General features: G+C 41.7%; 2 protein-coding genes across 3 annotated transcripts; one reads left to right on the top strand and one right to left on the bottom strand.

Annotated features, from left to right (window-relative positions):
- Positions 1–81,256: 81,256 nt before the first annotated feature.
- On the top strand, positions 81,257–132,823 carry ST6GAL2 (ST6 beta-galactoside alpha-2,6-sialyltransferase 2). Of its 2 annotated transcripts, none has more exons than XM_086740960.1 (6): positions 81,257–81,324; positions 108,675–109,677; positions 113,935–114,032; positions 117,196–117,297; positions 118,528–118,702; positions 132,555–132,823. In XM_086740960.1, exons 2-6 carry the CDS (start codon positions 108,732–108,734, stop codon positions 132,821–132,823), a joined length of 1,590 nt encoding a protein of 529 aa, XP_086597086.1. In that variant the 5' UTR covers positions 81,257–81,324; positions 108,675–108,731. The 2 variants fall into 2 exon arrangements, with proteins under 2 accessions (XP_086597086.1, XP_086597079.1); XM_086740953.1 differs by lacking the exon at positions 81,257–81,324 and adding an exon at positions 107,456–107,509.
- LOC104483759 (pinopsin) lies at positions 129,956–221,968 on the bottom strand. Its single transcript, XM_086740973.1, has 4 exons — positions 221,617–221,968; positions 193,954–194,279; positions 157,299–157,532; positions 129,956–130,183 (listed from the first exon to the last, which is right to left on the bottom strand). The coding sequence occupies exons 1-4, from the start codon at positions 221,966–221,968 to the stop codon at positions 129,956–129,958; spliced, it is 1,140 nt and encodes a 379-aa protein (XP_086597099.1).
- Between the last annotated feature and the right edge of the window lie 66,390 nt (positions 221,969–288,358).

Genomic DNA, 288,358 nt, shown 5'->3' with positions numbered 1-288,358 from the left:
ACCTCGAGTATTGTGTTCAGTTTTGGGCCCCTCACTACAAGAAAGACATTGAAGCCCTGGAACGTGTCCAGAGAAGGGCAACAAAGCTGGTGAGGGGTCTGGAGCACAAGTCTTATGAGGAGCGGCTGAGAGAGTTGGGATTGTTTAGTCTGGAGAAGAGGAGGCTCAGGGGAGATCTCATTGCACTCTATAGCTTCCTGAAGGCAGGTTGTGATGAGCAGGGGTTTGGCCTCTTCTCCCAGGCAACAAGCAGGACCCAAGGAAATGGCCACAAGTTGTACCAGAGGAGGTTTAGATTGGACATGAGGAAAACCTTTTCCTCCCAAAGAGTGGTCAGGCACTGGAATGGCCTGCCCAGGGAGGTGGTGGAGTCGCCGTCCCTGGCAGTGTTCAAGAGGCGGCTTGATGAGAAGCTACAGGATATGGTTTAGTAGCTGTGGCAGCAATGGTAGTGGGAAGACGGTTGGACTACATGATCTTATAGGTCCCATCCAACCATGTGATTCTATGATTCTATGATTCTATGATCAAAATTCAAAATGGACAACCTGCTTGAGTTCTGAGTTTGTTGAACTTCAGCTTCGAGTCATTGGCTCCCATTACTCCACCTTCTGCTAGATTGTAATCAAGCCTCCTTTAAACTTCTTTTTGAAAAATGAAATAGATTTTGCTCCTCTTGTCCTTCAACCTACAGGACAGTTTCCTATAATTTAATCGCACTACCTCTCTTCTCAAAGTGCTACTGGTTTTGCCTTTGAACTGCAAGCGTCACAACCACCCACAATAAACTACAGCCATTTCCTCCCTAGAGTCTAAAACAGTAGTAATAAAACCTCTCTACTTCCACTTCTTATTCCCCAGTTTACACAGTCTTCAGCTTAAATTACCTGCATTATTCTGAGATCTTACATTCACTTGATTGCCCATCAAATCTTTTCTAGAGCCCCTGTGCCCAGAAGAGAAACTTGTATCCACTCTTTAAAAGATATTTCATTTATTGTTCTGTCTTAAATGTACCAGATACGCTTTTACTGTGATTGAAAAACATTAGAGATATTGCTGCATTTTCCCATCATACTCGGAGACATCTGTTTTGTTTCAGTAAGAAGTTGTTCTTATGAGCCATGACAAATTTGTTTTCTGGGTTCTCTAGGTTCTTTGGGGGAAAAAGGTGGCCATGAAGCAGCATTCCTTAAAACAGAAGTCAAGCCTCCCATGACAGTCAAGGGTGGAGTGCCTTATTCACACAAGGATTTCAACTTTTGAAGAATATATGCTAAGGTGTAGCATGCTTCAGAAAAGTTTTGGGAAAGTGACTGCAAATTTCTCATCTCTCTTCATTTCACTCCTCCTCCACACCCCCTGATTCTCTTCAAAGTCACCAGGCTAAGAGTTCTGATCTGTTCCAGTAACACCGAGACTAGTTAAGGTGTGTTCCTGAGTCTATCATTAGCAAAGGACTATCCAACTTCCTCAAAAAAAAATTCCAAAGATTAACTAATGTTTTGGAAAAAACTCTATGGACCATCTTGTGAGGTGTGGCCACAATTGTTTGTATGAACAAACAGAAAGCAGGTTACACTCTGAATATTACTCACTTTCTCCCCTATTCTGTACATTTCCTTCTTTGAAAGCAAAGAAATGTGCGTGTATCATATCATGATTTGTTATTATATACTATTATCTGGCAGATCAAGTTCAGTTCTTATACAGCTAACTGGTGCGTTATCAGCTGCTGGTTGAGCAACATGGTCATAGACCACAATCACTGCTTTAACTGCTCAGGGGCTTTGTAAATCCTCTCTCTCTGGAAGCAGTTTTTGTATCTGCTGTATTCATTTTCAGAGTAAGTAAGACAGAAAAAAAAATTGAGGGAGTATATTTAAGTCACTGCTGAAAAACACTGACCAGAACATTTACAATGTGCTGTTTTCACGTTTTCCTAAGTTCTTTTTTTCTCCTACCCGAGGGAGGCATGTGTTCCTTACTGAAGTAAACACAGGGCCAGGTCTCAGGAAGAGAGCACCAAAATAGCTTCATTAACAGTATTTAACTGCCATGATTTAGCCCATCTGGAGATTTCATCCCTAATGGCATGTTTGAGTGTTTAACTGCAAGAGAGTAGGTGTCTATTTGTATCTGGACACGTGTGCATCCATTAGAGCGTATAGATGTGTACAGGTGCACGTGTGTGTGTGTGTATGTGCACTAGCATCTGAAAAACAAGTAGAATAAAATATGTCACAATCATATGTGGATAACCAAACTGGCTAAGTAGAGTTCCTTCATACTTATGTCCCAAAATTGCCTATAAGCAAAAAATCCAAGTATTAAAACTGTCAGCACAAAGGTAATTTAGACGAGAGAAAGTTATAAGCTACTGAAAATTAGAGCGTGGAATGAGAGCACCTCTTCTAAAGGGAAGTTCAATTTCGCCTGGCTTTGGTATTTTCAGGGAGAAATTACCTTCAGAACTGACTTCAAATATCAAAAAAAAAAAAAAGAAGAAGGAAGTGTAAAGAACTGTAAAGAATAAATACAAATTTTGATAACTAAATTCAGAAAACTTCGATAATTTGGATTTTAATCATTTTAACAGTGGAATCTGTCAAGGAAACAGCTAGGGAAGAACATTAACTAGAAACCACATTTACAAGGTTGGCATTTAATCATGGATCAAATTCAATCAATTAGTGTTATAGTTAACTAGATATTTATAAATCCAGAGGCAATTTTGTTTCATGGGTGAATGGAGTGCACTCCCTGAATAAGTTGCCTTCATTTTTCTTTTATATATTTGAAATACAGCAGAACCATGACATGTATCATGAGATTTGACTTTTTTCTTAATGTACCAGCTTCTGAATGCATTCCTTTTTTCAAACTGTGCTGAATATTAATGCTATGTTTAATTATAATCCATGAATCCTAAGCAGTACTGATGTTTCTTCATACAAAATTGCTATGAAGAAATATTCATTGGTTTGATTATTTTCCGCTTCTCTTATTTATGTTTTGTCACTCTTCCTGTTGCCAAAACACAGTTTTGTTATTTTTCTTTTGACAATAAATGTGCCTTATTAACCCATGATAAGAACGCAGTAGACAAGGAGGGAAACCTGTCATTGTTTTAGCAGTACTTTCAAATAGTGAAATAGCCTAGCGGGCTAAGCCGCCCAGGGCTGAGGCATTTGTAAAATTGTGAGTAGAACCCACTACATGTGTATACTTCTGTTCTTAAATTTTTATGGTGGTTGATCCAAAGTTTGTTGAAATCAGTGCAAACTTTTCCACTGACTTTCACTGAATTTTGGTTCATGATCACATTGCTAGTAAAGGTCTAACCCCAGATCTTCTAGCACTCATGGAGAATGTGATTTATAACTGAAGATCAGCCACAATTTAGGACTTCTTGCCCTTCCATCTGACCTTTTGCAGCTAACGATGGAAAAAGACATGGCAAAACAGAGCACCAAATGGTGAATACTGGACATGCAGTTCTTCTCTATGGTCTCTGTTTCCACATTTTATTCTCCATGTATGAGTCTTATTTACTCTCTGGCAGTTAACACAGCTTTCATGTAACATGTCCCCTTGGAATATCAAACAAAAGACTTTTTGTCAGGCTCCAAGAGGAGGCTACAGACCTTCTCTCTACCTAATGATCTACACAATCTATCCATACATCCAAGACGAGCTGTCAGTTACAGTTAATAGTGTTCAGCTGCACATCACTGATCTTCACCAGCAGAGTGTATTATCCACAGCCAAATGTTTTTTCGTGCTTACTGGGAATACACACACCATCACTCAGTCCTGGAGCTTCTTCGTTTTCCCTTGTCTTTTCACGTTTCTTTTACCTTTTCCTTTTAAACTTCTAGTAAATGGTTGAGTTTATGACCTTGAAACAGAACTATCCAGGCATAGTTGCAATTAGGATTAAATCTGGGGATACTAAGGGAGAAAGAGTGGGTAACAACAGTTACACACCACCCTCAGAGTCTGCCTATAATCAGTGGTGTATCAGTGAGATTTTATGAAAAAGCAGTTTGAAAAAGGCATCAAGAAATACCATACACTGAGACTTGTTAAGATTATTGAGATTTGTTAAGGTTCTGTACACATTTGAGCTAAGCAGAAACAAAAGGTCTTAGCCCATGAGGGCACTTATGATTAGAAGGGCTAGGACGATATAATAAAAAATACAAATGCCAAGCACCTATATACAGTAATAAATAAATATTGTGATTTCCCACTGGTTTGGGAAACTAATTTTGCAGGTCATTTACCATTGTCTTAACATGCTTCAGGTTTGCTGTAATCATTTTTTGCTTTGAGATTTCCCTGAAAGGAAATCATGATGCTAGGCATGTTGATATCTCAGTTTAAAGCATTAGTCAGTATCTAATGCTAACCAGCATATAGCATTTACTACATAAAGCTCTTGGTTACCTCATTTGAAAGGAGTTTTTATAAGGTATTGGAATGAATAGATTCCTCTGATTATTCTTAAATTTGTGAAATAGATGAATAATTAATAAGTGTTTATCTATAAACCAAGACCATGAGATGCCAAATTCACAGCATCTGTCTGAGGCTCCCTCACACTATACTGGCTTTTCAACCTTCTGTGCCTGTTCTGTTCCCAGTACCACAATGGACTCCTTAGCATGTACCTCTTCTTGAACCCCTCTTGAGAGTGGTCCCACAAAAAAAAAAAAAGTGGAAGAATCATAAGAAGGAGCCCTGTTTTCTGGGGAAAAATATTTGATATCTTAGCTTTCTCCTTTCCTGCTGCATCCTGCTGAGGACTCCTAACAAGATTGGGAGGAGGATGTAGTGAGCATTGCTGCAGCATCCACAAGTTCCCTCTTGTGTGATTAGTTTCCATCTTGTACTCAGGCAACTGAGAGAACAGACACCTTCTCATTGCCTCTGTTTTTTTCATGCCTGTCTGATCACACCTCTGTGTGCTCTCTGGTCTTCCAAAATCAAGGCAAGAGCAGGTCCCACGAAGCAGCTGCCTGATAAGGCCTAGAGATAATTTCTTGTTATAGGGCTGGAGAAAAAAGACATTGTTTCAGGGGTAATAGCAGAAATACCTGTCTTTTTATTATTTCTTCAGTTGAGAGTGGCAAGGTAAACGTCAAGGTGAAAGAAAAATGGAACTAGCATGACCCAGTTGAAATGTATTCATTTATGCCATTTGCTTTCTGTCTCATCTGTTCAACCAATAAATTATATGGGGGAGAATAGCCTTCCCAAAGGTTGACAAGGGATATAAGGTTCTCTTTTGTCTGCACATTGCATTGCTTTCAGGCCCATGGTGCCTACCTGCAACTCCTCTTTGCAGTTAGCCTGGTGCATGGGGGAAACGCAGAAAGATGGACTTCAGTAGCTGGCTACACCATCTCAAATCTGGAATAGATCCTCTGACATCAGTGGAAGATGTTGTTTTTAAAGCAGTGAAGAGCAGAATACAACTTGATGCCTCACTGCCTGTCCCTACCACTGCATAAACCCAGTAGAGATGCTTCTCTGTGGCTCAGGTATGTCTGTAAGGAAGGAAGATCAAGGAGAAGGATGAATGAGACTGTATTTGCAAACAGCTGAGAAAAACAAAAACAAAAAAAAAAGCTTTATTTATAGTCTTGATTTTACTTTCTATGAGGCAGTGCTCAGTGCTTGCAGTAGAAAAGATCTCATGCTCTGGAAGGCTATTAGTGCTATTTAGGCTTATTTGTTAAAATGAGTGTTGTGGTTTTGTTCAGTGAGGGGGGCCCTAAGGTGCCTAAGGGCTTCTGTAGGAAACTGCTAGAAGTTGCTCCCCTTTGTTCAGTGGACTCGGCCGGGCCTAAGGCAGACCCGCTGCTGGCCAAGGCCGAGCCAATTGGTAGCAGAATGATAACACCTCTGCGATAACGTATTTAAGAAGGGGAAAACAGAAAAAAAAAAAAGAAAGAAGAGAAGATGTGAAGAAGCTGAGCAGGGGCAGAGGCGCAGAGGGGGAGGTGCAGGCCTCGTGGGCCTTGCAGGCCTCACCCTCTGGCCTCTCACCAGGCGGCCGACTGGGCCCGACTCGGTCCAGCCCGGCTGCAAGAAGTGGAGCAGAGATGAGCTGGATGATGTGAAGAGATTCTGAGAGGCATCTGCCAGCCTGTTGTGAAGAACTTTTTCTTGTGAGAGAAACAGCTGCAGATGTCAAGGTCAGTTCAGGAGGGGGAGGAGTAATGCGGCTCCTGGCCAAGATTCCCCTGCAGCCTGTGGTGACAAGCATGGTGGAGCAGGTTGTCCCCCTGCAGCCCATGGAGGTCCACGGAGGAGCAGAGATCCACTTGGAGCCCATGAAGGACCCCGTACCGGGGGAGGTGGATGCCTGAAGGCGGCTGTGGTCCGTGGAGGGCCCGCTGGGACAGCCGTTCTGGAGAGACTGCACCCCGTGGAAGAGATGACCCATGCCAGGGCAGTTTGACGAAGGACTGTGGCGTATGGGTGGGACCCCACAACAGAGCAGGGGAGGAATGTGAGGAGTTCTTCCCCTGACCATGAAGCAGCGGCGTAAAACAATGTGTGATGAACTTACTGCAACCCCCATTCCCTCTTCCCCCCTGTGCCGCTTGAGGGGGAAGATAGTAGAGATAATGTGAAGCTTGGGAAGAGGGTGGGGGGAGGTTATCTTGTTCTCTGTCTCATTATCCTGCTGTTTGTAGTAATAAATGAATAGTTTTCCCCAAGTCAAGTCTGTTTTGCCCATAATGATAACTTTAAGGATTTTCTCCCTGCCCTTATCTCAAACCTCGAGCCGTTTTTTCTTATATTATCTCCCTCTATTCTCTCGGAGAGTGGGGGGAGTAAGAGAGAGACTGCATAGTCGGGTCCCAGTCAGGGCTGAACTACGACCATGAGTCAATTCCTGTCTAAGACAAGTACCTTTTCCTGTGCTAGAACTTGTTAGCATTTAGCAGAGAAGGGAGAAGTGCCAACTAGGCACTGATAGACTTCATTAGCAATTAATTATAAGTAACAGTTATGAATCTAAATCAGCATCAGAAACTAATGAAATTCATCCTTGTCATGAATGAAAATGACTAATGAATATCATCCATACATATCTAAACAATGCAAGATAACTATAACTTAGCAAGCAAAAGAATGGACACTCTGAGATCCTGCATCTGACTCCACTCCCACTGACGTTAATAAAAGGCTCCTGATGCCCTTCAGTAAGAGAACGTTTGGCAGTGTCTTCTGTCATGGAAGAAAGAAATAATTTTTTTATATATCTTTGACTCAGTCTTTTATGACAAAAAAAACCCACAAAGAAAGCGTTATTTATTCAGGGAATGCTGACAAAGAGTTGAGTCTGTCAAAAATGTCTAAGAGGTTTAGACGTTAGACTCTAGACACAAGGCTTTAGACATTATTAAAGCAGCGTTACAGAGACTGAGATCAAAACATCCACATAATCAATAAGCTGTCAATGCATAGGGTAATAATTAAGGGATACTTGTAAAAGAAAAATGCCCATTTGTTGGGAAAGCAAGTACTGGGCATGTACATGGATCTTTCTATAGCTGTATTCATTTTAGTTATTGACTTCTAACCAACTATTTTAAAAGAGATGGTATAATAATATCATGATCAGCTATTACTGTAGGAGACAGAATCATGAAGAACATATTTTCTCCTTCCTAACATTTTAGCAATTAGCAAAATAGGTATCACCCTATTCCTGTTTTGCTATTGATCTGAAGGGATTGTGTGGGAAGGGCCCTGGCCTAGGGAATTAAGATTCTCTCTCTGCTTGTGAGGGGGTGAAACTGTCTTTCCTTTCATGTTTCTTCCATTCATCATTTTATGATGTGCATCTGCAGTTTGTAGGGAAGTAAGACCAGTGACAAATCCCAGTCATAAGTTAGCATCGTATGCCTGGTCTGTTGTCAAGATACCATATGAAAGATCACAGTATTGTAGTGGGTAAATGTATAGCTGTCCTCTAACTGCTGTTTCCACTGGATCAATCTTACAGTCCGTCTTAAAGTTTTATCATGGAGCTGACAGATAAGGCAACGGGAGAAGTAGCAGTAACAGCATTCTTAAGTAGGACTCTGCCTTGCAACTGATCTCAGATAGTTGCAAACCTGCTGCCAGAAGTCTGCTGCACCTTGTCCTCAGGGCCAGCAGGTGATATTAAGCCTAACTCAAATTTAAATCCATTGAACCATAGTGATTTGCACTGGCCCCAGAGGAAAGCCTTAAACTCCCCATGTTGTTAATTCAAAACACACAAGGAGCACAGCATATGGTGAAACAGAGGTTGGAATGGGCTGGTGCTGATGTAGTTGCTCTGAAACAATCAGCATTTACTCAGACTTAATTACATTTGATTGACACATAAATTTTCAACTCCATTTGAACTTGAGGAGCAGACCCACTCTAGGTTGATGGAACCCTGATCAATCATGGTTCCCACTTGTCCTTGTCCATGGCAGGATCAAGCTTAGAAACTCCTAGAACACCAACCTTGGAAGATTTATCTTCTGTGGAGACAAAGAGAGTCTTCTAGGGATATAGGCTTTGGGCTAACTAGCCTTCCTTTCTCAGTTCTCTCCCTGCTCCTCCTATTCTTGACTTTCACAGAAAATGCTCTCTGCCATTGTTACTACTTCTATAGCGAAGTCCATGTGGCGTGCCATTTCAATGCAGGGTCTTGGCCCCAAGATGTCCCTCCACTGTGGTTAGTCAAAGATTAAAGGAAGACAAAAGAAAAGAATGAGGATTTAGGTTTAAGTAAAAGCCAACTTCATTTCGGGAAGTGAGCAGAATTAGGACTGCAAGGAGGATATAAATGTGAATTGGGTGGAAGCTTTGCAGACAAGCTCAGAAAGTTTGTACTATATGTAAGAATGACATGAAAGCAAGCAGAGGGAATAATATGCCTTCTGCTTAATTATACAAATACTATGTACTGGGACTGCAAATCATGTGAAACTCTTCTGTCTCTTGTAGAACAGAAACTCATGAGCTTTCAATATTTCACTTTGTCCCATCTTTTGCTGGCAAACTCTCCACCACTTTCACTTAATTTCTGGCATCCTGGTGCCTGTATGAAGGGAAAAGTTGCTCATTGATATTGTTTCAGGGTTATCACAGGATTCTGGACTTCCACAGAGCAGGTCTCTTTGCCTCTTTATCCTATCCTCCACAAACCTGACAGTTAATGTTTCCTGGATTCTTTTCTTCTCTGTTATTCTCATGCCTTCTAGTTTTTAGAAGACCTGACCCATGTTAGTCTATAAAAAAAAAAACCTCCCAAATTTCTTCTGAAGTAGTGGTACTCTTTTCTTTTGTTTTCCTATGCTCCAAACATTGAGTTTTTCCTCTATTCCTTGAAGTGGAATCTATCAACCATAGCTTTTTTTTTCCCCCCAAATTACTGCATTTTATTCCAATGATTTGTTTAGTTGACATATTAACAGTCACCAATTTGTTCTCACTGAGTTCTAATGCTAGATTTATTGTAAAATGTGTGGTGGGAACAATTAAACATTTTAAAATTGCAAACATACATCATTTTCTGCATATTTTACATCAGGTAATGATTGCAAATTTCCTTAGGAAAAAAAAAAAAAGAAAAGTATTTTCTACATCAAGGACACTAATCCAGAACTTTGAAGGAGCAGGAAATTAATCAAGGATGCAAGACTCTGAAAGAGTCAACCCCTTTTGAAGGCAAATCAACCTAGTGAAAGCCAAATGCTTACTTTATATCTCAAGTTAAGCCATCGATCACTGTGGACTTTCAATCCGCAATCTCACTCTACATTAGAGATTGCATATGAAATTCCTTCAAAATATGGATAAAAAAGCCCTGACATCAAACTGAGTCTCTGTTCTTAAATCCATATGGGTAGCACAGAGGAATTAGGGTCCTTTACAGGTACTGTAACTGGTGTTCTTGAAAGACTGTTACCTTCTGCTGGGCATTCCAGGCACAGGGGTTGTGTTGCATTTTTCTGGCATCATCAACATTTTAAAACCTTTGCTGTGGCTTTTAGCATGCTGGAGGCATATTAATAATCCATATTATTATCCTACTTATCTGTCAGTTTTGAATTGAAGAGACAGACTTAATTTCCTATATGTACCAAGAATAGAAAGTTTGGATGGTTTCTTTTTTGTCTTCAGAAGCTCAATACCTTTTTTGTTTCATACAAAATACAAAAAAACCTAATTTCACAGAATTAACTTGGAAATCTTTTTCTGAATAATTCATTCTGGAGCATCTGGCTGACTCATAGAGGCTTTGCTGCTGCAAGAAACTTTCAAGTCTAAATTGCACTGAACATATCTGCATTTCCTTTGATTATTAATACGATGGACAGGTTTCACACTGGTTTGTGCCAACATAAAGTAGCTGTGCAAATGAAATTTACTCTGAATGTGCCTAATGTTGTGTGAACTACAAGTTTTCTTCTACTGAAAGCTTTATTTTCACTGTCATTGAACTCAGGGAGGGGGGAACAATTTGGTTCTTATGACTAAAGCAGCTGGCTTGACTTACCATCATCTGCATCGGGTTATTTGCAAACCTCTTTTTAACATTTATTGGATTTAAAATGTTCATTTCTAGTCTGATAGAGTATAGGTATTTTGTACTTCTTGCTCAGAAGCAAAATAAATTTATGGTTCAAGTCAATTAAGTAGAGAAAAGTAACAGGTGATAAAGGTACAGTTTGATACAATTTGATAAGCAAATCAATTTACCGTGTGAAGAGGTTTCTCCCCAGATCAGTGCCCTGAAATTGTGTTAAGCAGTCTTTAAAAATACCTGCTGAGAAGCACCCAAACCATCTTACCATCTTTTTTTAAAAAGGGGAATAAGGAAGACCCGGGTAACTACAGGCTGGTCAGCCTCACCTCTGTGCCTGGCAAGGTCATGGAGCAGATTCTCCTGGAAACCATGCTAAGGCACATGGAGAGCAAGGAGGTGGTTGGTGACAGCCAACATGGCTTCACCAAGGGCAGATCGTGCCTGATCAATTTGGTGGCCTTCTATGACGGGGTGACGGCATCGGTGGACAAGGGACAAGCAACTGACATCATCTACCTGGACTTGCGCAAAGCTTTTGACACTGTCCCGCACGACATCCTTCTCTCTAAACTAGAGAGACATGGGTTTGATGGACGGACCACTCGGTGGATAAGGAATTGGCTGGATGGCCGCACTCAGAGAGTGGTGGTCAACGGCTCGATGTCCAGGTGGAGACCGGTCACGAGTGGCGTCCCTCAGGGGTCCGTGTTGGGCCCGGCCCTGTTCAACATCTTTGTCGGGGACATGGATAGTGGAATAGAGTGCACCCTCAGCAAGTTCGCCGACGACACCAAGTTGTGTGGTGCCGTCGACACGCTGGAAGGGAGGGATGCCATCCAGAGGGACCTTGACAAGCTGGAGAGGTGGGCCCGTGCCAACCTCATGAAGTTCAACCAGGCCAAGTGCAAGGTCCTGCACCTGGGTCACGGCAATCCCAGGCACAAATACAGGCTGGGCCAAGAATGGATTGAGACCAGCCCTGAGGAGAAGGACTTGGGAGTGCTGGTGGATGAGAAGCTTAACATGAGCAGGCAATGCGCCCTTGCAGCCCAGAAGGCCAACCGCATCCCAGGCTGCATCAAGAGAAGCGTGGCCAGCAGGTCGAGGGAGGTGATTCTCCCCCTCTACTCTGCCCTGGTGAGACCCCATCTGGAGTACTGTGTCCAATTCTGGAGCCCCCAGCACAAGAAGGACATGGACCAGTTGGAGAAGGTCCAGAGGAGGGCCACGAAGATGATAAAAGGGCTGGAGCACCTCTCTTATGAGGACAGGCTGAGAGAGTTGGGGCTGTTCAGCCTGCAGAAGAGGAGGCTCCGGGGAGACCTGATAGCGGTCTTCCAGTACCTCAAGGGGGCCTACAAGAAAGATGGGGATAGGCTGTTTAGTAGGGCCTGTTGTGATAGGACAAGAGGTAATGGTTTTAAAATAGAGGGGGGTAGATTTAGATTAGACATTAGGAAAAAATTTTTTACGATGCGAGTTGTAGAACACTGGAACAGGTTGCCCAGAAAGGTGGTGGAGGCCCCATCCCTGGAAGCGTTCAAGGCCAGGCTGGATGAGGCTCTGAGCAACCTAACCTAGTCAGGGATGTCCCTGCTCCTTGCAGGGGGATTCGACTAGATGACCTTTGAAGGTCCCTTCCAACCCTAACCATTCTATGATTCTATGATTCTATGATTCTATGATCTTACCACCTGACATTTGATATCTCACTCATCTCTCAGAGTCTGTTGTATTTCAGTGCATTCCTCAAACAAACCATGTTTGCTGCTCTTCGTATAGACCACACTTCTCCAAACCATACAGGACATCCAAGTTGAACCTGGCACCGCAGGAGTTACAGGCGCAGCCAATTAAAACCCTGTCAGGGGAATGTGAGGTATGAAGGTGACAGTTAATATATATTAACACTAGCTTTTTTAGTTCCCTCCAGAATTAATGGGTATTAGCTGCAGTATCAGCTTCTAATTACCTCATATTTATTACAGGCACTGTGGGCTGGAATTGGTGCACACAGAAGCCAGACCTATGAACTGGTTATAGGCTACGCTAGCAAAGCGGCTGGACAGGAGCGGGATCAGGGAGCTGCGGAGTTCTCAGGGGGACTTGAGTGCCCTTTTCAACATGGGCTGGGCTGCACAAGAGCTGTTGGGAATACTGGGGAGTCCCAGGGGGATATTCTGAGCTTTTCCCACCTTGAGCAATCCGCAGGCCAGGCAGCATGTGGGATGTCACCCCAAACCTGGCCGTTCCCCACGCACTCCTCTCTGCCCTCCAAGTGCCCTCCTAAGCAGAGTGCCCCCTCAGGATGCTCTGCCTGCCCACTGTCCCACACGAGGGCAGGGACTGAGCCTGGATATCTCTACTTTTCACAGCAATTCCCGTTACCAGGTTTATATAACTAGCAGCTAAGTTAGCCCTGGACTACTCATAGAACTTCAGGTCCAACTTCTGCAGAAGCCCTTCCAGGAGCAAGCTGTGCCTATCACCCTGAGGGAAAAAAAGGGAACCTCATGAACTGACCAGATGACAGAACTAAACTGAGTCTCAGTGACTGAGGGGGAGCAAATAAAATAGACTAACAGAATTATTACAGAGGCTTGAGTATAAAGACTTTCATTAAAGCTATGCCAATTTCCTTTTTTTGTAATTACAAAATGCAGCAGCTCGACACAGAGTCAAACTGAGCAAGACATTCCCACCTTGAAAATCTAAAACCCGGAAAAGGCTAGGCCTTGCCAAACATCATCCAGAAATCATAGGGATGCTGGGTAAGGCAGAAAGTGGGAGAAGTCTCCTAACATCTAGCCAGGAGGTGAAACAGCCCACTGGAGGCAGTGGCAGCTGCCCCTTCCCACTTGTACGGAGGGAAAAAAAATGCAAATCCAGTCTGTAACCAACATATCCTGCCCTTCTGTATGGATATGTGTTCTTCTGAAACACTAGCTGAAACACAAAAGTGCCATTCTCGGCCTGGAAAATAGACATCAGCAACTGTTCTTGTTTGTGAGCAGTTGCATAAATATGTTTATAGAGAGAAATAGGTCAGAGAAGATGCAGGCTGTGAAACTTCAGAAGCCATATTACAGAAACCATTGTGCAAAGCACTACCTAGGCTTCAGAAAATGATCACAAAATTGCAAAAATCCTCATTAAACTGAAAGACTGTCCCAGTAAAGAGCTGCTTCTATCAGACATGCTTTCAAGAGTACTGACAAACACTGAAAGCAAGAAGCTGCAGGAAGAAGAGTTTGAAGTAAATGTGATTTAAGTGGTACCTATTACTGATACAAAATTTGACATATTTGAGCAAGAAATGTAAAATGACCCAACTTAATAGCAGCTTGAGAGAGTTATCTTAGATTGAGGCTAACAAGAAATAGCCTGAGCACCACCAACTATACACAAAGCATTGGGATTATGGAGCTGAAATAGCTCTGTGTGATGGGATTTTTTTATTAGAAACAAGATTGTCACAATAAGATATCAGAAAAAGTCAGTAATGTGTCACAAAATCCACATGGGATGTTGAATAGAGCAGAGCTCACTGTGTCTGGTACTGGTCACAGAATGGAGTCTGAAAAGAAGTCCATCCAGGCACAAACAGCACTGCTGGAGCTAAGGTACCCAAGTGTGAAATCTATAGCACATTCAAGGAAAATATGTCAGACAGCCAGTGACACCATGCTTAATTCCTGATTACCCCGAGGCCATGGATGGCACAGTCTCAATGAAAAACTTCATGTCTTGAAATACTTGAATCCATAGTAAGGGAGTCTAACAATGCACTTTACATCATTTTTTCTGAGGTAATCAGTTTCAGAAGTCAGAGGGAAAACAACAAAAAAAAATCTTTACCTTCACCAGCTGAGATAAATAAACCAAAGGCAAGCAGCCCTGAAATCATGGCAGAAGGGCCCTGTGCCAGACAGTGGGAATAAAGGACGTGAACAACAAGCACTCACCCACTGGAAATGGGAGAGTGTTGAATTTCAGCCAGCAGGCATCAGCACCACGCATGGAGGATGAAGCTTGCCATGTCCACTTCAAGGCTAACGGAAGGACACTGAAGCAAAACTGAGAGGAGGTTGCAACCCCTTTCCTGTAAGCAAAGAGAGAGTTTAGCAGCAGTCCCGGTGTCACACATTTACGAGCTGGACAGGAGTCAGGTGTGCTGAAGTGATGATGCGCTCGCTTCTGGAAAGGAGAGTTGACTGCAAGTTAGTGCAAGTTCACAAGTGGGTGGTTGGAGACATAGCGCATTTCAGGCCTCTTACACTGAGACCATCTCGACGTCTGTCGAGAGCACGGGCTTAGCAAGGGTTTTGCCCTTCATGTGGCCCTTTGTGGCTTCATGTGACGCAGTTCTGGTGCTCAGCCTGTCCCCTCTGGCACTCCATATACATAGCGGCATGGAAAATGAAGGATAACTAGATAATCCCAGAGTTATGCAATTTTTAGTTTAGCTCAGGAAGAGCCCCTGAGCAACTGCAAGTAAGGCTACACAGACACTTGATTCTGTGGTAGCGCAGGTTTTGGTAATGCTCCCTGGTTCCACCGTGCACACCAGGTTGCACCAGTTGCAAGTGTAGCTCTGGGGAGTGCTGGTGTGAACCACGTTGGGAACTGTTCTGGCTTTTCTTCTTGTGATATCTGTTGCTCCCTTCATTGGCAGTGGAAACACTGGAACCATGAAAAACAGCAGTATCCGAAAACATCTTCTAGCTGGTCAGAGGACTAAAGACAAAATCACTATGCTTATACTGTATCAAAAGTATCTGTGAGTTTCAAGAAATTAAAATATGACCTAACTTTGTTATACCTTTCAACTTTATAGATATAACTCTGACAAAAAAAAATATTATTTTTCTTTTGTATTATTCTTTTATGAACTGATAAACCTCCTGGTACAGACATTGTTGTACTGGTATTAAAGTTATTGCTTACTCGTTTCTTTTTCTACTTTTTCCACATGGAAATACTCACTCTGATGCCAGGCAAATTTGTATCATTGTACCTATGCCCATCCTAGAGAAACTGAACCGTTTCTATTATGCTGGAAAACACACATTGCCTAGAACTAAGGCCCTGATCACCACTGCAGAAATTAATATTCTTCTTAATTCATTTTTGAGGACTTGAAATCCTATTTTTAGCCCTCTTTTTAGTTATATTAGGCAGTTTAGGGTGGGCAAACTCAAAGAGAATCCCTAATCATCTCCTGTGTGAGGCACCGCAGCATTTGTGAATTTAGTTTCGCAGCAAGAGTAGAGGTATGAGAATCCCTAACCAGGTTAACGAGGTGCTAGAGAAAGAAAAAAAAAAAAACTTCTGAAAACAATAACAAAAAGTCCCCCCTCAAGGATAATGATGTAAATGTCAGAAGTTTCAAGCAAGTAGTCACGATGATGAACGGCACACTTCTCAAGTAACTGGAAGTGCTCGCAGTGCTATCTAAATAATCATTTTCCAGCACTGATATGTAGTGCATCAGTAAAACTTAACAGGAGATGTAGACAGATCTGACAAGGATCTGGAGTTCAGAGCAGCCTGACTATGCAGTCCTTATTATGTTGTTTCATTCTAATCTTTTGGTACGTGATGTATTTTGCCTCCTGTTTTGATACTGTAGTCTAAAATGCCTCCTCTGCCTCCCCCCTGTACCTAGAAAGGAGGAAGATATAAACAACAAAGTTTCATATAAGTAATGCTACTGTCATTCCCACAGATATGAGTGGCTATTTAGGAAACTACTGAGTTTTGTTGAAAATAACTTCTTTAATATCATTGCAAGTGCTCCTATGTTGCAACGTACTATCCACAGGACAAATTATATTTGGAGAAACATGGCATGGAGTAGAGGGCAACAAGATAGGTCATTCAGTGTCACTGTATGTATTTATCTTAAAGTAATATTTGGCAGTACTCAGTCAGTTGTGTTATTTTCGCAGGTGTATCAGAAAAAATTCCTCCTTCATTTCAGATTAACTTCATCAGTTGTCTTTTCTCTTTCACTCACCTCTTGAAAAGATATGGTATCTGAGCAATTTTCAAGTGCTATAAAACTTCATTAGGGTTTTTCTGACTTCTTTTCCTAAATATTCAAAAGTGACTCCTTGACTACAGGGCTGCCAGGACTCCCTTGAGAGTCAGTGTCATAGCAACTTTGGTGAATTTCATTACAGGATAAATTTAAAGTTTGTGCAACTGCTGTGAAAAGCATTTGAAATAAGCATAGAAATATGAGGAATGGATAGATTTCAGAAATCCCAACAAACTCAAAAGTCAGATGACTTTACCAATTCATATTCACTAGATCTGATTTATATTATTCTGTTAAATTAAATAAATTTCCCTATGCCCTTAGTTTCCACAAGTCTGCCTGCATATCAGTGGGCAATAGCAGAAATTTCAGAAAAGGGTGGAAGAAAGACTGGAAAGGATCTTTATGAAAAAGGGCACCTTCATAATACCCGCCTCTGTCACTCCATAGCCAGTATGTGCCTGAAGGCGGAAAGGATTATACTGGTTACTATCTAAATTAAAGATGTGTCTAAAGACAGCTCAATAGGGTCGAGTCTATTTTCCCATTTATTCACACCTTGCCACTTGGCTTTCCTTTTTCATAGGGTAAACCTTTTGAGTTTTTACTAGATTTTCCATTATGATCTTCATGTCCGTTACTTGTGCAGTTATATCTAGTGCATATCTCAGAAGCCTTCCTAGGTGGTTCAAGTGTCAAGTGATCCCCTTCAGTGCTCATTACCTGGCATTTGAGAACAGCAGAATTTCGTTTGTCATCACGCTCTCTCCTCGCTGCCAAGGTCCTTCTAAAATTATTCAAACTTGTCTCCAGTCTTGACAAATTCAAATTACTCTGTGTCCTCTTGCAAATATCATCGCCTCAGGGTCCTGATGGTTGGAAAAAGATCAGCCTATACTTACTTTTATGTTCTCTCTAAGCATCCATTCCTGGTCACTGTTGAAATATCAGGCCAAAGAGACCTTTTGTCTAACAAGTGCAGCTATTCTTACAGCCACCCATTGTCACCATTGTCCTCAATTGTTAACTGTTTCACCACATAAAGTAGGTGAGACCCTGAGACCATAAGCACACAAAAGGTTGCTTGGTAAACTAAATGGTGAAGCTGTGATTCAGGAGCAACTGCTTGTGTGCACAGAGGCATAGAAAACACCAGGCCGTCTCACCAAAACTAGATATGAGCTCAGGCCTTACTCAGGAAAGTCCAATTTGCTGAATTTGAACGGCAAAGCAAAACTGAGACGATGCAAACCAGTGTTTGCAGAAATTTTAAAACAGGCAGAATATGCCCACTGTGAAAAATGTGGGCAGAACAACAGTTCCAGTTTAGGCAATATTCTGGTTACAATATCATCCAGCAGACTGACTGATGGAGAAAGATAATCTTTGCAGAGTTGTTCAGGTTGTGTTTGTAAACAAAGTCATAGGCAAGAAATATTTTGATAATTTGATTTTGAGTAGAAGGACTACACTTGAACGACGTATCACCATTCTATGATTCTATGATGTGCCATATGTACCACCTTTTCTCTGCTTTTCTGCCTATGCTATCTGCAGACCATCCTCAGAAATGCCAGGTGATTGCTATATTCTTCTATTTAAGAAAAACATTGTCATCTTTATTCTGAGCTGTTTAAACTAAACTGTTCCTCAGTCATAAGTAACTAATATTAGTTACTTCTGAAACCTTTACCACTTATTTGTCCATTGCATTAGTGACTATGAAAATGATTAACATTCCACAAAGAGCTCTCATCTAGTCACTATTTGATTTATCTGCTAAACCTTGAGCAATTCTTTACTTACAAATGAAACTGTTCTGTTGAGGTTCCCGATCTGAATTATCCATGGGTTTTACCGTAAGGTGATGTGAATAAAATAGTCTTGCCTTCCAGGAAAGGCTGAAAATACTTCACGATAACCATAATCTTGGCTTACATTAATCGGGACAGAAATCAGAAAGAGCACTGTGGTAAAAAAAGGTAAAGAAAGACCCTGGGTACTTCTATGCTTGGGGGGTTATTTTTCTAAACTAAGAATGTGATTTTTGATGATTCATAAAAAACATGCCTTTGAGTCTTGAAAACAGATAACTAAATTGTTCTGATGTTAGGCACAAAATAGTAATAAACACTTTTACTAAAGCTAATATATTTATTTTTTAATGTTATTTGTGTGATACATCGTTTCAATGCAGCTGTGATAAATTAAAAAAGGTTATATGACTGGCAGCCTCATCTTGCAAGCCAAATCTATTATCTGCAACTGTCACATTTTAATAAATCTTACACTTTATTTTTTTAAAACTGCACTACATATTTATAACAGTAATTATTCACCTAAATTAACAACTCCTCTGACCTCCTGTGAAATATATGTTTGTGTTCTTCTAGACTTTTCTGTCAGCTAGATGCTCACTTCCCATACGTGCAATATTGTACTTGTGTAGATGCTCTCCATAGCAACTAATGAGCTCCTGAGGGTAAGAAACGCAATGAAGCTCAACTTTGATTTACAAAAACGAATCAGTCATTTCCCCTTTTTTGATAGTGGCTTTGAAAAGATTTATAATTCAGCTGAATTGTCATTTTCTTCTAGCACAATTGCTGTAGAAAGTTTAACCCTATCCTCCACAGCCCGGGAGAAGTCCTGCTTTCTGGAGCTCCCACGTGTACCTCAGCTACATCAGCCTCCATGCTGGATGTCTTCTTTTCCCTATGTGGCTGGGACAAATTTTGCAAGTTCAATATCCTGCTATTGAGGAGTGGTACACATCAACTGAGCTGTGGTAGGAAGGTCTTTTTATGGCAATACTAGAGCTATTTCTCCTCTGCTAATGGGCACTGTTTCATTTTGCTTTCACACTGCTCCATTGAGATTGCCACTGTCATCTGGTCAGGTACTGCTCAACTTGTTCCTCCAAATTCTGAACCCATCAAAACACAATTCCCATCAGTGTGGAGTAGGAAAGACACGGGAAGTTTGCCAAGGGAGGTCTCTTTCTGACAGCTACTAGCAAAACCCCAAGCGATGGTTCTTTCTTTTCTTTTGAAACTTGTTATTTTAAAAAAAAATGTTCGTGACTGAGTCTCAGGATCAATGTTACTACTTTCTCTCTTCATACGGAAATAAAGAGTAGGCATAAGAGTATTTTAAAGTATTGTAGCAAAATAATTGAAGTTCCTAAATTTCACCACTGACCTTTTCATTCTGCTGACTGGTACCCCACTAAGTGTGATTGGCTTTGTTGTAAACCCTTCAGGTGCGTCTCTGTGAAACAGGAATATTGTTTCAATACCACTTTCATGCTATATCCACTATTTCCATGATCCTGGTTTTTATCTTCCTCTTTTCAGACAGAATATAGAACTATCCGCTTTCTCTATTTCTCCATCATCAGTTTATCCCCAGCATTTCTTGGAGAAGCAAAACTGAGCATCCTAAAAGATCAGCTCAGATACTGTAAACAGAAAGTATTGATCTCCAACCATCTTCTCTGTGGTTTTCTTGCTAACGTATCCATCTTGGATTCCATTTTGAGGTAGAGCCATATTTTTGCTTCAAGTTCAGAAAAGAACTGTCTGAATTTCCAGAGGCACTGTGAGAAAAGAACTTTCACGGGGTGGTTACCTCTGCCTTCCATCCATACTCTTCCGGTTGTGTGCATTCTTGGTATCTAGTAATAAGAGTTAGGCTTGGTGGGAGTTCAAATATTCTACCTGTGGTACTAGTTGGAACACAGTATCTTTGATAATTCTACCTTTCTGCCCATTAAGTTGAAATTAGTCAACACGTTCTAAAATTATGAGTCAGGCTGACAGACACAAAAGAACACAGGCAGCACAGTCAGATAAGTCTAGTTTCCTTAGAAAAACAGGATAAAAATCCTTTTAGATACTCAATCCTCTTTCTATTGTACAGATTCAATTTCTTTCTCTTATTCCCTCTTGCAGTATAATAGAACAGATAACTTCTTGCTGCAGATATTTGTACATTCCATTGTGCACCAGAAAACCACAGTGAAATCTTCACTACTTTTAATGACAGACTTACTCGGATGTTATAGAAAAAAAAGCTAGACTAAGCTAGACAGGCAGTTGTTTTGTTTCTCAAGGTTGTTATTATAAGGTAAAGAGTGTTTTCAAATTATTATCCATCCCCTTTCTCTCTAAATCCTAAATAATCTTCTCTCTAAATTGTACATAACTATTCAACTCATGACCCTTCATGCAGCTTCTCCGAGTTTAAAATGTATTCTGTTATTTATGCAATTTATTATCCTAGCAGATTATTGTTTACCAACATTATCCATTATGCCTCTGTTTTCCAGTCTATCACTCAATCAAAATCCCCTAGGAATTTTTTTTCTTTCACAATTCAAGACTACCTGTATTTTTCCCTTGTGCAACACCAACACTTGAAAACAATAAAAATCATTTTACAGTTACATGAAAACAGCTGCACAAAAAAACCCCATTTTGTGTTTCATTGAAATTATAGCCAGACGAGTAGTATTCTTTCTATATTTGCATGAATTTGCATATTGGTCCAACTGCATTTTTTATCATTTTCCCTCAATTCAGATTCCAGTTACCTTTAAAATGTTACGGGCATCTTGGCTTCCCAGGACCCAGAAGAAAAGGGTGAGTGGGTGGCTGTGTAAACATGCTGTTTGGCTACTAATATTAAACTAAGCCCACAGTGTAGTGAATAAGAAACACGATGGGATGTTTCAAGGTGCAAAACCAGCTGGTGAAAGTGTTCTGCCAGTCTAGAGCAGCAGCACACGCAGGGCTGAGTCTGGTGTGCTGGAAGGGTGAAGTTGGCCTTGTTGCCTCCTCCAAACTGAAAAAATATCACTGGAACCAATAGGCTGTTCCAGGATTCTGGCAACAAACCCAAGGAGCGGGTGCTGGGCTTTGAGACAGTTTTATCAGGACCTTCAAACCTTCCTGTATTTTCCACAAAGCCTCCTAAATATGGGCATTGACCTTGCCAGTCTTGTTGGCATTGGCAATATTTCGGTGTTATGCCTATTGAAGCATTCCAGAGGGCAACACTAAACCAAGTAAAATGTATGTAATTTCCTGCTATTAAAAGCAGAACTTTTTTATCTCTTTAGTTTTAGCACTGTGACAACCTTTGACCAATTCTCTTTTTTTTTTTTTTTTGCCTTTTGCAAAAAGCAACATTCAGCTATTTCCTGGTCAGAAAGCTTATGATCATATGAGAAAAAGCAGTGCTAATGAATTGCACACTTTAAATCTAGTAGTACTGAAACCAGTAGCACCAGCTCATCTGCAAAATTACTATTAGCTTCTCTCTACTGCAGGCCGCGTTAGAAAATGTCAGATTTTTAATTTCAAACATCTGATGAAGTTATGCACATTTTCTTCCTTTTGAATATTTGTACTTTCTGTCCCTGAGAACTAGACTTTCTAGTTTTGCAGCTTTACTTTAAAGTAGAGTTAAGAATTAAGACATGCCATATTTGCCAAAACCCAATAGGGCTCTTCCATCAATATATTAAATCAATCATTTCCTGAGCCAGATCTGTGGTGTGTGTGACATCATGCTATTTATAATACCGTCCTCCTGATAAGCAATCCACAAGCCTATGGTTTGCTTCAGATAATAATCAAGATGATAAATATTTATCTGACTTTCCTTCATGCTTAAACTGCAAATCACTCCAGCAAAGACAAGTTAAGTATTGTGTATATGGTGCCACTCTTCATCTGTTCAGCCCCTACACTCCTCAGGGCAAGGACTGGAGACGAAGATGCAGCAACACATTGGAGCTCTGTTCTCTGACTGATATTATTGTAGCAAAAATAGACACATATATATCAATTCTGCCAAATATAGACATTCAGCTAGTGACCTCTGCTATTGGTCGCAGACAGCAGCAACGTCTGGCCATAGAGTACAAAGATGGTAAGAATAAAATGAAGAAAGAACATGAGAAGTCAAGTGGAAAATCACAAAGATCATAGGGAGCGGGGGATGGTGGAAGAACCAACAAATGTTTCAAGCACACCAGGAGCAAGAGTTCAGTAAGGGATATAGAAACATTCTTTGAGACGGAAAGAGTAATTTATTGACAAAAAAAAATATTTTCTAGACAATGCACTACCTCCAGAAATTAGTCCTTTGTCTCCACGTCTATGGAGAAGGATGGGGAGAAGCCAGAAACAGACAGCTATATTCTTGCAAGGAAGAAGAGGGAAAATAAAAACTCAAGCTCTGCAAAAGCAGGGGATTAAATATACATCTATTCCAGGGAGATCTAGTGTGTAATACTAGATATTAATAGTATTAAGTATGATGAGAAATTAGCCAACATGAGTTGGATGTGAAGGCATTTTTCTTTAGTATGGAAAACCATGCATTTGGAGTCTGAAGATCAAGTGCATGAAAAGAAAAAGTAGCACCTTTCAGTTAGTGCATTCGGTAGCCTAGGATGTGAGAAAGCCCTTCCTTGCTAGCATGCTGATGAGTTAGGCCAAGGGAGGTCCAGCAGCCTCCGTCCTACATACTCAACATCTTGCTTTTGACTAAATCTGATATTACTGTTCAGTAATCCTTCAGTAGTGACGGATGCTGACTGGCTGGCAGATGCTGAATGCTTTTCTTCCACACTTTATGCCTTCTTTAATGCCAAAAGCTCTTTGTGTGTGTGTGTGTATTTTGTTCTTATGTGGGTGGGAGCATCTTGGCATTACCATGAAGAACTGGAAAAGTTCCTGTTTTGGAACAAGGAAGATGCTCAATGGTAACATGGTAGTCTAACCATCAGCAAGTGCATGGGATCCCTTCTCTGCCTGATTTAGACTACAGATGTGGACATGAGCTTCCTATCTCTCACATGACCATCCTGACCACAGGACTATTAGCTATGCCGTTGTAGACTTTCTTCGTTCCTCACTGATCTAGCTATTTTCAATATTTATTATCACTGAGGAAAAGGGAGAAACCGTCTCTTAGCTTCACACTTACAGCACTCACCAAGTATGTGTTCAGTGTTCCAGGTTCCTTCCTGCATGTTTTAGCGCGTGCGGACAGTGGCTTGTCTTCAACATACTCAGAGCCATAAAAAAGCATACAATGGCCCACTGTTTCCAGCAGGGATGTGCAAGACTGGCGCATCCCAGGGAAGCCATTCATACCTGCATCTCACAGATCCCACAGGCGTGCTGCCACACAAGATCAGTCCGAAATATCTCTTGCTTTGCATGGAACCTCTACTCAAGACCTGAAAAACCTTTCATAGAAGCAGTTGTGCAAGGAAGTGGCACTTTCCAACCTCTGAACTCAACAGGAACCTGCAGTCCCTAAGTTTGCTGTTCATAGTCTGATGTAACCAGGGATTTCTCTGCAAGATGTGTCTTCACCCTACAGCTTTTGGCATTTCTGGGACATTTTAGCAGAAAGGAGGGCTCTGATATTACATCTGCTTCCTCTGCACCTGCCTGTGTGTCCTTTGAGATCTGTAACTGTCTGAAAATGCAGGATCTCTCTCCTTTCCTGACAATGCAGCAAATCCTGGGGCAGCAAATACTCCTCTGAGTTGCATGAAAAGGTGCCCCCGCTTAGTGAAAAGTTGCCCTTGGTACTCAGTGTAAGGAATTCAGCACATAAAGAAGAAAAGAGGGTAATGAAAGCACTCTTGGGGAAAGGCAGCCTTGTCAGATCAAAGCAAGGGGTACGGTCTTTAAGTGTGCAGAGCACACACCTCAGAGAGGGCATATACAGTCAGATAGCTATAGACTATGAGAAGGTCCATGTTATGTAAAGGTGACACATCAAATGCTCATCTAGTATAGTGTGTATTGATAAAGAAAAGGAAATATACTGTTAATTGTGAATCACGTCAGTTAGATCCCACTTTTGCTTTGACTATTAAAAAGGGATGAGCTCATTACAACCTTGTTATCCGGCAGAAAGATTCAAAATATGTTACCTTTGTGAAGAAGAAAGTCAGCATTGTTTCTCCTGCCTTGCTTCATGAAAGAGAATCAGAGAACAGTAAGCTATACCATGTGATCGATAATTGCCCAAGTGGAATTAAAAAAAAAAGGCAGAAAAAAATGACTATCTGCTTCAAAAGTTTCTGTGAAAACATCTTACACAAAACTGAAAAAAAAAATAATTCAGTTTTTTGAGTGGGAGACAATTTTCCAAAAATACTGCAATTTTACAGTAATTTTGCTCATGCAAAAAAAAACCAGAAGTTCAGGAAAAAAATTGTTTTTCACAATTTTCCCTCATTATCTCATCTCCATTAACTGCATAAATACAGTCTTTCAGGTTTTAAATGGACAAGTGTATAATATAGCCCCATTACCTGATTGCCAAATGCTCTCACGGAACCCATCACAAACCTGGGGTCACTGAGCAAAGGCTGGCACGGACTCACCAAAATGTATAATTTTGGACAGGAGTGTAATGACAGGAGTGTAACCCTGGCAACACAGCACCCAGGAAGGGACAACACATCAGCTTTGCAGCTGGTGCTGATGCCCATGTTACACTGCCACCATCGCTGGTCCTGATGCCTTGGATGCTACGTACCAAATGGCTGGGTAAAATGTTAAAAGTTTCACCTCTAAAATTTCAGTGATGAAGGAGCTTAAGGTCTGTTCAGAATTTGCTGAACTAGCCACCCTACACCCTCTTTGAGGAGGATTGACTGTGTGAGCTGAAATCCTTTGCTGGGCTAAATGGCTGAACCTCCACTGATGTCAGGGAGACGAAGCCATTCACACCAGCTAAACAGTCGGCCTGCCGAGAGCAAAGCAGTGTGCTCCCAGCCACTGCTTGAACGAGCAGCTTTGTATGCAGCAGCTGCACAGAGATTCAGAAAAAAAGCCTTTCCCTGTCCTGACTGAGCCCATCGCAGCAGGAAGTTTTCCTTTGCATTTCTTCGGGTCCACATGAAAGAGCATTGTTACCTGTTGCTTTTGTAGACTGATCATGAAGAGAGCTTTATATTGCAAATAAAAGGTGTGAGCATCATTCCCTTTGAAGTTGAAGCCAGAACTCCAGACTCTGATGGTAGAAATATCGGGAGTACCATTAGTAACTTCCCTGTTTCTTCAGCACACAGTTGAAAGGCTGCTGCCATGGCAATTTTAAAACATCTGCTTTGAAACTATTTTAGATACTTTTTTTTTTTGCACATAACCTTGCAGTTTTTCATCTGCTTTATTTGCAGCTCAAACTGTGTATCTTTCCCTATATTTAAGTTCCTTGTATTTATTTCCTTATGTTTAATTTTTTGATCTGGGTTTGGTTTAGCAAGGTAAAATCAGAGTGCCTCAAAACACTGGGAGAATGAGACAAATGGATAGACAGACAAACAGTTAGTTTTTCTCTCCTTACAGCTTAGTAAACCAAACCCTGATTAACCTGTCTTCTTCACTTTACATTGCTTGTACCTCCTGCTCAAGGGAGCGACCTTTTTTCCTATTTGCTTTGAAGGTGATCTCACAGAGCAGTCTGAGTATCATAAACAGAACTGCACTCCTTAGCAGGTGGCAGTAAGTAAAATCTTCGGCTGTTTTGCTCAAAACAAAGTTAAAATGTTGACAATTTTAAAATACGGTGGGACTGTTTAAAATGTAGGATTCTTGTGAGTGCAGATCTACTTTCTGGACTCCAGCCTATCTAAGTGTTAACAGTGAATGTGGGGAGCCACGAAGCAATCTGACTGTGTCTGTTCATGAAAAGGAAAAACTTCTGTGTTCAGTTTTTCCCACAATAGGACAAGATAGAGACGTGCTTTTGAAGTCGTCACGATGTCATCGCAGGTACGGGGGACGGAGTAGGGTGAATGAGAGATATTCCTCATAACCAGTGGTGCTTTTACTTAAAATGTGGTATACATTTCAGATGGCTTCACTTATCTGGGCGTCAGCCATAATAAAGTATTTCTCTAGCACTTAATAAAAGTAGTTCTTTGTATTTTTTAATCAGAACTGGATTTCTGGAGAATGCTTCACGGGTAGGCAAATGTATGAAATCAGATGGGTCCTTGTGAATTATTTCAGTCTGTCTGGAGGGAGGGAGGGAGGGATGGAGGGAGGGGAATCTGCAGGAGAGCCCTGCTTTCCACCCCTGCCTCCCTGCATGGCTCAGGTTCCTTTCCCAGCTTCTCTGCAGCCTGAGAGTAGCCCTCAGTTCAGTGATGCTTAAGAAGACGGAAGAGAGGTCAAACCCAGCTCCACCTTGCCTAATGCTGTGGCAGAGCCTCTTTCAGCAAAGGCAAAAACTAGGCTGACCTCCTGCTGCTCTCAGTCGCACGAGCATGGAGAAGGAGGCTGGCTTCAGCCTGCCTCTCTCATACGCATGCAGAAATCTGGATGAAAAGGAGATTGGGAATATGTTGCTCTCATTGCAAATCCCTCTTCCAGCATACCCTTTGATGACTGGCAATACTTTCCTTTTCTTCTTAGAAAGTGGCTCGTCTTCCTGCAGGAACAGCTTCCGTCATTAGAGAAGGTTTGATTATTTTTACACATCTCCATCCTGTGGCTAAAAAAAAAAAAGTAAATAAATAAGCACTGGCAGAAAGAATAGCAATAGCTAGGTCATGCAGTAAGGGTTTCTGCTGATCACAGAAATCAGGGCTGAACGGCAGGCCTCCGCCGCCCCAGCAGAGCTCTGACAGGAAAAAAAATAAACTAAATAACCAGTGTTTCATAACAATAATAGTAATAAAAGTCACGGTAGGAAATTCTGCCTCCACCTGCTCAGAGCCAGACCTAAGCTCCCCGAAGTCATGGAAATGCCACCACCAATCCAGCAGCCTTTGAGTCTGCAGTAGAAGAAGCAGGAGAAAAGAGCAAAGGCTGCCTCCGATGAGAGGCAATGGGCATGCGGGGCAAAGGCAGGACTGTGGCACTTCTCTCCTGGGGACCCTCTCCCCCATGTATCTGGACAGTAAAATATCATTATGGGAAAACTAGATGCAGTCACACTAAGGGTAGGTCACAAATTGACTCCCATATCCCAGCCTCAGCCCAGCCAGCTGCTTCCCCATGGCTCTGTGGCCCCACACAGGACTCCTTTTTGGAAGGGACTGTGAACCCAGGTGCCCAATGTGTTTTTAAGGAGAAGAACAGTAGACCATTTTAAAATTACTGCAGCATTTTTTTTTTCTAATGTCAGAGTCCTGTGTATGTTTCATGTTAGAAGAGATGGGGAAAAAAGCCCAAAGAAGTAACGCAGCTTTTAATACAAGCACCTGATCCTGCAGCCATACTGAGTGGGAGGCGGAGATTTTTTCCTTTTTAAATAAAGCAATGATTATAAAAACATGACAGGAGTGTGTCTTCATGTGGGAAATCCTGTCATCTTTATTATTTCTGCTGGCAACAGGCACTACATGTCCTTTCTGAAACATAAGTCTTTCACTGGCAGACACAGCATTGAAGCATTTCTTTTATGAAATATGAGCAGAGAGCCAGAGGTGGATGCAGATAATTGTACTGGGAGAGGCTGTTAAAATAATAACTCGTTTCCATCTTTATTGCTTATGCCACAGCAACACACCTTGGGCCAGGCCCTTCCTTTACAGTGCCATCAGAGGGAGGCTGTGATCTTTCAGAGCCGAGAAGACGACTTCTCTTTCCTGATAAGTACTTAACCAAAGCCTTGAAAAGGCTGTGTTTTGTCCCTTTGAAAGTGATCCTTTTATTTAATGTTTTCTGCACCCAGAGTCCTTCAGTGTTATTTCATTATTTAGAGAGTATGAGAAAATCTCTTCACTTTTTAACTCAATTTCCCTTTAAACAAGAATGACTGAAAGTTCTTACCCTGGGCTACTGGAAACAATGAGGATTTTGAAGTGAGGATCAACAACAACAGCAAAAAAACCTTAGGAAGAAACCCAGAGAGTGGCGTCAGAAATGACTGCTGAGAAATTGCAGGGATGTTGAAGGGGGCAGAGAAATTATAATATTCACAGAAGGACAACAGCTGGGGAAGGAGGAGAAGCAGGATTTCCGTCATATCATAGTCCCACAAGATACTCAGTGTGCAAGGAACATAGGCAGTGCCAGCATTTGTCAGCATTACTGTTAAATCTTGAACTTAGTGGGCTAAATTTGACCTAGTCACTCTTTATTAACTTCACCCGGCAGCAGTTAGCTTCTGGTGATTCAGCTTATCGGGCATCAGCCTGAAAGGGGGCCAGATAGCTGGTCCTCTGCAAGTCCCTTCTTTTTGCTTATAAAAGGTTTGGTCATCTTAAAACAGGCATTGCCATGTCCAGGCCTGGAACAGTCCACCCTGCAAACCACAGTTGAGCGCCTGGACAGTCTGTGCCATCTCAGGGAGCATGAGGCTGCTAAGCTGGGCAGGGACGTACGCCGGGCACCCACCGACATAGCACCCAACACACAGAGCTACTCGGATAGGAAAGCCACTGCCTCTGATCCTGCCTCGGCTCCTGCCTCCGTGCAGCATAAAACACAGAAGAGGGCTTCAGAGCAGACCCTGGGAAACAGTGTGCCCTCCTCCCTGCTGGCAGACCTCAACAACAGGAATAGAATCATAGAATCACAGAATCTTTAAGGTTAGAAAAGATGTCCAAGATCATCAAGTCCAGCCATCAACCTAACACCATCATGCCTACTATACCACATCCTGAAGTGCCACATCTACACATGGCTCAAAGTTTGGATGATCTTGAGTAGAGGAGATAACTGCCCTGATTTTGCTATTTCTGAGTGAGCACTCTGACCCTGTGGGATAAAAGATGGAAGAGGTGGAGGCTTCTAATTTTCCTACTACCTTTGGAGGGAAAGTGGCAGCCACAACCACATTTTGTACAGAGCCTGGTTGAGTGGCAGACGTAAAAAAGAAAGGAAGCTCATGTGTTTGATACTCACTAGGAGGTATATGCCTGAGGAGTGAAGATGAAGGTGAGCAGAGCTTCTGAGTCAATGTTTTGAGCCGGATGCTTTAATTCCACCTACACTTGTTGAGTAGCCACCCCCTTTATCACGTTTGGCCCGTCTGCCTCTGCTTGCAGAGCAGAGAGGAAATGGAACGCCAGGGGCCAAAGGATGATGGTTGATGTTAACAGGGAGTGAGGATAGCACCTACTGTGCCAAAGGAAAAAAAAAAAAAAGTAAGCATTATAACAAATCAGTGAAGAGTAATTAACTCTCAGGACAACCAACTCTGCAGACAAACACCAATTCACAAGCTTGGAAATGGACAGCAAGGCAGAGCCTGTGCACTTCCAGTGCACTAAACCAACCCCCAACCTTCATGGAAGGGTCTGGCAGCCAGTTATGACAGTGACTGAGTTTTGCAGTGTTTTGACTCCCACTCAGGAATGAGGGCTGGTTTGTGCCGTGTCTCAGAAATGTGAGGGTGCGCGCAATCGGTGAACAGGAAAAGTCCTGTTGAGCTAGTAGCAGGAAAGATTGAAGAGAAAGTTAAAAAGCAAAATTTAAAGCAAAACAGGTGCCAGAGGTCCTGAAGGGTAATTCTTAGGTTTTCCCTGGGAAAATGGGTTTTGAGGAGGAGTTTAAAAGTAATTCTTGTTGATCTTGCATGCATCTTGGTGGAAGAAATCATTAGGCAAAACCACTTGGGCGCAGACCAAGTGTTCATTTAGACCCATGTTTTTGGAAACAAGAGGGAATTTTGGGTGCCATCCTTTGTCCTCTTCTGTTTCTGCTGTTATCAGGCAGGCATTTAGCATTCACTCTCCAAAAGCAAAAACACCCAACTGCCTCTTGGTGGGTACTTAAAATCACTGATCACTTACAAAGACACAGGTGTAAATGTGGTTAGAAGGGATCCCAGTGAGAAAAGAACTCATTTATTACTGCTTTTAGGTTTATTTCAGCATCCATTAGAAATTATTCGGAATTATCAAAACTCCTCACTCTGACCACAGAGCAGTTCAGAAAATCCCATTTTCTCTGTGTCATCGTACTTTACTTTCAAGTCGGCTTGGTTTTGGTCACATTATAAATGGATAAAGTCTAGCTATTTTACTGATAACAGTTAATATGCCTAACTCTCTAACACAATTTTCCCATGCAGGGTTTTCGTTTATCTTTGCATTTTCTTCTGTCTGTGTCACTTCCATTACTCTTACTGAGAATTGCATGCTTTTTTAAGAACTTGAATAACAACAAGAAGGCATAGGATATTATGGTGAGACAGACAGACAAAAGTGAATACAGAAAGGTACTATAATGACACAATATGACAAAATCTCCCCATAATTCCACACTCTTGCAACTCTCTGGAACTTGTGGCAATCTAAATGGATACTAGATGCACTGTTTCCAGAAGTATATATCCCAACACGCATTTGACAGAAAAAAACAAACAAACAAAAAAACAAACGAGTACTATGTTTCTGAAGATCTTAATTTGATTGATAAGTAAAAGGTTTATTTTTATTTTAAAAAACCCCCAACCATTTGTACTAATATGCCGGAGTAAACAAACTCTATACAAAGTACCCTAAATGTCTTCCTTTGAACAGTGGTAGCACTCAGAAGGTCTTATCACAAATCTGTGTTGTACAGGCATGCAATCGTGATCCTCCTGAAGTTAATAAGAAAGTAGTGACAGGCTCCATTGGAGTATGGATTTTGACTGTATTCTGTTTCCTGGGGGTTCCTGCACTTTATCGACTAAAGACAGCATTACTTTTTCAGACTGTTGTGTGACCTCCAACCTTCTGCTAACGGTTTTCAAATATAACTGTTCACACAATTTTTCAGCTGCAGAAATAGGTATTACTGCATGCTGAACTGCTGAGGAATAAAATTAAAGTCCACATAAAATGTAGTGATGACTTGGAAATCTTCCCTCCCAAAACAATATCTCCTTGTTAAAACAAAAATAAATAGGATTGTTAATGCACAGAAACTGCACGGCATTGTTTCCCAGAGTAAGTGAACATTTTATTCCAGAATAAATCATTATATTCTGAAAAAATCTCTCTACCCTAGAATTTTTTGTGAATAAAAAATAAAAATCTCATGCAATAAACCCACCACATTCTGGGACACAAAGAAAGGTAACTTGGAATTACTCCTGACAGTGTTAATGTGGCTACATCAGAAGCATCATTTTGGAAAAGCAAAACAGTCTTCTCCTCTAAATCAGATCTATCAGTTGATACTCTCTATATATCAGGTAGTTTTGAGCTGGGCCATCCTCTGATGAGCTAAGAAGCTGTTTAAATATTCTTTTGAACTCATTAGACCAGTTCTACTTCTTTCGATCTCCCACATCACAATCATCAATAAGGCAACAAGGTCACCATACTCGGAGTTGCTTTAGGAGAAGAACCTGCTTTAGGAGGTTGAATTTTAATGGACTAGAGATGAGGACGTTAAAGGATTACAAGAGCTTAGTAACTAGAAACAAAAAAAAAACAATGTGGTCTGAAGGTTTGTTTAAATTGACTTTAACAGCTCTTCATTTCAAGCCAATAAGCCTGAAGTAGCATTTGCTAATTAGCAAGCTAGTGTCTTAGCTGATTTTCTTTCCTTGGGTCCGGAGTGTAACCATTACAAATGACCCTGTAACTTTCTTGTGCCACAAGAATGGGGGCACTGAACAACTGATTGTGATGAATAGTCCAACATAGCCCACTCATTTTATAAATATTGCAAGTGGGATCTTAAAACCCTCCCCATTATTGCTTATCTTTTGAGAGGCAGTTTCACCAAAAGGAGACAAACACAAAGAAGAGTTTCCAAAAAGGGGCCGCTATCGATATCTGAGCAGTAGGTGGTCTGGGAACAGGCCTCTTTTCTGTGTGTTATCTAATGAAAGAACCAATTCACTTTCTCCTTCAGAGGAAAAATTAGAAGAGGATTTCATCCCACTTAATCAATATTAGTCAATACTAGTCTGCTTTGGTGAAGCTAGAAGGCAATTAAAGCGCACACACCTCCCACTCTAATTCTATACTCATAAAGATCAAACCAAATTACCATTAATGATCAGCTTTCTCTCATTTGTACACCATGATCTACCTTGGGCAGAAATGAGCTACTTCAGGCAACTAAATAGCTATCACAGAAATAAAATCAACCACTGCATTGTCTCAATGGCTGCTGATAGGGTCTAGTTGCTCGCAGGATGACGTGTTAGCGTCAGGTACATGCCCTCTGAGATAAGGAGTGCTACACATTATTTGGGAAATTGGATTCCAACAAATACCTTTGTTTCTGCAGTTTCAGCAGAGGTTTTCACAAGTGTGAACTCTGATCCACCTATTTTGTGCAAAGCGCCAAAAAGAGCATGACAGAAAAGACTGGAAGACAGTATAATTCAGATTCTTTGGTTGTCACACCAGTACTGTAAACCTGAAAGAAATGTTTTGATATTTCACCGATGTGGATAAAGGCTGCCTAATCTCCTTGCACAGTGTGCAACTGTTCATACACTTTCTGCTGGCATTTCAGTGATAGTTTTTTTCCTCTACAATCTCAAATGGCCAAGCCTGTGAAAAACACATTAACCCATTTTTAAGTGAAGTTTTTCTTTGAGAAAATTGGCACTTCAGAATATAAACCTATATATATATATACAGAAGAAACACAGGAAAACCCATCTATTAAAATTTATTTTTGTATCACATTAATGCATTTTGCTCTGGTAAGAGTATATTCTGCTACTCGTTCTACCAGTTTCTCTGCTCTGCTTTCAGGTAGCTATGAAAAATTATTACTTTTCTCTTTTTTTTTCCCCCCAGACTATTATATTGAACTGGTCTTGAACAGAACGTAACTCATCTTTAATCAGAGCTTAAGTTTATTCAAGTCCTTGCCAATTACTATAGCACACACTCCTCACTGTCCCACATTCCTCTCCCCTCCCTCTCCCACCACAGACAGCTAATTAAAAGCTAGGAATTGATGTCACCCCCTGTTGCCCTTTACAGAGTATGGTACTTAGGAGCATCTGATGTTTTTTACAGGGCCTTTGTATCATCCTTATGGGTCCAAGCTGTGTGGTTTGCCATAACGTAGCTAAATTTTTGTGTTAATCCCACTTACAAGTATTAGCAACCTCCAATATAATGAGATCATTTCACTCAGTGAGGCTTGGGGTCTTCATAGAAAAAACAGTGATGAAGCACATAGGGGATCTTTGTACAGACGAGGTCTTTCTTTGATGAGCGCTGCCTCTGATCTCGAGGAAATGCTGTGGGCCTCCTGATCATTCTTCTTACCAATCATATCAATGTCCAACAGGGCGAGCAGAACTCTTACCATTGCATTGTAAGTGCTCTGCTATAATGAATCTTTTTGTTGCACTCCTTCCTGAGTGATTTTCTTTCTAACTAGGTATTTCAAAGAGAGGAAGAAAAATGAGCCTTGAGTTGCAGCTATCTGGCTGGCTTTATGAAGATACATAGTACAGCTGGGCAAAAAAAAAATCTCCAATCTTGAACAGTCTTCATTGAAACTGCAGATATCATTGTTCAAAACAAAATGATAAATTTTAAGCAAAGAAAAAAACCCACCTCTTTTAAGTCATATAAACTAATTATTTCATGTTCAATCACATGCATTCATTCTATTCTCATTTGCTATTAAGAAAAGAGGGAAACAATTTAGAAAAAGGCTACTTATTTTGATGTCAAGGGTAAAATACCCTTCCTGCATCAGTTCTCTCCTGGTCACCTCCTAAGTGCTGTTCATGATGATATTGCACACTGCAAGTCTGGCAGTGACACCTTAAAAATTGAGGTTCAGTAGGGTTAGGCATTGTCTGAACACTCTGGAAAGTGCTCCGCACTGGCTGTAATCTCAGGACTGCCCAACCTGCTGAATGCCTTTGGAAGAGCTCCACATAATACATAATTTTAAATTAATTAAAGGGCGTGGGAGAAGAGATTCCAGTGAAATCAAACAGAAATCCACATTTGGTTGAGCTATAGACCCAGCACTAGACTAGCCTTGGCTAATTTTGCTTACAAGGTTTCCCAGCGGCAGACAAAATAGATCTCACTCTAGGATGAGATCCACTATATAGGTCCTTATCCAGCAGATCCACAAATTTAAATCTTTTGTCTCTTCTTTAACCGTCTCCCCTTCCAAGGGATCTGTATTTAGGGTTGCATTCTGTGGTTCTTGCCTTGTTCTTCACCTTTTTTCTGTTTTCCTCTTACCTTTTGCTCAGGAAAGGATATTAGGAGTAACAACAACTCAAGCCTAGATCGTTCACAGATGTTGCGCATCTTTATCTCATGGACAGAAATACATGCAGATCTAGCTGGATCTAGTTACAGCCTTTATCCTTTGTCTCTTTTTTTCTGAGTACATCTGCACCATTTGTCAGCATCAGGACCGTAAGACAGTGGGATGGATCTGCCATTTGTGTTTCAGCTGCATGTGGTAGCATATCTAACCTTCTACAAGGATAGCTCCTGACTCGTTCACGAGAAGTGATGCTGTCTACTGTCCTGCTTTTGTGCCAAAAGCAATAGTTGAGAAAAGTGTTATGTTAAATTTCTGTCAAACCAGGATAGCACAGAGGAAAACTGCCAGCTTGCTTGGGCTTTTTATTCTCTGAAATGACATTAGGATGGTAACCTTTCAATTCCAAGCAGCTACGGTTAATATACTGTGCTGGGTCAGACAGATAAATCTACTGTTCCCAGATGTTGTTGGCTATTATTTTTTCTCTTTCACATAAAAAATAAGTTTTGTTTATTCTTGCCCTCCAGGGAAATTTTTTTTCCTGTACTTTTCACAGTGTTAAAGTCAATTTTCTTATATTTTCTCCCCTTATGTAAATTACAAAAGTTTGGCTGTACAGTCAGGAAAATGTGGTACTTCGGTATTCTGTTGTCCGGTTCCTTGTCTTCTAGGGGAAAGGGACAAAATTTATGTTTGGACTAACCAGAGTGTCAGCGTTTTGCTCATTTTCATCTCTCAAAACAACGGGGTTTGTTTCTTATTTATTCCTTCTTTTTCCTATCTTACATAAAAATTGGGAAGGAGAAGGAATGAAATTTAATGTGCCCAGCTTGTCAGTTGAAGTCATTCATCGCAACTCTAGAAAGCCCAAAGGACTACTCCAGTTTGCACCAATAGTGTAGCAAGTTTGCTGGACAAGTTTTCTCATTGTTATTCTGTTTTTCCAGCACTACTGTTAAATCCTTGGTTTATAATAGTTTGCTGTTTCCTTCTGGCAACACCCACTGTTCATTAGACATTTTTGAATACAAGAGGAGGAAAGTTTTTTTTGTCAAAAAGCCCTGCTAAACAGGTGTCAGTACATATAATTCAGAAATTCTGTAATTATTTTTTAAATAAGACGTTATCACTAACTAGTATGTCCAAAACTGTAATTTCCAAATAACTGCAATTGTGTGTTATGAAAAAGATGAGTAATTAACATTTTAAGACTATTGAGACTTCATTCTAGCCAGTGCTCAGAGGCTTTGCAAACAAATGGTTTAAGTTGTATAAAGTAAGACTATTATAATCCATACAACAGCTGTCAGATGTCTGATAGAAAATCTTTTGTGGGTTTGTTATTGATTGGTGCTTGTAGTGTTGTTTGTTTTAATTATTCATTGTGACCCCCCAAAACTTCACACCTGTGCAGGAAAAATAATTGATATGCAAAGGATTTTATGTCAGGAGGTAGGCATGATATCCAAACATGGAATAACTGTTCCTCACTTGTAGCCTTCGGACAAGTTCTACCCTAAAACTCATATATGCTGACACCACTGACAGAGGCCTAATCCCATATTGACCTCAGCAGAGGCATTTGTCTCTGTCAGGGCAGAACTTGTCTTAAACTGGAGATGTAAAATGGTCTTGGGTATTGTAAGGCAGAGAAAAGAATGCTCAGTTAACTTCATCCTCTTTGACTGTTATTTTACATATAACAGAGAGCAACTAGACTTTCAAATGCATCCACTCAGAGGACATGAAACACTCGCTTATTTTGATTTTGTTTTAATTTTCATTTTCATTTTTAGTTTTTGTTTTTGTTTCAGTGTTTAGTATTATCTTCTCCCTGGAGCCCATAAAAAATATTTCAATTAATATTGTCACATTCCCGCACTTCATGCTTTGCATGACACGATGTGCTCTGATTGACCTGACCCAAGAAGATACTATTCAAAGCAAGGAGACAAATACTGTCACAAATAGTCCTAAGACAAGAGAAAAAACCTGCCCGTTCCACAGCAGCAGCTCGGTGCTGCCCAGGCTGGTAGGATGCAGCATGCAAGGCTCTGTGCACAGCAGCTCCTCCAGGGCTCTGACTGAGAATTGGCCAGTGTGGACATCACCGTTCTCTGTGCTGGCTCTGGCGATGCATGCCCTCCCCTCCACCTGCATAGCTTCAGCTCCTCGAGGAGGGGGAAAGGGATGGGTCCATGTGCAGGCTGCTCAGTCCCGTTCAATGGATCCAGCTGGTGAAGTCAACCTCTCAGCAAACTCCAAGAAGTGGAAAAGAACTCAGTCTGCAAAAGGAAGTAATGTTTCAACGAGTTGTTGGAGGTGAAGGAACCAGGAGAGGAGCCTGCAGCTGGTCACAGATGGATCCTGCGACAAGGGAGGAGCGCAAACACATTTTGCACTGAGGGGAAGGAAACAGAGGAAAGTGACAGGTGAATATGAAAAACAAGAGAGGGAGACAGAATGAACAAAGGGCAGGCCAAGAAATTATGTGGGTTGTGGCAAACTGAGGATGAATTAGAAAATTAGGGAGATCCATGACAAAGAAGGAAGAAAATGGTTGTCAGCGATGAATATATTCTAACTTTTCATTGGAAAAAAACAGTTGAAAAAATTCCATCTGAGGCTGGTGTCTTTCCATGTCTCAGGAGTGGGAATTGGACAGGCAGAATCAGTTCCACCTAAATGAAGGTGATGTTGGAGTAGGATCTTTCTCTGGAAGCCCTCAAAGACTCTTACATCTCTCCATTGGCAATACAGCTAACTGAAGCACTTACATCAGAGGACTTCTCCACCAGGTGCTTGTAGATAAATAAGATACCTAAATTAAGTGGATGAATCTCACACAGTGGCACTAAGGGAAGTGAACTCCATCATTCTGATACTGTCACAAAAAGTAGGCTATTCTTACGGCAATGTAGCTAAAATTGTGAAATACTAAGGGCTTGACTTCCTTTTGATCTTCTCAGACTTCCTCAGAAAAGGCCCCGCTGGAGCAGCAAAGCAGAACAAGGACAGGCAGAGCTCTGCCTTGCCCTTCCGTCCCCCATGTCTTTCCTCCCTGCAGTTTTGGTGACTGCGATGGGAAAGTGAATCAGAGAAAATAGTCTAACATCCCTTTTCTATTCCTTTCTCACAAGGGCCAGGGACAGAAACGTTACACTGTCTGCACAGGGTTGCCTAATCCTTGCAAAATTTCAGCACCAAATAGTAATGGAGTTAATTTTATTCTGCTTGTAAGCATTGAAGGAGGTGCATCTATTTTCACATTAGAGTAACAGAGAATTGGGAAATGAGATTTTAAATTTGCAAAAATATTAGATTGCTTTGGAAAGGAAAAGCAGGTCAAGTCAGGTTGCTCCAAATAAGTGCTTGAGAGACTGTGTCAATCAAGAAAATTGATGTCGATACTATAAAATATGATAACATCAGAACAACTTGGGCCTGAAAGCACTAAGCTTTGTACTGCTAAGTGTCAGGAGAGAAACATTTCGCTAATTTTCATGGCCCAGAATGAATTTAAGTGCTATTTTACTGAATTGATGTGCTAATGAATATCATCTACCTCTTTTGAACGCTATCACAAGCTTCTCCAGTAGCTTTGCAAAACTTCTACACAACCTCAAGACCTTGCCACTGAATGCAGATCAGTGCTATAACACAGTATGAGGAGGGATGTTGGCTACAAAATTGCAATGGAAGTGTGTGAAGACTTTCACAATAAATGTGCTCTCCAGGACTGTAACACTTGCTGAAGAAGCCACCTCTAATGCTGAGCCTGGACCACAGCAATGTGTGTCTTTCCTTTCAACAGCAATAAATTCAACTCCAGCCTGAGCCTGAAGGGAAGGACGGAGCTGCCTTGTGACCCCATGGCCGCATTACCTGCCTTGAAACAAACGATGTTAATGGAGGAGCAACAACCCCCTTAGCCTTTCATAGAATGAATCATAGAATCATAGAATGGTTTGGGTTGGAAGAGATCTTTAAAGGTCATCTAGTCCAACCTCCCTGCAAGGAGCAGGGACAACTTTCACCTCCCTTTGTCCCATCTCACCCCCTGCCACTGGTAAATCCGCGTCAGTAAATTCACACCTGCTTGAAGATTCCTAGGCAAATAATACACATGCCCCTCCATATTGAAAAGATCCTATAAAAATGGAAACACATGTTCATTAACAAAACTCTGAACAGTAGGTAATTAAAGTCTGGTTAAGCCCACTACTTCTGAAATCCACCCCAGGAACTGCTATTTCTTACACAGCTCCCAACCCTGCACAGAAGGTCCCGCTAAGAAAGTTGTTCCTACCTGCAGGAGATGGTCTCGTTGTTTAGGCAACAGGATCCTTAGGGACATACTCCTACAGGAGCAACCTGTGTAGTAAATTTGAGTGAAACTCAAATGACGGTTGGGATTAATGTTGTTTACATTGCAGCAGCGTTAGCCTCCATGGTATTGTTCATGCAGAGGGATGTCTCTTTGCCATTCTCCCAGTACAAGGGTGTGTTCTTCTAGGTGTTGTTCGAGCACTTCTCAGATAGATGGTCCTGGACTGAGCAGCTTTTTGTTTTATGATAAGCTCAGAAACACAACGTGAATGCAACAAAGCAGTGGAGGACAGCAGTGATATACTTATTAAGAACATGAAAATTGGTGGTTTTCACAGGCCAGGTATTGCCAGGCAGTGAAGGGTTTTGAGAGTAAAGACAGGTCACCAGTGATTGATAGATATGGAGGGAAAGGGAGGATTACTGCTGAGGAAAATGTGGTTATAATAAGAATGTGGCTGTCATAGCAGTATTTACATGCATACAGGTTAAGCAAAAGGTCCCTGAAAGAAGGAGCACTCTATCACATCGTTCATTTGATTTTTTTTTTTTTAGTTCCAAGTTACTTTTTCATCTGAAAGAGGAAAACTTCACCCTCAAGAGAGCTGGAAAAACCTATTTCTTTGTTTAAGGAAAGCAATTTGGAAGATTCAGGAACTGGTTCCAAACACAGTTGATGCAATTTCTTTTTCTGTTTTACTTAACATAGTTTTATTGATTTGAATATATCATTAACAGAAGTAATTGAGGGGGCAAGGAGATAGAACCATCTACTATAATTTAATTTTCCGTCAAAATCTTTATACCTGCTGCACTCTCTGTTTCAGTATTTCAGTATATTGCTACTGGCAGACTACTCACTGAGAAGATTCTGTTTTATCGACAGCAAAATGCTTGTGGCTTGTCCTATCACAGCTGTGGAGACAAAAATACTAAACCTTAGCTTAACACAATGCCTACCTGCAGTTTCAGTAAGGCTACCAGGCCAGACTAAAGGCAATTTAAGAGCAAGTTAAACCAAGAAGTGTTTTCTATGGGCCTGATCCTACAACTATTCATCTATGAGCAACCTTCAAAGGGATTTTGCCTGCATGAATGAGGATATGGCATGTTAGTCAGCAAAAGCTGTGAGGTCTAATCTTCTGTTCCCTGTGCTGAAAAATGCAACAAAACGGTCCCTTTTTTTTAACAGCTGGGATGGCTCTGTTTCCTACTATATAAAATGACTGAGGCACTCAGCAACTGCAAATTTAATATCACAAAAATTAGGAATCACATAACTTAGGACTAATGCAAGCATCAGTGCAGCTCTGATTTTTGTGTTGTGCATATTAAAGCATCCAATCCAGCTTTCCAAAACACTCCAGAGTGCTTCAGAGCCTCACCCTGTACTCTGGGTCTTGCTAGTACTTGCTATCGTGCGAGTACGATAGCCCAGATCTCAAGTCCCACTGCAGGCTCTCTGTGCTTACAGCAACGCAAAGCAGGACAATCCAGTAGAAATGAGGGAAGGAGAGGAACAGAGCTAGCATCTGCATTTTCAGCTTCAGAGTAGACGACGTCCTGGCACAGCCTGTCCCTGGGTGGAAACAGAGCTGAGAGTCAGCTCTGCTTTGGTGAGGAGCCATTGGCAGTGAGAGTCAGAGAGCAAATCTGACAGCCAAACCGCCACCAACAGAGACGAGACCTCTCTGCCCGGGCACGGGCTAGTTTGAAATGGCTGATGCACTGTGGTCTTGGAAGCTCTTGCTAGAGGAAATTGTCCATTTTTTATCTCTGAGAGGCTCTTGTCCACTATGGAGATCTAGGTATTATTTCTTCCTACTTGCCTGTTGTCATTAAAACCAAAATCCCAAAATCTTGTGCTTGTTTTCTTTAAACCAGAGGGAACGTGCCTCATTTAGCCCAAGGCCTTCTGAAGGGTGGGACGGGAGGCAGCTATGCTCTGAGACTCTGCCACAGTTTACAAAACAGCATGTCTGCAACAATTAGCTTTCCCATTTTCAGAACTTGACAGTCTCTGCTGGTTCACAGCAGCTACTTCATACTTACCTGTCTTTTTCCTTGAAAAAGTGTAGGGAGACCTCTCTTAAGCTTGCCAATTAATCAGAAGGCCTGCTGACCACAGAGGGGCCTCTCCTGGCTACATGATTTGGTTTGCACTGATCTTTTCCTCCAGATGAAAGGCCAGATTTTTTTGTTTGTTTGTTCTCCAAGACAGAAAGCTTTCCTGGGCTCTAGAAGTATGAGAGGTCCTGGGTGCTCTCGTCTGCCATGGCAGCTCCTCAGTGCATAAATAGCATTTCAAAAAAGCAAGAAAAGGGTTAAAAACTCTGTAGCAATTTACAAATGGGATATATGCTTTAGTGGCTAAGTTATTGCTTGCTTCTCTTGTTTTCCTGCTGCCTTGTAAGATCTTTACTGGCCGACTCTAAGTAGTGTAGAAAGAGTAGCATACCTACAATGGCAATAAAACATAAAATGCCCTCATGTCTGTGTACTGTGATAGAAAGGAGACATGCTGAAGGGCCTGACTCTGCTCTCGGTGGCACTGGCCCCTAGGCCACTGCCACTTCAGCAGAATTACTTACAGCCCACGCCAGGGCACACAAAATCAGGCTCACCCCCCACTGGCACAACTTTACTTTTCTTAAGGCTCAGAGGCAGCTTCTGGCTTTTACAATTTATTCCTTGCTGAAAGGCAAATAAGTGCACAGATTCTCTCTTCAGCTTTTTAATATCACTTGAATCTCTATGGGTGGACGACAGATTTTCCCCTCCAAAAAGGGAAGGGATTAAGAAACTCAGATTTGGCAGCGTAATGGAAAGAGATTAGAGAATTCAAATAATTGGTAGAAGGGTTACAGCTCAGTTCTTGTAGCACATGAATGTGCTTTAGAAAGAATCTGAGAGGTCAAAACATAAAATTACTTTCCACCATGTTGCTAGTTTTCCCCAGCTGCTGTAGAAAAGCACACCAGAGGACCATTTTCCCCTTCTACTTCAAGCAATATTGTTTCTCCCATTATAAAACCACCACATAAAATGTTGTAGTATGTCGTGTCTGATTCTGCTCTCTCCCGCATTTCTGAAAAGAAATCACTAACTACAAGTGCAATAACTCTTAGAAGTTGCACTGTCATGGGATACAAGGAGCGGGCAAAAAGGCAGAGTCTATATGTTGAAACCTACTTTGGGATAGAAAATGTTCAACTTTATTCAGTCAGGCACCCAGAAACAAGTCTCCTTCCTTTTTAACACAATACCACTGCAAAGAATGATTTTACATTCATTTGACATTATTATACTGCAGTAATCATGCTAAATCAAATGCTTCCGGTGTCCAACCTCTCATAGTCTCTTGTAGCTTTGTTTTCTGTGGTTCTCCAACTGCAGTAACTTCCCCATCCTTCTCTAGAGAGATTTCCTTCTACCTTTCCATACCATTGTTTACAATTACTTCAAAGTGCAGTAAAATAAAATAAGCATGGAGTTTTGTGCAAAGATCAAAGACGACCTTCTTAACAGTTGTTTTGTATGCAGTTAAATCTTACAAAAATGCAATTCCAGAAAGTCAGAAAAATACATCTCCAGTGCAAGGCAGTACTCACAAAGCCTGGTGCCTGGTCTCTGTGAAGGTTCAGAGAACAGCGTTGAAGCCCAGAGGCAGAAACATGCTGAGGGCAGACATGCGGTACTCAGCGTGACTCTTCTTTCACATTACCACCGCTTCACCAGGTAAGGTGGAGATACACGGACATGCACCAGCATCACAGAGCACAGGAACAGACTCCCACCCTTGTTACAAGCTGATAGGAAGAGCTGCATAGAGGCAACCATCTGCAGTGCACAGTGACACATTTTTATTGGTCCAATAAAGCACAGGAAGCACAGTAAATATTTTCAAGTGCCACCTACTGGCACTTTATCTACTATTTACATAAATACAGCTATTTTTCATTTCATGGAGCAGATGAAGAGCTCTAGAAATTGGATAAGTCTCATAAGCTGCCCGGCCAACAGTTGAGCAGACTTCAAAGCTAGACGTTCACAGTCTTTTCTGCACAGCACAGATATCACACCTTTCTCCTGAGCAGCTCAGAGACCTGCAAACTTGGACTAAATCTTCGAAGCAGATGTAATCATGGAAGAGCATTCCCATTGCAAGCAGGACCCACCAAGGACAGTAGTTACCAAATCTTGATTCCACTACAGATCTCATGATACATTTCTTATGAAGGTTCCATCTCCTGGAGCCAAGAGATTGCATGAGAACATAAATTCTATTCAGGAATAAAAATACTGTATGTGTGTAGTTCTGGAAGGTGGTGGTGGTAACCTGAAAAAGATTCCCATCAGCCTAGAAAGCAAAGAAACAAGAGGTATCTACCATCATTTTTTGAATCTGAAAGATAGGTGAAGGGAAGAGCTGGTTAATTAATTTGTGTAGCGGGGTTTAGCAGCACTGCAAGAGTTGAATGATGAGGCCAGCATCTCACAGCCACTCTGTGATGCAGATGGCAGGAAATCCCGGTCTTTCTCACTCCTAAAGTCCTGCCTGCAAATTGCTTCACTAATCAGTACATCTGATTTTTACTAATGATACATACTGAATATGGGACTGGAGCCTCGGGTTTGGTTTGGTTTGTTTTTCTTGTTTTGGTATTAATGCTACTGTCACTTTATGTAAAATCCCTCTAAATTGCTATTTTCCTTGCAGGGTTGAAATGCCTAGAGTGATGTAAGAAAGGATTTTCTAGGCTTTGAGAGAAAACAAAATTCATTTAATGACGTCAGAAAGTGATTCAATATAGCCATGAGTTTTTAGGACAAATTATTAGCCTTCTGAAAAAAACTCCAACCAAGATTTACATTGCCTGCAAAACTCACTAATGATATTGAAGCTAGGGTCTTATGAAGCAGTTTAAAATAAATTATAAATCTAAATGAGCACATCTGAGCATGAACCATTTTCTCCACACCAAACCAAGATTTATTATGAGAGTTATGAAACTTTGGACCCTATTATATATTACAGAATCCTATTTATGACCACATAGCTAGGTCTGAATTATTGTGCTTATTCTAAATGCTGCTTTTGCAAGATTTATGTCTCCGTCATTTTACAACTTTCAGGGATGAAACCCGCCATTCATAAAAACAGCACAGGAAAAAATTTTCTTCTAAATTTTTTTTGAAATGCAATCAATCACACTTCAGAACTAGAGAGGTGAAAAAAATTTTATTTTTTTAGGAAACCCTCACACCTACTGAAAGAGGTTGTGACCATGCTTGACTTTAAAAATTACTTAATTTTGAAAGCTATGATTTTACATCTTCACTCCCTGAGGAATTCAAGTTCATTATTTACAGGACTGTTCCTCAAATGTAAATGTTTAAGAACTATTTCCTGTGAAAGGCTGTTGTTGCATGCTTATAACAAAATGAGTAACATTCATAACATTATTTTATTGCCAGCTGAAAAAGTATCTCACTTGAATAAAAGTTATTTCAAATTTTGCCATTGAAATTTGGAACACAGTGCTGCTTAAGATCAAGGAAAAAAAAAGAGAGTGATTCCCATGCCCTAATGTCCAGGGATACCGACACCAAATCTTTAATGAATTAACTAGGAAAAGTGTTCTTGGTATCTGAGTCACATACCCCCTAGACAAACCATAATTACTTATCCCTATAGATTTAACAGATAGCTGGGATGTGGAAACCCTGGATTATAGCTGATTTGAGTCATTCACTGCTGTCTTGAATTTAATTGCAAATGTGGATTTCACACATATCCATGGAACACTATGGTAGTTGCTTTTTAACCAGCCTATGACTTCAGATTAGAGATTTCTGAGAAGGGTAGCCCACAGGTTTTATTTAGTGTTTACTGCAGGTAAACATTTGGCTGAAAGAACCATCTCAGTCTTGTGGATTTGAGTCCTCCCTGTTTCACACTTCAGCTCTGCTGAAGTCTCACATTTTGGAACTACATGATTCTCTCATGGTTTTCTTTAAAGAAAGAAAATCCTCTTGCAATCAGGGCAGATGGACTTTGTAGAGTGGAAATCTGGAGTTTATCAGTGCCTCAGCAGATTCACAGACCAACACCATGAGGGCAACTAGCAACCACTGAACATGCTTGGGCTAGATTGATTTCCATCATGTGAAGATCTCACCTCAGGTACTTTTATGACATATCTGTTCCCTTACTGTGAGATCTTGGCCACACTAGTACCTGATGTGGCTCTAAGATGGTTCTACCAGACCTGAGAGGTTCACCTGCGATGTAAAATTAATGGGCATGTCCTCAGAATGTCTAGTTGAAAATAGTTATTGGGGGTCCAAGAAAAATCTGAAATTGTGGTAGTGACTTTTAAACATCCTTTCCAACCCAAGTTGTTCTATGATTCTATGATTATGGCTGTTAAATGTGTTGTCAGAATCCCACGGCACTATGAACCAGATCCTATCATTCACTTATGCTGAAGGCAGCATAATTGGCATGGTAAAGGTTTCCACTAACTGTGAATATAGTTTTGTGTGTCTTCTGTTTGCTTTTGTTTTCTTTTGTTTATATGTTTTATTATGCAATGAGCAGGTGATAATAATAATATTATTGTTAATGAGGCAACTTCATCAAAGTGTGAGGTAAGTGTAACAGCATGTCAGTGATGACAATGTCCTGATCCAAAGCTGTCCAGTGCATACCTGAGTGAGTTTCAGAGACTGCACAATAGAGATTGTCTCTAGTTTCCTTCTCTCCAGACAAGTACCAAGAGTCTTCACCGATTCTTCCTAGCTGCTAATTGATATCATTGACCATGAAGTATTGCGGGCATGTCTGGAAGCCTCAGCAAGGATGGACAAAACAGTTCCTAAGGCTCCACTCTATCTTGGAGAAGACCCCAAAGATATTACTGGGTAACTGCTTGTCTGCCTTCAAGGCTTAAGCATCAGAAAGCTCTCTAGCTTCTTGCACATCCCTGATCAGTGTGTGCATCAGGACACTGGTTGCACCCACATACATAGTCTTGTCATAGGCTTGTCTACATAGTAGACAAGCCTTGTAAAGTGTTGCTACCAGTAACTTTTGCCCATTCTCCTACATTCCATGTTTTCATATGGCCACATTCCTGCAAGGAACAAAACTGTTAGATGGGAAAATGAAAAGCAATATAGCAAGCACTTATAGCCTCAAAAATAAAACAACAAATGATGGGACCACTTTCCCTGACAGTGTAAAATGGTGTCTCTCTGCAGACTTCATCTAGCTTATGGTTTTTATTTGGACCTGGCATACTGCCTCTCATTGTACGACTGACTTTTGAAAGGACTAATTTATTTACACGGTAACTATGTCCTGAGCTCACTGCAACAGAACCAGCAGGGAAGCTGCCCTGGTTCTCAGGGCAGAGGAGGGCTGAGAATGGCAGGAAGACAGGCAGGAGGAGACTTCTCTGAGGTCAACTCCCTGGTGATTAAAGGCAAGCTAGAAACAAGAACAAAACTACCAGCCCCTGTTTAAACAACAGCAAGGTCCCATAGCAGAATTCCAGGTGGGATAGTACAGACAAACAACCCTTGCACTGTCTTTGCAGAAGGGTCCAGTGGCAGCTATGGGGTGTTGAGAACATTTCTCTATACTGGCAGGACAATGAATGAAACCCAACAGCAGAATGTCCCCTACATGCCATCTGCATATGGCCCAGTGTGCAGAGTCACCAATGCCTCCCCTGTCAGATGTGCAAGAGGAACCTCAGTACTCCAGTGGGGAGAAAGTTAGACTGAACTTCATTTCTGAAGTAGACTTAAGTAGGTCAAAGATTTACTTTTTTTTATATATATACAGTAATGCCACCATAATTCTTAACGAAGGCATAATTGTGTTTGGATACAAATGCTTTAATAATTATGTACGATGTGACTGCCGGCAATAACAGGGAGCTGGAGACAGTGTTTTGGAAGTGTGCTTCCCACCCCTCATCAGATATTTAATGTGCCTATATGTCTGCACCAGTAATTAAAAACAGTCAAGCCTAAAAGTCTGCACAGTTCCCTATTTACTCTTGCCAAACCATAACCAGATTTCCCTTGGAAAGAAACTACAGCCAAATGAAAGTGATATTGGTTTCAAATCATATTAACTTGTAGAGCCTTGTGCACAAAAGGACCACTCACACAGTTGTTCATATGAGGCATAACACAGAGTTTTAGGAAAGTCATTACTTAACAATACATTATTGTGTTTGATTGAATTGGCACTGATATGCTTGGCAAGGCTGCAAGAAGAATCTGTGTTGTCATGCCAAATGTTTTTCAACCTGTGTGTGCCTGTGTTCAGGTCTGATAAGGTTATCTGTGGTGCATATGCCTCCTCATCAAAAGGTTACACTCTTGTACTGTCCATAAAGGCTTCAGGGAGGTTGCATTTGATGCCAAAAAAAATCTATCTGGAAAGGTGAGTCTGCCCTACCCCAAGGCTAGATCAGGCACCCCTTGCCCTATTCTGCTTGTGTACCTGTGACCTGCACTTCCCTGACTGCACTGTCCCTCCAGTTCAGCAGGAGAGCCCCCTTCATCCTCACCTGCAGTCGATTTTGTGTGGCACTTACAGAGGCAGACATGTGGGTTTGCATATTTTTGGGCTTGATGAGGTGACTGAAGCAACTCCCTCATACCTCACATACAGCCTTTAACCACTGTTCCAGAAAAAGAGGGCTTTGCCTTCTTCAAAGGTGTTGTGAAATGAGCGTGGACCCCATTCCGTCCATGTGCACTAAGCACATGCTGAGCACGTGCCTACCGACCACGTCTGACCGGAGGTCTTAAAGAGAAGGCTCTGCCTTTGGGTAGAGACAAGCTACTCAGCTCACTCGTCTCTTTTGTCCATATATATTGACGTTTGTATTTAGGCATCTAGTAATTTTGCAGGATTTTTGCAAGCACTAAGTTGGGGACTGCTGGGCTGTGGATGGATTTCAGTGCTGCAATTTGCAGTCTCATTTTAGGGGCCATTGCAGGTACTCAGGATCTCTTCCCAAAGCATGGATACACTGGAAAATTAGGGCTGCCTGAGTTGTCTGTGTAAGTCCTGACCTAACCTGATGTAAACATAGGTTTTAGATTAGGTTAACTTAATTAAATGACTTTTTAAATTAGATAGTAATACTGCTATAATTCTTACAATATGCACAATTATGTTAGGCTAAAGATTTCTTAATAATTGTATATCTTCCATGTACAAAATAAATGGCATTGGGAATTTTGTCCATGAAACTGTACCTCCTTGACTACATCAGACTTATAAAACCAATGCATTTCTGACATCTTTTATAGACTTCAGAGTTGCAACAGCCTGTTTTTGTGTCTGGCACTCTGATGTACAGTGTGTGGCACTTTTGAAGGACAAATGCACACTTCTATCACTAGAATAGAACTCTTTAAAGTCACACAAGGTTGCAAAATGTCAAGTTTGTTAACTTGACATTAGTTGGCATTAGTTGGCACTTGGTTTCTTCCTTCAGTCCAAAAATGTTCCAGTTTTCAGCCAGCTTCATTTAACCTCATGAACCTTCTTTCCACCATTTTGTCTTCACTGTATAGGGATATGGAAGTGCAGGGAGTGTCCCGTGTCTTCCTGACTCCTCTTCTTCCCATTCTCTATTTTGTTCTTCCTGTTCTCATTCCATAGATAGTGTTTCCTTTGCCACCTGGCAGATTCCCAAGTCTCTAATCAGAATTTACTTCTACCATTCTGCAATGTCTTCCCCAACCACTTTCTTACCACCCTACTTCCAATTGTCTCTTTCTTGGCAAAATGCCTCTCTGAAGTCAAGAAAAAAAATAAAATCTTTGAATCTATAGTATCAGCTCTTACCTAGAAGGTTTTGTTTGCCAGCCTGAGGACTAGAAAATATATATTTTTTTTCAGTTTTAAATACTATATCCCTCAGAAAAGGGCTGTTAAGAAACAGCTGGCTGTTTAGGAACAGATGTAGTAATAAGAGCTTTCCTTCCTTGGTTGAGCAAGATTTTCCTCTGAAGGACTAAAACAGTAAGAAGCCCACTTCTGTAAAAGCTTCCTAACTTTGTGAGTTACTAGCTTCAAAAACAGGTGACAAAGAGGAAGCAATGTCTGAGTCATACACTGACTGGATGCGTGGTTCATGATGCCACCTCTGATCAATCTGCATAAACAGCCATGGATGGAAAATACCTTTCTCGATCCTAGCTTTTCTTGGCCTCCCTTCGGTTATTTCGCTGAGCACAAATATCTGTTTGCCCTTCTTATTTAAACAGCTGCAATCTGTTTGCCCAGGACAACAATTGCTTTGGTTGCCTTATCAATGTCTGTGGCAAAAAGCTGTGGAGGAAGATGATAGTGTCTGCTCTGCTGCAACCTCCTGTAACAACCCTGTATTTCCTTCTGCGGAAGGAAATCCTACACAGCTGAAAAACAGTCGAGGCAAGGACCCTTCTCCTCTCTGCATTGTTGCTGGCATTCAGACATAAAGGGAAGCTCCATGCCTCCCTCCTAAGTGAGAGTTGGGCCACCAGTACATGTCACTCATGTTCCACATGTTTATACATGAGAGTAGCAGCAGTTGTTGCTCTTTGAGCTCCCACAGCCTTGGTAAAAATGTCTTCAGGAGCAGCTCCCTCTGCACCTTCCCCCCGCTGCCGGATGTGGCTTAAAGCCACAATCCAGCCCTTAGACTGCAAATGGCTTGGAGCAGGGATTATGCTTTTCTTTTATGTTAAACAAGAGCAACCCACACTGAGTGTGCTCATTAAAAAATCATGTTGTTCAACACTGATCCCTTGGGCTATAGTTAGAGTTTTGCAATATAACGTGCAAGAGACAGGTTGGATTTTTAGGCCAGCCAGGCTCAGAAAGGGATGAGTGGATGGGAAAACAGTATATCAGAAGAATAAACCCCATACCCATGGTGGAACAACAACACAGTCTTCAGTCGGGGATGTTCTTAAAAATGTGGCTGCTTAAATAAATTTAGAAAGGATCCTAAGAGGTGTGAAAGAGTTGCTGTTCCTGTCAACCAGAAAGAGAAGTTCTTGGCCATGCTGTATCACAAATCACATTAAAAAGTGAATTAATTAGTACCTTGTGCCATTACTAGAAGGTGTATTTCCTGGCCTTCCCTGCCCAGGAAGCCTACCCATCTCTAAAGACCACACACACAGGTGGATAAATGACACAAGAAAGAGAAAAATTACTAAGTAGCTAAGCCTATTGTGCATCATATTAACTTCATAAATGTCCCTAATGATTTTGCTATGGGTGAAGTGCCTGAGGGAACTAGCGGAGATAAAAGATGTTAGAGTGCATAACAATTTAGGGATCCCAAGCGTAAAATAGATGCACCGCCTGAGCTGAAAGCAGAATGATGTCCTGAGAAAAGCATTGAGACTTCATGTTTTTTCCATCCAAAATATTAGAAACCTCAAGTGAAAAGGACAGGATCCCTTGTACAGTTACTGCTCCAGATGTTTTTATCAATTTCAGCCTCTCCGGGCAAACTCTTCCATGCAAGATCTTCCCATTGTAGTCTGTTGATTTAGTTGCCCTCACATGCCATTCCCCCATCCAGTTGCACAGGGCGCTTGCAGGAGAGCGAGCTCAGAAATCAACAATGCACAAAGGAAGGAAGAGTGAAACCTGCTCAATTCTAATGGGGGCTGAAAACCCAATTGCATTAACACTCCCTGTATTCCTTGGTGCATCATTTGGGGATGAGATTTGTTAAGCAAATACTTCTGCATCATGATCATGATGAGGTGGTTGAATAGTTTGAGCCTCAACACTCTACCAGCCTGAGCTGAAGGAGAAACTAAAATTGCTAAAATTGCAATTGTGTTATTCGCTGTTGGGATAAAAAAGGCTGAAACTTTAAAGAAGCTGGCAGAGACACAGACATCACAGAAAAACTGTCTCTGCTGAGTTCAGGGTGCAAGTTGAAAAGGATATATGTGACAGAAGGAGAGTCGAGGTTGTTTAGAGCAGCATTTCTCCGCCTTGGTCTGCAGAATACCAATAATCTATTAGATATTCAGAGATGATCCTCAAAAGAATCTAACTACTTAAATTTAAAAAATAAAATAATTTCCCTGAAATTCTTCCCACTCATGCTGGGGAATTGGGGGAAGGAAGCCAGAGGTAATGAAAGAACACTCAAAGTCAATCCTATTGAAATTGGCCTGTAAATAAGCACAGTCGTGACAGCATTGCATGGGCTGGTCTATGACCATCCTTTGAGGAATTCAGATCAGAGAAGGCTGAGAAACACCAAGTCCTGCAAACAGTTCTGCATCTGACTTGATCTACTCATGAGAGGTTCTTTTTTCCTCCAGGAGTCTTTTTGCATGGAAATAGTTGTATATTAAAGCTGGGATCACACACTAACGGCCTGATCATCTGTGTTTGCAGCAAACCATTGCCTCTACAGCACCTACTCTTTTTCCTTCTCCTCAGCAAGACAGACACAAACCCTGCTGCTTTCTGCAGGCTCAGTCTGCAAGAAAGGAATGAGCAACTGTTTTATCAGAAGGTGGGGAAAGGAAAAGGTGACCAAAGTCTTAGTATTATCCTTTTGCACCTTTTGAACAACTGGATTTAGGACACAGGGGGCTGCCCTGGGGCCCAAAGTGGCAGAGCCTACAAGCAGTGGGGGTGCACGTGAGGACATCACTCACCCTGCAGAAATTTTGCCACTGGAAAAAAAATGATGGACTAGCTAAATCACTCTTTCACTTTGCAGTGGAAAGCTGGCACATTATCAGCACACTGCCCTCATGCCTGGGCAGTTCTGACCATGTAAACCATGGGGCATGTAAACCATATTGTCCTAAAGAAACAACTCATGCTGTCAAAGCACTCATCCTTTGTGACACCAATGCCAGCACTGACCTGACTTGGGGAGCAGTGCAGGAGGTCCTGAGTCCAGATGGGACACAAGGGACATCCCTCGTTCCCTCCTGGGAAACCTCAGGCACATTTTGAAAGACATCCTCGCTTGTGACTGGGAAGATGAGCATTTGGACCTAAATATACCATCAGTTTGGCCTGCCATGGTACCATCTGGAGATCATTTGTAATCACTATGGTTCGTGGGTTAGCGCACACCCCTTCTAATAGCTGGAGGAGAACTGATGATAACTACCATGAAAACTGTGTCTTTATTTATAGCAATACTAAGAAAGTGCTTAATTGGTTAAAAAGCTGCAGAATTGCTTTTCTTAATATAGACTTGAGTTCCGTAACAAAACTGGAAATAATTATCAGGAATCTGTTTTAGAAATACAATATTTTATGCATCTGGAAGTAAATAAGTTGCTTACTAGTGCATGCCAGGAGGGCAGGGCGGTGTCCTTTCCACGGAGTTCCCTTTCCCAGGTGCTATTTTATGCCTCAAACGCTAAAAGACATTTTGCTGCTGCTCAATGGGAGAAAGCAAGCTCGTAGTGCAGAGTACGCAGCAGAAGTGAACCAGTTTTTTCCAGCTGGAACTAGGTTGTTGCTACAGCAACACCGAAATGATAGACAGATTTTCTGAATGTGCAGTGGTCTACTATGATAAAAGAGCTTCCAGGATTCCTACCAAATAGCTCCAAACTTGCTGGAGTGCAATAACACCAAATGCCACATCTTCTTTGAAATAACACAAGCAAACAAAAACTAGTGCAATACAAAATAATTTTTTTTCACCTAGCTTTCAAACAAAAACCCCACCTAACACATGGCATTTATATTTCTAGACAACATCTCCCTGCCAATCTCTTTTTAGTGCACTGGCATTCCGAATGACAGACCAGACTCCAAGTTTAACACCACCTACGGACAGACTCGAAATGGTGGCATGCAAAGTGTTGTGTGCACAAGACGCTAGCTCCTTCGGGCTTTTTTTTTATAGGCTGCATGTAGCCTGCACACCAGTGAGAATCCCATCGAGTAAGTGAAGTTTTGCAAGAGCACACCACTCTGTTCATAGCTATATTTTGCAGCGTAGAGAGCTTAGAGACTAAATGGATGAGCACATAGCAGAACAAATATTATATTCCTAAACCATCCAAAGAGAAGTTTTCCAGGGGCCATTTCCATAAAGCATAAAACCTACCTGTGTTGGCCATGCCTCCCACCCCCCGTCCACGTGGTATTCATTCAAAGCGGTTTCCTCCTCTGCTCTTTCTTCTCGCTCTGCTCCAGGGGAGGAGGGTCCAAGATTTTGGATTTCCAGGAAGAAATCTCTTCCTGAACACAGCTGGGGCTCATGAGCACTGCAGACATTTTGGCTGCGTCTCTTCATCATCCATTACCTCTCAGTGGGAGTGCTACTGCACCGTCTACAGTCTGCAGCTGATAAAATGTGTTTAATGTCCCTTTGCCCCCAGTACCCGGTTCCTCCAGCAGTTCCTCTCCTTAGGAAGCTGCTACCAATTATACTGGTGAAATCTTCCAGTGAGCTAAGCCTGATTTCCGTAAAGGCAATTTCATCCCCATTGAAATGTATCTGTAAACCCAAGACAGAGGTTTTGACCTGTTTGTGTGTATGAAATGTAGTCTGTACTTGGATTACCCTCACCACGCTCAGATCTGTAACCTGGTTATTACCAGTGACTTTATCCTCACAGGAGATGTGGGATGTAGGAAGGTTTTAATGGCAGCTTTGATGTAAAGGCAGCTGGTAACTTGGAGATCTTTACACAAATGTTAAAGAGAAGTCTTGGCTAGAGCTGAAAATACAATTCACTTCATTTCAGGGCTTAGATCTTATGCACACAACCCTTCTGCTACCAAATATTTCCAGATAATAGAGAAAAGCTTTCCTACACCTGCATATTAAAATCTCACTGATTGCAAGAGCAATTATGTGTACAGAAGAGTGTCAGAAGTAGAAAACCACATGTAGGTCTAGGTATAGGTATATAGGTATACATGTCACATAATTTAGGAATGAATTAATAAATTGAAGAATAATTTACAGTTTGTTTAAATAGATTTATATGCATTTGCTATGAGGTTTGGTTTTTTCCCTTATCTTACTACTTAAGATTGCATTGGAACATATTTCCTTCTTGCTTACGTGGCTTATACAGCTTTGATAATGTCCTGTAATAGGGCTCAGCTAAATGAAAAGAAGAATTGCCTTTATGATTCACAAGGCACTCTGGATAATTAATTACTCAGAATTTATGGTTGGCATGTGGTCATCAATCGTTTAAAAAATTCACATTTGTAAACATATCCTTTGCAGCTGGTCTGCTTATGTCAGACTTCAGAATGACTGGTGGAGATATGAGAGAGCTATAAATGCTTTTCTTTGAAATTTACTGGATGTGCTCCGGTTTATTTCTTGTGGGAAAAATTAAGCAACAGATGTGGGAGGACAGGAGCTCTAAGGAAGAATGGTAAAGCATCTTGAATGGTTCTCAAATTTACTTTCTTTTCCCCTTTTTCTAATATATTTTGGAATCCTTAAATGCTCCTTATTGTGGCTTGAGACTGTGAACATTTGTTCTGTTGTAGGGTGGCTGTGTGAAAACTTTTGGAAAGTCTGAGATGAGACCTGTTGCAGAACAGGAAGAAAAGCTAAACAGCAAAGTTTGCCTCTATTCAGCTCTGCTCAATAGGAGAAAGAAATGTAAGAACCACAAATCCTGAAAGAATAGTCTTTATTTTTTATAAGAAAGACCAGCAACTTCATGGCTTACAAAAAGAATTCTTAATGCTCTCCATTGTAAGACCTAGGATCATCTGGTCATTAGATACCAAAAATTGTAACCATCTGAGCTAAATTTTTTCATGCTGGAGGTGAATTTTGATACATAAGACAGATGTCCTACAGCTAGCTGAATCTCCCACTGCACAGTCCTTATTCATCACCACCCAGGGCTGCTCAGTGCCCTGAAAGAGGCAGATATTCTGTGAGAAAAAAAATAAATGCCACATGATCATTCAGAGAGACCCATCTCCGGGTTGTTTGAGTGACCTTATTTCTAGCATTTCCTAAGTTGCAAACACTCGCCATTTCAACCTGTACACTTCATACAAAGTGACTGGCAGCCACTATATGTATGGATATATGTATTTAAACACGGAGAGTCTACATAGCATCTATTTTTACAAGTGATACAGGAAGACGGGATTAAACACCATTCCTATTTAAATTACAGAGTCTGTTAGTTTTACTTGGTTGCTTTTTTTAAAGAGTATACTTGTGCTTGTAACTTTGATCTTCCTTAAATGCAGGCTTCAACTATAGAGCTGTTGAAGGATGTATATTTAGAATTAGAAGGACCTCCCTGGCTGACATTGAAATATCTCCATAGGATGTGCTGAAAGAGTAACTGCTGTAAGGAAGAACAACTCCTGGGAGGCCATGACCCAGGTTTTTGGTCAAGAGTAGATACAACTTCTGTGACTGCACAGGCTCCACGTGCAGATCAATGCTTGTTCACTTTGACCTACTGTGGCAAAGAGATTTTTGTACGGCAATTGTCATACTCCCAGGCAGCCCTGCCCCTGGTCCCTCCTAATACTCTACCCTGTCACTAGGGTGGAAAGACCCCACCCCACCCAGTACGTATTTTCCAATTTTGTTTTGAGTAGTGGAGGAAAGGAGTCTTCAATACAGGTAGTTTTGTGGCTCAATAATATATTAAAAGGTGAGCAAACTTGCTTGTCTGCTGGATATAAGACCTGGGCCAACTCAGAGGTGCCAGTGTTGTCAGCACCTTGTCTTGCATCGTCTAAACCCTCAGTTTGTCAATGTTGTGTGCATGCTTGATTCCCACCACTTTGGGGGCAGAAAGCAGCCAAGAGTGGTATAAGAATGAGACTGAGACAAATTCTAGGTACTGCAGAGTCACAGGCGCACGCAGACATGGCAGGCCATGCTCCCTGGTGCTGGGACCACAGAGGGATATGTTAAGACGGTGTAGATGTAGCCTACAGTGCCCATAGCAGAAGCAAGGGCATTCACTTTATCTACACGTATCTTTGCTTGCCTCAGACACTGGGGTGGCACATTATTACAGGCTCATTTTTGCTGCAGCTTAGGGAAGAGGAAGACACCTGGAAGACCGTCCTGCGCAGGGACAGCTCAGCCAGCTCTGAAGCCTGGGTCACAGTGTCAGTTCTTCCCTGGTGAATAGGATGAGCGAGCATCATGGACTGAAGAGTCTGGGGAAGGCCCATGCAAGGGAACACTTGGACCCATAAGAAAAACTAAAACTCCTTGAGTACCACTGTAGGGCATTTTTTGCTTATGTGGGATGGAGGTCAGAAGTGCGTAGCTTGTGCTGCACAGGACTCACAGGGCTTGGATGCTCAGAAGCATCTTCTGCCTACTGAGGTAGGCAGAAAGAAGAATCTAGGGAGAATAAATCAATAGCACTTCATTATGTGTTATGAAAAACCTTCGGAAAGGTTTAACATAACTATCTCAATGCAGAGAATGAGTTTCAGCATAAATTACGCAGTCGTTGCCTTCTCCTACTGACGCGTGATAAGGAAAGAGATTGTGCGGTGCTAAATACAAAAGGAATGTGAGGCAGAGATACTTTTCTACACCTTGGCCAGAGTCTGCATTTTACAGAGTCTCTCTACTGTGTCACTTCCACTAAGAATACCACATGCTTGCCTGCCTTTTAGGCCCAGCCTGTGTTAGAGAGGCTTCATCCTGCTATACCTATTTTCACTAGCACAATGACATATGCTTTTTGTGTGTGTGTGTGTGTATGTTTGTTTTACATCTATTTCTGGAAGCTGCAGTTTAGGTGTAGTTATACCAGTATGAAAGTCTCATTTGGACTAGTGGAACTCATTTTGCAGCCTGAAGCAGAATAAGCTCCACCACTAGAAGAACATTTAACTGGTGTAATTGCACTGGGACCCAGGGAAGTAAGAATGGCTTCTTTACTGGTGCAGCTGAAGCTGCAAGACTTACTGCAAGTGTAAACAAGTCTTTAGATGCATTTTTTGCACTCTAGCTGTTTCTATCCAAAAAAAATCCCAGCTTTCCCAGGTCCTTCACTGCAACCTGGAGTGCAGTGAGAGAGATGGAAGTGAAAATCAAGGAGTTATAAAGTGTGTATGTCCACATGCAAGGACTTCCTTGGATCCAAAACTTCAGAAATACACCTGCATCAATTTAACAGAGTGGCTGGGCTATACACAATGGTTTATTTTTAACCAGCTTGATTACAGTGATGAACACTGCTGAAATTGCATTTGTGAATAAAGCCAGTGGGTTCTGCCTGGAAATAAGCTTGTTCTGCAAGCATGGACTGAACTTGCCAGCCATCCCCCAGCACACCAGCTCCTACCACGCTCCCCAAGGCCACTGTACACACTCTCCTGCTGTCTTATTACCACTAGAAAATTGTCTGCCCATGTTCTGAAGGACACTGTTTCAGCTAGAGCTTTGCCAAGTTCACAGAGCCTCAGCATAAAGAGAACAGACAGGAGAGGATTTACTTTAAATTGAGCAAACTTAATTACACAAGGAGGAGAGTTTTTCTCAGGGAAAATGATGCCTTTCTTGTAGCTTTTTCTGCTTTTGGGATTGGTTTTGCTCCATTTATTTCTACATTCCTTTTAAATGCATGTGTGGTGCCTGAGGGGTTGGCTCAGGACAGATCAGTGCTACCTGTACTTGGCCAGTCTAAGCCATGCTCTGACATCTCCTTCACTTGCTCAGAGCTTGAGTTCGAGAGTTTGGGTTCTGGGCCCTCACTCCTGGCTTCTTTGGACATGGGTGAAGAGGAGCATCTCTGAGACATCCTGTGGTCATGTTGAGGTTGATCCTAGAGGCCAAATGTGTATGAACGAACAACTGCAACACCTCCCTTCCTTTCACTGTTACTTTTCATTCTCATTTTCATCAGCCTATCCACTGTTAAATCTGTGAAAAACTATTTTTTTCTTGGTCCACCTCTTCAAAGCAGCATTTAAAAATTATCTTTTTTCCAAAACTTTCTGCCCATGGAGATAAGCTTAAGGGCAGCTCCAGCTTCAGATTACGGACACTCAAAATTTGATTTCTACACATAGGTGTTTACATGTACGTTAGATCCATAAACTCCCTCCCTACTCAGTGCAGAGCTAGTCAATGCAGTGACGGAGCATGGGGAGATATTTATCTCATCCTGAAATAAAGGCCTATTAGCTGGTCAGCTGAATCACTTTCCAGGCTCCATTTAGTGCACAGAGTTAAAGAAGGGGAAAAGAACACAGTCAAATCAAACTGAATATAATAGCTATAGAGACATTTCTCTTTACTCTCATCAGAGACAGCATTAACTCTCTAGGCTTACCATAGTCTTATGGCTACTAGAGAGGTGCAAAATATCTGGAAGAACTAAGAAACCAACATTTCTGTGGGCCAATGCAAACTGTTTGGTGTAGGCACAGACTCAAGACATCTGAGAAGAGAAAGCAAGCTCCATGACCAAGAAGCTTTGTTATGTAGACATGAACATTGGGTTTTTTTCTCAACTTTTTCAAGCATACTCTCATAGATTTTTCCCAAAAGTGTCAGAGACCTGTTTCTAGCAATAATCAACTGTTCTGCAAACTCTGCAGTGTTTAAATTAATAGTAAAGTTTTCAGAATTTGAGGGAGGGGCAAGAAGGGGCTGTGTCTGGAGTACTTGGAAATCAAGTCCAAATCCATAGTAGTCTGCATGACGTCCTGGAAATCTAAGGATAGATTCCCCAGAGTGAAAGGAGATGATCTGTCTTGCTTTGCTTAATGTAATTCATGAGTACAAGTTTTGTTTCATTAATATGGATACTCAACTCCTGTATGAAAATATATTTGTAAATACATATTCATTTCCCAGTCCAGCTCTTTTGAATGCATTAAGAATTGTTCCTAGAGACATTATTATATGAAAGAATATTTGAGGACCCTAAAAAAAATCAGAAACAATAGGTTGAATAGAGACAACCCACTCCCAACAGACTGCACTCCACACTCCCTGAAATCCTATTCCCTATGGAACAAGTACATATTCCCTGTGAAACGTACATGGTGCCACTGAATTTGCTGCAAGAACAGACTAGGTCCATAGAAATGCTTACTACCTGATATTGAATCTTGCACATTCAGTAGTTTGTGCTCTGAGAGCAGGGAAAAAAATTGATTCCCTTCTTCGCTCTGACTCCTAACCACTGGAAGCTCTACATAGCCCACATCCAGGCTTAACCGCTTCAGAAATTTCACTGTTTGAAAAGCAAGGCTAGCTCTTATTGTGAAAAATAAAACATTGACACAAACTGCTTCTTTTTCGTTCTTTTGGGCAGAGAAAGAACAAAAACCCCACCAACTGTTCTAAGGGGTAGGGTAAGGTGTTTGCAGAGGGTTGAATTCTCTTGTGCTGATCTTTTGGCTAGATGTTACTCCTCTCACAGTGGCTACTGTGTGCTGCTTGTCTATTACAAAGCAATTGTAATGCTTGGATGCCCTAAAGTATGTCAGAAATGAATGTAATGGAACAGCTACAGGTAATTGTTATTCTTTGATCCAGCTTTAAATAAAGGGCCACTGAGAGGACTGATGCATAGTGGCTGCTTCCTTTCCCCACCAACAGGGATGGAAAAAACATGAGTTTTTCAGAGATGTCAGAATGGGCTCCTATTTCTTCAGATTAAAACATTCATCCTCTTGTTTTGGGGACAAATGCAAATAAAGCATCTGAAATGATGATGGTGGAATAAAAAGCAAGAACGCAAGTGTAATTCATAGCTCTGCCTCTGAAATCATGTGACCATGCATGAAACAGGCTGTCTCTGACTTAAAAACATACTTTCCATTCTGAAGATCAAAATCTTCTATTTTGATTTAGTGTACATAGTACCATAGTTACCATAGATCAGTAACTATGTTTTAGAGCCTGAAAAAAACAATTCTGATCTTCTTTTAACTCTGTTGGAGAGAGTAACATGGTGAGGTCTTGAATGTCTTCTGTCACCAGAGCTGCTCTGTTTCAATACAACCCAAGTAGAAAATGCCTCACAAAAGTACCTGTGTCAGCTCCATCTCTTACAGCTCTGTGGTACTGCCAGGGATGTGGCGAGACACAGCTGTTGCCACAGACTTGCCAATTCCTTATGTGATACCCAACAGCTGTTGGAAGCTGTATGTTAAAATTCATGCAGGGATTTGAATTTCTATATAATCTTCCTAAGGAAGTGAAAGCTCCAAAGCAATCTTTATGTCCTCCAACTCCCAGTTTGTACTCCTATATTAAGCATAATTCCACTTCGGCTGAGAACGTGCACTATGCTATACCATTTTCTTTAATTCTTCTTCTGCACAAAACTACATTTTGGCATGCAATCACTCCCTCCATCAGCCTGCTCCACATGCATGTGTTTTCAGTTACAAAGCACCCTGATTTACATCTTATGTAAAGATGCAAAGCTTCGGGAACACATCTCAGTGATGTGCGCAGATTCAGGAGGGCGGCAGCTTTCTCAGGACTGGCAACATCTGTATCTCCCTAGCCTGAGCCAAACAACATACAGAGGGCTCAGCTTCAACACTATCATTAGAGCTGATTTCAGGCTACTGCTCCATTTTTCAAATGCTGCTGAAGGCCTCACCACTGATTCCGCAGCTGGAAAGGTGAGAACTCAGAGAAAAGGTGCAGAGAGGATCAAATATGGAAGCTGTCGGTAGGCTACTGCTCCCCAGTCTAAGCACATCTCTGCCAGAAAGGCTCCAAGAAACTGCAGGAAATTCTGAAAAGGGCAACAAAAATGATTAAAGGAGTTGAGGGATTCATTTCTAGAGAAGATTAAAAGAAATAAATATGCTTAGCTCAGTATTCCTAAGTGACTAAGAGGGAATTGGATAACCCCATACAAGCATCTGCAGGTACAAAGAAATGGAGAAACATTGTTAAAAATTATTTAAGGAATAGCTAGTAACAAAAGAATGGAATTGATCAAAGGAAATGTAGATTACACTCTTGGAAGTTTTATACTGAGGGTTGTAGAACACTGGAACAGGTTACCCAGAGAGGTGGTGGATGCCCCATCCCTGGAAACATTCAAGGCCAGGTTGGATGAGGCTCTGAGCAACCTGATCTAGTGGAAGATGTCCCTGCAGGGGGAGGTTGGACTAGATGACCTTTAAAGGTCCCTTCCAACCTAAACCATTCTATGATTCTATTATAAGTTTTTTTTATAACATTGATTGTAACCATGCAATGGATCACTTAGTTCTAGGAACTGATGGAAGGCCTCTTGCTTTGACCATTTAAAAAAAGACTGGACAAAGTCTCCAGTACTAACTGGGAATGGACAAGATGAATAAAGTCATAGGGAAAAACATGTACCTTTTTTAAGAGGCAGGAACATGCTACTAGGAAGAGGATGCTCATGCGTAACAGAGGTGTAATGAAGGCCGCAAGCGTGATCTCAGGCTCTCTCAGTGTACTGCAGCAGGAACTGAGCAGTTTGACTCAGACATGTGCTTCCTTCCTCACCCTTCTCTCCCTGAGGCTTCAGCATCTGCTCTGATGTGTCATATTTCCTCCCTTTGCTACCTCAGAGAAGTCCCTTTGGCATGTCTTCAGAGTAGCAGTGGCCCACTACCCTCTGGCTGATCAAGTATGGGTGCCCACACAAAACCTTTCAGACTTGTTGGTCATATATCAGCAAGCTCCTTTATCCAAGCAGATTTCTGCTGCTGGGATTAACACCAGTTCTAGCAGTTCATATTTCAGACAGGAACTATGTAGGAGGATGAATCTCATCCTGTCCAGCAGCCACTTGGACCCTTTCTTTTTTTACCTCATGTGGCAGTAAAGTAAACCTGATCAGCGGAAGGACTATACTGGAAAGACAGCATGTGCAGAAAGATGCAAAAATGGAAAGTGCCGTTTGTTGTGGTGAAGGAGTCCAAACTGCAATAAAAATAACTTGTGTTATCATTTCAGGGTATGTTATGAAACTGCTAACTACAACTTCCTTCCTCAATATCAACAATTGTTGTTCAAGTTTAAGGATACAGACTGGGGACGTTCAGCTCTGTTGAAAAGGAGCTGGAGGTCCTAATGTGGAGCAAACCAAACATGAGCCAGGAGTCTGGTAAAGCTGATGCTTTCCTGTGAACTTTTAAAGCATCAGACAATACCATTTTTCCAACACTGGAACAAGATACTTTTCTGGAATATTTCCAAGACACAGAGTAACCAGCAGAAGTTCAGTATACGTTAGAAAGATACAACACTTGTTTCTTTAAATGCTCCTATGGAGCCCTTGCTGGTCAGGAGCACTGCATCCCACATTTGAGCCTTTGCTTATAAAGGAAGACTTGTGTCCTTTCAAAGAATAAAAGTGTGAGTGGTAAAAGAGGCAATGTACACACTCTAAGTTGAACACTAATTAAGTTACCTAGCTTGAGAGGAAGAGAGTGGATGCTCCATCTTCCTCTGTCAAGCCAACATTTCTATGGGCTTTTAAATTCCGTACTTAATGCTGATATGTATCATTGTAAAAGTGATATTTTGCCTCCTGAGCCAAGCATATTAATCAATCCCATGACTTGCATTTTAAGCAGTTAGAGATTTGAATGCTTTAAAACAAACCAGTGTGTTTTAAGGAATTATTGGATAAACAGGATCCAGACTGTGACCTTACTTATAAAGAAGTAGCTATATTAACTATGCAACTTATTAATTTGAGTGGACTTGCTTATTTATAAATAAGGTGGAACTTAGTCCATGTACTATAATAACTTGTCATTCAGTTGTAATATTCATAAAGTTCCATCCAGATGCTGAAAGCAAATCCTGGTACAAAAGATTTACAGTCCTGAATTCTGCATGCCCAGACATTTTCAGAGTCCTAAGCATAGCTGCTGTTCACCTTGTAGAAAAACTGAATTCAAACATAGTAGTTTAACTGTGAAAAGAGAAGAAGAGAAGAGAAGAGAAGAGAAGAGAAGAAAAGAAAAGAAAAGAAAAGAAAAGAAAAGAAAAGAAAAGAAAAGAAAAGAAAAGAAAAGAAAAGAAAAGAAAAGAAAAGAAAAGAAAAGAAAAGAAAGGAAAAGAAAAGAAAAGAAAGGAAAAGAAAAGAAAAGTCTAATGAAAATCTGGAGAAATAGACTCCTTATTTAGAAAAAAAAAATCAAATACAATTTCCATAGGCTTATAAGCACACATGCATTGTGGGGATCAGTGAGAAACTTAATTGTCAGTGTACTGCCTTTGAGAGCTTTGCCAGACTCCATATCTTTGACTGTTCTGATTTTCTTCTAGCTGGTGTCCCTGCCTGAGTTTCTCATGCAGCTAATTCCTTTCTTCAAAAGAAGAAAGCTTAATTTTAATGCCCTAGATTCTTTGCAAGTGACTTTCACACTGGAACAATCTTGGAACTGTTTTAATCTGGAAGAAAAGCAATTAAATTTGTCAGTAATTTTTTCACTTGCATGTTTGGAATTATTTAAGCTGCGATTTTAAATGTGTTCTCTGCACCTCACTTTGTTTTCTACTTGATTTGCCAATGAAATCTGATCTCAGTGTTAGTCACATCACAAAGTCTTGTGGAGGAACTAACCCGAAGACAGATTTTACTCCTAGCTGAACCTACATAAGTCTGATGGAATGTGATACGCGGCCACTTTGCTACTTACTTGGTCAATAAACTGTAATCTCCTCTGAGGCTGCAGACAAGTTGAATGATTTTGAGAAAAACTAGTTGGTTTCAACATAGTACCTGTGCATTACAGCACATCGGTGTGCTTTTGGGCTCAGCAGTTTGTCACGCTTTAATCAGGTAGGCTTCATCCAGCCATAAACAGTGATGCCACTTTACTGTTTGTGTAGCGTGTCCCTCTGTATTCCCAAGCAGGGCTATGGGCTTCTGCAGGACTAGTAAGCCTCTGCGGTGCGCACCTGGGAGGCACGGTGAGGCCCACTAAGTGCTAATGAGGAGGAAATACAATTCCTCGCACATCCCAGACTTCAAAGTGTGTCTTCATCTCTGCTGCTGGCTGCCGGTGAGGAGCACGGCTCTGCATCATGCCTCAGATAAGTAGGGTGTCAGGACACAGCTAGGAGACTCAAATCATTATAGTCAAAGATAATGAGACGTTTCTAGCTCGGACCTCTGGCACAGCCTGGTAGAAGGGTACCTGTGGTAATGTCAACTTTAGACACGAAAAAATGTCATGCCCAGAGAAAATCACAATTGTGTTAAAAGTACATTTTTTTCCCAAGTTTTGTGTTTTCCATTTGCCTTCTGTTTTCAGAATCTTGAAGGCATAGCAGCCTCCCTCCTTTCAAGAGGTTCTTTCTAGCCACAGAGGCTAAGACTGTCTTCTTTTTGTGAAGTTGGAAGTGAGGGGTGCTTGGAGAAAACTGGAATTCCTCTGACGCAGCCACACATCATGACTCCTAGGGGCAGCCTATGCCTCATGCTTACATTGCCCCAGCAGTCTGATGACAGCAGCTATTTCCTGGCTGGCACATCTCTCCTGCCAAAGCTCAACACTGGAAGTCAGTGGCTGAGCCATGGGGCTCTTCATTATTCCTGTGTCCCTCTACCTGCAACAATCCACTCTCCTCTCCGATTTGCAAAGTCCTATTGTCCACCTCCACACCCCAGCTCTCCAGGTGCTGCGTCTCCTCCACTGCTTATCCCCACTTGGCTGGCAGGCTCAGAGCCTGATCCTGAACCTTCATGCCTCCTCGGTTTGGGGTCTCCTTCCCTTTGCTGAAATATCTGGGTTGTCTCTCATGTAAGTGCTGAATTGAATCGGTGCCTTTCCCAACAAGATCTTGGCCACATGTGCTTTCCTAGATCTTTTAGGCTGGTTGAGAGGGAGCTGATGAACTGCCTGCCACAGATTCTGTTTCTTCATACCCTGACAGCCCAGAGCAGGAGGCACACAACTGAACCCTTTACCATTCAGCTGCCCTTTGGCTGCATCCATACCAAGTCTCGGTCTCAAGTTAGTAATGGTCCATGTGCATTATTTCTCTTGGTTAAATTTCTGTGAAGTGAATTTGTCATAGTTCAGCCCTGCTTGGGACCAAGCAATGCGGTCTCTCACTCACTCCCCCCACCCTCCGAGGGAATGGGGAAGAGATAATACAACAAAAAGCTCGGGGTTTGAGATAAGGATGGGAAGAGATCATTCAAGTTACTGTTACAGGCAAAACAGCCACCTCGTGGGAGGCCAGAGGGTGAGGGCCACAAGGCCCAAAAAGTCTTGCATCTCCCTGTCTCTGCCCATGCTTCTGCTTTTTCTTCTTTTTTTTTTTTTTAATTTTCCCCTTCTTAAATATGTTATCACAGAGCAGTTATCACTGTCACCAACTAGCTTGGCTCTGGCCAGTGGTGAGTCTGCCCTAGACCTAGCAGGGCCCACCAGACAAAGGGGAAACTTCGAGCAGCTTCTCGCAGAAGCTGCCACTGTAGCCCTCCCCATCCCCGTTACATAAAATCAGCACACAATTACGTACCTGCAAAGACATTCACCTCTTCAACTAAAAAAAGAGCTTGTGCATTGAAGTCTGTACTCCATCCTACTTCTGTAGGAAGAATTTCCCTCATAATGGATGAACAGTTCATTTATAATTAAACTGAGCACAGGGACAGCCCTTAGTTTAGTTTATTGTCTGCCATCTTCCTATTCAAGAAGCATCAAGGTGAGGGCAAACAATGTCTCTATGGAAAAGATGTTAAAGCCTATCTTTATCGAGTTCAAGCATTGCAATCGTGCCCTGGGGGAGGAAGGGGATATTTGAACTGAACAGGCCCCCTGGGGTCAGAGGCACACAAGGAGAGACATGCCCCTAGGCAGAGATCCTTTTGATGGGGGACATGCACTGGACCATGGCCCTGTTTAAGCATTTCATCTCTAAAGAGCTCTAAAAGAGCTTTCAAAGGACCTTGGCAGCTGCAGGGGTCAGAAGGTGTCCTGGAGTTGGGCTAGCCTGTAGAGTTTCTCTTTATTTTTGTGCATCTGTCTGGAAACACAGCAACTCCACCGTTGGTCTCTGGACTGCAACAGTCAAGTCTGTCTTTCCTTTTACCTCCATTTTTCTTGAGTGATCAGAGTGATTTTAGGACAACCGACAAACTACAGATGCTTCATTTCCCACTGAAACAATAAGCCATAAAACAAGCTTGCTGGAACGTTCTTGCAACTCCCAGCAGGTCCCTCAAGATTCAGAGAGTAACTGAGTGCTTCCACCCTAAACAGCAGGTACCACTTTGAATGCTGGTCATGAAGGGCATCAGCCGAGAGGGTTGTCCCCTAGGGACCAGCGTTAGCTAGTGTTTCTTGAGTGTGCTGTGCGGCAATGGAGGGAGGTTCAGCCCTCCCACAAGTTTGTAACAAGAGCCAAGAGGGAATATGATTTTCCAAGGCTGGAAGAACACCACTTCAAAGCAAAGGCTAAATAACCGATGCTCCCATCTAGTGGTGAAACTGTACCCAATGGCTTAGACATGTCAGACATCAACCTGAGCTTCCCAGGGGATATGGAGCTGGATGGACCATGCAACAGGACAGTGCCATCCCTGGGAACTTCCATAGGACATTCCAGTCTGTGACAGACACCCATACACATTCAAAAGCTCAGGAGAAACCAACTAATAACCTCAAGTTAAAACTACAGCATTGGTAATAATAAATAAAAAGAAAACATCGGGATAACGGTTCTTTTAAGGCAAGGGAAGTGTGAAATAGCATTCTCAAAATTTCTTAACCAGCTTTCAGTAAGATGTAGGTCCCCACATTATCTTGGCTTTGGTTCCTAAAACATGAAGGCCCCTTTCAAAATGTTATCCAAGGTTAGTAATTAGCAATGTATTATGATTTCTGTTGTTGTTATGTTGATTACCATATAATTAATATGCTAATGTTCTAATATGCTCCCAAACTTTTAATTATTGGCCAGAAAAAAACACACTTTTTTTGTTGTTTCTTTTTTAGTTTACATCTGAAAGCTTACAGTAAGAGGTGAACAATTACCATATGCTCGATTTGTGACATTATTGGAAGTCACCCCATGACACTATTGTAAATCACTTCACGGGGTCTGCTCAGTTCTTCCTAATATGCTTATTTCCAATTGTTATGCTTGGAAGCTGAGCAGATCAGCAGGAAAATGGTGCTGTTCTTCTCACTGGATCTTTTTTTTTAAAGGCACAGCTGCTGCCTACAGGACATACCCAGAAGCAAAATTCATTAATGATGCTGAGACAGTATTTTGTCACAAGAATGAGTTGTACAACTGGGAAAGAACTTTAAAATATCATTTCTTGTTAGGCTATAATTGTCACCGTTCTGTTTTGACTTCACTGCCCTTTTTTACTATAACTACATATAATAATGCAAATAGCAAAACAGTTCTAACACCAGTCTCATATATGCACTTTCCAACAACACATTTCAGAGTACTTCACACTGCCATAATCCTCATTTTGCAGAGTCATAATTCCTAAGTCTCAATCCAATGCCACTTGCAGTAGGGCTTAACATGAACCAAAGGACAGGACACTCCTTGAGAGGACAGAGTATTCTGGAATCCATGCCTACTGTAGGTGAAGGACAGAAAGGTAGCACTTCCGGCAAGCAGTGGGACTTCAAGAAGCAAAGCTTGGCTTGCCTTTCACTGGAGGTCACAATTGAGAAGGAACTACAAATTTATTTGTTAACCTGAGTAGGAAGGAGAGGGAGCAACATGGATAATGCTTGGCTAGATGTTAGCTGAATATCTAAAATGTTCTCTCCAAAAAGCTAATCCAGTATTGGCAAGCTGCAAATTTAATGACTCGGTACGAGATCCAAAGTGAACCCACAGAATGGCTTATGACAGGTTTGTTAATGAAGGATTCTGTGTTTATTGATAGGGATTAAATTAATCCAATACTAGGCAATCTTTGAGACAAATTCATCAGGAATTAATTCAAGTTGACTGAAGTTAAGCAAAAACCACTGCCAAAACTATTGGGATGATGCAAGTGCTGCTAAAATCCATTTCCAATCAAAACATAGCTGGCAGTGTAGGCATCTTATGTGGAGGTTACACGCCTGTAAATGAAGGGAAAGTCTGTGGCAAATGAATGAGAACCCACAAAGCCAGCGGGTGGCTGTCACAAGAGGTTATGCTGCCAGGGTAAAAGAAAAGTCACTCTGCAAAATGAGAGCAAGGGAAAGAATGCATAGGTAGCAAAGAAACCAGATATGCTGCCTTAGTGAAGAAGGAGGTTAAGGAAAGAAAAGACCACACCAGAACTAATGTCACCTTGCTAGTAAGGCATCAGGTGTTACTGGTAGAGATTATTCCTAGGATGAAGTGTCACTACAAAGGCCAAGCAAAATTCCAGTGCAACACTCAAAATAATGCTTGCAAAAGTGCACGAGCAGTCATAGGTTTCAAACTTTGCACAGATGTCAACCAGAAATTTTTTAATAAAGGACAGAACTGCTAATCATCATGTCAAGTGTGTCCATAAGCGCACTGCATGCACAAACACATATGGACCCAATAATCAGGTTGCATAAAACTGCCATTTCTGTACTAAAAACCTGAGCACTTCAGACTGCCAGGATACAACAAATCTCCATCATGCTCCAGATAGCTAAGAAAGGACCAAGTGCATCATCAGAGGAAAATATTCTCATCCTGTTCCCTTAGTTTAGGATAACCCTAGCAAGATGTGCTACTTCTGCTGCATGTTCAACTTAAAAAGATATTAGGGATGGCAATTTATCTTGCCAAGTTTTTACCTTACCTTTCAGAAGTCTTGGTAACACTAAGATCTGTTGAAGATTGGGTTTCAATGGGATGCTGGCAGGAATCTACCTTCATCGAAATGAAGTAACTAATGAAAATTCAGATGGAAGCATCCAAGCAATGACTTGTGGCTCTGTTACTGCAGGTAGGACAGTGAGTGGTTTATGTATGCAGCTTTTCCACCTCTACAGTAATAACCTACGCACAGATTGAAAAAGAGATGTATGCAATTGTGTTTGGGTGTGAGGGCTTCCATCAATATCTGTGTGGGAGAAAAGTGATTGTGGAATCTCATCATAGGTTACCCATGCTGGCTTTATTGCAAAACCATCTGAAAAACCCAATCTATAAATATTTTTATTCCCATTTGAATAACGTGGCTTGTCATTAAACACCAGGGCTCTAAAATACGTACTCTAAGCAAATTTAAATTTTATATTAATTTAATATATCTTATTATTTTACCACTGTTAGGAAAGGGAAGGATGTAAGGGATCCAGACGGGGTGCTACAATAAACATATTTTTATTCATTTCAGCGCAAAATTGGTATTGCTGGTGACAGAGAATCATCAGTAAATAAAGTGACCTTGAAACCACCAGTTCTGTGGGGCATTAAAAAGAAGGAAGACATGACAAAAGTGACAGAGCATTTCACTGTTTTTTTTCACCTCCCCTGCATTGTGCTGTCAAAGGATGAAGAACAGAAAAGCATAGCACCTGTGCTAAGCAAACGTCTATGAGCATTAATTAATTATAATGCTAGTCCTCTGTGTGCTGGATGTGGTGTCACTCTCTCACAAACACTTTACTCGTTCCACTATCATCAACTCAATTATTTGAGATGCTTCTCGGCAGGTGGATATGACGTGTTCTTTCAAAAGTTTCTTTGTGATGAAATATTCTCAACGGCTTAATGCATATTCCCTTATGCCACAGACTGTTAGAAGCCCAGTCACATCCCCAGTTCAAAAACCCTTCGGTAACATTCAAGCTGACAATATAGCATAAGCCAGCCACAATGACAAGAAAATTTGTGACGTATCTCTTGAGGCCATAGAAACCACTCAAAAGCTTACCGCAGCCCAAGTGGGTTGAAGTCTCTCCTTGCCTCATCCTCCGGCTTTAGGGTGGGGAGTGAGAGGTCAGGATGGGGGCACTTGGAAAAGAGCAGCACAGTGTGACTTGGAGCCTCCTTTCTAGCCAGTGTGGCTGTGGGAGGGAGCACACCCTTGGCACAGGTTGGCAGGCTCTGAGACAGCATCACTGGTTTGTAGCAGCCTGCTGAATAACAGTAACCACTAAGATCAATACAAGGACACTGCACCGTGCTCGGGGTCCTATTTTACTCTGTGTGCCAGAAAAAATGTCTCTATGCCTTAAGGCTCTCCCATGGTTCCGGTGAGATCTTTAGCTCTTGAAGAGATTTCCCTGGGCCTTTGTCTTCCTGCAACCAAACATAAGTCTTAAAGCAAAGGCTCAGCAGGCACCAAAACCAAATAACAAATGACCATACATAAGTCAATCCACAACTGCTGGTATGGTAGCCTCATCCTTGGTACCTGGATGCATGTGTTTTATTTGCAAAAATAAAAATACTTCCCATAGCTACAGTCAAAAGAAAAAAAAAAAAAAGAAAAAAGATGCCTCCAACGTTGGCACGTTGGGAGTATGTTATGTGTTCAGATACCAGTTTTTACAGCTGACTTCCACAAAGGCAGGTGACAGTGCACAGTACTGGGAGATGGAGCTCCCTTCATTTGTTTCACAGTCATACCTCATTAAATTACTAGCTTTCCCTATCCACTGCTAGAAACCAATCTGCTTCTATTGTACAAAACAATGAGAAAAACTGTAAATGAGAAACTTGGCTACAGATTTCAGGAAGCCCCTTGCCTAAGGTTGTGCTGTTTATCCATAGATACAGATGTGGAATATAATTAATGGGGAATATTACCTGCCTCCATTTTTAAAGCTGTTGTTTCAAGATGATGTCACATACAGACAATACTCCCTGGCTAAATTATAATCCCATGGCAGCAGGGAGGGAATAAATTTAGGGCTATCTGCTACACAAAGCCCAGGTCCCATTGCTTTGTTTTGCAATAGAAATGACGTACAAGTAGGCTAGCATGTGCTCAGATCCTTGTCTTATTTGTAGATTTTTTTGTACTCTTATTTTCATATATTATGGGGCAGTCAGACCAAAAACATGTTGTTGTTATAGCCATGTACAATCTGTTCTTCCTGCTTTGTGAATGTTTACTTTATAAGGCTGTTTGTCAGAGAGACAGAGGAAGAATAGGAGAAGCCTGTTTCATATTGCTAAAACTAAATTCAGACCTGATAGAGACACATAAAAGTGGTGCTGCAGTTCTTCCAGTTAGGTGTTTCATCCTGCCTCTGAGTTTGATCCTGCCTCTGTAGAAAATAATAGCAAATTCCCATTGATCCCAGGGTTAGAGAGCAGGGCTTGACTTCAAAACATCAGTTGAACAGCCCTCTAGTCAGTGGTGACATTTCTGACTCTCCAACCCTTCATTAGGACAGTATGCTGTAAGAGACGTTTTTTCAAAGAGTTTGCTGGCTTGTTTCATACTTAATAAACTTGCTGTGCAATCATGATGCTCCTGCTGCTACGGGAGGTAGCCCATGGATGATATACATCCCCATGAATTCCCATCAGGAAATGTAGATATTCCATCATAATGCAGGTATATTTACAACTACTCCCATCCTGTTTGACACATACTAGGCTTCTCTGTTTGTATTCCAACAGGATTTACATGCTTCTACATTATTTACATCTCAGTGTACTCCTGCATCATCTCTGTTGCCAGGTACTTGGTCTTACAAATGCACCTTGGTCTTACACAGCTGCATGACTGAAGTCCCCCCAGAATCTCCCGTAGTCCAGAACTCAGAGTCACTCTTTTCCCAAACCCTATCTGCTGTAGTTTTACTTTGGGTTTATGACTTTCTTTTTCTGGGACCAGGTTATAGTTGGAGCAAGAGGGCATCACAGGATGTGAGGAAAACAATCACTCTTTGCTTTAGTAAATACAAGAAATATATAAATCTAAATGGAATAGGACTATAAACTCAGACTCACATTTACCATACTTTTTCTTTGCCACTTTGAAGCTTTAGATCAAAGCTTTGCCTTGCCTTCCCTTTTCTTCCCTTCTAGCCAGACTTTCAGCTCTCACTTCCAGGGTTTTTTTCTCTTTCTCCAAATGGCTGATGAACAATCCCATCCTCAGCAACACCTTCCACTGACTGGACCTGTTCAGACTTCGGTAACAGGCTCAAGTAATTGTCTACTTATTTAAAGTACAGCAGCCAGTTATTAGCCCAATAGGATTTCCATGTAATGGAGACACACAGATGTTCAACAGTTCCCCCTTATTAGGTGTGTGTCATTGCTCCTTCAGTCTTCCTCCAGCAGGCAGATGGGCCAAATGTTCCAAGGGCTGCAATCTGATACAGATATGTATTCATGGTCCCTGATGAGAAACAGAATAAATTTTATACGGAGGCCCCAGATTGATACCATTGTTTGTTGCAAATTTCCCAGATGTTATGATTCAAATGTTTTCATGATGCAGGGAAAACCAGCACTTTCCCTGCAGCCAGAGGAACTCAAGGCTTCCCAGTTATGGTTACACTCTCAGTCTTATTAGCACAAAATTTAATTTGCGTTAATCAGACTGAGGTGGGTAGAGCGCGAAATTAACTTGACTTTCATTTTGCATCGTACAGTAAACTGACTTGGTGAAATCACTGTAGAAATCTGATCTGTGAATGATGGATGAGATTAAAAAAAAAAATGGAGAATAAACAACGTTGTGTAATTGTCACTGTGCTAAAAGGGACACAATATTCAATTCAGTCGTTTGGAGAACTGCTTTACTTTCCTGGCAAATCCAAGGGCACATTGCCCTCAGCTGCACCCATATTTTGCCACTGAAGCTGAGAACAGAGTTTGGACCCAAATATTTGTCTTTAGCATCCCCGCTATTCTGAGAGCTATATACGCTCGGTCGATCTTGCCAGCAATTTTTCAAACTGTTATTTTTGCCAGAAAACTACAATTTAATGAAAATAGAAACACATTAGTTTCAACGAAATTTTCATTTGTAGTTCAAGGCTCTTATTCAAAACCCAGAGGGAAACAGAAGCAATTCCTAGAGGCAACTCAGAAGCCACAGGGTGTCCAACTGGGATGTGGGTTTTAAGTGTCTTCTCCTAGTGAGGAAGAGTAAGAACAGACACCTGAAATCCTTCACATCCCAGAGAAGTAAGCTGATAATTGGCTTTTCTGGAGGTGTGTTTTCCCTTGAACTTATTCAAAAGGCTTCTCTTTCACCTCAATGAAGAACAAAGTCTTGACATTTTCTTTTTCTTTTCTTCTCTTTTTTTCAAACCAGAACTCTATTTTCCAGCCAAGGCCAACATTCATTCCCCTTTACCAACGCTCCGTCACCTTTCCTGTGTGGCTAAAATAAATGTTTGGGAGATGGAACCTGCCCTATACACTGGAGCCACGACTGCCTCCACCTGTGCCATTTCCTTATAAACAACAGGAAAAATAAAACAATGCTTCTCAAACATTGGCCTCCAACTTTTTTCCAATAAGATTTTAACACTTTTTCTCACTCCTTACCATAAACAGAGAGATTTCTGTCTGGGAGCAAACTGCAAATTTGAGAAGGGTACTGGCACAACACAAAAGCTGTAGAAAAGTTTGGAAGATAAAAGGGCAAGTGAGGTTGGGAGGGGGGAAAGAGAGAAAGACATCCACGTCCTTCAACAAGAGCACAGAAAAATTAGAAACAGTAAAGTTCACTTCTGCGAAGGAAGAGATGAGGACTGGGGCCAATTCAGCTGTGGGAAGAGAATCAGGAAAAGGGGTATGTGCTTATAGCCATGGTGACAGGTCCCCAAATGCCACCTACCTCCTGACAGCAGGACAAATCCTGCTCCTGCTTACACCCAGTGCTACGTACAGGGGCAGAATGTTCCCTGCACAATATGGTCTTAATTATTTTTTTCAGGGAAAGAGTAAATTTTATCACCGAGTGGGAAACACTGCTTACTGTTTACTATCTTTAAACTGTGAAATGTGCTGGAAAATAAAGACTTTAATTAAAGTTGTCTTTTCAATGCCTATTCCTTGCAGAAAAGTGACACCATTTCAAAACACAGCTTTTCTTGTATGCCTGTATTTACTTTCCCATTTTTCATATAATAGCTTCTATTTAACCAATTTCAGCAATGTATTTAACGCCTTTGCAGATTCAACAGCAACACATACAAGTACCTGGCAAAGTAGAATAAAGTTGTATGGCATCTTCTGTGTCTCCAGAAAGGTGGAGAACACAAAGTAAACCAGCCCAAAAGCTGTTTTCCCAGACTAACGTCAGAACTCCTGCCTTTATTATTTAAACAAACCAGGTAATGTTTGCACTGTAAAGTTCTGATCTGAAAATACCAAAGCAAGGTAGGAACAGGTTTTGCCAACTCTTCCTATTAATGGTGGAGGGTAAAAACTACTGACTCGCTTTGTGACAGTAATTGGCTAAAACCCATGTACAGTGCTCTCTTTAGAAATGTATTTGTATATTCAAAGTGTGATACATAGCTTGTATGCATGCAAATAGCCATTAAACCACAGCACTCTTCATACTTCTTTATTTGTCTTAGAGCATTTATAAAATATGCATGATGAGAACGGCTTTACTGTGCTGATCTGTCTGCGCTCCCCTGCAGTGGAGAAGGAGACGTGGTCTTTTTAGGCTATATGTGTACAGCAGAAAGCAAGGCAGCATTTCCCAGTCCAGCTACAAAGTTACAGGAAACAGCGTACTAGCAATAACCAGCTCTGGAGCAATGAATAACCAGCCACCGAGCTACTCCCGGGAAAGCTCCCTTGCATTTTAAATCAACAAGAAAACAATGACCCATTTTCGAAGTATAAAGTAATTCCTGTCAGAAAACTAACTTTCTTGTGTGGTTTCTAACCAGATGAAACAAGTGTACACAACTTCTGCAAAGCCGCAATCCCACTTCAGGCTATGAACCCTGCCCTGGATTGCACCCGATTCGAGGGACACTTCTCTGCCTGCGGGGACATTGCACGTTGTCCTTGAACAGCAACTGTCTGTGTTTAGTGGTCAGATGACACGAGGAGGGACACTTGGATTGGAGGCAGGCACTGAACGGATTTTTGAGAGCTTTTCAATCAAATGGTATAAGGGCTCAATTATTGAACCTTTCAGTTACGTCCGATAAACCCTTGATCTATGAAGGTTGAGGACAGCCCGAAGGATCTTCTAGATCCCTCCAGCTACAGGGAGCTACCCTCCTCCCCAGGTAGGAGGTTCGCCAGGAGGTCAGAGAAGGGGAAATGAACAGCAAAGCAGGAGAGACTGCTCCACATCCATGCAGGTGCACAATTTGCTGTGGGGCCGTGTGCTACCTGGCCTGCGGTGATTAATTCTGGCCTCACACGCTGCCCTGGCTCCTCTCAGTACAGGTCGGGCAGCCTCTGCGCGGGCATGTGCTGCAGCGGGCAGGCTGGGCGGAAAGGGCTATCATCTGCCTGCAAGGGTTTCATGGAGCAAATCTGTATTTGCCTCCTTGCTGATAACACCATCCCAGCAAATTCTATTTCTTCTTTGGAAGGAAGTACCATACTGTACATTGAGAAAGCTGTCATTCCAAACCCATTTTTTTCCTCCATTCTCCTGTCTTGATGATTCAGCATATGCGTCACATTTTTTTTTCTTTCTTCGAAAACCTGCTACATAAAAACATGCTTATTTCAGTTAACCTTTGCAACCAAAGAGCTAGTCCACTGCAGCTCATCAATGCCTCCATAAATCACAACTGCACAGAGTGCAGGCAGAGATTAATTCTAAGTAATTTTGTGTATAAAATTTGCTCCAAAACTCATCTATCTCTAGACATTTATTTACATACACAGAATATCCAGGTTTTGAATTCTAGCGAAGTTTAGCACTGACTGATTTTTAATAAAGATTGCCTAAAGCCTGCAAATTACTTTAGCATCCTCAACTTCCACTGAAAAGAAGCTAACAAGGAGTCAAGGCACATTGCACCCAGTGAGTGCTGCTAATAGTAATAAATAATAAGTAATAAAATGGAGAGAAGCTTCCAGAACTTCCACAGAAAAGTGTACAAGATCACTGTTCGAGTTCATCAAAGCAGCCAGCCTTTAGGAACATTTTATTGCCCGTGTCCTTAGGATGCTAGTATTTTGCTTGTGAAGGCTTTGCGATCTTGTTTTTGTGAAGGATGAATATCTACAACATTTCTGACTTTTAACAGCGTGACTCTGCTAATACCGTTTGTGCAGTGCCACAGAAACACCAGCTGGAGGACAGTGAATAAGGTCAGTGAGACAAAGCAACAGAGGGGACAGAAGGGAGCTCTCTGCCCTGCTCACACTGAAGTCCCCACTCTCTTACCCACTTGTTTTACAAATACAGCTGAATTTCACCTTTTTCAAAGCTTGGGGATGATTTCTGTCAGATCTGACAACTGGCAGAAAAATCCAAGCTGAAGATAACGCAGGTGCCTTCGTCTTTTCATTTCAGCTTTTTACCCTTACTTATGAATCTGGCTCCTTGACAAGAAGTCACAGAGGTGGGACGTGACTCGGCCTGAGTGGCTTTGTATGTGTAAGGGAGTAAATGGACAGGTGACCCTCGTCTGGTTGAAAGTCCATATGGTGGACATGGAAGTCCCTGCTTCCTTCCTAAGGCAAATATGATGGACAGGAAAGCAAAGAATAGGCTGTGGCTGCTTACCAGCTTCCATATTTGAGCCAGCACTGAAGGATAAGAATTATTTATTAATACAGGTCAAGTCAGCAGTTAACACTTTTCCTCAAGAGAAGAGAAAACTAGAAGGAAATTGTGTCCCTCGTATCTTTGAATTCCAGGGCTGCTGCAGAGACCGTGCAGCTTACACTTGGTGGCAGGCTCCAAATTCACCTCCATTGCATCTCTATTGCACCTTGCCAAGACACAACGAACACTAGCGTGCAACTGAGCTGGTTCTTCAGACGCACGTGCAACAGGATGCACATTTCTTTCTGAGATGATCTATGCCATGCTGGCAAACATCCTCCCCGACTTTTTTTCCCCATCTGTTCTGTGCAAACGAAAGGAGTTCTTAGAAACACCTTGTACCCACACCAGTCCCCATCAGCCAGGATGTGACAAGCCCTGTGAGCCCAGCCAAAAGTACGTGCGCATCTGAAACTAAACCACCGCGCCACTGAGTCAGGGAGGATTTCATCAGGATGTTTCTGAAGGGCAAAGGAACAGCTTGCTTTGGAGAGGAGGCGATTCTACCAACCACCTGCCACGAGACAACATGAGAAAAAGAAACCAGGCCACACTCTCCTAAGGGAGAGTCATTAATTGAGCTTTGTAGGCTTCGATCCTAAATCTATGTCCGCATCTGAACAGCTACAACACTGAAATGCATCAGAGGTGCACAGAAGCCAACAGCTTATAAAAAACCTGCTTGATGATTAGAAACAAAAGGCAGGTCAGCACTAGCGAGAAGCACGGCATATGATGATGGCAGGTCCCTCTGGGTGTAGCAGGACAGGAATGCCTGGCCAGAGGAGCCTGGGAGATTTGCCGCCACGAGACTGCTACAGGGAACAGGCTGCAGCGTGCTCCTTCCTTCCCTGCCCCAAACAGGGATGGCATGCACCCCCAAGCTGTCTGAGGGTTTGCAGAAAGAGAGAGGTAACCCACCTAAAGCATCCCCTCCAGGACTGATGGCAGAAAACTATCTTGGGGAATTGTGAGAAGCATGAGATGCGCGATCTGCGGGTACCCAGGGCTTACTCATTAATGTAACCTTAAGAGCACCTCTTTTGTTCAAAACCGGAATAGTTCTGCAATAAAATTGCGGTTACTTAGGTGAAACTCAGCTCTGGTAAAGTCAATGGAAAAATTCTCTTTTACATCAGTGGAGCCGTATCAGCCAAGGATGTATTTTGAAAAGGGTGAATGAGTTTGTGCCCGGGCTTTAAGGATCTTTGTGTACTGTACCCTGCCAGTTTAAATGATGACTACAAAGATCTGTTATAAAACTTTTTCCAGTAGAGGCAAAAGCTTTCTCTCTGTCACAGTTTTTAATATACTGTGACTCTTGCTCATAGTAAATTAGGTTATTTATCCCCTTTATTTATATGCAGTCTTCCAACACTGTAACAAAACAAAGTGATGGATGCACCTATACCAGTTGTCAAACTCAATAACAAAGCAACAGCAACTGTGTGTAACTTTACCCTATTGTTATCAATTTATATAAAAGACAAATACTTCAAGCTCTGAATCTGTGAAAGTAAATTCTTTACCATTCTGGACTTGCCAACAATTACTTTGTCCTCTCATCTGAAACCCTTCCCCAGGCTGCTCTGGCATCGCAGGGGCCTGATGCTGATCTCACAGACCTTATCCCAATTCCCTTTCCTGGTTTCCAGAGAAGCTGTTCTTTATTACACCACTGAAACTGAAAACAGAATGAGGCCAATGGTCAGAAATATAGGATGCAGAGCTCTCCCATTTCAGAGCTCAGAGTCTAAGCCAAAAGCAGAAGCAAACCTTATTGGATTGCAGGTTAACTCCACCTGCCTTCTGCAGATAAATTTTACATTTAGATATGTAGGGATGACTCCCGCTGCAGTCAATAAAAACTGTGCTCAACCAGCACTTTTTGTCACCAATCCAGCCATCCATTCTGTAAGTCTTTTGCAGAAAGAGAGGGGAGAGCCATAAGGTCTCCTGTTCAAACTATTTCAGATTCCCATGTAGAATATCTTAGTGCTACCAGCTTCCCCGTGATACTCAATTTATGCTATTCATTTACACTCCATTCCAAACGGAAATTCTATTTCATTGGTATATTAAAAATGAGGCTACCAAAGAACAGTACATTTTAAAATAGTAACAGATGGAGACGTCTGTAGAGTTCTACAAATTTAGATTCCTACTTCAAAATTAATTAAATAAATTAAAAAATGGAGTAAGCAGTATCTACCTTTCACTTTGTTTGTTAAAACACGTGCCTTTGGCTTATTGTATGAGCCAGCGTACATCATTTCATAGACAGATGCAGCAAGCCTGGGCAAAAAAAAATCACTGGGAAAATATCCATCCCTTAACTGCTAATTATGTTTATAAATTTAGATTTTTGAATGGATGTTATATGGGACTACCCCACAAGCAGCTGTGTGTCCATAAAACTGATCTGTGGATATGTCGTCCCTTTCCATAGCATTTTTGTTGCCTTTATCACAAGTATGTAAGAAAACCCATTTGCATCACATAATCTCACATTGATAAATGAGGATTTTAGTATTTTTTTTTAAGAAATGAGCTCTAGGTTTGAAAGTTGTTTACACAATGTCCTAGGCTGAAGGGAAAAAAAATGTTATTTTTATTGATTAATTTCTTTGCAATTCATGAAACTTCTCAGTTAAGTGGAAGAAGTAAGTGGGTGAACTTCTCTGGGATTTACAATCATTACTTGCTTTTGGCATGGAGTGCTATTTCAACAATCATATCTTTTAAACTGTTAACCCATTCTGGATTGCGTTCTGTCTTTCACATCCCTGTGATTTTTCCTTCTGTTTCCAACATCTTCCCTCTTAATTAGCAAACTGCATTTTTTTTTTTTTTTTTTTTTTTTTACTTTAGTACTAGTCGTTCCCATTTCCACACTTGTTTCACAGCTTTGCAGGCACGCCTTTTGCAGGCATGTTGTTCCGATCACCTCACACCATACAAATACGGGCACAAAGAAGTCACAGGCTCAACCCCGTTTACGCAGATGCTTAACTTCGAGCATCGACTGAGCACAATAAAGGTCACCTATCACCGCGCCGGTTATTTGCAAGCGAAGGCTTACTTGGACCAGTTGCAAAGTAAACTACTAGTCAATGTGAACAAAGACAGTAAAACACGCTGTAAAGTATTTTTAGCCCTTCAGCAAGCTGAGAAGGGATAGCAACGATGGCACTGGAAGCATTTCTGTTCTCCGAACCGTTGGAAAGACGCTGGAAGCGGGGCCGGGGTGGTGGGCGTCCCTGGGGTCGGTGCGGGGCCCCGCGGGAGCGTTTACCGACGTTCCTGCAGCATGGCTTTCATCTCGCCTTCCCTTTGTGCTCGCTGATCCACCAGACCCCGTATCGCCTTGGTTTTTTTTTTCCTACCCCGCTTGATGAGGGAGTTAATGTTTCTTCTCAAGAGACCTTTAAGCTTAAAATATTCCCTTAATTAACGGAGCTTAATCTTAAAAGAGCTGGCTGCGAGGTTTTCACGCAGCCCGGCTCCGAGAGTCCCACCACCTCCGAGTCAACGACCATGCCCCTCAACTTTCCGGAGCGGCCACGGGCGGGCAGACCAACAGACCCACCCACCTCCCTCTCCCGCCCGGAGTCCCACGGCCAGACCTCGGCCGCCGCTGCCGCGGTGCCGAAGCCCCACGCCGCTCTCCCTGCCCCGCAGGCCAGGGGAGGCCAAGCCAGTCCGGGCCGGCCCCCACCCTCCCCTCCCGCCTGGAACTTCTTCGGCACAGACCCCCGCAGGCGCAGCGCAGCTTCCTCCCCCCCCGTTCCGTAGCCCCCACCCTGGGGAGGTGAAGGCGCCCCGCTGCCGCCAGCCCCACGCCGGGAAGATGCGGCATTACCCCTCTGCCCACGCCGCGGAAGGTGCGGCTCTACCCCCTCCCGCCGCAGCGCCCGCCCCTCCTGCCGGGGCCGCCCCTCCCGCCGCTGCCCTTCCCGAACAATGAAGCGGGGGCAGCGCGGCACGGCCCCGGGGCAGACCCGGCATGTCCACCCCGGCTTCAGCCCCAGGCAGGCAGCCCCCTCCGCTGAACAGCCAGCGCAGACCCCCGCCCCGCCGCCGTAGCGCCCGGCTCCGCCCGTGAGGTAACGGGGGCGGAGGAGGGGGTAGGGAACCGGCGCCCATCCCGGGCGGCGGCGCGGACGCCTTTAGACTTTGTGCGGGCGGTGGTAGGGGGCGGCTCCTGGGGCGGGGGGTGGAGTGGGTAGCCCCCGAGGTGGGGGGCGGTGCCGCGCCGCTGCCGGTGCCAGCGGCAGCTCCCGGCGCTGGTAGGGCTGGGATCCGGCGGGAAGCGGGGGTGCCGGCCGGCCCCGGTGGCTGCTGCCCCCCTGCGCTTTGTGCATGCGGCGGGCACCGGCAGCAGCGTGAGGAGGAGGAGGAGGATGCGTGGGGAGAGGCATCGCGTGGGGAGCGGCGAGGCGGAGCGCCCGCGTTGCTGCATCTCGGGGGGCAGGCGCCCCGCAGAGCCCTGAGCGGTACGTACGGGCACCCCCCGGCGGAAAGCACTTTATTTTTTTTAATTTTTTTTTTTTTTTTTTTTTTTTTTGGGGGTGGGAAGGGGTATGTGAGGGGGAGGGTTTGTACTCTGCAGCGTTTGCTGGCAGGAAAATCCTCCACGTGAAGCCATATGGGTTCCCCCTGGCACAGCTTGGTGGCTTCTTGGCTTCACAGTTTTCAGGCGGGGAGTGTTTTTAGGAGGGTTCGCCTGCTCGAGAGAGCTCCCGTAGATATGTTTAGAGAAGCTGTGCTTTCCAGGAATTTAAATGAGACCTTCTTCTTTTTTTTTTTTTTCTTTTTTTTTTTTTTTTTTTTTTTCCAAGGCTGTTCTATTAGTTCTGCCTTTGCTTTTGCAGATTGTGCTTATAAATAGTTAGGGAGTCATATCAGCATATAAAAATCGATATTCTCGAAGGGGGAAAAACAAAGATCTCTGCGAATTTACCTCTAATAAGCGGTGTAGATCACTTTTGTGGACTGCTTTTATGTTTTATCAGGAGTATTATCGTCTCAAATATTCATCTGCCATTTGTAGTTGATTCTGTCATGGTAATATGTCTCAGTTGCTACTAGAAAAAAAAATCTTGAGGTTACTTGTTCCAGTAATGTAGTTGATAACAGTTGGAGTAAGATTTAGTCGTCTCGTTTCTTCATGTGGAGAGAAATGTTAAGTGATAGGCAGGAGGCAGCAGCAAACCTCAAGGTTAAGGTTTTTGCTCGTTTTTCAATCTGATTTTCCTTTCTCAGTCTTGCAAACTTTCTGAACTTTAACCCTTTGCCAATGAAACTTTCCAGGCGTGGTGTCTGCATCCAGGTAATTTTAATACATATATATGTATATGCCTTTTTTTTTTTTTTTTTTTTTTTTTTTTTTGGAAAACTCATGTAAAAGTAATTCGGCTGGTTTTGATAGCATGGGGCTTTTGGATATGGGGAAAGAATTACTACATTTTTCCATTTAAAGATGAAGCCCTTGCAGATTTTTTTTTTTATCAGGGCTTTTAATTGTTATTTTAGATTTGAAGTACAGTTTAGAGGCATTTTTCCTTCAGATATGCTTTCCGATTAAAATTCTGCCTGGAAATCCCATGGTGGTTACCTACTGGTTTTGTGTGTCTGGCTAAGACCAAAATCTGCACTGTTGGGAAGAGATGTGCTGTTTGCTGCTGAGTGAGAAGCTGTGATACGGGGTCTGGAGGTGAGGTCCTGCCTGTGCGTTCAAACCCAAGGGTATTCGGCACCGATTCTGCAGCTGATGACAAAGGGGCGCCCTGGCAGGCACCTCTGCTGAAGCAGGCAGGGCTCCACTTGCCATTTGCTGTGAAGGTGCTGGATTTGGGATCTTGTGAGTGAAGACACTGAACTGTTTGTAGGCAGAAGTCTTCTGTGATGGAGTTTAGGACCTCCACAACTCCTGATGTGGTAGCCAGAGAACTTTTTTTTTTTTTTTTTCTTCTACAGTTCATCTGGGCAGAGGACAGGATTTCCCAGCATTGTCCACGCTGCACATTCAGAGGTGGAGGATGTATACAAAATGTTAGACGTTTGTGGCGAAGTTGCAGACCTCTACATCTATCTTTTGTGATGTGTTTTCTACTGAGGAAAGGAAAATAAAGGCCAAACAATAGGGAAAGTGTTATAAAAACTTTATAAAAGAAGCTGAAAGGGATGTTAGGATTGCATATGTGAACCTCCCAGTGGAAAGACATTATGGATCAAGTTATATGTTCACCGTATCTCCGTCCTTCTTTGAAATCTGCAAAATGATTGTCTGTATATGCCCTCTTAGATTAAACATAGAGTTGTGCATCAGTAAAATCTGGAGATACCATTTCCTAATTTAAAATTAAGAAAGCAAAATAGAAAATAATTGTAATCTTACAGAATTTGAATTTTTTGTCTATTTCAGATTAGTGAAACGAGATAAACCAGCGTCCTGTTGGTAGCATCCTAACGATTGCTTTGTGAATTGATGATGCTGTGTATGTTAGTTACTGCATATACTAGTGGAGCATGCTGGATTTTACATAAGTTGTTGGAATGCTACTGGCTCGTCAAAAATTATACGCAAATCTCTCTGCAGTAATTTTCAGACTGTGTTTTGGGAACTCCTCTGTATTTGCTAAGCAATTGGCTGACGGTCTACGGAGAAGTACTTCGGCATCTGGTGTTGGCTTATTTTACATGTATTTAGCTACTAATGGCATTAAAAGAAGCCAAAATATTAAATACCTCTCTAATGTTATCAAGATAAGGAGTTGCTGTAAATACTATGAAAACTGCAGATCTGTACAAATGCTGCATGATCAGTGTGAAGGCAAATCTGGGGAATAGGGTCAGTGGGAAATCCGTTGCTCTGCAGGGATCTGTTGAGATACTGTTGCTGCTACAAAAAAATTGGGTGCCCCTGTGACACCCTAACTTTGGAACAAAGGCATAGGGACCTGGTTCAAGGAACGGAAAAATCTGGCTTTGCTGCTGCTTTCGTAGTGCAGAAATAATTTTTGTTGAGTAAGGCTGTTGGCTTCCTCAGAGTAAAGGTTTACAACCCTTAAATAGCTCTTCCTGACACTAAGCAGTGTCCTTTTCATGCATTTGAAGTGTCTTAGAAAGGCTGGCTGGTAGCATTGGTATTGATGAATGAAAAAGAAAGAAATTTACGGCATCGGATACTTTTCTTTAAATTATTTCCCTTGTTGTTAGTTATTACCGAGCATTAGACTGCCACACTTGAATATAATTAATGTAGTAAATGGTTTATTAGGCACCATCTGAACTTTTGTCTTGTTCAATTATAGAAGCTTAGTGCAGTGGTCTGTGTACAATATCAGGTCCAAATAATTGCTTTCAGACTTTTATCCGACCGTGGTTATTTTTGGAGCAGCTGCATGCCTGGCTTTTTCCTGAACTTTGCACTTTTTAGGCGCTTCCATTTGTAGTCCTGCGACTACATTTCCAATCTGCGTAACTAAAAGCAGTTGCGTTGTGATTTTGCTGGTACTAATTCAGAGCAGTCATTCTGCATGCCACCATGTACCATATTTTTTTGATCTTCCTTAAAACTCTGTCATTCATAGTTCAGTATTCACCAAACCATGACACAAATGGGAAAGTTGCAATTTATTTTTTTAAACGGTTACTGAAGTTAAGTCCAGTGATACTGTTTCTCTCAGAAATTCCTTCAAGAACATAAAAGTAGTGACATGGGATGAAATCTGGGCCACAAAGAATTTACAGTAAAGGGTTCAGATACAGCAACCCGTTTCATGTGCTTAATATGTATTAATTCCATAATAAATGGAATTTATTGAAACCCATGGTGTTATACTTAGGGTATGAGACTGTATGAAAAGCTGACTACAACTACTGTATTATACCTGAGAATAACGAAAAAAACCCTGATATTTGTTATGGGTCTTCTGAGCATTTTGTATTTTAGATGCAGTCTTTGCTATGGTGCAACCATAGAAAACTGATTTTTTTCACCAGTAACACTCTGAGGAAAGCAATTTTGAAAAGGAGTTCAGATTTATTTTTATTTGGTCTGAAAATTTTACATAGATTAGAAGTGGTGCTTCGATAGTTGGCCTTGAGGGCAAAGCATGCCAAAATTGTTATGTTTGTTGTATGCATTTTTCAAAGACTGGGTACTTCCAGGAGGACAAACGCTTGAAGAGTTCAATGTCAGGAAGCTGTGGCCAGTGCTCTTGATGCTTCCTTGACCTTGGGAACTTTGCTCCTGACAGATGCTCTGACAGAGCCTGTTTGTCTACAGGCCTCCAAAGCCCTCTTTGATGCCAACCACTTTGGAGAAGCCAAATCTTCCATGCTACTGAAGATGGCCAGAGGTTCAGTGGGAGCTGGGGGAGCGGACCAGAGCTGGGCTCTGGGATGTAACGGCCTGGATTGCTGTTGTCTTTCGTTGGAGATGCAACCATATGGCTGGTTGTCTGTGTTATGGCATTGTGCTTTCTGGAAGGTTGCTCTTTAGAAATCTAAATGTAAAGGGAAATCCAATGTTATTCTCATTGCATAGCTCTGCGATTGTCATCGGAGTAGGATTCGCTGCAGGTTTTGTACAATCCTCTGTTTATTGTATTAAATTGTATAAATAGAATCCGAGATTAGGGCATTTTATAGCTAGGGCTGTGAGGTGACGGCAAGTGCTCTCTTGGGACTGAACGCAAAATCGTGTGAACCAAATGGCTGTTTACTGTGGAAAGGAAAGTTTATTCTTCCTTTGTGATACTGTATCTGCTTGGGTGGAAGATACGTGGCCCACCAGATGTAGAGGACCTCGTGAGATTTATTCTGCAGCTTTGTGAATTCATTATGTCATTGATGGAGCCAAAGGTCAGGAGGGTGTAAAATATGATATGGGATCTGTATGGGATCCTTAGTTTAAAGCAGCTCTGCTATGCTAAGTTCTGTGTTTAATTTTGGTAGTGGAGTTGCCTTTTTCCAGTCTGTCACTGGAAGGACTACTTTTGGTCCAGTCACTGACCTGTCTGTAATTCAGTGAAGGCTCTGCTCCTCTCTCTATGAAATACCAAGTCACTCTTGCCCATGTTTGAGGGACAGGGACCAAAGTAAACACCTTTTGTGTACAAAAATGTAATTATATGCTCTACGATCATGGTCCACAATGCTGTCGTAGTTCAGCCCCGATCGGGACCAGACTACGCAGTCTCTCTCTCGCTCCCCCCACCCTCCGAGAGAATAGGAGGAGATGATATAAGAAAAACGGCTCAAGGTTTGAGATAAGGACGGAGAGAAATCCTTAAAGTTACAAAACAGACTCGACTTGGGGAAAACTATTCATTTATTTCTAAAATTAGCAGGAGAATGAGACAGGGAACAAGATAACCTCCCCCCATCCCTCCCTCTTCCCAGACTTAACATTATCTATACTACCTCCCCTCCCGAGTGGCACGGGGCGGGGAAAAAGGAATGGGGGTCGCGGTCAGTTCATCACGCGTTATTTTATGCCGCTGTATCATCGTCGGGGGAAGAACTCCTCTCATTCCTCCTCTGCTCCAGCGTGGGGTCCCTCCCACGGGCCACAGTCCTTCGTGAAACTGCTCCGGCGTGGGTCATCTCTTCCACGGGGTGCAGTCCCTCCAGAACAGCTGTCCCAGCGGGCCCTCCACAGGTCACAGCCTCCTTCAGGCCTCCACCTGCTCCGGCGTGGCGTCCTCCACGGGCTGCAGGTGGATCTCTGCTCCTCCGTGGACCTCCATGGGCTGCAGGGGGACAACCCACTCCACCATGGTCTTCACCACGAGTTGCAGAGGAATCTTGGCCAGGAGCCGCGTTACTCCTCCCCCTCCTTCTTCACTGACCTTGGCGTCTGCAGCCGTTCCTCACAACAGGCTGGCAGATGCCTCTCAGGATCCTTTTTACATCTTATTCACTTCTCATCTCCTCTTCACTTCTTGCAGCCAGGCCGGGCCGAGTTGGGCCCAGTCGGCTGCCCGGCGGGAGGCCAGAGGGTGAGGCCTGCAAAGGCCCATGAGGCTCGCGCCTCCCCCTCTCTGCCCCCCCCCCGCTCAGCTGCTTCACATCTCTCCTCCTCTTTTTCTGTTTTCCCCTTCTTAAATACGTTATCGCAGAGGCATTATCACGGGACAAATGCCCTCAGTCTTCAGGTATTTGCATAACCAAATAGTGCAGAATTTAACCTTGTTTTATGAGGCTGGTTCCTAGATAAGAAGGTGCTAGTTCAGAGTGCTGTTTCAACACAATGCATTGCCAATCTGAAAAACATTGCAGGTATTTTGTAATTCAGTGCACAGAGCAGGCGGCATTTGGCTCTGGACTGGCGATGGGATATTGGGCCTTTCCCCCTTACGCTGGGCTGTGGGCGTGAATGGAGGTCAGTAACAAAGGAAAGCTGTTTAGTCACCTGCAAAATGTGTCTTCTGATAGACAGGTTTCCACAATGTTGGAGCAGCCGCCACAATTAGATGAGTGGAGGAGCCCCCACATCATGCCTCAGCTTAACCTCAAACCCATGCCGCCAGTTGTTTCCAAACACAACCCATGGTTGCTGATCGTGCTGTGTCTGCTGGTGGAGAAAGAGTGCGTTTTATTGCCAGAGCTGTTGGCCCGTCTCTCCTAGGAAGGCTTTATCTGTGAAAGCAGAAAAAAGTGGAGCGCACAGCAGCATCCGTGAGGTCCTGGCTCCATCTGAAGAAGTTGCTTGCAGAATGTTCAAAGGCTTCACAGGGTTTAGGATTTCGTCCTGTGGAAACATTATAGAGTGCACCCTGATCTCCCGGTGAAGCTAATCATGTCTAGGCTTGATGATAGTTACTGACAAGCTGGCTGAGAAGTCAGTGATTAATTTTAACAAATGAGTTTTCTTTGAATGCAAGCTCATGCATGCCAACTATAACAGTATGCTTATGATAAATTTAGGGATTTTTTTTTTCTTTAAGCTTCAAATTTGCTGGTGATTGATTATTTTTTCCAATGTCTTAAAACATCTATGTTTTGTGGGGAGTGTATTTATGGTATTCAGGGGTATTTTATGGGCTCTTTCTCCCCGAAAATACCCTAAGTAGTAAATAAGTGTTCAAAGTGGTTGCGATTTTTTTTCCAAGTGCTTTAGGAGTGTTTATTGTATTGGATAATACAGTTTGAAAGGCCTCTAGTGCCTTCACTGAAGTGCAGCCCTGATACTGCGTCCTGTAAAAGGAGGGAAAGGTCTTGCGCTGCCATTGAGTGGGCTTTGAAGTCCTAGTTTGTATTCCAGCTGCAGGCTTCTTTCAAGAGCAGACAATAAACTTGGGTGGTAGGAAACAAAACTCTAAGCAAGCATACATGAGTTAGGTTGTATTTGGATGTATTGAAGAAGCTGGTTTTAAAACAAGGCCTGCTTGGGCTAAATATATCATGAGGCATTATAGAGGAAGTATTAAGAATAAGAGGAACGCAGGAATTTTTTGAAGAAAGCAGTGTACGCCATGTGATTTTGTTCTGAAGGTTGTGGTGCTAGCGTAGAAATTGCATTATAGCTGCATAAACAAGAAGCATTGTTTCTTAAGAACACCAGTGTGGTTTATTGGACAATCAAGCAGTGACATGTTTAGACATTTAACTTGGATATAGCCTTGCAGATGGATGCAAGGCTGCAATCTAACTACCTGGACTCCACACACAGACCTTTCATTAGCACAGCTGAAGGGCACAGAATAGCAAGGGTGGTTTGACACTGATGAGTTTGCATGGCTGTAGCTGTGTGGCGTTGACATTTTCTTTATAATATGCCGCCTTTTTTTTTCCAGAAGCATATCGTTCACCCATAAAACACGTGTTCTGATTTAAGGCATAGTTAAAAGGTCTGCTTAGCAGAAGGAGAAGTTTTACTAAGTATAAAAATGATTGCTTTGACAAAATGGAGAGTAATGTGGCATTAACAAAGAGAACTCGCTTTCCTTTTTCTTACTTCTTGGTTTTGTTTAACATGCATAACTCTCAGTGCTCTTGCATTTAAAAGACATTTAGAAAAAGACATTTAGAAAACTGGAAGTCCCTTAAAAGATTGTTTCTTTCATTATCTTGACAAACCTTGAAAAGTGGTTTCTGTGCCTGCGTAGTGATTATGTTTCAGAAACAGTTCTTAGGGATTTTATTATGTGCTGAAACATATGTTTATAAAAAAGACTATAACCTGGTGGAAAAAGTGTCTTATAATAATAAACCTGTCGATGGGCCATATGCTGCCATCAGTATGGCTGAAAAAATAAATTCTTCTACAAGTGTTAAGTAAGTTTACAGCCCAAGTGTTAAGTTAGGGTCAGACTGTGACTGGCCCACTGTGGATTGAGAGGGGGAGGAAAGTGCATGCAGATCCTCCCCAATGCTCTTTTCATTAGCTGACACAGCAGCCAGCAAGGTGGAGCGGGGTTGCACCCCTTCCCACAGGGCAGCGGAGGCTGTTCGAACTCTGTGGGAGACCGCCAGAAGTCCTCCTCCTGCAGCTTTCCTTGGCGCTCCGCGGGTTTGTGCCAGCCCGGCACAAGGCTGTGTGTTTTGTAAAACTTAGCTGAGCTTTGCGTGGTCTCCCCTGAGGAGAGCAAACCTCTGAGGTAGATTATCTGCATTTAAAAGGTGACACAAAGGATATATGAAGCCAGTAAAAATAAAAGAGCTCTGATGACTATGCAATTGGATGAGGAATGTGGAAAAAAACTTCAGTTCTTACTATCTATTAGGTAGATCACTTATATTTTATGATTTTTTTTTTTTTTGTGCTCATATCACCATTTGTGTTTTTCAAATGGAGGTGACGTGGGTCTGGCAAAATCTTTTGTTTCTGAAGAGCCAAAGTAAGATGCAGTAGGTCAAAGAATGTGTCATTCTCAAACAGCACTTCTGTGTGGGATCAATGTTTGGTAAATGTAGACACTTTCAAGCCTATTCTGCTTTGAATGCACTCGCATAGCTGCTGTGAATGGGAGTCATGCATGTGTGCACCTCAAAAAGAATAGGTCTCTTTCTAACTGAGGCATTTTTCTGTGTAGAAACATACTTCACCAAGAAGTATTTTTAATGCCCTGATGTTTTCCACCACTGATCAGCTGTACCCTGCTTGTTTTCCTAGCAGCTCGGCAGTGATAGTCGTTGTCAAAGGAAATATCAAGGATTAAGGAGAATTGGTTAAAGTAGTTGACCATGCTGAAGGCTGTGTCAAGAGATGCATGAGGTTGTCGTTGTATCCATTATCAAAATAAAGATTGTGAACAGAGCAGTTCTCACCAGGAGTGAATTCGTTACTCGCAGTCTTTCTAAACTTCATCAAAGCTTTTAGTTTGCTCAGGGGAAATCTGCTTCTTGAGGGCTGAGATCTTCTCCTTGGGTTTTCCTGCCCAGAAGTCTAATGAGGCATGTTGTGGCTGTGTGTACGAGGCTCCCAGTCTAGGAGAGGGCTTTGGAGACCAAGGGAGTAGAGCAGAGAGAGGGAATAAGCTGCAGTAGAAGCACCCAGAGTTTGCAAACACCGTGGGAAAATAGATTGGATCAGTAATCCATGGAGGACGGGGAACTTGGGAGTTTTGTGGCTTTTCCCTGGGAAAATTTTTGGGCACATCAGAGAGTAAGGCTAAGTATGGATTGAAGGAGTAGTGGGAGGACGACAGTAAGTCTAGGGAGGAAACCATCCGTGGCTGGTGGGTGCTTACCTTTCCAAGAAAGGCACTTTGGTGTTGCCAAGGCTTGGAAGCACTCTGGGACCATTTATCTTCAGCTTGGTGAAATGTTGCTCCCCCACGGAGACTGTAAAGTCCAGCCAAGTCCTTACACCCTGTTGGACCTGAGGGAAGGAACCTGGGCTTCAGTGCTGCCTCCTGAGCACAGCTGATGAGGTGATGGAGGAGCCCGCCGTGGGCCAGGCTGGCTTGCCTGCAGTACGTCCAAGCCAACATGTGGTGTTAACAACTGCAGCGCTCAGAATTTGCACAAACCCACATTCAGTAATAAAATAGCCTGCAACTAGTCAAAGGCACTGGTAGTAGCCAAGCAAATTTGGAATGTCTAAGCCAACCATTTTTAAGTTATGATGAGCCAACAAAAATTAGGACGCGGTCCAAGAAATTGAAAACACCTCACTTTTCTGGAACTCTCATATCTCCAAGATGCCTTGGCCGATCTACCTCAGACTTTCCAGAGAAGCTTTCCTTGGCACAAGACCATGACTGTGAAATTTCATGTGACTGGGTTGTACTTTGTTGAAGTTATGAAGGTTAAAACCAGAGTTTGTTATAGAAAGCTAATCTCTCCGTTAGAAATATTTCTGCATAGTTGATATTCATTCCATTGTAATTGTTCACTGCTATTTCTTGTTCAGGCTGATTGTATTTTTGCTATTTACTTTAGATATTTTTGGTTTTAAAGGATAAATTCAGAGCAGTATAGCTTGGAGCCAAGTTGTGCATGGCTGTGTATAGGCAGAAAATTAGCCCTGTATCCACTGGAGGAGTCACAGTGGGAGTCCTACTCCCACCTCAGTGTCACGGGAGAGCTTTTTGGAGTGTCTGATTTGAGAACTCACTGTTTAATACAGCTTTTCCCTCTCTGCTAGGTAGAATAGAGTGTCTCTCTTGGCCTAGTTAGGCTCTGACCTTCAGGCAAAAAAAACATGTCTGGGTGATGGCCATCTTGTCATTCAGGGTTTCCTTTGGGGCAGCTCCTGCTGTGGAAAGCCATGAAGGCGGCAACAGCCTGAGGTTGGGATCAGTGTTCTCCATGCATGCTCTTGAGCTGCTTCATTGTGACTAAACATCTGCAGCCTGAAACATCTAGCTGCCAAAATTGCAAAATTTCAGATAGGCATTAGAAAATGTTAGGGAGCCTGGAGTGCTTTTTATTTGTCAAGTTAGGGGCATTTTGGCTGTGACGTGATTCCGTATAGGAGTGAGACCTGGTTACACACCAGCCCTTTCCTCTGCTTTTGGTGCTGGTTCCTGAATGATGTGAAGATTGAGGCATGCCCTTGCAGATACTTGCTGTTGTTAGATGGAGCCGGATGAGGAAAGGTCTCTAAATATGCTGTATTTAAAGATGCTGAGTTAATTTGACTGAGTCACATTATAAGGCAGAGCAAGCAGGGCTGGAACAGATGTCAAGCTGGAATGAGCCCTCACCCGGAGGCAGGGGCTGAGAGTGTTTGAAGTCGATGCTCAACTGTATTTTCCTTTCCGGAGCTCGAGTTCAAAAGCGCCAGGAGAGGCTCAGCAGAAGTCAGGAGGTGCTGCTCCTGGAAGAGGCGAGGTGCTGGTGATTCCTGTTTGGTAGGACTCTCTTTTTCTTTTTTTTTTTTTTTTTTCCCAGGCAGGGGATCACCCAGCGCCTGCTGAGCTCTGCAGCTCATGAGGCCAGGAGGTGCTCACAGTCTTTGTCCTGTTTGCCATCTGTACTGGTGCTAGCATCTGTAGCAGAGGGACGTTGTTGCTCCTTGCCCTAATGCAACCCACGCCAAACATGCAATCGTCTGTCAAAATCCAGCAGATTATCATGGGTTAATTCCTGAAAAAGAGTGTCTGCATAAAATACCTCTCAGAAGATTTTCTATTTATTAGAAATTTACTTATTTCTATTTATTTTTTCAGGGAAAAACTCTTCGGTAGGGCCTGTTGTAATAGGACAAGGGGTAATGGTTTTAAAATAGAGGGAGGTAGATTTAGATTAGATATTAGGAAAATTTTTTTTACAATGAGGGTGGTGGAACACTGGAACAGGTTGCCCAGAGGTAGTGGATGCCCCATCCTTGGAACCATTCAAGGGCAGGTTGGACGGGGCTCTGAGCAACCTGATCTGGTTGGAGATGTCCCTGCTTCTTGCAGGGGGATTGGACTAGAAGGCCTTTAAAGGTCCCTTCCAACCCAAACCATTCTATGATTCTCTTTGCACAGGCGTTTTATTATTAGGAGCACTACGAAGACCAACGGAGCCAGCTAAAAATCAATCTGCCACCATGTAGGCAGCCAATGGGAAGAGTGCGGGGTGGGAGTAATGTGATCACAGCCACTTAAACCAGTGATCAGATAGACTGCTACCCTCTGCAAAAGCTGCAAGCAGTAGAGAAACCCCACTGAAAACTCCTGGACCACGGAATTAAAATAATTAAGCCTTGCAGTCACTGGAATACACGTCGCTCTTGCAAGGTCATCGTCAGATAAATAAGGGCACAGCTAGAGCGTGCTGTATGCGTGGAGCTTTGCTTGTGTCATATGTAACGCAGAGGCTCTTTATTTTTTTTTAAAAAACAATAACTAGTTGCAGTTGGAAGTGCCCTGAGGATTCTTCAGGTGGTGATAGCACCAAAACCACAGCTATCAAAGAGGAAATGCAAAGCCAAATACATACATAGGTCTGCGGATGCACCTTTTGATTGCTGAGCTAGCTCAGCATCACTGCACGGCTCTGTGGTGCTCTGAATAGAGACTCCTTGAATTATTTCTTCAGTAAGCAGGGCTCTGCTGGAGGAGATCACCTCAATGAATTTTTATCTGCTTGGCATTTCTAGAAATAGCGTGCATGCGCTCTTCAGACTGCAGAGCTGCAAAGCTGTGAGTTACTACTGGTGCTGCTCCATCCAGTGCTTGCAGATGAAAGTTTCCAAGGAGTCTCATAAACCCCTTGCGCGAGCCGAGAGGAGGGATAGAAAACTGCGTAGCCCATCATACCGCCGTGTTACAGTATTGTCTGCTGCTGCAGTAACCCCTGCTGTGTTTTGGAAGGTCTCGGACATACCAGCACCATGTCTAATCAGTCAAGCGGCCAATAGTCATTCGTAGCCTTGACTGCCGAGAAATTCGTCGGGGCTGAGAGAGATATCTGATCCAGCTCAAGAAGGAAGCTTGAGAAAGTAAAGTCCTCTTTCTGCAGTAGTTTGATAGTGCCACTTTAACTCTGAATTTGCTCGCTTGTTTTCTAAGGAAGAGTTAAAAGGTATGACACTTAAAAGAATTAAAATACTCTTCATTAAGTCCTTGATATTATTTCCTTATTTGCTGACTTCTAACATTTTAAGTAAATGAGGCAGGAACATTAATAGCCAGACAACGATACAGCTTGCAGAGACAATAAAGCTGTTAGATGGACGCTACTGGAGTTTCATGACTCAAAACTGTATTGTAAGTGCAGAATGAATCCAGTAAGTCTATGTGATAGAGTACGAAGTCTTCCTTACCGTACCACAGGATTAAAGTCAGCCTCTTTATATGTGATTTCCTCCCCCTCCTTGATTGTTTGGAAGCAGCTATAAAGCAGAAGTGCGGTCAGCAACTGCAGAGCAACAAGAGAGTTGCTCATTTCCCCACTGCCCCAGTTTCTCAGAAAGTAATACGTGATACCACATTGGTTCCAGTGTGGTTTTGGGATATAAAAATTGAAATTTTCATTTGGATCCGCTGAACAAAACAGTTATATTTTTGCTCTTTGAAATGCAATACCTTTAGAAGCAAAAGATTCCCTTCGTTTTCCAGCCAGCTGAAGTGAGGTTACAAAAGAAGAAAATTGCAAGTCCCGTGTATGAGAAGTACTCGGGAAAATGTCAAGTGACTTGGAAACAGAGATCCTGAATAAAAGTGTCATCAAGATGAATATAGATTGGGTCAAGACTTGCGGCAGTGGTGACAGGTTCTTAGATCTTGGAGGTGCTTTAGAACAGAGATGCTGCTTCTCCTGAGGTTTTGGAAATCGGGAAGTGGTTGTAGCGACATGGTGATGCTGGAGGAAACACGACTGTAATCCAGAATCACCAGTCACTGACTGAAATGCTGGAGGAATAGTAGCTGTAGAGAGAGTACACAGAGTACATAAAGTGCGTATTATATTAACGATGTTATATTTTCCAAGAGAGACAGTGCTTTCAGAAAGCAAATGTCATGTACTAAAAGTCTTACTTTTTTCCCTGATTCTCTGATGCCTAGGCTGAGTGAAATTGATTTTAAACTAAAGACACCAATGTGCCTGTTTCTTACAACAGCGTGCTTGGCAGAAAAGTGATATATTAGAATTCACATAGACTTGGATTCTCCGGCTCCTGGAAAGGAAACTGTGTACGTTACCCACTGACGGAAATGCGGGCTCCTCTACAGGCTGCCCTTAGGCATATTCTATTTAAGTGGCTCAAAAATATGTGATTGTTCTTCATGTGCTTGTCCATACTCTGTTTCTTTATGGAGATAGTGACATTTACAGTATCTGCAGTCTGGAGTATTGCTTTTGCCATAGGTTTTAATGATTATCTCCATTTACTAAAAAAAAACTAAGCAGAGATCTTTACATGATGATGGTATGGAAAGTTTAACAGACAAAATTGTTACCTGCATGTGGTGATAAAGTTAGAAAACATTTTAAAGAAATGAAGCTTTCCATTTGCTTGATCTGAGCCATACAAATTCTTTTCCTTTAGTTTCTCTTCCCTCATAGTATAAAACTATGTACATCTGCTCATTCTTTCATCAAAAATGATTCAGACCTGAGGGACACTTGTAATTTGGAAGTAATTAGTAAATAAGTCAGATAAATACTATCCATTGAGAATTATGAAAGCACATTGGATAGGATTCTTAAAGAGCTATATCAAATTCAAACAATTAAAGCTTAAAAATATTATCAGTAGTTAGTATGATAAGTCCATTTCATCATAAATTAGTTCACTGTTAATAATTTCTGCTGCTTTCGGAACAATCTGAAGAGATTTAGCGGTCTCAAAAAGCGGTTAAAATAGAAGAAAGAGAAAAATCTGTAGAAGTACAGCATCTTTAGACTAAAATGTGGCTGTATGCAGCTACCTCATTTGCCATACGAGCTTGGGGTGTGCGCTGGCAATCAGTGCTTGTGTGCAAACGCTGTCAGTGGGGTTCTGCGCCCAGAGCTGGACCTCAGGTCTGTGGGTGCTCCCTCCTTCCCAAATAACTTCACACAGTATTTCTTCTGATTCTTCTGGGCAAAGAAGCAAAGCTCAATGGTAATTATTTTCTTCTGCTGAAGTCGAAAGACCCCAGCTTGTGTGACTGCTGCTGTTTGCAGAATTTGGCTCTTTTAAGTGGAAGAGCAGAATGTGAGGTACAAGATATGTTTGAATAAATGTGGTTTGTGAGTAGACCGGTCTACTACTGCTCATAAATTCATCTTAAAATCTTTGTATTCCTCTACTTAAATGGCACTTAAGGATTGCAGGATGCTACAGGATCCTGCTGCAGCTTTGTAGCAGTGCTGGGGTGGGGTGATGGGAACACACAGAGCTGTGCCATTCCTCCCTGGGAATAACCTGGTGTCTCTCATGACCCTCCAGCATCTGTTAGAGGTAATACCAGTTTTCATATTTGGAGTTGTTATATCATACAATTCACTATAGTTACTAGACGTACTATGAAATTGTACAATGCATGAAAATAAAGTACAAGTTACAATAAATTAAGGAAATCCACTATTCCTGTATGGAGTTCCTTCTGCTTTGTTGAATTGGTAAATTTTGTTTAATCAATTCACCGGACTGGGTTTGGTGAGTGGTAGGTTTACTACTAGTGGCAGGTTTCCTACCAGTGGGTGTGGATTACCAGCACTTTGCTATACTACCTCATGTCGACATACAGATTCACAGTAATTTTACTTTTTTTCCAACAGCAGAGCAGGCACAACAGAATGTTTTGCACAGATACTAAAAAATCTGAGAAGTTTGAAGTAGATTGAGCATAGCTGAAGACCAGAACAAGAGTCTCATCACTGCTTGGCATTATTTATGCTTGCTGCTAGTATATTTTTTTGCGTTTTTATACCCATATTTAGCATGAACTTCAATGCGTTTTTCTCAGTTTAAAAAAACAGTTAAAAAACCCCAACCTGATGAAGTGGGAAAATTTTGCTTTGCTTGCAGTCATTGTGTGTAGTATACTGCATACCTACTATAGCAGTTTTAACTGTAAACCATCTCTACTGACATGCTGACTGGAGATATAGATGCAAATCAGGAAATAAAGCAAGAATCATGGAAATGTTAGAAACATTAAAGATTAGCTTTTAGATCAGACTAAATGGGGTTTTTCTCATTTATTTAGTGTCTGAACAGTATTGAAGCAGGACCAAACCCCATCAACGGAATAGGTTTGACAGGATTGGGTGTTGCTAAGGCGTCAATCTATGTTAGAACAAAGATTTCTTTTTCAGAACAGTCCCTTTTTATGTTGGCAGAGAAAACCTTCTTCTGATTGATTTAGGGCAGTGAATTGGCTTCACTTTATTACTTGCTGTGTGCCTTTAGCACTTAAAAGCTGCAGACGTGGTTTGGGGCTGTGTTATGCTGGGCAAGGGGCAAAACCACAGACAAGTTTGTCTCCATCCTTGCAAAGTTTTTTTCCTGATTCTCCATATGGTTGGCTTGAGTGTTGTCAATAGCCTTCCTAAGTGGCAGACGGTGCCATGATGAGGGAAAGCTCATGTTTTCTGGGAAGGCGACGAACCTGAAGAGAAGCAAGCAGCAGCTCAAAAGAAGCTCCCCAGGAAAGCAAGCAGGTGGGTACGCTGAGAGAGCATGGGCAGACCCCAGCTGTTCCTTACCGCAGCCGGGAGGGAGTCTGTTCCCATGGGTGCTGATCTGCCAGCGTGCAGTAAGGAAGGAGAGGGAGAAAGAGGATTTCAGATGTGTCTGACATCTTGCTGAGAGGATGACTACGCTCTGTGCCGGGCAAGAGGATGCGCTGCATCTGCATCTTCTAAGCAGATGCGTCTGCATTTTCTAAGCAGAGCATGCAAAAGATAGGCAGGGGGGTTGCGCGTGTCTTGGCTACTTTAGGGCAGTCTTAAAAGGAGGGTTTTTTAATGAAATCAGTGATATTTCAAAGGCCTGCCTGTTGGCTGAAAACCAAAAATAAAAAAAAGATGTAGCCTGCATTTGAAATACTAACAAATATTTTAATGAAAATTTTGAGAATCCCATGTGCTGAAGAATTGAAGGAAGGGAATATATTACATGTATACTGATTAGCTTCAGACTTCAAAGTCAGTATTTAAATCGAGACTTTTCTCTAGAGGTAAAGGCATGTCAACAACCTCTGCCAAGTATCTTAGTAAGAAAAGCGTTTACTCTTTCACAGATTCATCTGTAGTAGCCTGTAGATCTCAAAATACAAGGTTTTAGATTCCGTTGTCTCTTATAATGGTGAAAATTAGCATCAAATAGTAATTCCACAGTTATATCCAGTGAGGATGGGCTCAGAATCTTATCCCGTCATTATAACTTCTATGACAAAAGCAAACTCATGCAAATAATCTTGCGAGCTAGCCAACTCTGTCTTGCCTCTAACTTACCTCAGTTTCTCATTGTTTTAATGGTGTCAGAGCTTTCAGAGACCTTATTTATTTTTTTCTGCTACGTTCCACCTTGTAGAGAGTGAATGGCGAGTGCTGGGAGAGAGGACTTGTGCATTGCACATGGGCACTCAGGACTGCACAAAAGAGAAAGCTATGAAGAATCCAATGAACAACCTTGATTTAATTGTCACTGTTCCTCATACTGGTTTCATGATGGTAGTTCTTAGAGATCCTGTTTCTCTGCAAAATTTCCAGACAGGTAGGATTCAGATTCTAGCGGTTTGTGTCAGGTTACAAACAGCTGTATCCCCCACAGAAGAGATTTCTGTTGATCTAGTCATAGTTTAAACTAATATTGCCCTGAGCCATGCATAAAACAGTGCCAGAATGAAGAAGAAAAAGGAAAAAAAGAAAGGAACTTAAATACTAGTACTTTATTTTGCTTTATGAAGCCAAAGAAAACATCCCAGCTAGTGTAGGTTGGCTTATCATCAGCATAGTCATGTTAAGTATTAAAATATACAGAAAAAGGGGAAAAAATGTTCCAGTCCAGGAAACTTCAATTTTGGATTATATTTGTAATGTAGCAAGGGCTAAACTGACTTCATCTTTCAGTTTGGCAAGCCTTCTTCCAGGGTGAAACTTTTCATTCAAGCTTTTAGCCTAGAGCAAATAAGCTTAGAGAAGGCATGTCGGTTGTATGTATGTGTATGTGTGTATAGAAATGAGACATTAACTATGATAATTTTCTAAATGCTCTCTTGCAGTTATGTTGCTAACATAAACGCATAGGAATTGGCACTGAGATAGAGCTGAGAAATCGGGAACAATTTATTTACCATTGTTCTTTTTTAGAGTTTTAAAACAAAGGCTTGCTTGCTTTCTGGAAGCAATGTAAAAAGGCGAACTACAGTCTAATAAAAAAGTTAGTAATAAAAACCAAAGCAAAACACAGTGCCTATAGGACTTGCTTTATTGGAACACACAGTAGAAACATACTCTGCGGATGTAAAATTTCCTGCTATATTGAGAGATGGATAATCAGTATATCTCAGAAATATTGTCGCTTTAGAGTGGAAAATCAAAATTCTCCAAGCATTTCTGCCTGGAATAGTTTGTGAGTTTCATCAAGTTTTTTTTTTTTTTCTTTTTTTTTTTCTTTTTTTTTTTTTTGTGATAGGATTGAAACAGACCTTTTGTAACTGCACTCTCTGTTCCTGCGCGTGTTCATATAAACGTTTCCTTCTTTCAGGAAGCAATTCAGATTGCCCTTTTTCAGTGCAATTACTGCTGTGTTAAGTTCAAGTAATATAGCATCTAAAAACATTTATGGAGCAAAGAAAAGAAGCCTTTTATTCTAACCTTGCCAAGAGCAGAAATAAAATGAGCTGTTGTGCTGGAAGTGTAGAACTGCATGAGGATTTGTAATGTCCTATTTCTCGCGGTTTAGTCTTGTGTGCAGCCTGAGATTTGTGTGATTTAATGAGACTGTGATTCGTTTATCCTGTCAAGCTTTAAATAAAAAACCCTCAAAGCACTTCCTTCCTTTTTTTGAATTACGTGTTTTTGCAAGTACGGTATCAAAAGCTGTCCCTTAAAAAGAGGGAGGGGAACCAAATACAGTTATGTATGTTGGCTGGATTTTTTTTTTTTTTTTTAATGCTTTATTAGACACTGAGTAGACTATCCATTTCTCTGCATCTCTCTTTCTTGTTTCAGTGCATTAAGCGATTCCTGCCATCATGTTCAGTTACACATGACATCAGAACATAGGCATGGGCTGCGCTTTTGCAAGGGGAGAGGGATTAAAACCTTCTTCTGTGATCAGGGAAAGATCAGTCCCACGGAAAGCCAGGCTGTGCCGAGGATGGGCAGTAACTCCTGCTTGTGCTCTGGGTCTTCAGATACCAACTGTGCCTGTAGGTTGGAGCATCTCTGCATGGAGGGTGAAGCAACGTTCACAGGGTAGAAGAGGGGGAAAATAGGTGCAGCTATTTTGGATGCCAGTCTATTGCAATACTCAGTCCAAGGGTGTTCTGGTGCATAGGGTGGGAGGGGAGCAGGAGCCATGCTCTGCCTGCGAGGAGCGCAGTTGGTGCCCCAGGGTCCCCTTTCCCATGCACAGGGGTGGTGGGAAGCTGCACACTGACTTGGGAAGGGCTGCCCAGAATAAGGGGATAAGATGTAGCAGGGGTCCTGCTGCTCACCCAGACCTAGAATCACACAGTGGTTTGGGTTGGAAGGAGCCTTTAAAGGTCATCTAGTCCAACCCCCCATGCAAAGAGCAGGAGCATCTCCAACCAGATCAAGTTGCTCAGAGCCTTGTCAAATCTGGCCTTGAATGTTTTCAGGGATGGGGCATCCACCACCTCTCTGGGCAACCTGTTCCAGTGTTCCACCACCCTCAGTGTAAAAAATTTCTTCCTTATGTCCAGTCTGAATCTACCTCCCTCTTTTTTAAAACCATTACCCCTTGTCCTGTCACAACAGGCCCTGCTGAACAGTCTCTCCCTGTCTTTCCTGTAGGCCCCCTTGAGGTACTGGAAGACTGCTATAAGGTCTCCGTGGAGTGTCCTCTTCTCCAGGATGAACAGCCCCAACTCTCTCAGCCTGTCCTTATAGGAAAGGTGCTCCAGCCCTCTGATCATTTTCGTGGCCCTCCTCTGGACCTTCTCCAACTGGTCCATGTCCTTCTTATGTTGGGGGCTCCAGAACTGGACACAGTACTCCAGGTGGGGTCTCACCAGGGCAGAGTAGAGGGGCAGAATCACCTCCCTCGACCTGCTGGCCACGCTCCTCTTGATGCAGCCCAGGATGCGGTTGGCCTTCTGGGCCACAAGGGCACATTGCCTGCTCATGTTGAGCTTCTCATCCACGAGTACTGTGGACTGATGCAAGAGCATGGTGGCCTCTTTCCCATCAGTTGCTTGGGAGAAACAGGGGAGAATGCTCTGGGCCAGAGCCTGTCCTCAGCAGGAGCAAGGGTCACCCAGTGCTTTCCCAGAGGGAAGGATGTGTTCATTCTGGTGGGAGGAAGTTTTTCCTTCCAGTTCTCACCCCCTCAGTTCTGAGGTGTCCCAGCCTCTGACAGATGTTGTTTTGCTCTTTCGTGAGCGCTGTGGGCATGGTTTCTTGTTGGTCTCTGCCGCTCACCCCTGCCCTCCGTGCCGCTCTGCAGCCGGGCTTCCTTCCCGCCCAGCCCAGCATCCCAGCCTCCCCCAGCCCTTGCTTCTTCCTCCCTGTGTTGGCGTACTCGCTTCCTCCTCATTGACCTCACCTCAGTGATGAAAGTAAATACGTTAATAGTGGTTACGTATTGACGGAGGATGCACAAGAAAGACTGATGGCCATCAGTCTGAGTGCCAAGTTTACACACCTGGCTCGTATCTCCAGCCAGCTCGCCATGTCAGCCTGGCCTTCCCAGGACCCTAATGCTGATCAGGTCCCCTGGGAACAACTGCAGTTTCTCTGCAACATGCAGTTTGTGAGGGGGAGCAAAGATGCACAAATGTAGCGGAAAAAAACCCATGTGCAGCTCCATGGCCTGATCTGTGAGGCTTTGCCCGTGTAGAGGAACTACTGAGGTGTAAGAGTGCGGCCAGCTGGGATGGTGTTTGTACAAAGCTGGGCCCCTGCGTGGTTATCCAGTGGCATGCTGAATTTCACTTTGAAAAAGTGCCTTGCGCTGTCTATGGATATTTGCAGGGGTTTTATACTGACGTAGATAAGAATTTATTATATTTTCCTGGTGCTTGGATCAAGAAGCGGTACTGTGGCAGCTGAAATATGACTGAAAATTGTCCAAACCCGCCAGCTGATAGTTTTACAAGGGCACAAAAGATACATTAACTGCTTTTCTACTGTTTGTGTGTGAGGACGTGCTAAGGACTATGGCCAAAGTAGTGTTTTCTGCACCTGTGTCCCGTGGTGGAACCAAGGACCGCTGACATTTGCTGCAACTCGAAGCAACCTTGAACCTTTGCATCTTACTGTGAACAGTGCCAGGGCACAGCAAAGATGTGGCAAGAGCAAATGGCAAAAAAAAAGAAAAAAAAAAAAAACAAGCAAAAAACAACAAAAAAAAAGACGTCAGAAGTAGGTAAGGCCGAGTGCAGGTAGTACATGGCTGTGTGAGGGACTCCTTGAGAGGCTGTGGGGTCTGATTTATGTTGTGAAAATCGCTTATTTTCAGCACAACTGTTTGACACTTCTGCCCCTTTGTAGTTTGAGGAACCTAGAAGTGATTTACCCTGAATTTGTTCTGAATTTCACATGCAGTGAAATGTAGTCCTTTTTTGTTCAAAACCCTCAGTTATGTTAAAAAGACTGTGGTCGGCCTGAAATTTGGGAGGAAGTTCTATCTGGAGTGTTGAATCCCGGTGTGTATCAGAGCGAGAGCCACTGACGTGGCTCGTGAGAAAAGATGCTGCAAGGTGGGAGTTGACCTGAGAGGTGCTGTCAGTCCCTTGGGAAGCCGGCTTTTCCCTGGCCCTTGATGCTGTGAGGAACATTTCCATCAGCAGTGGGAAAGCCTGCATGTAAAGGCTAAGAGCTGGTACGGTTATTTTTACTTCCCTCCTATCAGCCCGCACTCGCATAACCTGTATGTGGTCTGCAGGCTGTGTAGGCGGCACCGTGGGCTGGAGGAAAGTGATAGCTGGCTTCAGTGCCAGGCAGCTTGAATTTGGTGATGGAGCGTGGAGAACGGGTATCAGATGCCTAGAAGATAGCTTTGACCTCCCACTGAAGCCTGGAGATTTATGCAGCTAAGCCCCCGTGCTCCTACAGAATAATCTAGGACACGCTCCTTGGCAGTAGCCCCACTGAGCATTTCTCCAGCTGCTGGGTTGCCAGCTCGAGTGAGTTTTACTGCAGGTCTCTCTATATTTGGTACTTTTCTTCCAGGCTGAGCTCCTGGAAATGGGTCATTAGTGAAAATAAATAAATAAAGATCTCCCACTCCACCTCCACCCCCTTTAACTTGAAATCCTGGGTTTTTATCAGAGAACCTGAGAAACAGGCGTGCTGCCTGCCAGCATCTGCAGAAGGAACAAGAACCCGAGGACAAATGCCCTGGCATGAGAGGCTTGGCTCACATTTGACAGGTGATTTGGGTTAACAATACCATTGTTTGCACATCTCCCAAGGCATCTTCCCTAAGAAGATAACTAAATAAAGGTTAAAAAGGCACTGAGCAATATTGGAAAAAAAAAAAAAGAAAAATTGAAAAATCCTACTTCTGAGTTGTTTGGATATTTCTTCTTTGTTTCGGAAGACATTCTCTTATGTTGTCACAAATAATACTGAATGCGGCTTGACTCCTGAAAATAACGTGGAAGGAAGGAGCCAGATTTATTAGGACTAACAAGGAAGTTGTCCAAAAGAGATTCATTAATTAGGAGGCCTAATCACAGCCAATAAGACAAGTGCCTAGGCCATCAGCAGACGAATACACATCTTTTGGCAGTCACTGCTCCCCACAGGCTTGCCTGTCTGTTGCTGCCTACTGTATGGCTTTGCACCGCAGAAATGATGTGATAATGCTCAAACCAATTTGGCACTTCCCACATGAGAGGATGACTCTCTTTTCCCACCCTGGAAATGCAGCCTCCAGCTGTTTTGCCCTCTGCCAGAGGTTTCTTAATACCCTGGAATTAGCTGACTAAGAGATGAAGCAAACTAAAGGAGCGTTTGCTATCTGTTCGGGCCGCCTGAGTTTTCCATCCAATAAACCCTGGTCTGCTTCTCAGCCCTTTGGGAACGGTTGCCCACAGCTAACATTTGCTACCCCGCGTCACCCCGAGGTGACCTTCTCACTGCAAAGCTGCAGCCAAGAAAAAACCCTGTTTAACATAACAGTCCACAGCGTAGAACATCAACTTGAACCGTCCTGACCTCCGAGCTGCTGGGGTCTGTACAAATTAATTTAACAATAGGCAGTGGTGAAAGGGAGGAATGCGTCAAAGGAAAAAAAAAAAATCTCCCTCATCCATCTCTTCTCATTTAAGAAATAGTCAGGAGGCCTACTTTAGAAAAACTAAAAGTGCTCCTTGTTGCAAAAGAACGGGCTGTATAAGGGGAGGGGGAGCACATTGGTTTCTTGCATCTCAGCGCAGTGAAATGAAATTTCCCATAAATGGGTGCCGCTTTTGGAAAATCAGCCTTTAATTTCCACTGGGGAATTGACTTTATTTCCTGGGATGCTTCAAAGATGCCCTTGGGGTTTGCCTTTCTTTTTCATAGCTGCTGCTAGTACTTCTGTTAAGCAAATAAATAAGTCTCTTCTTTCTGCCCACTTCACTGATTTTTACCTTTCCTCATGCTTTTCGTGGCTTTCATGCAAATTACCAGACTGGGTAAGAAGAAAGCCCCTCTCCTTATGATACTGGGAGCTTAAATCAGTTAATGATTGAAAAAGCCCATCAGATAGGAGATACGTAGCAAAATGAGATCATCAGCTCCTGGGGCAAACAGCTCTATTACTTCTGCTGACCAGGAGCTTGGGTTGAGGTAGGTCTGGGGGGCTTTCTCCGGGTGCAGACTTACTCCTCTGGTTCTCCTTAGCTGGAGCTTTGGCTCCAGCAGTCTCATGGTTTATCCGTAGGGAGGATTATTGCGGCGGGGGAGGGTGAAGTTGGACACAATAAGCAACGTTAATGATAATTTTAAAAATAATTGCTTTGACAGCTTGAAAGCTGTATGATGAGCGTGGATGAAAGGAATGGACCGCTCTTCCTGAAACATCCAGCAGACTTCCATAATTACATCTCTGAAACCACCTGTTTTTCTTTATTTAGCCAGTGTAATTCATTACGATCCTCATTTCTGGTTTCCCACACAAACGTTTTTCTCTCCTCTTCGCAACTGAGTTGGGCTTCCTTCAGGAACACCGGGCACGAGCCCAAGCGCATCCCCAGGTGGTACGGAGGAGGATTCCCCAGGGAACAGCGGGGGGGGGGCTGCGCTCTCCTCCCAGACATTCCCAAAGCCAGGGACTGTGAGGTGTGAGAAGCCACAGGGGCTGAGGGGGAGGTCTGGATGTTTAGTGCAGAGGGAGATAAGATAAACTGCTATTTCTCTGAACTTAACTGCAGCTTTCCACGCACAGCCTTCAAGATCCTGTGAGGTTGTAGGGGTCCTCTTGCAACTAATACAGTAATGACCTTGAATTTGCTTCCAGCTCAGCTGTACAGCTGGAGGACAAGGCTTTTCTTGTGAGCAAAAAAAACCATTAAAGCAGCACAGAGATTTGCCTGCGTAGCTCCGGTCTTCAAGAGATTTGAGTATCCTTTTTGAGGCCCCACTTGCAACAAGGGATTGTAGATAAGCTTCTGTGGTAGTTAATGTGTAAAGTTTTTGGTTTATTCTCACTGGTGCCTCTCCTTTAGCTTGCAGTGTTGACAAATATACTGCTGTATGCTGATTTTTCTTTTACACAGATAATTTTTTGCTACATGAAAAAGGTAATCATGTGCATGCTCATATGTGCATGCTGAGCAAGACGAGTGTGCTTTTATGACCTTGTAAGTGTTAGGGGGAAAAAAAATTCATTTTCTTTGATTTAAAAATAATTAATAATTTAGCTCATTCCTTCTTCAGATCGCCTGAATATCAAATTTAGGAATCCAGACTAATTCTTCATCCTGAGGCAGTCTGCTGCACTGAGCACATGCGATCACAGACAATTAGAAAATTTCAGTCTCACACCTGAATTAAGACAAAATCCTTTCTATTTCTTATCAACTTCTGGTTATAAGATGCCACAAAACTTTTTAAAAATTGAGAAAAACATAAGATTTTGTTAGGGATTATGTTTAAATTGTGTTTGGACTTGTGACTCAGTGGAAAATATTGGTGACCTCTTTCTGTATAGCTTTGACTTCCTGCAAGCTTGTCTGTTAAAAAGATTCTGCAAGATGCTTCCTTTGCGGATCCTGTAAGAACTGTATATTCAGCAGGAGAAACATCTGACGGAGCAAAGGCTGACTTACACAGTGGTTTGGAAGCCATGTGTTGAAAAGTGCTGGGGAAACACAGCAGGGAAAATGATAAAAAGGGATAAAAGCGGTTCAGATGGGCGAAGAATGCTGATTTAAAAATGCAAACCATCTGAACACTGATGAGTGGGCAGGTTGCAATAACTCCAGGGCAGATCTGAGTTGCACAACAGTCATGTACTGTAAGTTGACTCCCACAGGACATTGCCTGTAGCGATCTAAAATTGGAAGGGGTGGGGGGAGAGCATCACGATGCTGCAGAGAAGAGTCTTGCAGCAGCAGGGTGCAAGTAGGAAATGGGTCAGTTGGAGTAATAGCTTTTTTTTTTTTCCATGTGGTTTGTGTGAGCCAAGCCAAATGTGTGTGGAGCAAAGGGTTACTGCACTCTATGAATTTTTTTTCAGTGTATTAGAAATGAACATGTTTGCCATGAGGTGTGGCATCCGAGTGTGACATGGATCCTCTCTCTGTTCGGACACTGCCTTGAGTCCCAAAGTCAGCTTGTTTTTTTTTTCTTGTTCTAGGCTTTGTCTAGATCGTTCAAATAGGCTATGTTTGGAAATGTAATGCTGTGGCCTCGCATTCCCAGGAGGTCAGCAGAAATGCTAGCCTGTATCGCTGTTAATACCACCTGCGGTTTGTTCTCGCCTCTGCAATGTGGCAGGCAGTCTCCTCCTTCGTGCTGAAACAACTGGACGTGCAACCACACTGAAGTGGAGAAAAGGGCTGACCCAGTTTAAAAAAAAAACAACAAAAAACCAACAACAACAACAAAAAAACCCCACAAAAACAAAAAAAAACCCCTCGTAACATATATTTCCCCACCTCCGCTGTATCAGTTTATTGGTCCAGTTTGTAATACACCAGCTCTGTACGCAGGGGTGTTGGCGGCGGCGGCGGCACGGTGCAGGAATGAAGGACAGAGTGGAGAATGCCTTACACCAGTGCTATTGCCGGTTCCTTTTCGATGTGAAAACACAGCCTTGGTCACAGCTTCAGTCTAAAGTTTGCAGTCAGCTCTGATGTACTTTAGTAGCTTGCAGAAAGGTGGTAGCCTGTGGTGGCTGTGATTTGGGTCCCTCCGGATGGTCAGGTATGAGCAGGCAGCGTGCGATCAGAGGTGTGTAGAGCCATGTGTGCTGTTGGGATGCGGTGTGAGGAGATGGTGGCTCCTGAGGCGCAGGCTGTTAATGAAATCCAAGCCTGTCCCCATTCCCATCCCTCTTATCTGATCACAGCTGGCTGGTAGAAGTGACTTGTAAGTCCCGCCGTTAAGCGGTCATTGAAACAAATGGGGCTAGAAACAAAACTCCAGAAGAAGGGGCTTATTCTTAATCCAGATCAGGTCGGTGATCTGTCACTAAACACTGCAGTGTAGCAACTGAGGCTGAGGATGGCTGTGATGGCGGGAGATGAATGATAAGGTTTGTGATAAGGGAGGGCTGGACTTTCTTCAGCGAGCTTTGCCACCCATGCCCACACTACTTGATTGCAGAAGAGAGTTCGGGTAAGGGCGTAGTGTGCATGATGGTCCAGCAATGTGTTAGCGTATTTTCCTTGGAATGCAGCCCCCCTAGTCAGACTTTATTTCATTTTCGACCATGCATCTCTCCAATAATGCACAAGCTCTCCAAAATGCCCAGGTGTTAGCAGAGCACAGATTTCCAAATCTAGGTCTGACATCTCCCCACACCTCCCCTTTGTTTAAATCTCCATCCCTATCCTAAAGGCATGTGTTTAGTAAGTTGTGCTAGCAGCCCCCCTTTTCGGAAAATGCAAACCCCTCGCGTCTTGACATGCAGAACTCCTTCAAGCCACCTCAGTGTGCATGCAGCATCCGTAGCAGAGGTACAACAGTCGCTTTCTTATTCGGGTCTGATTGTGGGCTGAACTCCCCAGGAAATGATGTGGCCCACTGATGCTGCGCCACTTCATACCAGCTGAGGAGAAGAAAAGTCTCCCCTCCCACCTGCCAGTGTGGTGCTCTCCCCTGCTCCCCTTGGTGATACCCACAGAGCACCATCCTTTCAGGGCCCTGTGCAGAGGAGGGCTGTCCAGCTGAGAGTTCGTGCTCGCTGCCTGGTCCCTTTGGGGACAGGCTTGCTCGCAGTCCCGCTGTGTGAGGACTTTTCAGTGGGAAGAGAGAAGACAGCCGATATTGTCCCCACTGTGCATGCAGCCGGGCATGGGTTTTGCTTTTGCTCTCTTAATGCTACACTCAGTATAGCAGAAGCAGGCAGGCACATGATCTCCCCGAAGGCAGGATCCAGTATTACTGTAGAAACTGGCCACCAGCTTCTTTTGTAGCGAGCAGCTGTCACTGTGTGGTTACAGCCAAAGCATGTCACTCCTACAGTGTCTGCGGGCTCTGGAGTTTGTTTCAGCTTCTGAGTCCTCCGTGCTACAGCTTGGAGATTAATTCTGCGCCTTCTGTCAAAGTGTGTTAAGATATTTCTGAGTTGTACCTATTTTTAGAACTATTCTTGATTAATATTTGATATTCTTTCCAGGTTTCATTTTCCTTCACCAATACTTCAAGGCACAGAGGAGCTGGTAAAGGCATTGCCATGAAACCTAACTTGAAGCAATGGAAACAACTCATGCTGTTTGGGATCTTTGCATGGGGTCTGCTTTTTCTGGTGATATTCATCTATTTTACAGATAGCAACACTGCTGAACCAGTTCCCAGTTCCTTTTCTTACATCGAAACGAAGAGGCTTCTGCCCCTTCAGGGCAAGCAGAGAGTCATCATGGGAGCCATACATGATCCATCCTTCTCTGAAACCATCGATGGGAATGAGGTACTTCTTAATGAAGATCTCTTAGGTACATTTAAATCGGAGACTGGAAGTATTAAGAGATGGACTGATTTGGAAGATGCCTTTAGAAATGAAGATGAGTTTTTTCCATCCCAGATAGGAAGAAAATCAAAAAGTGCTTTCTACCAAGTGAATGATGATTATTTATTTGCTGCTGGTCAGCCTCAGCCACACAACCACCTTCAAGAGATAGCAAAATTCATCTCAGCCGATGAAGATAATCCAAAAATAAATATTTTACAGAACAACTGGAGCCATCGGAGAAGAATGAGGAGAAGGAGCACAAAGCACAGGAGAAGCCAACTGCTTGATGAATCTGATGACTGGGATGGGTTATATTCCACAATGTCGAAATCCTTTCTTTACAAGCTTTGGAAAGGGGATGTCTCTTCCAAGATGCTAAACCCTCGACTGCAGAAGGCGATGAAAGATTATTTGAGCACCAATAAGCATGGGGTGCGGTTCAAGGGGAAACGAAACTCCAAGTTGACAGGAGACCAGCTATTCTGCGAGCTAAAAGAAAGAGTGAATGTGAAAACAATAGATGGCAAGGAAGCTCCCTTCTCTACTCTTGGATGGGAAAAGCACGTTCCCCAAATTCCACTGGGCAAATTGTATACACATGGCTTTGGGAGCTGTGCCGTCGTTATGTCTGCTGGTGCAATACTGAACTCCTCTTTGGGGGATGAAATAGGTGGGTGAAATGCATCTGTTCATGTGCATATACATGTACGTGTGTGTATTCATGTTTGTCTTTCAAAAGGTTCATTCTTCTCAAGCACAGGTCTGTAAAGCCTGGTTGTTCTCTCTTACCAGTGTTACATGAGTGTGGGCTTATGACTTGAGTCGAGCTGTTCCCTTTCAGGACAGTGTAACTGAAAAGAAAATCAGGCCTGAAGTAATAATTTGATATAAAGAAAACAATGGTGCCTTCTTATCATGTTACAGCTTGTAGTAAAAAGGAGGCACTGGTTTCATCAGACCTGCCGTATTTGACATTTTGCTGCAACGTGTATTTATTTCTTTAGCAGATTAGAGCCATGTTCAGCTTTTATTCTGCAAAGCTATGTTGTGCCTGTCTATATTTTTCAGGGGCTCATAAGAGAAACTGCTTGTGGTGTTGCTATCCCAGACTGAACTTTGTCTCCATGCCAAGAAGCAGTAGAGCATCCTCTTTATCTCTTGCATGTTTGGAGTTCACAGACATATAGAATTCAGACCCTTGAGCAGCCTCAGGTGCTGAGGTCAAGTCTCCTGACTTCTTTTCCAAGAGTGAATTTAAATGAGTTGAAGTATCTCCTCCCATTGATTTTTCCATTGCTCCACTGAGTCAGTGAGGTTACAGATGTGCTAAGATGTCAACATTGCACAGAATTCCCCACTTGAAGGTGGGAGTTGTGTGGTAGCTATTCAGAAAAGGATTGTCCAGGTCAGTTTTATTTTTTTCTTTGCAAAAATGAGTGTTACTACTCCTGTTAACGTCTCAGTAGTTCTCCATTTTAGTAGTACACATGCAGTATGCTAAGACCTTTGAGAAGGATTAAATGTGTGTCCTCAAACTTGCTTCTGGAGCAAAAAGAGCTACCTTCTTCAGCTCTCTATAAAAACCTTTTGATATGCACTCATTAGTTCTCCTCTTTTCCAGAACTTCACATCCCAATACCTGCTTCATTGCACTGTGCTGTTTCTTTGACACAGATGGGTTTCCTTTAAAGTGCTGGGATGTATTAGAGTTGCTATCATTATCAGATTACTTGAATAGACTTCCAGCATAGCATGGGGGCCCAGACAGTCTGCAGCTCAAATCACACCAGAATAACCCCTAATGTCACAGAAAGCTCCACTGATTTAGAAATCTTTGGGGTGAAAAAGTTTAACAGTTCCTCCTTTCTCCATTGTGTTATCCTTGACTGAAATGAAATCTTCTGTCAGTGTGCCCCAGTACACCCAGTTTACACTAGTATGTGTTAGTGCTGTACTGGAGAATCCATAGCACATCGTGACATGCTTATATATTACAGCATGAATCGTGGTGTAATTGCACACTCAGGTGCAGCCCAGATGTGGATTTGGGTGCTTGACATGGTTCCTGGGGCCTGCATGCTCCTGTGTGTACTCGGTTTCTCGGGAACTCTCTGGGCACAGAAATCTTATGTCATTCTGTGAGGAAGAGCTTTTGATTTAATTGGGAAATTGTCATCTGATGCCACTTAAAGGGAGGAGCTGCTGTCTGGTAAGGCCCTACACTGAAGTTTCAGATCTTCTGCTACCTGTTGTACAGGAAAATGTGTGGGGCAGCAGGAGTCACAGAAGGTTTTTTTCTAAGTGTCCTCCAGGCCATGGGCAGGTACTTGTGACTGAGCAGAGAATTTGGCCCAGAACCTCAGGGCCAACTGACTGCTTACACCTATCCCAGACAGGCCTGGTGCAGATGTATGGGTTTTTGTGGTCAGTGCGGCTCCTGGGAAGTGCTGGTATGCTGAAGACATGGTGCTAGTCTTTCCCACTTAAAATGGAAAGTGGAAGCTCCAGCTTCTGTTTGTATTATTGTTCCTATGGGGAAGTAGTTATGCTTCCCCTGCAGAGTCCAGATTGTGTTACCACTGAGCTCTTGGCCGTGCCTTTCCAGCTCCCCTTTACCCCTTGGAAAAGTGAGAAGAGCCTGACCGGGAAGAGAAAGATCAGACTGTTCAAGATGCTCTTTTTCCCTGTGCACGCACAGCTGTAGGAGAAGACTGTCCTCTCCCAGAGCTGGCACCAGGGCAACCAGCTCTTGGTGGAAGATGCAAGCAAACCTGCTGGTTTGGAGGCAGCTTGGGCGGCCGGTGGTGCTTCTTGGTGGAGCCTGGCACCTCCGTGCCCACAGAGGCATGGCAAAGTCAGCATTACTAAGGAGTGAGGAAAAACACCCCATGCATGAAGTCTGGTTTTTGGGCCGTGGGCTATACAGCCTTGGTTGATGAAGTTGCTGCAGGCAAAAGGCTTTTACTATTTATCCTCCCGAAAGAAAAAAAAGGCCTGAGAGAGCAGCAGCAGAGGACCTTTCCCTTCGTAGGCCTTTAGCTCCCTCTTCTGTGCTCCTATTAGAAATGCAGACAGAAATGTTAATTTGTGTTCTGCCTTTTGCCCTCCTCCCTCCCCCGCCTCCGATTGTTTTTGAATGAAGCTAGGTATGGAAATACTGTGGAAGGACAGCAAACACTCCCATTGTGATCATACTGTTTAGTGGTAGACCAAGTTATTTTGGCATCATCAAGGAAGGGATCCATGATCAAAACCCAAACTTTTTATATCTTTAAAATGGTTATTTCCAAATACTTGATAAGATTAAAATCAGTTGACTTAAAAACAGCTGCTATCAGTGTTAGGCTGTGACCTAATCATATATTTTATTTTGAAGGAAAGTTGTTTACCCTTGATATGAAGAACCAGGATGAATGATGTTGGAAATGCATCACACTGTTTCTCAAGTTATGAACCATACAATTCCCATTTCCCGTCCCAATTCCCAATTCTCAGTCAACAGATTGTCAAAAAGTTGTCAAATGCAAGTCCAAGTCCAACTTTATGTTCTTATATTCATAAGGAAGTTTCAAGTGTAATAGACCTTTGTTTTTCTTTTCCTTCTCCAAAAATGTGGAGTACCTGCAGCTTCTACTGACTTCATGTCCTCTAGCTCCTATGCAGTCAAGCTGCTTATGTTCAGGCAAATGAAGGCTAGGTGTGGAGGCTACAGTTGTCCTGGCATAGGTGCATAGAAAAAGCCTCCACTCCTTCTTAGCTTCTGAGGAGTAGGGCTCGGTGGACATTTGGCAAAAATCTCTTTTCAGACACAACATGTTAAAGCAAGCAAGGATGCCTGAGATTGGACTGCCAGCTTCATATCACGTGACATTTTCTTGTCTGGAGTACAAGAAGTGTAGAGTAAAGGTGTGAAAGGACAGAAGATCCCAGTTTGATAGGATCAGGTCTGAGCTCCATTGGAGCATGCTGGTTATCTTTGGAAACTTCTGCCTCCTCCAGTTTTGAGCTACAGACAACCACATTTTAAGCGACTAGAGAGAAACAGCTGTATAAACTACCTGTGGGCTCTGTTTCCATCGATAGAATGGACAAAAGTAGACCAGCGAGGGGGCTACTGACAGGGACAGAGTGTTTCTGGACAATGGATATAATGTCTTACTCTTCCTCACACCTTTTGGGCTTTGAGATCCCCTTAAAAGAAGCACTAGGAGAGTGATTATCTTTTATCCAGCTGAGGCTTGCACATAGGGTCTGCCCTCGAACAATACTTGACCTGTATCTGCTTTCTATTCTGCATGACTCTGAGGTCAACAGCTCATGGGGAAATTTTGAGAGTCCAGCTCTCTTAGGTCTTTGCTACCAAGGGATCCTCAGGTTTCTGTGTGTGAGCGGGTTTGTGGGCTGACTTCCCTACAGAGACTCTTTAAGACTTGTACTAGCCTTGAGAATTAAGCACACGGTATGATTAATAGGTTTGGGGTAGTCTGAGTTTTTCAGGTATTATAAAATACCATGAAGCACAAGCTTATAGTTAAGCATTGTTATTCATTCAGATGTGCAATTAGATATCCTTGCAATTAACATGCTTGAGCATGGAGTAATTCTTTGTGAATTTTGCGATAAAAATAGTTTGTACTGGGTATACTAATAACCTTCCCACATTAAATTTATCCAATTGAGAGAATTATTTAAGTAGAGTATTGCAAGGTAATTTAATAGATGATTCTGAACTTTTTTTTTTCTGGTGGATTTTAATTATGTTAATAATGTATTGCAGATGCGAGAGTATTTTTGTTTGCGCATAGTAGAGTGTTTATCATCCGTAGAATATCGAGGTTAGGAGAAATGTGTTAGTTTAGATCATTTGTTTCATTTTACTGTTCTATATTACTAAGAAAACAAATTATCCCCTCATTTATGCTCTTAGATTCTCATGATGCCGTTCTAAGATTTAATTCTGCTCCAACACGTGGCTATGAAAAAGATGTTGGAAATAAAACAACCATGCGGATCATTAACTCTCAGGTAAGATCTTCCTTTTGTGAATTCAGGTCAATGTCACTTCTGTACGATATGACATTAAATTCATAACTTCGGAGAAAGTGTTGGATAATCTGCAAAAGAAGTAGTGATTTAACAGTCACGATGTGTAGAGCAGGTAAAAGTTCTCCCTTACAGGGATGTTCACACAGCTGTCAGTGTAGAGTGATTGCAGTAGTTACTTGATACCCTTGTTTCAAAGAATTGGGTTTTTGAAGTTTCTCATGTGTCCTTCATCTGTAAAGGCTCTGCAGGATGCCAGAGCTGTCAGTACAGAAGACCTTCAGCACACTGCCTCTGGGATCTTCACAAAGCCTAGGCTGTGGGGATCCCAAAATTCTTTTCTCATATTCTCCGGTTCCCCAATTATTTCCTCACTGGAAGGCGAAAGAAATGGGAACTGAGTTGTCTTAGTACATAACTTTAGGCAAGTCAATGTTCTTGAAAAATTTGGAATGAACTAGTAAAAAACCTTAATGCACACTGTATATTACATGTAAGATGAGTTTGTTCATCTGAATGGAAACAGAAAATGGGCTTTTCTGCATATGGATGTCAACAAATAATTGTGCGTTGAGCTATAGTGACACCTTATGGTTAAGAGTAGTTTTTCAATTTTGAAAAAAAACTGAACTCTGATCATGGGCAAACAAAGCCTCCTTCCTCTTTATTAAATGCAGCCAAAAAGAAGCAACAAAATTACTGTGAAATTTAGTGACATATTGAAATGGTGAGTTTAATTAGTCAACACCAGTAGTATGGTTGGCCATGTAGCACACTCTGCACATACTGATTCTTGCTGAATGAGAGCAAAATTCTTATTAATTCATTTTTTTCTTCCTCTTCTTTGAGTGACTGCCCATGCAAAGTCCATCCTTGGTGGATGTGTTCTCTGTGTGTGTAAGTTCATGTTCATTGCCACCACAGAGAAGACTGTTCACTGTCATACCCTTCACACCGTTCTGTAGCTCTCTGTGAGACTGTACAACAGACAGGATCTTTGAAGTGATCTGGGTCAAATATACCCCCTTTCTTTTGCTCAGGGGAAGAAAGCAGAAATATCTCACTCTGGATTTAGTGCTGAAGTCAAGTTATCAGAGAATGTTGATGTTAATGTCATTTATTTTACTTCTGTTTTTGGTTTTGTTTTTTTTTGTTTGTTTGTTTGTTTTTTTTCCCCCCCAACTGTTCTTTGTTTTACTGTTAGCCCAAATATCCTAGTTGCTGACCATACCTGAACTCCTGTGCCGGGCAAGGAGGAAGGTTTCAAAAATTCTTTTGGTTGACTAATCTCACTAGGCTCCCTGTAGGAGAAGAGAAAAACGCCTCCAGGGAGTGATCTGAGCTTTGTTAGCTCCCCAGCGAATTCAGAGAGATTAAATGGGTAAATTAGCTGCTCTCTGCTGCTCACAGCAGGCTGGGTTCCTCCCGGCTCCCAGAGCTGCTGCGGTTCACTCACACCACGGTGGTTATGAAGGGTCTCATGGTCTTCTCTGCTGCGCTGTACATTGCTTGCTCTCCATGACGCCTCTCAAGAAAACATGGCTAAAATTCAGGCCAGGTCAGCTCGCACAGCTTCCTCACAAATGTTGGTGTTCTCACTCCCTGTCTGCTCCTTCAGAGAGGTCAGAAGCCACCCGTGATGCTCTGGCCACCTGCTGAGAAACTGGCCTTCCCCTCCCTGGGAGAGAAATCTGCGCAGCCCGCTTGATTAAAGTTGCTTTCCCTACCAGTACTAAAGATGAGTTACCTGTACAAGTTTACTGACCCTCCTTCCCTCCTCGCTGTTGGAAATGCCTGCATTCAGTCCATTAAAAGGCTGCTGTGGCCCTCTTCCCTCATGTTGTCTTCGGTGAAAGCCCAAAGGATGTGAAGGAAGCCGGTGCAGCCACAACAGATATTGTTATTTGAGAAGAAACTCATCTCATACATATGAATGCAGGCTCACTAAGAGCGAAGTTTGTGTGGGCAACACCTCCAAAGGACTCTTGCTTACTGAAAGGCAAGTAAGAGCTCCTTTTTGTGATAACTGTGGAACCAAGCTCTTAAAAGCTTGACCTTTTGGTCTGTTTACTCTGTATTCTCAAGGAAGGAGTTTGCATTCTCAGGCGAAAACTGCTCTGAGAAATGGAGTTGGGGATGCTGATGGCAGCACAAATAATTCTGTTCTTGTTGTAGAAGGCTGATGGAAAGTCATTAAGCTCAAAGTTTATGGTAGGAAGAATATTACTATGGCAACAATATTTTTCTGAAGAAAAATATGCATAATCAAATATGGCTCATTGGATCCTAAAGGGAAATGAAAATTAGTATGAATTTATTTGTCTGGAATGTTGATTAGTTTAACAGCTGGAGCCAAATTCACGCTGTTTCAACCAATGCTGAAATAATTCAGCTCAGTCCTGCCTGAGATTGGGTGCAGCAGGGATCAGAGAGATCTGGTTAGGCAGGGAGGATCCAGAAAGGGATAAGCCAGCAGGTGTGAAAAGGAGACTTCCAGTGGGGCGGGAGGATCAGGCAGACTACCAGGAGATGGGGGAGGGAGTTACATGGGAGTAGTAGATCAGAGCAATACGACAGTTACTTCAAAATTAGCTCTATCATGTGCCTTTTCCTGGAATAATTTTTCTAAGCTTTTACAGTCATAGTCTAATTTGCCCTTTTGGAGTTACTTGAAATAAGACTGCCTTGCAGTTGAAATGAGAAAGCAAGAAAATGGGGGGGAGAAAAAAAAAAACCCAAACCACATTATCCTTGGGGACTGTAGCCTTTCAAAGAAGGCTGCTCTGTGTCCAAGAACAGGATCCTGTGGGCAGTCTGAAATACCATAGCTTTCGCTTTCAAGTTCCAGATTACCTAGCAGTGTTGATACGCAATTATGCAGCATCTCAAGTGGTCCCATCACATCCCTCACAGATGGAGAGTAATTCAGCATACTGTTATTTGAAGCTGTCATGAGTGCTGTTTACGGCTAAGCTCCTTTTTATACATTTTCTTAACAAAACAAGATGCTTAAAATCGACCAGAATTAAAGCAGAACAAACAGCAGTGTAGGGGGAGGACTGTTCATTTTAGAGAAGGAATTTGCCATTTTTCTGGATCCCACTTGCTTTTAACGCTGTGCAATTCTTTGCATCTGTGTTTGCAGATTCTCACCAACCCAAACCATCACTTTGTCGACAGCTCCTTGTACAAAGATGTTATCTTAGTAGCTTGGGATCCTGCCCCTTACTCTGCAAATCTCAACGTGGTAAGAAAGATTTCTGCTTGGACCTTCCTTCCCAATCAATCTGAAAGCACTGGAAAAAATGAATGTGTTTAGTATTGCAGCCTCCTGGTTCTCACTTGTCACAATGAACTCCAAAGTCTCATGCTGTTTCTGCATGAATTGGTCAAATTGATTTATTGGTCAAAAGCTTTTTCGTAGCCAGTGCTTGTACTGGAATGGACTGGTCTGAGATGCTAGGATAGATGGTTGCTGAGGTTTTTTTTGATAAAATATTGCTATTTTCACATAACTGAGTTTTCTGTGTATTTGGCACAGAGGGAGCGTTGCTGGATTTCAGAAGGAGGTTTTATCAGGAAAGGTGAAGAATTGCATCTGATTTTTTCCCACCTTCCCCTCTACCTTCCCAGACAAAATGCAACACCCTAATGAAAACCTCTCTTGGCGCCTTCCCCATTTCTCGGGCCTCCTCCACACCAGTCTGTATCCGCTCCCCCACAGCCACCTGTGCCCCGCCACCCACCCCCTCGCTGCGAGCAGCAGGCGTCCATCTGGTTCTCACTGGGGTGTTCTCTGCCTTGGCTGGTGCTGCAGCTCCAGTGAACCAGTTGATCTGATGGCTTTTGGCAAGGGGAGCTCGGAGCCGAGCAGGCTGCAAAGTAGAAAGTGAACCTTCATCTGCTGAACTCCCTTAGCAACAGATGCCAGAGGCTGCCTATCTCCTACGCAGGCTGCCATCAGCCTGCTTCATGTGCTGCCGCCGCTGACAGTGGCAACGGGGACGCTTTCAGAGGAAGGTTCACCCCCTTGCCCGGATCTTGTATCAAGGCTCTTTGGACCCCTTGTTTAACATGGGCCTGTGAGTGGGAGATGAGGTCGGCTTGTCCCGCTGCAGTGAACTGCGTATTGGGGGTCTCTGTATGAAGAAAGGAAACAGAATAGCCCATAGTGAGGACTGGCTTTCTAGAAGCGTCCACCAATGCAGGCTGCTTTGCTACCTTAGCTTTTGTTTTGAGGAACCCAAATGAAACTAGTTTGATGAACATTCAAGGCCAAGTTGGACGGGGCTCTGAGCACCCTGATCCAGTTGGAGATGTCCCTTCTTCTTGCAGGGGGGTTGGACTGGGGTTGACCTTTAAAGGTTCCTTCCAACCCAAACCATTCTGTGATTCTAGTTTACGTTATTTTGCATGTAGTGTTCAAAACACATTGGATATCATAAGATTACAAAAATTCTTACTTTTTTCCTCCCAGTGGTATAAGAAGCCAGACTACAATCTGTTCACTCCCTACGTACAGCATCGCAGGAAGAATCCAAACCAGCCGTTTTACATTCTCCATCCAAAGTTTATATGGCAGCTCTGGGACATCATTCAGGAGAACACTAAAGAGAAGATACAGCCCAACCCTCCTTCTTCAGGTTTTATCGGTAGGTGTATCAAAGAGGGGCCTGGTAGACATGTTGGATTTAAAAAAAAAATTAAATATTGTAAATGTGTACATTGCACAAGGATCAAGTCCATATACATGTACTGTTTGTTCTTGGTGCTCTATACAGGAACCATGACTAGCTAAAACACACAGTATGAGAACTATGAAATAGTTGGGTGAATTTAATGTTCTGCTTTCGTGCCCTTCGTTTACATATAATGCATACCAGATTTATAAAACATACATACATCTGTGAGGAATTTGTATTATTCCATATTTCTCTATTGAGAACCTACTCAATTCTGAAGTTCTTTGTTGGGACCATAGAGCAGAGATGCTCTATGACAAGTGAAAGCATGTGGTGGATCATACAGAGAGGATGCAGTCTGACAGGCCAAGCTATATTCCCTACACAGGTCAAGGAATGGGATTTTCCATGCCCTGTCGTGGCTTCCAGTGCTCAATCTGAAAGTGCCCAAGGCATCCCCCTTCTTCTTACACTTGAAGGAATAGAGTTGCACTGTATTTTTTGGTCCTTCCTTCATATTTCTTGTGAGATAATTTGGCACTGTGCCCACAGTTTATACAACATAACAACTTACCTGTAGTGCAGATCCTGATTGGGAATGTCTAAAGTATGCAAGTAGTCACAGTAGCAAGGCTGAGTCAGCGTCTTCCTTGCTCATGCTTCTAGAATCACAGAGGGCAACAGAGCTCCAAATACCATCTTCTGCTTTGGAAACTCCATCTTTTCTTCCTTGATGTTGTGATATTGGTCTGTGTATTTGCTGCAGGCAGAATATGCTTTTGCCATTCTTTCTCTATGAATCTGAAAGGGAAGGTACCTGAGATTGAATCCGACATGGGAAAGGTGCTTCTGAGCACTTATCTTGGGTTCTGTATACAGTAGTGGCATCTCATGACACTGTGGAGCCCACAAAGGCCTTAGGGCTGGTGCTGAGGCTCTCAGAAGGGTGACATAAAGGTGTCTGGGAGATGCCCATCTATGACCTGAGTGGGTTGTGCTTACCTGGAGCGTAAGTGGAAAGAGGAGGAGGCCTTGCATGTTGGAGGAGGATGGCTTGGCAGTTGGTTACTTCTTGAAGTGAGATTTTTGGAATCTGCTGTAAAAATTCATAAGAAGTCTGCTTGTGTAGAATGATCTCACCAGCAGCATTCCCTTTTTGCAAAAGCATTTCTTAGAGTAATGAAGTTGTTGATAAAAATAGGTTAACAGCTGCTGATCATAAGAATAGTGAAGAGGATCATTGTGCTGTCAATCTGTACTTCCACTATATATAAGAAACACTTCAAAAGCTTTCTTTGAAGAAGTGGAGTTAATTTCACTATAAGAATAGAACAGTAATCTTCAACCTCACATCTAAATGTTCCTGACAAAAAATATCCTTCAAGCAGAGAATGCTTTGAAAATATAAATCATTAAACAAGCAAAAACATTAACAACAAAAGCTGTACAGATAAATATATTCTGCGTGTACAGATGCAAGTTTGGCTCCTTCACCTCTAGTGGGAATTTTATTTATATTGTTCTTTTCCAAAGGAGGTGCTCAGACATTTTGGTAATGCTATTATTAGCTTAAGAAAACAAGGCAGCAAGACGAGCTTATTGGGAGTCATATCCACCTCATTTGATAACTAGGTACTGTTCTTATAGATTCATTTTGAATATTTTAATGGGGAGGGGCTTTCTGTTTTAGTAATCTTATTGCATGGATGTCTGTGCATTGCATGTGTAATGTAATATAAACTGGGACACAGTACAGAAACAGCAGCTGTGTATTGCCAAAGGTGGGTATAAAGAGCAAGATAAAGCATAAAAAATATTTTACAGTTTGGCAGAAATCTGGAAAGTCATGTTGGTCTTCAGATCAGGTATCTCTTAACAACTGATGCAGCAAATATCCACTTGGAACTGAAGCTGGCAGATACAACTGAGTGCACCTGTATGAAAGGCATAGCCTGAATGTTGAGCTGATTGTTACGAAATTTATGAAATTACTTCCTATAAAATTTATAGAAAGAATGGATAAATGATGAGTGTCTTAATTTCAAGAAGATATGGGAAAACGGTTTATTAAATGGCCACAGTGCTGATACCATTGTGCATAAAACAGCAATATGTAGGAATATAGGCTATTGTTAAATAGAGGGTATGACTTTTCACAGGCAGAGGGACCTGTACCCCTGAATCGAAGCTCTTTATAGCATGGACCATAGTGATTCTAATCACTTTATTAGAATAACTCATTGTAAATCTATGTGCAGTGCTCTGCAATTAGAACAAATACAGACCCTGCACAAGGATCTGGTTTGTCCATATTTACCCCGGCAGAAAGTCAGGCAGCCCTCTGTGAACTGCAGTTACTTGGGGAGGAAGAGCAGCAGTTCCTCACATCGCTGTTGCTGCCAGTAACATAGAAAAGGTAAAAAAAAAATTGTTCTGGATTAAATGAAGCACTTTTGTTTCCAGTTTTTTAACCCACTTTATTCCCAGTTTACAAAACTGGACAAACGTATAAATTAAAACATGGAAACATCAGACTATTTCCTTTCAGGAATGTCAGGAATGTTTTCGGGTGATCTTAGACTGTTTCTTCAGTAATTACATTTTTCACCTGGCCATCGTGTCTACTTCTGCCGCTTATGCTATTTGTAAGAAACTGACTCTTCCCAAAGGGAGGATGCTTAGTGCAATGTGTTCACATGGTGGTGTTCTGCGGCAGTGAGTCACCATCCTTCAACAGTGATTGATGTCACGGAAATCTTTTAACATTCTTAATAGCTGTATTAAAGTACTTAAGTCACAATATTATTAAGTCTCTTGGAAAAGGGGCCACTGGGTCATTTGTGGGGAAGAAGTTGTCTCTTGCATGCTGTGTCTTTAGGGGAGTGAGAGAGTGAGAAGAGGTAGGATCTTTTTTCCCTGGTTTCTCCAATGTGTGGGAGCTAGGGAGAATTTTTTTTTTGTGCTTCCTTTGGGGTACAGGACGCTGTATCTCAGCATAACTCCCTTCTACAGCCACTGGTTCCCCAAAACCCTACATACGTTAGCTCTGCACCGGCACATTGTTGAGGAGAGCAGTTGCAACCACTGCAATAGCTGGTGGTTGAGGTGAGGGAAGCACAGAGCACGTCCCAGCTGTAGAGGAGGGAGAGAGGAGGGGATGAGGAGAGAAGTGTGGCACAGAACAGGATTGGTTGTGCTCTACAGGTTATGTAAAAATAAGGCACAAGTCTAGAATGCTTTAGTAACACCGCATTTTGTGTACGTTCACTTACTGTTTTAAGCCTTTAAAATATGTCACTGCTTCCAGCCACTTCTGAAATGTTAACATAAAACACACACACACTGTGGAGGTCTAAAACCAGATGAGGGTGAATATCACCCAACACAGATCAGCTTCCTCCAAGAACAGAGTTTCTCGGCTCCTCTCCATCAGGTTCTAACCTGTAGATGTTCCTGTCTTCGGTTTTCTTTTAAACAGGGTGTCAGCTCACGGCAGCCCATCCATCACCAGTGTCAGGCTGCACCGTAACAATGCTACATGCAGACCCACATCTGATCGCAGTTTTTTCCTCTAAATTTGTTATTACTTGAACATTTTTTTCTACCCAACCTAGTGATAGGTGTACGTTTAGGGCATCACTGAAAGTAGGCTGAACTCACTGCCTGTCAAATTGCGTCCCATTTGTTAGGTGTAACTTCTGGGGATATACCGTATGCAGGAAGGACTGGCACAAGCAGGTCATCCTTTAGCGTGGTATTTTCTAGTGGATCCATCTCAAAGGCTATGAATAGTGACCAAGAAAACATAAGAGATTTTTTTTTTTTTTTTGTGGGGAAAAGTTCACCAGGGTAAACCCAACCTTTTATTTTAATCTACAAGTCTTTTTTTGGCTTGTATTCTGAGACACTGATGTGGATTTTCCCTGGCTTGTAACTTTGCCTTATGTGGCATGTCCTATCTTAGCTAATGTCACTCCTCATTATAAATTATTTACTCTTTGTGTCCCCAATCTAATCCTTAGATGAGCTTTGAGAACCCATTCTTGCATATTTTTGCATCTTTTTTGCAGCTGCCACCTTCATGCTTTTAAACCAAACTGCACAATATTCTCATCATCTTGCATTAGCGTTAAGCGATTGGCATGGTGGCTTTCTGCAGTTAAATTTGTTGGTTCACGTTTGGCTGAAAATTAAGTTTGTTAAATGAGTCTTGATATGTTTGCTTCTCATCTTGAACTTTGATCTATTCAGTTTTTCTCAGAAGAAATGTAAGCATCTAACCACCAAGTCTCGGATTTGGATTCCATTGGCAAATCCTACATTGACAGTTGAGAAAGCATCACTGTTATTAGGGAAGGATTTGCCCTATCTTTCAGCAGCAGGAGTAAGTGTCACCTGTTCACTTCATAGTAATACATTTTTCACTGTGAAGTACAAACTTAGTCTTCCTCCCCTCTTTCTGAACATATCAAAACTCAGTTTTTAATTGAGGCTGAGGGTGTATAAATTGGATAAATTGCCAGTCTCTGTTTTTACCATTCTGCTGTTACAAAACTGTTCCTATACTGCTGCTAGTTTTTGTAAACCTAATTCTAACCTTACATTTTTGTCATCTGAAGACTAAGACTAAAACTGCTTCCTTTAGTATAGAGAAGAGCAGGCTGAGAGGAGACCTCATTGCAGGGAGGTGAGTGTTGGTCTGTTCTCCCAAATAACTTGTGATAGACAAGAGGAAATGGCCTCAAGTTGCGGGGGGGGGTTAGGTTGGATATTAGGAAAAATTTCTTCACTGAAAGGGTGGTCAGGCACAGAAGCAGGCTGACCAAGGAAGTGGTGGAGTCGCCATCCCTGGAGGTGTTCAAAGAGCCTGTAGACATGGCACTTCAGGACATGGTTTAGTAGGCATGGTGGTGTTAGGTTGACAGCTGAACTTGATGATCTTGGAGGTCTCTTCCAACCTTAAGATTCTATGATTCTATGATTGCTTGAGTTTCTCAAGAGCAGCATTCTGTGTGCATTGGATGGGATGGTACATTAGCATTCAGAAAGTTTAGGGGCTTTATAATAACATCTAGATTATATACAGACTTTTCTATGAAAATTTTGCTCCTGTCTCATTTACTAACTGGATTTGCCATGAATTTCTACTTACCAGAGTCCATCAGTACATTTTGCTAGCTTACCTCTTTTCAGGTGGTTTTACTTGGAAATACCCAGCAGCTTTTGTCTTTTTAACCAGCTAGTTGAGAGCTCTGACTGTGGTATTCTAGATTTTTACATTTTAGGTTGTCTATGTGGGCGGTAGTCTTTGAGATGTGTTGTAGTTTTTAGGGTAACACATGAACCACTGAACACAAAATTATAACTAAGCCCAGATTACTTTATTGTTGGGAGAAAGAAAGGCTTGTTTGAGGCTTTACAATTGACATTGTAGATTAAACAGTTATGTGTCATTAATAGTTGATAACATTGTTTTAATCTTCATTTGCATGCATCGAGACAATAGTACAGGCAAGACTATCATTACACTGCAACATTAGCAGATCATTGTATGACTAAGAACTTAAATTTAAAATGTCTGCAGAGAGCATGCTGAATAGGGGAATGCAGCTGATCTCCAGCTCTGCTTAGAAAAAAAAAGACACTTGCTTGAACTGAGAGAAACAATTTGACGCATTAAGAGTTGCCTTTATTTCTGTTACTTACTCAGCTTGTTTGCCAGCAATTGGTAAAGGAAGAGAATAGTGCTTATTCCTTCCAGCTCAGTTTTCTTCAAGTATTATCATGCAAACAAACAATACCTCCAAATACATAAGCTTTAAATTCTTCTTATTCTAATGAAAAGCACTGTGAAATCTGAGCATCTCCTGCTTCCTGAAATACAGAGATAAAAGAGCAAACTCTCCTCTTAAAGCACCTAAAATCACATTAAAAAATGGGTATTACCCAAATTTGAATAATACATTTAAAATTATATGATATTACTGGTCAGCATTTTCCAGTCTCTGCTCGTATTATAGAATATATTATTGTGATTAATGTATGGCTTTTTGCATTCAACATTAAGTGATAAATATGTCATTTTCTAAGTCTACTATATAATGCGAGTACCTATACATCAAAGATGACAAGTATTGCACAATTTGTGAAGCTTAGGCACAGGGCCATTTGGTGACAATTAAATTCCTTAATAAATATTTGGTTTTCTTGTGGTTAGTACTTACTAAGTTCATGAAGACAGACATAGAATAACTCTTTTTTTTAGAAATACAGTATTTTAAAAAGCCAGAACTACTTTTACTTTATGTTCCAAAGAATAACGGAGGCACATTTGGCCCAGTTTCATGGAGTGACAGATTTTCCTGTGGTACCTGAAATTCAATCAAGAGAGAGACTATGGAAGCAGATTAACGTATAGAAAACTATACGCTCTAAATGCTTTATGTTTATTTGTAATGTTTTCAAGTGCACAGATTATCAAATACAAACGTACTAGTGTGTCTAGTGTGTTCTGTAACTGAATTTGTGATGTGTGTGAAATGAGGCACATTATGAGTATAATAATCAGATTATGTGTATTTAAATGTTTTCAGCATCTCTTACATTTTGTTAAAATGATGCTGAGTTCTTGCTGAATGTTTGAATTACACTTATTATTCTGTATGAAAGCAAACAGCAGCTGTTGTATTCAGGTATATTAAATTATATTTTATTTACTTGTAAACTAGAGAACAATCTTTTTAAATTAGTGTCCTAACCACAATACCTAATTGTACCGTACAAAAGATGCATGTTGGAAATTCAGAACCTCTTGAGTCATTAAAATTGCCAAGAACAAATTGAAAAACCTTTTCTCCTTTTGATTAGAATCCACAGTATATGTTCATTTGTTCATTCCTTCCATGCAAGGAATTTAATCTTAATTTAATTCTAGTTTAAATGTTTTCAGCATAGATTGTAAAAGCTCAGGAGTTTATTTGTGCCAACGGGACTGAGTTTAAACCATACCCAACAGTTTCTGACACCACAGATAATCTGCCAAATAGGAAAAAAAAGTAACAAATCTGTCAAATAGGAAAAAAAGTAAGACATTTTTCTAAGGATTTTGAAATGCTAATATATATTATTTTGAAATACTTAATACTTTATTAGCATCTAATATTGTACTGTGTTATAACAAACTTGCAGGTTGACTGTTCTCTGACAGCCACATCATTTCTTTGGAATAATATATTTTAAAATATTTTTAAAAGAATCTTCTCTGCTCACAATAATTTTTTTATTTGCCCAATGCTGTATTCCGGAACATTGCCATTCAACTATAAAACATTCATAAAGCACACCTTTGAATGATCTACTGTAAACCAACTTTTCTCCATACAGGCAGAATTATTTTTCATTTTTCCATTTTCACAGTTGTAATCCAAATGGGACTTCTGAAAATCCAGCAATGGTATTAGAATTGGATTAGAGTGGCCTATATAGAAATATCTTCAGTTGTGATTTTGAATGTATAGTTGCACCAGTCCTGTTTGCCAAAGCTAGTATCATGCCAGATACCCTGACTTTTTCCTTACTATGAAATTTAAATTGGCTATTTAAGGTCTAGAAGTTTGAAAGCTTAAGTATCAGATCTGGAAGAGACCAGGTCCGATGGTCATTTTCGCACCTGCTTGCTGGTTTCAGAGTCATGCCTACAGTATTATTTTTCCATGCTTCAGTAAACTTCTGAAAAGATTCCACAGCTCCATTTCCACCCTTGGAGATACTCAGTACTGGGCTGGACAGGACCCCAAGCAACCAAATCTAACTTCAAGTTGTCCCTGCTCTGAGGGAACTCTGAACTGCCCACACAGTTCCCTCCAGACCCCTCCACAGATCTCATAGCAACTTCATCACTCAAGACTGGCAATATTTCTGCTGATTTGTACTGGAGCTTAACAGATTCTTGGCCAATCACCCCCCAAGGCACGATACTGATACTGCTACTACTTGATTAATCCAATTAATCTAGTTAATCTAGGTTTTACTGAGCTTTTTTAGGGCCCACTGATGAAAAGCAGACTTTGCATTGTGCCCCGTGGACTTCTCTCAGCATTCATTCTAAGGAGTGTTTCATCCTTTTTTGATATTTGCAAGCTACAGATGGCCTAGGGCTTTCCCTTTCAGCTTTTACCTTTTCTTAAGTTGTGCAGGTCTTCTGGCCTTCCCTAAATACTTTGTAATTCTCTGCTTTCACTCCTGTTCCGGTACCATAATCCTTATGAGTGTAAAAAATCCATCTACTCTCAAGCTTAATCCTTGCACATAAAAGTGACTTCTCTTTATGGTCCATGGCTAGGTCAGTCAAAGGGCAGGACTCATGCCACCTAGCTTTAGATGTCTTTCTGCAGGCTCATATTTGTTAGTCAGCTTCAGACTTACTAGAGAAAAAAATAGGCATTTCTTAAATATGACTGTGAGACCTGTGTTCCCCTCTACATGTGAAATTTTCATTCTGTACTGGGAGTGCAGGTAGAACTCGCGCAGTAGAGGTATCCATGACGCCACTCAGCCTTCCCCTACAGTCAACAGATAGAAATGGGGACTTCTAGGGCATGACTTGTGTGATCCATTTTTAACTGTCTGCTCTGGGTTAAGTGGACATGCTCTCCTTCCTAAAAGCGCCCACTTTCTTCTACTGACAGCAAAGGAGCCTGTGATACCTATCTGTTGTGTGGGTATCTGCACCAGTGGGCACATTTGGTCAGATGAATCACACCTTGTTTTCATGTCTTCTCACAGTGCTCCTGGAAAAGCTAATTACATTATTTTTTCACAAAGCTCAAAATGCTTCTGACGTAGGAGAGTGGAGGAGAAGGTACTTGATAGCAAGAGCCAGACTCTTCTTTTCAGGAGTCACTGGAAAGGAACAACACTTAAACAATTCATCTCATCCTAAAGCAGACACCTAAAATAAGTCAGGTGAATTGTGCCCTAGAAATGCCTGTGTCCTGCATTGTCTATAAAGAGTGCTTTAGACCAGATAGGTCAGAGATGAGCATTAACATCTCAGTGAGATTAATTCTGTCCAGACTATAAGGTGCTGGGACAATAACTGTCTCGTCATGCTCATTAGTATCTCCTTAGGTCATATGGTAGCCAGTCTGTGCTGTTTTATATGTAGTAATTGAATATTGAAGTGCAGCATATGGCAATTCTTCACCCTGCAGGCTATCAAACAATTTGGTTTTCATTCATACCGATGCTGATGATCATAGAGGAGTCCTGAGATATGAAACAAACTTGCAGATGATACTGAATCCGGCAGTGATGTGAAAAGTACACAGATGAAATAAATAAGTAGATAGGCATGTACTTTGTGGGCAATACCGAGGAAGGAAGTAAACTTGGAAACTGCAGGTTTCCCACTACATGTGGGAGGAAATGCAAAAAGAGATTCAGCCACAGAAGAGAAACCTAGGAAACAATAATACAAAGAGAGATGTGTAAAGGTAACAAATGGGATAACAAACGGGAAGTGAGGTAGGATTTCGCAGAGCAGACTGGCAAGCAACGCAGGTTAACAGAAGGAAGGTCAAGTCAGCAAGCAGTCAGGTGCAGACCTCTTTGTCTTTGTGACTGTACCCAAAATGTAAAAATTCAAACATAATGTAGAAAATATTTGGGGGATCATGTAAGTGCCATGTAGTAGTGTCAAAAAAAAATTAAAAGATCACTGAAGGTAACTGGAGGAGAGAGGGAATATGGGGGAACTGAGTTCTTGAGGTCGATGAAAATGTAGGCAGCTTGGCACACTTACACCTGCTGGATACAGTTGTCGGTAACTCACTGTAATGTCGTTAACACCAAATGAAGAGAGAAACTGAGTTAGAGTGGTACCAAAAAACATGGACTGGAATGTGAGACCCGTAGCCCTGAGAGCTCTGTTGGCAGCTCTGTTTTAGGGACTTAAGGAAAGCAAGCCAGACATGGCATTAGAAAGCAAAGAGGATAAAAACTGAGTATATCCTAGTACATGGACTGGTGTAAATGTCCTCATGGTTTAAACTGCTGCTGTTCTTTTAAACACTTGTGGATTTTGTGAACTTAAGATTTCAGGAATGGCTGTACAACACTAGGGTTGTCCCCTGTGGAAGGGGGTTCACAGGGGCACAGGACAGAACTGAAGCCATTTATTTCCTATTTTTAGTGAGGACTCTATTCATACAAAGGAAACAGCTTATTTTCAGAAAATATCTTTTTTTTTTTTTTTATGGCCTTCTCTCCCTTCCGTCTTTAATATAGTGCTATCCCACCTTATATTTTTGAATGAAAAAGCAGGAGCAGATCATTCCAGGGGAGAATTTGAGGGCTGTGACAGCTAAGTGGAGGGACCTACCTCCTTGGGCTCACGTAGATTGAATGTGTACTACTGCATGCCCTGAGAACTTGCCCATAGATGCTTGAGACGGGAGTGCTGGCTGTACCACACTGTTGGTCTCTTTGGTTGGGGGTGCTAAAGGAGAAAAAGTCTGGCAGCGACCACTGTTTTTCCCCAGGGTAGGTTTTGGGCATTTGAAAAGTGCACCAGGTCTGGAAGTCTCAGGAGTGCTCCCATTTCCAGCAGGACAGATAAGCCTCTGTAGCCCAGGAATACCTCTGTATGTGGTAATCTCTGCTCATTGTCTTTGCTCATCTTTCAGTTTGTTGACCCTAGACTTCAAAACAAAGAAGTGCTGTAAATTAGCTGTTACCACTCAGAAACTAGCCTGTCGCTGTCTTTCCTTCCTTAAAACGTCATTGTCCAGCCTGAGCAAAAACTTCAGTGGACTGGTCAGAAATTACGGTTATTTATGAGCAACCTAATCTGAAATCTCAAGACATGGACTGGAAGGCAGGAAAGGCAAGGAGCTAAACCAGATAGCCCAGCGTGCCTTTTAGATTGATTCTGCAGGACATTGATCCACACATCGCTAAGAACTAAAACTCTACCACTTCTAAGTGCTCCATTAATTTACAGGAAAGTCAATGGTACTGCTTAAAATTTCATCATTATTGAACCATACTTGCAGTGACGTGGCCATCTTCACTGTTATTAAGGAAATTATAAGAGTTCTTGACAGTTTTCCTGTCCCATAAATTGCAACGTCCTTTATTAATTTTAAGGTTAGCTGGGTAATGTGGCAGTGAAATGAGACACACTCCGGTTAAGGCTTGTACTTTCCGTCAGAGCCAGTTTTCCTAAGACATTGGTGGTAGAGCTTTTGAAACCGGCTCCAGGTTTGGCTTTGGGTGCAGGAGAGAAGTCATTTTACTGTCTGCTTCTGGACGTGGTTCGTTATTGCACACTTTTCCAGCATTCGTCCTCTGATTCAGCTGGATAACGGTTACCTTGGAGTGGCAGGTGGGCTCTCCATCAGCGGAGGAAGGAGGCTGGCAGTGGAAAAGCTGACGAAAGCATTTGTAAAACTGAAACAACAAACAAACAATTCTAGACATAGTTGCTGGGCAGCTACAATTGAGAGCATCTCTATAACAGCTTGGAGGCAAAAACATGGTTTATTAAACTCATACTTTTTGCTCAAATAGGGATTAAATATTTTTTTTTGCCACGAATCCGTGTTTTTTGCTGCTTAGACTAAAGTTCACTTAAATTTCTGGACTTTTCCTTTGAAATTTATATGCTTTGACTCTGTAGAGTGTAAAGCTGTAGAACAATCTAAAACATTTTCAGAACCTTTCATTTATGATGAAAGAAGATTTAATCACAGAAGTAATTGGTTTTCGGTTACTTCACACATCAGGCAGGGAAAAAATCATTTTGATAATCTAATGATAGACAGCAGGGAGAACATAAGGTTCTTTTCATTAGCAAGCCATTGAAATCTCCGTGTTCCCAAACTGCAAACTAAACTTCAGAAAATGGCTTTGCTTAATTAATGAACCAAAATAATTTTTTAATGTTAATTCATTTCGCTTGTGAGATCTACCCAAAACACCTTTGATGCTTTATGATGCCAAAGCTGTTGTACAGAACAAAAACAACAATTAGATCAGTTCTCATTTGTAAGTGCAAAGTGAGCAGAATTCTACAGCTGTCTCCTCTGAGAGTTGACAGTCATATTCAACGGATAGGGATACCAATAGTGCAACAAGTGCTTCAATACATTTTCTATATATTTTTTTATTTTATAAGTGAAATCTTTTTTCAAAAAATGGTGGCCAAGGCTTACTTTGTCATTTTCTTTTTGGCTATGTGAAACAGGAAAGGCTCCCAAAAGCTGTGACTGATGTGAAAATACTGTAGTTTTGGCAGTGCTGTTGATTAATACCTGGTATTACTCCCTTTGAAAATGTGCAGCCACAACAGTAAGATTTCTCTTGTTTCAAAGCTATAAAGACCTTCTGTTAGTACAGATTTACAGTTGTGCTGTATGAGAACAAAGTTTGCCTACACTCACCAGTCTTTCTCCTGAATCTGTCCTGGTCTAGTTTTGACCTTCAGCATGGGATAAGGGGAGTAGCAGCATCTTAGGAGTGTACCTAAGGTCAAAGTGAGCCTTTGCCTGGCTTTAAACAGGCAATAATTTCTGTGTGGCCTTTCTTAGCCGCTATTGACAGTGCTGATGATGGTCTGCCATTGAGATGTGGCAGGAAAAAATGGATTGGCATTTTGTGGATTCCTCCTTGCTGAGCAGGAGATGGTCAGGGGCTTTTCCTCGTGACAGCACTGCTCCAAGAAGGAATTCACCCTCCTCAGCCTCTCTCCATGAGACTCTTCACAACATTGTCAGAAGCTGTGAACTTTTGTGCCATCACTACATGGGTGATGTTTCTTTATATGCCCTTCTGCGTGTATTTAGGCTGCCTTCTTGGTCACGTCTTCCTGCCTAGAGAGAGGCAGGTGAATGGAACAAGTGGAATTGGTTCAATTCCAGATTAAGAAAGACCAACATTGTAATAAGGTGGAGATGTTTCAAAGTACATTTAGGAGTACATTCATACCCTAATATTGCCAACAATCTGAATCAAAAAAGTTGTGAAGGGAAGAAACAGAGGTGATACTGGCCCATCTTCCTGTTCTTGTTTCCTCTCGCCATGGTGTACAAAAACGAAAAGGCAATCAGTCAGATTCTTCATAGCCTTGAAGATTAGTATGTATGTAAATATTTGCAAGATACAGATATCCAAAAGTGCAGAGGAGCACAGAATGGGCATACCTGGAATTTTTTTATATCTCCTGTACATGGCAGGTAGGAGTTTAGCTGTGGAAGTGGTAGGAGTACCAAGCAGAGCTCCTTAAAAACACCAGACAACTGCTCTGTGTGTATGTGTGTGTTCTGTATTCTGCAAGTGAATGTAAAGACCTGGTCTGTCTTGCTAAATAGCTTCAAGAATTTATAATATACAAGAAAACCAAGGAAAGTGATCAGTTGTCTCAAAAAAAATGAGCATGCAGCTGCATTAGGTCCTTGATTCTTGCATGGGATGTTTTGTGGACAGGACAGGGTAAATGGGGGGAGGTGGGAGAGAGCAGTCTTCTCACTCAAGGAGGCTGATGGTGGTATCCGAGCCCTTTATAAGCTTTTTATTCTTTTCTTATGATTGTTGTCCTATCCCATCAACTCTAGAGGGATCACAGTCATTATGTATCAGGGGTAAGTAAAAACCACTCTAATAAAAGAACTATTACATCACTTAATGATTTTACAGAAGTAATACTTACGGCGTGCAACAGCAAAGCAAAGCAGGAAAGAAAAACAGATTGGATGACTGCAGGAAAATTTCTGTGAGAAAGGTGAAATCTGGGGTTCACTTGTGTTTTCACTTTATGCTTCAGGTATCCTCATCATGATGTCCATGTGTAACGAAGTGCACGTGTACGAATACATCCCTTCAGTCCGACAGACCGACCTATGTCACTACCACGAACTCTACTACGATGCAGCTTGTACCTTAGGGGCCTACCACCCACTGCTCTACGAGAAGTTGCTGGTGCAGAGGATGAACAAAGGTTTGCAGGATGATCTGTATCGAAAGGGGAAAGTCATTTTGCCAGGGTTCAAAGCTGTCAAGTGCCCTGAACGAAATAATTTCTCACACTTGTAGAAGAGAGTCCTTCAGAAACAATGTGCAATAAGGTACTACTGTCGTACTATAAACAAGAAGAGAATACTTGAAAATTTTATCTTAGACCAATCTAGTCTTGAGTCTATAAATTGTAATTAAGTAGCAGGCATGAGAACTTCTTTTCTGAGCCTGAGTATTTATTACTGCTTTGCAAATAGTTAAAGAAAAAAAAAGGCTTAGCTTATGAAAGGTGCAAAGGACATACTTAGGCAGAAATATAATGTATTGTTGTGGGTGTGACTGTCAGAATTTGTTGGTGGTCTCTTATGCCACATAGGCTAGACTGTAATTTTTTTTTAAAAAGAACTTATTTAACTGTTAAACCTGGCATTGTGAAACAGCCTCTGTTGTTCACGTACAGAGTGGCCAGTTGAACAATGCAGCATTTCTCATGGCTCCATGCGATTTTCACACTCTCCAAGAATGAAGTAATTGCTACTCTGAGCTGTGCACTCATCGACCAGAGCAGACTTCAATTCCCGTTCGTATGCAGGCTCAGTTACAGGCCTCCAGTTGTACAGGGGGCGTTAACGGTGGCGAGGAAGTCAGTGCACATGGAAACAGCTGCACAGACAGCTAAACCAGTTAAACCACTGGATGTACTTTGGATGCCAGACCCCCATGCTCACACTGGCTGCATAGGGCAGAGAGAAAAGAGAAGTGTCTCATTTCTTTAGAGAGCAACAAATATATCGTAACCCATTCAGGAAAAAATCTCTCCCCGGGAGACCTATCAAGAGGGTGCAAGTGAGATGGAAATGATGCCTTCCCCTGGTCTGCTCAGATTAAGGATATCCAGAGAAAGCCAAGGGAGGCTGTGCAGCACTCACACGTCACACTGAAAGCAAGCGTACAGGGAGCTCACCTTTCTGCAGCAAATTCAGGATTACAGACATCATTTGTTAGGTATTTCACTGGGACCCAAATCAAACTCACTTGTTCACAAGTTACTGCTGTTAAGAAAGTACAGGGAGTTTTCTGGCAAAAGGCTATCAGCATTTTTTACTTAACATTTGGAAGACTATACCCCAGAGAAGCTGTAATGCCTGCAAAATACCTGACTACGGATTGCATGTGGAGATAATTTGGTATTTTCCTTCATGATACATGATGAGGATATTCTCTAAAGCACTCTGAAAATCTACCTGGTTGCTAATATATTTAACGCATTATTTTTCATGAGTTTCAGATTTTCCGAGTGGCAGTAGGTTAATATTTTGGGGGTATTTTGGGGTTTTTTTTTTTCACACAACTGTACCCTTTCTCTTAGGGTAAGTTCAGCAGAAAAGTATGTGCACAAAAACACAGCTATATCCTACTTATGTCCATTCAGTAAAAAGACAGACAGCTCAAAGAGGCACTGAAAAGAATAGCTGAGTGGTTGTCGTGGAAAGTACTTTTTGTGTTTTATCTTAAGCAACAGAAAGGCAGTTGAAGAGTGCATACAATATTAATGACTTTCCTCTTCAACAGTAATGTGAGTATAATCACAGAGTCCTTTTTCTCTCGCTCTGCTCTTTGAGTCTGATGATATTCCTCAAAAGTGAAGAACATGAGTTTTACATAGGACTTAGGCTTATTTCCCATGCAGTCTCTTAATTTGGGCTTTATGATCCTCTTGAGATTCCTTTTGTTGAAACAAAGTATGCCTAGATGCTCTAAAAACTGCACTTCTATATTGTGTGGACAGTTATGTCCATAAATCATTTTGGTTCATGTCAAAATGAACAGGTTTTACTCATATTAGCCTTCGACTCTGGATATATTACAGACTGATTGCTTTTTAATGTTATGTATGGTGGCAACTTTTATTTTTGAAGTTAATAACACTGTTACTTAATCTTGTGGAGAATAGATAACCTACATAGAACTAATTTATTTTTTCATATGTTTCGTACCCTGTTTGCAAAACATATGAAGTTTGAACAGTGCAATCAAACATATCTCTTTCCTGCACGCTGATTTACCTACCACATGTTTGTAAAGGAAAGGAGTTGATTAGCTTTCTAGGACTAGTGAGTATGTTACTTTTCCATAAGCTGGAAATTCTCAAGTTCTGAAAAGAAAAAAAAAAAAGCATATCACTTTGACTGATCTACATCCACTAACCTTTAACTTTGATTTTAATGAAGATGAAAAACACTAACTGCATTACTCAACTACCCACAGCAGGATTACGTTGTACTATTCCTTCAGTAATTTGTCAGAATAATCACCATAGCTGTTGTACAGAACAAGGCAAATGATAACGTTTCATGTAATAAGTGCTAAGCATACCTACTTAATACATCATTTAAATTACAATGCAGAACCAGGTATGCGATGTTATAAAATGAACTCTGAATTTTAATTTACTGGACTGTGAGCATTCAAGCCCTCCCAGAAGAAATTTTCCCTTTGCTGTATCCTGATTTATACGGCAGTCAGTGCTCCTTCCACATTTCAGAAGATGCCGCAGAGCTGTGCTGCAAACACTTGCTCTCTCACAGAGGAAGACCGACTTGCGATGCCCATCTTCTTGAAAAAATAAGAATCCCTGGTGTGGCTTCCCAACACTGGTTTCCACTGTGATGTTTCACTAATCTGCCTGCTCAAACACCTTGTGTCTGCTTAACGAGATTTTACTCCCCTGCCTTGTCTTGCCCTCCTTTGGTTTTTGGCACAAGTGGAAGCGTGCCTGATCTGAGGCAGTTGCAACCCCCAGTTGCTGCAAGAGGGGAAGGGGCAGAAATAACAGGGGAACATAAAGGACCAGCAGAGGTGCGCCCCTGTCCACTGCTTACACTCCATGACATTGGCGTTGGTGGCTTTTATAAGAGCCCACCAAGTATTTTTGCATTTATGGGCATTTCCCCATCCCCTGCAAAGGCAGAGAGATCTTTAGAAAGAACCACATTCAGTAAATTTAAAACAATGAGTGAACGTAGTAACACTGAACCATGTATCTTTTAATTATAATAACTATGTGCGAGAGCGCTGCTTTTGGATACATATATTAAATGCAGGCAATGTGAAAGGAAACGCATTTTCCCGCCCAGATTGGGGGGTTTTTTGAGAAAAAGATACAGGTATGGCTTTGTAGCTCTCCTACGTGGCTGTCGCACCCTAACAAACTGGAACAGCACCGTAGATGAGATGTTTGCCCAAACGCGGCTCCTGAGGTGCATCATCAGCCAAGCAAATGCCTCTGCTGGTGGATTTCCCTTCCCACTTGTTGCAATGATACAGGTTTTAAATTGATGGAGTTTTACCGACAAGCAGGAGTAAGTTGCCTTCAAAAGCTATCGAGCCTCATTCCTGTGCCCTGGTGCTGTGGACAACATTTGCACTCAGCTGAAACAAAGCAGAAACGCAGCAGCTGCTTAAGGAAACGTGCTGAGTGTGTTCTGAATTTCATGATGCTCTTTTTTCCACTGTGAATTCTGTAGCTTTTCTGACTTGCGGTGCTCTGTCATTTTATGCATTCAGCCTTTGGATGGTTAAATCAAGGTATTCTACTGTTTATTCAAGAAAAAAATAGAAGATTTTGCCTCATTTTGAGCCAAAATATATATATTTTTTTTCCCTAGGAAAAAATATTAATTGTTCCATTCCTTTATAGTTCTAAAGCTTTCCTGAGCATAAACTCACAGCTTAGTCAGTCATTCCTTGGATTAAATTACGACATTTTCTTTTTTTTACCTTGCTGTGCAGTTTTATGGCGTTGAAACTCTAGTAAAGTCACTGAAATTACAATGATCTAAGAAGTAAGTATCTTTGGAGAGAGAGTGGGATGATTTATGCACTCTAATCCACACTCTCTGTATACAAATTTAGCTAAACCATTGCATGTCTTTGGTCAGGACACTTTCTTTGGTGAAAACATCCAAATTCTGAACTTGTTGCTGTAGATCTCTTGCCAAAGTCAACAAAACCAATATTTTTTTTTTTTTTCTTAAATGAAGACAAGTGTCTACACTGAATGGTTGCACAGACTGAACACAGCCATTTTAGAGGCGGATGGAATGAAACAGGAGTTCAAAACACATGTAGACCAATCCAATCCATAGTGGAGTTTTTCATTTCCTTTTTCTCCAGCAGTTTTTAAGGATGGAAAATGCCATTTGAACAGTGACACAGATGTACCATGAGAGGAATATTAAATGCATTGACTGCAAAAATAAATGGCTACTATTTTTCCCTTCGTGCTCGCTAAAGTTGATGTGTATTGAATAAAGGAAATTGGTTTTTGAAGTAGGTAATTCAGAAAACGGTCATTAGAAAGCATCTGAGTCTTTCCCAGGAGCTATCCTCTCACACACAAGGAGGATGCCTGATTTAACTGTTTGAAATTTAAAGTAGCCCATGTGTGGGCATACCTGCATCATTGAATGAATTTTGACACTACAAATGTCTTCTCTCTGGCTTAGTGATCAGATTCTGAGTTTTATTCTTGAAATAAGAGTTGTGTGTAAAAGCCTTACATTTATCCATACCATCTCATCACTCTTATAATAGGTAGTCATTGGAACTATTCAAATATAGACTGTGTACTTTTTTAATAGCTTTGAGAATTATTTTGTATGATGATTTTTTTAAATGAATGTGTACTCTAATAGCAAAGCTTAAAATTTTACAGGAGTCACATTTTTAAGCAGTGTTTGTATACATTTTAACACTTTTTATATTTTCTATTATGATTTTGTATATTTTTATGTATGCACAGTGTACAGATTTTTCCTGTAAATAAAACATTTGTTTTCATTTGTTTAGGAGTACTGGTCTTTTCATATTGCCTTGAGTAAATAACACTGAACTGCAGATGGCATGAAACAGGGAAGGTGCCTGTCGGTTCTGCCCACAATTGCAATGAAATCTCAAATGGAAACGGACAGATGGGCTGACAAGTAGCTTTCACAGTAAATTATGGAAAAGAGGCGAATACTGTAAAGCCAGTTTTATGCTAAAATGAACATGTCTACCCAAGTGGGTGCTCTGGGATTCCCTTGCATGAATATACCATACTGCTCTAGCTTCAGCAGTAAATTTCTTCGGATAGTGAAGCCCTCTGAGGAGGTCACGTTCTGGTGACTTGACCTTGTACTCGAAATGCTGGTAAAATTCAGCTGTGCCACTCATTCAAGGAATCCAGTGTGATGTCTTAAAGAACAAGAACACACTTTTTTTATAAATTATTAATTAAAGTTTCAAAAGTGGGTATTAGTGGATGAGAACCTCAACATGAGCCAGCAATGAGCGCTTGCAGACCAGAAAGTCAACAGCATCCTGGGCTACATCAAAAGAAGCCTGGCCAGCAGGTTAAGGGAGGTGATTCTGCCCCTCTGCTCCACTCTTGTGAGACTCCACCTGGAGTACTGCGTCCAGCTCTGGAGCTCCCAACATAAGAAGGGCATGGACGTGTTGGAGAGAGTCCAGAGGAGGGCCATGAAGATGATCAGAGGGCTGGAGCACCTCTCCTACGAGGAGAGAGTTGGAGCTGTTCAGTCTGGAGAAGAGAAAGCTCCAGAGAGCCTTCCAGTACCTAAAGGGGACTTATAGGAAAGATAAATACAGGCACAAATACAGGCTGGGCGGAGAATGGATTGAGAGCAGCCCTGAGGAGAAGGACTTGGGAGTGCTGGTGGACGAGAAGCTCAACATGAGCCGGCAATGTGCCCTTGCGGCCCAGAAGGCCAACCGCATCCTGGGCTGCATCAAGAGAAGCGTGGCCAGCAGGTCGAGGGAGGTGATTCTCCTCCTCTACTCTGCCCTGGTGGACCCCACCTGGAGTACTGTGTCCAGTTCTGGAGCCCCCAACACAAGAAGGACATGGACCAGTTGGAGAAGGTCCAGAGGAGGGCCACGAAAACTATGGGCTGGAGGGCTGGCGGGCTGGAGCACCTCTCTTATGAGGACAGGCTGAGAGAGTTGGGGCTGTTCAGCCTGGAGAAGAGAAGGCTCCAGGGAGACCTGATAGCAGTCTTCCAGTACCTCAAGGGGGCCTACAAGAAAGATGGGGAGAGGCTGTTTAGTAGGGCCTGTTGCAATAGGACAAGGAGTAATGGTTTTAAAACAGAGGGTGGTAGATTTAGATTGGAAATTAGGAAAAAATTTTTTACAATGCGAGTTATAGAACACTGGAACAGGTTGCCCAGACAGGTGGTGGAAGCCCCATCCCTGGAGACGTTCAAGGCCATGTTGGATGAGGCTCTGAGCAACCTGATCTGGTTGGGGATGTCCCTGCTCCTTGCAGGGGGGTTGGACTAGATGACCTTTGAAGGTCCCTTCCAACTCTAACCATTCTATGATTCTATGATAGGGTGATAGGGTGGCCTGTTTTTAGCAGGGCCTGTTGTGACAGGGCAAGGAGTAATGGTTTTTAAAAAGAGGGAGGTAGATTTAGATTATTCATAAGGAAAAATTTTTTTATGATGAGGGTGATGGAACAGTGGCATAGGTTTCCCAGAGGGGTGGTGGATGCCCCATTCCTGGAAACATTCAAGGTCAAGTTGGATGGGGCTGTGAGCGACCAGATCTAGTCGAAGATGTCCCTGTTCCTTGCAGGCGGGAAGGGCCTTTAAAGGGCCCTTCTAATCCCCAATTCTATGATTCTATGAAAAACAACTTACCAAAGGGAAAACATAACTTGCCATTCAGTCTGTGATGAAATACCATATAATTTAACCACTGCAAGTCTGCTTACATCCATTAAATGTGAGGCATTCAGCTGCTTTTGGTAGTCTTTGGACTACGCAGTGGCTGGAGTTGGGCCAATGGAGGTGACAATCACTGTTTTCATCCTAGGGAGTCACCATGAGCCCCTCCTGACAATAAAGCTTGTTACACATTAGTGGAATGATAAAAGTTGGATTGTTATTGGGTAAACTCCTGGTAGCCAGTAATCGTGCAGCTCGTCGTCCTGGCAAGCAGTGTTAAGGGGATAATTACTACATGTCACAATATGCAAGTGACATCTCTCAGAAAACTCAGAACAATGAGCTACACTAGGGGGTAAAATTAATGCTGGGATGCATGAAGGAAGCAACTAATTGGTGCTTTTCAAATCCATCAACTTTGCTTTTACTTTGCTTTTTTTTTTTCATGTAAAAAGCCAACAACAACAAAACATGATCACTGTATTTCATATGATAAAATGCCTGGTAAACTTAATTGTCTGTGACATGGGAGAGGATATTCTTGTCTCACTACATACAAACCAGTACCTCAGTAGGAGGTTGAAACACATAAACTATATTGCGTTGGGTACAGAGAACATCTTGCTGTACCCCCTACTCTTCAGCAGTGACAGCTATAGGAGGTGTGACATTTTCATTCCCAAAATCAGACTGCCCCTTTTTGAACCCTATGCCTTTGAAGGAAGCACCTTTTATCTTTTTACTCACAGAAGTCAGCTGTTTCACTTGAGTAGCTCTGAGAGGTATAGTTTTCTGACAGGTCAAACTTAATACAGGCATTTTGGTCTGTTTATCTGCATTATCAGCTCGCCAGTTGTGATCTGGCTGAAAGACACGTCTCGGGACGATTGCTCCAACTTGCTGTCTTGACTGCAACAGAAACCCGCTGAAGAACAGCTCGACAAGCAAGGTAAGAGACAGTCTTTTGCTATAATTACACCCGCCACCTCCTTCTGCAGGAAACTGCACCTGCAGCAATGAGTCAGTCATGGGTTACTGTGGGACTGCTTCATCAATCCATATGAACAGTCCACTAACACTTGTGCTTCAGCTGGACTTCTATTCTTGCTCTCCTAGCATCTTGATCTTTTCAGAGTGACATGTGGATAATTTGATTGTTTCATCAGAATAGCATGGATTTATCTGCTGCCTCCTAAAACCTACCAATGTCCACTCCATACATGTACCTTTCCTTATTTTAATATTTAGATTCTACTTTCTTACAGTGGTAAGTTACTCCAGATAGAGTACTTCAAAGAAATTGCTGCACTTCTGTGCAAGTTAAGTACAGCCTGACCCGAGCTTCATGCTTTGATACTCAGGGCAAGTTAGAAGTGCATGCCCTGTTATTTCTTTTTCCCAAAAATATCCTAATGTTCAAGTTAATGCTTATTAAGTGTGATGGAAATGCTTAATGAATATATTAAAATGACAGGGAACTAACTGTACTGCAGTAATACAGTGGAATTTTTTTCCCTGGAGGCAGAGTAGCCACCAGAGAACTGGCAGCACAAGAAGATTGTGACAAATCACAGGGGGAGCCATTGCTCCTGGGATTGCTGGATTCTTAAAAATTATTAAAGAAAGGGGTCCAGGAGAAGGAAGGACGAGAGACAAGGAATGATGAAGCACAGCAAGGAAGGAGAAAGAAGCAGCTAGAAAGATGTACCATACAAGATGCAAAGGCAGAATTGCTGCTTTTTCCTAATAGTCACTTAATTGTTTTTGGCTTTTTTTTTTTTTTTCCCTGTTGTTTTTTTCCCTGGAGAGGAACCCACTCATCTGTTGGTGCTCATCTTCCTGCTGTCAGGTTTGGTGTGGTGGGATGTCATCTTAAACTAAAGAACTAAGGTAGACTTACAAAGAGTGACTTCTGCTGAGGCTCAGCTTCTTTGTAAACACATGAATCCCAAAATTAAACTGAGAAAATATCAGCAGAGTTGTAGGGCTATATTGCTGCACTCTGAACAACCTCTTCTATGTGCTTATAGTCATCTGTATAATAACTGAAATAAGAAAACCCAATTCCTCTGGTGACTTCTTTCTGCACACAAACAGGAATCGAATACCCTCTTGGTTACAGGATGCTGACAGATAATTACTGTAGCAACAACTCCTTATATGCTTGTGAGAGGACTCCAGAAACCCCGAGGGGTTCAGGAGGGCAGACAACAGACACCACAGCTGCCATGATTTTATGGGAGCAGCCAGAGGGGAAAATTGCTACCAGTGCTGACTCCAGGCTATGTCAGCTGCTGTTAATCGCCTCGCTCCCAGATAGTCTGACCGCAACTCAGCTTCCTGATTAAAATATGTTGCTGACCCACCTTCTAAACTGTGGGTTTTTTCCTCCCTCAGTCCTGGAGTGCTGATGGATGTGGTGTAGGGGCTGCATCCCGCACTGTTGCTGCCGTGTGCAGCAGGTATGTCTCCTGTGCAGGTGAGGTCCTCACATGGCAGGGGGAAACGGGAGAGGTTTGGGGGTTTATGGACGGTTTTCTTTAAAACTAGAAGACTTTTTTTTTGTCTTTTAAGCATAGTTTTGTCGTTCTTATAGCAGTTCAAGGAAGCATAACACGAACATGCCTCAAGAAGCTAGAGCTCATGACTTGTGACTTGTCTGATGTTTTGTAAACTAGGTGGGATTCCTGATCCAAAGTACCTACACTTTGAATTGGGACAGGGATAGTAGCAAGAATTTTTGGCAAGTTAAGGCAAGAAACATGAGATGTGCCTTTTGTGCAAGCTAAGAGTGCCTGAGGTCTACCCCTAGGCCCAGCCTTGCTGTCCATGAGGCCTGTGAGCCAGGAGGGGCATCTAAGGCGCTATACCCTGAGCACAAGAAGGACAGATGTATGGGCAGATGACCAGGAGGAAAAGGTGAGGGAAGTCTGGCCCTGGGCCTGTTTCTGGGCCTGCTTTTTCAGAAAAGAGGACAGGAGTATTTGCTGAAGCTTCCTACTGGATCAAGCAACATTATTTTTCTTCCCTAGCAATATTCCTGTCTAGAGGTGTTGGGTTGTTTTTCAGTTACTTTCAGTGCCTATTTTCTTCTATACAAATGAAATGATAAGCTATCTGATGGACCTAATTTAGACTTTACAAATGCATGGGGCTGAATGTAGCTATCAGGCCATTAGGCATTTTAATGAGCAGCTGGAGCATCCCAAGAGCAGTAGAGATGAGGAGAAAAGAAATCAATAAGCTGTTACGAAAATAATACTAACAAAGTTGTTCCATGGTAGGAGAGCAGGGAAGGCAGAAACAAAAGAGCATATACCAGTGTCCAAGAAATACTACCTTATTTTCATGAACACAGCATACTATTCAGATAATCCTCGATCATTTAAAAGTACCCTTTTTACGTAATGAAAATGAAATATGCTCTCTGATATGAAGTGAACAAAGTGAGAGATCAAAGCTGCAGGGATCACAAACAAGGGATAGTTATTTTGCTAGAGGAAACAGAGAGAAACTTTTCTTTACCGTACTTCAATGTAACCAGCATGGCTCCTGAATTTCAAAGGGACCGCTTGAGCACACAAAAGCACAGTATTAACAACGCTACTATGCCTTCAATGCACATTGGTTTAAGTCAGCGCTGTTGGTTTCAATGGGGTTTATCACTGCAAGAAAAAAAGACCAATTGTCATATTTGTCTCGCACATGCTCTTCCCAGGCCCTAAACAGAGCTACTAAAACCCATACAGTATAAAAAAGGAGTAGTATATGTGAAGTTAATTCCTCCTACCTAAAACAAAATTAAGAAGAGTTTCCTAAAGCAATCTGAGGAACAAGAACAGGCAAAGAACTTCAGCAACAAAAATGGATCCTGCCTCTATTTCCTATTCCCATTTCACTAAGTCAGAATTGTTTAGGGCTTTACAGCGTGATTGATGGATCCTGACTGACAGAGGCAGCAAGAATTTAACAGTCCCTACAGTAACATTTTACTTCATGAGGAGAAATGAAGGGTCTATTACCACCATAATATGGGATGAGTGATTCCAGATTATTTTTAAATAACTCCCATTTTGCTGAAAGTTCAAAGCATAACAATGAGAACTATTTTGACACTTGAAAAATGTGTATGTTTATTTAGTCATAGTCAATATGCTGTTCTGCCTACCTCATTTTTTCTTCTATTTTCAGTTCTTCACCCATGGACTTCGGATCAGCCCACGAGGATGAAAAGACTCCAGCTGACTGTGATGGGTTTATGCTCCTATATTCCTGCCTCAATTCTGCTATGGCTGAAGTACATTAATAAATACTTGTAGAAATGTGATCTTATAACCCAAAGCAAAAAAGAAGACAATGAGCTCCCTGTGTGTGTGTAGTATGTATGTTTAGGGAAAACAGTTCTTCCAGATGTTCCTTACACAGTTTCACTTAGGCTAAGACAAGAACACTGCACAAGGAAATCCAAAGCCTTATGTTCATGAGGTTATTTTTGTAGTATGATACCATTGACTATCTTTCCTCGTGAATTACTCAGGGTCTTTTTGCTTGAGGGTGGGTCACTGTCTTGCATTCTGCCAACACTCATACATTTTCTCTCACACACACACACTCCCCACCACAAGCACCCCCCCACCCACCCACATCCATCCACCCACTCACCCACCTGCACCCAAAAAACCAAAAAAAACTCCAAACTTCAGCTGCTCTTGGGCATTTTATCCACTGAGTCTTCTTCAGCACTATTTTTCATTCTGCCTCTGGCTAAAACACAGGTTTTTAAGAGCCCTCCTATCCCTCAGATTCCCGTACTACCTGCCCTGTTGCTACAGCTTCTGTTGTCCAAAATGATCTTTCCATCAGTTGCAATGAACAACATACTGGAGGTGCTCTGATATGGGAATGCTGGAAGAACCTATAATTACCAGATAAACATCCTGCTGCTGGATGAGGGCTCTTGTTACAGAGCTCACGCTGTTTTTCAGGCAATGAGAGCTGCAGTGTCATATGTGGTGGCTTTGAGGGATGGGAACCAAGTCTTTATACTTTTTTATCTTTGTCTTGGTTTGCAGCCAATTAGGTATTTATTTTACCCAAGACAGAATTAGAAATTACTGAGAACGGTTTGATTTGTGACTGTTTTGGTAGCCATTGTTTGGTTTTATGTGTAAGTAATGCAACAATAGAACTGATTGGGTTGAATTTCTGTTGTGACAGAATTTTTAATCCTTCTACAATTTCTTTCTTATCATCTTCGACAAAACCAAAACAAATTATCAAAAATTTCCAGACAAGACTTTGGACTGTAAAAATACCCGATTACAGGTAGATGCCTTCAGAGAGTTATAGTTCAGCTTCATTCTGCCTATTTCTCTATAAACTAGATGTCTGGGCTGGGCTACGTTTCACTGCATGTCCTCCCCTAGCAGAGCCACCACTGTTCCAGCACTGGAGCATGAGGGATGCAGTCTCCAGTAAGGGAGCTTGATCTGCCTGAGTGAAGCACAGTGTTTTTCCCTGAAGATATGTTTTACAGGAATCAAGATGTAGAGGCTTAGGCATGGAGATCTGGCCTGAAATTGGATGTTTTGTCCTTATTTTTTTCCCTGCTGAAAATAAAATTGGCAAAATTAACAGCTTCTAATTTTGCTGAAACCACATTCTGCACTGAGAAAATGCTTTAATAGGAAATTGCCCAACAAGTTACAAAATTGCCTGCTTTTTGTTTTATAACTCACATAAAAATCCCTTGATTTTGGTCATTGCTTAGAGAGAGAAGGCCGCGAACGTGAAAAGGAAGACAAGTTATATATGTTTTTGTTTAACCTTTGAATCCTACTTGTAGTGTATTTCTATTGGCCTAAAGCCAGCATAAACAGAAGTCTTACAAAGCCCTGGGTCAGTTGTAAGGTCTTGAGTAAGTATTTCCCCTAAAGGAATAAAATATTACATCTGAAGCAGGGTCATCCATGAAGTCTTCAGTATACAATAGTTGTATTTTATACAATAGACTCTTGCACATTTCTATACACCCATTTCCAAAAATCTGGTCCTAATTTAGATAAAGAGATTTAAGATGTCATCCTAGAGCTGATGTTCTTGTTTTCAGTTCAGATTCTGAAGAGAACAATAATCAAGAGAGTTAAGCACTGCAAACAAGACAGAAACAAGAAAAAACTCTTAATGCATTGAAGCGTTGGTCCTCTACTAACATCCAGTGAACTTGTAAGAAATTAGCAACCTGATCTAGTTGGGGGTGTCCCTGCTTCTTGCAGGGGGGTTGGACTGGATGACCTTTGAAGGTCCCTTCCAGCTCTAACCATTCTATGATTCTATGATTCTACGATTATTTCCCAGATGGAATACATGATTACCAAAAGGGTAATAATTTGAATAACTGTTTTTTATTTGAATTTTTCATAATTTCAGAAAGCTAAAAGAGTTACTACAGGGGAGAAACAGAAGAGGAAAGTACTGTGAAGTGTCATTCACCAGTGTTGCTTTTGCCACCACATGCCCATGCCACCAGAGTGGCCCATTGCCTACGAAGCAAGGAAATGCAACTAATGAAAGATAGCACCTTTGCAGGGCTGCTTTTGCTATGACTACACATTACTGATGGCAACTGGGCATATTCTTGGTCACAGGCATTTGCACAGTATCAAGAGCACTGATTACTTTTGAGCATGAGATTATGTATAGCAAAAAGATGTTTGTAATTGTGTTTAGATTTTTACATCAGTAAGACAGGATAGAATTGAATAGTTCCAGTTGGAAGGGACCTGCAACACTAATCTAATCCAACTACCTGACTACTTCAGGGCTGACCAAAAGTTAAAGGGTATTAGTAAGGGCACTGTCCAAATGCCTTCAACACTGACAGGCATGGGGCATCAACCACCTCTCCAGGAAGCCTGTTCCAGTGTTTTACCACCCTAATATCTAGTTTGATCCTCCCCTCACGCAGCTTTGAACCTCTCCCACACATCCTGTCACTGAATACCAGGGAGAAGAGATCAGCAAACATGAAGAGCCTAGGTCACTGGAAGAAGTGAAAAGAACTAAATGAGTTCAGCCTAGGAATATGGGGACAGAAGGTGATCTGTTTGCGGTGTCCCAGTATGAAGAGAAGACAACTATCAAAGAAGAATGAGTCTTTGAGTAAATCAGGAATGAAAGATTATAAACTGGCTACAAATAAATTTAGTTTGAAAGCAGTTGCTATACTAAACATCAGAGGAACAAAGCGCTGCAACATCTTCTACTTCAAAAGACAAGGAACCTCAAATTTGTTTTCATTTGGACAGCATCAAATTTCTGAATTGAATCAAATGATGCAGTTTATAATTAAAAGGGATTTATTCTAATGAATTACAGGTCCATTATAGTTTATGTTGTATTTTCCATACTGTGGCAACCATTATTTCCTTGAGTACAGCAGCTTTTTTGTCCTGAAGGAACATATAAATATAAATCATATAATAAAGTTCTACAGATTTGAATTAAACTTGCCATACAAATTCATGAAATTTTGAGCAGTAATCTAACCTTTGATGCTCACATTTCTCCTGTTGTAAATGATGTAGGATGATGATAGTTATTTGCATTACAAGGATATTAAGAATTAAGTCAATTAACAGTATTTGTTTAGAGGAGGCTACATAAAAGCTGAAAAATATTATCTGATTAGGAAATCTTATTTTGTTTTTCTCTTCATCCACCTAATCTGAAACAGTTGTTGCTTGAATTGTTAGCTGGATACCTGACTGCAAAGATATACCTGGTAGACACAGAAAAACTCTGAGAAATAATGTCAACTGACACAAAATGTACAAAAATGTCCTGTTCTGGATAAAATTTTAGTATTGTGCCACTGCCACATCACTAGAGATTATTCAGTGATTGAACGGGAGAGGAAAATGAGAGATTCTGTTACCTCCAGGGTTACACTTACTTTTTCAAATCTTTTTCATCTGTTGAATCTGATTGTCCTCATAAGGCAAATAAATTCTTTGTTAGTATAATCTGTTGCACTGCATTAGAGATTGTGTTTTCTCCAGGTGACCTATGCCTGCATTCAGCTTTGAAATTTTAAGTTTCAGAAAATATACAGATGGAGACCTACCTGTAAAATGGGAACATATTATAGAAAAACAGAAGCACTAGAATTAAAATGGGAAATTCTGAGGCCAGATTAGTGCTTGAACTTAGCCAGACCAAGGTGTGGGCTAAAATTCAGTCTGATCCCTGACCTGGTATTGCAGCTGAGATCACTGCCACAAAAAGCCTGTAACATCCACACAGTGTTGTTTGGTAATGAATATTTTGAAGAGCAGCACAAGTTCTGTCTACCTGTAGATCCTTTATGCCTGTGTAGGACCTTAACTGTCCACACCAAACTTGGAAATCAGTTCAGAAAAAGATATCAAAATGCCAAGTGCTTACATCCAACTTCTAGATCACACTGAGGTAATGGCAAATGAGAAACAGCACAGTAATTTATACTTTATCCCTTTTTTTCCTGCATTCCTCTTAGCACTGACCGAGGTCTTGACCATCCAGACTCTCCCTTGAGGACAGATGTGAAGACAGCAAAGAAATACTGATTTGGTTGAGTTTCTGTTGGTGTATGCTTGCAAGAGCAAGCAGGATACCAAGGGGCCTTGCTTACAAGAATCCTAACACCTTTTTTTTTAGCTGTGAACATAGCACATTCCTTGCTTCTGTAGTAATCTCTGGATACTGGAAGCTTCCATTTATCTCCCAATCTGCCCTGCAGGCTTAATGTTACAGGTGGAAGTATACGAAAAATAGCTGATAGTAAATGGTGTCCTGAAGCTCCCAGCACAACTATAGGCTGATCATGCCAGGCAAGTGCAAACAATTTGACTGAAGTTGTTTTCCCCATACTGGAGAAAAGCTAAGATGAATCTGAATTCTTAGAATTTGTTGTTTTATTGCTTTTTGAACTGTGACAATAATTTTAGAGGTTAAATCTTTTTGTACAGATATTTCCCTGCTAGCTCTCAAGCAGGTAGCAACGTTAGTCTCCTGTCATTCAATCACTGCAGTTAACTCTGACTTCCCTGTCTCTGCTAGGGCAAGTGTGATTATGACCCTTTCTATTGACCAGCATCACCTGCAAGGTTCTCAGGAAACAGCTGAGGCAACAGCCCCTCTTTTCTAAGCTAATCTCAATGCAAATACAGTACAGTGGATGTGACCTCTTAAGATGAGATTCAACAATATTTTTCTTTTGAAAGCTGTACATCAAAATGTTTACCGGCATCATGCCAGGGGCTTAATTCTAAATGACAGTGATCAGTTAAACCTCTGAAGAAATATGTTAGTCATCTAGGTTTACAAAATATGTGGAAGAGACAAGAAAAGACCTAACAAGTGTCTTATTTGACAAAATTACTTTCTATATCACAGAGTGATAGAATGGTGTGAGTTCGAAGGGACCTTTAAAGATCAACTAGTTTGATCCCCCTGCCATGGGCAGGGACATCTTTCACTAGATCATGTTGCTCAAAACCCCATCCAACCTGGCATTAAACAATTCCAGTGACAGGGCATCCATAACATCTCTGGGCAACCTGTTCAAGGTCTCACCAAACCTTCATGGTAAAAAATTTCTTCCTTATATCCAATAAAAATCTACCTTCTTTCAATTTAAAACCGTTGCCTCTTGTCCTGTCACTACAGGCCCTCATAAAAAGTCTCTATCGATCTTTCTTATAAGCCCCCTTTATATATTGAAAGGCTGCACTAAAGTCTTCCCAGAGTCCCCTTTTCTCCAGGCTGGACACCAGCTATCTCAGCCTTTCTTCAGCAGAGAAGTCTTCCAGTCCTTTGACCATTTTTGTGGTCCTCTTCTGGACCTGCTCTAGCAGGTCCATGTCTTTCTTGCACTAGGGGCTCTAGAGCTGAACGCAGTACTCCAGATGGGGTCTCATGAGAGCGGAATAGAGGGGGAGAATCACCTCACTCTTCCTGCTGGCCATGCTTCTTTTGACACAGCCCGGGATGCAATTGGCTTCTGGGCTGCAAGCACACATTGCCAGCTTGTGTCCAGCTTTTCATCCACTAGTACCACCAAGTCCTTTTCCACAGGACTGCTCTCAATTCGTTTATTCCTCATTCTATATTGATACTGGTGATTTCCCCAACCAGATGCAGGACCTTGCATTTGGCCTTTTTGAACTTCATATTTGCACAGGCCCACTCCTCAAGCACATCAAGGTCCTTCTGGATGGCATCTCTTCCCTCAAGTATATAAATGGCTTCATTCAGTTTTATGTTATCTGAGGGTGCATTCAATCCCCCTACATCTTTGATTAAGATATTAAATAGTATTGATCCCAGTACAGACCCTTGAGGGATTGTCTCTCTCTCTTTTTGCACTACTTGTCACTTCAAATTTGACCTCAGCTTCACTCTCTTTGGAGTCTCCTCCATTCTCCTTATTTCAGAAATGCCTGTTTTCTTTTGCAAGGTGAATACGGACTACAAAAGGATCCCATTGTCTTTGCCACAAATCCCACTCACTGCATTTTCCCTTAGGTGTTCCGACCCATTCATTTCCTTGTCTACAGTGGAGATCTCTTCCCACTTCTGTGAAGCCCTATGTTTCTCCCGTGCTATGAAAAGAGCAATATAGGAAGATATATCAACATATTAGACACTGTTTAAAATCATATATAAAGTAAAGAGATATTGCTGCTCTTCATTTCTGTGTCTTCCTGAAAGGAAGATCTTTTAAATAGATGTCATTTAAATGACTGCATTCCCTAGACATAAGTTACAAGTCATTATATGGTCCAGAACACATGAGCTTATCTTGTTTTCATTCATTCATGTGTATTAGTTTCCAATTTTAATTAATATTTTGCTTGCATGAGAGGTGGCCTGGCTGCCTGCTTCCTACTTTTGCCCTGGGTCTAAAGAAACAAGTCCTAAAGCCTTCTGTGATGTTGAAGCCAGTCCAACCCCTAGAGAGCATCCATACGGCTGAGCTCATCCACAAGGCTGATCTCATGTCAACATGCTCAGCCAGGTTGTACCAAGGATGCAGCCTGGGGCAGCATGAAGGTTGCCTGGGGCTGCTTGAGACCCTAGTTAAATGCCCAGATTATTTGCCTGAACTGATCTTTTTTTTTTTGCCATGAGCTGCAAGAGAAATTCCTAAAGTAATTCTGAACTCTCTGTGTGAAATACAGTTAAACCTTATGACAGCAGCAAAGGTGCCCCAGAGACCTTTCTTCTCTTTGCCCCTCAACTTTAAAGTCATAACACTACATGTTGGGAGAGAAATAAAGTCAAAACACTTCTGAATTGTACTGTGGTATTGTACTTAGTGTAGAGTATTCTGCACTAAGAGATCATTTTGACTTGGGCCATTGTCAACTTAAGAGCTCGGGTGTGCAATTCTATTTGGACAAAAATTCTTGCTGTTTCCAGATGACTGAGAAGGTAACACAGCATCACTTCCTTATGCTGACGATGAAGTTGACTATCATGTTGCCAAAGTCAGCCCAGCTACCAGTGAAGATGACAGATGAAAAAAATAGATCATGAGTATTAACATGAAATACATGAAATATTAATGAAAATATAAAAAAACTTATGATAAAAAATCTTACGGTAAGCCCACGAACCTCTAGGAGGGCACAAACGAAACAAACAGGGTCTCTTTTCAGGACTTAATAGGTGTGTTCCAACTGGTGCATAAAATGAGGCTCAGCACAATTGTCCCTGCATGGTACACTACCTTTCCAGATCTACAGTTTTGTGTCCTCATGCAGCTAAAATATTTCAGTTTTCCAAGTGTGAAAATGAGCAACTAAAAAAAAAAAAACCTAACGTTACCTTATCCACATATTCCTGCAGCTTTAAAAATGAAACATTACCCTTCTGCTGAAAATACTGAAAACTGCACAATACCACATGAAAATTGGCTGTTAAGATACAGCTGTTAATCGGTCGGTTGGTAAATGTTAAGGTGATTATTATTTTTTTAAATGAATATCATACGTAGCTCTGTCTCCCAAAGTGCGTATGCATTTCTCCCTGTTCAGTGCATAAGGTTAAGATCAAGAAGGACTGAAAAGGGTTGCCGGAAAAGTGCGTATACAAGGCACAGACAAACTATCATTAAAGAAAGAAGGATGCCTTGTTCCTCGTCTGGCAGCAGGGAAGTTCCATGAAGGCCCTGGAAGAGGAGGCTGGCGTGGGCAGTGACCCACTAGGTGAGCAGCAGGTGGTGGTGGTACAGCTCCCCAGGGACCCTTGGCACCACAGCATGCCTGGGAGGTGTCTGACTTGTGATCTGAGTCAGTACTAGTTCTCTGGATGGTGTGCCATCATGCATCCTAATGTAGCAAAACAATATGAAAATGCCTTTCCTTTTGCTCACAGTTCTAACCAGCTGGGGAAACTCGACGTTTCCGCTGGGTTAACTCCTGCTTATTGCACATCTGACTCCAAAAATGTTCCCCTGCTTCTTCACAGCCTTCCTGTAGAGGGTCTCAGCTTGGCCCAGGTGGCTGTTTTACCTTGCATGTATGAACAATGAAAATAAACCTGAAGACAATTCAATGTGTGAGCAGCCCCATTGCAGAAACAGAGCTATGTGCCTGAGGAAGTGCTCACTCCTGAGAGACACAGCTGCACACGCTGAGTCCAGGGCTCATTAAGGAACACTCTTAAGTACATTATTATTATTATTATTATTTGAATCTCATTGTCTAACAGAAAAAAAAAAAAGGTCTTTGTAGTTGGCTTAGTTTGTTCATTCGTTCAAATTAATTTTTCCTTCACTCAACCCCCCCAGTACATGATAAACTTGGAAAGGTCACAGTATTCATTATTTTCAAGTAAGTGTGTGTATTCTTTTCTACATTACTACTCCAAATCCTTGGGGAAAATGACAGGGTCAGCTTCTATTTTTAAAAGCGCAATGATTTTAATACAAGAAGACACAGAGTAGAAATCAAACTGCTAATCAGGGACTTTTACATCCCTTCCCTCACACTCTCCCTCCTTACTTTTTGCTCAGAGGTACTTTCTGACACCAGAAGTAGCACGTGGCTGATCACAGGGTTTGGGTGGGCTTTTTCCCCGATTGTAATATACAAAACAGTATTAGATGTGCAAGCCCGAGTTTCAGTAGTCCAGGGAGCCTTAGTTGCACTACTGGAGCGACTGAATGTGTGGAAGTAATTAGCTGAAAGCCCGTAAGCTGCAGTGGAGCAAGGCTATTTTACACCAACACAGGTTGTGATTTATAATCTGGTCAGTGGCTTCCAAGTGATTGGTTCCGTAGATCTTTGAGTGATACAGGTTTAATTTGACTTAAATTTGGCTGTCAGTGGCAATGCAGCAAATTCCTGTTTTCTCTAAGGGTTAACCTGAAATTATGGGAAATAGCGAGTGCAGATTCACTCAGTCTCACTGTGTCTCATTCATAACTGCAACTTCTCAAGCACTCATTATTCATATCTTGACTGCTGTTATCAATAAAAAATGAACCTCTGATACATAAGATAAGGTTAACCTCAAAAGCTGCCACACCATTACGTTATCCAGCTAATGATCCCTGGTTCTCGGTGCAGTATGTCCTGAAGTACTTTTACGCCAGACGGAAAGCTCTTCTGTGTCAGGGTTCCTGCGCCATTCTACAGAATACATGAAAGCAAGATGCCCCAAGCAATCATCTCCTCAGCAGCAAGCCCATGGCTACAGGGAAGCTCCACATCTCTCAGGTGAATACTTAATACCTGCTTGCATATAACCCATGAAAGAGAAGGCTGTGTCAGCACCATCACAGTGAAAGGAAGGTAGTTGAAGCTTCATTAAAAATCTATTTGGGGTGGCTGCACGGGTGGAAGTTTGAAGAGAGGCAATGCAAACTTGACAGGGAGCTGTGATGGGAAGAAAAGACACTGAGAGAGGTAAGAGAAGACGAAACAGAAAATCTGCATAACTGCATTAACTGCAGAACTATAACAGATTGATGCACTGAAAGCGTAGCCACGCTGACTCTGCCCTGGCAACTGGGGGCAGTGGCAGCCCAGCTGGCATGGTACATGGCTGTGGGCTGCATTTTCAGGGGCCTGCCATTCAGGAGCTAAAGAGCCATCCATATGGAGAGAACAGCAAAATGGATTCTCCTTCTCTAGTCTACTCCAGCTTCCCAACGAACATCATTCAGTCTCAGGCAATTTAGTGTTTTACAGCTTTGTGAACTAAGCTTAATCTGCCTGGCATGATGCTATCAGCCCAGCAACAGTCCAGTTTAAATGGTGCAACTCTCTCCTCCTGGAGGAGAGCAGGAGAAGGAGGAGGGTGGTGTGCCCCATGCGCTCCTGCCTGAGAGAGTCTCTGCAACTAGAAAGAAATTCACCATCTTCCCCAGCATTTTATCACCTCAGGTCAGCGCAGAAGGCAATGGCTAACACAAAACTTTTTCTCTGGGGTTCCTGGGTCAAGAAAGTTACTCACAGCCTGCTTGAGAGTTAATTTAAAGGTGTGCTCTGCAGGATGAGTTTTAAGGCTGACTCAGAGGCTGACGATTCCATGATATTTCACATTGATTTACGACAGCTGGAAGCTAAGACCACAGCTGCAGTCAACCAATGCTGTTTTGCAGTCCTCAGGGCAAGTCCCAAAGCAAAAAGGTTAGCTTATGCACAAACAACTAAAAATTAAGCCGTATGTTCCCAGTGTATAAGATGCAGGAGTAAATAGCCTACTGTGGCATCTTGCATCCAAAAAGAGAGGCAAGATAATTTCTGTGTTGGGAAGCACCATCCTCCTGTGACAATTCTCAGCTAAGCACAGAGACCAGAAAAGCTGAGTGCTGGGAATAAGACAGCTTTTCCTGAGGTGTTACATTTACAAAAAAGAATGAGAACCACTAAGAAGTAGCTGAGGTGCTGTGAATGTTGGTGACACATCAGATGAGAGTGTTACTATTGTTTGTTCCTGTTCTTAAAGGAAAGTGAATGGACAGAGGGATGTTTTTCGCCTTTTTTGAGTGAAGTTCATTCCTCAGTTTCAGATAAAAATACTTGTTTTACTGCTAATACACAGTGGCAAAGCAGAAGAGAGCTGTAGATTAATGCTATGCAGTAGCTGTTATTTCGGTTTTATTACAATGAAAAGTATTTACCCTGAATCTGACCGAGCTCCTTTTCAGGAATGATTTTTGTCCTGATTCCAGAGGGACCTGGACAAGCTTGAGAAGTGGGCCCATGTGAACCCCATGAGGTTCAACAAGACCAAGGGCAAGGTCTTGCATCTGGGTCTGGGTAACCCCCAATATTGATACAGGTTGGGGGATGAAGGGATTGAGTGCAGCCCTGCCAAGAAAGACGTGGCGGGTACTGATGGATGAAAAGTTGGACATGAGTCGGCAATGTGTGCTTGCAGCCCAGAAAGCAAACCGCATCCTGGGCGGCATCAAAAGAGGCATGGCCAGCAGGTTGAGGGAGGGCGATTCTCTGCCTCTACTCTGCTCTTTTGAGACCCCACCTGAAACAATAAGGAAGCCAAGTATGAAAAAAACTCCAACCCATACAGCGACTACCAGCTGGCAGCTAATGCTCCACCCTCCAAGACCGATTTGACTTTGCCCCCTTGTACTTTTTTGTTAAATGGTGGCAGCTGTGGAGCAGTAGGCAGTGGGAGAAAAATGAAAGACTCACAGTGTTCAAAGAGAGAAATGTAATACATTGGTCTTGCATGTGACTGGAGACCAGAGAAGGACATCTAAGAAACTGTTTCCAGTTCCCTGTCACAGTGCTCCTGAATTGTGGAACAGCCTTTTCAGTGTCTGCTGCTAAGAAGCTGCCTGCCTTGCCTCAAAACTGTCCTAACAGATCTTCCCGTTGTAGACAGATTATCCCATGCTGATCTTTCCTTATATCTGATGATAAACTGGATCAAAAGAAAACCCCGTATTGAGAAACAAGTTACACATTCAGAAGTATTTCCTTTGTAGCTGAAAGAGGCAGCTACTGCAAGGAAAGAGTGATTTTAGACAGTTTGCTATATGCCTGTGGTTTTATTCTTACTAATCAACTTTTTCTGAACAGTCAGCCTTTGCTTTTTTCCTCAGCAACCCACAGTAGTGTGACTGTCTCATAAGCCTTTGATGCTGCAGAATACACAGTTCTTGGTAACTGCTTGCAGCACCTTGAGAATATAAAAGCAGCCTTAATTGTGTCTGTATCTGTTGATGCCAGGTTGTCACCACAGGTAATTGTGCATGTGATCCTGTTCTTGAGACACACAGGCACCCCAAGGCTCTGTACTGAGTTGATGTGTTTTAGGACCCACCTCTTTCCCCTGGCTTCCATACTCTTGCTATTTGGGATGTGCCCCATGCGTAAAGACAATGCCAAAATGCATTTGTGTTGTCCGTTACAACCTGTTCCAGTGATCACAGCACGGTCAGATGATCTCATGACAGTCAAGGACCTCCGTTAAGGTGCTCAGAGAATACAGAAGCAAGACAGATGCTGCTATTGAGAAGTTTCCATAAGAATTGTAACAGGTAAGGGGAAGGAGAAAAAGTTATTATTTTGCTTCAGCATTAGCACTTTTCAAATGGTGGTCTCTATCTTTTTCAACATCAGCTCGAACTAGACTTTGGAAATTAAGTCCCGGTCTTGGTGAAGGCAGTAGTATTTTTTTCCTTCATATTTCAGCAAGGTTTCACAGCTTGCCTGAGAGCTTTCCCTCAAATTCAAGGAGTAGATTCATTCCTTGTTTAAGAACTTCAGGTTAGATGAACTAGACCATTGATGATCTCAGGCAGAGGCAAAATTGGAATATATTTTGTAGGTACATTAAACACTTACCTTGTTTAGGCTCCATAGAAATAGAATGCCGCTGTCGATAAATACTAAGGGTAGACCCCAGTATACAGCAAGAAAGGATAAAGGAGGTTTATTTGCTTTATAATAATGTAATGGACATAATGAAGACAGGAAATTGAGGATAACCTCTAACATGTAACACGTAATGTAATAAAAAAGATAAGATGATTTCATAAACTATGCATATTTTCCAATTTCTTACCGCAAGACACTTTTAAGACTTCCAAGATACTTTTAAAACTTCCAGATCTGCCATTATCAAACTTTAAAGTCAGAGTTGTCAACACAGAAACATTAGGAAGTTCACTTTTGTGTACTGAAAACACCATTTACAGAAACAAGGGACCTGAACTGGATCTAGGTATTTTGGAAGTGTTAGAATTGGCCTTGGTCCTCATGAGAAAAAATTCATTATCTATTTTGGCACGTAACTGAACAGGGAATTTAACAGGAAAGATGTAGAAGTCCACAAAAACTGTAATTGCAATGACCATTTGTTTTCAAGGGGTTCTGTCATTAAAATCGTATTTGCAAATGGTCTCCTCCTTTATATTGTTCTCAAGGTCATGAAATCCTTTCCTCTTCTTGTCCCTCTTTTAGCTGCACCTCCCCCAACCCCCCTGCAATGTTTGTGTATTCTTCTTGTAAATAGATGCCAATACCTTTGGCAACTCTGCAGAATAATACAAATTAACACCCACTGTGTCCTCAGAAGAACACAAGCAATTTCGGTAAGCAAACGTTTATCTGTTTTTCCTATCTAGCAATATGTTCACTGCAAACACTTCTACCTCAAGACTCCAATGATATAGTTTGGACAAGCCTTGAATGCCCTTCTCCCAAAGACACATCTAGTGGATTGATAGTCACAGTGGTCAAGAACACCTGACAGACTCTGAAGAAAATGCAATTTAAAAATAATACATGTCTTACCTGCTTATTCATAAGTATGTAGATAATGGGATTGCAAACAGTGCTGCTTTTTGCTAGGATGGAAGGTACGACACTTGCAACTGGAGTCACCACACCTGGCTTACCAAATGTTGCAAGTAATGCTATAACTCCGTAGGGAATCCAACACACGAGATAACAGATAACTGTAGTGATCACCATGAAGAGTACATGGTATTCTCTTTTGCGGGCAGCATTCCTGTGGATTTTTCCAACCTAGGTGAAAAAAAGACAGGATTTAAGAAGCTGAACTGTTGGGTTGACTGTTTTAACAACCTGGGACTCTTGGTCTTGGATCAGCAATGATAATCAACACTGTAGTTCCAGAAGCAAAACAAACCCAAACCCAGAAGTGAGTGCACACAATGGTAAGACTTTCATCGTCTCTGCCAAGGACGAGGGGAAACACTGCAGACATCATGCTTCAAGCCAGCATAAATCAGAGTCCCAGTGGAGGCTGGAGCAAAAGCAGAAAGGTGATGAAGTTAGTCCTTAAGAGCTGGTAGGCCATCTCTAGTTGCTTTTCAGGTATGGTATTTTGTATAATTGTGCAATGTTTTCACTGAAGTTATTATAGGCCTTGCTTGAGATGGAGAAGCATTACAAAGCACAAGTGAACTAAGAGAAGCATTTACTGTCAGGAGTATAGAAACAGCAGAGCAACACTAGGACTGTGCTTAGTACCTCTGCCCTTGGATGTTTTCAAGGCTTGGCTAGACAAAGCCTCAGCTGGTCTGGTGTAGTGTTGGCAATTGCCACACTCAGAGTGGGACACTAGAGAAGCTTTGCAAACAACACCTTTATGAAGATTTAAGAGGTAGGATTCATCCTTTCTAGACCATTTCTTCCAGGTAGTTTACAATTTTGATAAAAGAGACTTGACCCCTGATCATCATCAAAACCTTTATCTTGTGCTCTTAAAAAAGCATGCCAAATACTGCCACAGTTCAGCTATCGTATTGTTTTTTGGGGGACATAGATGGGAACTGGGTAAACAAGAAGCACAGATTTAAATGACCAGTTTCAATGTGATGGTACAACAGCCCACCTTGCTATGATGAATTTACCAGTAGTTACAGTCTGTGGGCAAAACCAGTGCTGCTGTGGAAGTATTTAAAGCATTGTCTGACCTGCAAAATGTACTCTCCTTTGATCGTTCTGGACTAACACACCATGCTCTTTTGGAGTCTAGAGCTCAAAGATGGAGGTAAAACATTAAATTAACAGCAAATTTTTCTTTTTAAGCTTTGATGCAAACACATTTCTCCGCAGACAACTACAGAACACTTTTCCAGTGTGTCTGTACTGCTGAACACGTTAGCGATAGCTGTGAGGAAAAGCTTCATTCTCCACACAGAATGCCCATTCGGTGCCACACACAAGCGTTATCTAAAAGCAAGTTTTCGAGGCAGTAGCTCTGTGAGACGGCCATTAAGTTTAATCCAAAGGCCATGGAAGTCAGCACAAGATTGGGTGGGGTACAGATCAGGTTTGGGCGTTTAGCTTCATTTTACAGGGATTATGAAAAAGTTCTTAGGAAACATTCAGAAAGATTAACTCCAGAAGAGCAAGGCTTGTCTCCCTAAGTATTTTGCAGCAAACAACGAAAATCAAACTCTGCAAGGCAGCTGATTTTGGGGCCAGTCTCTCTCCACTGACTCTAGATGGAGGCTCAGCTCACTGGTCTCTCGAGGTTATGGTTAATTCCTCAACTTCTCCCCAGAGTGTGTTTAGCAAACCCAGATGTGCCAGCAGAATTTCAGGAAGTATTCAAATGTTTAAAGTGTATTGATTGAGTTTTGTACCCAGCCAAATGTAATTTATGTCTACTTTAAGATCTTTCTGCCTCCTGAACGCAGTACTTGAGAGTAAACTGCACCCAAGGGAACTAAGCCCCTGCAAAGCTACAAGCACAAATAAACAAAGAGGCAGCTCCCTGGAATGCAGTGCGCCCAAACTTCACCTAACAACAACAACAAAAAAATTGAAAAAAAAGGGTTTCAGCTGATGCAGGAGAACACCGATGTGCACAACTCTGTAAATGAACAGAACACAGTAAGAGGTGGAAGCCACTCATCACCCAAATCAGATGTCATCTCCTGTTGCCTGGTGTACAACTTGCACATGCTAATGAAGCGGAAACAGTCAGAGCTCTACTTTCCTCTTTGTAGTGTGTGCGCTATTTGCATAACATATGTGTTTATGTATCAGACTGCGAGTTAAAAACATATATAGTAACAGGATAAGTACATATGGAAAACAAAACAATACGGTGACTGTTTGTTTTCAGTTAATTATGATTCTAGCTTTCTAGAGTGGTTGGTTCTATCTGGAATTCCAGCAGAAATGTTCCTGTTGAAAGTAAACAAAACACACATCAACTTAGTCTGCTAAAAAACAAAAAATATTTTTCCTGTGTAGTTTTCCAATGATTTTCTGCAAAATGGCAATTACAAAATAAAATCCATCCTTTCTGAAAACATTGGAGACTATTCTTTTTTTTTTTTTTTGGCAAGAATAGAACTGGTTTATCTCATAATTACTTTAGCTTGAAAAAAGGATTAATAATAGATAATGGTCCAATCCTGTATTGCTTATTTGAACTCAATTTTTCACGACTAATGGGAATTTTCTCTGGCTGAAGAATCTAGGATCCCATGCTAGCTGTAGCTATGTTACGAGTTCAATATTAACTGGGAATGCAAAGCCCCAGCTAGCCACAGCGTCCACAGCTAAAGATCTTCAGTAAAGGCAGAGGCACCAGTCGGTACACTTTCCCTCTGTATTTAGATAATGTCTCTGTCCTGAAGAGTTTGGAAGAGTTTACGTCCTGCACAGGAAAAAAATATAGATCAAAAAGAAAGGAAGGAAAGATGTGTAAAAATTAAGTGACTGTGGGTGGGATTTTGGTATATATCATTCTATTTTCACATCTTTAGCTTCCTCCCTTAAAAATGGAAGCCTGCATTGTCACTGCGTCTGTGTCAACATGTTAATAAATCTATCTGTCGGTCCTGATATCTTCCTTGTAAATTTGACTGAGGTTTTGAAATATTTTAGGTGGACAGAGGTCTTTGACACTGAGTTCTTGACATGTCACTAGAGCAGAAGGACTTTTTCGATGTTCTCGTCAAGAAGAAAAATGCAATCTGAAATGAACTCAAATTAGACACCAGAGAATCCACTCTAGTTTAGGTTCTGCTTTGATTTTTTTTTTCCCACTCATCTTCCTCTTCTGATATTAAAAAGGAGAAAGATCTGATCACAGGTATTCCTGAAATAGCACATTCATAATATGTCCCCAGTATCTATTAAGGGTGACCTTCTGCTGCAGTCTTCTATAATTGAGTTTAAAAACTCATTTGTCACAAGACAAACCTATTGGAAAGCAAACTTAGTTAGCTGTCATACTCACAGAGTCTTTCACTTCCATGTTTACACCAACGTAGCCAATTGATTTGATTTTTATGCGCCTCATATTATAATTCTATAATATGATTTACTTACAGTCCAGATCCTGGGAATGAGTAAATTAGAACTTCAGGGTATTTTTGAAAGTACTTTTTTTTTTTCCCAAAAGTATATTTCTACTCTCATTGTTGCAGAGAAAATATTAAAAGTACAGAACTGCAGCAAGAAATGCAAGCAATGGCCCAGAAGTAAGGAAGGATCATAAAGTATGTATTTCCTTAATGGTTCTAAATCTCAGGTGACCTGGATATACCAGCTTTCCAGAGGGGACAAGGGCGGTATGATGAGTCTAAAGGACAAAGGACCTCTAGGCATCCCTTGCAAGGAATCTCAAATGTAGCTGATGCTTCTCTTGATCTTTATTTGATGTCCAGAGCTGCTGTAGCTCTTAATGATATTTTATGCCTAGGCAACTCATCTGCTTCCTCAGTGTCAGTAATCTCAGTTTTTCTTGGTGTTGTGGTCACCAGGAAAATGCAGCATCAAAGTTACTGTTTTAATTAGATATGGATATGCCCCAGGATGGAGATGGCATGCTGATGGCTTGCTTGCCTTGATGCACAGGACATAAAAGGTGCTAGAGTTGTGCTTGCAGGAGTGGGAGAAGAGGCGTATTGCTTGATGCCTTTGAGCATGCTGCTGGGCCATTGTGTGACTGTCCTTCCCCTAGCCTTGTGCCACATCTTGGGAAACAGAGCTGAACTGCATGATCTTGTTTGTTGTACTCCTTCTGTCTCTTCAAGCCATTTCAGCCCAAACACGGCTGCTTTGATAGGGGTGAAGGCAAGCAGTAGTGTCTCAGGCTGGTTGTCCTGTCACCCTGGTACACTATGGGATATGTAAACAATGCAAGAAATGCCAGAGGATTTCAAGAAGTGTTAGACTACTCTGTAGAAAGTGTCCCCAGAGTTTTGTTTTTGAAACCACGTAGTATATTTATCTACACACTCTTGGTTTCATTGTCTTTGCAGCTTCGCAGCCTACTTTCAGGAGGTGTTCTCTCTGTGTACAGGTGCTGGAAGGCCTCCAGCAAAATATAGCTCAAGTAGATGTAACCTACAGAAAGATTACAGTTTAGCAGGTGAAAAAAAAACAGTAGGCAATTTAACATTAAAATGATTCTATTTCTTATTTTAAAACTATTGGACAATTTAAGGTAATTGCTAGACTGTATTTTCAGTAGTCAAACAGAAGTGGCTCCCCGAAATGTCTAGTGTCTGGACAGCCAGATAACAGAAGAGCAACAGATGACTATAATAAAAAATAATGCAGATAATGTTCTAGAACAGCTGAGTTTGTAAAGCCCAATGCAAATGTGAAGATACAGGGTGTATGTATACCATACATTTAAAATATGTAGAAAATCTAAACCACATTGTTAAGATGACACAAGAAATACTGGCTCGTTGGGATCAGAGAGTATTTATTTAGAACAGCTTGAAAACACGGGTCTTTGCTGTAAACTCATCTGTCTTCTCCGGGACAAAGACAATCTCCTGCCAAATCTGAGAGTTCTGTTCTAACATAGGGAAGGCACTATATTTAAAGAAAATAAGAGGCTTGGTGGAGGGCGGTATTGAGGGGTTTTTAATGGGAAAATGGTGTGTCTCCTCTACTTTCATCCTGGGAAGTAGCAGAAGTGTTTTGTTTTTTCAGAACTCAGCCAGAGGCAGCGACAGACAAGCTTGTCTAATCTCAAGCACTGAGCCGTAAGACTGGCACAATTAGCTCTCATCTGGATTTGCCCTGTAGCCAAGCTCTATTTTGTGTACATACCAAATATTCCCTTTTCCACTCAATCTGACACTTTTCCACTCAATCTGACATGCAAGGCACTGCTAGTTAGATGACTACAGCAGTGTGCTGAGCAGATACATGAGATGTGACAGGCCACAGAGTATGGGAGAAGCCATGGGGATATTCATGGTATCCTCCTCAGTGAGGGGGATGGCAGCGGTAGAAACGTCCTCCAAAGGGGCCTGAATGACATATTGCTTGGTTGACCTCAAAAGCTGCATCCCTCCCCCCACCCCCAGCTGACAAGATGTAGCAGAAACATCACTCGCCAAATGACAGGCTGCCTTGCTATTTCACTATTTTATGCATTGGAAAAGAAACTGGAGAACTCTGCAGAGAGCATGGAAAATTTAAAGAGCACTGGTCAAGGTCTGGAGGGGTCATAAACCCCTGAAAAGAGGAGCATACAATAGGAAATGGGGGGGATTAGTAAAAAGGGATGCTAACAGCTTTAGCTCTAAGTGTGGAGCTTGTTAGGTTTAAGAAAAGGACTCCAAATATCTGCTGTGGCAGATACTCTGCAAGGAACCTCAGAGAACAGCCTCAGACTGGGTGTGGGCAAACGTGTGGGCCTGGCACAACAGGGACCTGGGGAAAAGTCACGACCTAGAGGAAGCTTGGTTGGCCTGACAGAGAAAAGAGAATGGGTCTGTCCTCCTTGCAGAAGACTAACCAGCACCTTCCAAACACAGGAACACTGCAGTAAAATGGTATGGGAAAGAATAATATGGCTATGGGGCATATGAAACGATTTTAGGGTAACAGGTTCTGGTTACCTGATTTAGGAAGGCAGGGGTCAGTCCAGACCTCACCACTGCTAAGTCAACCGGTCCAGTCAGCCTGCTGCTGGGGGGAGCAGCCAAGTGGCAACCACAGTGGAGTCCATGGACTTTTTCTCAGGCTAAATGCTGGAGCTCTCCAGCCCAGACAAAACAGGACAGTGGGATTTACTGCTTTCAATATTTTTCTTAGTGACCACATGGCTCCGCATGGAAGAAGAGCGCTGGGCAATGACCTGCCCAAGGGAACAACCTGCCCCCTCCTGTGCTCCAGAGCCAAAAGTTTGACCTACTGCAGCCCCTGCTCAGCTCCCTCTGGATTTAGCTGGCCATGAGTTGTGGGACCAAGGGAGTACTGGTGGCACTTCACCTGCTCAGAAGAAAGCACAGGCACCAGGAAGGACCTGAGGGATGGGTGTACACAGAGGCAGTGCTGTTGCATCTTGTAGGCAATCGCGAGGCACACAGTGACAGAGTCACGTATCCAGCTCACCCCTGTGAGGCACTAACATGTACAACCATGCACACCCCCATCATCCATGGGCAAGCTTGATTTTTTTTTAAATATATATAAGGCAAGGCTGAAGTTAGCTATTAAGAAGGGAAAGCTTCAGTGATGAAGATGTAACCTGATTGTTTTCATTGCATTCCCCTGTGTTTTCTTTTTTTTTCATTTACCCTAGTCTCTCCTCTTTGTTGAATGTGCTATGTGCTTTCTCTCACAAAGCAATTCCTTCATATTTTAACAGCTCCCAGTCCCTTTCAGTTGTGAACATCTTGAAAGGTTATGAAGAATACATGGCACCCCATCCATGTAACCACTAGATGGAGAGACTATACAGTGAGAATCCAGCAACCAGAGCCACTTCAAGCAGGGGACATGTGCATCATAGCGTCTTAAAAATCAGTGGGGGTTGTTTATATGTTTTGTCCTTCAGGTCAGTTTCTCTTTCTCCAACTGTTTACTACGATGGAAAATAATAGCAATTATTATACTCTGTGTGCATCTAAATAGCGGATGCTATAATCATCCTTTACCTAGCCCACTCTAAACAAGCAATATAGAAACAGAGTGTAAAATGCTTTTTTTTTTTTTTTACCACAGCTGATACATTATTCCTGCATCTGTCTTTGTACATTTCACACTCAAATAACCATGTATTCTTCAGTACTTCAGAACTGCACAGTAAAGAGAAGGCTACTTATGAGCAGCAGTGTTTGTTGCCAAGCTCTTTAAGTGTCAGTTTTAAGTGCTTGTTTTGACGTGATCAAATATTCAACAGTACTACCAAAACCAGAGACAAATGAAATATTCATAACCATCTGAGGGAAGTCTGCCAATCTTTGAACATTTAGTCTACTACAGATTCTTGAAATGAACAGAAGCAAGCTAGACTTTTTAATGCAAATGCTGCAGTAGAGGAAAAAGCCAGAAAAAGATCATTCTTCCTTCATGAACCAGTCGAGAAAGACAGTCTTCTCTGTTACTTTTCTAACAAAAGAAAATTAGAAATGCTCTCCATTTATGGGTAAGAATAACCCTCTACCAAACCCAGGAGTGTCTCAAATAAAGTAGTGGCTCAAATGTCAGTTATGATGAGCTTTCTCCTGTCCCATCATAGAATCATAGAATCATAGAATGGTTTGGGTTGGAAGGGACCTTCAAAGGTCATCTAGTCCAACCCCCCTGCAAGAAGCAGGGACATCCCCAACTAGGTCAGGTTGCTCAGAGCCTCATCCAGCCTGGCCTTGAACATTTCCAGGGATGGGGCTTCCACCACCTTTCTGGGCAACCTGTTCCAGTGTTCTATAACTCACATTGTAAAAAATTTTTTCCTAATTTCCAATCTAAATCTACCTCCCTCTATTTTAAAACCATTACTCCTTGTCCTATTGCAACAGGCCCTACTAAACAGCCTCTCCCCATCTTTCTTGTAGGCCCCCTTGAGGTACTGGAAGACTGCTATCAGGTCTCCCTGGAGCCTTCTCTTCTCCAGGCTGAACAGCCCCAACTCTCTCAGTCTGTCCTCATAAGAGAGGTGCTCCAGCCCTCTTATCATCTTCGTGGCCCTCCTCTGGACCTTCTCCAACTGGTCCATGTCCTTCTTGTGCTGGGGGCTCCAGATTGGACACAGTACTCCAGGTGGGGTCTCACCAGGGCAGAGTAGAGGGGGAGAATCACCTCCCTCGATCTGCTGGCCACGCTTCTCTTGATGCAGCCCAGGATGCGGTTGGCCTTCTGGGCCGCAAGGGCACATTGCCGGCTCATGTTGAGCTTCTCGTCCACCAGCACTCCCAAGTCCTTTTCCTCAGGGCTGCAATGGGTGCAACCCATCGCTATGGGTTCTGCCCTCAAGTAAAAACAAGGAAAAAAGCCAAAAAAAAAAACCCACTCCAAAGTGCTCAGTTGGGGCCACATAATGAGTTAACAGCAACAAATACAGAAGGAGGAAGCCATAAAACCACACAAGGGGCTTTATACGTCATTATTGTAATGTCACTATTAAGTTTAGAAATTGAAGTCGTAGGAAGGATATTTTATCAGCTGAAGTCTGGCTTTATGAGGAATTTTTGTTATTGAAATGGGAATAGTCATCTTAATGCCTCAAGGTGAAATGAAGCTATGCTTTAAATACAAAGCTTACAGCTTTGTACACTGTCCCCGAAGCATAACAGCTATTGCTGCTAAAATCAGCGAAGTTCGATTGTGGACTTATGGAACACTGTAATCCTCTTAGTTGCAGGAATTCTTTCACTGCAACAGCTGAAGGACTTTTAGCAGCAATTTGACTTACACGGTGAACACATTATGATGCACTAAACAAGCAGCTTGTGGTGTCAATTCTATCATATAAAATTCATGTTTTATCCTGACTTTCTTTCCTCGCTGTGGATTTTCTAGCATCAGTGTGCATGAGAAAATTAAAGGTGTATTATGCACAACTACCATTTGGTTTGCATTAACAGTTTGGTTTTAGAAAGAGAAGTACATTAGATACTCATATCTTTCCCAAGTGGAGGTTCTCTCTTCTTCCTCTATAGCTACAGGTGCACCCAGCAAGGACAATGTCTACAAAAACATGAGTGCAGGCTTCCCATGCACCGAGTTGGCGGGACACAAGCCAACTCCAGTGCAAGAGCTGAGCATGCACTGCACTCGGCCATCAGTAACGAGCTCAGCCTGCCCGTGAGTGAGCCTGTGCCCTGGGCTCAGCACTGTGCTAACACAGAGATCGGAGGTCCACAGCTGCCTTGCATCCCACCAGTCTGGACTGCAGGCAAAGTGTGCCTGCCTCTCCAGCAGCCGGGACAGACAGATCCCTGTGGCTGCCCGCAGCAGCTGAGGCTGCTGTTTCTTATGTGAGAAGTACAGGGCCAAGAGAAGTGGTCTGCCTCCAGCACGCTGTAAGAAGCCCATGCCTAATAACTAGGTTATGCATAGGGATTGACTTGCTGAACAGTCCACAGGTCTGACAGTAAAAAGTAAAGCAATTTGGTGCATTAAAACCTGTGCTCTATTTCACCTTCTGAGGTGAAACAGAATCACCATAATGCTGAAGAGCTACCAGCCCTGGCAGCTCATTTAAGCAGATATATTATATATGATGATAATGCACTTCTCAAAAATGTTGTTTGTATGTATGTCCTTCAGTAATCGTGGGACTCCACAAAGCTGCTATCTCTGATATTGGCAGTGACACTCCTATGGCACCTACTCGCCTGAAACAAATCAAAGATGTGTAGAGAGTAAGACTGAAAGGCCAGTGAAGTCTGTTTGATATCTGGAAGATACAGTTAGTTGAAAAAAACTAGGAATGTAGGAAGCATCAAATGTTATGTCCAAAGTTATTTAAACTCTAATTAATTTTCCATGAAAAAGATGATCAAAAGAATCTCTCTTCTATAAAATATTAAGGTTGTTGGAGATTCCTGTGTCTAACATTACTTACCCTATTTACGCAAATTCCCTAGATAGTTTGGTAGCTTGTAATAGATAGTAAACCATTCCCTTGAGGCCATCAGGTCTAATTTTCCCAAACTGACAGCAATCACAAACTGTATTACTTGCTTGCGTTTGATTGCTTGTCTAAGTCCAGTTCTAGTGAGCATGTTATAACTGGCCTTGACTCACACCAACTGACATCCCTATCAATGGGCTCAGCAAGAACATTTCGTCCTGAATTAGCCTAAAACCAGATTATAACCCATGGATGATAAAGCAACTTTAAAGGCAGGATTCACTACTCTGCTTCCAGTATGCACCACAAAGGGGATGAGTCCTCCTTAATCATGGAAGACACCTATTTTGGCCTGAAAAAGCTTTGAATCAAAGCTGTCTCTGGTTTTGGGGGTCGTGAAAGGTGCAATGGCCCCTATGTAAGGATTAACATTAGAAGTTGAGACACCTGGAATAACTGAATGTCACCAGGCTCTTTCTGATAGCAAATACCAGGTGGTGTTTCTGGTCCTTTCATTCAAAGTAGCTGAACATCAGTCCCAGGTCGTAGGTAGCATTGCAGTTACCTGGGTGTAGGTCTATCTGTACCTTTTTCAGGGAAGAGGGAAGTTTTGATACATTTTCTGATGGCCAAAAGCCAGAATCCTTCCTGACCTGGTGTGAAGCATCCAGACTGCCACCATCAGGCACCTGGCAGCAAGAACTGCAAGGCTTGAGCAGATCCACTGTCCTCCTTTTGACTGCAGAAGAAGCCTAGAAAACTAATTTGGCCTAATCTTTTGCTGTCTCTGGTTATGCAAACTGAACCTTACCCAGAAAAGAGCAGGAAGGGGACACAGAGGCAGCCACTCCTATTCCCATTGCATAGTACCCAGTAAACCTGGGATTTTACACTAGTATTTGTCCAGAAAGCAATTAACAGGGGACAGGAGGAAAATTAGAGACTTGGCAAAAGACTGACACTGGACAGGCTTAGTTAGGGGAACTAACTAAGCTTGTTGATGTCCCAGTTTATCTATCCCATGGTCAGAAGACTTTCATGGCAAGACAAATCAATGTAGGTTGCTTTTATTGTAACGGTGTGGAGTAGGTATTGCAAAAAACAGTAGGTTCTGTTGCATGGTTCAATCAAACCAGAGTTACGTGATAAAAGGGATGCTTTGTCAGCAAATACAACACAGACTCCTGAAGGAGATTCAGCAGCTGCTAAACCAAGTCAGGACTGAGAATGACCTTACACCCACGGCGCGTAATACGGGGTTCATATATGAGGGCGAAACGGAGGAATTCCACCTCGGGGAGGAAAAACTGAAGGTATGAAGGACACTCTCCAATAAAAGAACAGAAATGCAGCTAGTTTTGTAAAGGTAACACGTAAGGATATTACTACATGTGTTGCTGCTTAGCAACACAACTTGCTTTTATAAAGGTGGAAGGTGCTGAGATCACTTTCAGAAAATGAAGCCAGTAATTGAGTTTAAGATTCCTCTTTTTGGAAAGCTTGCCAACAAAGTATACCTCTAACAGATTTACTTTTTCAATAACCAACCTCTGTGTTTCGGTAGGGTTTTTTTTTTTTGTTTTAATAACTTTTACAATTGCTTTGACTGACCTAACAGCCCAGCTGAAGTTAAGGGAAACGAAAAATGAAAGCATGCTTCTGTTTTTTAAGGCTGACTTTAATGTATTTTGCATTAAAGAATTTCTGGAGCAGAAGGGGAAAATATCAGACATTAATTCCTTCCTGGTTTCTGTGTACATTCTTCCAGAGATAGGACGATGCAGAACGTATATCTGCAAAATTGCTAATATGGTTGAACTCTTCAAAAAGAGATGAGCTGACAAGTGTAAAATTTCTTTCCAGGTTTTGAAGCTACTACTTGATGCTAAGCAATAAAATGCTATCACCTATATAGGAAATAGAGTGCACACTGGCCTGCATCTAAAGGAAAAGTGTGTTCAATCAAAGGTGACAAAAAATAATGCTGCGAAAGACTGGAACACCGATATCGCTAAAGCAGGAAATAACAGCCTGTGTGTTGTAATTGCCAAGGACAGTAAATATAAAAGTCAGAGTAAATGTCAGCTGAGATTGGCAAACTTATTCGGCTGGAACCAGAACACATTAAAACTTTCTCCCCACCCTTTAGGTGTGTTTGCAGTTTGATTTATGGCCTCTCCCTTCTCACTGAAAAAGGCAGTGTACGTATGAATGTGTATATATATTTGTATATACGTAAAAACTGTATACACACCATATACTATATATGCTATATATATGTATATGTACACTATACATGATACATATACACATACTGTACATTATACACTATATAATATATACATACACACATGTCTATAATTGTGTGAACAGACTTAGACAGGAGTCATCCAAGGCTGGAGCAGAAAGCTATGATGCCAGTATGACTCACTGGCCCCTTCATCTCTTGAATGCGATTAACAACCTTATCTACAGTAAATATCAATACTTGCTCTGAGTCTGGGGTGTGAATTTAAAAAAAAAGTGTCAGGATAATATTTTTCCTAAATATGGAGCTTGAGTATTCCCCTAGATTCACTTTTGCATGCATATATAAAGGTCTTACTCACATTTAATGCTACTTTTCACCAGGCTAGCACATGTGGGTGAGAATTTGAGCTTTGCTTTCCTTTGCATTGGTAACTACTCTCCTTGCAGTGAAATTAAATGCTAAAATCTCTCAGGCATCAGCAGTCTTTCAGCACCTAATCACAATTATCCCTTTTCCTGGGAGAGGTCAAGTTTTCCTACACTTTATTGAGGCATGTCCTCCCACCCCCCTGAAAATTTCTACTGACATATAAAATAAAGCAAGACATCATTAAGGACATGAGGATATGCTTTTGACATGTAGTTATTTATATTTAAATAAGCCTAATATATGTGCTCAGATCTGCCTGTCAGATTCTGTAGACTCTGCACAGAATATAAATCCAAAGTGGTTTCAAAGCTCTCCTCTCCTCAGTATCTTTAAAAATACAGCAATTATGCTGAAACTGGCCTGAAAGCATTCTCCTCCATACTCATGACAGATCCTTTTCCTCAAATTATTACACATTTATCATGGCACAGGTATATTCATTTAAAAAAAAAAAACAACCCAAAACCCCCCAGACAAACACAACCCTGCAATCTCTGGAAGTCTTCAATCCTTGTCGTCTCAGCTGAAGCCCCGATACCCTCCTGAATTTTAAACTCGCTATATAGCGCATCGTCCTTTTTTCAACACAGAATGACAAGCAGGAGGGAGAAATTAATGTAAACTGCTATGTTAGATGAATTATATTTAAGCAGTAAGACTGAAGCTCAGGTGTATGCATTTTTTTTTTTTTCTTGGGCGATTGTGTACCCAGGATTGTGTTTAAGTTAGGTCTCCTTAGCCCTCCCTCTAATACGCTGCAGAGGGTAAGCAAGGGGAAATTGGCTTGGTGAGTTGCACCCAGCCCAGGCATTTATAAACATACATCTTAGCTCAGAGAAAATGAAGAAAAATTCCTTTTCTGTAGCTTGTGTATTACAGACAGTCCTCTATAAATCATGTATCATTTTAGGACTTCCAGTTAGGAAACTTACACCTAAACAGTCATAAATTTTCATACTAAAAAGACAAGATAAGCAGAACCAAACTTACAATTTTATGAGTTCGATACATTACTCTGTAAGGCAGTCTTTGCCTGTGCAGCAATGTGTGCTTGTGATTAAGTGCAAAATAATCCAGGACTAAACAAGACTGAAGCCCATACTAAATACTCTGCAATCCTCTCCCCAAACCCTCTACCCATTAGATGGGTGAGGAGCCGTGTTCTCCAGAACACGGTGTGAATACAAAATGGTCCCACTGCCTGCCACACATACCTGAGCTGCAAGCATAGGGACAGCACGGTGAGGAGACACTGGGTTTTCAAAAGAGCTAGAGTTATGCAGAACATTACAAAAATTTCTCTGTGTCTAGTCAGTTTGCACAAGCTGATGCTGTACTGGACGCATGTACAGCTATGGCAGAACTGCATGTACAGAGATGGCCCCAAACCTGCCTATTATTAATGAAGATGGTACAGGCATAACAAATATGGAAAAGTAGCATTCAGTTCTTGATTTACTATTAATTTAGAAGTTCCTATACAAGTAAACGAAATCTACTTTATGAAAAAACTCTGTTCAACAACCTACCCATTTTTCCTGCCTTGTGAGTTCAGAAGCTGTATCTTCAGCGGCTATTCTAAATTACCAAAGAGTATGAGGAATTTGGCATGATTTTTAGATTTACCTAGAATAAATACACTTATTAAAAAAAAAAAACCAAACAATTTTTTTTCTAGGTGTCTTCCCTGCAGAGTCAGAAACATCACTACAAAATAGAGCAAAGGACTATGATAAAACATATGTATGTAAGTTTTTTCTAGTAAGATGTTTCTGAACTATATTTTTACTAGCTGACATGATTTTTCAACTCCAGATTAAGCCAAATTTTGTCCATTGTCTGTCTTCTAAAGTTGGATATAATACTTGAAATAAAAGGAAATACATGTTTTCTGATGGAACAGGAACACTGAAATACACATCACAAAGTATAATAAACATGTCATAAAGTATTCTCTAACTAACTGAAAACAAATACCAAATGTGACAGAGTCAGCTCTTTCTGCAGAATTTCAGGCTACAGCTGTTGTTACATAGTCAAAAATCTGGCATTCTGAAAGTTTATTTTACTTTGTCAGATGAACGTTAAAATACATAGCAGCTGGTGGAGGCAAAGGACTGAATTTATCTGGTTTTATACCATTTCATTTTCATATTGCCATAAACTACTCTAGTACTGCAAACATCCTGTTACCTTGATGAATGTGTTTTACAGTCTTTGCAAATAAATGTTGGGAACGTAATGAATTTGAAAGCATTTAAAATCATACAGCCAGAGGGCTGGAAGAATTCTTAAGAGATCCGGCAGTGTCCATCATCCCCCCGCCCCCCTCCCAGTATGCCCTCTAATGCAGGACAGGTCTTGACCAGCCTGAGAGTTACTGTCTAACAGAAAGATATTTCACATTCCTGAACAACCTGCTCCATGGTTTCAATACTTACATCCTTACAAACCTTTCAGTAGCATCTGATCTAAACCATTCATTTCCAGAAACTGCTTCCTTTTCTCTTTCCATTAGTGTCAGGGTGTGTAAGCCCAATTAGTCACAACTGCTTTTCTTTAGTATCAGTGTTTTTAGATCAGAAAACAGTTCGTATGTCTGTTCTCAATATTTATTTAACTTGGTTTAACAGAGCACACCCAAGGTCAGGTATTCCACACCTCTGCTCACCTGTCCCACCATAAGATCTATTCTGTTTGCAAGGGTATCGTGTTCCCAAACCACATATTGTTTGTGACTCACTATTCAAATTAGATTCTTTAGACTGTACTGATTCCCACTCTGTGTTTATCCATCCCGTATGATTTCTCCCAACTAAGCAGAACTCTGCACTTGCCTTGACCCATCCTGATGTAGATTACTACTTCATCATCCAAACTGGTAAAGAAAGTGCCAAAAGCACCTGGCAGACCTCCATGAAATGGGCACCTTTCAGGGACTCCTTTAAGAGAGTATTTCCCTTGTTGCTATAAGCATATCATGTATCAAGAACCTGAGTTACATCACAACTACAATTTCCCTTCTACCTAGTAGACCAAGTTACCTGTCAAAATGAAAATGAGTTCATTTTGGCCAACTTTTGACCAACCCCCGTTGACAGTTCTGACCCAGAACATTCCACTACAAAGGGACTGAAGCCTTTTTTAGAGTAGTGAGAGCAAGGATAAAGTTAAAAAAAAAAAAAAACAAACAAGCACAGAACCTCTATCTCCCAGTTGCTGTGGACCAACCATGACTTAATGGGGTATCTATAGAAAAATGTCCAGGTAATGGATCTTCAGGAATCAAAACTCCCTGGCTGACACTTCTGCAGTTAATGCTCAGACTGCTGGATAGCAAAGATGATCTTCTCTGGTAAATACTTATTTTCAGTAACTGATACGATTGCTCTTTCTTGAAATGAGTGTGTACCATTCTCCAGCTCTCTTTTTACAAATGATGTTAACAGCCTAAGCACAGAGAAGTTCTTTGAATATGTGGAAAAACAGGAAGCCAGACAGAAAATTGGTGGGACCATGTGATGATCAAGATATATAAGATGTACTCAGGACTGAGAAGGCTCTAGGGCAGAATGGTAACAAATTCCTTGCATAATTCTTCACTGTCAAAGATGTTGGGAAGATCCCGTTAATTCTTTGTAGCAGATACATTAGAGGACATAGATTGATTTGAAGTAAAAATTCAAGTAGTATTAGACCAAATATATACATTACTGGATGTTGGGGAACCCTGGGGGAACGGGACACAGAGAAGGACCAGGTTTGCACACACTCCCTAGACAGCATCTGCCAGTCACTGTCAGGAGTAGAATACCAGTGTGATGTTCCACTGGTGGGGCTCCTCTGTGCTCTGGGGGACCACCAGGGCAACTGCATACAGAATTCGGCATAAAGAACAATGGTCTCATTGCAGACTTGGCCTTATTATATCTGTATGAAAAAAATTAAGCTAGAAATTATGAACAATTCAGCTATTGGTGTCTGAGATTTTCCTGGATCTTTAAGATGAATCCCCTTCCACAATCTACTTGTGTTGCAGAATAACAGATGCTACATATGCTGAAGAGGCACTCCTGACTTCACATTTTATTTCACCATCTATATATACTTATTTTTTCCTAGAATTACATCTTTTGTGTGTATGCTATTGACATCAAGGAAATAAATTAATCCTCCTCTGATGGCAATAGCCACAATTATTTCATCTTGTGCATACATAATTAAAAGGACAGACAAAACAGACTTCTGAAAGATTATTTTTTCCTCTCAAAAATATTTTTGTGTAACTACCTTGAACACAAGATTAGGCAGCTACTAAACCTACGAATGCCAGGCAATTGTTGAAATTGCCCATAGCACAGAGCATTTATCCAAGAAGGGCATACCTACAGAATAACGGCAGTTGACTTTTCAACAGGCCGCCACTGGTCTTCACTGAAACAAAGTTCGCTAAGCTTGCTTTAAGGCAGGTCAGTGATCTCCATAGAGACATGAGCACAATTTAGGGAAGAAGTAGCAGTTTTATAGCACTAATAGCCCAGCTAGAGACCTACTGGCATTTCTAGGAGAGAGCCAAGCATTTCTAAAAGTGATGAGCTGTGCTAACTTCACCACACTTAGATAAATCCTTGTCATTTCTCTCCAGGAAGAGCACGATACAGATAGTGCTAAAGCACAACTGTAAAGTACACTGACACTGAATTACGGTGCTGATAGGGAAGAGAAATACATAACAAGCAAAAAGTAAAATGTGCAACTTTGCAAAATTCAGTTAGTTGGTAAACTCCATTTCAGCTTTATCTGTGAACTGTAATCATATGTAAAGTAAAACGTAGGAGACAATTTATTTCTGATAGGCACACTCACTTTGGAAGAAAACAGTGAAAAACATCAACAGCCCATCACATTACATTGGCTTTGATACTACTCATTCTTTTGAATCTTGTCAGCTCCAAGTGCTCTGAGCTTGTATATTAGCATTATTACAGCAAAGAAACAATTTCACTACGAAAAAGACTAAAGTAACCTCTTGGAAGATGACTAGGATATAAGATAGCTGTTATTGGAACTTTAGTTCCAAATAATATTGGTTTTTCCTCAATTTTTTTTCCAGTTTGTGGAGGGAGAGGAGTATAGCAAGTGCATTACTGTATTATTGTTACTCTGCTGCTGTACAAAAGGTAGCACTTTTATAAATGATTTCTGCAGGTAGCACAGATTTGTGTGTTATAGGGGAACAAGAAAAATAACACAGTACTGATGGCAACTGAAAACAATCAATACAGATTCCAAATTTTGTATCCAAGCAGAAGAACTGCTACCACACTGTAGTGGTTCACTTGAGCTATTTGCCACGCATTCTCGCAAAACCCCAGGGGACAGACATAAGGGTGCGGCAGCAGACTTTTATGAATTAAAACCAGATGATGGTTATTCTTTAGCGTATTTTAATATTTCCGCACTGTGGTTAAAACCCTGTAAGAGTGCAGTGGCAGTTTAGCAGATAACAAACTGGTCTTCTGCCAGTGAGACCACTGACTATATCTATATCAGCTCATACAGCTGCAGGTTTTGTTCAGGAGCAATCGAAGAGTAATCTAACCTATGGGTTAAAGATACAGGGCCATTAGAATGATTCAGTCACCAAACATGATCAGGTAGCTATACCTTAACGTGTGCATTAATTTAGATGAAAACAATTGTTATCAGCAACCTTTCTGTTGATTGACACTGACATGAACAGGAAGGAGAAGCAGGGAAAAGGATAGCAGAGGATGAAAGAGGAGGGGAAAATAGAGGGGGAGAAGAAGGGGAGAGAAGGAGGAAAGGGGGAAAGGGAACAAAAGAAAGGGAAGGGGAACAAAAGAAAGGGAAGGGGAATGAAAGAAAGGGAAGAGGAACAAAAGAAAGGGAAGAGGAAAGGGAAGGGGAATTAAAAAAAAGGGAAGGGGAAAGGGAAGGGGAAGAGGAAGGGAATGGGGAAGGGGAAAGAAGGACTTGGTGTGACACAGTCAGCTCTTGCTCGCTTATGGAGGTATGCATGGAAATTCAGAGCTGACGTCCTGGTTCTGAAACATTATCTATATACACAGGGAATCCAGTGGGCCTGTATACAGGCCAGGCTGCTTTCCATCTTGGATTATATTATAATCTTGAAGTCTGGAATTTCAGATTGAAGAAATTGAGTGTCTCTTCCCACGCTTCTCTTTCAAAAAAAAAAAAAATTATTTTTCTTTGTCTGAATTAGTTATTCTCCGTGAGTAAGTGACTGGCCAGCTCAGTGATCAGTTTCTCAACAGCAGTTATGCTTGTTATCTTTTCCTCTACAAAGGGCATACTGAAAAAGAAGCAATGTAGCAGTTTGAGTCTGTATCCTTTTTCCTTGTTGGTTTTTTTTTTTTATTTAAAAGGTCTGAAAAATTAATCATAGGTTTTACCTTAAAGATAAAGGAAATGCTAAGACACATTTCTGCCATTTTCCAGTTGTCTAAATTCATTTTGGAATGAATCTTCTCTGCTGAGATGAAAGGGTCGGTGTATTAAATTCTTAACAGGCAAATCTTTTCTCTTAAATATTTTAATAAATAGGCTTGGTCACAAAGAACCAATTATAAAATAAATAGTAAGTCTGAGTAAATAAATACTGTTTTCCATTATATTTAATTTGAAATCACATTGCTACTTAACAGTGTCGTAATTTTCCAGTTGGACATAGAAAATGCCAAGACTAAAGGATTTCATACAGCACTTGGTATACAATGCCATGAAACTGAAGTGAGAAAAAAAAAAGTTTTTTTAAAAAGTTATCCTTTTTATCAACCTCTAGTTTTTCATAGCAGCTATTTCAACTTAATAAGCAGCCTTTTCTTCTTGTACTTCCTAGCAGTTCCTTGTTACATGTATGACTATTGGTCACAAGCACCAGAATGAAGGACAGTCAAAATGTGGAACTACTCTGACATGTAGCACCATAATTGCAAGACAATAATGTTTGAACACTAAGGATTTCTAAGGATGTTTCTTTCACTGTTTAATCTCTCCGTGAAAGCTACTTATGTAGCTCTGATTGCACTTGATACCCTTTTTTGTGCCTTTTCTGTTTCTCCTCTATCCTTTTGAAACAGATGACTGGAAACCCTTGCAATATTCAAGCTTATACAATGATATAACTTCTTAGTTATTCTTTTTATTTTCCTGAACAGAGAACTGAATTTTTTTTCATTAAAACAGTCAAACTGATCCCACAATCTCTTTGAAGAGTGATAACTGAGAGCCCTTCACCATATATGTACATGTATGTATGATATATGCCACAGTTATTTTTCTCTGCACAAATAACTGCATCTCAGGTGCTGTTATCACCTACTGCCCTCGTAGGCCTTGCAAACTCAGTTCTCTTCCTTCAGCGATACCACAGCCAGTGTTGCCCACCCCACCCTTATCTGTGACACCACTGCCAAAGCTACTCATTCCCTTTGTTCCCAAGTTTCCTGCTTCAGACAATCATTGTTGGCCACGATCCCTTGCTTCCCTCATCAGTTGCACTCATTTCCCAGCTGATGATCTCCATGGATATTTACTGTAACAACTTTTTGGTTTCATGTCTTCTAAGGGGGGCTGTAACAGAACTACTGGAGATGTCACATGCTGAGGATGGAGATTCTGCATCCCTGCACACGGCAAGTGGTCAGATCCTTGTTTCACTCTCTCAACCTGCAAATTAATACTACTCTTAATTGTAAAACATGTCCTTTATCTTCCAAGGAAGAGGTTGGCACTAATGTAATACTCTTTTCAGACTAATTTTGCTCTAGATATGCTGGTTTTGACAATTACATTCAGGAAAAGCAACACAGGTATTTTAAATAATTCTCTAGATTTCCTTCTAATTCCAGTTTGAAGGGGTACAACACATGTCTGCGACAGTTAGTACCAAGACACAAATTACTCTAGCAATGATTGATTAATAAACCGAGGCCCCTTCAAGTCAGTATTTGTTAAAGATGGATATTGCAAATTCTGCTCACTTCTGAGCAACTTCCATTTCTGATTTTTGTGACAGAAGAATCCTTTAGAGTGCAATGAGTAAGTAAGGATGGATATAGTCAGAGCCAGTATGAAGTCTGTACAGTGCGCATTTTATCAACACAGAGATAAAAGGATGATGTAGTCTTAGAAGATTCTACCATTCTTCTGGAAAGACCAAAATTAATTGAGCAATACCTGCACCTCCCTAAGGAAAGGTCAAAGTAAAAAGAATCCTGAGTTAACAAGATGATTCAGCAGGCTGGAATCGTAATTCTTTTAACTTGACATTTAGACTGAATTAACATCCTGAACTTACTCAGCAAGCAATGGAGCTCAAAGCAAATCCATTAGTTTTATATTGAGAAAATCCAAAATGTGCCAGGCTGACACGACTAAGCACCTACTGAGCCTTGACCATCCTGCAGCACGGAAGCAGGGCCGAAGAGCTTTTTCACTACTGAATAGTGAAAGAAAACATGCAAAAAGAAAAGGCTCCCAGGAGTAGCAGCAACCAATAAAAGGCCAAGGCCAGATTGCCAACCACAGTTACAAATTTTCAGAGCTTAAGGACTGATGCAGAAAGGCCACGTTGAAACAACTTGGCATTTAGACTGAACTAATATCCTGAACTTGCTCAGCAAGCGAGTAACAGGTAAGGCCTTTAAAGGCTTTCAGTGAGAGCCTGCAAGCCATACTAGTAGAGAGACTAGAAAGCAATATTCAGGTCAACAGAAAGTTGAGTGAACTTTCCCAGAGAGGGGTGTTTTTAAAGGCCCAGCTCCCACCGAAGGCATCAGAGCAGAGCAGAGCAGAGTGCTGCTGGTGTTTAATTAGGGATAGCTACGATAGCTACCACTGGCAATACTCATTCTGTTTCCTGTGCAAGGCAATGCCTTGTATGCAGTGTTTTACAGACTTATAACCAACATTTAAGCATGTTCAATGGGATTGCTAATAGGAATAAAAAAATGCATATTTGCAAATTTGCCGAGTAGGGAAAGCTCCATTCATCATAGGAGTGTTTGTTCAATTATATATATATATATTTTTAACTTAGGCTCAGCATATTCATGAATTTCTTCCTTTTCTACTTCTGTGCAGGCTGGTTTTATTTACACTTTGTTTATATTTTATCTGTAATAGGCCAGATATAAGCAGCAAGATCTCAGCTAAACAGAAATTTCTCTTTCCACATGTTTGGAGCAGTTGCAGGTGAAGTGTTACATTACCAGATAAAATGGATGTTACAGCCTTCTGAAACGCTGCAAAATGTTGTGCCTCTTCTGCCTTGTACATGACTAGAAACAAAACAGTCCAATATTACTGAGATCCCCTTAGTAAACACCTTACATGCCTTTTATTATCTGAGAAGCTGTTTAGCTGACAGATCTCCCATTTGAATTTAGATTACCACTCCTAAGTATACCAGAAGGTCTGGAATACCTCCTAAAGGCATCCTGGGCACATACTCAGCTGTGATTAATCTAGCTGCTTAGTAGAGGTCAGTTGTACTACTAAAAGTCAAACAATTACCCATTCATGGTAAGCTCAGATGAACCTACTTCAAGCCAGAGACCGTTGCTCATTGTTTTAAGATGCATATGGTGTACACATTTTAAAAGAAGAACCATGGAAAAAAAGATGCTTAAAAAACAGCAAAGTGAAGTCTCAGACCCCTAAATCTTAAAGATTTACAGTAAATGTTCATTCTTTTTACTTTTGTATCTTGCATTAGTAAAGGAAGAATTAATTAAGGCCACAAAGGAGACAGCGGTTAAGTTACAATAAAAACTATGAGATAGAAAAGTTGGAGAGTCAATGTATTAAGCATTATCTTCTTAAAAATAACTTGAGAAATAGGTTAATGCACCTTATGCATACTTCTCTGAAGGAAACACTGGCAACTTATGATCATATATTTTTCTTTCCTTTCCTTTACCTGTCCAGAGGGTTATTGATTTACTGTCTAATGATTCCTGAGATTTTTAAGTTCAAGATCTCTATAATTAAGCAGCTGAAGAGTTCATCTGACAACTCCATTACTGGCGAAGAGAAATTCAAATGAAGCATGTGCCTGATAAGAAGAGATGTAAAACTTTCTACGTGGTGTGATAGATCAGTATAATTTCTCCAGGGAAGGTTCAGACAAGTGCTGCTTCAATAAAGGAGACACCCTGTAAAACAAGCATCAGGTACAAACTGGAAAGTGCCTAAACAGTATCTTCTTCCAGCAAGAGCAGATGTTTTGAAAAGCCATATGTTAGTACTTAATTTTAAAAAAGCCTCAGAAGCCTCTACTCTAAGTACTTCACCAGGACTGTTCTCGCACTACTGGAAGCTGCCCTCCGTGGGGGCGCAGCGTGTTTGCCTCAGACCCGCCCAGGGGCAGCTGCCTGGCCCACACAAGCTGCTCTGAGTCTCTGCTGCTTCGTCCAACTCCAGCCTTGCCTTCCCACCTTATCCCCCTGCCACGTGTGGAAAAAATCAATTTTCAGCCAGGTGATTGCCCCAGTGTTTTATCCAACTGAGTTACACGTGGTATTGAGTCCTGCAGGATTATGTTCTATCAAGGCTAGTAATTAAAGGCACTCAGAGTACTGCTGATCTATTTTCATTGATTCAGATTAATAAAATGCTGCCTCAAAATAGAAGTCTGTGCATTTAAAATATTACTGGCCCTATTTCTGCCATCATTTTTCAATTGTGACAGTGGCTCTCACTTTACCATCAGGCCCCCTAAAATAAGTAGACCCGGCTGCATAGTAAGACACTTCTAAATTGAAGTAAGACCCCAGTTTTAATCTACTACAGAACACAGAAGCTAATTTCCATTGACTCACCACGAGACAGAACCAAGTAGCGTGCAAAGAAGCAGCAATTTAGCAAAAGGGAAGAATTACATAAAATATCCTGGCTGATTATTTTAATAACAAAGGAGAAAACAAGTATAGATCAAAAAAAAAAAACCCAGATCTTTGAATAATACTGATTTAGATTGACTGTATGAATGTGACAGAATACACAATTAGAATGTGAAAATCAGTGCGACTTTTCAACTTATTTGCCATACTGATCAGGCTCAGTAAGCTGAACATCTCTATTTGCACCTTCACCCTTGTTAAACACCAAGAGCAACGACCTATTATGTGAATGTGACAGCCACAAATTTATTGCCATATCACACCACGCATACTGAACAAGGTGGTGAAGATGGAGAAGGTGGAAAAAGGTTTAGGTAGAATCACTGAAACGCTCTTGGCATTTTACAAGCAGGCTACACTGCAACAACAGAAGCGTTTCATTTGCAAAGAGGCAAATCACAGACCAGTTAAGGTCAAAACTATTCCTAGCGTGACATTTTTGTACTGGGAAACTGATTCACAAAAAATGAAAACATCCTGTGGGAACATGCAAATTTGAGACATTTCTGGTGGTACCCAAGTCTCCCCGGGCTTCTCTCTTGTTCCTTGACAATACGCCTGACAGAGATCTAAAATGCCTGGGCTTTTAATGCCTAGTTACCTCACAGAGCTGTTTTATTCAGGACGCTGTATCTCACTGGCATTTTAGCTCATAAGCTCCAAGGATTTCCAGGCTTTTTTGTTCCACATCATTTTGGCTAAGCAACTGCTGTACGAGGGCACCAGGACTCTGAGTGCTCTCAGGGTCAAGAGGAGATTATTTTATTTTTAACATCTAAATGTCCCAGCAGAACATTATGTCAAAATAAAACACTGCTGATTTCCTGATCTGTAAAACATAGCAAGGTTAAGATTCCCCCCTCACCTTATTCAAGATAATAAATCTCTCCATCAGAAATCACAAACTGGGAAAAGATCAGAAAGTCTATTTCCCAATCAGCTCTATGTATAAATAGTATCCACAATTGTTTGAAGTCAAGGAAGAAAGCAAGAAATTTAGAGACTCACGTGAACACATTGATTTTTTCTTACAACAAGCTGCCTTTAAGGAAGAAAATAGAATTCCAGTTTTCTTAACATGTGTACTAAAATTCAAATTAAACCTTGCTGGAAAAGAGAGACATAGAGTAGACACATATTTTTAAAAGCATGAATAGCTTATGCCTATACTAGTAAATAAAACCACTTAATGAAGTGAGACAAAGCTCTTGCCCCTGATCATCCATCCTCCTTAACTGTTGGCGTGCTTGGCTCCCCAGCAAGATTTGCCTCAGTGCTATCACCTAAGACGATGCCTTCAGCCACTATGTGAAAGACAGAAGGCACCAGTGACAGCTCCCAGTAGGTGGCACGGACAAGGCTGCACCAGGTTTGGCTCCATCCTTTCTGTACAGTCCTCCATCTTCTGCCACAGACTTGCACTCATCAACACCTCTGCAATACAGATCTGGGCATAGTATATCAACTCTCAGCTCCCCACTGTAAGAGCTCACAACTCTGTAGAGCTGGAAAGCAGCCTTCATGTCATTTCAGACACGTTGCTTTGTGAAAAAAAAAAAAAGAAAATATGAAGTACCACATTTGAGGGTCACAGGGACACTACGTAAGGTCCAGAGGATGCTCAAGGCCAAACACTGTGTAGTATGGACATAGGCAGCTTGTGCTGTTTGCTTCAACACCAAGGAAGTTCCCTGACCATGTAAAAACACATCAGCATTGAATATGTAGAGTTATCTGCATGCACACTCCTCCATGCAGAGTCCACACAAGCAGAAAAAAATAAAAACTTGTTCTGCTTTTAGAGTGTGTACAATTTGAAAGAGTGATCTGTCCACTTCACATAAATGTGAAGTATTGAAGTCTATACTGTGAGGAAAACACAACTTTGCATCACTACCAAAATGATGTACTTAATTCTCATATTTGCTTACTGGATCAGGGAAAGGCTGTGAATGTTGTTTACTTGGACTTTAGTAAAGCCTTTGACAACATTTGCCACAGCATTCTCCTGAAGAAACTGGCTGCTCGTGGCTTGGACAGGCGTACGCTTCTCTGGGTAAAAAACTATCTGGATGGTGAGGCCCAAAGAACGGTGGTGAATGGAGTTAAATCCAGTTAGCGGTCAGTCACAAGTGGTGTTCACCAGGGCTCGGTACTGGGGCCATTCTTGTTTAATAATTTCTTTATAAATCATCTGGATGAGGGGACTGAGTGCACCCTCAGCAAGTTTGCAGATGACACCAAGTTCGGCAGGAGTGTTGATCTGCTGGAGAATAGAAAGTCTCTGCAGAGGGATCTGGACAGGCTGGATCAACGGGCCGAGACCGATATGAGGTTCAATAATACTGAGTATCAGGTCCTGGACTGGGGTCACAACAACCCCATGCAACGCTACAGGCTTGGGGAACAGTGTCTGGAAAGCTGCCCAGCAGAAAAGGACCTGGGGGTATTGGTCAACAGCCAGCTGAACATGAGCCAGCAGTGTGCCCAAATGCCCAAGAGGGCCAATAGCATCCTGGCTTGTATCAGCAGGCTTGTCCAGCAGGACTGGGGAAGCGATCACTCCCCTGTACTCAGCACTGGTGAAGCCGCACCTCAAATACTGTGTTCAGTTTTGGGCCCCTCAGTACAAGATGGACATTGAGGTGCTGGAGCGTGTCCAAAGAAGAGCAATGAAGCTGGTGAAAGGTCTGGAGAACAAGTCTTATGCAGAGTGGCTGAGGGAACTGGAGTTGTTTAGTCTGGAGAAAAGGAGACTCAGGGGAGACATTATCGCTCTCTACAACTACCTGAAAGGAGTTTGTGGTGAGGTGGGTGTTGGTCTCTTCTTCCAAGTAAGTAGTGATAGGATGAGAGGAAATGGCCTCAAGTTGCACTAGGGGAGGTTTAGCTTGGATATTGGGAAAAATTTCTTCAACAAAAGGGTTGTCAAGCACTGGGAACAGGCTGCCCAGGGAGGTGGTGGAGTCACGATCCCTGGAGGTATTTAAAAGATGTGTAGATGTGGCACTCAGGAACATGGTTTAGTGGGACTTGGCGGTTTAGTGGTCGGTTAATGGTTGGTCTCAGTGATCTTAAGGGTCTTTTCCAAACTAAATGATTCCACTGAAAATAAATGTACGTTTCATAGAGGAAGCATACACATACCATTTCAGTCTAACTCTATAGCAGGGTATAATAGTCACCATGACAAACTAAAGGATACGGTAGATGATAAAATATTAGAATATGAGTAGCAGTTCAGCAAAATGAGCATTTATTACAGGTAGGTTATGCCACCTTAGCTTTAGTCAGGTTAAGCTGAAGTTATACTATCAGAAAACATTGGAGATGTAAGACAGAGATGAACTGGGCTGACTTGTCTTTTGTTTGTGGAAGGAACAGATTTAGTGCCAAGTAGCTAGAAAATCTAAATTTAATCTTATTTTAATTATGGTATCAATTATGATCGATCTAATAACTTTATATAGTTTAATATATGCATATTATTAAAATAATAAAAGCCTGACAGCTCAATTGCATTCCTCTGGCTATAAACCTTGAATCCATGTTTATGCAGATATGCAAGTTATTCAGCTGCACTACCCAAATAATCCTACCTAGCTAGTAGGATTAGAAGCTAATGAAACAATGGATTAGAAACTTTGAAACAATGTTTGCTCTAGATTTTATGTATTTACCTTTCTTCTTTTGTATGCTTTTGATTTTCATTCTGTGAGCACATAATAATCATTTGCATCCATTTCGTATCTCTGTAGTATGTGAATTTGTTATGTCATACAGGCATGCTATCATTCTTCACTACATGATTAAATCCTCAGGTAAAATTCTTTCCCTATATTCCTACCTCAGGCACTATATATTGAGCTCTCAGATTTTCAGCAGATTTTCAGGAAGGGGGACTAAAACAAGGAACTAATGAACGGTAATAGCTATTGCAAACACTCATGGCCAAATCCTGGAGTTGCAAATAACACAGGACTAACGTGGAGGTGGAATAAGGGTGGAAAAATCAAAGCAAACATTATTGTTAACCCTCTTTGCTCCACCAGGAAAAAAACAGAACTATATTTTAGACTGTGACCGAAGGCTTTGCTATATACATTATGGTTCATGTGCAGTGAACCAAGGCCCTCTGCTTTGAACTTCCACCTGGACAGCACTGGCATAAGGAGGCACACACAATGGCATGGTTAATGTGATATCAAGAGTGTGGTGGTCACCAGAGAAGGAAGCCCTTGGGCATTGCACATTTGCTCTTTTCTCACTACATAGCAGCATCCCTTTGCAGATACACCCTCAGAAGTGTTACTCTGGGGGACAATGCCACAGTGCTACATGTAGGACAACTTATTTTGCTTCAAGTCTTCTGCCAGGGATTCTGTCTGCAGTCACAAGTTGGTCTCCTAGGTGGAGTTAAACTACAGAAGAGTAAGTAAGCATAGCTCATTTCACAGCACTGGAATGTAAGTACACAAAACCACATTCTTTACCCTACAGAACACCCTTCTGTACATTTAACCTTTCCAGTTTTATAACGGGTGAGCAAACAAAAAAAAATCTTACGCTTTTACCTATTGGGAAAAATCTTTACTAAACCATCCCCCAAACTGAGACCTCGTGAGTGCTCGGTATTGATGTATACCATTTGCTGTAAACCAAAAGACTTGTGAAACCACAGCCTATGCTTTATGGACATAATGCATCCAGAGACTAAAGTATCAGATCTTAAATTTCTATTAGCTTGTTATTAAAGATTGTGACAGGCTTATTTCCTCCCTAGTTTATCTAAAGAATGACAAATGGTACACCCAAAGAAATTCTATTTTCTGACCAGCCATTAACTTGATTTACAATTAATTTGTATAGTGCCTGATTTATGCCAAAATTGTATCACTGCTTCTCTGCAAAATGCAAACAATTAATGACTTACACTTATACACGCACAGAAGAAAGAAGATTATAATCTTTTCTCATGCCTGCTTCCCTTTCAGCATGCTCAGACCTCAAGAAATTAAGACTAATCTGGTCACATGTGCTTCAAGTGCTGAGAGAACATACCCATCACCCATGAGCTAGACCTGACGGCAGCTGAAGTCTCTAAACACTTTGAAAGGTATTTTACATTGGATTGACTCATCACACCATCATTCTCCTAAAAGCTGAGATGCTGACATTACAAGCCTTGCAGCTACACACAAACTAAAAATGTTAGCTGTCACCTTTATTCTGCAGAGTTTCACACTGTTTCACATTTCCCCCCACTGTTAGAGAAAAACTGAATTTTGTGCCCTTGGGACAGCCTCCTTCAATAAAAACTGGTATTAATGTAGTGCACAAAACTGAAGTCTTTTTACAATTGGAAGCAGTGAACCCCAAAAATCAATGCTATAGTTACAGTGTCTTCATGATAGCTACATAACAATCTCTCCATCTCCGGGGCAAACCCTAACAGTTATGAAAAAGTACAAGAATAAGTTAGCTCTTTAAAAATTAAGCACGCTTGTAAATCTTCCTCTGAGCTAATCAAAACAACTTTTTTATTTCAGGCTTCCCATTTTAACAATAATAATAATAATCAGCTAACAGAAATAATCAGTGCTTGCTTCATTGTAATATCCTTGAATAGAAATGTAATGATAGAATTGTCTGAAATGTGAAATGCTGCCAACTGAAAATTGCTAATGAAAGTGAAAACAAGTATTTTTAAAGTCCTTATGAAATGAATGCCAAAATTCAGTGTCAAAATGCTACAGATTTTGTTTCAATAGATATGTTATGCTTGTATTTTATATTACGACCTGGCTTTAAATAACAATGACATAATCACAGAAACATTTAACTATCATACTTTTTTTTTTAAATAATTGAAAAATAGGTAATATTTTTTTAAAAAAATAAATGATTGATACACTGTATGCTCTCTTCCAAGATGAAGTGTTTCCTTGTTTTGTTGTAATACAGTTTACTTCTTTTAATGGGACTCACATGTCTGCAGCTCACAAAAGTTGTCTACTTTGGGAAAAACCTCCTTGGATGTGACTTTCTTCCTCTACTCATTATAGAGGGAATGTGGACAAAAAAAAATTAGACTACACAGATACTGAAAATACCTTAAATTCTTACAGTTCTCAATTCCTTCTGTAGAGTAGGAATAGTAGCACCATCTTTAAAAAGCATTGGAAAATCTGTTATATTCACAGCATTTTCAAACTGTCAAAGGAAAAATTTTATGGAAATCTCTTCAGTGAGAGAAGGAAGGAGGAGACCTACGTATGCAAAAAATGGCATCAAGGTAGAAAAAAAAAGGAAGCAATGGGACTCACGGTCTGTGAAAGACAAGAGTCATTACAGAAAAAGAGTTGATATACTAAGAAGTTTATATTTATGTAAGACCATTTGCAGACTGTGAGCAGATTCTAAACAAATTACGTATTCAACAGAATTAATTAACATCTCGTAAAATGGTGAGAGCAATGATTTTTTGCCGTTTTCAAGTATTCCATGATTTTTTTTAATTAATAATTTTCAAAACAGCTGCCCTAGATATTACCTCCCCTACAGGATTCTGAGAAATTTCAACATGGCAGAAGCCAAGAAAACTTGAGAATAACCAGATTTTCAAAGAACTGATCACTGATACATACTATATGCAGCCCATTAGATTTTAGTGCTCCTCTTCTTTGAAACAACAAAAGTCACCTGTTTTGCTTTTCTACTTGAGAAATGATCTAAAAATCCAAAGAAAACATACTAGTATATAGGAATGTCAACTGCTGTCATAATTTAGAGTCCATTCTTCTACCAAAAATCCCAAATCAAACAATAAAACTGCATGTCCTGAGTGCTGTTATCACAGAATGTTCCTGTTATCAGAGAATCAAAAAAGTGACCTACTACCAACTTTGTGTTTTAGCTGTGCAGTGGCTTGCACATGCAGAATTTGGCAAAGGTCAAACAACTGCCCAGTAAAGAGATACTGAATATCTGTGTGCCAGTTCAAGGCTGCACAGAAAACTTGGAAATATTGATTTTGATTGTTTTCTTGATGATGCTGGTTGTAAACTATATGATTACATTACTTTGTAACATTTGATAATCCAGCAGACCCCTTTCATTACATTTTGCTAGGATTTATTCCAATTCTCTCAGCTTAGCATAAGACTTAGATTTCAATTAAGTTCCCATGTCCTCATAATGATGTGGCAGAAAACATTTAGCCATTCATATGCACATTGATTCTCTTTTTGCTGTGAATTATATGTAAGTATTATATCTTTATGGCAAGGTTTAAAAAGAAAAGGCAAACTTATTTATCATTCTTCCTCTATACAAACAGAAGCTAATAGAGAAATTATACATGAAGACCCAAAGAGAAGAAATAAAATTTGTTAACATAGAGTGAAAAAATGACAAGATACAGTTGTCTAATGAGTATAGCTGACTGTCTGAGCATAGATGCAGTCAGAGTCAAACATACTGGAAATTAAGTCAAATCCCAAATGTACTTAGTCACATTTGAAAGAGATGAGCTACAGGAACCAACGGACCAGGTCTACATTACCTTCATCTGAATTACATTTCTTAGGACTTCTTTGTTTCATTAAATAACTAGAAAGATTTTGAACTTTGCGTCTAAGAGAAGACCTATGACATAACTACAAACCTGTTTTTGTTTAGGGCTTTTAGAAAATAGCATTAATGGTACAGAATTGCTTTATGAGTTTTCTCAACATAAGTCATAACTTCAGTGCCATCAAACAAAGTTTCAGAAAATTGAGTTTCTCTATAGATAGACGTATGAAGCACATGAAGGAATGATGGAACAATTATTACTTTTTCCATCCTGCTCTTTGTATTATGTGAGGATAACAGTTTAGATCAGTGAGCATTCTGCCCTAATGTGTTGTCTTCCTAAAAACAATCATTTCCAAATGAGCTAGAGTGATCCTTCTGCTTTATCATCCTTTCCTGACTACTTTAATGAACAATGATGCAATAATTGCTTTTACAGATATTTTAAATTTTTCCAAATTGTAGAGCCATAAAACAGGATTAAAGACTCAGAAGTCATGAAAATCTACATCTCTTCTTTCCTTTTTCTCTCAAACTTTCTTTGCAGGCATGGGAGATTTCCAAACCACCACTATAATTTATATCCAGTGCTCTAAAAAATATACTAGAGTCGAAATCTCACCACAGAGAATTCAAAATTAGTTTCTTCAGGTTTATAATCAAGTCACAATTTCACTCTGGGGCATTACTTCTTAACTAAGAGACCAAAGGACTTTTCCTCCACTAAATTTGGTAATTTGAAGTCTGGAAGAGGAGTAAATGAGAGAGAACTAGGCAGCTCTCTGGAGCATAACCCTGGCTGTCACCATTCCCCTAAAAGGTGACCAGACTCGGAAAGGTTCAGGGGATAGGATAAAAAAAAGGTAATCTGGTTCTCCTATGACACATGGAAGTCAGAAATTATGTGTCCCTTTTCAAAAGAAACAACAAAAGTTGCCGTAAAGGGAAATAGTCAAGTAATTCCACTACCTGAACCTATATTCTGGTGACTAGTTAAACTAGTAGTTTATGAGGAATTAAGCATCAGTAGGTGCACCATGGGGTGGAGGACAAGGCATACTGGTAAGGCCAGCTTCTATCTCATATGGGCTAGTCTTAAAATTTTCATTGAATATTTTTTCTTGGTTATGTGTCAAAAAACAAAGTTAAAGTAGAACTAGGGTAATCACGTGAAAGAACATAATAAATGTTTTCCACCTCTAGTTTTTCCTCACTGATTTCAAGTAAAAAGGAAAAAAAACCCAACACAGTAGTACTATTAGGTCAAGTCACAAGTCCATCTACTCCAGAACTCCATAAGACAGTGTGACCACTTGGCCCTTTGCTTGCTGCAACACACGGTCTGTTGCACTGAGCAAGAACTGCATGATCAGATGTGGATTACACTATGTGTTTAAGTCTTCCTGCTATGCTTACAATCCTTTTCAGAGTTTTCCATGTCCTAGCTACATTCCATAAAGAGCTGCTGAGCTTTGTTCAGGCACAGCTTTTGATGAAAGAAGACTGGCAATGAGATGAACCAGCCAAAAAACAAAACAAAACAAAACCCACAAAAACCAATATGAAAACTTATCTTGAAACAATGTTCCAGGATTCTTCTTGTCCTTGGGCAGGATTTTCATGTACTAGCGGGAGACACGCAGACTGAAGATATTTCTTTTAAAAGTTTTACTAATTTTCATTAAGCTGGTTCATATGAGTTCTCTAGGCTCCTCAGCAGTGGATTTTAATCATATTGTGCCTTCTGCGCTACAGTGATCACAATGCTAATCTCTGTAATTCTCCATTTGGGAGCCCACTTTTCAAAGTGTAAACAACTGACACTGACTTCATCAAGAACATTTTTCCAAAGGGAACACAATGGTAGAGTCATAGAGAAGCATCATAACCCAAACCCTGAAAAAAAAATCTAATTGCATGAGGAGAAATCAACCACTCTTGGTTTCCTTCCCTTGTTCTGTAGAATGTGCATGAATCAAATATATGTGAATAATATTTTGTGAGGGAGAAAACTTTGCTCCTTTCTACTTACACATTAATCAGACACACTATATCTAAAGGAAAACTTAAAGAAGAAACTGAATTTCAGCACCTGCAGGAATGGAAGAACAGATTTCATAAAAACAGGAAACAAGATCAGCATGAGTGAAAATATGGACTCAGAGGGAAGGAAAGTCTAATAAAATATTTCTGTTTCTTTATGTCTTAAAATGTGATGCACTGCCAAGTTCCCTAACAGCTTCTGAAACCACAGGTTTTCTTTGGCTCTCTGTTTTGAGCATTATTTCACTTAGCACCTCTGAAATGCTCTCACTATTCAGAGCTAACATTTCCCTGGGACTTTTTCGACCTGTCCCACCTCTTGGGCCAGGCTGGGCTCAGCTGCTCCAAGCATGTGACACAAGGATGGCAGCAAAGGTCATCTGCAGAACCAAACTCAACCGTCCAGATAAAGCCATTCTGGAAAAAAAAACCCATACCTCTAAAGAAAATAACTCAAGCAATTCCGAAGGGTCTTCAAGCTTGACAAATGGCAAGTGCTCCAAGATAATAGTACAGTCATGTTGTAATACTGTTTAATGGCATTTGCTGTTAACATTATTCATACAGGGATTCTATTGACTTGTAATTCCTTGAAAAGACGATCTTTTATAAAGCCTGCATTACTGAAATCCTTGTGCCTTTCACCATTACAGATTGCAGATGACTTCATAGCATCTATTAATGCCTCGAGTGACAGAATGCTACAGCACCTGACTAAATTTAGAGAAGAAAAAGAGAAAAACAGACCTATAATTACTGTCCCTGCAAAGAGAAAATGCAGGCGCTGTGCCAATTCTTGCATTAACTATCCCAAATCTATTAAGATATTTCTTCCACCTCAATTAATTTACATTGCAGTATTAATAACTGCATAACTTCTGCACTCTCAATTTCAGGGTGCAGTACCATTAACACTACAATGCTCGAACATAAAAACTTCTATATATCTTGCAAAAATATTAGATGTATATTCTATAAAATTTACCAAGCAGCTGAAGCTGAGATAATGCACTTGTTACATTTGCAATACTCCCACATTTCTTCTAATGTATTACACAGAGGGTCATAGAAGGACTTTAATCTACGAGGCCAGAATATTGCAAAGATAATGAATTTTTTTCCCACACCAGAAAGTAACAGTATTACAATGGATGTAGTAACTTCTCTTAACTTTTTTTGTACTACCCTACCTACTCTTTGTAGTTTTATATGAGAACTACCATACTTTCATTTGTGCATTGCTCATCTCCTCCTCCAGTTTGAACGTGACATACTTAGGCATTTCGTAATCTACCATACTTATTACAGAATAGTTAGAGGACCTCAGACTAGAGGGAAAAAAGTCTGTATTTCAGTCACTGTGTCATGATATGGTCTTTGGAAATTTATATATATGTTACAGGAAATTTATAAAATGGAAGATGTCAGGACTATGGTACTGGAGGTATACACATCACAAAAAGCTGAGGACTAATGCATTTTCTGATTGAGATTATTTTTCCTGAAATATAACTTATCAAGGAAATCTTTACAAACAACAGAAAAGCATTAGAAGTTTTGTGTCAAGACTTCATAAATGCTCGGGCAGCTGTTATGACCCTGCATAATAACAACCTTTGAGAAGAGATATGATCTAATCCTCATTGGAGTTCCTTTGGATTTAACAAACATTAGTTCCCTAAGACCTGCCCTCCAACAGATTATGCAAGATTGGATTAAATTCTTTTTCACTTCCACCATTTACAAAATTTCTTGGGGCTGTCTAACCTCAGCATCCCAGAGGCCTCCTGATCACTCTCAAAAGCACATGGAGGATGGAGGAAAGAGAATTGTGAAAAATGCTATTCCTCCTCCCATTTTTTATACTGGACAGTCAAATAATCAATCAACCTAGTCTTCCACTCAATCTACCCAGTCTTCATGTCTAAATACAAAATGGTTATAGATCACACATATCTTTTCTGATATTTTGTTCCCTCGGCATGTTTGCCACAACTTCTGGAGACCTATCGGGCAGGTCAGTGAGATCTACTATGATTTTTAATATAACTTAATTTTTTTTTTTTAAAAAAGGTGAATAAAATAACACAAGTCTACATTTAGAACTAGAAGCTAAAGCACATACTAAAGAAGCTTCATCCATACAAGCATTTTTATGTTGTGGATGATGTCTGTCATCAGGAATGACAGTGAGGGCTGAAGGAAAGAAGAAACAAACATTTACGAAAGTTGTATCTTTTGCATATTAGTAGTATGCAGAAGTAGCACATGTTCCAAGATCCTGCTTCTTTCTTTAAGGTGATGGTAAGGGATACTGCTGCCCAGGGACCATATACGGTCTGCAACTTCACTTTAATGGTTTACAATAAAGATAAATTTTTTCCATATTACTATTTCACAGCATTAAGAGGAGTACTCATGTATGATTCATCAAAGGGATTTTACTAGCCTGCTCAGCACTCAATCAGGAAAAGATTTCCTATTTGGGTTTCAAGTGTTCTGAAGGTTTTGACAAATCATGTAAAAGACATAACCTTAATTCCTTATGACTAACCAAAAGTAAACTACATCCACTTTAATTCTGTACGGGAGCCTCTATTAAGGCATTTACTGCTTTTTTTTTTCCATTTAACACCTTTAGTTAATTCATCTGAACACTTTAGAGAACTGCTTTTTAGAGAACACCTATATACTAACTCCTTTCTCATTATTCATCATGAAATTGTTTCATGATGAAATGTTCCCCAGGAGCATTCAAACTTCACAGCACTACACCCTCTGGCAAGGTATCTTGCAACATTCATTTTGGAATACCTGCAGTACCCCTTAAACCAGTCAGAGGAGTGTCGGCATAGTAGCAGTCATACTAGTAGTGGTGGTAGTAGTATTTAAGGAAACTTTTAAATGTGGCCTAGAATTACAAGGAGAAACTGACCCCTGGGATAATTCTGCAAATTGCAGTAGAATTGCATTACTGTAGAGTTAGGTGTCCACAGATTAAGAAGTAGAAATTATTAAAATGTCACAATCCAAAACCGAGAAGAAATGTTTGCACAGATGTCTTATTTACAGACAGACAAGTGTTGGCTTCATTACAAACACAGCCTTCATCCAGATATGCTGTTTTTCCTAGAACACAGTATTTCCAAACCATAAAGTCAGTATCTATATGGATGTTACCTGATTGCTCTGACTGGAGGTTCAGGAGTATGAAAACGCTTGGTGAACATCTCCTGCCCCTTCCTTGAGGCTTCTGTGGTCTTTTTAATTTCATTCTGCTTTGTTGTTTTGCTCTCTATCATCGGTGCTTCCAAACTCAACAGGAGAGAAATGCAACATCAGTCTCAGAGCAGTCTGCACTATCAATAGCACATAACAGCTTACCTGTTTAACTGCATAAAGGAGGCGGCCGTAGCAGTACATCATGACCATCACAGGAATGACCAAGCAGAATATGAAGAGACAGATGATATAGGATGTGGACTTGGCTGTCTCAGAGGACCAGCGTACCGAACAGCTTGTACCAGCACCTTCTACCCCGTAACTGCTCCAACCGATCAGAGGTGGCACAGTCCAGAGTAGAGAGTAAATCCATGAACCGCCGACTGCCAGCAATGCCTTCCGGTAGTCAGCGTTGCGCTTGTTGCACAGGGTGAGAGTGCTGTAGCGTTCATAGGACAGGACAGCCAGGGAGATCAGAGACACAATGCCTGAAATGAACCAAGCAATTTAAATGCATACTTTCATTATGTTGTGTGGTATCCATTTTAAAATCCAAGAAACAAGATGATTTTCTGGTTATTACACTGTTGGAAGCACCAGTGAAAACTATTTCCACTATTCTCTAAGCTTAAGTCCTCACTGCACCTGGTTGCTCTGTCCACTATGTCAAATTTTGTTTAACTCATATTTATCTTATATTGGAAGAATTTCATACTTGAGAGCTATTCCTCTTCTAGGCAGGTTTTCACATTTAGCTGTTTTGGTATTAGCCAGGGGAAATCCATTTTCTACACAAACTAATACAATGTTGAAAAATTCCCTCATTAAGGAATATTCAATTTTTAACATCCATGAGCATTTTCGAATATTGCATTGACTTTTATACATGCAAAAAGCTTTATATTCAAGATTGGGGGCCCCAAAATGAAAGAAGCTTTTGCACTTCTGTACCATCAGCTAGATAGACTTTCAGTTCTGACTGCTCATACATAGAAACAACAGATAACCCTTGGCATTACTGTGATATGGCAGGTTGTAACTTTATTTACATAGACATCACCTAATCAAGTTAAAAAGTTGTTAACATTTGAGCCCTAGATGTCAGAGACCAGTTACATCTTCCAGTGGAAGATTCAAAAACCGGGGTTGTAAGATATTCCACTGTTTTTCAAGGTTTGAGGTCCCAACCCCCTCTAGAAATCTTGATGGATTTGCATGGCAGGTTCTTAACTATGACTCAATGGAGGGTTTTTTGCTATTTCCTATAGTTTTATTCTCCTTGCAGCTTCCTTACAATTCTTGGTGACAACACTGGATACCACTTCCCAAGACTTATGACAGAAGGAACTTGTTGGAAGAAGTTAAATACCATCTTTTTCCCATGGTTTCCAGGTCCCTTCTTTTGATCCTGTAAGACGCAAAACCTGAGTAGATCTATGTCAGTCTAGCTCTTTTCAGGAATTTTTTTTCTTGATCTTTGCCATTAGTAATAGCCAATTATACAGTACCATTGATATATAACCTGCCAAAATTATCTGGTTTTGAGTGGTACCTTCCAGCAAATCTATTACAAGAAAAGGTGATCTTCAGGGGGATCCACAGTCGCAATCCGTTCTTCTCCATTTAACTGTCAGCTTCTCCTATAGCTCCTTCCCAGGAATAGAGGTGAGTCAGAGACTCCCCTGGGGATAGCACTAGTCTATCCTGTACCTGGGTAAAACACCCCACACACATACCCACACAGGGCACAGTAGGATATCCGCCCAAGGCACAGCATTTTGCTTCTCTTCCCCGTACAACTCAGTCACTCATCTCCTAGTTAGCTGGATGCAGGCGCAGCTGTTCCTGTCATCCTTTGTGCAGAGCTGGGTATGGCAAAGGACCCAGTGGGAGTGCAAGCACTACTTGCTGCAACAGGATGCCTTATTTCTCAGGGGAAGAGAAGGCAAAAAGGTGTGAGGAGAAGGCAACTTTTGATGAAGAAAACATCATTCTTGTTACAAGAGCCTACTAAATTTCTTTCTGTATATTACTGGGAAGTCACACCTAAAAAGTGTGATACACTTACAGTTGTAAAACACAGCTCCACTAAATTCAACTGAATTATACAGTTTAAGAGTCTAACTTAAACCTATTTTAAGGCTAGATTATATTAGAGGCAGTGGAGACTTTCTGATCATCCCTCATCTAATCTGATTTGGTACATAACATAGCTCTTTAAAGCCCCTAGCCATAATTCCTTCATTAAACACATATCTCAATATATGATATTGGAAAAAATAGCACGTTCTGAATATAGACTCTGAACAAAGAATCTACTTCTCTCTTCTCGCTTCCAGCCCAAATTTATTTACCTTAACATTCTCAACATTGCCTCTTTCCATGCTTTTACGTGCTTGACTAAAGACCTTCTTGCTATCAAAAACATTTAGCTCATGTAGGTACCTAAGGCAAAAATCTAAATTTTATATTTGAAACTTAGGCCTCAGTAAGGTGATATAGATCTGCTTCTGCATTTTATATCAGACCATCATGGATTAACAGAAAACAGTCCTGAGAAAAAGAAATCTCTCCCCTCCCAGCTGAGTACTTTACAGCAAGGTTATATTATTCTTGCTCTACCTCAGATGGCAACTGAGGGTACAATGCCCCTATTTTGAAGAGGCAGCAGGTGAGATGTACTTTTGTTGAACATATCCTACAGTCCTGCAGGTGCAGTGTTGCCTAGAAAACCCAAATTGGGTGTTCAAACTTCCCTAGCTCAGGGCCCTTTGCTGCTTTAGCCACTGGGCTCTCAGGTCAGGTCTGTTTGCCAGCTCTGCCCGCTTGTCCCTGTGGCTGTGCTCCTGCCCGGAAGCTTACAGTGTGTATTGTCACGATTTACAGCATGCATTTACACTTCCTTCATTTTTGCCTATTGCCTAATACAAGAAAGATGCTCATCCTTTCTCACACTGGTATTTATGATGGATGGCTTCATGGCCTGGCTCTGAAGATAACTGGTCACGAATGCAGGATTGCTTGCTTTGAGCCAAAGAAAAGTCTTGTCTTTAACTGGCATAGAATTAATGCTCAGCTATTACATTAGGATCATGGCGATGTCAGCAAAGAATAAAGAAAATATTAGCAAGCAAACAAAACCACAAAAGCTTCCTGCAAGTTATAGCAAATCATTTATCTTCTTTATCAGAAGAAGACTGGAGACTTTTAATTACACATATTGGCAGGAGCCATTTCATCTTTACTCACCTTTTATTACCGAGTTCCACTGACATGACACAAACTACATTTTTCTCTGGAGGACAAGAAGTGTGATATATGGAATCCCAAACCACAAAAGTTCAGAATAAAAATCAATATTTATCATTTTGTTTTTGTCACAGTAAGACTTTAAGGTCTATGCTATACATGAACTTTTTAATAGCACTGAAATTAACACCACTCAGCATTCACGTTTAATGCTTTCAAAACACCAGAATCAGACTCACAGAATGGTTTGGGTTAGAAGGGCCCTTTAAAGGTCACCTAGTCCAACCCCCCTGCAAGGAGCAGGGACACCTTCAACTCAATCAGGTTGCTCAGAGCCCCGTCCAACCTGGCCTGGAATGCTTCCAGGGATGAGGCATCCACCACCTCTCTGGGCAACCTGCTCCAGTGTTCTACCACCCTCATTGTAAAAAAAAAATTATTCCTTATATCCAGTCTGAATCTACTCTCTTTTAGTTTGACACTATTAACCCTTCACCTTTTGCAACAGGCCCTGCTAAAAACTCTGCCTCCATCTTTCTTATAAGCCCCCTTTAAATATTGAAAGGCCATAATACGGTGTGCCTGGAGCCTTCTCTTCTCCAGGCTGAACAACCCCAACTCTCTCAGCTTGTCCTCATAGGAGAGGTGCTCCAGCCCTCTTATCATCTTTGTGGCCCTCCTCTGGACTCTCTCCAACAGGTCCCCGTCCTTCTTTATGCTGGGGGCTGCAGAGCTGGATGCAGTACTCCAGGTGGGACCTCATGAGAGCAGAGTAGAGGGGGAGAATCACCTCCCTCAGCCTGCTGGCCACAGGTTTTTTTTTTATGTAGCCCAGGGCAGTAGGCTTTCTGGGCTGTGAACGCACATTGCTAGCTCTCATCCAGCTCTTCATCCACCAGTAGCCCCAGGTCCTTCTTGGCAGGGCTGTTCTCAATCCCTTCATCCTCCAGTCTGTACTGGTATCAGGGGTTGCCCTGATCTTGACCTTGCACTTGGCCTTGTTGATTGTCCAGATCCCCCTGGATGGCATCCCGTCCGTCAGAATCATAGAATCATAGAATCATAGAATCACATGGTTGGATGGGACCTATAAGATCATCTAGTCCAACCGTCTTCCCACTACCATTGCTGCCACAGCTACTAAACCATATCCTGTAGCTTCTCATCAAGCCGCCTCTTGAACACTGCCAGGGACGGAGACTCCACCACCTCCCTGGGCAGGCCGTTCCAGTGCCTTACCACTCTTTGAGAGAAAAAGTTTTTCCTCAAGTCCAATCTAAACCTCCTCTGGTACAACTTGTGGCCATTTCCTCGGGTCCTGCTTGTTGCCTGGGAGAAGAGGCCAAACCCCTGTTCATCACAACCTGCCTTCAGGAAGCTATAGAGTGCAATGAGGTCTCCCCTGAGCCTCCTCTTCTCCAGACTAAACAATCCCAACTCTCTCAGCCGCTCCTCATAAGACTTGTGCTCCAGACCCCTCACCAGCTTTGTTGCCCTTCTCTGGACACGTTCCAGGGCTTCAATGTCTTTCTTGTAGTGAGGGGCCCAAAACTGAACACAATACTCGAGGTGCGGCCTCACCAGTGCCGAATACAGGGGGATGATTACCTCCCTGCTCCTGCTGGCCACACTATTTCTAACGCAGGCCAGGATGCCGTTGGCCCTCTTGGCCACCTGGGCACGCTGTCGGCTCATGTTCAGCTGACCATCAACCAACACCCCCAGGTCCCTTTCCTCTTCACAGTCCTCCAGCCACTCAGCTCCGAGCCTATAGCGCTGCATGGGGTTATTGTGGCCAAAGTGCAGGACCCGACACTTGGCCTTGTTGAACCTCATGCCATTCAGCTCAGCCCAGTGATCCAGGCTATCCAGATCCCTCTGAAGGGCCTCCCTACCCTCAGGCAGATCAACACCGCCACCCAACTTGGTGTCATCTGCAAACTTACTGAGGGTACACTCAATCCCCTCGTCTAGGTCATCAATAAAGATATTGAACAAGATGGGCCCAAGTACCGACCCCTGGGGGACACCACTTGTAACAGGGTGCCAGCTGGACTTGACTCCATTAACCACCACCCGCTGGGCACGGCCCCCTAGCCAATTCTTTATCCAAAGAAGGGTATACCTACCCAGTCCACAGGCAGCCAGTTTCCCTAGGAGAATACTGTGAGAGACCGTGTCAAAGGCCTTGCTGAAGTCCAGGTAGACCACATCAACAGCCTTTCCTTCATCCACCAGTCTGGTCACCCAGTCGTAAAAGGAAATGAGGTTGGTCAAGCATGACCTGCCTTTCGTGAACCCGTGCTGGCTGGGCCTGATCCCCTGGATGCCACTCATATGCCGAGTGATCTCACCCAAGATGATTTGCTCCATAACTTTCCCAGGTACTGAGGTCAGGCTGACAGGCCTGTAGTTCCCCGGATCCTCCTTACGGCCCTTCTTGTAGATGGGAGTCACATCGGCAAGCCTCCAGTCCTCCGGGACCTCCCCAGATAACCAGGACCGCTGGTAGATGGCCGAGAGTGGCTCGGCAATCACCCCCACCAACTCCCTTAGCACCCTAGGATGGAGCCCATCCGGTCCCATGGACTTGTGGCAGTCCAGATGGAGAAGGAGCTCTCTAACTGTCTCCACCTGTACCACAGGGGGTGTACTCGGCCTGGCATCCCAGACTTCCAGATTAGGGCATAAAGTGCCCTGAGGATAACTGATCTGCCTATTAAAGGCAGAAGTAAAGAAGGCGTTGAGGACCTCAGCCTTCTCCTTATCCTCAGTGATCACATTCCCTGCTGCATCAAGTAAAGGGTGTAAATGCTCCTTATTTCTTCTCTTACCACTGATATATTTGTAAAAGGATTTCTTGTTCTCTTTTACTGCAGTGGCCAATCTGAGTTCATGCTGAGCTTTTGCCTTCCTAACTTCCTCCCTGCATACCTTAGAAACTTCTTTGTAATCTCCCCAAGTAGCCTGTCCCTTCTTCCAGAGGACATAGACTCTCTTTTTCTTCCGGAGCCTCAACAATAGTTCCCGGTTCATCCACACCGGTCTTCTTCCCCTACGGCTCGCCTTACAGCATTCAGGAACAGCCTGTTCTTGTGCCTTTAAGATCTCCATCTTGAGGAGCGTCCAGGCTTCCTGGACCCCTTTACCCTTAAGGAGCGACTCCCAAGGGACCCTCGCAACAAGCGTCCTGAACAAGTCAAAGTCCGCCCTCTTGAAGTTCAGGATAGCCGTTCTGCTAGTGATCCTTCTGACATCTCCAAGAATCGAGAACTCTACAATTTCATGGTCGCTCTGCCCAAGACAGTGCCCAACCTTCACGTCTCCCACCAGACCTTCTCTGTTAGTAAAGAGTAGGTCAATCAGGGCACCACCCCTGGTAGGCTCTCGTACCAGCTGCATAAGGAAACTATCTTCCACACCCTCTAGGAACCTTTTGGACTGTTTCCTGTGCGCTGTATGATATTCCCAGCATATATCAGGGAAGTTGAAGTCTCCCACAAGAACGAGTGCTGGCGATTGCGCGACTCGCTCAAGCTGCCCATAGAACGCCTCGTCCTTCTCTTCATCCTGATTAGGCGGTCTATAACAGACCCCCACCACGATGTCACTCCTACAGGCCTTTCCTCTTATCCTTATCCATAGACACTCAACTGTATCATTCCCAACCCCAAGCTCTTCAACGTCAAAACAGTCTTTAATATAAAGGGCCACACCACCACCCTTCCTTCCTCGTCTATCCCTTCTGAAGAGCTTGTAGCCTTCCATCACAGCACTCCAGTCGTGGGAGTGGTCCCACCACGTTTCAGTAATGGCAACCAGGTCATAGTTATCCTGCCGCACAATCACTTCCAGCTCCTCCTGTTTGTTACTCATGCTGCGTGCATTGGTGTACATGCACTTCAGCCGAGACGGCTGCCTCAGCCCCAGATCGAGCACCGTTCCCCTGGGCTCTTCCCTTGAGGGCCTTGTTTTGTCCCCTTCCCCCTTCGTAGCTAGTTTAAAGATCTGTCGATAAGCCCCGCCAGCTCCTGTTTACTGTTTAAGTTTACTTAGTGTGACCTTACACAGTGTACACAAAGTCACAAGATGTGCCCCAACCCTCTGTACCTCAAAACTGCAGCTCCATCCAACCTTGTTGATGAAAGGTCTTTCACCTTAACATGGCAGTTAAGACTGGACAAAATCAATATAAGATGCACATCAAGAAATAACCCTATTCCAATATTGTGGTAGATTATCAGCTCCAATGTGTCTATTTGCTAAGAACATCCCTAGCTTTTTAATTTTTTTTTCTTTTATCTCACTCATTTATCAGTTCAATAGCTGAATCCTGGGAAGATACCACTACCATTTGATGCATTACAGCAGATACACAGGCCTAATTCAATTATAGCAGATACACTGGCCTAATTTGTTGGACTGAAACAACATGGTTTCATAACAAAGGGAAAAAACAGGTTTTGTGTTCAGCATTTATTTTGACACTGAGTGGAAGTAAAAAACAGGGGTCAGGTGTGTAACAGTTAGTGAATAAGCTGCCAGCAAAAGCCTGATGATTGCCTTAACACATCTTTCAATAGCACCCAGGACAATATTCTCCATAATTCTTCCAGGTACTGAGGTTAGACTAACAGGTCTGTAGTTTCCTCGGTCCTCCCTCATGCCCTTCTTGTAATCTAGTTTGGATAAAATAGAATACAGCTTCTTACTTTTCATTATGCCTCCTGATCTTTGTATATCAGAGTTTTCTTAATGTCATACACATTTAAGCGCTGTGGCCTTTGCCAGAAATCCTGCAGTTATCTGCCATTCTATTTCACGCCCTATCTATTGCAGTCGTAGGAATTAGTGAGATTCTCGGCTTTAAAACAAAAAGCAATTAAATACTTTAGAATTATGGCTGAAGAAAAGATTTGAATGTAATCTCCATAGTCTTAATAACCAGAAAATAAATTTAAAAAATAATGCAAGTTATAAAAAGAAGAAAATAATTATAATTTTAAAGCTAATCATAATGCTTTATGCCAACATTTCTTTCTTATTTTGCAGTAACATTTACGACTGGGTAGACGGCATATATTTCAAATGAGGAATGTTTTCTAAAATTGCAACAAAATTAAGTTCAGGAATAATAAATCTAAATAGAATTTCTCTTCAACAAATATTTAGGGCCTCAAGCTGGTACCTAGCCAAATAACTCCACAGGACTCAACCACAGTGAGAAATGTGATTTGTTCCCCCTTTGTTTCATGCATATACAGGAACAAAGCTGAGGTTCTCACTCAACAGTACTGAAAGATGACATAAAAATCCACTGCAGATTATAGGAAAAACAATTATTAAAAATTAACCATGGAAATAAGTGACTTCTTTGAGATAAGCTGGGTCTGAGGCATGAGCCTTTTCTACACAGCAATTAGTTGCTGTTAGTAGAGTGCAAGAAATTCAATTTCAAGTCATAAACCATGACAGGCATCCATTTATAGGACCACCATCTAATATATTATCTATTATTTACTTTTAAAGATCTGTACATTTCTTCCTGGCACCACAGCACACAGTGTGGCTCCAGGTGAAGGACACAACAAATCACTGGTTTTGTTCCTGCAAGTCCCACAGAGATGTGTTACATTCTTACATTTGTTTTTGCTGTTTTATACTGCTCACTGTGATGTAGTAAATGGAAAAAAAAACCTGAGAATTCTAGAGATTCAGCCTACATTGGGTAAATGTTTTGAGTATTAACTTATGCATATTTGCCCTCCTGAAGCTCCTGAAGGTCATTATCCTCCATCAGGATTAGAATCCTGGAGCACCATGGTTGCATGATGTAATGTATATCCTGCACTGTATTCTGCTTATCAAAAACCATGCGCACAAAAAGAGCTAGGAGGCATGCAATAGCACCTTCTTTTACAAGACATTAAGGGATCAAAACTAAATCTAAGCTCTCAAAAAAGGCCAAGATGATTTTATCGCACCCAATCTCCATGCAGGCTGATTTTACCCACTTCCATCCCCTCACAGCTTTCATCCACCCACACTCTCACACCCACAAGCACAAAGGTCTATGTTCAAGAGATCTGTCTGGGATCTCTTTTGTGCCACAAAGAGAACAAGGGACTCCGGCTATCACTTTGTCAAACCTCCTTATGGGTACCTCCCTGGCAACAAATTGGGTTTTGGATAGGGCTTTCATACACTTTAGGAGTCCACTGTCATTATGAAGTGATCGACTGCTTATGAATCCTGCCCACATCAACCTTGCCATGTCTCAGGCAAGGCTGCTGCTCTTTGTTTGCACTTCCTCGTGTGGAAAGTACGTCTGCCTGGAACATACTCACCCGCATGGGTACTGTCTCTTTCTTTCATGGTGAGCTACCAGGGAAATAAATGGCAGGTGTGACATGCTCTACCCTTGATGCCATGCTCCTCTTGGTGAGGTACAGGGCTCTCTGCCAAGGAATTCTTGTACTCCGCTCTTATGAGCTGAGAACAGTGTTCTTCATTACCTGCACAGGCCATTCTTCTAACTCTTCTTCTGCGGTTTCTTCTGACCTTTACACCCATTTCCCTTCACACATCGGTTATACCAACCTCAGTGACTCCATGGCAAATCCCTACACTTTCTGACACCACTGCAGCCAGGCTGTGTTAGTTTTGTTTACTAGCCGGGGTGGCTACGGTGACAGCTTCTGCAAGAAGCTGCTAGAAGTCACTCCCCCTTTGTTCAGTGGACTCAGCTGGGCCTAGGGCGGACCTGCTGCTGGCCAGGGCTGAGCCAATTGGTATCGGAATGTTCAGTGATAACACCTCTGCAATAACGTATTTAAGAAGGAGAAAAAGAAAAGAAAAAAAAAAAGAAGACGTGAAGAAGCAGAAGCGGGGGCAGAGAGCGGGGGAGGCGTGAGCCTTGTGAGCCTGGTGGCCCTCACCCTCTGGCCTCCCGCCATGTGGCCAACTGGGCCCAACTCAGAGAAGTGAAGAGAGGAGATGTGAAGAGAACCCATTTCTTCCCATTCTCCCCCATTCCCTCGGAGGGTGGGAGGAGTGAGTGAGAGACTGCATAGCTTGGTCCCGACCAAGGCTAAACTACAACACAGACCAAACCCACCTGCCGACACCAGGCCAAGGCAAGACCTGGCTGTGAGGCTGGCGCAAGGCAGGGAACCAGAGTCCACCTGGCCATGCTGCTGCTGCAACCCACAGCGTGATGGACCCAGCTGAGCAACCCCAAGCACGCATCAGACCATCTACCCGCCACATACAAAATGCAGGGAGGAAATCAAAGAGGCAGTAAATGTTGGAGTTCCCACATGCCCTCTACAGACCCTATGCTAACCCCAGAGGGACCTGCCAGCAGCAGAGGTTAACCAACTCCAGCAACTCCAGCCACCACCACTTAAATATGTTGCTGAAGGAAGAGAAAGCAGTGATACTTCATACATTTATAAGACTCTTTACATATATGTGTGTGGGTATGTAATACTTGTTCCTGTGAGGCAGCTTGAACTTAATATCCTAGTAAGAACAATATGCACCTGGAAGTGGAAGAGGAGCATGAACCGGCAGCCAGTGGGCTGGGACTCACCAAAAGGCATCCCTTGCACCACTCCTTTTGAAGCCAGGCCACTATGCAGTGGTGAATAACGAACTCAGAGAGACAGCAAGCAAGAAAGAGCACAGTGCGTTAAGGACATTTACCGGGATGGAAGAAGTGTACCCTTGTCTCCACTTAGAAATGCTGTGTCAGTAAATACCTAATACCAGCAGCATGTAGGTTTCTCAGCAATGTTGTATGTCATAATACAGCTATGTTTCTGTCCCTTTAGTCTCTCAGGTTTCAGGTGCTAAATCTTCTGCTCCATTTGCTAGAGAATATGCTAAAATGCTGTGTAGCACTATGAGACGGAGATAAGATGTAAGAGGAGAAGTTTTTTTTTTGTGACTAAATGCACCCCAAGTTGGGAATATTGGGGAATCCTTTGCTGAGGAAGTCTTCAGGTGTTTCTTCTGGCTGATGTCTTTCATCGTGCTTGCCCAAGGACTTAGTGGTAGACACAGAACAACAGCAGTAATAAACAGCCCTCTTAACATGAAGGTTCTTACTACCCCAATTTTAAGGTTTCAAGTTTAATTCCAAGTTGTGCTACCTAATGGTGTTACATAAATATGTTACTGAGTTATAAAAAACTAGTTTGATCAGTGACCCAGTGTTGTTTCCAAGGGAAATAATTTTCCTGAATTTAAATGAGAGTATTTCTATTAGTTCTCTACAGAAATAAAATACTCCATACATGGAAACAAAACATAAACAATTTAAGCAACATAAAAGACATGACCTTGCCAACATATTTGCACTTCTGTATCTCCTTAGAAGCCCTTCTGAAAACATATCCTAGTATCATCCCTCAGGGACTGTGCATGAAATACAGTTTACAAGTCTAGTATTCACAAGAGAGCTTTGGAAGCAGCAAGAGATAAAAAGCAACAAGCTCTCTGTCTAATGGTAGCTTAATCTTCAGGTGAAATTTTGTCTGGGCCAAAATACCTTACTTAACACCTGCCACAGCATCAGAAACTTTATGAGAGTGCACAGGGAGCAATCTGTTATATCATCAGCTTTGATTCCACTTTTTATGTACTAGCTAACATTAATACTATTAAGGAAAACTACTAGGCTCTGCTTACCTTAAAGTCAAAGCATTTCTTCCACAAAAATACAGTAATTTCCACCACAGCAGTTACTACCATCAGAGACTTTCTCGAAGGTGAGGAGGTAAGAATACTATAATGATAAAAGAAGAAACTTTCAAAAGCTGTCTCACTGGGCAGAACAGGGGGAGCATTTCTATGATTTCTTCACTTGATCACTAACCTCCTCACAGAATATGTGGTTTAAAAAAAAAAAAAAAGAAACTACTTAGGCACAGCATCATGGGGGAAGAAAGAACAGAACTTATTAATTGTTAAAAAAAAAATAATCCACTTTGCTTTTGCGCTCCAAGTCTTATAACGCACACTTCTCTCCTACCGTCAACCCTCTCTCATATAGAGTCTCCAGTGAGGTTCTGCAGGTTATATCTCCTCTTCTTAGGACGAGAGGTAATGGTTTTAAAATAGAGGGGGGTAGATTTAGATTAGAAATTAGGAAAAAATTTTTTACGATGCGAGTTATAGAACACTGGAACAGGTTGCCCAGAAAGGTGGTGGAGGCCCCATCTCTGGAAACGTTCAAGGCCAGGCTGGATGAGGCTCTGAGCAACCTGATCTAGTTGGAGATGTCCCTGCTCCTTGCAGGGGGGTTGGACTAGATGACCTTTGAAGGTCCCTTCCAACCCTAACCATTCTATGATTCTTGCGTGACATTGGAATTGCCACAAGTGGCAATGAGAATGCTGATCAGACTGCACAATCTGAGAGAGGCAACCCAGAATGAAACAAACTCAGCTAAACTAACAGAAGTTAAGTGAGTTAAGTTAACAGCTTCCACAGCCGCTGGGGCTAGTGGGAAAATAGCACCAAATGAGCAAATCTGAGAAAGAAAGAAGTATGAGATTGTGAACATGGAATTTCACAAAATATTTTTTATCAGGGTTTTGGGGTTGTGGGTTTTTTTTTTTCATTTTTTTTGAGACGACAAGCAGAAATGAATATTCAGAAGGGATGTAAACAGGTCTGCAGAGTGTCAGACATAGGAGGCTGCTGTTCCTTCCTCGCTAGTCCCCAGGATATTATCCACTTTTCCCTTTTCCCTCACAAACAAAAAAGAGATACATATTTTATAGGCCAAAATCCAGCTGCCAACAGATTTTGGCAGAAGATCCCAAACACTTCCATAGTAAAAAAGAAAGCCTGCTGAACCTAGCAGACTTTACAGAGTTAAGATTAGTAGACTCAGAGCAAACACTGGCCTTGGTGGACAACCAATCAATCAGTACTAGCCTAACTTGCTTGAACTTTACAGCTCAGTATCTACACTTCAGCAAATAAACAAATCACAATAAATAGTTTCATGACACAGCAAAATCACAATGTGAATATAACAACTCCGGATAAGTTCAGTGCTAACAAACGATACAAAATGCAGAGGAATACATGGATGCCTCAATAACTGGCAGAAGCAGCTGAGAATGGAATGTGCTTCCAAAACACTATTGGCTGTATTTGGATATGACTATTAAATATCTATATAATAAAACCAAATAAACAGTCAAAGAAATCAAATATTCTTGCATTTTGTGACTTTTATTCTAGTCGAACGCTCCCATGTGTTAGTGATCAGATCACCATTTCCTTTTGATTTTTAAGGCATTAAAAGCACTTCTACTGATCTGAAATTTAGAAAATATTTCCCACAATCATTTGTTATACATTAGCAGTCACAAGCAGTTTTTAAATGCTGGCAGTCTAGGCTTTCAAAATACAGGATACTTCAAAGATCAACAATTCACTGTGAATAGAAGTAAATACACCGATCACTATTTATCTAATGCTTCTAATTATTTGTTTTATTTTGCTTAGATGACTTCTAGTTGTGAGTCCATCAGAGCAGATAATCATTGCTTCCTCTAAAGAATTCTCTTCCCGCTTAACTCTAATGGGAGTCACAGTTTAACTCAGCACTTGAAAGAAATCACTTCGAAATTACTGTTGCATCCAAGCCTACTGGGACATACCTGACAGCAAACATAACCAGTCCTGTTCAGTAAATTTTTTCTGCTCTTTTCTCAACAGTCATTTCTCCATTTTGTCCTTTGTATGACACACCTTTCCTTTTGTGTTGACATACCTTTCATTCTGTGTTTGGTAATATCTTCAGTATGGACAGTATGTATTACTTTTAATGGTAAAGAATTATTGAGTTTTTTCCTTCTTTTCCCTCTTGGTGAATTTTTAAATGTGTATGTGTTGTGCTTTAAGGGTGATCATAATTCTTAGCCGTATCTTGTGACTTCATATGCATCACTGAGCAGCACTATGCTTTTCCGCTATGTTATTAATATGCCTGTCCATCAACCAACCAACCAACAACTAACTACTCCTAGTGGCATACATATAGCAAATAATTCCCTTTTGCATCTCAATGATACCAGCACAGTACAAAAAAAAATATTAATTTCAATCTCACTTTCCATACGTTATGCAGGATCCTTTTGCATTCTGGGAAAGCAGGCTAGCACTTGCAAATTCAGCCTCCTACACTGGCTGCCTCCATACCAGTGTATTTATCCAGCCGCCTGAGGGAGCAGAATAAGAAATAGCGTCAGCACTAGATGGAGCTCCTGTACAGCAACAACTCGGGAGAAGTCTTTGGTACTTGTGTGGAAAGCAGGGATGGATGTCCAGTGCTGGCATTGCAGGAGGATGCTCTCAGGGTGGGCAGGTACAGGGCAGCATCCCCATGTCCATGCCCACACTGTCCCGCAAGACCCCCATCTCCTGCCAGGATGGCTCCTTTGCTTTCCAAACGGAGGGAGATCCCCGGGATCTTCCTTCATGCTGAGCACCCACACGGATGTAACACATAGCCTGTAGTGTCAGGCTTTGTCTACATACAGGATAGAGCACCAAGCTAAGAGGTGAAAGTATCGTGTATCATCATCTGCCAGCCAGGGAGCTGAGCTTCCGCCAGAGCACACCTAGCTAACTTCCCTCCTATGAGCCTCTGCTTTTTCATTGAATGCAACTACTAAGTTTTAATAGTAAAGGTATATTTCTAGAGATTTTAAAATAATATTATAATCTGCTTTTGTTGGCAGTTACCATTCCTAGATATAGAACACACTACAAATATTTAGTCTTCTGAGCCAAGTTTCTGTCATAAGGTCTAGTGTCAAATTGGCTTTTATAATAACTAGCTATTAACTGGTCAATAATTAGTCATACCTGATAATACGAATGCAGCATCAAAACATGTAGATGAGTCTTTACACTGCCCTTGAGCTTCTTGTGCAGTTTTACAACCCAACAGCCTCACATGCTACAGAGGTGAGACAAAAACTGGAGGAGAAGGCTGCTCTTATCTCTATCCAAGATGACTTTGCTGGCTAAAGGATGTGCAGTGAGGAGAAGCAGTGTTTTCCACTCCTTAATCCCTCGAGAAGACCTCAGAAGAGGAAGTATTTTGCTACATCCATTAAGAAATGGCTTGTAACTGATGCAGACAGAAATCCTTTACAGTACATTTCATCCAACCAATGAGCCTAATCTGCAACACTGGATATATTGGCAGAAATTACACTAGAGAATGTAGTAGTGGATGGATATATAAGGAGGTACAATGTCTTGGGACAAGCCAGCATGGCTACCATGGAGAGAAGCCATGCCTCACTAATTCATGAGAGGTCCTTGGTAGTGCCAAGCAGACAAGGGTGATACATTTGATAAAGCCTACTTCAATCTCCGAACAGCTCTGACTAGCCCAAAGGCTCTTAAGGATAGTCAGCTGCCTTGCAATAACAGATTAATAATAATAATTGATTAGGGGCAGGAAATAAAGAACAGAAGAAAATAATTACTTTTCTCAGTGGAAACTGTGCCCAGTAAAGTCCCCTATGGATCTGTGCTAAGCCCTGGGTTATTTATCACACTAATAAATGACCTGGAAAAGATGGTAAAAAGTGAAGTTTGCTGATGATACTACGCTGAATAACTCAAAATCCACAAAAGCTGACTGCCAAGTACTGCAGAACAACCGCATGAAACTGAGTCACTGAGCAGACGAAATGCAATACTGATGCAAACTGCCATATGTGGAGAAAAACAGTTCTAGCTTTAAGTACACAGCGATTGTTTCTGACTGACTTATTACTCTGCAAAGAGAGTTATAATAGATAGCTCTATGCAAACCACTTCTACTAAGCAGTAATGCTCAGCAGCATTAGAAAAACAAACATCAGGGATTATTAGAAAAGGAAAATAGAGAAGAGAAAATGTGAAAAGGTGGATGTAGGAAGATTATTTTGTGTTTCTCATAATACAAGAACTGGGTTTTCAAAGGAAATAATCAGCTTGCAGACTCAGAATTAACAACCAGAAGAAGGTACTTTTCTTTGCATAGTACTCAGTTAATAGGTAGAACTCCTTAGCATATTGTTCTGCATACCAAAATTTTGCAGGCTTCCCAAGAGCAAGTGGCTTGGGAGATAAATCCAGGAAGACCTGTTAGACTCAACAGCACTATGTCAGGGATGAAGTCCGTACACCACAAATCACAAGCAGCTGAGCTGACTTACTAGAGAAATATCATTGGATGCTGATAGTTACCCTAACTTTCAGTTTAGCATTTTAGAAGCTTAGCTGGGCAACACATTCTTGAATAGCAAAAACTAAGTATGGATATATACACTCCTTTGCAAGGCACAACTATTATTCAGTTACTGAAATGAGAAGAAGAAACAACTACAGCACAGTAAAAGGCCATTACCTGCTTCTATCTAGTATTAATATTTCTTTCCAAAAGGCCTGAGTGCCCCCAACCCCAGAAAAGATATTAACACTTGTAAAACTCCTACTCATTCTTATCCTCAAATTCCTTGTTAAACACCCCTTGACGCACTAATAGAAAAAAAAAACTGTTAAATGCAGCAAAACCAGATGGTGGTTATGTCTACTGCTCTTATCACAAAGAATATTAAGCTATGGCTTTGTCTTGCCTCATAACCTGCTTTCTACCCATTAGAAAAAGCTCATTTAAATCCTGACTGGCACATTTATCTGCCAGCCCTTCATCCTACTCCTGTGATGCAATCTTTGCCTCTCAGGAGGATAGGAATTAGAAATACACTTCCAGTTTTAAGAAATACACACAATACAACAACCCTTGACATCCTCACGCAGCCGTTGCTGGACCTCAGCCCTGTTGCGCTGCCACACTGTTTCTCTGAAAACTGAGCAGACAGAAAACAGAGCAAAATGTGGCAGTTTGGATAAACTAAGGCAAACTGCTGGGATTTGTTACAAAGACTTGCATGGAGAAGAGCTGTGTCGTGCACCTTAGTCAGTATACAGAACATATACATAATACACACCCACATACCATGTAGATACTCCACCTTTTCATTAAGGGGCAGAATTTGTAACTCCTCATCCCTACAATACTACTTCCTACCCTGTAACTGTTTCTAATCACCGCCTGCCGAACTGACACAGAGGAGGCAGAGGGCTCAGCCACAGGGATGGCCATTAGCCTCCCACACGGTGCTCGCTCTGTCACCAGATGTGGAGGGGAAGGCAGCGCTCCCGACCACCACGCGAGATCCCTGCTCCAGGATACTCTGTCTTGTGCTGCCTGCTGCGCAGCGCACTAGCAGCTTGCATAATTTCATTCAGGTGATTAAACCCATCAGTGTAAAGAGGTCCCCCGGTAACTTCATAAACAGCCTGAACACAGAGCAGAAATTACCCACAAACTAAATTTGGCGAACAATAACGCTTCAGAGTGCATACGCACATAAGAATTAAGTCTAATCCAGACCCAACTGTATTCATCCATTGTGTGTTCTAAAATTTTCATAAGAACAAGTTAAAGGGGATTATCTATGTTTTTGTAAAATTCAAACCGTTTCTTAGCTCAAAGCAAATCTTGCCAGATGTTAGTACTGAAATAGCACACTGTCTCAGAGTATCTCACTTAGACATCAAGCAATAAAATGCCACATACCTGAATTAACTAATGGTTTTAAACCTTAGAAATTGTTAGAGTACTAATATAAACAAAGTTTTACATTGCTGTTGTTTTTTAAAGATGATCAAACTATTCCTCATGAAGAATTTTCAAAATCAAGTCTGCTTTTTTTCTACTCTTTTTTTTTTTCTGATAGTTACTTGGTCCTGAACAAATTTCCATTGTTTTAAATCCCCACAAAAATAATTCAGCATAAAACAGTTTCCATGTATTGACTCATCTGAAGCCTGTTCACTTTGATGCCTTCTTCCCGTAGTTATCTACTATTTCTGCTCTGGATTGTGTTAGTGAAACCAATAGAAACAAAAGAACAACAGAAAAAAAAAAAGAAATTGAATAGAAAAACAACACTAGAAAATTAGCACATAGTGAACATCTGCCTCTAATAAAACACTGTGAAATATATGTAAAGATTTACAGCTTACCTCAGTGAGTCACTAGCCTTCTGCATTGTGGCTGCTATACCTTCATAACAAACAGGAGAATTTTATATCTGGCCACAGGATGAGATTGTACTTCCACCATTCTGGCATCTGTCTGTGAAATGGGTTTAAGAAACCACAAACAGGAGAACCAACAGAATTTTGCCACATTTTGGGAAGAGTTGTTGGCTGAAATTGCCCAGAGCAATTGAGCCTGATGCTGGTAGCTGGCATGAGAGACCTGCAGCTGAAGCATATGAGGTCTGGCACTGTTAAAACACAGTAGTTTTAAAGATGGTGCCCAGTAGACCCTGATTAGAGGCATTACTGTCTGGACCACTGAGAGCTGAGACGGGAGTTGAGCAGCCCAAGGGAACCTGAGGCTTCACCCTTGTAGAGGATGAACGCTTGCTCATCTGCCTCCCCTGGTCCACACTGGGCCACCACAGCACAGGGAGAGAGAGGGGTAACCAGGTCCCAAACCACTCAGGAGTCACAGCACTGGGACACTTCACAGAAAACTAACGGTGGGATGTCAGGGGAAGGAAGCAGCTACCTGGAGTAGCGCTCCCTTGCATTTGCTCTCCGCAGATATTCAATGTTCATCCTGCCTGTACCAGTTATGGAAAAATTTACAGCAGCCAGAGGTCATTTTGACTTAGTATTAGGAAAAAAAAAAAAAAAAGGCAAAAAACAACAAAACCAAACCCACAAACTTTCCAGTAACAGGAGGCATTGGATTACTTAAGTAGTGAATCACGTTAACTGTAAAACCAACAGAAACAGTAAGTGGTCTGCTAATCAACAGAGGTTCTAGTTTATTAACTTATTAGACATTTACTGAATCTCTGGTTTCGGAAACAGTTTCTCAGCTAGTGTTGATACCTAGAAAAATACAAATGTAAACAGGACAGCTCCAGCTTTCGAAGAAACTTATTTTTCCATGCCAGTACACTCTTTTAAGGAACCACTGCAGATTATTTTCTCATCTTAATAGACACTTCTAATCAGAAAAGTGGCAGACACTCTAACAGAAAAAAAAATTAAAACAAAAAAAACTCTAGTGATTACTTGAAGTGTGAAGTATTGGCCAAGGCTGATAAAAAGGCAGAAAAATGAAATTGCTTATTATTATCTACTATTGTGTCATTATTTGAAACTATGCCAATCCCTTTTATCACTGAAAAGCCTGTAATTATTCATTTGCTTACTAGACTGGAAGATGCAGCATTTTGCTAAAATGCTTCCTAAAAAGAAATGGACATAGAAAATGAATACCAACAGTTAAGAAAAAGCCAATAGCTATATAACTTGGATTTGCATAGCTGGAGATGATAATATCCTCTCTCTCACATACTTCAGGGACTACAAGGGAAGTTCAAAAATTTTCCCAAAAATTGTCAAATTCTGTTCAGGTATGTCAGCACACAGATGGTCTTAAGAGTTACTAGAGATTATTAAACACATAGTTAAATAGAATGTGATCTAATAGCCTTTCACAAGCAAAGTCCATTGCTCTCTAATATACATTTTTGGACTGAACATAGTTTATTTATTGGGCTCTAGTTTATTTCATTTTACTCACTGAGGGACCAGAAAGCCAGCTACATTTTAATAACATATTTCTTCAGATCTATGTGGCCTGACTATAGGCACAGCTGGTTTCTGCTTTTTCCTAAAGTAATAGAAAAACCGACATCAGGCACAGCATCGGCATGCTGTGACCCAGGATTAGGGAAAAGGGCCTGCAAATGCATATGATTAAACTTAACTCTGAGAGAAATGCTGTTCCATCATCTCAAACACAGCTTACTGCCATGACCTTTTAGACTCAGTTCACTGCCGGGATAATGCTGCAAGAAATCTGATGTGGTCTTTGCCTTTAAGCTCTGATTCCATGTCTCTACGTAAAGTGATGTTCTTTGCGTGCTTCCTTGCATAAAATCCTTAGCATTCTGCAACACATGCCCAAAATACAGAACAACGTCCCAGAACCAAAAATATGCAACTGAACTGCAAGCATGGCTGCTCAGTAAAGAAGCACCAAACATTGGCAGAAATTTGTAGTCACTTGCACGCACATGGAAACAGACTTTGGGCATGGGCAGAACATTTTTTACAGAACATAAGTTGGCAATACATGAACAGCTAGCTATGCACAAAAAAATGCCAACGAGGCTATCAATTTCCTTACAGAATTCTTCAGTCCTTCTGTCCCTCTTTCCAGGGACAGTGCACAGGCTGCTGTCCATGCTTTACTGTTGATATCTCTGCATGTTTTTTACTGTTTTCTTTTGGTCAGGCAGTAGAAAAACAGACTCTAGATTATCATACAACAAAACACAGCAGAAAACATTAAGGATGGCAGACAAGGGAAAATAGGATGACTCAACCTACATGTGGCTTGGTGATGCACGCCAAGGCCACCTGGGGATCAGCAAGCTATTCAGAGCACACTCCAGCTCCTGTTTGAGCCACATTCTTATCCTAAACCGGTGTTAAAGAACATACCAGAGGGAAGTCTCTGACTTCAGAAATAAGGTTCAAAGTACAATATTAGGTCTTTCATTTCCACTATCTCTGCATGGCATGATCCCTTCTTTATCAGGTTTTCCAAAAAGTTGCTCAAGCTTACTCCCAGCTTCAAGCACTTAAATTGAACACAGAAGCCCAATATTTGTGCTCTACAAATTAGCTGTAGGAAGTGCAGACAGCATTTTCCCTACATGATGAATGTGTGATCTCAAGCTCTGAAAGAGGACTTGGGCACCTCTTCATGGAAACACAACAAATACTCACTCTTGGACAGCTGTTCCAAGTGATTTCAATATTATACAGCGTTTAATGCCTACAAAAACTAGAGAGAAACCAAAAAATAAACCAAACACCCAGGTATAGGACACAGAAGTGGGAAGAGAATTATAAGTAAAAGTAAGAAAATTACAGAAAGTCAAAGGGAGCAAAAAGCACCCTGTTTGTGAAAGTCATCTCATGTCTTCAAAGAGGTACAGCCCTGAGCTGGGGCTCCTTCCATAGCCAGTGGAGATCAAGGGGCGCTTGCAAGGCACAGCTCACATCACCCTGAAGAGAACATCTCAAATACGTCAGACAATTTGTATGCTGGCAGTACACACTTGTTTTTCTATTGATTATAAAAGAAGCCTGGGGGATTGGAAAATGTCTGGTTTTAGTTAGAGGATTCCCATCTGTCATGCACAGCTTCAGCATTTCATTTTTCCACGTAAATATGGCCTTTAGAAGTGTATTTAAAAATACACCACTACCTCACTAATTACTTAAAGAATAGCAGACTAACTTCAGTTTCCCTAGAGAGGGGATGCCAAAGAGGAACTCAGATTACATATCTCCTGCATAAGTACTTTTCTATTTCTATTTACTATACAATCTAACACACATTACGTGCTTGAAATTAAGCAGAAAAACTCAGGACAAACCATCAGTTGTAACTCAGTGTTAAGTAAAGCCCTCTAGGTAATGACTAAATTTCTCCTTTTTTGAATAAAGGAACTGTAAGCACCTTTGGCCTACTCCTGTTAGTCAGACCCCTTTCTTTTCCTCCTGTCTTTGAACCAGCAGAGTATTTCTGACACTGAACAACTACCTTGCATGGGTCATGTTCACTGCAGGCATAACAGAATCTACACACTTCAAACAGAGAATATTTGGAGGCCTGATGCAGAACTACATTTTCTTAAGCATTACTTGTGCTTGCTAGCAGCTTTATTTATGGAAATATCACTTTTAATCTCATCCCAAGCCCACTGGAAAAAGAGCTATCCTGTGGGCAGGTGAGGAGCTGCTAAGAGCCGTTTTGCACTGTGAGGCGAGTGCTTGCTGCATCAGGGCTCAGAAAACTTCAGGCTTGAGCTCTTGTAGGATCAAGCCAAGGGAGATTATGTCTTTACTCCATGAAATAAATGTATCTTCTCACAGAAGAGCCATTCATTTCACCTGAGGACTCAACCGCATCTCGTAAGCAGAGCATTTTCACTATGTTAGAAGTCTACACTATAAATGTAAGTACCTAAGTTTAGCGCAGTTAATCTAAACCACTGCACATAAAATCAAGGTAAAAGATCAAGAAGATTATTTAGTTAAGGTCACAAGGCAGCTGAACTTTAAAACAAAACCATGAGCAGCTCCATTTCTCATTCAGTCTGTTCTCTGGCAGTTTACAAGGTAATAAATCAATAACTGCTTTAATGTGACCAAAAAGATTATCTACCCATATAGTTGAGTACTATGAGGTTTCTGAAAATATCAGTTTCGAAGTCCCCACTTAGATAGGTCTAGATAGGTTTATCAATGGACATAAAGATATCTACACATGCCTTACTTCAGTCAGAACAGGTTTAAGAATGTAGCCCTCTCCTGCATCCAGGACAGACACGATGCTGTGCTGGAAGACACAGCCTCAAATCACACAGCTTCCACATGGCACAGGTATCTCTGTGTCATCTTGCACAGTGATGTTCACTTACACAACCCTAATCTGAAATCATTGTTTAAAATGAAACATTGGTATCATTTTCTCAGGTAAATGCCAGGTATTTTAGCTACCATGAAGGCCGAGGAAGAGAAAACAACCAGCAGACACCTGAAAACAGGAGCTAATAGTTCAACAGTCACAAAAACACCCTTGCTAGTGATGTGCCTTGAAACTTTTCCAGCATTAGAATCTAGTGCTGCATTTCCTGAGTCAGAGAAAGCTTCATCTTTCCCATATGCATTAATATATTTAATATTTAATCCTGATATGGCATGGCATAAAGTAGCAATTCTGAAAATGAACTCCAGAAGTCATCTGAGCCCTAATTCTGCCTGTCCTACACATCTGGGAAGTCTACATGAGTCCAAGTATCTTGAGAAAAGATTAAATGTTTATGAAAGTTTTCATCTGTTCAGAGATTTGAAGTGTTTAATAAGGCACTGGAGAGATTACGTGTGAGATGGTCAAAGCTGCACGACAGACTTCATCTTAGGATGGCATATCACTTCGTGTATATACGGGAGTGTGTTACTAAATAATGTATTTTTCCTAAATTAAAATCTAATGCTTAATCATTTAATAATATATTTAACAGTTCTTATTTCAGCTCGCTTGCAAAGTTTACTCAGAGTTCAGCTGGGAAAATGTGTCCTGTCCTGTGTCCCTTTGCATGTTTGCATAAATGTATAACCATGAGCCTGTCAAGCCGCAGCTAAGGGGTGGGTAATGGGAGCAAATTTAGCAAATCCATCTATTTCCCCAACTCTGCGACATGTGCAGTTTCCACTGCAGTGACCTACTTGAGAGCTGCAAACACGCACAAGCACCATGATGAAATCATCTATGCTGGGAACAGCCCATGCTGTTCCTCCTCTAGCTCCATCCCTAATGCTTCCCCAGATCAAGACCCAACAGCTTTTACGCTTCCATAGCAGGTCTCATGATATTTAAAGTTCTCCTCAAAATCCCCATGACATGCTTATTGATCAGCAACTGCACTTCCCATTAGCTCCTAAAACTTCTCCTTTCTGTGAATGGTTTGAAATCACAAAGCAGACATGTGGAAAGCAGTAAGTAAATAAACCAAAAAACCTACACTTTGTCCATATCTTTTTACATTGTGCCCATAGCAACCCCCTGGTGTTGCCAGGGTCACGGTTTTTAAGTGCCTGGGGTAGACAATGGATTGCCCAGTAAAGAACTCACTGCTCGATTCCGCAGTAAGCGACATCCATGTACGTTGCACTGTAGATATTGCTGGGAGGAGAATAAATCTGCTTTCCGAATTGCCTCCCAGGGCAAGTTACATTATTTTTAAAAAGGTAAGACACTTCAGAGAAAAAAAGAGTGATCTCTCACCTTGCCTTTACATTTGAAACAAATCTCAGCTTCCTACTTTCACTGGCTCAGGTTTCATTGGGGGGGGTGTCTCAATTTGGTTTTAAATAGGAGGAAGGAGGCTTTCATAGCATCACAAACCAAAGTGAGATAGGAAGAAAATAACCATGAAAATACAGTCCTTCTCAGAAGCCTTTTAAGAATTAATTGCATTTTAAAATATTCTAATAGTTTGAAGTTGGCTGAGGTGTGTTTTACATATCATCAAATATTCGCCAAGTCACAAAGACTGTCCACTCAAAATTTCTTCATAATTTAGGAAAATACTGCAGTTTTTGAAAAAGTACATACTTTCATTTTGTACAAGAGAGTGCAATTCTACTGAAGCCAGAGAACTTAGTGTAACATCATCCAAAATCCTGGCCCTATACTGAGGTTCATCCTAGTAGGATAGGATCTATCCCGTGAGAAAAAGAAGGAACAGATCAGAATATTGAAGTGTTTATTCTTACAAAGCTTGATGTTGAACTTCAGTCCTTCTTAATTACCTTTCCTACTACACCTCTGTTCTGGACCCCACACATTACGACCTTGATGGGCCCTTGATGGCCCAAAATCAGACATGAGGCACAAAGGAGAGTAAGCTAATTTTTAGCAAATAGAAAGTATATAGTTTTTTTAAGAATACCTAAGGGATTGCAAGAAAGTGTAAATAACACAAAGAAATGTTCTCCTCCTAGCCTCTACAGGTTTGCCATTTCTGTGTTCTTACATGCCTCTTTTATTCCATAGCCTCATCTTGTATTTTGTAGTCTTTGTGGTTTTTGCATTTATGTTTGTAAATCTAATCAGCTTCGCCACTCACAAGGTAGTCACAGTGATCAGGCCAAAGGCTATGACCTAAACTGGACTACTTGGGTGTCAAAAATCCTCTTGCTGACAAAATCTTCCTTATGCTCAGTAACTACACTGCATCGATCAGTGAGGTCTTAAGCCACCAGCTTATGACACAGGATGTAGTTGATTTTCTGCCTCTTGAGTTTCTGAATCACTTTGATAGGTATTATATAATTTTTCCAAAGTCCACAGAAAACAAGAAAAATAATCCTACAATGGATAAGATGCTATTTGTTTTTTTTTTTCTTTTAGCAATAACACCTGCAAGTCTCAATAAAAAGCTCACAATTGTCTCATGTCACTTCCCAATTGCCATAAAAAATTAACCATTCCATTCAACAGATCCTTGTTCAGTCTGTGATGCTTACAGCACACACTGGATGCAAAAAAAAAAAAAAAAATAATTGTAAACCCAAGCATTTTGTTTTAAGGTGCTATAAGACCTGGAAAAGCCATCAACACACTGCACACCTACAGCAGCTCTTTTTTAGCACACTTTGGAGTACAAAAATTCCCAAAAATGGATGAATAACGGTATTCATCAGCAGATAGAATCTGTCCATAGAGACACATAAATGTTAAGCAACCTGCTACTATTTGCTTTCACTCATGTTGTTTTCCAGTGAACATTTTTTTAATTATAACTCTGCAAGAAAACTTCTTCAGTATGCCCTTTACACGCACTAGTGAAAGAAAAAATGTTGTGAGTGCTGCAAGACTTGGAGAAAAAAAATTAACACTGTCACAAGAAGTTTCCATCCACACAGTTCGATAACGACCTGCATTTAGGCTGCCTCAGCTGCCCAGGACACCCTGCCGACAGCACCAACGCCACTCAGAAGAACTGAGGTCACTTTGTCATGCTGGGTTTTGTGGGTTTGTTTGTTTGCTTGTTCCTTGATGATCAAATCAATTTTAAGAATTACACCAGCAACTATCACATGAACACAGGTATCACTGTAGCACAGAAATCTGCTCTCCTGCCATCCAGCTGTTTTACACAGAAGATCTGACTTAGAAGAACTATTCCATAAGCAAATCACCCCAGGAGAAACGAACCCATTTGCTGGTTTAATTCCACAGTTACTGGGATGGTAACAGGTATCCTGACAGAAGCCATCAGGCTCAAAAGGCACTTTCAACATACTTTTTTCTAATCCCTCAAACACATACTTTCTTTTCCCTCTCCCTTCAAATGTTATTTTCCCATTCCACCCTTAAATAATAAAAAATACGCTAATTCAAAGGATGGAGAAAAAACAGTTCTAACTTTTTCCTCCCTGAGAAGACTAGCTACTGCAATATTGGAATTCAAAAAGAATTCACAAACATGGAAACAAAATGTGGAAGAAGGCATGTCATTCTGCTCTGCACAGACCAAAACAAAAGCACCCTTCCAAAACAAGCCAAGGTATTGTTGGTAATGGGGTCTATTTTTGGATGGCTGAAATCAATGCTTTTATATTACGCAACACTGCTGACTCCTGAGAGCTCACTTTGGGCAAAGCAGCGGTTTCCCAGGAGAAGCTGCCAGGCTGAGATAGCTGTCATCAGTGGAGCACATATTTGAGGAAGGGAAGGGTACACCACCGGAAACGGCGAGATCTTACAATTCGGACAGAAAAACGTATATTTGGACCCACAGCCTCAGTCTACATCAAGGGCTGCAAGAGCCCTTCTTGGGGCAAAGTGCCTGCACGAAAAGCACCGCAACTCCACGGTGGGAGAGGAGCCAGAGATGCGTTCGGTCCTCTCCTGGTGGCTCGGAGGCGCCAAAGCAAGGATGTACAGCAAGAGGGAGCTATGCGAGGTCCCCTGGTCTGGGTGAGAAAAGGATCATGTCTGGCTGTGCACCCACACGCCAGTTTAGGCTTTAGTGCACCTTTTTTTGAACCCAGGAACAAATGCAGAAAGGGTCAGTGCTTGGTGATGTAATTTTTAAAGCGATGGGCTGCCTTGGAGGGATGAGGGCTGCCCTCTGACTGTGCTTTTTCCTTTATCTTTTTTTTTAACAATTAACAAAATTTTCAGTTAAAACACTTACATCTAGCAATGCAAAAGCTGGTTGCAGGAAAAGTTTTGTCTGGACAGGAGAAGAACGCTGAACACTGTTTTACCACAGCTTTGATGCCCACTTTGACTGGAAATCAACAAATCTGTTCCTATGACTTAATTTGCTATTGAATCTGCAAGCATGTAATTTTAAAATAAAGATTTTGCCTTGGGCGAGAACAGGAAGCATCTAATAATGAAAACTGTCATTATCTGGGACATGAGGGAATTCATGTTATAGATTGATAGGTAATGACAAATGGTAAATGGAGTACTTTCAGGAGGCTTCATTCATGACAGAAGTAGTAGTGACGAGCCTGTAGTTGGCACAGATTTCCCTGAAAAAGAGGGAAATATTATACATGTTCATACACTTAGTCAAACTCCTTCCAGTGGCTTGCCTCTTTCCAGATGCCATTTTTAGTTCTTAAAACCAAGTAATTTTTAAAAATGGGATATGTTAGGAAATATTTATCAGAACTGTGCTACACTTTCATAAACTCTTTTGTTAAAATTTTTTAAACCATGCATTTCACTTGTATTCGACCCTAACAGGGCATACAAAGCATCCTTCTGTTTACCACAGAGCAGCAGTGAGCTCACTGATCAAGCTGCTTCACACACCAGTGTTAAAAATAATAAGAGAATCATCACTGAACTCTTACCAAAGCAAGAATTGACAAAGCCATACCACCTACAACCATGGTCCCCTCCAATCCATTTGCCGTGGATGTTAGATGCAAAACTGAGGGTAGTGCCTGAGATGCACACTAACATGTCGCTGATACTGATGTTCAGGAGGAGCATGTTGACTGGGTTACGGAGGGTTTTAAACTTGCAGAAGAGGATGAGGACAATCAAGTTATTCAAGAAACCAAAAACCAAGATAAATCCAAGAAAAATAGCCACTACTGTGTGCCCATTCCGTGAGAGTCCAGCCCTTGGCTCAACAGGATCTGTAGGTGCACCAAAGCTCAGGTTGTACATCCAAGTGTGGTTCATTTCGGACTCCGACATGGATCAGTGAGGGCAGAGACACCAGGTGCCCTGTGCTGAAGTCCTCCAGTATTTTCCCAGAAGCGTCCCTCCATCACAGGCAAATCATCTCAGAAGTTTTGTGTTCTTCACTCAGCTGAGATACCTATTAGATGGTTGTGCAGGTGTGAAATACAGTATTGCAGCACAGGAGTATTTTCCTGCACTGTGTCCTTCCAGTGGTCAGCTCTGCAGCAAACTCCAGGGCAGCAGAACCAAGCAATAAATCACCTCAAATTCATCTTTATTATTTAAACCCAGGATCATGTCAGATGATCTTTTCTGAGGCTCCGAATGGAAGGTATCTTCAAAAGGTGCTTCAGCATGGTCTCTTCCTTCAGAGTGAATGGGCAGCCCTTCTACCAAAGGGCAGCTATTGCTGTTTCTCCTCACAGTGAGTGTCCTTCTGAAAATAGAGAAGAAAAAAAAATAATAAAAACAAAACAACCTTTTCCATACCAACACCAAAAAGTCAGTACATAATTTGAAAACATTTCCTCCCTTTCTGAACCATAACAAATATTTCTCAGTCTTTTCAGTTTTCTCACTGATTTTCAACAGAAAAATCAGTTAGTTGATGTTTCTTTGGCTGTTCCAAACAGTTTTTCCCTAGTTCACAGTTTAGCATGTAGAAGGCTATTTGCACCTTTCTAGCAAAGTTGCTCAGGTGAGAAAATGCACGGTAAGACATATCTTTTGCGACAGCTTCCCAGAGGAAGAACCGTATGTTCCTCTCCATTAAGTCAATCCACAGCAAGTGAAGCTTCACTCTCAGCTAGAGCTTAATTAAAATGATGAAAATTTCAGAGGAGGAGAAGGAAGTATTTCTTTACCCAGAAAGACTAATTTCAAGCACAGTCCCTGAAGCTCTCATGTGCTTCCAAAGGCTGGCAGAGCTGCGGTATCAATTTCACTTCTCCCACATTTACCGCTGGACAGATGTTCTCCTTCATTATTTATAAAGCAGTCAAACACCCAAAGCTTCACATCCCTCTCCCACCACAGACATGAATTTGTATACCCGCATGCACTCTGTGTGTGCATGTTGTGAAGCAACAGCAGAGTCCTTAATGCGGATGTGTAACTGTTCAGCCAGCCTTCTGCATGGATGCAGGCGAATTCTGCACCGACATTTCTATGAAAATAGAGATTGATATATATAATGTGTGTATATATGTAGGAATTTCCACTCCTTAGTGCAAAATACGTGACACTCATAGCTTGTTGAACTAAAAAAGATGAAAACTTTTCTTTCATGAGTCATGTGCTCCTAGAAGGATAACAGACATTTTAAAACAGAGCATCTTCTACATTACTCCTAACCACCGCTTTTTGGAAATTATCTTGTAGAAAAAGATGTGTTAACCAACTGGAAAATTGAGAGTTCAGAGTTTACTGAAGACACAGGGCTTGTTTGGGTTTTTTTTTCTTTTAACATATCTTTGTGTCATGGTGAATGTTTGTAGCAAATATTTCTTTTTACTATTTCCCTACTTTCACAAACTCACTGTGCTAAGTATGTCTCATTACTGCAGTGATTTTGAACTCTAATGTATACAGTCTGTCTTTACTTTCTCTTCTGACGAGTAAATGATGTACACTTCACAGACCTTCTACTGTTTGGTCATTGCCAATCTGCAACTCTGATGCTTTCTGCTTTTCTCCCCCATTTAGAAGGTACATGGTAATTTAGATTGGTAAGGGTCCCAGGAAGCATATCTAAGATTTGAAATTCTCTTTCTACTATTTAAAAAAAAAAACCCTATCCCCTGTTCAATTCTGGTTGCAGGTTATAGAAAGAAACTAACTAAGACTAACTGTAAATATCCTTTAAATTTACTCATAATTGTGTTTAAAGGAACAGAGTTAAAATTTAGTGGAACAAAATACAAATGAAATAACAACTGATTAAAAATATGATTCTGAGTGTTTCTCAATCATTAATTGTATGATTGAAAAGACAGATAGCTGCACTTTTTTGGTGGGAAAAAAGCATAGTAGCATTTTGATGGAGAGCTTCAGAAGGAAGAATTCACAGGAAAACAAGACGTACAGTGATATAAACTCAATAAGTAATCATTTGTAGATTTTTTTTTTAATAATTCTGCTTACACCCTAGCTTCTGCCAAACTAATCTATTCTTTTTCCATCACTTTGAAGATAGTTTTGTCTAACCTGTTTGCATGTGACAGTTTATTGAGGAATGCAACTAAGGCCAGTCCTATCTGCTCCTCCCTGCCGCAAAGCATATTGCAGAATCTGGCTTCAAAATCTGCAGAGGCTTAAGTCTGATTTACATGTAGATTAATTTCAGTTACAGATGCAATTTTTTTTTGCAGGGTTGAACTGGTAACACCTAGATAATCTGTAGCAAAGATTATAGTATGCCATCATAAATGTTTCTATGTGGGTATTAACTACCCCAGAACAGCATTATCATTAAAGCACCACAGCCTTCGTGTTAGACAAAGCCAAGGGCTATAATCCTTTTAACAAATATGGCTAACTCTATATATGTATCTCTATTAAGCTCAAAATGTAAATAATAAAACGTAGATCCTTTATACACAGTCACACATATCCTGCATTCTTAAAGACATATTAAGCATTCGTATTTACAGTGCTTGTAAAAGGACGTTTACTTATGGGGTGGGAATCAGCTGACTAAAATTTAGCAGTCTGATGCCAGCTGTGCAGGCACAGCCCAGTGCTCAGGTCATTTCTCCACTGACCACAACCCATCCAGCTTCAGTGGGACAAGTTTGGAAGTTTTCCTCAATGCCTAAGAGGAGCAGGCCCTGGCAATTCAGTGTAAGATCCATTTTTAGAAGTTAGTGCACATGCTGTGGAGGTCAAGCCGTGCGGCCGCTTGAAATTGAAAGACGACAAAAAGGATGCACAGAGATGTGCTTAGAAAAGTTTGGGATGAACTTAAGAGACAGGGGTCTGCAGAGGAAAACATCTGAAGATCTGGGCTGTGTAGGAGTAAGTATCTTATTAGTAGCTCATGCAGAAAGTGTTACGTTTTCTACACCTTGCGATGAATTACAAGCCAAATTCAAATTTCGATAAAGCTTCTAAACTCCCATACAAATCCCTGGAAGAATGGGTCTAATTCTTACCTAATGTTAGCATTTAACCAAATAATACACATCTTTGATGAAAAAAAAAAAAAGCCTGAAGATGGGCTTGTGTGCTCAAAGGTTCGCTTGATTTTTTTTTTCTCCAGACAGACAGCTTGTTTTAATAGAGGTTACTTCACAACTCTGACAACCCTGTCTTACAGGTGACACTCTGTGCTCCCCAAGTCTCCATGATCTAGCAGGACATCCTCAACCCTCCTAATTTGTAGCAAACTCAGGAGCTTGTAGGACTGAACTCTATGTAATTCTGCCAATCTGCTTCTCAAAAAATGTAAAAAAAAAAAATCAAATAAAACCTAAAATTGCATTCAAAACAAGTAAATGAGTATCCAGTTTGTCTCCTTGAATTTGTTTGAATTGCTGCGGAATGAAAAACATACCTCAAGTGATACAAAACATATGGCCAGGTGAAACAGGCCAAAAGTTCATTTAACGTCACCAGTCATTAAATGCTTCATCTGATGACTAGTTCTGACAGTAGTAACCTAAAGACACAGCAAAACAGACACCCATCATTGCTTGCACTTTTATCTGAAGCAGTCTATCGGGAAAAAAGGTTTCAAAAGATGTTATATCAGCTTCTGGGAACATGAGCATTAATACTGAGAGTGTAAGGCTTCTTTCCGCGCTTGCCACCACGCATTAGCTTGAGTGGTGTCCTACATCAGTAAAGCTGGTTTTTCTTTCTCACTTTGCACCAAAATAAGTACTAACTTATTGAAGATATTAGCTCTAAGGGTTTAAGATTGTTTTGTTGTTTTTTTTTTCTTAAATTAATTCATTCGTTATTCCTAATTGGCAGATTCTTTACCACATTGCCTTGCAAAGATGTGCAACATGCCAAAGATGATGCTTACTTCACTTTAGGTATTTAATGGTTGATGAAATTGAATAAAATAAATAAAATCAAACTTTAAAATCATACTGGTAAAAAACTTACATTACTCTCTTACATTGTATTTACATTCTTCTCTTGTGATATAAAGGAGCTATAACACCCCCCTTATATTTACATATCCACACAGCCTTAATCGATCTGTTGTTCGGTTCTGTCATAGTTCAGATTTAACTTAGTTTTAAAATAGTAATTTTCCTTCATTTATAAACTTAGCTTTCTACTGAAAAGTTAAAATCTAAAAAACATAACAGACATTTCAAAGGCAATCCTGGATGAAATTTTATGAAAAAGGAATCAATTTTTTGACCTGATGCCAGAATTACATTAGGAATACTATATTTTTAAGTTTTTATATACTAAACCTTGTTTTCCAGATCAGAAACTGAATTATTCTTCAGAGCAAGCCACAACCAGAAGAAGTATCACCTGAAATAATTTTTTTTTCAAACACAGTTGAAAGATGGGGGACTACATGGGATTTTGCAACACCAAAGACAAAATTCTGGTACTAATTTTTCCATGCCCTAAGTCACACTGTGAGATGTCATGAGACCCAGAGGAAGGTCTTTGGAAGGAATCTACAAGACAGAGAGGAGGCTCCAGATGTTCAGGTGTCTCCCAGCTCTTAAAACTGTGAGAGAACTTCTTGAATGCAGACTTACAGACTTACTTCTAGGAATCCACATTCGCGAAAAAGACAAACATGAAAACAAGAACGTACGTGCAGAACAGGGGCAATGACGTCCACGAGCATTTGACACATTTGAAGCTACACCATTTAGAATCATAGAATCACAGAATCATAGAATGGTTGGGGTTGGAAGGGACCTTCAAAGGTCATCTAGTCCAACCCCCCTGCAAGGAGCAGGAACATCTCCAGCCAGATCAGGTTGGGTTATTTATTGGAGGGAAAATTTTAACAGCGTGATAAAACAAGGTGAGGAAGCCCTGAAGCGTTGCTTTAGAAATAAAAGCGACTTTTACACAGTATTTCAGAAGTTAAAGAAAAGTTACAGGAAACTGGCAGCGAAACCCACCTCCACCTACCACCTTCAGCAACCCCAGGGAAAAAAAGCAACCGAAGTTTCTGGCAAAGCCGCCCCGAGCGGAGGGAAACCTACTCCCCGACACCCCCACCCGCGGATCCCCCGCGCCCTCCCCTCCCCTCCACGCCCGCGGAGCCGCCGCGGTTCCCGGCGGCGAGGCGCTTACTTTTCGCGGGCTGGATACGGCGGGCTCCTTCTTCTTCTCCCCTCCCAGGCAGGCTGAGAAGACATCCAGCTTCCGGATGGTGGGAGCAGAATAAATATATTTTAAAAAAATAATAAAAATAAGAATGCCGAGGCACGGCGTGCGCCGCTCCCACCTGCGGGCTCGGCAAGCGCGCAACCCCCGCGCAGCCCCGCGCTCCGCCCGCACCGGGGCGGTGCCGCAGCCCGGGCCGCCCCCCGCCAGGGCTAAGGGGTGACCGGAGGAGGGGGCTGGATGGGGCAACTCAGCGCCCCACAGTTTGGGAATCGCCCTCCGCAGAGGCTGCTCCCATCACTGCTGCAGGGGTGCCCCCAGCCCCGCCGCACCCCGCGCTCCGCGCTCCGCCCGGGGTCGGTCCGGGCACCCCTGGCTCCGGGGCGCGTCAGCAGGGTAAGGCTGGGCTGTGCGCCCCTCGCTCTTACTGCTGTGAAGTACTTGTTTTTGTTTTAAGCAAGCAGGTATAAATACCTGTTCAGCAGAGGCAATTAAAAAAATGTGTCAAAAACGTCCCAGACATATCTGTTGTGTAATTTTGTATATTTTCCGTGTGTATCTTTACATTTTTCAGCATTTACAGATCGAACGAGCAGGATGGTTACTCTGTGCTGAAATCTGTGTTTTCAGAAATACATGTATCACAGAAATAGCACATGGCTTGAAAACTACTGTGTCTTTCTGTTCCTACTACTGCTCTTTTAGACTTCTACTACTCTGGTCTTTCTACAGGAGAAAAAAAAAAAAAAACAACCCATGGGGCATGAATTGCCGAATAAAAACACTGGAGGAAAAAATATTTTGGAGCATGCTTTGCTCTGTTGAACACTTCTTAGCTCTGCTTCTTGCTGAACTCCTAAAAAGAGTCTCTTAAATCTGTGGACCACAGTTAAAGCCTGTAAAGTGATCATCATAGCCGTATTATTCCACCTCAGCTGGATTTAACCTTTTATCTGATCACACTTGCCGGCTTTCTCACTTTCTCTGGCTTAAAGACAGACAAACCAATGCACCTGTCATTATAGAAAAACAGCCCAGTAAAAAAAAAGATGCTGTGGAGTCTTTTCATAAAATCTCTTCGCTAGTGGAAGCCTAAAGGCAAAATCACTGGTATTACTTGTACTAACAACAATATTTTGTTCCAAAATTCAGCTTAAGTAAAACTATTTCATGAAATAAAGTGAAAATTTTCTGAAGAAATAAATCAGAAATACACCTAATACCATCATCTTCAAAAAATATAAATATCACAATTTTGCTGATTAGACCTCCACTGTAAACTAAGAACTGCTTCTCCCAGCATACAAAAACAAACACAGAAATAATGTGCTGATGTCATTTAGAGAGCAGGAGTGTATCTCCCTTAGAGATGCCTGACTAAGAATAAAAATATAAAAGATCATTTTTACGATGTCACTTATAAAACGTGTACCTCTGAAATTCTCCTTTGTGGCATCCAGTTACAAAAACAGTTACCCGATGAACACACTTTCAAGAATTTTTCATCAGGGTGAAAATGTGCTTCTACAGGTGTTCAATTGAACTTCCTTACCTGGTGTAAAGACAGATGAAACTGCTTACTAAAGATAGCTGGGTTAAAACATGGTTTGAAATTCATTTACTTGTTACAAACTTGGAAGTTTTCAAAAAGTGGGTTGTATCAGCAAAAATCTGTCAAAACAAACAAATCGTGGGGCTGTTTATGTACCTGAGCCATTGTCATGCATCTGCTTTTATTTCACAGGTTACGATTCAGCGCAGTTTGGCAGCGTTACTGATTGCCAGTGTGTGTCAGTGAAGAGCAGGCAGGCTGACATGCTCTGGACGGTGTCCATTTGGGGTTGTAGTTCTGAAGTCCTGATGGTGCTTCAGAAATTAAACTGGGGCATTTGATTTTAATTCCTCATTTTGTTTAACAAAAAATAAAAGTTGCTAGGGAATTCCAGCATCTCCCATGACTTTCCTTCTTCCAAACAAATGTTGTCAATCTTAGTAAAGTCTCTAATATCTTACAGAAGAAGGGTCATCCCTACCGTCCTTCCTGGCAATGCCCAGGAGCTCACCACCCCAGTTCCCCGGCTGCAGCAGCCAGAAATGCATAGCAAGGTGGAGAACTGGGTACGCACCAATGTGTGAGGCAGGTGGACAGACAAGGGATGAGGATTTGTGTGTGAAGTTCAGATTGTGTCCATATCCTGGTTATGTCCTTATTTCAGAAGCTGCCCTTTAATTTGTAAGTTACTTTCTTATTTTCCTGTGGGAACTACTTTAACTGTCCCCATTTATAATCTATGTCATTTTCCCTTTGCTCTTGGAGAAAGACTCGGTTAATCCAGATCGTTTTGCTCTACATTTTGTTCCCCAGTTTATCCTTTTTCAAGATCAGCTTTGCACCAGTGGTAACATCCATTCTGATGTTCACAAAAGAAAAATGCTTCCTGACTCTTTCCTTGGTTTCACTAAAAATACTTCAAATTTGTACCAGTCATCATAATTTAATTTCCATAACATATGACGTTGAGTGGTTGCTCAGCTCAGTGACATAGTCTGCATTCCCTGAGGTACTGAAGAGTGGTGGCACTTTACATGGTTTGCCCAAGTAGTTGTTTCATTAACAGTGGAACCATTTTGTTTTGCATGACAGTGATAAAATAAGGAAAAACCATAAGGGAAAGGGAGCGAAACTCTTCGCTTTTGCCTGTTCACAGCTGCAAAGATTTAGAATTCTTAATATCCTTACCGCAAAGAAGCAAAACCAAAGTATCCTCAGATTTATCACAATATCTCCCAGTCTATAGCTTGAAATGCAACTAGTTGATTACTTAGAAAAAAAAAATGGCAGCAGATAAAAAATGCATTGGCCTCGATTCCATATTTAGATGTTTTGGATGGCACAGATTTCACAGTTTGTGAGTTTGGAGAGAGAACAGTTGATGTGAGTCCAAGACTGAAATTGCTCATAATCTCCTTATTCTGCACAAAGCATATGATGACAAGACTCTGAAAGCAGCTACTAAAATTCAGGGCTAGATACAAAAATGTAATCATTCCAGTTTTGGAATAAGAGATAAGAGTGTACTGCATCATAATAAAACCACCATTGGAAGATCTGAAATGCCTTCTGAATAGTGTGGAGGAAGATTATTTCTTGTAAGCCAACAGAGAATTTGGGAGTCAAAAACAATTCTCTTTGCCTAGAAACAATCTTTAGGTTCAGTTAACCACATGAAGCTATCATCTAACGTGTTTTGAGACATCCTTGAGAATCCCATCCAACCCCCTTCTGCTAATCCATTGGGGTACAGGTCTCCAAAAGGTGCTCTCCTGGCAAATGCCTCAAATACCTTATTGCATCTCAAATCAGAGTAGATACCTATGGGCAGTCTTCAGGTTTCCAACAGAACTGATAGTCATGAAAATTCCAGGCAGTTCGTAAAAAATGTAGTGAAAAGAATACTTCCATGAATTGCTGGGTGGCTGCTGCAGTATGCAAGCAAGATGACATTCCACAAAGTGGTGTAATAAAATATATTTCCTGTAGTTGAGACAAGAGCTTGTGTCTTTAAGGCTTATCTAATTTTCCAAGCATGCTACCTGACCTAATAAAAGATGCTACCCTGTCTAGAAACCTTGTCTTACCCGTCCTTTGACTATCACAGCAATGGCAACACGACCATTCAGTGAGCCTGTTCTTTCAGTTGGTGTCTTGTTTCTGGGGGATGATTTTCCTTAGGCTTCTGCAAGGCTCTGAAATGCCTACATGAACTTATTTCTCGTTTTTGTACTTCATCTGAGTTTCTAAATCGCAGCAGCTGATGTTTACTTTACCTACAGATTCCAAAGATGCATCAAAGTCCCAGGGTTTGGATCTGGGCAGCAGATCCCAGGTGCTCCCTGACTCCACGCTATGTGAGCACTAGTTGTGGTTACATCTCTTCTTCCTCTGACCAGTCCAACTTCAGAGGCACCACACAGCATATCTAGACAGACTAAGCAGAACTCAATTTTTTCTCTTTCCAGTCACTTTCTTTCTGAAGGTTATAGTAAATTTAAGCCATTCTTTCTGTAGCTTTGTACTTTAATGAACGCTTACTTTGGATTGTTTTGAAGTTGCCAAACTTCAAAAAAAAAGATCCTATACCCTTTCTATTCACTAGACACAACTCATGCCCAGAGTGTTCTGCCATCAGTAGGTAAGAGAAGGGCAACAGAAACACTTTCAGAAATCCAGGCGTGAAGGTAGAAGTGCCTTCAGAAGGTGTGAGACTTCAGGTAACAAAAGCATCTGTGTCTCAGTTCACTGTTGTAGTGGGCGATACAGGAGGAACATCTTTCTTTGCTGAAGTAAAGGGGAAACCAAGGCAGCAGAAGGAACTTTTTGTTCAGAAGGGCAGAGTGGGAACTACGGAGGAAGCTCAGATTATTATTTGGGCTTTATCCAACTTCCCTTGCTTTTATGCAAGATGAGACTTAGCTTATATTCTTGTTTCTTCTGGGAAATGTGTGTTTCTCTGACCTGCTGTTGCTCAGAAAGGATGGAGCTGACCAGAGGCAAACAGGGGTGGGAAAGCTGCATGGCCGGTCCCGAGTGTACAGCACAAGTTTCCTCCTCCTCCTCACCACCAGTGGCATCTCTCTCTCTCTCTTTCCCTTGGGTAGCAGAGGGAGGGCACTGCATGCGTGGCTGACGCTGGTTCCAGGAAGACAGATGTTTGTTGCAGCTGCTGACTGAAGATAAAATACAGCAGAGGAAAAAAAAGATCAAAGGACTACAGAAGACTGGTCAAGCACTCTACATACTGGCATATGTCTGGCAGAGCCTTTCCCCAGTAGAAGTCCCTTGGAGATGTTCTCCATCCTGCCTCGCTGACAGAGTGTACCCTAGAAAAACAGATTACAGGCATTTCTCTCTCCTTCCACACTCTGTCAGCTTCGTCACTCCTAGTGTTCCCACTGGAAATCAGATGGGTCGCTGGAAATCAGATGGGTCACTGGAAATCACAGCCTCACCCAGAGGCACCTTCTGTTTCCTTTGTTGCCTGGCCACAAGAAATATGGCTCAGAGACAAGCAGGATTTTGGATTCTTATTTTGTAGTAGGCCAAATTATAAAGGCTCAAAATTCACAGCAGACTCCCTCTGACAAAAAAGACTTTTCAAACAAAGGCTTAGTTATTTGAGCCCGCAGCTTGCATTGCCCTTCTGCAGACAGGTGTGTGCTTGTGTATGCATACAAGCAACAGAGAAAGAGGAATATTTGTGATGCTCACTGTTCCATATTTAGCTCCTGCAAGCACATCTGTTCACTGTGTACCCAGAAATTAATGCTATCCCTGAAGAGCCTTCCTAACAGCCTCTACTACAGCTGCTTCTTCAGAGTGATCCTACCAGCCAACAGTTCTCCTCAGCCATGTGTGCTTCCCAAATTCTCATCGCATTCCCTCTTGCACCTCACAGAGCTTTGCATCCTCCTTATCAAAGTCCTTGGGGCTGCAGGAGGCCAAGACACAGACCCAGAGCTCTTCACCCTGGCACTGTTTACTGCTCTGATGTTTCTTTGAGGAAAGAGTTTCTCTTGGGCAATAGAAAAGGAAAAAAACTAGGAGAAGAGAAGGCTCCGGGGAGACCATATAGCGGCCTTCCAGTACCTCCAGGGGGCCTACAGGGAAGATGGGGAGAAACTCTTCAGTAGGGCCTGCTGTGATAGGACGAGGGGTAATGGTTTCAAAATAGAGGGAGGTAGATTTAGATTAGACATTAGGAAAAAATTTTTACACTGAGGGTGGTAGAACACTGGAACAGGTTGCCCACAGAGGTGGTGGATGCCCCATCCCTGGAAACATTCAAGGCCAGGCTGGATGAGGCTCTGAGCAACCTGATGTGGTTGGGGATATCCCTGCTCCTTGCAGGGGGGTTGGACTAGATGACCTTTGAAGGTCCCTTCCAACCCAAACCATTCTATGATTCTATGAGTTTTCTGATTCCTATTCAGAGACCATCTCTTGAGATGAGGAAGTGGAAGAGCTTTTTTTCTCTAGCTTTGCCCTGTCTGGTCATCCTGGCTGCCACCCCACCAGCGGCTGAGGCAGCTGGGTAAAAGTCAGATCCTGTCTGTAATTTGGTAGATGGCAGGGGTAGTTTGCTTTCTGACATTATGTCCAGCTCAGATGAAATCTGGTATCTCTGGTTACTTATTATAAGACTTGGCAGCACCAATGTCAATGGGAAATACTGGGTAATTTGTCGGTCCAACCTCTAAATAAACACAAATGCCAGATCTGCCACAGGGGGAAGGTAGGCCATTGAGCTGTTTTATATTTCTGAACATGCTGTTGCCAATGTGCTACAACTTACTTTTCGTAGCGATCACTTAGCGGTTCCTTTGAATCAAAGATGAATTTTTTTTTACAGCAGTTGTATTTCATACTGGATGTGAGACTTCTGCTTCCCTCAACCAACAATCTGCTTTCAGCAGAAGGAAGGAGGCAGCTGTGGTGCCCACCAAGATCAGAATTAGATGTAGAGAAGACTAGGGTGAAGAAAAGGATCGGAGGAGGATGAAATTATATGTCTTAAAAGATTGGCACGAGTCTTAAGTTTGTTTCGCAGCATGCAGATTATCTGGTAGCTAGAAGGTTACATCTATACTACAGTGGGAAATCTAGTTGTAAACTGTGGATACCTGTTTTTGTTCCTGTATTCGTAGCTGTTCTGAGTAACAGCTTTTTATAAGTGACACTGACTTGGGCATCAACCATCTGGGCCTGGCTGGTTCTGTACAAGCCCTGAAATATTTACTGCCATGGTTTTGCTGGTGAAAGTACCCATGCTGATGTGCTTAAAGCCAGGTCCATTATTTCTCAACACTGGTCAGGTGCGTTTTACAGCAGACGGCTGCCCACTCCAATTTCTCTAGGTTTTCTCACACGTATAGGACTCTTCAGGTTTGTCTAGCTGCAGAACCACAGATACCTTCCATGCTGTCAGGTCCAAGATTATACCTTGCTCAAGTCTGGGGTCCACTCCAGGGTGAGACACTGCCCACAGCTCTTCTGACTTCTCCTGAACCTTGGTTTCAGAGGAGAACTGAGCATATAAATCAGCTGCTGGTCCTGAATTACCCCGGCTGCATCCCTGAGCTGCGCAGCCAGGAGGCACAGGGCAAGCAAAGATCAGCTGAGACGCAGGCTGATGCATGTCAACACCATGACTGAGTAGTACTTGTGTCGTAGAGATGGTGGGAACAAGGGCACAAGGGGTTTGGGTTCTGTCCTTAGAGATTTACCAGCTGCTGTTCTTGCTTATGTTCTGGGTGATATAAAGGGTCACATCCATAGTCAGGTCTAGAATTGGAGTAGAGGTACAACTTTTTCTGTTATGTTCCTTATACTCTCGATGATAAGTACCATATTTTTAATCATTATTTCCTTGTTGCTGGGCTTTTTTTTTTTTCTGACTTAAATCCCTAGTTTCTAATTTGGTTCCATGAGAAACAAAATTTTAATTTATAAAAGCTTTCACTTGTTAAAAGGTATTTCAAACATGACCCCAGTTAAAAATGACCCACAAAAAGTAGAGAAAAGGGACTTCAAAGTTACTGGGTTTATATCCTGTGAGTTTTTTTCTAAAAGGGAACTTAAAAAAAAGTCAAATAATGTAAGCAATTCAGGAAGGCTTGGAAGTTAAATTAAGCTGAAGTTAGTAGAGCTTTTAAAATGGAATAATATGCAAAAAGCCCAACAGTGGATTTACTCATTTGATTTATACACACATAAAAAAGAAACATTTTGTGTCATTCTGAGAATTTCATTAATATTCAAAGAATCTGGCTAGGGACTCAAAATTACTACCTAGTGAATTTTTGTGTCTATATAAGTCAGGAGCAGGATCTATATTTCTGAAGTCCTGTCCCATTCTTTCCTCTTTCTTAGCAATTGGTCCTGGAGGGGTAGTTTTTCCATCAACATATTCTATGTTCTGGAGGATGAAAATTATCTCCATCCATTTTAAAGCAAAGCACAGTCTGTCAAAGCATAGTAACAAGATTTCCCGTGCAACACAAACTGAGTTTCTTAAAAGCAGACATCTCAGAGAATGTAAAAATAGTGTTTTCAGCTCCACAATGGTAATTATTCTGATTACTTCCAATCCATGTACTTAGCACTTCAGCCTATCTTTATGGAAAAGAAGACCATCTTTCTCCCTTGCTTACAAGTTCCTCCAGCAAAATGCTTCTCTGCTGGAAAAATGTTGTGTGTCAGTTGGAGACAAATTCCATTATTGTCAAAAATATAGATGGAAGATGGGTAATGCATCTCTCATATTCCTTTCCATTGCTTTAGCTCCACTTCTTTTTTTTTCCTAGGATCTCTCCCAAACTTCAATTTTCTTAGCTTTCTTGTATAACTCTTCTTCAGGTAAAATCTCAAATCTTCTCAGCCTGACATGATGGAGTGGGACTAAAATACAACTTTCAATTTTCAGGCTAAGATTTCAATTAAGCTTAACTAAAAATAAGTTTTTGAAGTTTTTTCTCTGACAGCTAAGTGGTTAAAAAATAAAATTGGTGCAAATGGAAGAGGAAGATGGTTTCATTGTCAGAACAGTTCTCTCAGAAAAATGTATAAGATGATGTGGCACAAAAATATCATCTCCATGACATTCTTCACCACTCAGGAAAAGCAATGTTTGCCATACTTCTGAATTGATCAATTGTGAACCTGTAGTAGATAATGGCTCTGCAGTTGGTCTGTGGAGACATGCTGAGCAGTGAAACTGACGGTCTCTTTATTGTAATTAAATTAAAATTCAATGCGAAGCATGCATTTTCTTCTATGAGAAATGTAGAGAGCTATCATTTCTTTGATTCCAGATTTAGGAATCTATAGTCTTCCACAATTTTGTTAAATACCTACAGAAACTAATGCTAGCTTTCACTAACATTCTTCATGAACAATATATCTATGCACCAAGTTCATCTTTTAACATGAATTGCCCATTAATATTTGCCCATGCAGTTAGCGTATGCCATTCAGATGTACCCAAGGCACGATTTGTTCTTAAATTATAGGAAAAAAAATGAATAACCATGTTTCAGGTATTACAGGGATTTCAGCGTGTTAGATGTTCAGAAGCATGTTTTAACCAGGAATCATTTGTAAAATATATATTTGCTTTCTACTTCCTATTTTAGACCTAGTTATAGAACAAGATTTTGCACCAAATGTAATACATGCTGCCAACAAGAGCAGCCATCTTATACAAGAGTAAGGTTTCTTACAAAATTCAGTAGATTTTTAGCAAGATAACAGCTGGGGGTTTTTTGGTATTAGCGATTACAAATCCCTAAGAGAACACTCTGAAGGCTTTATGACAATCCTGGCCGAAATATAATTGAATGTGGAGATCGACATTCACATTCTGCAGAAACCAATTTGCCAAATACTTGTTATGTTCCATAGTTAGCGTTACCACCTTTGGAAAACAAGGACAGACAACTCAGTCAAATGGCTGCTGGGCATGTGTCGTAACTTTAACAGCAACCAGCAAATCCATAGTAGAATTGGCTGGCTGATAGGAAACCAGCCATGTGAATACCTGTGTGATATTCACACCAGGTGAAGAGTTCTGTGCCAAAAGCAAAGATCAAGGTGAACAACAAAGTAAGGGCTACTGGAGTGTTTACTTTCATTATGCAGGAGTTTGTTTTACGGGATATGTGTGAAAATTGCAAATGTCTAGTGTTTCCTGCCTTCTGTCTTCAGTAAATCAGTGGGAGGCTGGGGCAGGCTTTTCTTGCACTGGGATCTGCTGGAAGATACGATGATAGGATTGCTATGATGTTTCAGCATGTGTCCTCAGGCATGAGTTCCACTCCTAATCCAGAGTTATGATCCAGTTTTCAGGCATTAATGAGTACTCAGGCATCTGGGTTTGGGACTCAGAGGTTTCTGAAAGTCAGCTCTGCTTGTATTGCTTTCTTGTGTCCCATCTGTGATGGAAATTCACGTCTTACCTCCTGTTGGTCAACGGGCTATAGAGATTGAGAGAAGAGGACTATTCAAGACCAATTGCAAGGCCCTGCACATAGGTCAGGGCAACCCCAGATATCAATACATGCTACAGACTGAAAGGATTGAATACAGTCCTGCTGAGAAAGACCTAGGGGTGATGGATGAAAAGCTGGACATGAGCCATCAATGGGCACTTACAGCCCAGAAGGCCAAGTGTATCCTGGGATGCATCAAAAGAAGCATGGCCAGCAGGTGGAGGGAGGTGATTCTTCACCTTTATGCCACTTTCTTGAGACTCTACCTGGAGTACTGCGTCCAGCTCTGGAGCCCCCAACATAAGAAGGATGTGGACCTGTTGGAGTGAGTCCAGAGGCGGGCCACAAAGGTGATAAGAGGGCTGGAGCACCTTTCCTATGAGGACAGGCTGAGAGAGTTGGGGCTGTTCAGCCTGGAGAAGAGGAGGCTCCAGAGAGACTGTATAGCAGCCTTCCAGTACCCAAAGGGGGCCTATAGGAAAGATAGGGACAGATTTTTTAACAGGGCCTATAGCAATAGGACAAGGGGTAATGGTTTTAAACAGAAAGAGGGTAGATTTAGACTAGACATAAGGAAAAAATTTTTACACTGAGGGTGTAGAACACTGGAACAGGTTGCCCAGAGAGGTGGTGGATGCCCCATCCCTGGAAACATTCAAGGCCAGGTTGGATGGGACTCTGAGCAACCTGATGTGGTTGGAGATGTCCCTGCTCCTTGCAGGAGGGTTGGACTAGATGACCTTTAAAGGTCCCTTCCGATCCAAACCATTCTATGATTCTGTGATATGCAAGGGGGAGGTATTACTACTATGCAAAGCACTATAGCTTCTGTGATTCATTTCCACAGCATGACTTCAGTGCAGCAGAGCATTAAAATGTTGGTGTCTTTGTGTTTTGAAAATCAAAGAGCAGACACTTCCTTAGGGTTTGATTCTCCCAGAACTGAGGTTATCTGCTCTTTCCTGTTGTCCTAGAAACTGAGCTGTGCTCAGGGAGGCAAATGGGGTCAGGCTCTGGGACTCGAAGGAAGAACAGCTTCTCTCAGGGTTCTGTCAGGAACCTGGAAGCACAGCACAGTAGCTATTTCCCCCTGTAATAGGTCTTTCCTTGGATGCAGCTGCTCCCATGGGCTGAGAGACCACATCTGTCTCTGATTTACGGATTCAGTGGTGGGACAGTTACATACAACCCAAGCACTAGCCAGATAAATTCTACAAAAGCCTCAAATACAGGTGTATGCATGCAGGAATTATCCTGGGAAAGCATAGTTTTTCTGGCAGATTGAGTTCGTGCACAGCATTAAAATGTAAAAGGACAGTTGAGAAATATTTATGTGCTGGGCAGATGCTAACTGCTGCTGGGCCTACATATGGCAATTACGTTTTAACAGGAGAATAGCCAATTATTTTTTTTTTCCTATTCATTGCTGTGTGAAAGGGTAGCAAATATTTGAACAGTAGTGCCTGATCACCAACTGGATTTATGGATTACTGTGTTTTGAAAACAGATGTTTTTGCCGTATCATGCTGCAGATCTCTGTCTGTGGGACGTGCCATTTGTGTACAGTAGCAAAGAGGAGGAGCCTGGGGCCCTGCTTAACATAAAAGACAAAAATGTTGAATTCCAAAATAGAATAAGAATAAAAATACCCTCACATTTTTGCTTGTAATCTAGGGTTTTTGTGTTGTTGCACATCTCCTATGAAAGTTACTATCGTATCATTTAAATTAAAGAAGCAGAAGGTAAAATCCTGGAAGAGGAAAGGTGTTAAACTGTGGATTATTTATTCTGCAAGGACAAGTGCACACGAGTGACTTCACCCATGGAGGCAGCCCTCAGGGAGACCCTGGGCAGGGAGCTCCCTTCAGCGGCCCCATGGCTCGGTCATCCTGATGGCTTCAGGAGATGAAAAAAACCTCTTATGAGGGAAGTTCATTTCCAAGGCAAGGTCTATGTCTATCTTAGTCTTGCTTTACCTGTAGAGCAAACAGTAAGAAGTTGGGGGCGGAGGGGGGAAGGGGGGATGTGTAATCTAAAAATGGTGGTATGTAGAATTTCAAGTTAACAGTTTCCTCAAAATCATCCCTATCAACATGAGCTATGCTCCTTCCATTACTTATTTAATGTGGACTTTTTTTTTTAAAGGCCATGAAAAACCAGGCTCTGTGGAGCTTAGTTTTGGAGTCAAGAGAACACATTTAGTGTCTACAGACCTTTCCTCAACCTTGCAGATATACTGAAACCCCTGCCTGTTATCCCTATGTTTGCTTCCCAGGTTTGCTGGGCTTCCACATCTGTCTGCATCTCTCTCTCTCTCTCAATCTTTTTTTTTTGTTTTGTTGTTGGTATTTGGTTGGTTGGGTTTTTTTTTGTTTTGTTTTGGTTTGGTTTTTTTTCATTATTTGAGAACAGGATCACTTTTTGTTCAGTGTTTATATAGCACCTATGGAGTCACAGTCTATGACCGAGGATGAGGATAACAGAGTGATAGCCGATGACTACAGTCTTAGGAGCAACTACTGCGGAGGTGGCAACTGCTGCTTGGCTTTCTGAAGATAAAATGTTGGTCTTTTCTACCTGTTTCTGTTGAGTACAACCAAAAGATGGCAGCATTTTACTCGGCAGAGCTGTCAGAGCCTTGCAAATCCTTACAGGCTGCAGCTCAATACCCTCTCTGAGATGAAGCGAAAAATGCAACTTCTAATGGAGTAGTCAGGATTTCGTTGTAATCCCTGATAAATACAAACCATACCAAAATGCGTTTCTACCATAAGTAAGAATAAATATTATCCTGGAAACATTTTTTTTTCAATAACTTTATTTAAAACTGTTTAATCATTGTTTTTGGAGACACAATGGATTGGGTTTTTTTAGTGTGCTCAGATTTCTTTTCTGCATACCTTTGTGTTTCCCACGAACTCACAGCTGTAGTCAGACCTGAAATTCAGTTTTGTTAATTTTGAGCATGTGAAAGGAGACGTGGGAAATTTTGACAACTCCGTAAGAGCTTTCTCTACAGTGAAACCTATTGTAAAACCTACAGTGAAACCTATTTTTTTTTGTTTAATTCTTATCACTTCCAGCAAACATTCCATTCCTATGAGATGCAGATCAGTATTATTTCAGTCACAAGTGTGTAGAACATGAGGCAAATAGAGTTATCTGGCTTCTTAACGGGTGCCTTCTTGGCAGCCTTATTCTTGGGTATCTGCAGACATTTTTATGAATGCCACAAAACAGCTCTGCATCTGTAGGTGCAAAACATGTTTGAAAACCCAACCTGAAGTGATTCATGATGCTGTACTAAAAGTTTATGCACAGAATTGTCTTTGCTTCTGGACCACATTGTAAAGAGGGGTCTCAAAATATTGCAAGGAATTTTAAAAAATAGGTAGCTTAGCTGACATTGTTAAAAACATCAGGTTATTTATACCTTATTTTTTTAAAAATAAAGAAATATTTTTTAGGTTTTCCCCCCCAGTTTATGAACACTAATGGGTTTGCTAAAGTGCTTGTGGTTAATTTCCAGATGATACCTTTCAACTTTATCGTGCAAGGTAGCCTGACCGGCTCGCGTGATAACTAGTGTTACCAAGAAAAATAGACGAGTGGTAGTAGTGGGTGACTCCCTTCTGAGAGGTATGGAGGCACCCATCTGCCGCCCCGATGCGCTCTCTCGGAAGGTGTGCTGTCTCCCGGGGGGCTCGTATCAGGGATGTCGCTGAGAGAATACCTAGCCTCATATGGCCCACAGACTATTATCTACTACTGGTGTTTCATGTGGGTTCTAGCGACAGGTGGCAGCAGCCTGAGAAACATGAAAAGGGATTTCAGGGCCCTGGGTACAACAAAGGCTCTGGGGCGCAGGTGGTATTCTCGTCAATCCTCCCGGTCGAAGGACAGGGACCTGAAAGGGCCAGATGTATCTGGCAGGTTAACTCATGGCTCAGGAACTGGTGCTTCAGCCAGGGTTTTGGGTATCTAGACCACGGGGCATGCTTTGAGAAGCCCGGGCTGCTAGGGGCGGATGGCGTGCACCTAACTGAGAAGGGGAAGAGTGTGCTTGGACAAAGGCTTGCCAGGCTCGTCCGGAGGGCTTTAAACTAGTGTTGCTGGGGGAGGGGGAGCACAGTTCAGCCCACTGTTGTCAGCATGGCGCCAGTGCCAGCACTTGAGGGTCCAGAAGCTGAGGAAGGATTGCAGGTATGTGCAAATAAACTTAAACTGTGGTCCAAAAGAAGTCCTGTCTCTCCAGGCAGCACATTGGCTTTGTCAGGGGCCCAGCTGAAGTGCCTCTATACCAATGCACGCAGCATGGGAAATAAACAGGAAGAGCTGGAGATGCATGCACATGAGCAGGGCTACGACCTCGTTGGCATCATGGAGACGTGGTGGGATGACTCGTACGACTGGAACGTCAACATGGAGGGCTATAGGCTTTTTAGAAAAGACAGGAAGGGGAGACAAGGAGGGGGTGTCGCTCTCTACGTCAGCAACCGGCTGGAGTGCGTGGATCTCTGCCTGCGGTTGGAGGAGGAGCTGACAGAGAGCTTATGGGTCAATATTAGAGGACAGGGATGGACAGGGGATGTTACGGTGGGGGTCTGTTACAGGCCACCTGGCCAGGAAGACAGAGCAGATGAGGTGCTCTATAGCTAGATAGGAGCAGCCTCACGGTCACAAGCCCTGGTCCTCATAGGGGACTTCAACCACCCTGACATCTGTTGGAGAGACAACACAGCAGGGCACAGGCAGTCCAGGAGGTTCCTGGAATGCGTGGACGATAACTTTCTCCTGCAGGCAATAGAGAAGCCGACAAGGAGGGGTGCCATGCTCGACCTTGTGCTCACCAACAGGGAGGGACTGGTGGGGGATGTGAAACTGAAGGACAGCCTTGGCTGCAGCAACCACAACACGGTGGAGTTCAAGATCCATGGGGCAGCGAGGAAACTACACAGCAAGCTCTCAGACCTAGACTTCAAGAAGGTGGACTTCGGCCTCTTCAGGGACCTGATGGGCAAAGTGCCATGGGAGACGGCCCTGGAGGGAAGAGAGGCCCAGGAAAGTTGGTCCACATTCAGGGAGCACCTCCTCCAAGCTCAGCAGAGGTCCATCCCCATGAAGAACAAGTCGGGCAAAAAGGCCAGGAGGCCTGCATGGATGAGCAAGTTGCTCCTGGACCAACTGAAAGTAAAGAAGGAAGCCTATAGAGGGTGGAAGCGGAGACAGGTAGCCTGGGAGGACTACAAAGAGGTTGTGCGAGTGGCCAGGGATCGGATGAGGAATACTAAAGCCCTGACAGAATTGAATCTGGCCAGGGATATAAAAAGCAACAAGAAAAACTTCTATAGGTATGTAGGGGACAAAAGAAAGTCCAAGGAGAATGTAGGCCCCCTCCGGAAGGAAACCGGTGTCCTGGTTACCCAGGACATGGAGAAGGCTGAGGTACTCAATGACTTTTTTGCCTCAGTCTTCACCGATAAGGGCTATTGTCTCACCACCCAAGCTGTGGAAGGCACAAGCAGGGACTGCAAGGATGAAGACCGCCCACTGTACTCGAAGAGCAGGTTCGGAAACATCTGAGGAACTTGAAGGTGCATGAGTACATGGGACCTGATGAGATCCATCTGTGGATTCTGAGGGAACTGGCGGATGAAGTTGCCAAGCCACTGGCCACTGTATTTGAGAAATCGTGGCCATCTGGTGAGGTCCCCGATGACTGGAAGAGAGGGAACATAATCTCCAATTTTTAAAAAGGGGAACAAGGAGGACCCGGGCAACTACAGGCTGGTCAGCCTCACCTCTGTGCCTGGCAAGGTCATGGAGCAGATACTCCTGGAACCCATGCTAAGTCACATGGAGAGCAAGGAGGTGGTTGGTGACAGCCAACATGGCTTCACCAAGGGCAGATCGTGCCTGACCAACTTGGTGGCCTTCTATGACGGGGCGACAGCATCGGTGGACAAGGGACGACCAACGGATATCATCTACCTGGACTTGTGCAAAGCTTTTGACACTGTCCCGCATGACATTCTACTCTGTAAACTAGAGAGGCATGGGTTTGACGGATGGACCACTCGATGGATAAGGAGTTGGCTGGATGGCCGAACTCAGAGAGTGGTGGTCAACGGCTCAATGTCCAAGTGGAGACTGGTCACGAGTGGCGTCCCTCAGGGGTCCGTGCTGGGCCTGGGCCTGTTCAACATCTTTGTTGGCAACATGGACAGTGGGATAGAGTGCACCCTCAGCAAGTTCGCCGATGACACCAAGCTGTGTGGTGCCGTCGACACGCTGGAAGGGAGAGATGCCATCCAGAGGGACCTTGACAGGCTGGAGAGGTGGGCCCGTGCCAACCTCATGAAGTTCAACCAGGCCAAGTGCAAGGTCCTGCACCTGGGTCATGGCAATCCCAGGCACAAATACAGGCTGGGTAGAGAATGGATTGAGAGCAGCCCTGAGGAGAAGGACTTGGGAGTGATGGTGGACAAGAAGCTCAACATGAGCAGTCAATGCGCCCTTGCAGCCCAGAAGGCCAACCACAACCTGGGCTGCATCAAGAGGAGTCTGGCCAGCAGGTCGAGGGAGGTGATTCTCCCCCTCTACTCTGCCCTGGTGAGACCCCACCTGGAGTACTGTGTCCAGTTCTGGAGCCCCCAACATAAGAAGGACATGGACCAGTTGGAGAAGGTCCAGAGGAGGGCCACGAAGGTCATCAGAGGGCTGGAGCACCTTTCCTATGAGGACAGGCTGAGAGAGTTGGGGCTGTTCAGCCTGGAGAAGAGGAGGCTCTGGGGAGACCTTATAGTGGCCTTCCAGTACCTCAAGGGGTCCTACAGGAAAGATGGGGAGAGGCTGTTCAGTAGGGCCTGTTGTGATAGGATGAGGAGTAATGGTTTTAAAATAGAGGGAGATAGATTTAGATTGGATATTAGGAAAAAATTTTTTACAACGCGAGTTGTAGAACACTGGAACAGGTTACCCAGACAGGTGGTGGATGCCCCATCCCTGGAAACATTCAAGGCCAGGTTGGATGAGGCTGTAAGCAACCTGATCTAGTGGGGGATGTCCCTGCTACTTGCAGGGGGGTTGGACTAGATGACCTTTGAAGGTCCCTTCCAACTCTAACCATTCTATGATTCCATGATTCTAATTAAGATGAAGGGACAGAAAATATTCTTCTTAAATCTGTTTTCCATTTGTCTTTAGGCTCAAAATCCTCCTGGGTACTGACTGACATTTTGAGGCCTATCAGCCCAATTAGAAGAGCTGAAATTTCAGTTTGTAAATGCAGTCTGGGTGATGTGCGCTGAGGACTTCATCTCTGATGCCTGGTAGATGTCTGCCCTTGCTGCTGTTGGATTGATGCACCAGTGCCTGCTCTCTGCATGTGTGAGTGTATGTCTGCATTTGCAGCACCGACACTCAGATGAAATCTGTTCAAGGAGCCTGGGAGCCATAGGTTATCCGTTACTATCACTACTGAGCCCCCACTGGGACCATGGTTAAAAGGCTGTCACCAGCACCATGCAGTAAGTCTTTTTGTTTGCTGGTTCCCATCATCTTTTAACATCACAGCTGGGAAAAAAATGGTTTTAGCTTTAAACAAATGACATGACAGGCTGTTTTGCAGCGGAGGACAAAATTACTATGTAGAAGTTTAAAGACAGTCAGCTAATCCAGCCTGAATGTGAGAGACCAGCTAAAGTTGCTGACACTAACCAGCAATGGGTTTCCAGCTTTTCAGGAAATCGTTTCACAAGATGCTACAAAGGCAGCTCACTCTACCAAAAAGGTTCTTCACACTTTTTTTATGGCTGAACTTCATTAAAAATGAGTGCTGTCTGTAAAAGGCTGCTCAGCTCCTATATAATCTGGTAAAACTTGCTTAAGTTTACATGATCTTTACCTCTTTGCTATATGGAAACTGAAAAGAGGTATTGTCAAGACTGATGGGAGCATTGATGTGAGCAACTAGTGTCTTGTGAGGCAGAAGAAATGAGGGGGATCTGAAAGTCCTCATCCCTTACACAGTGACCTAACTGAGATGAGATAATCATCTGCTCTTCACTCCTTGGGAGCCTGACTACACCCTCACTTATCTTTGAGGCAATGGGGAGTAAGGTCACTAGTGTGCAGCGCTTTGGCCATGTGAGTTTAAGTAGTCAAGCTGTGGGCTGCTGAAGGGATGCTGGGGAAAAAAAGCAAGGTTATGAGTTCTGAAAGGGTTAATAAATCAAACTCAAACCAACAGATGTTAAGCAGTTTTCTAAGACATCCGTTGCTTTTTAATTTGGTTATTTTTAACTGTCAAAGTAAAGCTGAGAGTAGCTGTATCTGTTAGTTACACTGCAATCACAATCTCATGAAATAAAGTCTTGGCACACAGAGTGAGTTAATCCATTTGAAAATGATTCTCAACACAGAAAATATTGACTAGAGATTAGTTTATGAGCAGTAAGCATATAGAGCCCGTCCATTCTGCCAGCTACCACTCCCACTGAGAATGGAAATGAAGCCGTGGATTAGGACAGTTAGATCTCCAGCCACGAATTGTTGGAAAGAAAGCAAAGCTGAGGATCCACCATGTTCTGCAAAGCTGGTTTGAAGACACGCATTATTCTTGCTGGAAACTGCAGAACATTTCTTCTCCAATGTGTTTTTTCTTCTATTTGTAATGTAATTTCACCCTGTACTGAACATGGATCACACCAGAGCTGACAGAGAACACATACATGCTGGATGCAATTTGCCTCCATGTTTCTACACCCATAGCTATTGGGAGCCTTCCCCCTAGGATCCATTGGTCAGGCAGCAATCTGAGAAAGTAAAAAATGGAAAATAAAATCATTCTGAAACATTTTTCTATGCCACAGTTTTGTGCCTGCATAATTCTACTGAGTTGTGTCACTTTGATTAGGACCCAAAGTCCTAAAAAGTGTCATTTATTCAAAAACTTGTATTTTCAGATACAATTCCAAGTCTGACACCAAGGCAACTGGGCAGAAAAAGGAATGAATTAACTTCTCCTTTCCTAGTTTTCGTGTCACTCAAGTGATACCCAATTTTCTTCCATCTGGAAAAAGAAACTAGGTTGATACATTTTTCTCATTCCCAAAGCTTCACAGCATGAATGACCAGCTGGTAATTTTGTCACAAGTGTTTCTATTTCACATAGACCCCATATATACAGTCTCAGAACTACTGGAGAAAAGTAACAAATAGTTTTGAAAGTACATGAAGTTCAGTAGATTTCATCTAAGATTTTCAGTGCTCAGCTGGTTCATTCCTTATTCACACCCTATTGCATCTAGAGTGTTTTCCCCACTAGAACAGAAGGCAAGCCATCTTTTATTTGTGTGAAAAACAGTGTACAGGGTGTCGGATGTGTTAGAGAACTTCAATGTTTGTGCTGATTTCTCCATTATTTCACCCGTAATTATACTGGGCTACCAAAAAAAAAAAAAAGTGTTAAAATTCTACCTGAAAGTTTTACTGACTTCATTAGCAGCCTTGATTATCCATCAAGGATAAGATTTCCAAGATTTACATTTATCATGAAGAATAATAGTTGCTTTCTCTTGGTCTTCTCAAGAGCACTGTCAGAAAGATGTCTACAGTTCCTAATAAAAAGTGAAAGAAAACTGCTCCAGTTAAGTGCCTAAGAAGTAAAAGCTGGTAAAAACCTACCATAGATTGCTAAATCTCATCTGATTAGGAGGAAATTACATTTTCTTTTGCTGTCTCTCTGCATATAGCTTTCCTCCCAGTACTTTCATTAGCAGTACAGCTAAAATGGACACTAAACCAAATTATCTGCTTCAGTCATACATTTCTATTAAGACAAATTTTCTATAAATTAGTTAGAAGTGCGCTTGATTATTTTGTGTGACTCCAGCTGCTAATTAAAATAATGCTGGCCAGCAGAGCAGGGTGAGCTCACGTCACCTGTAACAATTGATGTTCTTCTCCAGAAGCACTTTGCTACTCCAAGCCTGTTGGTGTCAGTGCTACCACTTCCATTGAAGTGAATGGGGACAGCTGAGTATGGTTTAAAAGAAATAAGGTTTCCATCCAAAGAAAGGCTTGTCAGGTCTTTGGCTGCAATATCCAAATGCATGAACAGGAGACCTTTGTTCCATATCCACCAAAATCAGGTTTCCAAACAGGATTTTAGATGTCTGTGCTTGATGGGAAGTTTCTTGAGCCCTCTATGGCTTTATTTCTGCATCTGTCCAGCATGATGCCAGTCTAAGCAGTGAGTGGCCCACAGTGGCTGATGTCTCAGAAGCTAGCAGTCACTTCACACAGTGCAGTAAAGTGCAGGACACAGATATCTAAGCTGGTTCTCATACCAGTAGTGCTGTTATAGCCATATGAGCACCCCTGAGCTAATTAGCCCTGTTAATGCCTCACTGCTCTGGACACCATCACATAGAAGCCAAATCCCATTTGCTTGAGACAGTGGATCCCACCTCAACACACGCAGGTGGAGGAGTCTTCATTCATGCTGGATCCATCCTTGGATTCCTGGATTTGTCCTTGAGGGCATCTTTGTCTTTTACATTGAACAGAGCGTGGTTTAAACCAAAAGCAGAATCTCTAACTCCTTCTCCATGAAATGTGCATCCTTCAAGTGCTCTCTTTACATGCCACGCACCTTGTATTCCCTCAGCATAGAGGGAGAGCTTCAATGGGAAGGTGGAGGTGTATGTTATGGCGGTTATTGCCAAGGATGGTGGTGGAGGGCTCACCTCCAAGTGCCGTAAGTGTTGATATGGAGCTTCTCATGCCTTCTTGCCTGTGATTCCTTTTTGTTAAATAAATACAACTGAATGAGGTCATGCCTGAAGCAGGTGCAAAAGGGAGAATGGTTCCTAAGCCTGTCCCACTACCTTTTCCTTCATAGGCTGGAGATGTTGCCTTGGGCAGAGACAAACTGGACTCTTGCCTCTATGCAGCTTCCCACTCTGCTAGTAATGTCACCTATTTGGCAGCATCCTGCCACTGTGAAAAAGCAGCTCCTTCCAGGTACCTTCCAATATGCTTGATGCTCACTCCAAGGCACAGTGAAGAAACATGGGCCACTGCTTGCAAACTTCCACACCTCTAGAATAAGGACATTCAGAATATGGATAACATGCAGAATATGGGGCAAAGAGAAATGGGATACCAGCAGTTTCTCTTCTCTGAATTAAAAAAAGAAAACTTCAGACGTTCCTCAGTTCCTTCAAATAACAGTAGTAGGTGCCAGCCCCGCAGGAAGTCAGACTCTGAAGCCAAAGCAGGCAACGGGTGGCCCACGTTTGTGCTTCATTTCACTTCAGGAGTGCGCTTTTTGAGTAAATATCTCAATTGTCACTACTTGAGCACACTTCGGTTTGCATTGCAGAGGGATCTCTCAAAACAGACTCTTTCAGATGCCACAAAACCAAAAGACACACTGGCAGAGCACACCTAGCATGCCTAGTCCACTGTAGCCCCCCAAAATGCAGATGTTGTGAATATGGGATACTCAAATCCAGCTGTTTCGTTCTCAAGAACTCTTTCATTGTGCCACGTATTGTTCTTGCTAACATAACTGCTCCCAGCCCTGACCTGGGCACCTGAAGTGTGGAGAGGACTCGAGTCCTCATCCACCCATGGCACTCACCTGCCAGCCAGATCTGCCCCATTCTGTGTGCGAAACTGGTACTGGATGGGGACTTCACACTTGGATTCTGCTGGAGCTAGACCTGCATGAGGACCATTAAAATACAACAAAAATAAATATTACAAACTCTTTCACCCTAAAAAACTCTGGAAAATTCCCAAATCAGGCAGGAGCTCTGTATGGGTTACAATCTGCGTAGGAAGCAGTCATCTGATGCAGACAGCACTTCAGCAGCCAAAGTTTTATCCGTAAGCTAAGTTACAGGATTTTCTATGTTTGTACAGAAAAGGCAACCATCTGTTTAGGCACCCTGTTTGGTCTTTACTTTTTTGAGTTTTTCTAAATCTGAGTAGCCAATCTCATAGCTATTTGTTGAAATAATATACCCTTATGTATTTTCATTCTAAAACACAGGAAAAAAAAAATATATCTTTGAAAATCTGATAGATTCTAATTTTTTTTTCTGTCTTTTCTCTGTAGTAACCAAAAGGATTTTTTTTTTAACCAGTGCAACACTGCTGTCAATTTCATTTATCTAAAATAAGCCTCCCTTAATTGAGTCATGATATTTTCCCACTAAACCGTGGGAAACCATTTAGAACACAAGATGACAAATAATGCTGGAGCTACAGAGAAAATGAATTACCAGCACCAGAGAAATCTAAAAGCATCACTCTGGAAGGAACCTATTAGGTTGTTGAGTCCATTTCCCGGTTTCCTCAGAAAATCGATTATTTTAGCCTCTCTCATAATCTGGTATAAATCTATTTTTCAACTGATTGTTTTTCCCCTTTCAAAAGACTTAATAGAAACCCGTTTCATGACTAGGCATCTGTGCATTTGATCTTATGACAGCTTTCCACTTTTGCATAAATATTTAATCTTCCCGTTATATCTACCCCATTGAAGTAGTTGAACAGAGCAATCATCTCCTTCCTCAGCCTTTGCTTTGCTAGACTATATAAACTATGGATATTCAAGGGATATCTATCCTTTTAGTGGGGCTTATCATGGATGACTTTTAGTGCCAATTCAGTAAGTAAATGCACAAACTGTTTAGGACAAAGATTGAACTGTTGGAACCTAAGAGCAGTATAGACGTATTCATGGATTGCTGTGCCTGACCAAATACGTCTCTCAGCTGGCACCGTTGCCCTTGCCAGATTAATTTCCACCGTGTTCTTAAGATATAACATCTTTCAAAGAGTTTTTAAATTTTTCTCATAAACAGTTTGCAGTATTGACATGATAGCTTTGATATCTTACTCCCGCTCACCTTGATGCAGCCATATCTGCAGCCATACTCCACCTCATCCAGAGGTGGAGTATGGCTGCAGATATGGATGGGTCTCAGGATGGGGTTTCATGAAAATGATTTCTGAAATGAGACCAGGAGAGCACCCGGAGCTTCTGAAATTCTGTGAACTCTCATTTCCCGTGGGAAGTGTGTGAACACACATGTTCTGTTCAAAAAGGCTGAACAGAAGGCTTTTTTTAACACTTAGCTCCAGCAATATGAACTTAATGCTTCCAATGTGCAATAAAAATGTGTCTGCACTCCAAAACACATAAAAATTTACCAGGATCATGTAAATAAGAGCAGTGATAACAGAGGCATAAACAAACATGGTATCACAGCGTTCAATTTTCATTTGGCAGCTATCTCAAAAGCTGTTCCTGTGGGAAAGTTATCACACGTAAGAAATCTTTACTAACCCATATAAATAAATCTATCTGGTTCCAATTTGCCTTGTTACTGGTGTAGGTTGGAAAACTGCTATCTCGGGGAGCAGACTTGGGCTCTCAGCCCGATTACAAAGTCGGCTGCTTTGCACTGAGGTGTGTGGTGTGCGGTGACTCTTGAGAGGGCAGGGTCTGTCGATGCCCATACCAACAGCAGGGAGTTGATGCCCGAAATTCACAGCAAGTCCCCTTGTGATTGTTGGCTGTTTTCATAAAAAAAAAAAAAAAAAAAAAAGCAAGCATCTTTCTGTACCATGTCTTGTCTCTTTCTCTCAGATGAATACATACACATGAAATTTAGTGTATTAGTTTAATTAACTCTCTTTGTTTAGAGTATTAGGTAGCTTCCTTCAAGACAACTTAATTAACATGTAAACGCAACACCAAAAGTTGTGAACTCCAATAAACACTCCAAAGTGAACAGCTCTCTCATTGTAGAAACGTGAAAAAAAAGTAATAAAAATGGAAAAACACTACTGACTTATTTGTATTGGCATCATTTCTGGTCAGGTTTTGCAATTTTTGTCTTTTTCCTACAATAAAGCATTGTAGAAGAGAGTCTGTAGATATGGCTTTGCATGAGATGAGAGACTGAAATATTCAGGTTTTTATCTCCCTGGAGAAGCGGGGGGAAAAGCAGAGGGGAAAAAAAAAAAAAAAAACAACAACAACAACAACACAACCAAAACCTGTCTTTCCTTAGTAGAAAGGCACACGGGACTCATGAAACTGTAGCTTATAGGCTCTAACAGGACCATATACACTTGAGAATACAGCAAACGGTGACTGTTGAAGAGATTACTTGAAAGTAATTTTTATGAGGGTTATAAAAGACCAGAGTCAGGAAGGAGAGAGGAGGTCATGGTGCATATCTTGTCCTCTAACAGCTGTAAGCTGCATATTGATCTGGTTTTGAGCAGTGATAAACAAAGCCATGAACCCAGTTGAGGCAGATTGCAGAGTTCGGCACAAACATGCATCAGTCATTATTCGGGACCTTACATTAGCGACACGACCCTGATTAAGAGGCAGCTGTGTGAGGCTGGAGCTTTGAGCAGCTTTATTATAGAAGCAAATTTGGGGAGCTGCTTGGAGATCCATCCCATGAGATTACTTTTTGCAGAACTTTGGACAAACGTGCAGGAGGCCACAAAAATGCAAAGCGGCTTAGGCAAAAAAAAAAAAAAAAGAAAGAAGAAATTTTGAGGAAAAAAGAATTCAGAATGAATTCAGGAATCATTTAAAAATATATTACCTTTTTAATAATACCTTGTTGTCTTTCCTTTTCACTCAATTTTTTTCATTATTTTACTTTTCGTCCCTCTCCGGTCCTCTCTTCACAGGATGAGCCCGTTAGGAAAGTTCATTAGGGCAGTCAAAAGCTAGTGTATATTCAGATTTTGTCATCTGTCAGAGCAAAGTCAGTGCATGAAATCTCATGAAAGGCAAGATCATTCATTGGTGTCACCTGCTGCAAAGAACTTCCTGCAAGGTTTTGCTTTCTGATACTAAGTTAAGAGGGGCACATAGAAGAAAGAGAGAGCAGAATGAAAAATAACTTATAGAGACAATTTCAGAAATGTAAAATAGAAACTAAAAGCCCATAAAGCACTCTTAAACTCTGCCTACTCTTTGTGTCAAACATCAGAAAAGTCATACTTCGTAATTCATCTGGATACTCGTACCCTAAGGGATTTATGTTCAGCTGAAATAAAGGTAAACAGATGCTAACTCACATGTAAACACTGGCATGAAAAGCACATATTCTAAAGGCTACTTGTATCCTCTGCTTCTCCTTCAAGTATATTTTTCTTGGTTGCTATATAGTGTAGCTGAGACCACATGGAGCTCAGATTGAACATAAGTATATTGGCTATTTATGCTCAGCTTCCACCGTTGTGTTCCCTGCCCTGGCCACCTTGCTTGCAGCATCTGAAAACCATCACTTTGACTAGGAATTCTGAGGTTATCAACATGATGATCTACACAAGAGTACCCAGATATGGTGGCATGCCTCATCTGAGGAAAACTTTTACAGGGAAGTCTAAGACAATGTCTTACAAGTAATCCTGCCAAGCTCAGCAAAGTACCTTGAGAAACTGCTACACTGATAAGTAGCCTCATACTCTCTGTAGTATTTGGAAAAACAAGTGTTCTGTTGTTTTTATAAACCACCTTTACTCTAATGTGAATACCCAGGATAGGGCATACCTCATCTCACTTGAGACATCTACAGTAGAAGCAGTAGTAGCAGATGTGGATAATTATTCATTTCAGTCTGAGATTTACCTACGATGGAAAAATTATGTTCCAGAAAAGCCCGTTACTTTCCATTTATCACAGAGAATATGCTCAGGTGAGGATGTTGACACAGCAGATACCGAGCATGAGCTAAGGTGAGTCTCATCCCATAGGTCCACCAACTCCTCTCCAGTCTAAGATTTTTAGTCCTTACCTCTTTTGTCTAGACATGTGATCATTCTTGCTGAATTTCTTCTGGAACTGTCTTGTCTTCAGTTTGGATATGAACTCATTTTCCCTTTGGTTTCTTAGACTTATATGAACTCCCTGGTAATTTCAGCCACCAGCCTTGCAGAACTCTTACTGGTGGTCTCTACTGGTTTCTGCATGATGGTTTTGAAGGTGCTTTTGACTTCTGTCAGGGTGAATGTGAGATGATTAATTGAACTCAATTAAACTGAAAGTCAGCCTCCTGGTTTCTAATTATTTGAAACAGCTGAGTAAGCAACCATGTTTGGCTCAATGCACACTTTTTCACTGCAGACAAAGCTGATAATAATCAGATTAAATCACTTTTGCTACATTAAAAATCTTCTTTAAAAAGTAAGATGTACTTTTCAAAGTTACTGTAAGTACCACTCAGTTTTTTTTTTAAAAAAAAAAAAGCTTTGAAATCTTTGGCTTTCTCACACATTTAAATGGCAAGGTAGTTCTCTGCATCCTGCAATGTGTGCTGCAGCACCACAGAAGTATGAAAAGCAGTTTAGAGATGGCAGCATCCATGAAGCTGATATGAGAATCACTTTGCTACTCTGAGAAGTGTTGACAATGTTTTGTTCTATCTAGTGCTTCTGGAAAAAAGGAAATTCATCCTATTGAAAGTCTACACATTTTAAATGCATTGTTCAGTGCTGAACTGGAACTTTTGGCATTTGTGAGCTGCATGATTGGAAAGATTTTGCTGATTTTTGTAGAAGATTTTAGGAAAAAATGCAATTTACTGATTTTACTAGTTTTTATTAAAAAGTGCATGATCACTACAAGGGAGAAGCTGCTTTCCAGTTGGAAAATTAATTTTGTTTCTGTAGTTTTCAAATGGCAAATAGGAAATCCTCAAGTAAATTTCACTTTTCTTCCAGAAAATTGCTCTTATGGAAAACTAAGCAGCTTTAAATGGAACAATGTACTGTCAGCCATCATCTAAGTTAGGAACACTATCTGATGTGGTAGGGACTTCAAAGTGCTGGCATGTCTGTTGAGTTTTTCTATTTTTATTCAGTAGACATTTATTTAACATTCCAAGATTTTTTTGAGAGTTCTTGTTTAATATTTATCACTCTGCTATCAGATAGATCCAGAATTGAAAATTCTTCCATGTTACAGGCTTTTGCTGCTGCCCAGCACTGCTCTGGGATATCCATGTCTTTTCTTTTTAAAGAAAAAAACAGTTTCGGCTAAGGAAATAACAGGCTTATAGAGTTCCTATGCTGCAGTCCCAAATTTCCGTGCTAGATTTTTTTTTTTTTCAGACAGAGACTCTGGTTGAAATAGCCAAACATCAACTTATTCTATGAATGCTTTGTATTTCCCAGGAGCTTTAAATTGTTCAGTACTCTTAACCCCACATTAAACAATTAAAAGCCCAGTTCCAAAAGTATGCTGACTACTTCCATTGCACCTGTGCAGCCAGAAGCCTTCCTGTAGGAATACTCCTGAGGTATTTTCATCCAAGTATTGCTGTGATATGATTCACATGTATGTGTAGGTGATATTTTTAAACAATAGCTGATTTTTCTACTTTCCTGCCTGTGGCACTTGTGCAAGCTGTTGGGAAGAAGCTTGGGGTTTCCTTTTTGATTTGTTTGCATCACACCTTAACACCCACAGCTCCCACCTCAGTCCTGCTGTAATTCATCTCGCTTTGTGTGAGCCATTACGCAAAGCAGGATGCCGGTCATTAAATGCCTGCAATGGCCCTCAGGGACAGAAATTCTATCGAATACTGCAATAAATTCTTAATGATGCTGTGGAATACAGAAATTATCATGCTGTTGAATTTGCTATTAGATTTATCTGTGGACTCAGTAAGGAAGCTATTTCTCAGACGAAGGACAGGTAATAGTACCCCAAAAGGGTTGCAGCTTGCAATTTGTAGTAGTAATAAAACGTATTGAGGTGGATATCACTTTTCTTTTGTTCTTTTTCTTTATGCTTATCTGCTTAATTTATTCAGACCTTGGTCCCAGGCTTCTTGTGATTAAGGTTTTGTACCAAACTTAAGGCTATGCCTTCATGGATTATGTTTAAATAGTGAACTGGCTGGTTTTGGTTCATGTTTTTCTTATTTAGCAACTTACTACACATAATTCCAGCACTTGCCTCTAGGTCAGCATGTGCTGCATCTTCAACCCATGAACTAGTACAATGGCTGGCTTCTGGGTGAGCATCTCTGCCCCCCTCCTCCCAAAGTGACAGCTCACCTGCCAGCTGCAGCCTCACCAGCTGTGCTGGTAAGCTAAGCAGTGCTGTTGTACAAACTGGGGCAGTCCTGCACACATGGGCAGATGCTGCCTATGCTCACACCGGTGGCTACTTCGCAGACGTGAGGAGTGGGACTGTCTTGGTGTGGCTGAAGATATTGCTGGACCCTGGTGTCTCTTAAAAGCAGCAATGTGAGAGAGAAGGCAGGATTGTGTGACTGCCTCCACCAGCCCCCTCATTCCCTTGTCCCAGGAGGTTGGAGAGTTTTCCCACTGCTCCAACCTTGAGTCACCCACACAGCAGCAGAGGACGTGTGCTGTAAATGGCTGGTTGTCACGAGGCTGCCTTCCTGTCCAGGCCAAAACATATTGGTTTCAGCTGGGGTGCAAGCCTCCTCACGTAGAAGTGGTCCCCTGGGTACAAAGGGGGAATTGCCCAGCTGGCTGAGGAGAGACGTACCACAGCGGTGGGGCTGGCTAAAATTCAGCAGCTGCCTAATGATGCTTTGGATGGTGAGTCAGTCCCACAGAAGATAGATGCTGCATCCTAAGCTGTGGCAGCTGTTGGGAACGAAGCCTTGGATGAATTTCTTACGTCTGTCACCCTCCATAAATTTAGGCAGCTGAACCTGCATGCATTCACTTGCAAGTGACAGCTGACATTTCCTAACACTGTTACATGGAAAAACTATGCCAGATGGACAATCTTGTCAGGAGCAGCATTTGCTCATTTTCTTTGTCTGCTACTGTGCTGAAATTCAAGATGACTTGGGAAAAAAAAAAAAAAAAAGAGCTGCATTAAAAATGTGCAAGTTGCAAAGCTGCACACTTAAGAAATATCTAAAGTGTCCTTATGGCCCTTTCTACATGTCAGCTACTATAAATCTTTAATTACATGCTCACATGCTGGTTTTCACTGAACCTTGTCTTAGGCAGTAGCTGGATATTCAGTGTTTCTCTTCCTGTCATTCAGAGGGGTCTAGTTTAGCATATTTCATCCAAATTGAACCCCAAAAAATGTACTTGATAAACCTGTGATGTTCCCACCATAGTAACTGAGTGTGTCATAAGGCTTAATCTCATTTCAATGATATTTTTCCTTATTTAAAATGTAGGGAAATGAGTTACAGGCAGAGGGTGTCCAAAGTTGGCAAGTGTCAATCAGTTGCAAGAGCTCAACTTCAGGATTATGTTTTTCCACAATTTATAATCAAACACAACCCAGCCTTTCACGCCTCTCTGTTACTGCTGATGTGTCCTAGCTCCTGTGCCTTGGTACCCAGGACACTTCAATTATGCTTTGTGGCACTGGATTAATTCATTAGCTTGTACCAACTGATGTCAATAGCTTGCACCTAAGCAGTTAGAAGTTGCCACTTCTGTAATTCTTCACTGGCAGGTGTGAAACACATACGAGTCTTCCCAACTCTGCTTTGCACAAGGAGGTCTGCACCACCTCCCTCCTCAAAAGTTGATGTCTTAATGGCAACTTCTGTGAAGGGCTAAGAAATAATCTTGGATTTCCTTTCATGGTTGCCACCCTCTAAAATGACAGCAAAGAAAAGCAAGCATGGTATGCTTCATTGCCATTACTCGTGCCAGATCTGCTACAGATGCATGTAATGTGAGGCTGTCAGAGTCCTGTTTTTACAGTACAAAATGTTTTCACAGAGTGTTTTGTCATATGTTCATGATTAGTCTTGACTGAAATCTAGACTTTTTAATTTTGGAAATTCTGACAATGAAAATTAAATACAATCTGAATATTAGCCAATATTTTGAATTTAAATGGTTAAAAATTTTTCTAACCAACAATGGTATGACACTCACATGAAAGAAAACATGCTGAGCATTGTGAAAGCAAAGCGTCGACATGGAATTCTTCATTTTTATGTTCCTACAGAGCATGCTGCCTGAATTACCTACACTTCCAATCCTCTACCATCAGAGAGGGGAGAAGAGAGCATGACATGACGTCCAGAACTGAGCCTGCCCAGAAGACAGCCTTCTCAGCACAATTTTCCAGAGAGGCTCTGGCAGCATAATACCATAGTGTGGTTTCTGTTCTACTCAGTAAACTCAAATACCTTGATGTGGAGTTCACTTACTTCAAACATAGTATTGTATTTCGCCTTTCCTGCTAGAATCCTGAAACATTCTATACGGAAACCTTAGCCCTACTATAAGCTTTTCAAATGTAGCATTTGCTACCAATTCATTTCAAAGGAAATAACTCTCCCATTACTAATATTTATTAGCTTTCATTTGAATGTTAATTCTTTTCATCTTAAAAAATATAGTATGGTATACTTTTCTAGTCTCCCAAGAAACTCCAGTACCTTCTGGGTACATCTATTTTCCAATCTTTTCCTCCTCTGTATTTGTATACCAAGGCCTGCTAGCCTTAGCATGAGTAAAATTACATATGTGAAGATTTTACTCTTACCCTGTTGTTTCTGATAGGACAAATAGTGTATACTTTCATTTAAAATTACTCATACTCTTTATTTTCAATTAGTCTCGTGAGTATTCCTTTTTACTCACCCACCGTTTGAGGAACAAAGTCAGATCGGTTAATGAAATCCTGAAGCTGGGGGTGACGTACTGAGAGGTGGAAGAGTGAGTAACTGCCTGAGCCCTGTTAAGTTATCACTTCAAAACATACCTCCACCTGGTAACCTGCTGAGTGCCCTGCTACTCCTCTGCTCGCAAGTAGAGCAGTGCAACGGGAATGGGTCCGTAGATTAAAACATCTGGTGCAGAGTGCACAACATCGCCATGGTACTTACTCAAGGGAGTTTAATTTCAACTTGTGCTCGTCTGAGCCAGGGAGCTGAATGCTCACCTGCAGCTGCAATTCATTATGGGCTGTCTCCTGGAGGACCTCTTGTGGCTTAGCTTGGCTGAAAAAAAAAGATCCGTGTAGTACACACTGAGGTCAGTCCATGAGGAGAACCAAGGCACAGCAAGCCTCCTTGCAGTTAGGGGGTTTGCTTCACTGTTGATCCAGACTGGAACATCATTGTAGATGCACCGAAGGCTGACTTCCTGGCACAGGAAGGCTTTAAAAAATTAAAGAGATATTCATGTTATAATTGTCTGCTACTTCTAGTGCAAAATATCCAGATTATGACTGACTTACATTCAGCACACCTGAGGTCACAACCCTAGCAAACAGACCTGGCCATCCTACACCGATATTGCTGATTACACCATAAGGAACAAAATAAACAGCTGACTTGCTTTTGTAACACATTCTACATGTGATACTGTCTTAATTTCACAGTTGATTTTGAAAAAAAAATCAGCAAAGAGAAAGAAAGGCAAGTATTATGAATCCTCTTACACATCTTTCATTTTTATCAATAGCCACGTGAAGCAACTTTGCACTGACTTCTATGGAGGCACTGAGGAACAACGGTGCCTCTTAGAGGAGAATCTGGGTCAGTGTTTCCATTTCAGCTGGGCTGTAACAACAGCTGCCTAATGCTGCTTGGATGTATTCTAGCAGATTATTATTCCCTAAGTAATTTTCCCTAGTGCTGTGTAGATTTAACAGCTTGAAAATCTACAGTGTACTAATATTGAATTGTGAAGGCTGCTTTATTCCTGAAATAAAGAAGGGGACCTGAGAGACAGACTACCTTATAAACAACAGCTATATCTCCTGAAGAACCACTGCATTCCTGCAAGTATTTTCTAGGACATTTCCTTCACCAAATCTTCCAGACTTATTTCCTAAATACAAGGTGATATTTTTCCCTCAGGAAATCATTAAACAATTACATAGCAAAGTCATGATGGAATTCAGAATGTCTGAGGGATTTACGTTTTCATCCATCCTCACTCCTCATTCATTGGAAAATTATATTTTACCCTCAGGAATAGCATGTGCTCCCCAATCTGTAAACATGACATACTACCTGAATGTGCCAGACAAATAAAGTTGTATCACTTATTTGCGTAATTCTGTACACCACAAGAACATTTGCTGTCACATGAAGTGCTTTTTGCAGGGTTTAAAGAGATGTCGTTCTTTAAGTAAGTCTTTAAAACTTATCTTTGGAGCATTGATTTAATCAGCCATTTGTGCTGAACTCATCTTAGATTCATTCCTGTGTGTTTGCGAAACACTGGTACAATCTTCAACTCATACTTCTGTTTCATCCTCTGCTATTGATACAAGTTTTAGAACTCAGCTGGCAAAATGTTGCAACCTGGTAATCTTGCTGTGTTTTTTATTGAATTAGTATCTTGGTTTGATCTGTTAAATTTGTACTGCACGCCTCTGTGCTTAATTCAGAGATCATTTCACAGTATTTAATTTAGCAAGTCCTTGGAGATCTAGTACTCTTAAAACAGAGAGCTCTCACTAAGAAATAATTGTCAAAAAAAAAAAAAACCCCAAAAAACCCCCTTTTCACGTCCAGAAGGCAACACTCTGCAGCCCTCTTAGAACTGTTAACAAAAGGCTTCATGGATACAATCCCACAGGAATGTTCCCTAAAACTATGACCTAGAACGGGCTGTGCTTAAAATAACTAAGTAGAAGACAAAATAACTAAGCAGAAGACGGCTGCAACATTTAACAAGGTTAAGGAGCCCAGAACGATCGGTGTGGGATCGCAGTGTCCATCCTGTCCTGGCTGTGTTCACCAAATGGGACTTCTGTTTAACATGGGAACACTGATCACATTCTTTTCTTCTTTACTATCTCAGCATCATGGAATAGTACTAGCACATCTGCTTTTTTTTTTTCCCACTGAGTGATTTATATCCTTTTACATTCACTGACTTTAACGAATAACTTCAGGGAATAAGATATACTGGCCTCTTCCTGTCATGGGCAACTTTCAATTAAAGATTTTAGTTTGGAAGAAAGATGGGCAAAACGAGAGATTCAGACAAATTTCTGAAGTCCGTGGGGCATGGCTTGGACCTACTTGGCTAAAAGTCAAGCAGTAGCAAGTAAACTGCCATTTTATTTTTCATAGTGTAGCATTTATTGGGGAAAAAGCTATAGGAATTATGGCAGTAAACCTAAAAGGAAAAGGCAAAAGCTTCTTCAACGTTAAAGCGAAAAGAATGTTACCCGTTCATTTGCTAGGGAAATGAAGCCTGCAATTGCAAGAACTGCAGTTGTTCTTCCCTGGACAGACTATTCAAGTGTAAAGGAATGATGGAGAACTGTTACTGCATTCCTGTCTTAGAGGCAGGACTGATAGCTCTCATGGCTGGAGGGAAGCCAGAGACCAGGAGAAAAGCAGAGAACGGGTCTTCGTCAGCTCTTTACTACCGCACAGGCAAGGTTGAGAAAGGAGCTACACTTTGCTCCTTAAAGGAGGAGAAGACATTTCCTGGAGAAGAAGGTGAGATCATTGTCCATGGAGGCAAAAGATGTGCCACATAGTTATGGAATGGAGGTGGAAAAGGGAGATGGACTAGTCGGACAAGTAGGTGAGAACTGGGAGGTCATACTAGTCCCAGTGGGAGAACTGGGGACCTACAGAGGTTAAATGGAGAAAGCAAAAATCTGGGTCTGTGAAAGAGGGAGAAGAGGTGAGGAGTAAGAGTGATAAAGGGCTGAAGAGCAGATATCAGAAAGAAAGGGGACTGACTGAGACAAAAATTTAGGCAATGAGAGAAAATAAAAGGGTGTGAGACATCTCCTGAAGGTGTTGGTGAAAGGAAGAAAGAGGGAAATAGGAAAATAGGTTTGGGAGAAACAGAAGGAGAAGAAAGAGCCTGAGAAGTGATAGGGCACCTGGAAAGGAACTGAGTACAGGAGGAGACCACAGCTGAGAGGAGAAGAGTAGGGAAGCTAGAGGAGATAAGACCGGAGCTGGATGGGTGAGTAGAGCAATATGGTCACGGCAAGAGAGGGGCAAGGAAAATAACACAGATTAATAGAAGGAAACACCAGGTCAGAAGTATGGAAAGGTATCAGCAGAGGAATACCTGGACACCAGAGCATCATCAGGCAAAATCTAGAGCTGGGCTGTGACTAGAGCTTGTCCTGTCTCCTGTCTGGTGAGGACATGTGAGTTCTCTTCACTGGAAGCCAAAATGTGATGGAGAAACTAAGGCAAAGGCATATCCAAGAGGAGATTACAGCTTAGCTGGCTGAATATCTGGATCCAGGCATTTGGAAGTATTCCCAGATCCACAATTTAAATGCAGTCTCTGTAAGTTCAAATGGCCAAAGTCTGTGTTGTCAATCTGAAGGCTCAAAACTATGCTGGTGGCACAAAAGAGTAGAAAAACTTAGAAAGATGTAAAAAATACTAATTGTTTTCTGAGAATACCATTTTTATGACAAAGTCAAATATCTTCATGTAATGTATTGAGCCCCTTGTATTGTGAAGAAAATCTTAACTGTGTCTTTCTATACTATTTTGGCTGCGGAAGTTTTGCCTTAATCAGTGTTCTGGGAACGTATCAGGGCACCTTAGGAGGAGTTTGCTTTCTGTCTGGCTGCAGAATTCAGATTTTACTTCACATTATTTTTCTAAGCAATATTACACAATTAACAGCCAACAGTCAAAACACGGAGTTTATAAATGTGCTATGTGCTGAAATTTGTTATAGCAAATGCTCATTTCAGAATTATGGAAAGCACGTAGCACATTCATAGGTTTCACAGTGCTCAGTTCAACCAAATCTAAAGAAGGGCTGACATGAATTGTACATTTTTTTTTGCAGAAACTCACAATAAAAAATATACTTTTAATTTAGATTATTTTTAGACACAGAATTCAGCTACACCTCAGTGCATCAGCTCGAAAGCACAAAGGAGTGCGTTCACAGCATCCAAATTGCATTCTCATGCTGCTGGTCTCTGCTGCTGTCTACCTACCTCCTTTAAAACTGAAAGCGGAACATAGTTTTAAAGGATCAGTAGGTTCAGTGAATAATTTGAAAATCAGTGTGATAAGAAGGTCTAAAAGGAACACATTATTTGAGCCACTGGGATCACAGTCAACAACACTCCTGAGTGCTCCTCAGAGGAACTCATAGCCATAGAGCACAAAAAACCACCTGGGTGCATCTATTTTAGTTACTTTCTGGCTTCTCAGGAGGGCAATTTTTTAACATTGAAAGGTTTTGGTTTAAGCAAGAAGTCGGTACCTGCTGTCTCAAAGTAGACATTAAGTGGCACCTTAGATGCTGACTGAGGCGTTAGCAGGCTATAGCCCCTGTTTATGTTAGCATCTAAGGTTTATCCTGTGTGATAAAGGCTATGGAGACAACGAGAAAGGAGCTCTGCAACAGCAGTCCCTGCAAACAAATGCAAAGTTTGAACTCTGGCACAGTGGTTCCCCAAGCAAAGGCAAAATCTGAGCCTGAAGCCCTTTCCAGAAATACACTTAGCTCATTGCTTGGTTAAAAACTGTGAATTCAATAGATAACCTAGAGGAATATTCTCAGCAACCACTCATAAGCATCTACTGTTTCCTTTTTCTGCCCAGCCTTTTCTCAACATCAGATCAATCAGCGCAGGCTAAGTGAGGTAGAAATGATTATTTTTAACAGAATCTAGCTGGGCAGGCTATACAACCACTTTCTGACAGTGAATTTAGCTGCAAAAGTAAGCAGAGACAGTTCCTATCACATCCTGCCTGTGTTAATGCAGAACGATATTAAGTGGCCCTACTGGCACGAGTGGCACAACTGTTGCGCGCAAACGTGTCCATCACCTTCTGCACATTTCTTCTGCAGCCTGGTTGACACAGGGAGTCCAGGCTCCATGCCAGGAAAAAACCCAAACCTTCTTCCTTCTTATAGAACATCTCCTTCAAGATTTACAAAATATAATCTTTCCTCTGCTGTATAAACAGTGAGGGATGAACAGATTCTTCTCTGCCTTGTGCTCTTCTGGAAATGGAAATAAAGTGCTTAAAATGTGTTTCTGTACATTGTTGTATGAACTTGTCCCATGTGGCCACCATGACTTTCCAGATCCCATGTACTGAGGCTATTAAAAGATAATTGCAAGATAATTAATATTGGCTATTCAAGATGTACTCTTAAGAGTTTTTTTCCAAAGAAGTGTTGTTATATATATTCTGTAAAACCTTCTGGGTTTTTTTTTCTGCTCATATAAAATGTTTATTTAAAAAAAAGGATCAATAGAAATCTTGATCTAAACCAGAGTTCCCTCCATTGAGTCAAACATACAAACCTGCTGGTAAAAGGCAAAACTGGATTTCTGTCTGATTCTTTGCCAGTGCTCATGCAGAAAAGAAAGGGAACATCTTGAACATTTTAAACAGTAGTGAGGGACCTTGGGCTGGGCCTTGTCTGTAGAAGCAGAGCAATTTACTCCTTGATTGGCCAGAAATGTGCAAGAAAAGGTGTTTACCAAGTATAAGCTTACATCCATCACATACTTGCATGGACTCATTTCTACTTTTGACATACTTCTTTCACTTGTTCTACTGTTGTCATATATTGCAAGAATTCTCACAAAACATGATGCTTTTTTAGAGAGGTAGGCAGCTATAAATAAAATTATTTATTTATACTATATGTGCAATAAAAATTAAATACTTCCTAATACTATTGTGGAATTACATGGTACTTGGGAAAGGAGTTAAGAAAGATATAATTGCCTCAGTTGAAATTTGTTTTCACCCTGGATCATTTCACCATTAAGTATGTTTTATAAAGCAATAAGCTTGAACTAGTTCTGGAAAAACAATATAATATATCAGCTTATCTAAACCAAGGACATTGGGAGCTTTCTCCTGGAAATAAAGAATCTTTTTAAAATATACTTACTAAATACCATCATGCTTTGTGTGAAAATTGGAAAGTATTTAAATTCAGAAGAATATAAGCAATAGCACCTTTCTTGCAAGAGAAATGGGAGAAAGATTACTAAAAGGAGGAAGATTGCTAAGAGGAAGGCAGAGGGAGAAACAGATGTTAATGAAAATCTGTGGTTGAGAGTAACAGGCTATTAAACTATCCAGTATGCAGATTTAAGCTGAAGGCAGGGCCTACAGGTTAGAAGTTGAAGTTCCTTCAAGACCTTATTTTACTGACACTGAAAACAGACTTATCAGTTTCTAGGAAGTGGCAGTAAGGGCATAAGATGTCAGGAAAAAAAAGTTATTTTTGTGCCCTAGGAAACAATTTTAGACATCTGAGGATGTTTACCAGTTTCTGTGGAGTCTGAGGATCATACCCAAAGGGAGAATCAACGCAGTTACTATTTGAGAACAGGCTCTAGGGAGACAAAAAAAGTCATGTGTGTGAAATGAAAAAGGTCCCCATTGCATTTATTAAGTTTGTAAGCACTGTTGATCTTGGAAGTAGATGCAAATTAGTGGCTGAGTGACCTCCCTAATCGGTGGCTTTGTGAGTTGCAGTTGCAGAAATCTAGTTTGGAGAGTATGTATAATGGTTTGTGTGGAAATAGGGAAGTATTTGAGGTCTAAGTAATATGAACTATAGCAGCTTTCTTGTAAGAGAAGTGAGAATAAGATAATAAATATTCTTGGACATAGAATAAGACACTTATTTTTGTTAACTACAGTTATTATTTAGCAATAAAAGCATAACTTAGCAATACTTGCTTATGTTGGAAGATGTGTGTGGAACAGATAACAGAGTTATTCTATCACCATGCACCCTGAGAAGGCATCTATGAGATCAGATAACTTTGATGTCAATATTTTTACCATGCTGATTCAGTCAGATACTGATATTATTAACCATAGAGTTGCTGTTCATATAGAGGTGATGTGAATCCTGTTCTACCCAGAGAATAAAATCCTGCAAGTGTACTGTGGGATACCTACCTACTTTTATTGTACAAGGAATTAATAAATTAGCTGGTCTTGGGGAGAGCATGGACCACTATCTGTTCCCAGTGGACAGTATGGAGGAAACAGTTCAGTAAGAAGAATATAAGCCATGCTGTATTTCACATACTGGTAAAAACACAACCTTAACATGCACTCTGCTATTTGATTCTACACCTGTAGTCTTAAAACTTGCAATGAGACATGAAGATTGTTGTCAAGTATATTTCAGTACTTTTACCGCTGAACTAAATGACATAATAAGGAACAGTCCCCTGTGCCTAGATTGTTGTTTCCGTTAGCCAGCAATGAACATCGTCAATGTAATGAAACGTAGGCACTCCATAGCTGCATCATTTGGGTTGATGTTTCAGTGCAGGTTACACTGTGCAGAATCACGTGATATTAAGATACAAGGTGTAACGATAAGCTACAAGTTGAGATGAGAGATATAAGATAAAATGAGAGAAAAAACCTTTCCTAAAGGTACGTTCCAACCAGGAATTATAACAAACTCCAATCAAATGACTCACTGAACAAATACTTCATGACCAATGAGGTGAACTGGGCAGGGAGGAGGTTATTTAAGACACTGGTCCCTGCATAGGCTCAGCAGCTTCTGGGAATGCTCAGCTACCCAAGCCTGACCAGCAAAATACTGAGTTGTCATCCCCAGAGAAAGGATCAGCATGCTGCAGTCTCTACACACTGCAGGAAGTAAACCAGCAGAGATAGTATTTTGATCCAATGTCCTGAGTGATTTGTGGCAACGGACCATCAAACACCCTGCCCAGAGACTGGCAGAAGTATGGGCAGCAGTGAGCATTTAGCAGCATGACACTGTTTCTTTCAGCATTGTTAAGAAAACCGCCAAACTGTAACACCAGGCAAACGGATCGTCAGATGTCAGCAAAGATTATCTTGATTGACCAAATAATGTGCAAATTGCTAAATGACAAGAAACCAGCAGAACGGTGAATTCCAAAACTGAATAAAATTCAGTGGGGGACTAGCACTGGGATTAAAAACAATGATGTTTTGTCAGTTATTGTCATGGTTAGAGATATCACTTATTACAGCTGCTGGTGAAACAAGTGTCTATTGAGAAGTCAACATTATCTTCATTCATTGTAGATTCTCTTTACACTCATGGACAGAAGGAGGCCCTTCTGGGACACAAAACTCCATATCTTAAGGTAGTCATAGATCTGAGTGTCTTTCCTGTGTACTAATGGTGGAGGGAGCCTAGGCTCAGGAGCTATAAGACCAATCCCACTCCCTGTGCTTTTGAGACACAGCTGATTTTGGTGGACTCTGGGATACTCGTTGGCAGTTTCAGGAGGGAAGGGAAGAGTAGGTCACAGTTAAGGAAATACTTACTATTCATATATCAAGAATTACAGAAGGATGCTGAAAGCAAATCAGAAGGGGGAACAACCAATAATTCTGCAAGAAGCTCCTGCTACTCTGAAGAAAGAAGCTGGTTGTGTCTGGACGTTTGCACTTGGCCATTGTCATTCCAGTGTCCAGTCCTGCAAGATTCAGATTCTCTCATAAGCACACTTCAAAATGGGCAAGCCTTGATTTCCCTATGCATTCTGGGAAGATTATTGTAATATATTCTGCCATAAAAAAAAAGGATACTTCCACACTAGGTACAAAAACCTTTGCATCTTACTGTGAGGGTGCATGATTGTGAACATGGCCCAGTCTTTGGATCCAGCCACCAGGCAGATGAAAGTCATCTATCTGAGATCAAAATGACCAAGGAAAATTATAAATAACTTAATTTATATCCTATTAAAGAGACTGGTGACTCATGTTGTTCTGCTAGATGATTTATGATCTACCGTAGCTGGAAAATAGAAAGATTTTTAATGTGTATGTACCAGATACTTATGGCAGGAGCTGAGGTGCTTTTTTTATATCCTCTCCCGTTGTTAGACAGGACATAGTCTGTGCGTTTAATTTCTGCTGAATTAATACCAAGAGGTAGATTACATCAGACTTCTCTTAAAAAGCTATTTTGTCTCAGAACACTAATTCAATTTAAATATACAGGAACTGATGCAGAGACAAGACAATTTTTTTTTTCTGCTAGAAAAAAGCAAGGATCCTGAGATGAACTGAACCAAGGAAATGTCATTACTACAGGGGAATTAATGAGATACAGGAAAAAAACACAGACATATCGGTAAAGGACTAACAGACTGGATAGAGAATTGTCTGTCATAGAGGTAACCTGGCAAGTAATTGAAGAAAATTATGAAAACTTGAGACCAAATCTCATCAATTTCAGTGTTCTTTTGCTTTAAAAAAAAAAAAAAAGATCCACAATTAATATATTTTCAAGTTCTGTCACACGTTTTCCAGGCTTTATTTTGTCACAGGCAGACATAATGTAATGCAACTTGACAATGTGCACAATGCCTAAAAGAATGCAGCATGTCAATGGCAAGGCATCTCATCAATGACTAGAGATAAATATCTGCAAGGGGTTGTTTGTGTGTGTGTGCTTGTTCAATTTAGGAATATGTCGTGAGGGGCATACTAATTGTAACACAGTTCTGTCTTAAAATGTGTAAAATGAATTAAAGGCAAAGAAAGAGGCTGAACACCTTTGATACCTAGCAACTGCATCAGGAGGCATGTCCCTAAAATGTTGGCAAATGGCATGTACCACAGACAGAGGGATATGTATCTCTGAAAAACACAACAAGGAACCAAAGCTGCCACTTTGGCCACCTTTGCACTGCCAAATACTAGGGTATTTAGTATTTCTGTGGGCTGCCTGAAAAATCATTGAATTATTAGTTTCCAGTTCTTGAAAGCCTATTCTTGCTTGAGCCAGCTCTTGGTAGAGCATCAGTATAGCGGGACAAGAAATCATCCTTAAAAATGCACTGATTTCCTCAAACAAGAAATGCTGCAACCTGAAGCAAATAGAGAAAAGCCCAGTAGTACTGAAAATCAAGAGAATAACTGGGCCTCCAACCTCATGTAGGAAACCTGGCATTTTAGTGCCATGGTCACAGAAGAGCTTGATTAGGTCCAAGCAACAGGACATAAGATGGTACTTGGAAAAAACATCTTCCTTGCCTGCTCTTATTGCCAAATCTCCACAATGCTTATCCCAAAGTAGTAATTCTAGAGCTGTACAAATCGTAAGAAACATTCCCTATCTGTGCACAGTGGCAAGTGTGTGCTATCGCCCTGACTCTGCCCCCAGATTCTGACACAGGGAAATAGATTTGACCACGGACAGATTGGAACAGAAAGCAGATTCCCAAAGGGGTGCACAGTATAATGAATCTGCCAGCTCTGGGCTCCAGAAAGCACCCATCTCCACTGCTCTCCTGCTTGTTGTAGTTACATGCATCCACACTTCCCTTAAAAATCATCACAAATAAAATAACATAATGCAACCTTCTGTATTTTTTAAAGGAGCTGAGATTTCTTTCCTCAAAAGGGAGATTTTTCCCTCTTCCCTTGTACTGCCCCACCTAAGCTCTTCAAATATGTTTTGGCTGACTTGCTCCCTCCGTCCTCTGGTTCTAGAAAGAAGGAAATAGTTGAATTAGCCAGCTGTCCAGCTCTGCTTTCCAGCTCTCAGTGACTTGTGTATTCAAAAAAAGATGATGACAAACACAAATATTTGAATTCTTTTCACAGAGCTGACCAAGCAGAAGAAGGTGGCACAGCAAGGGCTGGAAGTCCCTGCCTGCAAAGGGCAGGGCAGCTGATGGGAGCAGAGCACAGCCCACAGCCAGATCTTGTCATAACTGGGATTACGGGAGGTGGGAAGAAAGGTACCTGCTCAGCAGGATTTGCAGCAAGATCTAGGGGCAGAATGGTTGCTGTGTTGGCCACTGCCCTGCTCTGATAGCTGCCTGCTTGTAAGAGCGAAGCTAAATGCACACACGTTCTCTAAGGTACAGAAAGTTTAATCTGTTGTCACTGCTCATGTGCTCTTACGGCACATTTGGAGGCAATTCTGCTTAAAACTGCTTACATAAAGCCAGCTGCTTTTGATGGACGCTATATTAAAAAATCCTCTGTAACTCTTTCAAAATAAGGCTGCATTTTTTTTTTATTGCCCATGCTTGGTTGCTTATAGCATTCCTTATAACTTAATGGAATTAGAAAAGTTTATGCCTTGTCTTTTCAACTCTCAGACACTTTGAAGTGGATTAAAGCTAAAAACGTATCCAAGAGGATCTCGTCAGGAGGAGAGGACGAGGAAGAAGGGGAAACAGATGTGTCGTGGCTATACATTGCCCCATATTTCCTAATGATACGCAGTTGTATCAGGAAGGTACTCAGCAATGGTAAATGCTTATTTCATTGGTATGCAACAGCTGAATGTACAGATACGTCACAATGAGCCACTAGAGAGTGCTGGAGGAAAACTCAATATCTGAGAATGTAACACAATTTTCCCTGTCACAACAGCACTGTATTTTGCCCTTTGTTTTGTTTTGTTTTTTTCCTAAAGCCTGGATTAATTAGTTAGACAATAATTACCTCAGTAGTTTCCTGCACAGCAATAAATGGGTAATGTATTACTCTCTCAGAATGATGCTGCTGTAACACATCTGTCATCTACAATGACTGCAACTGCCAAAAACATTGCAGAGATTATTGTTATTACACCACAGTTTATAATAAATAGTTGGTGCAGTTTTATACATGCAAAGATCTATCAGGTAGAGGACATCTGTATAGCAAAAAAAGATTTATTTACTTAAGTGCTAATTGTTTTGATGCAAATACCAGTAACAGACCAACAAAGTGGCATTATCTTATGGTTCATTTGTTTCAGAGGTTATTCATCAGGGAAAACAATCCTCAAGGCCATTCATCTTCATATGCATATATTTCATCTGCTGAAGCCACCACTGGCTTTCACTCTTATAACTAAATGTGTGTTTTAACTGGTTACTCAGATACAACAAGCAGTATTTTAAGATTTTATTACCTTTCATTATCTTTTAAGCTTTATAGAGGATCGATAGTTTTTCAGCACAAAGAGGAAGCAGTTTTTAGCAAACTGGGTTCAATGAATAAAACTAAGCGTATTGGTTCCTAGGTTGAATGTCCATTACCATGAGCTGTGGGAGAGCAGTGCTGCTGTTCCCTCACATATATTGATGTCCAAGGCTCATGCCAGCCCCAATTCACCCTCCAAATCCACCTGTAGTGTCTACTATGTTGTTTATTCTTATGGGGCATGTACGCTGTCCCAAATGCACAACCCCATCTCTCTGTCCGCCTCTGGCTGCTCCATTGTAGGCGTTTGTAGAGAACATAAGCACTCTCAGCATAAAACGCCCTTTTCCTTTAAAGGTTCTAGTGCATTGCTGTAGTTATCAAGTGGGGAAAACGAACCAGTGTAGAGCCACCAACTGTTGACATGCAATTTTTCCTGAGGGAATAAAGCTTTAGAAACCTTTAGAGCCATTTTCCTTTCAGTATTTGTAGCTCTACTTTCCACAAAAATGTCCTCTACTTTTGTAGTTTTTATCTAAGTGATTCAAATCAAATTTAAATATTACTACCCAAATGTAAGAACACTCATCTGGAGTTAATAACACAGTGTAAGAACAAGCCTCTTGAAATCCATGGAGTTTGACTTATTTTAAACTGATGTAAATGTCATTTCCTCTCATTCAGAAATAACATTTCCCAAAGAAATGTATTTATTGACATGACATTTGTTAAGTTCAACTAACGTGGGAAGCCCTGTGTTTTTGCTAGCAGCCAAACTGAGAGTTTTGCAATGGCAGTGGCATTCAGTGAGATCACCATTTTACAATTGGTACCAAGTAGATAAAGATCCAAAGAACAGCACAGCAGAGAATTTACATGTTTTAATTATAGCCTCCAAACGAAGCAATAATACAGTGCTATGACTCAACTTCATTGGCAGTGGTGGACATACCGGTTCTTTAATTCTCAAGTCTAAAATATAAGCCTAGGAGAACTTACAGACTGAAAAATATCATTTAAATGGGTGTTTAAAATAGTGTTTATTGACTTTACATGGAGGACAAGTCTTGCCTTGTGGGGGACTAACAAAAGATAATAAGTAATTGACAGCATATTGACATCGGCCTCCAAATACAAAATCAAGTCTTGATTTTTTTTACTGCATGTGGTTTCTGTTTTCAGAGGTTTTATGTATGACGTTTCTGGAAGAGAGGTGTGCAGGCAAAGGAGTGTGTACTGCAGTTCTCTGTGTTTTGCTGCCAGGAGATCATTCCAGGTTCGTGGGCAGCTGCTAAGGATGTTCCAGCTCCCTCGTGTGTGGTAACCTTTTTCCAAACAGCAGCTGCTGGCAGTCAGAAGTCCTCTCTTTAGATGTATTAAAACACTTGGGCAGAGCACCTTGAGTCCTGCCTAGCCTCCCTCCTTCTTCTCTTTCTCTCCACCACCCCACTAAGCCCAGGAGGTCTCTCTCAAGGTCATGGCTGTGGTGTGGAAGCCAACGTTTAGACTCACCGAAACAGAACAGAAGAAGGAAAAAGAAAACACAGGGATAAGTCAGTCTGTGAACGTGAAGTTTCCCCAGACAAAACCTGCAGCTCACAGCCTTTGTTCCCCCTGTGAGTGGCAGGTGGGGTAGCCACCATTCAGCCCACAGCAGTTTCTTATACGTAGCTAGGACCAGATGCTGACTTGGATGATGCTACCCCTGAACACTGTTCCACTGTAATCATACATTTTGTCAGCCACTCCTGCTGGCAGGCTTGTGACCAGTTGTTCTTCCCAGTGTGGTACTCCACCAGCCAGTCCTGCAGCCTGTGGCTTGTGCTAGCTGTGCCCTCGAATTGTAACCTCCTACTTATTACTATCTGCTGTCTGTAGTTTGTGGAGATAGGTGGGAAGATAGGGGTCATGAGTTACAGCTCAAAAGAAAGTCCTGGACAGGCAGGTGCCCGTTGTAATATGTGTAAAGCTTGAATATAGGTAGTGCTTGAAGGGTAGGAATGAATCAAGGTTAATATCTAACCCAGGACTACACAAGTGGTGTCTAGGGGACTATACAGGATTGGTTCATTTGCTTTTGCTGGCTTCCATGGCTATTTCATGCCATAGCTGCCAGTTTAGATGAGCACAGGTTTCATATATGTCCCATGTCACATCCTAGGGCATTGTAGATAACTCTGCGTTCCTATCTGTTGCCAACCGAACTGAGACCCCGATCTCTAGAGTCAATGGAAAAGACATCAGATGATTAAACATGAGGTGTTTGTTTCAAGGTGAATTGAGTTGTGCTCAACCCATTGGTAGGGTTGGATCTAGTCAGATCTCCATTGCCTGTAAGGAGAGACCCAAAAGAGTGTGCTTGCAGGTGCCCTGCACAGAGGTTTTTACGACAAATGTGTTAATCTCCAATCAAATCCCACTGAAGCGGTCTCTGTAAAACTAAGTTACCTACAGTCATGCTTTGAGCTGGGACAGCACAGTCCCATAGCTGGACATGTCCCATCCTGTGGTGTGCTGTTCCCCCATGGCTGTCCCAGGAGTGGCACTATGCAGAGACCTGATGGAGTCCTTTGGAAGTCAAGCTAGCACAGAAGTTATGTCACTCGACAGCTGTTTGCAACATTTATCACAACTTTAGGCTTCATACTCTTACACCTGGAGCTAAACTATTCAGGTGTGAGGCACAAGGTGATTTGCTTGACTTTGCTAGCTCTACCAATAATAACCAGTGCAATAACCAATGCAATCAGTCATGCATACAGCTGGATCAGGATGAGATGTGTGACTGTAGACTCTAGAAGTAAATTTTTAGCATGTGCATTCTTGTATAGCTTCCTTTCCACTTGCTGTGCGTGACATGAGCATTAGCTAGGAAATGAAACAACTCACATATGCTGCACAGTGTCAGAATGGAACACAGATGCTATTTTATACAATGCAGAGCAATAGTATGATTTTAAATATAATCATAATGGCACTTTGTGAAATAAACCATCAAATCTTCCAGGTGTTTCAGGATGACAAAATGCCATCATCAACAGCTGGCATTATAACATTTTATAAAAATATTAAAAGTAAATTTTTATAAATGTCGAACAATGAACTGAATGAATAGAAATTCAGCCCATGACAATGAGTTTCCTTTTCTGTACAGAATTTTCATGCAATCAAGACCACAAACAAAAGTCCTACATGAAACATACTAGAAACATGAACAACTTTGGTGATGGTCTCCATTGAACTATCAGTACAAGTGTTATCAAGCATATTTCAATTGCAAATTGCAAATCTGTAAAGGTAAGAAAAAAAATTTTATAACATGCAACAAAGAAACAGTGCTGTACACTTTTACAGTCACAGGTTTTTTTTTTTATTTCCTCTCTGTTTATTAACTCTCATAAAAACATTGTCTATAATCCCCCTGCTTTGGGGACCTATGTTTCATGGGATAAGCCCATAATGCATTGTCCAGCCATGTGATGGGCTTAATTTATGTAAGACTTTTTGATCCAGATCCTACACAAATGTGTGAACCACAAGATGGCATATATACAGAATATATTTCAGTGATGCTAGAGGTACGCTGAGTTTAGCAGTGTGCTTTCTATTTCTGACTGTTCATTCTAATTGCAAATAGGTTTTAGTTCAGTACAGAACTGGTGTCTCCACCAGAAGAGCATTTTGGCATTAGTATCCAAATGCAATATTTCTGTCTTTCACTTTTCACAAAATTACCAAATCTTTTGGACATGTTTTTCCATCGAAACAGCCACTGTCAGTATTTTAAACCTAATAGGGATTATAGGACGCAGGCAGTTACTGGAACTTTATCAAGAAACTCAAGCCCACCTAGTAGATAATGATTAGATTAGATTCAATGCCTCACTGCACTGGGTCATCTCAAGAGATCAAAAAGCCCTGGGTTCACCTCCTGTGTAGATATCTGTACAAAGAATAATCTCCTGGATAGCCGATCCAGCCCCTGAGGATGGGGCATCCTTCATACACACACCATCAACCCTGCCATGTGTACACAGGCAGCCGTTTCTGAATATTTGGCCTTGTCAGTGGCCCATGAAGTGAGAAAAAGTCTCTGTAGTGAAAATGGCTAGCAGGATGCAACAGGACAGCAAAAATCAAGATCAATACTGAATACAGTGTCCCATGCAAGAAACAAAAATGTACAAGACAGCAATCCAAATTACCAAATTTGGTGGAAGGACTCCCTTGGGCCAACACAGTTTTTTCCCTAGGTGCCTAATTCCTCATCATTTTCATCCTCATTCTTGGTCTGTGTGTGCACAACACCAAATAACGAGGTGTTTGTCTTCACTGGAGTGCCTTGGTGCTAGGGAAAGACAGCTATGTCTAAATCCAAAACTGAGCAAACTTCTCACTCTTGAGTTCTGGTCTTCATTTATAATAGTATTCAAACAGTACAGAACATATTTTGGTTTAGAAACTGTATTTTTGAGGTGTGAGATCTAAATACTAACTTATCTAACCATGGATCCCTCTGGATCAGTGATCCTTCAGGCTTTGCTGTACGAATGGCCACCCTTATATAGTTCCTACTGTAATCACTTTGACTCTTTCATTTGTTCTGAAGCAAACCTGTCCTCCAAAAACAAATACAAACCATCTCGGTGCTCTCCCAGGTTATTTCACTTGTCCAAGCCATTCATAATCCTAACTACCAGAAATACAGTCTCTGCCATGAAATGCTTCCCAAACGACTCAGCTTGTTTTCTCTCTGTTCCTCATTCATATAGTGATGGTTTCTTGCACCTTGTTGGTAGATGAACTCTTAGAAATGTTTTCCGTATGTGAAAAAAAAAAAAATTGGAAAATAAACATGATCATATATTTCGTTTCATAAGAGAAACTGTATCACCACTAAAATACAAATGAGTTAATTTTTACATATCAGTGAGAAAACATAGCCAATGCACAGTCCACCGAACAGAAACAATGTTATTTTCTTCAAGTTATTATCATTACCTGAGGTGCAATAAAATTCCTGCCTGGTTAAACAAACTTCATATTGTTCCCATCCTAAATAAAACTCTATTTTCTGCTCTACAGGCTCTTTCAGAAGCAGTCCGGCATGTCCTTAACCAGCTCCGTCTTACTTGCCTGAGCTTCAGATAACATCATGCTCCACAGCAAAGCAGAGCACAAGATCAAAGATGAGATATTCCTGCATTCCCCATGCTCACCTCTCCGTCGCAGGTAAAAGTCATTACAGTTTGCTCGGTTCCTGGAAACGATACCGACAGCAACGGTGCAGTCCCTGAGAATCCTTGAAGGGCTGGATGAGGATAAGGTGCTCCCACTCCCTGAGGAGCGAGGAGAAAACGGTTGGTCCTTCTGCAGGGCAGCCCTGGTAGAGACAGGTCCAGCTGGCCTTGCCCCCATGGGCTGTGAAAGCTTTCACGTGGTCAGGAGGAGCACAGGTGAGCACGGGCCAGGTGGGCAGCAAAGAAGGACCTCTGGGACAACAGGAAGATCGACCCCATCCCTGCCAAGGGTGATGCAGAGAAAAGGAGGCCACTTTCTTCTTTAAGGAGCTACCCAAGAGAGTCAGAGGCACCCACTGCACTGGCCCAGAGCTAGTAACATTGTAGGAGGGCAGAAGCATGAAGTAGCTGAAACTTTTTTTCAAAACTTTTTTTCCAGAAGAAATTACCCATTCCTGTTCACTCTGCTCCACTGAGTAATCCAGATGAAGTCTGGGGAAGATGCAGGGTTTTCTTTTTTCTCAAGTAACCTTCCTCTAGTCTCTATGTGCACAGGATCAGAGACTGATGGCACAAGGTGAGAAGGGGCAGCTGCGAAATCCATGAGACATTGATTTGATTTGATTTGATTTGATTTGATTCAGAAGGAGGTCGAGTTTCAGCATCTTACCCCCACATCTGTATCTGGACATTTTTGCACTTAAGGGAAGGCTTTTATCTCAGTTGTCTTCAACCATCCAAGTTACATGTTCAGTTCTGTTTAGCAATCCAGCTACCTTCGTAGTAGTAGGGAAAGACAATACCTACAGTCTTAGCTACTCATCTTAGGATGGGATGAATTACTCAAAGTAGTGTTTCTCTAGATGACTAGCTTATAAAAGTGGCCTTCTTTTCAGGTGAATTGGATTAATCCCACCCAAAATGTCAACATCTAAGTCTGTTGTAGCCAACAAGAGACTTTCTGTGGATGTCAGTGAGGGCTGCTCCACTATCCCAATACCTGAAAAAAATCCTTTCTGTTGCTGGCTTGAAAGTACTAATGTAGAGCAAAATTATTCTTACAAATTTAAGAGTAGATACTAAAGCCATGGTCTAGGAGGAAATGGCCATAATGGCAAGCAAAATTGGAAATAAGTTTAATCAGATATCAAGTGAAAAAAAAGCCTTCCCTAGGGTCAGGTCTGTGTCTTGTGCTAAAATGGAAGCCTCTTCCTGGAGATGCTCCACAAGCTGGTAAAATTTGCCTCCTGAAAGGGCTATTTATTCACTGAAGAAGATAAAATCTACACTGACTCTGATTTTCCCTTCACTAAATATCCACAGTGTTCTGTCCCCACTGCAGGCGTCCTCTGTGGTCACACAGTTGCTGGGCTAAGCAGTGGCACTCCCATAAATAATTTCAACACCTGGAGAAGACAACTCTGCTCTCTCCAAATACAGCACTGAGATATCTCCAACAAGATGGGAAGATAGAAGCCATATAAACAGACACACATAGATTACATGGAACTTTTTCCTCCCTGTACACTAAATCTGTTCTTCATCTTCTGACCACAAAGGATCAAAATAGCACTCAGCCAGCTCAGCTGGGGACTGCATTCACCTCTCCCACAGACAGCACATGTGCGTTCTAAGGTCCTGTAGGGCCTACAGCAGATGTCTAAGGATGCAAGAGGAGGCAGCAACCCTGATACATGCCAGGGACAGGAGGGATGCTCAAGCTGCACTTCAGCAAACACTTCCCATTCCTACATTCTCTCTCTCCCGCGTGCCTCAACCTCCTGCCATGGGCAATGTTCATACCTAGGATACACTTTTCCCTGGCTTCAGGATCCTCTTTCAAGCATGATAACCTGATGGTGGTCACACAAGAACAATTCTCCTGCTGCCAGCCTGTGCATTAGCTCCCATATCTGAGCTTGCATCTGAGCCAGGACACCAGCTTGTGGCAGCTCCCTCCACCTTGGTTGGCAATGGCAGAGCAGCAGGACTTTCCGCAGGAGCTGATCCATCACTTTCTCAGCACAGGACAGTTTCTCATAAAAGTACCCCGAGTATTGTTTTCCTCTCTCTTCTTTTATTTCTGCTTCCTTCCCATCCTTCCTATCTCTCCTTCGTTTGACTAGGAGATTAATTGCTCCAACTATGCTTTTAAGTTACATAAATACATACATAATATGTAGCATTTAAAGCCACTGTTTGAATTATATATGTACACATTATTAACAAGGTATGATGTGACTTGTTTTTTTTTTTTTTTCCCTTGAAAGCACAAATAAAAATAATTCGGTCTTCAATCTTCTCTTCGTGTTACAGATCACTAGGTGCTTTACTCAAGCTATAAGATTGTTAGAAGATATCCCTGACTGTATATTATGCAGTTCTCAGTTTTGTAAGACATGTCGGGGGCCTTTTAAGGTGATCAGATACTACACATCTGAAAAATACAAATCCTGAATATCCTTGGCTTTTAAAATCCATTAGAAGGTCATATTTTAAAGGCTTTCTTAATTTGAAGATAGGTAAGTAAACTGACAGATAAACTCTCTAGGGGCCTGCAGGATGCAGTTTAATTAATCATGAAATGTCATGCTTCTACAGAGAAATTATTTTGTAGTTGGAAAGACACACAAAACCTGTATGAACTAAAATAACTTCAATATCTGCACACCGATTTCAGTTCTCATGCTTGCCTATAGCTCTGTACTATCCCCGATCCACAGAGACTTTTAATGTCTCAGACATAAACACGGTAAGAATGATGGTAATTCAGCAGCTGTTGTTCCTGAAGTAAGGAGGAAATTCTATGCAAGGAGTAAGGGAGATTAATATTGCTGTTACACACACACCTACACACAAAAACTAAAAGTAATACAAACATTTAATTAAAGAAGAGAAAGGCAGAACTCCTTCACCAACTTCAGAAAATCATGGCAAAACCAGATTTGTTTTTCAAGAATGGCTGCATTTTTTGTTTTTTCATAATGAGATACACAGTAGATGTCTCAAAAATCAAATGAAAAAGAAAAAACAGTGAAGCTTTCTTTTGAATGAACTCATGGTAAAAGGTGCAATGGAGTATCTAAGAAGCTCTGTTGTCATTTGGAGTATTTGGTCAATTTTTTTTCTTAATAAGTTAAAAATTATTTAGAAGATTATTTTCATTGCTGATACAGAATTTCCCATATTTAAGAATCTTATTAATTCTCCTCAATAAGATTCTTTATCCTCTGTTCTATGCAAACTTCAGTATCACAGGTAATCCTGTGGATTGTATGTAGAATTGTATCTTATATATGTATCTCCATCTTATTGATGGACAATTGTATCTTATAATAAGATGTGCAGTTTTACTAGTATTGCATCTAGCCTTTGGAATCATAGAATCATAGAATGGTTTGGGTTGGAAAGGACCTTTAAAGGTCATCTAGTCCAACCCCCCTGCAAGGAGCAGAGACATCCCCGACTAGATCAGGTTGCTCAGAGCCCCATCTAACCTGGTCTTGAATGTTTCCAGGGATGGGGTATCTACCATGGGGTATCTACCATTTCTTTGAGCAACCTATTCCAGTGTTTCACCATCATCATAAAAAATTTCTTCCTTATATCTAGTCTAAATCTACCTCCTCCTAGTTTAAAACCATTACCACTTGTCCTATCACAACAGGCCCTCGTAAAAAGTTTGTCCTTCTGGCAATAGGAAAAGGAAGAGGGAACATGGTGAGAGGTGGAGTCAGTTTCATATTTTTATTACCCTTAAACAGGATGTATTACCTATCAGTTGCAGCAGTTGTATCATATACTTAATCTCTACTGTATCTAACCAAATAAATTTCCTAATTTTAGTCTGTTACATTTGTCAGAAGATATGAATGAATAATTTTTTCAATCAACAATATATAATTTTCAAATTTTTGGAAATCTAAATTTATCTTAGCTATAAAATCCCCTCTACTGTCAGGAGAAGCCCTGTGCTCCTCTTCAGGGAGAATATGGCCAGAATTCAGAAGGACTCTCTATAATTAAATTTGAGGGAAAGGAATTTAGAGCTAATTTTATTAGAATGAGATTCTCTGCAGGAATGTGTTTTAGCCTGAGATATCTGCTACGGAAAGTCAGAGCTAAGTACTCCTTGTGCTTGATTTAATTAACCATTATAATTATCTTCCAGTTATGTTTTTCTTTTCTTTTTCTTTTTTTTTTTTTTTGGAACAGCATTTCCCGTTTTTCTTGGCTAATAAAAACCTCATAGTTCAAGTTTATAAACTGCTGCATTTGCTCTCTGTGAAGATGAAATGTGATAAACAAGGCCAAAATAGTTTGGGTAGATTAAAAAAAAATGTATACCAGTATGGAGACATAGAGAGGAGTTAGCTTAATTTTATGGACAGATCATAATCAGAAGAGTTGGATAAAAATAAGATTCTAGCCAGAAAAGTGCAAGTCAAAATGTTCATATTGTTCTTTGAATATTCTCAATAATTTCTTACCAACTCTGCACAGTTTACACGTACAAATCTGCTTTCTAACTACCAACCTTACAAACTCAGCATGGGATTAGAAAGTCAAGCTGTGGTATTTTTAGCCCATATATTGTCAGGACTAAAATTATTTAAAATAAATTGATATTTTGCATTCTTGCACAGATCAGTACCTCTAAAAATCCAACATGTTTTTTTGACTCTGTAGTGGTGCTGGCTTTGTAATACTAAAAGGACTAAAATGCCATTGTTGATGCTGCATTTTAAGCTGCTTGTAAAGTAGTCAGAATTCTACTTACTTTTTCTCATGCAACTTTTAAAAACTACTTTTTTTATTAACAAGCACATAGAATCACAGAAGCTTAAGGTTGGAAGAGACCTCCAAGATCATCAAGTCCAACTATCAACCCAACACAACCATGCCTACTAAACCATGTCCTGAAGAGCCACATCTACACGCTCTTTGAACACCTCCAGGGATGGTGACTCCACCACTTCCTTGGGCAGCCTGTTCCAGTGTTTGACCACTCTTTCAGTAAAGAAGTGTTTCCTAATATCCAACCTAAACCTTCCCTGCTGCAACTTGAGGCCATTTCCTCTTGTCCTATCACAAGTTATGTGGGAGAAGAGACCAACACCTGCCTCCCTACAACCTCCTTTCAAGTAGTTGTATACCACTTAGCACTGTTGATATAAGCAGACCTCCACTATGGTGAAAACTCAGCCCTGTTGAGGCACAGACAAACAGCATAGTACCCATCTAAATCTCCTGTTTTCACTGCACCGGCTGCAGCCTGGGAGGACAGTGGGGAGTATCCCTCATTGTGCCTTCGGCACACCGCTACCCAGCGGGCACTAGGCCCTACCTGCCCCTCGGTCAGCACAAATCCCTCCAGGCCCACATGGCTGTGTGCTCGGTCATGAACAGGAGCTGTGTGCCTTCCTCTGCCATTGCCATCATGCCCTGGCTGGAAAGGAAATACATTTTCTTCTTTGGAGAAAATGCCAAATGAGAAGGGCCTGCGTTCTTTGAGTATTTTCATCTACAGATTTAACATAGCTGATCTGAGAGATAAAGGCTGAGGAAGGACACGGACGGGTGGGATTTCTTCTGTAATAATCATCATTAACAGATCATTGTTTTACATTAAACACACAGAAGGGAAGTCACATCTCTTCTTTAAAGGCAGCATGAAAAATAATTTGACTTGGGTTTCACTGTTCCCTGTCATGATCTGTAATCAAGTTATATATTCTGCATTATGTTTGTCCTTCTCTTACTACTTCAAAACTGCACAGACATACAGATTGTTGGGGCCTCTCCTCTCTATGTCTAGGCACTCTTTTGAGCTATTAGAGAGTTATGATTTCTGTGCTTATGCTTGAAATTCAGATGATTAAGAAAACTATGTAAGTTTTATGAAATGGATAATGTACGATACGGCTAGTGGGATTGTTATTTCAACAAAAGCAGAATTAAACTGTATTTATTGCCTTGAAAATTCTTCTTTATTATTTCTTTCAGACTATGTTGCCAAAAAAAAAAAAAGACATTCAAAGATCTTTCATGAAGTGATGTAGCCTTTTGTGCAGTTAGAATAGGGTTAGATTACTCTATTTGGTTTTACTACGGTCAAAATTTGCATTTTTGCCTGGCAAAGACTGAGCTAGTTGATGTGACTGTTTAGAATCACCTTGTATAACTGATCCACTGCTCTGACAACAGCCTGTCTTTTGTGATGACGCTCCTTCTACCACTAAAACACCACTATCAGTTCATTGCTAAGTGTTCTGAACAGAGATATCTAACCTAAAGCAATTAACTTTCAACATGTTCTTAAAATCTTACCTTCCAATTCATGCCATGAACATTTATGCAAATCATAAGCTTTGAATGGGTTTGACATAGCTAGTTCCCAGAGCTATAAAATATACAAGGAAGATATTCTGTATTCAGAAACCACTGTTCCAGCTTTTAAACCAAAATGAAATGGGCTCTCATGTTGGCACCTACCCAAGCTTCCCAGATGCTGCTATATTATTCATAATCAGGACTACATATTTTTTCAGTGATTTTGTTATAGTACTGCAATTCACACGCACAGTAACATAAACATGAAGGTAAATTAATTCCTAAATAACACTTCATTTATCAATATACATTTGTAAATGGATTTTACAATTTACATTTTTTGTAAATTTTAGATAGCATTTACAATTGCTATCTTAAAGTTTTTGAGAAAGATGGAGGTTTCTGGATTTGATTCTTATCCTCACAAAAGAGCATAACAACGAATTCCACTCAGAAACAACGGCACAAAGACTGCGTGTGTGCCACACAGTTATCTAATCATGGACCATATTGTTTATCAATACTATACAGTGCTCAATGTAATCGCTGAATAGGCTTAATAGCTGTTTCCACTCTCTCAAGTATAAGCAAGAGATTATCAGTACACAAGATTTGGGGCCTAATTTATGAAAGCAAAACTGGGGGGAAGTGAACCAACCGTGACCATTGCTCACACCAATATGATAATGCAGTTGGTTCTGTGAATATAGCCTGTTGGGGTCGAGAACATTTCCTGACACCCAGAGGTGGCTCAGCAAACTTTCTTCTAAGCTTTAAAAATGGTAGTAATTTCATATAGGAGCTACATGAGTGCAGTGAATTTAAGCCTAGAAGGCTTATGAGGGCATAAAAGCAAGCTGTCAAAATAAAAATTGTTTTGCCCTCTTAACTACAGAAACACTTACCTTTGGTGCGTGTTCTAATAACAGAGAATTACCCCAGGGTGCTACTCTGGTTTGCTCTGGACTTGCTCTTACTTTGTCTGCACATTACAGCTGAGGAGGTGGATTTGTTTCCCCACACTCAGCTCCAGAAAGGATCTCATCTGCTCCCTGCTTTTGCAAGCTCTCTAAGTCACTCATTGAACAAGATCTCATTAAAACTAGTGAGACTGTGTGACCCTTCTGCTCCAAATACGATGCCACTTCCAGCCCCTCCTTACCTTAGACCCTCATTACACTTGTGTTAATATTATCCATTCAGTTGCTTCCTTTTGCATGTGACCTTCATTATATTTAGCATTTAAGCTGGCCTGAAATCACTTTCTGCTCTGGAGAAGCACAAAAATGCTCTTTATTTTCTTTTCCACTAAGAGGAAAAAGAGGCATGACTCCATAGAAAGATCTGAAAATGCGTATGACCTTGTTTGAATCAAGCTACCTTAGACCCACTAGGAATGAAATCATATCTGCAAAGACTTCAGCTTTGGCTAAACATGTCAGCAGTGCACAAGGCCCACAGCACTGCTGCCAGTCCCCGCTCACTGCATGAGAAACAGCCTGAGTGCACGTTTCTGGGCAGCAGTCACACCTCCAGCTGCAGCATAGGGTGGTCCATGGGAATCGGCAGAGTGCGGACCCTTGGTGCTCAGTCCACAATGCCCTGCAGAGATCTTGTGTGGGCAGTTACTCTGCTAGATGCCAGCTGGCAGCCAAAATAATAAGTTCTGATTTTACTGGTTCCGAAGAGAAATATCACAGCTGTGATGCCACAAGTATATTCACCATCACCCCTCTCCCCAGCCACATGACACCTCCTGCTCTGTGCTGTGTGATGAACTACAGCATGAATCACAGAATCATAAAATCATTTAGGTTGGAAAAGACTCTTAAGATCATCAAGTCCAACCACAGAAGTTGAAGGAGAATGGCTGAGTTGAAGAAAATCGCTAGAGGGAGAAGACTTTATTCTTCCCTCCAACTGCTGAGCTTCTTGACTCAGCCCATTGTCCAACAACACTGGAAACCATGCTAAGTCACATGGAGAGCAAGGAGGTGGTTGGTGACAGCCAACATGGCTTCACCAAGGGCAGATCGTGCCTGACCAACTTGGTGGCCTTCTATGACGGGGTGACAGCATCGGTGGACAAGGGACGAGCAACGGATATCATCTACCTGGACTTGTGCAAAGCTTTTGACACTGTCCCGCATGACATTCTATTCTGTAAACTAGAGAGACATGGCTTTGATGGATGGACCACTCGGTGGATAAGGAGTTGGCTGGATGGCCACACTCAGAGAGTGGTGGTCAACGGCTCAATGTCCAAGTGGAGACCGGTCATGAGTGGTGTCCCTCAGGGGTCCGTGCTGGGCCTGGCCCTGTTCAACATCTTTGTCGGTGACATGGACAGTGGGATAGAGTGCACCCTCAGCAAGTTCACCAATGACACCAAGCTGTGTGGTGCCGTCAACATGCTGAAGGGGAGGGATGCCATCCAGAGGGACCTTGACAGGCTGGAGAGGTGGGCCTGTGCCAACTTCATGAAGTTCAACCAGGCCAAGTGCAAGGTCCTGCACCTGCGTCATGGCAATCCCAGGCACAAATACAGGCTGGGCAGAGAATGGATCGAGAGCAGCCCTGAGGAGAAGGACTTGGGAGTGCTGGTGGATGAGAAGCTCAACATGAGCCAGCAATGTGCTCCTGCAGCCCAGAAGGCCAACCGCATCCTGGGCTGCATCAAGAGGAGCATGGCCAGTAGCTCGAGGGAGGTGATTCTCCCCCTATACTCTGCCCTGGTGAGACCCCACCTGGAGTACTGTGTCCAGTTCTGGAGCCCGCAACACAAGAAGGACATGGACCAGTTGGAGAAGGTCCAGAGGAGGGCCATGAAGATGATGAGAGGGGTGAAGCACCTCTCCTATGAGGACAGGCTGAGAGAGTTGGGGCTGTTCAGCCTGGAGAAGAGGAGGCTCCAGGGAGACCTTATAGTGGTCTTCCAGTACCTCAAGGGGTCCTACAGGAAAGATGTGAAGAAACTCTTCAGTAGGGCCTGTTGTGATAGGACGAGGGGTAATGGTTTTAAAATAGAGGGGGGTAGATTTAGATTAGACATTAGGAAAAAATTTTTTACAATGCCAGTTGTAGAACACTGGAACAGGTTACCCAGACAGGTGATGGATGCCCCATCCCTGGAAATGTTCAAGGCCAGGTTGGATGAGGCTCTGAGCAACCTGATCTAGTGGGGGATGTCCCTGCTCCTTGCAGGGGATTGGACTAGATGACCTTTGAAGGTCCCTTCCAACCCTAACCATTCTATGATTCTATGATTCTATGATTCTAACACAAATGTTGGTGCCAGCACAGCCCAAGGGCCGTGATTGGGCTGGACTGACCAAGGAAGAGTTTGATAGCTGAGAATACAAATGACAGCATTGGGATGATTGAGAAGTTCCTCCATGTTCACAAACAAGTTTGCACAAAGGGATTTCAACAGAAGAGACCAGGGGCAAGCACAGATTATTGCAAAATAATCAACAGGAGCCAAGACTCCCACTTTTCCACAGCACACTGTCACCCTGTGGTCCCTTCCTGGGACAAGTGGCAACACGGCTCCCTGTTCTTACTCGGTTATGACCAACCCCTGACCCCCCTACACACATACTTCCTGGCAGAATGTCCCAGGGTCCAGCTTTTGGACACATCTGTCTCAGTACCATAAAGGATGCACTGTGCCAGCAGCAGTGATTGTAGATTCCTAGGTGGTAAGCCCTCACTCTGTCTACCAGATCACCACACTCAGCACACGGCTCCCCATCCCTTTCCTGACTGTTCCCCATCACAGTTGACCCAATGGTGAGTCTGAAAACATCAACACTAGCTGAACCACAGCTTCCTCGAAAACTAGGATTAGGGGCAAGAGCTGAGAAAAGAAACACAGCTCCATTTTTCTACCTTACAGTGTCGATGATAAAATTTAGAGAAGTCATAATGGTATATTTGTACATGGCTTGCAACCTACTGTCATACTGGGTGCATTGTGCAAACTATCCTCCCTGTTCCACCAGTGGAGACAGAAGAGGGAAAGAAGATTGATCCAATGTCAGTGGAGAAATCCAGAGGACAGACCCTCTCTTCCTGAACATCAGGAGCTCTGTGAAGAGTTTACAGCTTTTTCAAGGCAGAAAATCTTTGCTCTTTCCAAGAAAATTTTGATGAATTGCCATGCAGTTCCAATGTCTGCATTATAGTTTTCTGAACACAGTCATAATTCAACTGAATGCAACTCTAGGTCTTTTAAGGAAATATGAGGAAAAACCATATATCCACAGGGGGAAGCACAAAATGAAATCTTCTTTAATTCAGAGCTTCACAAAATCACCTTTATCGGGTTTTATCACTGCAGCTTAGTCTTCCAGCACCTGTGTGTCTCTTACTGCTAGGTGAATGGAAAAGAGTGAGGTTACCTTAAGGGAAGATTAGAAAATGAGTTGTGAATTGCCAACAGGAGGAAACAATTTTACATAGGAATATATAATGAATACAAACTACACAGATGGGGGCTTTCTTACAGATGTCTGTGTAATGGGAGTAGGTATGACTCAGTATACAATAAGTGGAAGCATGATAATTAAATCCGTAGGCAATGGACTTTCCATGCCTCAAAAGCCAGCATAGGACAATAAAGGAAAGGTGAAGATCCTGAACCACGATGCGGAACATGCTCCACAGACTCTTGCCTGAAAGCATCTGTCCACTTGCCCTTTCTGCTTGTGCAGAGGTTGGGCACTTCAGATGAATGCTTAATCTGGCAGTGGGTTTACAAAATGGTAGGAGCACTATCCAAAACACTGAAGATTTTGTTCAGGCACGAACAGGTGATATTTTGAATTTCAGCTCCCACCTGCCAGAAAATGTGACTCTCACAGGCTTCTGCTAAGACATTTTACACTCAGGCTACCATATGCCAAAGCAGGTCACCCTGAAGTGCTCACCTCACTTGATTTAATGGCACTGCAATAATTTATCATCAGGGAAATCTCTAGGAGAAAAAGACCCATCATTCTTTCTCCACATCCTTCCCAAATTCCATTATTCCTCTTGTTCGCTCCAGGCTCCCCCTTCTCCCTTTCGCGTCCATCTTTTCTTTCCCCAAACAGCTTCCTTCTGGGAATAACTGATTTCCTTCTGGTATAAACACAATATATTCATAGACAGCATCTCTGAATCAATATCAAGCTTCCTGCAGAAAGCAGTAGAAGCATGTAGGACTAAATGCATTTCTGGGAAAAAACCCTTTAAGTCAAAATAAGTTACACTGAGGCTGAATTTATCCAACAACCATGAGAGCAGAAAATGTGTGTTAGTAAGCCAGAAAAGCATAGAAGTGCTGCAGTGTATTTCAATTTAACTATTAAAGGTAGACATTTTAAAGATTTTGCTGGGTTGTTTTACATTCAGAAAGCTGTCAGTCTAGTGTAGCATTCCTCAAGAAAGAATTCAGATTGCTAGTTATGAACATCAACAAAAAGACAAGACTGGGAACTAGAAGCCACAATGCCATATGACCACTAATAGACTCATTCATAGTATCATAGAATGGTTTGGGTTGGAAGGAACCTTCAAAGGTCATCTAGTCCAACCCCCCTGCAATGAGCAAGGACATCCTCGACTAGATCAGGTTGCTCAGATCCCCCTCCTTTTATTTTAAAACCATTACCCCTTGTCCTATCACAACAGGCCCTGCTGAAGAGTTTGTTCACATCTTTCCTATAAGCCCCCTTTAAGTACTGGAAGACCGCTATAAGGTCTCCCTGGAGCCTCCTCTTCTCCAGGCTGAACAGCCCCAACTGTCTCAGCCTGTCCTCATAGGAGAGGTGCTCCAGCCCTCTGATGATTTTCGTGGCCCTCCTCTGGACTCTCTTCAACAGGTCCATGCCCTTCTTGTATTGGGGGCTCCAGAGCTGGACATGTAATCCTGGTGGGGTCTCACCAGAGAGAGGGGCAGAATAACCTCCCTTGACCTGCTGGCCTCGCTTCTTTTGATGCAGCCCAGAATGCGGTTTGCTTTCCGGGCTGCAAGCACGCATTGCCAGCTCATGTTGAGTTTCTCATCCACCATCACTCCCAAGTCCTTCTCCTCAGGACTGGTTCTCTAAGTAGATTCTTTAAGTAGATTTAAGATAATTTGTAACAATGCAGAATACAAAGGAAATTTCCTGGACATAGGTGAGCTGAGAACTGGCCAGAAGTTGAGTAAAGTAGGGCATTTGCCTCCTGCAAGTCTACTTCTGCCATCAAGCTGTCAACAGCCTGGAGTAAGCCCAGGAACATTTACGTACCTTGATATTCAAGGGGTCAGACAAACATGAAACACTGTAACTGTCATTCATTCATTTCCACAAAAGCTAGCTTTTGAGGAAAAGAGGAGAGACAGGCATTCACATTTCTGTCTTTGTCTATACCCTCAGATGAAGCAAACTTTCAAAGCATTGCTACTGCTAAACTGTTAACTTCTGCCCTTCTACCTCTGTGTTCCACTGTCTCTCTTACCTGAAGTGTCTGGTTTTCAACGTGAAAAAAGAATCTCTCCTTCATACAGAAGCTTGAGCATGAAC

This window comes from Chlamydotis macqueenii, chromosome 1 (genome assembly GCF_036417535.1).
Source record: "Chlamydotis macqueenii isolate bChlMac1 chromosome 1, bChlMac1.mat, whole genome shotgun sequence".
Lineage (NCBI taxonomy): Eukaryota > Metazoa > Chordata > Aves > Otidiformes > Otididae > Chlamydotis > Chlamydotis macqueenii.
This window is presented reverse-complemented; position numbering and strand designations above follow the sequence as displayed.

Bases quoted from the DNA above. Each gene is read 5' to 3' on its own strand.
- ST6GAL2 (XM_086740953.1), top strand. From the start codon at position 107,456: ATGGGGCTAGAAACAAAACTCCAGAAGAAGGGGCTTATTCTTAATCCA. The intron at 109,678-113,934 runs GTGGGTGAAATG...TTATGCTCTTAG, and splicing joins CTCTTTGGGGGATGAAATAG to ATTCTCATGATGCCGTTCTA. The intron at 117,298-118,527 runs GTAAGAAAGATT...TTTTCCTCCCAG, and splicing joins ACTCTGCAAATCTCAACGTG to TGGTATAAGAAGCCAGACTA.
- LOC104483759 (XM_086740973.1), bottom strand. From the start codon at position 221,968: ATGTCGGAGTCCGAAATGAACCACACTTGGATGTACAACCTGAGCTTT. The intron at 157,533-193,953 runs GTAAGCTGTTAT...TTTTTCACCTAG, and splicing joins TCCTTTATGCAGTTAAACAG to GTTGGAAAAATCCACAGGAA. The intron at 130,184-157,298 runs GTAAGACATGTA...TTGTTGTTTCAG, and splicing joins ACATACTTATGAATAAGCAG to TTTTACAAATGCTTTCGTCA.